The sequence below is a fragment of the Drosophila navojoa genome, chromosome 2 (assembly GCF_054131105.1).
Source record: "Drosophila navojoa isolate 15081-1374.11 chromosome 2, UAZ_NAV_1.0, whole genome shotgun sequence".
NCBI classification, from domain to species: Eukaryota; Metazoa; Arthropoda; class Insecta; order Diptera; family Drosophilidae; genus Drosophila; species Drosophila navojoa.
In genome coordinates this window covers 447,130-689,184 of record NC_142890.1, presented here as the reverse complement: position 1 = coordinate 689,184, position 242,055 = coordinate 447,130, and the positions used below count along the sequence as shown (strand labels likewise).

At 42.6% G+C, this 242,055-nt stretch overlaps 35 protein-coding genes and 1 long non-coding RNA gene across 46 annotated transcripts; 19 read left to right on the top strand and 17 right to left on the bottom strand.

Annotated features, from left to right (window-relative positions):
• The first annotated feature begins 24,914 nt into the window (after positions 1-24,914).
• On the top strand, positions 24,915-33,351 carry LOC108659296 (uncharacterized). Of its 2 annotated transcripts, none has more exons than XM_018112148.3 (7): positions 24,915-25,589; positions 28,377-28,512; positions 28,723-28,882; positions 28,976-29,339; positions 29,406-29,695; positions 29,771-29,917; positions 29,983-33,351. In XM_018112148.3, the coding sequence occupies exons 2-7, from the start codon at positions 28,382-28,384 to the stop codon at positions 33,100-33,102; spliced, it is 4,212 nt and encodes a 1,403-aa protein (XP_017967637.1). In that variant the 5' UTR covers positions 24,915-25,589; positions 28,377-28,381; the 3' UTR covers positions 33,103-33,351. The 2 variants fall into 2 exon arrangements, with proteins under 2 accessions (XP_017967637.1, XP_017967636.1); XM_018112147.3 differs by having other exon boundaries at positions 24,915-25,618.
• Positions 33,352-34,070: 719 nt separating this feature from the next.
• On the bottom strand, positions 34,071-36,955 carry Acph-1 (Acid phosphatase 1). 2 transcript variants are annotated; one of them, XR_016196173.1, is made up of 7 exons: positions 36,816-36,955; positions 36,553-36,744; positions 36,396-36,494; positions 36,097-36,336; positions 35,582-36,031; positions 34,743-35,458; positions 34,071-34,614 (listed from the first exon to the last, which is right to left on the bottom strand). XR_016196173.1 is itself a non-coding variant. In XM_018112164.3 (7 exons), the coding sequence occupies exons 2-7, from the start codon at positions 36,682-36,684 to the stop codon at positions 34,505-34,507; spliced, it is 1,290 nt and encodes a 429-aa protein (XP_017967653.1). In that variant the 5' UTR covers positions 36,685-36,744; positions 36,816-36,955; the 3' UTR covers positions 34,071-34,504. The 2 variants fall into 2 exon arrangements, 1 of the variants encoding a protein (XP_017967653.1); XM_018112164.3 differs by having other exon boundaries at positions 35,200-35,458.
• A 108-nt stretch (positions 36,956-37,063) lies between these two features.
• LOC108659307 (uncharacterized) lies at positions 37,064-38,890 on the bottom strand. The gene is made up of 5 exons (XM_018112165.3): positions 38,763-38,890; positions 38,374-38,689; positions 37,816-38,323; positions 37,526-37,756; positions 37,064-37,460 (listed from the first exon to the last, which is right to left on the bottom strand). Exons 1-5 carry the CDS (start codon positions 38,766-38,768, stop codon positions 37,421-37,423), a joined length of 1,101 nt encoding a protein of 366 aa, XP_017967654.2. The 5' UTR covers positions 38,769-38,890; the 3' UTR covers positions 37,064-37,420.
• A 65-nt stretch (positions 38,891-38,955) lies between these two features.
• Positions 38,956-40,681, top strand: Sas-6 (Spindle assembly abnormal 6). The gene is made up of 4 exons (XM_018112159.3): positions 38,956-39,132; positions 39,203-40,048; positions 40,102-40,435; positions 40,498-40,681. The coding sequence occupies exons 1-4, from the start codon at positions 38,956-38,958 to the stop codon at positions 40,566-40,568; spliced, it is 1,428 nt and encodes a 475-aa protein (XP_017967648.1). The 3' UTR covers positions 40,569-40,681.
• LOC108659308 (coiled-coil domain-containing protein 12) lies at positions 40,619-41,324 on the bottom strand. Its single transcript, XM_018112166.3, has 2 exons — positions 41,085-41,324; positions 40,619-41,026 (listed from the first exon to the last, which is right to left on the bottom strand). The coding sequence occupies exons 1-2, from the start codon at positions 41,219-41,221 to the stop codon at positions 40,675-40,677; spliced, it is 489 nt and encodes a 162-aa protein (XP_017967655.1). The 5' UTR covers positions 41,222-41,324; the 3' UTR covers positions 40,619-40,674.
• A 208-nt stretch (positions 41,325-41,532) lies between these two features.
• Positions 41,533-43,852, top strand: LOC108659304 (uncharacterized). Its single transcript, XM_018112162.3, has 2 exons — positions 41,533-41,817; positions 41,919-43,852. The coding sequence occupies exon 2, from the start codon at positions 42,163-42,165 to the stop codon at positions 43,516-43,518; it is 1,356 nt and encodes a 451-aa protein (XP_017967651.1). The 5' UTR covers positions 41,533-41,817; positions 41,919-42,162; the 3' UTR covers positions 43,519-43,852.
• An 81-nt stretch (positions 43,853-43,933) lies between these two features.
• On the top strand, positions 43,934-44,465 carry LOC149092033 (uncharacterized). The gene is made up of 2 exons (XM_089256203.1): positions 43,934-44,252; positions 44,310-44,465. Exons 1-2 carry the CDS (start codon positions 43,942-43,944, stop codon positions 44,443-44,445), a joined length of 447 nt encoding a protein of 148 aa, XP_089112329.1. The 5' UTR covers positions 43,934-43,941; the 3' UTR covers positions 44,446-44,465.
• A 59-nt stretch (positions 44,466-44,524) lies between these two features.
• Positions 44,525-49,301, top strand: Tace (ADAM 17-like protease Tace). The gene is made up of 10 exons (XM_018112149.3): positions 44,525-44,690; positions 44,756-44,995; positions 45,063-45,481; positions 45,556-45,750; positions 45,885-46,023; positions 46,555-46,790; positions 46,856-47,419; positions 47,552-47,657; positions 47,725-47,887; positions 47,954-49,301. Exons 1-10 carry the CDS (start codon positions 44,612-44,614, stop codon positions 47,994-47,996), a joined length of 2,184 nt encoding a protein of 727 aa, XP_017967638.1. The 5' UTR covers positions 44,525-44,611; the 3' UTR covers positions 47,997-49,301.
• Positions 48,269-49,349, bottom strand: Nph (Nucleophosmin). The gene is made up of 4 exons (XM_018112167.3): positions 49,185-49,349; positions 48,897-49,042; positions 48,610-48,777; positions 48,269-48,551 (listed from the first exon to the last, which is right to left on the bottom strand). Exons 1-4 carry the CDS (start codon positions 49,204-49,206, stop codon positions 48,417-48,419), a joined length of 471 nt encoding a protein of 156 aa, XP_017967656.1. The 5' UTR covers positions 49,207-49,349; the 3' UTR covers positions 48,269-48,416.
• A 202-nt stretch (positions 49,350-49,551) lies between these two features.
• On the top strand, positions 49,552-55,689 carry Nlp (Nucleoplasmin). The gene is made up of 3 exons (XM_018112169.3): positions 49,552-49,708; positions 49,979-50,118; positions 55,226-55,689. Exons 1-3 carry the CDS (start codon positions 49,687-49,689, stop codon positions 55,523-55,525), a joined length of 462 nt encoding a protein of 153 aa, XP_017967658.1. The 5' UTR covers positions 49,552-49,686; the 3' UTR covers positions 55,526-55,689.
• Positions 50,517-54,901, bottom strand: LOC108659299 (sodium-independent sulfate anion transporter). 2 transcript variants are annotated; one of them, XM_018112153.3, is made up of 8 exons: positions 54,223-54,901; positions 52,838-53,137; positions 52,354-52,694; positions 51,972-52,284; positions 51,610-51,912; positions 51,333-51,478; positions 51,073-51,255; positions 50,517-51,003 (listed from the first exon to the last, which is right to left on the bottom strand). In XM_018112153.3, the coding sequence occupies exons 1-8, from the start codon at positions 54,236-54,238 to the stop codon at positions 50,743-50,745; spliced, it is 1,863 nt and encodes a 620-aa protein (XP_017967642.1). In that variant the 5' UTR covers positions 54,239-54,901; the 3' UTR covers positions 50,517-50,742. The 2 variants fall into 2 exon arrangements, with proteins under 2 accessions (XP_017967642.1, XP_017967641.1); XM_018112152.3 differs by lacking the exon at positions 54,223-54,901 and having other exon boundaries at positions 52,838-53,558.
• Positions 55,690-56,292: 603 nt separating the features above from the next.
• On the bottom strand, positions 56,293-61,014 carry LOC108659303 (succinyl-CoA:acetate/propanoyl-CoA:succinate CoA transferase). The gene is made up of 5 exons (XM_018112160.3): positions 60,556-61,014; positions 57,712-58,104; positions 57,229-57,633; positions 56,902-57,168; positions 56,293-56,830 (listed from the first exon to the last, which is right to left on the bottom strand). Exons 1-5 carry the CDS (start codon positions 60,734-60,736, stop codon positions 56,643-56,645), a joined length of 1,434 nt encoding a protein of 477 aa, XP_017967649.1. The 5' UTR covers positions 60,737-61,014; the 3' UTR covers positions 56,293-56,642.
• Positions 61,015-61,376: 362 nt separating this feature from the next.
• Mgat2 (alpha-1,6-mannosyl-glycoprotein 2-beta-N-acetylglucosaminyltransferase) lies at positions 61,377-70,759 on the bottom strand. Of its 4 annotated transcripts, none has more exons than XM_018112154.3 (11): positions 70,195-70,759; positions 66,362-66,441; positions 66,149-66,277; positions 65,956-66,087; positions 65,442-65,641; positions 65,133-65,374; positions 64,928-65,073; positions 64,706-64,866; positions 63,529-63,912; positions 62,530-62,744; positions 61,377-62,471 (listed from the first exon to the last, which is right to left on the bottom strand). In XM_018112154.3, the coding sequence occupies exons 2-11, from the start codon at positions 66,375-66,377 to the stop codon at positions 62,249-62,251; spliced, it is 1,848 nt and encodes a 615-aa protein (XP_017967643.1). In that variant the 5' UTR covers positions 66,378-66,441; positions 70,195-70,759; the 3' UTR covers positions 61,377-62,248. The 4 variants fall into 4 exon arrangements, with proteins under 4 accessions (XP_017967643.1, XP_017967644.1, XP_089121593.1 ...); XM_018112155.3 differs by having other exon boundaries at positions 63,529-63,801; XM_089265467.1 differs by lacking the exon at positions 63,529-63,912 and adding an exon at positions 63,104-63,166.
• A 427-nt stretch (positions 70,760-71,186) lies between these two features.
• Past1 (putative achaete scute target 1) lies at positions 71,187-80,690 on the top strand. The gene is made up of 3 exons (XM_018113181.3): positions 71,187-72,811; positions 79,825-79,998; positions 80,065-80,690. Exons 1-3 carry the CDS (start codon positions 71,587-71,589, stop codon positions 80,268-80,270), a joined length of 1,605 nt encoding a protein of 534 aa, XP_017968670.1. The 5' UTR covers positions 71,187-71,586; the 3' UTR covers positions 80,271-80,690.
• A 368-nt stretch (positions 80,691-81,058) lies between these two features.
• LOC108659987 (rhodanese domain-containing protein CG4456) lies at positions 81,059-81,688 on the top strand. The gene is made up of 3 exons (XM_018113183.3): positions 81,059-81,274; positions 81,350-81,509; positions 81,569-81,688. Exons 1-3 carry the CDS (start codon positions 81,154-81,156, stop codon positions 81,621-81,623), a joined length of 336 nt encoding a protein of 111 aa, XP_017968672.1. The 5' UTR covers positions 81,059-81,153; the 3' UTR covers positions 81,624-81,688.
• On the bottom strand, positions 81,060-89,009 carry PolQ (DNA polymerase theta). The gene is made up of 8 exons (XM_018113179.3): positions 87,115-89,009; positions 86,682-87,055; positions 86,059-86,624; positions 83,593-86,005; positions 83,323-83,530; positions 82,462-83,263; positions 82,292-82,404; positions 81,060-82,234 (listed from the first exon to the last, which is right to left on the bottom strand). The coding sequence occupies exons 1-8, from the start codon at positions 88,883-88,885 to the stop codon at positions 81,924-81,926; spliced, it is 6,558 nt and encodes a 2,185-aa protein (XP_017968668.1). The 5' UTR covers positions 88,886-89,009; the 3' UTR covers positions 81,060-81,923.
• Positions 89,010-89,157: 148 nt separating this feature from the next.
• Positions 89,158-91,601, top strand: LOC108659985 (kanadaptin). Its single transcript, XM_018113180.3, has 3 exons — positions 89,158-90,380; positions 90,447-90,641; positions 90,699-91,601. Exons 1-3 carry the CDS (start codon positions 89,265-89,267, stop codon positions 91,470-91,472), a joined length of 2,085 nt encoding a protein of 694 aa, XP_017968669.1. The 5' UTR covers positions 89,158-89,264; the 3' UTR covers positions 91,473-91,601.
• Positions 91,602-92,204: 603 nt separating this feature from the next.
• On the top strand, positions 92,205-98,857 carry ChT (choline transporter). The gene is made up of 7 exons (XM_018097947.3): positions 92,205-92,709; positions 94,083-94,345; positions 94,413-94,520; positions 94,661-95,245; positions 95,303-95,624; positions 95,689-95,961; positions 96,017-98,857. The coding sequence occupies exons 2-7, from the start codon at positions 94,180-94,182 to the stop codon at positions 96,393-96,395; spliced, it is 1,833 nt and encodes a 610-aa protein (XP_017953436.1). The 5' UTR covers positions 92,205-92,709; positions 94,083-94,179; the 3' UTR covers positions 96,396-98,857.
• Positions 98,858-101,621: 2,764 nt separating this feature from the next.
• Positions 101,622-106,817, bottom strand: Muc91C (Mucin 91C). Its single transcript, XM_089265805.1, has 3 exons — positions 106,719-106,817; positions 104,316-104,367; positions 101,622-104,180 (listed from the first exon to the last, which is right to left on the bottom strand). Exons 2-3 carry the CDS (start codon positions 104,334-104,336, stop codon positions 101,880-101,882), a joined length of 2,322 nt encoding a protein of 773 aa, XP_089121931.1. The 5' UTR covers positions 104,337-104,367; positions 106,719-106,817; the 3' UTR covers positions 101,622-101,879.
• Positions 106,818-107,987: 1,170 nt separating this feature from the next.
• Positions 107,988-108,540, bottom strand: LOC108649098 (uncharacterized). The gene is made up of 2 exons (XM_018098101.3): positions 108,383-108,540; positions 107,988-108,308 (listed from the first exon to the last, which is right to left on the bottom strand). Exons 1-2 carry the CDS (start codon positions 108,390-108,392, stop codon positions 108,040-108,042), a joined length of 279 nt encoding a protein of 92 aa, XP_017953590.1. The 5' UTR covers positions 108,393-108,540; the 3' UTR covers positions 107,988-108,039.
• Positions 108,541-111,015: 2,475 nt separating this feature from the next.
• LOC108649097 (uncharacterized) lies at positions 111,016-111,545 on the top strand. Its single transcript, XM_018098100.3, has 2 exons — positions 111,016-111,164; positions 111,237-111,545. Exons 1-2 carry the CDS (start codon positions 111,113-111,115, stop codon positions 111,509-111,511), a joined length of 327 nt encoding a protein of 108 aa, XP_017953589.1. The 5' UTR covers positions 111,016-111,112; the 3' UTR covers positions 111,512-111,545.
• Positions 111,546-124,251: 12,706 nt separating this feature from the next.
• VAChT (Vesicular acetylcholine transporter) lies at positions 124,252-138,450 on the top strand. Its single transcript, XM_089256189.1, has 2 exons — positions 124,252-124,460; positions 132,125-138,450. Exon 2 carries the CDS (start codon positions 132,651-132,653, stop codon positions 134,367-134,369), a length of 1,719 nt encoding a protein of 572 aa, XP_089112315.1. The 5' UTR covers positions 124,252-124,460; positions 132,125-132,650; the 3' UTR covers positions 134,370-138,450.
• A 7,266-nt stretch (positions 138,451-145,716) lies between these two features.
• Positions 145,717-146,722, bottom strand: LOC115563404 (uncharacterized). Its single transcript, XM_030386289.2, has 2 exons — positions 146,568-146,722; positions 145,717-146,505 (listed from the first exon to the last, which is right to left on the bottom strand). Exons 1-2 carry the CDS (start codon positions 146,575-146,577, stop codon positions 145,871-145,873), a joined length of 645 nt encoding a protein of 214 aa, XP_030242149.1. The 5' UTR covers positions 146,578-146,722; the 3' UTR covers positions 145,717-145,870.
• Positions 146,723-148,198: 1,476 nt separating this feature from the next.
• Positions 148,199-149,169, bottom strand: LOC108659625 (uncharacterized). Its single transcript, XM_018112628.3, has 2 exons — positions 149,030-149,169; positions 148,199-148,947 (listed from the first exon to the last, which is right to left on the bottom strand). Exons 1-2 carry the CDS (start codon positions 149,133-149,135, stop codon positions 148,316-148,318), a joined length of 738 nt encoding a protein of 245 aa, XP_017968117.2. The 5' UTR covers positions 149,136-149,169; the 3' UTR covers positions 148,199-148,315.
• Positions 149,170-149,382: 213 nt separating this feature from the next.
• Positions 149,383-154,058, top strand: ChAT (Choline acetyltransferase; the record flags this gene model as incomplete). Its single annotated transcript, XM_018112622.3, is given in 8 exon segments — positions 149,383-149,832; positions 149,835-150,116; positions 150,181-150,530; positions 150,643-150,700; positions 150,772-150,921; positions 150,978-151,178; positions 151,437-153,823; positions 153,886-154,058. Coding segments are annotated over 7 exon segments (1,689 nt in total), but the record flags the coding sequence as incomplete, so codon positions are not given.
• Positions 154,059-154,188: 130 nt separating this feature from the next.
• Mekk1 (mitogen-activated protein kinase kinase kinase 4) lies at positions 154,189-165,446 on the bottom strand. 2 transcript variants are annotated; one of them, XM_018112620.3, is made up of 8 exons: positions 164,797-165,446; positions 159,559-159,759; positions 158,705-159,486; positions 158,369-158,642; positions 157,864-158,097; positions 155,093-157,805; positions 154,509-154,688; positions 154,189-154,436 (listed from the first exon to the last, which is right to left on the bottom strand). In XM_018112620.3, exons 1-8 carry the CDS (start codon positions 165,066-165,068, stop codon positions 154,353-154,355), a joined length of 4,740 nt encoding a protein of 1,579 aa, XP_017968109.1. In that variant the 5' UTR covers positions 165,069-165,446; the 3' UTR covers positions 154,189-154,352. The 2 variants fall into 2 exon arrangements, with proteins under 2 accessions (XP_017968109.1, XP_017968110.1); XM_018112621.3 differs by lacking the exon at positions 164,797-165,446 and adding an exon at positions 160,665-161,448.
• Positions 165,447-167,723: 2,277 nt separating this feature from the next.
• On the top strand, positions 167,724-181,469 carry red (LysM peptidoglycan-binding domain-containing protein red). 3 transcript variants are annotated; one of them, XM_018112625.3, is made up of 5 exons: positions 167,724-167,996; positions 169,295-169,392; positions 177,652-177,849; positions 179,422-179,963; positions 180,348-181,469. In XM_018112625.3, exons 2-5 carry the CDS (start codon positions 169,345-169,347, stop codon positions 180,619-180,621), a joined length of 1,062 nt encoding a protein of 353 aa, XP_017968114.1. In that variant the 5' UTR covers positions 167,724-167,996; positions 169,295-169,344; the 3' UTR covers positions 180,622-181,469. The 3 variants fall into 3 exon arrangements, with proteins under 3 accessions (XP_017968114.1, XP_017968116.1, XP_017968115.1); XM_018112627.3 differs by lacking the exons at positions 167,724-167,996; positions 169,295-169,392 and adding an exon at positions 177,139-177,411; XM_018112626.3 differs by lacking the exons at positions 167,724-167,996; positions 169,295-169,392 and adding an exon at positions 177,139-177,420.
• LOC149092032 (uncharacterized) lies at positions 167,738-168,624 on the bottom strand. The gene is made up of 2 exons (XR_016196262.1): positions 168,233-168,624; positions 167,738-168,130 (listed from the first exon to the last, which is right to left on the bottom strand). It is a non-coding gene; the product is annotated as an uncharacterized LOC149092032 (long non-coding RNA).
• A 302-nt stretch (positions 181,470-181,771) lies between the features above and the next one.
• IFT54 (intraflagellar transport 54) lies at positions 181,772-183,986 on the top strand. Its single transcript, XM_018113573.3, has 4 exons — positions 181,772-181,982; positions 182,027-182,100; positions 182,159-182,202; positions 182,264-183,986. Exons 1-4 carry the CDS (start codon positions 181,845-181,847, stop codon positions 183,847-183,849), a joined length of 1,842 nt encoding a protein of 613 aa, XP_017969062.1. The 5' UTR covers positions 181,772-181,844; the 3' UTR covers positions 183,850-183,986.
• Positions 183,987-184,032: 46 nt separating this feature from the next.
• su(Hw) (suppressor of Hairy wing) lies at positions 184,033-188,318 on the bottom strand. 2 transcript variants are annotated; one of them, XM_018113572.3, is made up of 7 exons: positions 188,176-188,318; positions 186,561-187,430; positions 186,071-186,498; positions 185,876-186,008; positions 185,618-185,808; positions 185,432-185,556; positions 184,033-185,363 (listed from the first exon to the last, which is right to left on the bottom strand). In XM_018113572.3, exons 2-7 carry the CDS (start codon positions 187,419-187,421, stop codon positions 184,348-184,350), a joined length of 2,754 nt encoding a protein of 917 aa, XP_017969061.1. In that variant the 5' UTR covers positions 187,422-187,430; positions 188,176-188,318; the 3' UTR covers positions 184,033-184,347. The 2 variants fall into 2 exon arrangements, with proteins under 2 accessions (XP_017969061.1, XP_089112859.1); XM_089256733.1 differs by lacking the exon at positions 188,176-188,318 and adding an exon at positions 187,739-188,028.
• A 46-nt stretch (positions 188,319-188,364) lies between these two features.
• Polr2I (RNA polymerase II subunit RpII15) lies at positions 188,365-189,129 on the top strand. The gene is made up of 2 exons (XM_018113574.3): positions 188,365-188,577; positions 188,635-189,129. Exons 1-2 carry the CDS (start codon positions 188,469-188,471, stop codon positions 189,027-189,029), a joined length of 504 nt encoding a protein of 167 aa, XP_017969063.2. The 5' UTR covers positions 188,365-188,468; the 3' UTR covers positions 189,030-189,129.
• Positions 189,130-189,354: 225 nt separating this feature from the next.
• Positions 189,355-192,668, top strand: LOC108660401 (putative peptidoglycan muropeptide transporter SLC46). Its single transcript, XM_018113783.3, has 7 exons — positions 189,355-189,868; positions 190,757-190,870; positions 190,930-191,175; positions 191,232-191,830; positions 191,887-192,004; positions 192,068-192,224; positions 192,286-192,668. The coding sequence occupies exons 1-7, from the start codon at positions 189,466-189,468 to the stop codon at positions 192,410-192,412; spliced, it is 1,764 nt and encodes a 587-aa protein (XP_017969272.1). The 5' UTR covers positions 189,355-189,465; the 3' UTR covers positions 192,413-192,668.
• A 545-nt stretch (positions 192,669-193,213) lies between these two features.
• Positions 193,214-194,225, top strand: Crz (Corazonin). The gene is made up of 3 exons (XM_089263083.1): positions 193,214-193,314; positions 193,565-193,775; positions 193,844-194,225. The coding sequence occupies exons 2-3, from the start codon at positions 193,579-193,581 to the stop codon at positions 194,085-194,087; spliced, it is 441 nt and encodes a 146-aa protein (XP_089119209.1). The 5' UTR covers positions 193,214-193,314; positions 193,565-193,578; the 3' UTR covers positions 194,088-194,225.
• Positions 194,226-195,522: 1,297 nt separating this feature from the next.
• Positions 195,523-197,721, top strand: LOC108649618 (putative peptidoglycan muropeptide transporter SLC46). Its single transcript, XM_030386287.2, has 7 exons — positions 195,523-195,919; positions 196,118-196,231; positions 196,292-196,537; positions 196,596-197,188; positions 197,246-197,363; positions 197,426-197,582; positions 197,652-197,721. Exons 1-7 carry the CDS (start codon positions 195,523-195,525, stop codon positions 197,707-197,709), a joined length of 1,683 nt encoding a protein of 560 aa, XP_030242147.2. The 3' UTR covers positions 197,710-197,721.
• A 9,975-nt stretch (positions 197,722-207,696) lies between these two features.
• Positions 207,697-221,087, bottom strand: C15 (homeobox protein C15). Its single transcript, XM_018098199.3, has 4 exons — positions 220,519-221,087; positions 217,871-218,307; positions 214,444-214,672; positions 207,697-208,423 (listed from the first exon to the last, which is right to left on the bottom strand). The coding sequence occupies exons 1-4, from the start codon at positions 220,689-220,691 to the stop codon at positions 208,222-208,224; spliced, it is 1,041 nt and encodes a 346-aa protein (XP_017953688.1). The 5' UTR covers positions 220,692-221,087; the 3' UTR covers positions 207,697-208,221.
• An 8,204-nt stretch (positions 221,088-229,291) lies between these two features.
• Positions 229,292-231,347, bottom strand: LOC108649153 (putative cytochrome P450 28a5). Its single transcript, XM_018098167.3, has 6 exons — positions 231,124-231,347; positions 230,812-231,058; positions 230,619-230,723; positions 229,971-230,520; positions 229,642-229,908; positions 229,292-229,580 (listed from the first exon to the last, which is right to left on the bottom strand). The coding sequence occupies exons 1-6, from the start codon at positions 231,306-231,308 to the stop codon at positions 229,414-229,416; spliced, it is 1,521 nt and encodes a 506-aa protein (XP_017953656.1). The 5' UTR covers positions 231,309-231,347; the 3' UTR covers positions 229,292-229,413.
• Between the last annotated feature and the right edge of the window lie 10,708 nt (positions 231,348-242,055).

Here is a 242,055-nt window from a genome sequence, read left to right as displayed (position 1 = left end):
TCTCCCTCTCTCACTCTTACTCTGCCATTTAATTTCTTTTTATTTCTGTCTATTCGTGCGATAAATCCAAAAGCCAATTGAAAATTTAGTGGTTTTCCCCCTATTCGCTTTCAGTCAGCTGGATGAAATCAGTTGAAAGAAATCTGATTTCGATTTTGGTTTTGGTTTTGGTTTTGGTTTCGGCTTCGGTTTTCCTTGCCATTGAACCTATTTGAGGTTGGAGCCAGATTTGTTTCGTAATAATTATGTTGCTAGACACACGATTCCCTTCATCTTAATATATGCATATGCGAATCGAATTACCATATCAAAGAGCATTCATTAAAATTATCTCTTGGGAACTGAGGTTTTCATGAAAAACGGTTTGCCTGTTTTTTTTTTAAGGTAAGCATTAAGGGTATTCCAGTTGTAGATGATTTTCAGAGACAGCAACACAAACTCCAACTCCCATCGCTCTTCATTAGCCAAACTCTATTTAATTGCCTTTGACAGGCTGTGCGCCACAGAAACTAGAACTACGAAAGCTAGTCGGAATAAATATTGTCGAAACACGCATACGACCTGTTGTACGCTGCACATAAACTGATGCGAATGGAAGGAAAACAAGCGCAAATATGTGCGTGTAAAGTATGTATGAATAAATAAAGGGGAAGACAAGGCCAACTAAAGGTTTTCTTGTTGAGCTCCACTCCATGCGTTATCTTATCGCACCTCGACTTTATCAAGAAACCAATAGATATTTATGGGTTAACCGGGTATAGAGACGATATCATTACATTATATTCAAGAAGCTGTGCCGCTGTCTCCGTCTCAGTCTCTTTGTCTCTCTGTCTCACAATAAATATTTCGCCAGTTTGCCTTAATACTCCCGCCCCTTCCGTTGCCCTTGAGCAAGCCCAGTGGAATCAATTTATTGCAATTATGTGTAAATTGAGGCACAAAGCCAATCCAGACGCGCAGATCTCAAGTAGCGAGAAGCGAGAGACGAGAGACGAGAGAAGCGGGCAGCGAGAAGCGAGAAGCGCTGGCGGCCACCCGCCAGGCACTTGTCACCACATCATGAGGCAGGGGCTGACTGCCCGCAGCAGCTGCGTGGGCGCTGGCGTGTAAGAAGTCGTTGGGATGGGGGCCAATGAACGGCTTCTGAACGGAGCTGAGTGGAGATGAGCGGAGCGGAGGGGTGCTGGGTTAGGCTGTCCGGACATTTCAAAACTTGAAAACTTAATAATAAAGAAAATAAGTGAGCTGCGGGGGCACACGCAACACGGACAGATACCAAGAGATGGAAGCTTGATCAAAGCGGGAGAAGGGAAGAATGACGGACGAGGAAGTCAATTCTTATCGATGCTTGAAAATATGTCAATGGATGAGAAGTTCTTTTCTAAGGTTCTTTATGCTGAGGAAACCACATCTTAAAGTCGATAAATTAACATTCAGTTAAAAGTAGTTTTCGATAGACGATAACATATGATAACCGAATTGAATCAACTCCCGCTGCTGATTCAGGCAATGAAAAGTACATCCGCCTGTTGCACACGCAACCAATATATCCTACTGCGGCGTCAACTATCGCTGGGTATAATGAAAAGAGCAGCTAACTGGATTCGTTGAAATATATGCACATGATTTAGAGAGTTGTTTAGGGTTTCATTGAAATGCATATGGAGAGCGGTCTCCACTCGTGTGGGTCGTCGAGGCTCGAGTTGCTACTCTTCCCCTTCCCCCGCTGCTGCTGCTGCTGCTGCTGCTCAGTTCAGTTTCAGCTTCAGCTTCAGCTTCAATTTAATTAAATGTTTTGATGCATGACAGCAGCAGAAAATACGAGCACACGATACGGCATTCATTCTAATTCGTTTAAGGACCTTTCCGCTGACTGACTATGTTCTGAAAGTATTTCGGCTAGTGGAAGAGAAAAGCGAGGCACGCAGCGGGACTGGGCAGAGGCCGAGTCCGATTCGAAGTCAGCGGCCGTGGCATAGGCATTAAATTGAAGCATTGGACCTACGACTAGGAGCCCGAAAAGCAATCCGTGTTGAAAGCATTTCAGATTCTGCTCGGCTGACCAGCGCGCTCTGCTCGTGGTTTTAATGCCAGCTAAAGGTAATTGCTGTAAAGCGGGTATATTGGTTTTGTTGTCAGTTATGACTGTCCTCATTTGGTATAATTTTAAAGTGAAAGAGGAAGAGAGAGAGAGGCAGAGAGAGAGAGAGAGAGAGACTGCATAATTATTTTTTTGCTGTTACGAATTTTCGCTAATAAAGTGGGCGTGGCCTGTTGTGCTTAATCCATTCAAGCGTTATTGAATCGATCAATGTTGTGGGCGTGGCATATTGAAAATTATTCAAGAGATTCAGCTAGAAGCACTGAAGAGGTAACGCCCATAAGCTATCACTTAGAGCTGTATATTTACGCCCGTCTACATAGGCGTGGCACATCGTAAACTATATCTTCAGAGTTATAGAGAATCCACAGCTATATAATACTTCATCTATTATCAATCATTTATCGCTATTATATCAATCTATCAATCTACCGATTCTACTAGGTATTTGGCAGTCGTTCAAGCCCCATTTGGTCATTAGGCGCGCCTGCTGGTTAGCTGGTTATTTTGGCTGGTTAGCTGTTTAGCTGGTTATTTGGCTGGCTGGCTGGCTGGCTGGCTGGCTGTTCGTTTGGCCTATTGGTCTGACCGCTGCCCGCTGCTTTGCCTAAATGAAGCCATAGTTCACAGTTGAGTGGTTTAGTGGCTTGGCTGTGTGGTTTAGTGGTGCGCAGTGGTTTTGCTTTTGGTTCACTTGTCTCCTTCAAAAAGGCAGGAATCAAAACAAACGGCCCTCATTGTGCACATTAAATATTTAGAGCGCGGGCAGAGCCACTGCAGCTGCAGCTCGTTGGCATTTTTTGCTGCTGATTGTTTAACGAGATTTGTTTTGGCACTAAAAGTCAACTGGAATACACACAGACACACACACAGGATTTATGAAGTAGAAGACACGCTTAGCCTAGAGCTAACATGAAATAAAGCCAACTTTGTTGATATTAAAGTTAAAGACTTGAACTTTAGAGAGCAAGTGACTATATATACGCCCTTTAGGAGGCGTGGTCAGTTGTAAAAGAAAAACTATAGATTAAATGAGTTGTAGAAACATGACTGCAATGAAGCTTGAACTATACGCTATATAGTGCGCTCAGTGAGGCGTGGCACGTGGACATAACTGTGAATTGAAAGGAATCTGAAGAGTTCTCTTTAGAAAAACATTCACTCTAAGTGCCAGCAGTTGCTTCTGGGAACTTATCAAAGTACAATTGAGCCAGAAGACACTTGGAGAGAGGAGAGCAGACGAATGAGGGCGGCGGAGGGGCGCTTCTCTGGAACGATGCAGCAGATGTCATAGAGCTTGACAGGCTCAGAGCAAGCGTGGGGCGCCTTTTGAACAGTAATTATGACGGAGCTCTTCCAGCTGACGAGCTGAGCAGGATTTGTGCAAGCAGCGCAAGGAATTTCCATTGCTCGGCCCTGGCGTTCCGCGAAGCCAACGATTCCAATTTATACAAATGATTTTTGTGTGTGTTCACAAAGATATTTATATTATGATGCACATGAACATTAAGGAAAAAAACTCAGACAAAAACACAGACACACACACACACACACACACAAAAGCACATTCAATTTGATTTAAAATTTTGATCAAAATTGAATGTGATTTAAATTCTTTGTAAACAGTTTCACATTCGTTTCAAATGAAGCTTTTTTTATAGACATTTGCACTTGATTGAATTAGTGAATGAGGGCATATAGGTTTTATAGGAATATCTGTAATGCCATTTGCTATTCATTCGTCTCTATAAAAGCTAAGGCCCTCAAAATTAGGTTTATCTAAACGGCTATAACAAATGCCTTACTTCATTATCATAGAACTTTGATTGGGAGTAATATTACGCTCCCATTTAAAGGCGTGGCACAAGTGAATATATCAATTGATATAGAGGGTTTGCTGTTACCATTGACGAGCATCTAGCAGTCAGCTATGCCGGTCTCACCTGTTTTTGTAACTAAATAAATCTCTATGATCATCAAGCAATTAGCAGTAATGAAAACAGGATTTACAAATTAATTTTCGCTAATGAAGAGCTGCAATATGCAATATGCAGTCATAGGGAGGCTTTGTGTGTGTGGGTGTATAATTAAAATGGATTCAATCAAATATTATTGAACGTTTCAAAGAAAATAAAGTAAAACCCAAATACTCTGTCCAACGATCGGGAACAGTAAAATGAATATGCTTTACTTTCCTCTGTCGAACAGTGAAAATCATAAATATACTCACTTCCAACTGGGTGGACGAGCATATCAGAATCGAATATACTCTTGATAGCTCTTTTCTTACACTTGAAATGCATTTACATCTATGTACAATTTTTATCATTTACTTCACAAATACATTCACATATAAGTTCTCATAATCGAGCTGAAGAGTAAAGTGCAAAATTTTACTCTGCGAACTTAAAAAATTCAATATGCCCGCTCTTTACATCAGCAGCGAGCATTACCCCAACTAATATACCCAGTCAACAGCTATCAATAGTAAAGCTTATCAAATGAAAACTTCAGACATTCTTTGTCGTTTTGCTCACTCGATTTCTCCGCTAATTGCACTCAATTAAAGGAGGCCACAGGAATCGCATCGAGTAATGCGATGGGGCGTATTTAATATCTGATGCCCGCTTCAAATGATTTCACACTCGATTGGCAGTCAAATCGAGTGGAAGAACAAGACAACAGCCGCATCAATTCTGACTAAAACAGAGCTTTACCTATTTTAGTATTTCTAGTGTAAAACTGAAAAACTGAAAACTGAAACTGCGAAAATTCCGCCTCAGCTGAATGGCTCTTCAATTGAGCGGTGCTTTTGCAGCTTTTCTTTAAATATTCACATTCGTATTTATTCAGTTATTTGAGTGGATTAATGGATTATTAGGCACTTCCTGTTGCATGGCAAACACGAGTCGAGGGCCTCAATATTATTTACATTTTCATTTCAATTTTCAGTTTTTTTTTCCCTTTTGTAATTTAAGCTGCTCAAATAACAAATTTTCGTAAAGTGTAAAACGAAGCTCGTGCGAGAATTCACTGTAGCTTTTTTTTTTATTATTTTTTGTCAAATGTTTACTAAAAATATTTGCGCAGCGGAAAACCAAAAACGGTTTAAGAAAAACTTTGCGTTTTTCATTTTGTTTATGATTTATTCTTTTTGTATTTCCACCTTTTACTTACCGTAAAATTTGCCTTAAAAACTAAACACATGTTTTTATTTATAGCTTCTCTTTTTTATCTGGGTAATTTTTATAGCCACAAATTAAATAAACAATTTTTCCCAAATGTTTAATATGTGTTTTTTCAATTTTATTTTCTATTTTTTGTAGTATTTTTAATTTTTGAAAAACTGAAACAAGTTTCGAAAATTGCAGCCGCCGGCATTTTCCATGCTCGAGAACATTTTCCTAGGAGTCGCGTCTACCGACTTTTCGAACTGTTCGCGCGCGAGTTTTCCATGAAACTGCGAACGCCAATGCTCGCACAGTGCCAGCGCTCAGTATGCTGCCAACGGCAAGCGCAGCAGCGCAGCGGGCAGAGGCAGCGCGCAGCACGCAGCAGGCGCTTGTTGCTAACTATTTGCTATCGCTTGTTGCTGCTGCCGCTGCTTCTACTGCTGGGAATTTTATGGCAAATAATTGCCCAACAAAAGACTTTGTTAAATTTCCCTTTTTTTTTATGCCCAACACAACATAAGAATACAATTCGTCTATAAATAGTACTAAATGAAACTGCATAAATGTGTTTGAAATGCAAATGAGTGCCGTTACACTTGAGCAGTGTTGCCGTGCTGCTCGGGCATTGCCTACACTTTTTGCTAGCGTCTGCGCTTTGCGCTGCTCGGCTCGCTTTTTGCGCTCTCTCTGTTTTCATACGCACATTCGTAAACAGAGCGCGAGCACGTGGAAAAAGCAACAAAAGGCAAACTCAAATGCGGCGCTTCTTGTGCGTGTGTGCGTGTGTGTGTGCGTGAGTGAGTGAGTGAATGTGTGAGTGCGTGAGTGTGTGTGTCTGTTTGTTGCTTTTGCTGGCGGCACCAAATGTATTGTGTCATTGGCAAAAGGCAGCCGCAGATGCGCGGCTATGGCCAAAAATGCCTTAAGTAAGCAACATTAAAACATATGAGAATACAAAAAATGATGGACTAGTGTTCTTGCTAGGCGTGCAGATACCCTAGACGAAGACTTATTATACGTATATTCTTAGTTCTATTTGCTCTTGTGTCACACAGAATATGAGATTTATCAATAGTCTAACGTTATATACCATACGCAATGTTCGATTCTCAAAACCATGTTTTATATGGTAACCTCTCTCTCCGCTTATCGTAGCCAAAGATCCGCCCAGACGCACCTATAAACCCCATCAGCTAGCAATTGCAGAGCATCAAGAACTCTAATCAGAAAACGCTGAGTAGTTCGCACCGGCTGTGTGTGGCCTTGCCCTGGCCACTCGCTCCTAATGTGCTGGCTGAGATGAAAAGCGCATTGCAGGCGCGTGGCTGACGCTGATTGGGCTTCTGCGGTGGCAAAGTCAGCGACGCATTGACAGTGTCCAATCCATCAAGCCGTCAATCATCAATCATCAATCATTGTGTCAGGTTAACAATAGACAACATGCACTTTTTGCCGTTTGCAGCTTAAGTGCAGAGCACACGTGGCGTATGCGCAATGTCTGCTTAGGAGGGAACTGCTCCTGCTGCCCCCAGCCCACAGCTACTGGCTGGCATAATGTCTTTAGAGCAGCGCTGATGACCCATATTTAATCAACGGTAATTGCGCTGACCTTTGCGTCACGCCATCCATCTGCACAGCCCGCTTGCCCCTACCCACTGACAGACCCACTCTCTCTCTCTCTCTCTCTCTCTCTCTCCATTTATCAGTGTCCTTAATGATAATCTGTTTGGAAAATTTTAAGCATTTTTATACCCTGAACACATTAAATATCATAATTTGGGGTATATCGGTTGTCACTCGAATGCCTTGAAAGCATAGTAAAAATTTCATTAGGATCGTACAGCTAGAACCCAAGATCCATCAAGCAAGTTCTCAAAGTGAAGATTCTATGGGAAGCAGAGGCCTGGCTGTTGCATACAGAGCGCTGTAGATGGCGCTGTTGCATGTCACACTGAACTTCAGAGTATCTCATAGTCATGCGCTTCCCATATTTTCCGCTGTAATGCCGTTTTGGTGCTAAATACCGACAGGATGTGACGTGACAAGGACAGCTCAACATGTTTTTGATTGATGGGCAGGCAGCGCGCTCGGCCCGACTCCTGTGCTTGATGGCCTTTCGCAGAGATTTACGTAAATAATAAAATAATAAAAATTTAATTTGCAACAGGATATCCTGTTGCGCTCCTCTCGGCTCTCATAAATAAACTACTTAGAGGGAATTCCGGCGAAACTCGGCCGTTCTACAAAATAGAATATGTTTGCAATTAAATTCAATGCCAACGCGTTTCATTACGCCAGATTTAATCAAATTAATAGCAACTTTCATAATAATTTGTTGTTTCCGTTCTATTTTAGATACCCTGGGCTAATGGATGGGTCGCAAAGGGCACCCACAAATGAAGGAAGGTTTTGTAAGTGGTATATAGAAAGCATAAATTTGTGTTGCATACATGCTTGAAGACTTCAGTAATCAATAAATCTGTCGATATATCTACCAATATGTCGACTTTGAGTTGATTTTTTGTACATAACTCGAAAACCACTTAAGATACATATGTGGAATTTTAAAGGCAGATTTCGAAGCCATTTACGCACGCTAGGAATTTTTCGATATTCGATATTAAGAGAAACCAAGTTGATTTAGGCTGATCTATTCGAGCATAAGGCATGGTATTGCATTATTTTCCATTTATAGTAATCTATCATTGACGTAAGATCGATATGAATGTAGGGGAGTCTTAGCGTTTCTACTTCCTCCCAAAGAGCATTCGAGATATGGGCATAATAGTTGTTATGCTGCTACCATTCAGTTTATAGACTAGCAAACACTTAACAGACTGCAGGGTAACGTCTAGACGAGCTTACCCCACTAGAGCCACGCCTAGCTGCTAAATATCTGGTGGCAGCCTACGAATCAGGCAAAAAGCTGCTTATGTTTGGCCTAGGCTGAGCTGCCTGGCAACCGGAGGCGGCTATTAAAGTCGCCATCTGTTAGTTTAACGAGGCAACGATGGGAGGAGGGGGTGGGGGGGGGGGGGGGCGTAGCAGGTGTTGTGGTGTACAGGTGCCATTTGAAAACTCCGAAACACTTTGATTTACGGCTAATAAACTGCATGAAGGAAGGCATAAACAGCACCAAGTGGAGGCAACTTTATTAAAATATGCAACGATGTCAATAAGAGCCACGCCTGCTTTTGTTTTTCTCTGCTTCGTTTCTTTTTCTCCTTTTGCTGCAGCTTCATTAGGAAAGGTTCAATTTCCATAAACCATAAAGTTTTCCTTTACTTCCAAGGACGCGGCATGGGCTGCAGGCGGCGTGCCTCGTAAAATGTAAAAGCTGCGCCAAAAGAAATAAGCTAGAGTGCTCCAGTGGGGTGTGCATGACTGCCAGATGCGCTGCATAGAGCAACAGGGGCGGACGGACGGATGGGCGGACGAACAGCCGGACGGACAGTTGATTAGAATGGTTACACGGAAAGAATGAGGGTGAAGATTGACCGAAAAGTAGGTCGAGCACTTAAACGGACTCTGGGACAAAGACTCGGATCTAGTTGCATCGAGTCAGCTTCTCGTCCTTTAGCCACGCCCCTAGCTGCCCATAACAGTCCCATGCAACCAATATACCCTGCTCAGTCTCTTGCAATAAGTTAAGTGTGTATGAAAAGAGGGAAACAGCAAATCAACTACCAAATGAAGGCACAACACGAAAACTTTTCGGGCAGCACACACACACACACATGAGTCCATATACGTGTGTGTGTGTGGGTGTGCAAGTGAAAAATAAAATAAAGGTGTCACCTTATGGCGCTGTTAATTTTTCAGCTCGCCTGCGCACATGTCGAAGTAAACTGTTTGGGGGGTGGGGCTGGGGGAGCACGAGGTAAGCCGTAATCTGGCTGGCAACCTCGCCTTTATCCTCGCTACCGTTGGCTGGCTGAAACATACTTTATGCCGGCTCCTGTTAATTATGCGTCGACGTGACTCCTGCGACTCGGGGACAGCGAGCGGCGTGCGATTGTTGCTTGCTGCGCTGCGTTTCGGTGCAGCGAAAGTCTTCAGCTTAACCTTGAACTGTTAAACCATATTTATGTCACAGACACGCACACGTGTGTGTGTGTGTACATAATATGCGCCATTTATCTTGTGCCACTCCCCCCCTAACAGCTAAGCATCCAATCAGGCTTAGACTCCATATGCCAGCCGGTGTGAATCAATGCGAATTACTAAATGCCACACAAACCAACAACTGTGACCCACTCACTGTCTGTCTACCTCTCCCAGTCACACTATCTACCTCCCTCTCTCTCTCCCTCTCTCTCTCTCTCTCTCTCTCTGTTTAGGTATAGCCACAGTTGTTACACAGTTGCTCTGCTCGTTATTTGCATGCAAAACTCCAAATTGAAGTGCAAAGTTTTCAAATTTAAAACAAAAATAAAACAAGATAAAAGACAACGAAAATTGACCAAAGAACGAATATGAAATACTCTTTATTGTCATATGAAAGACTCATGTATATCAAACTAAATTGAAAAATTAATAAATCGAAAAGTTGTGAAGTTCATAATAAAAGAAAAAGGAAATATATATCGGACAAATATTTATTTAAAATAGATTTACAGATTGCTGATCACATTTTGGGGAATAAATAGAAAAGTCCAAATATTTTTATAAATTTTGAAAAATGTTTATGAATATCCTACACAAAACAAAGGCAAAGCAGAAGCAGAAGAAGAAGAAACGTATCCTCAATTCTAAAAACAATTACACTAAAAAGAAGAAGAAGCTTTTTCGTGACCCATAATCCGACTACTACGAGGGTAGTTTAAAAAGTTTAGTTGCCTATAACAACTCAGGCCAAAAGATGATAAAAAATCGACGTACTTCAAGGCGTAGTTCACACAAAATCCAATATATACCGAAAAGGGCATACCTAGAGCAAACACATGTGGGTGAGTGTGTGTGTGAGAGAGAGAGACTGAGAGCGAAAGGGAACAACCTATGAAAAAACATGATTTATGAAGCAAAAACTTTGATTTGAATTGTGCATACGTAGATTGCGTTGTGAGTGGAACTAGTTTACAGAGAGTTGATTGTGTCTGGTTAGAATCGAGTCCCGAGACTCGTAACATGCAGCTTTGAGGTGTGCCAGAGCACAGAGAATAGAAAACACCTTTAAGCTAGTGTAGTTCACTTCTTTATGCTGTCCTTAGTTATTCGTCTTTAGTTTTCCAGTTTCCAGTTGCCAGCTTCCAGCTGGCATTAACATCTGTAATCGAGCTCAAAAGATGCCCTCCTTTATGACCCGCCGCAGCTGGGGGAGTGCGACCGGGCCGCACGTCGCCTGGCACCGGCGCAAAGGTGCCATTGGGCTCAGCCCCCAAATGGCTGTAAAATAACCCTTTTTTCTTATTCCGGTTCGCCATCTAATGCATTATGCACGCCGCCCGAAATTAGCTTAACGATGATCTACTTTACGACTGCGGAAACGGCCGACCGACCGTTGGGTATCCCGGCTCGGCTCAATGGAAACTAAGCGAGCTGGACCCATCTAGAAAATGCATCGAATCTCGATGTAAAACAATTTCCGTTGACAATTACACAATAAATAAACTGAAATGCGAAATCTCTGAACTCAACTGTTGGATACTCCTTGGGATAGGGCGAAAGAGCAGGGAACTTTTTTCAAAATTGAGAAACTTATTAAAGCAAATTAAGCTATATAAGGTTCCTGCTAAAATGGCTAACAGATAGATGAGTTCATTTAGCCTACTTAACCTAATTATCTGCATATCCCCCAATCTATCCGCCTAATCGTTCATCTATTTTTCAATATCTTCCTTGACCTAACGGATGAGTTGTTAAAGTCATGTCGTTCCTTTATCCATTCGTCTGTAAGTAGATCCTGTAGATTCTGCCCATTGCACTTCGAATCCGAAACAAACGAATTTCTGAGAAAGGGTAGTCAGGGGAAGACAAACGCCATCTGGCACTACACAAAGATAATTGAGTACAGCAATGAGCAGTGGAGACCTTGTCCACATTTGGCAAACTTCTCATCGAGTTTTGGCATTTAGGTCTTATTACATGGAAACAAAGAGCTATTCATATTAGTTTTGTATACACACACACACACATACACACACACACATGTATAACACACAAATGTATTTTATATAAATAGCAACGACAATCTCTTAACATCTCTTGGCCTAGCCGTAATACCCTCGGCTAGAGGGCAAAATTAAAGTCTTTAACTCGTTTACTGAATTCAATTAAAGGACAAAAATCCTTGAGGCCACGTCGAGGTACATGCGAAAGTTCGGACGCAAAACAAATCTGTGGCTTTCGCAACGGCGTTGACAATGGAGACAAAAGGAGATGACACCAATGGGGCGCAAGGAGCAAACGTCCTGCGACAAACAAACGTGGCCAAACTCCAATTGCCCGGCAATAAAAACTTTGTCCTTGCGCACGGCCTGAAAGGCCTTCGGGGGCCACAGTTGACAGCGCTGGACGCGCTGGATGAGCCACAAGGACTGCGACAGGACTTCCGCATCCCACGCACATTCCTGGCGAGACAAGCCAAGACAACAGCAGCTCAACTAATGAGGGTGCGCTAGTCGGGCATGCTCGACTATCGCTCTTCTATGCCGCCAACAGTGTACCTATGCACTGAGCAGCTTCATGTAACTTGAGTTCTAGCTGTACGATCGTAATAAAATTTTGGGTATATACTTGTGACATCCGAATGTACGTGCATACCAAGGGTCTACTCTCTAGCTATTGTAGTTCACGAGATTGACGAACGTACAGGTACTTAACACACTAATCAACCTTTAATCACGCCCACTCTTAACTTTCATCCACCTTCACACGCAACCAATACGCCCTGTTAACCCATTAACATTGGCTTCAGGGTATACAAAAATGTAATTTGGGTCAACACAGCCAAGTTGAGGACAGATTTATTACATTTTAATTTGCTGGACAATGCCAGCGAAAGGAAAAAATCTCACTCTCTCTCTAAATATTTATATACATTCTTTATATACATATATATATATGTAATTACAATGCCAAACTTCTTTCATATTTCCTGCCTTTTCGGTTTGTAACATATTTCTTTTGATGCTCTGGACAAGAAATGGGCAAAAACTCTTCAGCTCGGCTTGAGATGAACTTTTCGGCAAACTTCATCGAAGCGCGCACAAATTAAGAGTCTATTTACTCTTTCGCTTGCCCAACTTTGTTGCATGCTTCTATGGGGAACTAACTTACCTAAAAGGCGCGTCAATCCCTCGAAGCAGCTCTCCATTCCATTGCTTCACTCGTTCCTCTCCGCCTCTCTCTGTCTCACTCTGTCGCATTTTGTTTTCTAATAACAAAACAGCGAAGCAATTTGGCCGCCAGATTTACAGTAGACGGCGCAGCGCCTGGAATTTAAAAAGGATAATTTAAAAGAAATTACGCCTAGGAGTGAGCGAGAAAGCAAGCAACGACAGAAACCAACAACCGCAAACGGGCAGGGTGGTATCGACTTTGGGATGCCCTCAGCCAAATAACATAAAATCTAATCAATATAAAAATAATAAATATTTTTCCAACACATATCAGCTTGATATCATTATGAGGTTTGTTCAAGTGAGCTATATATTTCATAAAGATATCCCGCTTGCATAATAATAGAGAACAGAAAAGAAAGACAATGCAGAAAAACTTTCTGCTTCTTCCCGAAAGAAGGAAATCGAAAGCTTTTAAGATGGAAGACATAACAATAACAGTCGGATATATATAAACCATAGTTACTCAATATATTTCTCTGCTACATATCCGTAAACTATCCGAATATACCCACTTTAAGAAATCGAAGACAGCGAAAACTCGATTGAAACATTTTGTCAGCAAAGATTTTGCATGCGCTGCAATAAATGAGGCATCTGAAGAGATCTGCTTAGATCATAAATTTGATTGCCAACTGCGCGAAACAGCGCAAATTGGTTTATAAGAAGGGGCTTAGCCCGGGATCTGGCAAGGCAAGGCCGACTCGCCCCATCGAGACAATATGATAATTTATTCCAGAGCCAGCCTAATGCACTGTAATTGAGACGGCGAACGAGGCGCCTTTAGCGCCAAACCAAAGTTATAAAGAATGAAAAAACTGATGAACAAGAACCAATCAAGATCTACTGACTGCATAATACTCGCTTAAGTTTATGGAGAAATGAAGGGAAGAGAAGAAGCACGAGATTAGAAATGAAGAAATATGAAGCTGATGAAAGGGATAATCTAATCCATAAAGAGAGAAGAGGAGATAGTTGACTGACTGTATAATAGAGATAAAGAAGAGAAGAGAAGAACCGATAATATCTATATCTAAGAAATGAGCAGAGGAGCAGCAAGCCAATATACTCGCTCGTCGTGAGCGGGCATATGAAAAGAAACAGTTGATGACAAAAATTGTAGAAAATGAAAATAAACATAAAAGCGAGAATATAAATAATAACTAAAGTTGGGGCGTGGCGTGTGGCGTGAGGCGCGTGACACGAAGCGAGCACTTTGTGAAATTATGCGCGAACACTCGAAATCCATTTTCATCTGCTGTTGAGGGCATCCCTTGCCTGCTTGGCACGGCTGTCAAACCCTTCTCCGGGCACCTCGGAGGTTAAGGCCCAGAGGTACAGCCGAGAGAGAATAAGCGGCGGGGTGGGGAGGGTGCTGGGTATTCCCTGCATGTAAATGAGGCGACTTTGGGCAAATGCTCTACACTTGCTAAGATACTTTGCTTAGATACTTTCACTTACTCTCACTCCATCTCTCTCTCTCACACACGCATTCTCGTTCACTCTCTGTCTTACACTTGTTAATGCATCTCATCTGCGGCTGCTGCTGCTTCTTCTTCTTCGGCTTGTGAATTGGATTTTTGTTGTTTTTGGGGCGTTTGCCCAGACAGATTTTATGCTTATTAATGTCGGTCGCATTTTGTGTCGAGGCCCAGCGACGCCCAGACGTCGCCCGTTTTCCACTTTTTTCCACTTTTCCGGGCGGCCACACAGCAAACTCGTTCATCACCAAGCCCCGCACCACGCCCCGCCCTCGCCTTTATGAGCTTTATGAGCAATCATTGCAAGTGTGTTTTAACAAAATGTCAACAAATGAAGCTCTCACTCAAATTATTCACAATATACATATATGTATGTGTGTGTATATCCAGTGTATAAGGTATAGATATTATATTTATTTTATTTATATTCATATATTTAGTTTGAGAAACTCGATTTCTTCTCTTTCTAAATTCTAATCTGAGCCATCCATTGCCTTCACTCTGACTTGTTCTAGTAGATCTTCCATGGTTCTTCGATTGTACGTTTACTCTTACTTAAGTTGATTCAAGAATAATACTTGTTTTTCCTCAAGCAGACTGATTCGTGGAACAGAGAAATTCCAGGCCCAATTCCTTTCATGTTTTATGCCTCAACTTCAATCAAATTCACTATGTCATCTTCTCTTAACTGTCTCCCTCGCTCTCCCCCATTAACCCTCTCGCTTGCGTCATTAATTTACCAATCTCTTGCCTACTGCAAATAGACATGAATTGTCCGGGTATCTGCCGGCCGTGCTTAACCGACTAGAGCACTCTCATTCAGCTCACAATTTCATGCGAAACAATTCAATTTGGCAGGAGGCAACAGCAGCAGCAGGAGCAGGTGGAGCCTACTCCAAGTCCAACTCAAGCGTAACTCGCTCACCTCATTTACAGTCCAGTCAGGTGGATTTCATGGCAAATAGAATTTGTCCTTTAAATTTCGACGTGAATTGAGTTTAAAGACAAATTTAATAATGATGCTGATGTCAGGCTGTGTAACTGTGAAATATATGCTATTTTAAGCTTTCACTGGATGAGGCTAGAGAAGCAGTAGACCTAATAGACCCCCCAAGGTACGTAAAGATCATAATACTATATAAAAGAAGGGAATTAATGAATGCCTCTATACAAACAGAAAGGCACGGTAAATAACTCAACAATCCAATATGCTCACTTTTCGCTACATGAACGAGCAAAAAACGTGAAACTCTTAAAAGAGAAAGAGAAAGGGAGAGGGAGAGGGAGACAGAGAGGGGGACAAAGCCAGGCGCAGGTGCAGTTTAATACAATTTCTTTAGCTCTGCTGAGGAATGCAAAGAATGTTGTTTAACAGAGGCGAAAGGGAAAGAGGCAAAAAGTGTTGCCTACTTATTGGCGTCGCCTGCTTGATGTTCGCCCGTTCGCTGTTTCGTGACGCATTGTCACGAACAGGTTAATTTCGCTGCCACGTCCGCCTCATCTGCTCACACAGAAGAGAACTTCACATGTGAGGGTGTGTGTGTGTGTGTGTGTGGCTGCCATTTAAAGCAAATGACTCTTTGAATGGGCGCAAAAAGTTGCTGCATACTTTTAGGGCTGCCGAATTGAAATACAGCGCAAAGCCGTGCGGGATTTGCGTGTCACTTGCCTTTTGAGGCAACCTATCGAAAAACGTTGCCAAATTCACAGTGGATCAGCGTGAGAGGATATCGACTGGGCATGCCCAACTGCCCAATACGCTACTTATTGCAGAGAATGTTAAGTTTTGCTATGCTAGACATAGACATTCAAAGAAAGTAGTCCCTCCCCAACTCCCCCTGCTTTCCTTTAGATGCGGTAAATTAACCACACATATGTATATGAATTGGTTTAGGCGTTTAATACTTAATGCTTTAAAAGCCTATGAATTATTAAAGCAAATAGGTTAGTATAACAGCACTGAGCACAGTATAAATTGTTGCTATATTCGACATTAAAGTGCATTGCAGTTCATAGCTTAAACAGTTCTTGTCGTTAAATTCACTTAAGCGGAACGAAACAAGCAACAGCTAGGCAGACAGACAGACAGAGAGATTAACAAGGGAAAAGAGCAAATGATAAACATATGGCCAAACAGGCTGCTGACAGACACAGAGAAAGGGAGAGTGGAAGAGAGTGAGAGAGAGAAAGAGAGTAGGTCAGAAATACTTACAGAAAATCATAAAAATGTACAATGAAATATATACAGATCGACGAACAGAACAAAGCCAAGCAGGCATGCAGACGACAAAGGGACAGCGGAGAAGGGAAGCAGACAAAAATATAGGCATATGGCCAGACAGACAGAAGGACAGAGAGACAGACAGAGGGACAGACGGGTAGGCAGCCAGCAGACAGTGGGCCAAAGAGGCATAAAAACCCAGGGATAGGACATGATCAGATGGACAGACAGGGCAACAGCTGGACAGACAGGGAAGAGACGGACCAAAAGACACAGAGATATTTGAATAGAGAGAAATGGCCAGATGAACAGACTGACAACTAGACAGCTAGAAAGGCAGAAGGACAGTCGGACAGAGAAACAGAGAAAGAGAAGGACTGACGAACACACTGCTTGACAGACAAATCGTCAGACAGATTGAAGAACAGTGGGACAGAGAGAGATAAAGAGTGAGCTTTAAAAGCACAGACGAATGATAAAGGCAAGTCTGCCCGACAGACCGAAAGAGTAACAGACAAGCGCACTGCCAGATAGACAGACGGACGAACGGACAAGAGAAATAAACTGAAGCGGATAAGCTAATCTGCAGATATAGAGGTGACTTGAACTGATAATAATGTGAGCTGTAGAAATTTCATATAGTCTTTCATTCTGTGCCCTTTTCGCTCTGAATAGCCCAACAGAGTTATCAAGTCCTGTGAAACTTGGCCGTGACAGTGAGAGAACTGTACTGCTGGCATGAGGTGTGTGTGTGTGTGTGTGTGTGTGTGTGTGTGTGAGTGGGTCTCGATGTGTGTATGTATGTATGTGTATCTATTGCTATCTGCATAATCACATAATTATACCCAAGTAGAGCTGCTCACTCCTGTCCGTTCTCAGGCAGAGCGAGCTGCTTTGACTCACGACTAGAGTATGACAGCTTAAAGATATTGATTTATGTAGATATATGCTTAAGCAGATCATATACATATATATGCATGTATTCGGACTGAGCTGCGTCACCCGCTGCCTTCCCTTGGCTGTCAGAGCTTAATTTGCATGACATTACAGAAGTAAATCAACTCGACTGCGCAGCTGAGTTAACTTCCGCTTGTTAAACTTAATGTCAAATGTACTTCCGACATTGTGTAATTTATGGGCCAATACTAAGGGAATGAGCGCCTGTCTGATTTAGTTGGGAAAACTTTAGCTTTTAGATAAAGGCTTAGACTTAAAGTCATTATAGCTGTCCTCTAGTTAATCATCTAACTTAGTTTACAGCTGTCTCTTGGCTGCTTAGCATTAATCAATATACGAATTATGATTTCAATATCCGTTTATATACAATTGAATACAAATATCTTCAGCTTTTGTTGAAATATTACGCATACGCCGTGTTTGGCCATCTGTTGCCACCAACCAATATTGAAAAGAGATAGAGATAGCATAATTTATGTGTGCTGAGCGGGCGACGCTCGTTACATCACTCGACATTCAATTTCACAGCTCGCTGCAAGGACGAACGAATTGTCTCTAGTCTAACTTGACTCTTAGCACACACACGCACACAAACACACACTTACATAGGCACACATACACATGTACCTACAGACAGCATCATCATCAAATGTGTCACTAGCTGTCATTCTGTTTGCGTGTGTGTATGTGTGTGTGTGTGTTTTGGTGTGTCTATTATGTTTGCTGGAAAACCTTTTTCACAATGTTTATTTGTTTACTCTTTTCGGCAAGATTTTAATGCTCGTTCGGCAAGAGTGAGGCGAGTATATTGACTTTATGTCTATTTTCGTCTATTCTCTCCCTATGAGTGCTAGAAAGCATATATGTACGTAAATATATATAAAGTGTGGAACTGGTGTGGAATATGACCAATGGTCCCATTGCAATGGGACTGCTGCGTAAATGCCTGCTGTAAAGTCCTGCTTAGAACTTGAAATTCCCTAAATGACGGACAAGGAGGAGGAACAATCAGTTCAGCATATCGCTCTGAGTATTCCCTAGCAGAGGTAACTGACTCACAGGTGAAGAGCAGCTCAGCATCAACTGAAATGGGAAATAGTTACAGAACTTTTAGGCAAGGTTGACTTGAGGCTGAAATCACACAATTGAGCTGGTAGAGAGCAAGAGATATAAATATTATGAAGAAACACAGAGTTTCTACTAAACTTGACTATATTTGCAATCTGAGCGAGTATTGGCTCAGTCAATTAAACTCGCTGGTAACCTGCTTGACTTGGCTTCTATTTGAACTTTGAAAGAAATGTCAATATATAATATATATCAGATATTCTTTGATAAAAAAAGCGCACCTCAAGCAATATTGCTATTTTAACTTATTAAATTCAGACACACACACACACACATATACACTCACACACACACCTGCCTTTTGTTGAGCTCAAAGTCTTCTGTTCAATGCCTATTCAATGCAAATGCTTCGCGTCTAAAGCCTCTTTCTACCTTGACAGTTAGATTAATGTCTCAAATTCTTTGACAGCCCCTAACAGCGGGTAGCTACCCCCATCCCCTCCCCCCGTCGAGCAAATTTTGTGTTTCTTTGAAATTAAACAATTTAATTGCATTAAAGCCAAATTCAAATGCGCGTGCAAAAAGTTTTACGCACGAAATCAAGGCGCGCAGCTCAAGCATAACAAAGGAGTCGGAGGGGGTGACGGCTTAGGGGCGAGAGGATAGGCTGGGGGGTGTCTCGGGAATCTGCGGTTTAGTTGAGAGCTCGTGGCGATGCTTTTGCTCTAATTTAGTCTTTGTTTGCGGTTTCGCTTCGCTCTTTTTTCGCAACACTGCAAAAGTTTTAATTAACTGTTGCAGCCACACCCACCCGCACAAACGCCCACCCAACACACGTGGCAGTGTGGGCTGCTTATCCTTTAATCAGGTACTACGCAAATCAGTTCACGTATTGACAAATTCAAAAACGCTTTTCGGGCGAGCTTTACGGCTTACATTCTCAGACTCGTTCGACAGGAGACTGGAAAGACGTACATTGGCTTAAAGAGCTGTGCGAAAGAACTGGAACGTGTATTTGTGAACCTTAAATACTCGTGAATTGTACGCAAAGCGGGTATATTGTGGCGAGAAGAAATCTCTCAATATTTTCAGTATTATTAGCTATCATCCATGGTGTGTACAAGGGGTATACTAGTTGTAAGCAATCTTACCTGATTAGATTGCCTGCTAAGCATTTTTAATATGCCCATTGGTTGCGCACTAAATCGAGTATTACGTATTAGGTCTCCTCTTAGTTAGTTAAAAGTCTCTATTGCTCTTGAGCTACTCTATAAGAAGCAGTTTAGCTATCCCTCCTGGTCAGTTATGCCTACATCTTGGCAGTTTAATAATAATTTCCAAAACTATTTATTCCATTTAAGCTTCAAGACTTTCTATCAATTCATTGAAACATCGATTTTCGTTATATATCCAAGAAGAAGAAGAAGAAGAAGAGGAATTTGCCATTGCCTGTGCTGGCTTTGGCCGTTATCCTGTTAATACTCACATTTATCCATGGGCCAAACCGTTTGCAGCTGCTGCTGTTGTGCCTTTTGTCCCTACGAATTTCTGGGGATTAATGTATTTGGCCTAAATAACCATCCATCAATACGATTCAAGCTCTATTTGAATTTTATATATGTATAAATGTATAAATGTGAGAATGTTAGTTAAAATCTATATTAGCTCAGGTCTAATGATTTAGAATATGAAATAATACCTCTTTACTACAACTTATTTCAAGTAGTAAAGAATTGAAAGCTCAAATATGCTCAAACATTTTGATGGTACAAAATATTTATGACATTATTAAATATTATGACATTTCATAAATATGCACCGACAATTTCAAGAAGATCGTACAACTAGAACCGCAGTTCAATCAGACTAATTATGATGGTGGGATGTCTATAAACCGAGCTATAAACGATGCTGTAGCTACACAAAGTTCGCTGCCTGCATCCGTGTGCTTATATGTGTTTCAGGGTAGATGCACAGCAGACGCCCGCATTAATTGGCACTGCAGCTCTGTGGAGAGTAGAGCTATCCATTCAGGTAAGGGGACCGACACAAGGGCAAATACAGACGAGACACTACCGCTTTTTACACGCTGACTCCATTGAGAAATATGAAAGGTATAATGGAGTATCATGTTGTTTTTTTATACATCCTGAAAATGGGTTATACCCATTGCAAACGGGGAGTCAGGGTATATTCATTTTGTGAAAATGCATGTATATATTATATATGTATATATATTCTTGATGAGCTGTTCTACCCATACTCGTCTATCCTTCAGCGATGTGGTAAGCCATAAAGGATAGTGTTGAAAATTTACATATATTCTGAAGTATATCATATTCAATACTAGTGTATTCCTCTTTTCATTTTCTCAAGAAGAAGAAGAAGCTGTTAAGAATCATATAGCAGCTCCTCGCAGGGCTCAGAGTATCTTCTAGTCGAGCAGTTTCGTCTGGAGCACTTTTAGTGGTTAACATTTTCCCATGAATTCATGAATTGCTGACTGCCTGGCTGCATTTGCATGTGTGTGTGTGTGAGAGAGGGTCAGGATATGTGTAAACATGCGTTTGTGGTTGTGTGTGTGCTATGTGTGTGGTTGCAGCTCTGATGCATAGAGAAAGCAGCAAGTGCATTAATAACGCATTTATGGATCTGTTGCAGTATTGATGTTGCAGCTGTTGTTGTTGTTGTTGCAGCTGTTGTTGTTGTTGCTGCTGATGTTATTGACAGTTTTCTGACCAATTATGGTGCAATTAACACACTTGATTGGTTAATATCATTGACTCTCGTTAACAAGGGAGAGCATAACAAACACACACACACACACACCAACACACTCATACACTCACACACACACACAAGCACACCCACACCCAGCGAGCATCAGGCATTTGACTCTAACATTTCAAAGCTGGGATTTTACTGCCAAGAGCAACAGCAACAACAACAACATCAGTAGTAGTCCACCTGCCTGTTACCTATGTATGTGTAGCTGTGGGCGGAGCTGACAACAAAGGCAACGGCAACAACAAGAATTTGCAACATTTTCCAATGCCTCTGTTGGCCAACAAAGTTCAGTGAAAGCAATAAGCCAATAAAGCTCTAGGCCAAAGGCCATGCTGCTTAAGCCAAAAATAGAAGCACTCAGATATATGTATATACAAATGGATTTACAAGCATATATAAATGTAAACAGCATAAAATGTAAGCTATAAATATTTTGCACTTTGATCTAATTGAATTTCTAAGCCAAGAAAAAAAAAGCAAAGCCAAATAAAGTTTTTATATCAAAAACAATGGAAATTGATATCATTTTTATGATTTACATACTCTTCAATAAACTGCCTGACTGTCAGATACTCTGTAAAAGAAAAGCAACATAGAGTAAAAAAAAATTGCAAAAATGAATTACATCAAACTAGGATGGGCTCGTGATAATTCTATAAATCAGGGCCTGACTATATAGTTATATTTATAGGATATCTATTGAGTTGTATTTTACGCTATATTTACCTGACTTAAGGTTTGCTTTTTTCATTGCCAAGACAACTTTTGCATATTAGAAATAAAGACTTAAACGGAATTAATCTTCCCATTAATACATGAACATAGGAGATCTTAGATATATTTTCTCTTTAAGTCATAAACATGCAAGATATACTTACATATATGACTAAGCTTATGGAACATGTAAATCCCTAATTGTATGACAATAACACCAAGCGGGTCTGCTCGACTAGACGAGTTTCCTCAATGCCAGCGCAGGGCTTGCGTTTCAGCGTCTACAATACGTATATACATACATTTATGTAAATGCTTGATTGAACTTGGGTTCCAGATGGACGATCTTAAGGAAGTTTTATGAGCATTACAATGTCATGCAAATAGGTGTAAGTCTATATGAAAGTGGAGAAAGAGACACGCCTTTGCCTACCTTATTATAATATCTATAACATAGTTAATATATACTGCTGCTACCTGTTGCATGCATACCCATAAAACCAATATACCCAGCCTAGATAAATTCAATTTATCTAACGTCTTACATAGAACGCTTTAGCCTTAAAGCGCGTTAAGGACTCGACAGCTGTGCGTGTCCAATCAATAGAGCGAACTGTCTCTGGGGCTGCTTATGTTTACGGACACTTGCCGTCCAATTTGATGAAACGTCCTGTCGGGTTTTAAGGATATGACATGCACATAACGGCCCAGTCGAAGGACAATGCCTCGAATAAAACGAATGCCACAAATTGTACTTTAAATATATAATTTATCAAAACGGGAAAGCGGAAAGCGACAAAGACTAGGCGCTTGCTTATGCCATATCCTGGCAAGGCTACGACAACGGCAATAAAAAGACAGCGAAACAAATGCATAAAAAGAAAGAGAGATGGATATAGAGAGAGAGAGAGAGAGTGAGCGAGTGAGAGAGAGACGTCGCCTTATTATGTTGACATAGCATTCCGTTTGTATAATTGATTAGGTTTGGCTTTACTTATCGCTATACCAAGACCAACAAGAGCTCTTAATGTCTCTGTCTGTGTTGGCGAGTGTGTGTGTGTGAGTGTGTGTGTGTGTAGGTGTGTATAGCATCTAAATAATAATTTATGTGCTGTGTACAAAGACATTAATCTTTATTGAAGCTGAAAAGTATATCGCGCGCTATTTGCTAGCCCAGCTAAAAGTCTATCAAGTAAACCACTCAAAGACTTTCACCTATACCAATGTATATATTTAGATAAATTGATATACGTTATATATCATACATATACACATATGCATATATTACATCTATATCTTGTTTATAAGGCATCAAATAATCTAGTCTATACATAACTCTATATTCTTAAATTTGATAAATGCTTCTCAAAGTTTTCTTGTATGTATAATTTAATATGTTTACATCATATTCATCAATTCAAAGAATTTTGTACTTTAATATTTTATCCCCCATTCATTGTCCAATATATATGTAATAAAAAACTACATTAAATTGCATAAGGTATTTATATATAAATGAATTTCGGATTAAAACAACAGTTAAAACAACAACAGCTGTCTACCTCTTCTTATAAATGAAATGAAATGGCAAGTACCAAGTTTATCCGAATTCATGATCAAATAACTGGTTTGCCATATGCCCAGTATATACTGAAACTTGAATATAACAAGTACTTCAGATTTCTCTCTAGTTTTATAAGGTGAACAAATTCTAGATTGTGGCAGCATTGCGCCATTATGTATATTTATCCGATTATCCGCCTATACATGTTAATTCTCTATTTATCTTTACAGAGCATCTGCTGGTCATGAGGTTTTTAAATTTGTGAATATTTGTCATAGAGAGAAATTAGATAGCAATGTTCGAGTATTGCTTTCTCACTTGAAAACTTTGGCTAAGTATATTAAGTACATTTGGGATTGATTGATTGGCTTTCGGCTGGATGCATTTGGGCCATATGTTTGCCTAACTTGAATCAGTTTGTTCCCCTCGAGTCGTCGAGTGGTTAGCCCGTCTAATAGGGTTATACACCTTTGGACAAAAGTCTGGTCTTGACCAGCTCGCCAAATATATGCAAATTAAGGAGCATATCAAATGGCCGAGGCGTGTCTGAGGGGGAGGGCGGGCGTGGCAACAGTGCTGTTAGCAAATTTGCTGACGCAGCTTGTGGGAGCTGTTGAGCATAAAGCAAAAGCCAGTCAAGTGTTGCAACTTTAGATATAATTCATCAGTTGAACGATTTGATTTATATGGCTAAGCACGACATACTCCACGGTTATTATAATAATATTAATATGAAAGATGTGAGTGAGTGTGTTTGTGTGTGCGAGTCTGCTCGTGAAAATGGAAAGTAAAAGAAATCTTAGTGAGCTGTTAACATGCATGCCTTAACATGAAACAGCAAAAACAACTAAAACAACAAATAAACATTAAATTTTGCTGCCAAGGCAAAAGGCGTGCCTCAGCATATGTGCATGTACAGCTAGGTACACAGCAAGAGAGGGAGTGAGGGGGACAGCAGACAGACAGAGGCCTGCCTCCTGCAACTGTAAATGCGCCTGCCGTTAACAGCGTGCCATTGTTATTGGTATTGCTGTGGCTGTGGCTGTTGCTGTTGCTGTTGTTATCTAGCTGAGTGTAATTAGTTGGCAAACAATTTAGCTAGATGGAAAGTGAGCGCCGTCTCTTTTGTCACTTACCTGCGCTTTATTGAAGACTTAACCCCATTAGCGTAAATTGGCGCACTTGCCAATCGGCGGCGATCAGAGAGCAGCAGGTAGAGATGGGCAAGGGCAGCGACCAACACAAAAGAAACAAACTTTCTGCGGCATGCCAAAGAACGACGAGGCGAAAACTTTTACCCAGCCCAAAAATCATTCACGAAGCTGCACGCAGAGCAATATAGAGAGCGAGAAGAAGAAAGAGAGCGAGAGCGAACGCGAGAACCAGAGATCTTTGGTCATCATGGGCATTTTTAGTACACTGCTTTTTAGTACCAGTGGAGTGTAAGAAACCTGTTTTGGAGTAGCCAGCAGCCAGCAGCCAGCAGCCGTGCCAAGCCTGGGCCAGCCACCACCAGTTGCTCCGCGACGCTCAAGTAGAGCACAAGACGTTCAGTGCACAAAACGGAGAGACGCGACCGCCGCTTAAAACGAAAAGAAACGAAGACGAAGGCGAGAACGTCAAAGCCGAAGTCGAAACCGAAGCCGTAGCCGAGCTCGCGGCCGCTACGCATACGCAGTCTTTACTTGTAGTTGTTGTTATTGTAGTGTACTTGTTGTTGTGCAGCACCAGTGCGCAGCTTAATTATTACCCCAGCAGCAGCAGCAGCAGCGGCAGAGGCAGCGGTAGTAGCTCGCGCTCTGTTGTTCCCGTTTCCCCCACAGTTGGCAAAGTTTACTTGTTTGTCTGCATTTTTCCCGCACTTGCACACACACACACTCACACACGCACACAGAGAAAGAGAGATACATAATATTTTTGTAGCCACTGTGTGTGCGCTTTTCCCTGGGAAAAATATTCTTTGTCGTTTTGCGCTTTCTTTTTGTCTTTTTGTGTGTGTATAAATGAAACAAAAACAAATGTAAACAAGCCGCGCTAATACAACGACTACAAAACTAGCCCGCTTATTACGGTGCTTGGTGCAATCGGCGAAAAAAATAAACGGCAACGACAACAACCACGAAACAAAAGAATCAACTCGACAAATTTCCCAAGCAGCAACAACAACACACTACCAAAGTGAGGTGAGGTGCAATTTCCCAAACCGAAAAAAGTAAGCCAAAAATATAAATCAGAAAAGAAACAGGTTACAAAACACAACATACAAAAAATTATTGTTGGTTTTTTTCTTTTTGGGTAAACCGCAGTTTTTGTGATTAACATATTTCCCATCAAAAAGTTTCTGTTTTTAATCGCCATGTACCTGTATGTGTATGCAAGTGTGTGTGTGCGTGTGTGTGTAAAAACAAGAAGTGGACACAGTCGGAGCAGAGACCGGACCGTATAGCTAAACGAGACCTTGAAGCTGTCGCTCTGCCAGCTCGAGTCGCGTCTTGGAGCCGCTTTTGGTATCGAATCAATTCCCATTATGCATTTCAATGAGTAAAAGGGGCAAATAAAAACATACACACACACACACACACCCATGCGCACACATTGCGCTAAAGATGTTGGGAAATTTATTGAAATGCAACCTGCGCCGACGTTTTATCGCCAATAAAAAAAATTAACATATGCTCAAGTAGACACACACACAAACGTATATAAACAACATATTTACGAAAGATCTGTGGCCCACAATTTGGACAACTGACCAAATAACGTTTTGCATGACTATGGACCGTAGAGCAAATAGCGAAACACACACACACACACACACACACCTGCATAGATGTTCACGCTTAACGTTTGTTTGATTTTTTTTGGTGTCGATGCGCAATCCAACGGTAAAAGAAACGCCTCGAGAGAAATAATCAAGAATATGCTGCATACATACGTACATTCCTACAAATATAGAAGTGATATAGTCACATGTATGTATGTATGTAAGGCTGCATGTCTATATGAGCACCTTAGCTGGCTGGCTGTGTGTTCTAAAAAAAAGAGGAAATAACAGTAATCAGAGTCGAACAGAACAGCGCAGGCTAGCATACAGGGGGAAAAAAAAACAAGCAAAACAGATACAAATAATGGTTACTTCTGTTCAAACTTCAATGCTAAATCAAAATAGAGGTATTAGCTGTACTAAAAACAAACGCGGGCATTCAGATTGGTTTAGTTTTGGCCAAGTCATGGCAATTCAAGATGCAGAATTAGCATTCGCTAGGAATAATAAAATAGAAACATTTCTAGATAACATCTTTTAATTAATTTAAATGTATTTTTGACCAGGCCCTAATATTTGACAGAAAAGAAACTCGAAAAGTTATTTCACAATGAATCCAAAGATCGAAAATCAAATCAAATCAAGATCCAAATAGTAACGATCATAGACAATCAATACTTTAGTCTTATGCATATCTAACTAAATTCATTTTTTGTCAATCTTGATTCAATGGCACGCGCATTTGTATTTTGTATTTTGTATTAGTCAAATTGATTAGTAGATCTATTCCGTATATCCACTTACCGCCTGGCATCGTACTGCCACATTCTTGACAGTCAGTGTGTAGGTTGCCGAGGCATTTGCCGTGCTGTTAGCTTTATTGATTATAGGGGAGAACCTGGCGAGAGCGACAAGCAGCCAGAGAACAAGAAACTTGACTTTGCTAAGGCAAAGCACACAAATATGTGGTTTTCGACGACAGCAACAACAACCAAAAGTCTCCAACGATATTCAAATTAAGTGTTCTGTCCCAAGTCCGAAGATAAAAGACGAAATGACCAAATACAGCGTGGCAGCTGTTGTTGTTTCGATTGCTTTGACTGTGACTCTACGACTACGACAGTGAATAAGTATCGAATCAAAAGTCAAACATAATTAGCGCATTTTTCTACTCGCCCGAAATGTGCATGCATAGAAAGTATATTGGCTTTTGTTAACTTACGGATTATCTAATTCCATGAATGCAATATTCAGTTAGATATAGACAAAGTGGAGCTAAGAATTCATTATATACATTATATATATAATTTCTAGGGGCTAAGCGCAGATTAAACTCGTTTCATAAATGGGAGGAGAGAATATTGGTTATAACAAATACTCGATTATATAGAAATAGGTAGAAGAGCAATACAATACTACTATTACTATATACTAAAAAACATATACGTATATATACATATATAAGGTTTTATAGTTCCTAAACAATTGTAATGAGAGTATTCTAGCTTTTATCATAAGTCTGATCAATCTAAGTGAATGCAAGAGCAGTGAAAAAACAGAAATTAGACACTTATCCATGAATAGACATACGCATACTCTAAATATAAATATGTATATATAAATATATTAGTAGTATATAGTATATATATATTAGTAGGAGTATATTTGCTTTGTGAGCTTAAAGTCGACTTTTCACTATATAATCTAGATACTTATTCTGAAGACAGAGAAAGCAGAACGAAGCGATTATTATATTCTAGAGTCTTATAGAATTTTATACTTGCGGAATATATGTACCTAACTGAAGTATCTGAAAAGTGACAGCGCTCGTCTTTATACCCAATTGTGACGCTAAAGCAGGCCGAGCTAAGAATTGAAATGGAATTTATATGCTTGCTCAAAAAAGTATTGAGAGCTAATATACTCTCATCACTTCTTTGAGCTAGTATGACAAGCTGAACAGCCTTGAAAGTTTCACTAAAAAGGTTAGGAGCTTAAAGCCTTAATATTTATAGTAATAATACTATTTACAAGAATAACTTTTATACGAATTTCTTAATTTATAAAAAATAAACTAAAAATAGATTTAATTAATTGAAAAACAAAACAAAAAATCTAAAAATAAACAAGTATTGTGTAATTATAGACAGGTAGAAATGCATTTTCCATTTTGTTAGCTAAATAAATGAAAAATTTATAATTTCAGCGAAAATGAAAATGAAAATGGAAAGGGGGAAAATGCTGTTGACGTTTTTGTTCGGTTTGCTCTGCTGCTTGACCCAACGCAGCGAGGCCTGGCGGCCATGTCCGGAGCTCAGTCCCGCATTGCGCTTGCCATGCAGGTGAGTAACAAAAAAAAAAAAAAAACAAAAACAGACACAAACATGTGGACAGACAGACAGACAGCTAAAGAGACAGATAAATAGGTGGATGAATGGACAAAGCGGATATCCGCTTGTCGCGTATTATTTTAATGCCAGCAATTTGTGATGCTGACGCTGATTCGATTGTGCTCAATCACGGCGATTGATTGCGATTGACGACAATTACAGGTGTAATGTGGTGCCTTTTGCGGCAACTGGCCAACTTGGCGCCGTGGCCATGGACTGCGATCGAGTTGTGTTCCACAGCGACGCGCCGCAGCTGCCATATGGGGCGCCCATCGTGGCGTATACGCAACGTCACAGCGGACAGCAGACGATGCCCGCACAGGTGCGTAGATCTTGCTGTTTACTCACCTGAGCGAGTCCATTGAACCGGTCTTGGTATTTCTCTCCTCTCTCTCTCCCTCTCTGTCTGCTGCAGACATTTGGTCAGCTGAAGCTGCCCATTGAGGAACTGGACATGTCCAACAATCTGATACGCCGCATTCCAGAGAAGGCATTCGACGGGTTGAAGGACTCGCTGAACGAGCTGCGCCTGGCCAACAACCTGCTGGGGGACAATCTCAATCCCATTTTCTCGACGGCTGAGCTGCACGCCCTGAAGAATCTGCGCCTGCTCGACCTCTCGGGCAACAAGATCAAACTGATCGAGGAGGGCGTGCTCAAGGGCTGCATGGACCTCAAGGAGCTCTTCGTGGACCGCAACAGCTTGACCGCGGTGCCAGTCAACTCGCTCAACGGACCCAGCGCTCTCAAGCATCTGTCCTTGCGCCAGAATCACATAGGTAAGCGTCTTCCTCATATTGAGCAGCTTCAGTTGACTCAAGTCTGAAATGCTTTGCCTTTCCCAGCCAATCTCTACAGGGACTCCTTCACGGCTCAGGCTCAGTTGGAGATCATCGATCTGCGCTACAACATCTTGCGCAGCATCGACAGCCAGGCCTTCCACGGACTGCGCAAGGTCAGGGAAATCAAGCTGGCTGGCAATCGCCTAGCCCATCTGAACAGCGACGTCTTCGAGCAGCTGCACACTCTGCAGAAGCTCGATCTGTCGGAGAACTTCTTTGCTCAATATCCCACGGTGGCCCTGGCTGCCATTCCGGGGCTGAAGGCCTTGAATCTATCCTCCAACATGCTGCAGGTGAGTTGCGGATATGAAATTGTGTGACAGAGTATTGCCCAGTTGATGACACTCTTTATTTTCTCTCTGCCCTAGCAACTGGATTACACACACATGCAAGTAGTCAAGTCTCTGGAGAGCCTAGACCTGAGTCGCAATAGCATAACCAGCATTCCGCCTGGCACGTTCCGGGATCAGACCTCACTCAAGTATCTGGATCTCAGTCTCAATTCGCTGCGAACGGTGCGTATACATTATATAGTAAGAAAGAGAGGGAGAGGAGACCAATGTAATCTCCTTCGTTGCAGATTGAGGACGACGCCTTGGAGGGTCTGGAGAGTCTGCAAACGTTGATCATCCGGGACAATAACATTCTGTTGGTGCCAGGCAGCGCTTTGGGTCGTCTGCCCCAGCTGACCTCGCTGCAAATGGACTTCAACCGCGTGGCAGCGCTGTCGTCGGAGATTCTCGGCTCTGTCCAGGCGAGCGACATAACCACCTTGTCGCTATCCCGGAACGTTATCCGGGAGCTGCCGCCTGGCAGCTTCCAGATGTTTAGCAGTCTGCACACTCTGGATCTGTCGGGCAATTCGCTGGTCATGATCAATGCGGACACCTTTGCGGGCCTGGAGGGCACGCTGATGCAGCTGAAGCTGGGCCAGAATAAGCTCAGTGGCCTGGGCAACAATCCGCTGACGCTGCCCGAGCTGCGCAGCCTGGACCTGAGCAGCAATAGCCTAACGGAGCTGAGTCTGAACATCTTTGAGGACTTGGAGAACTTGCAATCGTTGAACCTGAGTGGAAATCATTTGATGCCCTTGATGCCGGCGCTCTTCCGGCCTCTGGCCCGGCTGCAGATCATCGATCTTAGCCGCTGCAGCATTCGGCAGTTCAGCGGAGATCTGCTGGGTGGGCTGCAGGACCTGAAGCATATTCACTTGGCTGGCAACCAGCTGCAGGAGCTGCAGGACGGCAGCTTCGTGAACCTATGGAACATCAGCTCCATTGACCTGTCCAACAACCAGATCAACTCGATCCGCGCTGGCGCCTTCGTCAATGTGATGCAGCTGAAGCGCTTGGACTTGCACGGCAACCAATTGTCGGCCTTCAAGGGCGAGTTCTTCAACACGGGAACGGGCATGGAGGAGTTGGACATCTCACATAATCAGCTCAGCTATCTGTTCCCCTCCTCGTTCCGCATACATCCTCGCCTGCGCGAGATCAAGGCGGCCCACAACAAGTTCTCCTTCTTCCCGGCCGAGCTGATTGGCTCGCTGCAGTACTTGGAGTACATTGATCTGTCGCACAATCATTTGAAGACGGTTGAGGAGCTCGACTTTGCGCGCTTGCCACGTCTGCGCGTGCTGCTCCTGGCGCACAACCAACTGGACATGGTCAGCGAGATGGCCTTCCACAACTCCACCCAGCTGCAAATCCTCGACCTGTCGCACAACAGCCTCGATCGCATTGGTGAGCGCACCTTTGAGGGTCTGGTGCGGCTGGAGCAGCTGAATCTGGAGCAGAACCTGCTGGCCGAGCTGTCGGACAATGTGTTTGAGCACACCAAGCTGCACATGCTGGAGAACATAAATCTGGCCAGGAATCGGTTTGAGTACGCTCCACTCAAGGCCTTGCAGCTGCGCCACTTCTTCGTCTCCTCGGTGGATCTGAGCCACAACCGCATAAGGGAGCTGCCCAGGGACGACAGCATCATGGTGAACATCAAGCGCATCGATCTCTCCTACAATCCGCTCACCATGCAGGCGGTGCACAATGTGCTCCACGAACCGAAAACCGTGCGGGAGCTGAATCTGGCCGGCACAGGCATCGAGGAGCTGCAGCTGCTGGAGACGCCCTTCCTGCAGTATCTGAATCTCTCGAACAACAAGTTGCGCAACATCAAGGCGGAGGTCTTCCAGAGGGTCACCCTGCTGGAGACTCTGGATCTGTCCAGCAATAGGCTCGAGTCCCTCAACGACATCTCGCTGGCGTGGCCACAGCTGCAGGTGCTGCAGGAGCTGGACGTGTCCAACAACAGCTTCGACCTCATCTCCCAGTCAAACTTTGCCCACCTGGAGATGCTGCGCACCCTGAAGCTCAACCACCTGCCGCTCTGCACTCGCATCGAGAAGAACGCCTTCAAGCCTTTGGGCAACTTGGCCAACTTGGAAGCCTACGAGCTGCCCGTGCTGGGCTACCTGGATGTGCAGGGCATCATGGAGCTGTTGCCTGGCCTGGAAATGCTCGACATTGAGGTCAAGGATGCGACCATAGGCAGCGAGCAAATACAGCCACTGAAGCACCCGAGACTCAGCTCCATTGGCATCCGCGGCGAGCGACTGAAGTCCATCTCATCTGGCACTCTGGCCGGGCTGAAGAGCAGCGACTTGACCATCAAGCTGCAGAACACCTCGCTGACTGCCCTGCCTCCAGCTCTGCTGTTCCCGGTGCCGCGCTCCTCGCACCTGACCCTCAACGTGGAGGGCTCGAAGATTGCCTCGCTGGTGCCGCAGTTCCTGAATGCCCTGGACGACCGTCGAGCCAGCCTGCAGCTGCAGGGTCTGGACAGCAATCCCATCAACTGCAATTGCGACGCACGTGCTCTGCGCCGCTGGCTGCCCAGCTCGAGCATGTCGGAGCTGCTGTGCCGCCAGCCGAGCTACCTGGCCGGCCGCAAGCTCACCGAAGTGGGCGACGACGAGCTCACCTGCGATCCGCGGCGCATGACCTCCACGTCGGCGCGCCCCTCAATGCCGCAGCTGCACAAGAGCTCCGCCTCCAGCCAGCTGGTGACGCGCACCAGCAGCAGCGCCCACACGGAGGAGCCACTCATCATCTGGAGCATGGAGCCCACGCAGCCCACCATCATGAAGATCAAGACCAAGGCGCCGCTAATGAAGGCCCAAGCGCCGATCATCAGCAACGATGACACCCTCATCATTGGCATTGTCGGCGGCGTCGTCGCCTTCATTGCCATCCTCATCATCATCATCTGCATCATCAGGCTGCGCATGAGCAACGCCGAGTACCAGCAGAGCGCCGCCATGATGGGCCTGCCGGCCATGCAGCAGCAGCAGCTGGGCGCCCACAATGCCGCCTATAGCTACAAGAACGGAGCGGGTGCAGCGCTCTATGCCGTGCCGCCTTACCAGGCCAACTATGCCACGCTGCCGCACAAGGCGGCCTCCATCCACCAGTCGTCGCAGAATCTCAGCCAGCGGCAGCAGCAGCAGCAGGCGCAGCAGCAGCTGGCAGTGCAGCAGGCAGCGGCTGCGGCCGCCTACTCCACCATGTCGCGCATGTCGTACTTCAGCGGTGCGGGTGCTGGCGGTGGTGCTGCCAGCGCCGATGGGGCCGAGAGCTTGACGCATCATCAGCATCAGCATCAGCCCTACATAATCTACTCGGACGACAAGGCCTACAGATAGACGTGGCCAGGTACACTCCAAGCCAGGCTCCCAGTCAGCCAGCTGCAGGGCGTGGCCAACACAGGTTCTACACAATCGTCTATTCTATTCGTCGTCAGCTTATGTATCTTGTATATAGACTATAGTTCATTCTCTAAACGTATCCGTATCTTTACCTAATTAAGTCCAAAAAATCGTTGCATAAGCGAAATAAACAAATTATAGATAATAAATAACTGAGAGTCCTCACTATAGATATCTATTAAATTAAATTACAAATATAATATTCACTATTTATATGCAAATCTGAGAAGTCTTCTACTTCTACTCTTTCCATGCAGCACATATGTACATACACACACACACACTTACATTAGTGGGATATTTAGAGTTGCCATATTTACTTGATATTTACTCACTGTCTTTACTCTCTTGTGCTCTCCGCGAGCAACGGCATCTGAGAGCCATGCGATGTGTGCGAAAGAGCGAGATGCCAGTTGTTCTTCTACTCCTACACATACACTTACGTCCTGTGGGACGTACTCACATTCTTTTCTCTCTCACGGTATCCCTCTGCAGCCACGAGTTGAGTGTGAAAGAGTGAAATGCCAGCTGTCCTTGAAAGCTATTCTATTTTGCTTTGCTTACGCTCACTACTCTCTCAGACGCACGTGTGTGTGTGTGTAACTGCGAATGCACTTCTGCCCCACTGAGAGGAGAGCGAGCAATAATTGGATCTCCTCGTCGTTGCCTTATTTGAGTGTAGAGTATCAAATCATAAGTTAGAAACGAATCACACACACAAACACACATACATACATGTCAATTTAGTACAGGATTTGCCAAGCTCACATTCCCATTTTCATTTTTGCACGTCTATTTGCTCAAAGCGTTTGATTTTGCCTATAGCTTTACATTTCACCTGCTATTATTCCAGTTTGCTTTATCATCTCTGCCCTTTGATTTATTCCATATCGAGCGGTAAACGATTTTGTTATTTAACATTTTACTTTATTTTTGAGCCCGTTTTATTAGTCCGCAATATATATTTGGTACAACAAGATTTCAAAAAATGACTATACTCGTAAATGCAAATACATTCATATATATATATATATATATATATATATATTAAGTTCACATGTAAATGTGTAAGAAACTTCAGGGTAACTATTCACAGTCTTTGTTTTCCATCGTTTAACAAAAAGAAACAAGATCATATGAGCTTATATACTAAATGATTTAACAAATTACAATTTCAATTACCGTAAATATCGTTTGCCTACAGTTAAAATATACGAGAGCTTTATATGTATATTCATTAGTGAGTTTAAATCTGAAGTGCTCAACTTGTTTTTATGCCTATCTCAGAGCCCTTCTTGATTTTAATTTCTTTATCGAAGCCTTTTTTCGTAGGTTTAATCTACGCCATTTGGGCGTAGGAATTGTGCATCTTGTAGTCTCTGCGGCGATAATATACCATCAGTCCATAGCTGGCGAGGAGCAGGATGGCTATAATTCCTATAAGAATGCCTGTATAAATGTACAAATATAATCATTATTACAGATTAAATGTTAAAAATGATTAAACCAATCACCGGAAACTCAAATAAATTTGGAATAATTAAGCATTTTTCCAAAAATAACGGGAAATACAGTACCTGTTACCGAGATATAGCATAAGCTGAAGTAACGATACTGGGGAAATAAGCAAATACTGGGAACTAAAATATATAATGGCAATGATTAAATGAAGAACAGAAATGAAATATATTAGGCAAGCGAGTAAAAATACAGGAAAATTAAATGAAAAATGGGAATTAAAACTTAAATAGAAGAATTTATACCAAATTACTAAATACGTAAAAGAGAATTATAAAAATGTGGCATAAGCATAGTAGGAAAACCAAATACCTGAAAATTAAAAAATATCATTCCAATTCCATAAAAAGAAAAAAAAATGTGAAATTAATGAAGTAAAGAACTAGGAGCGACACAACAAGTGATAACAAAAGAATAGTTTGGTTATTCTCTATTGTTATGTATTAGTATTAATATTACTTAAATATATGTTAAATGTGTTAGGAAATGCAGAATGTCTTTCTTCAGATAACTTGCCTGTTGCTGCACCCAGATTAGCCTCCTCGTACGTCATTGTCAGTGTCGATCGCTTGCATTCTTGCGCCCAATTATCGGGCAAGACATCATCGTATAACTGGAACATTTTCGACAACGGACAGGATACTCCGCATCCGGGTATATCCATAGGCAGCGGTTCTGCCGTTGTGTTCTTATAGAAAACCGATACGAATGGGGCATCGTTATCATCCACGCGCAACTCAAATAGTATGCACGCTGTGTAAGGTGGACTGTGTAGCTGTATTGAAACGGCGAGTATTAGTAAAAATAAGTGTGACAGAGAAATTGATAATAAGAGCACGCTAGTCATCACTGCTGGAAACTGTACATCATATATCAATACCGTTATATATTCGCTTACCTGGAAAAGTTTCAGAGTATTCAACAAGCTGGCAACTGTCGTGTCGTGTGCACTATAAATAAACACATTCCGATCCGGTCTCAACTGCTTCTTATGCTTGGTCTCCAAGCGATTAAGTACATCTTTAAGCAGAGGTCCGGCCTTCAGGCGCGCCAGCTGTCGCGTATACGTATTGATCGAGAATGCAAAGTTGGAGGCGTAAGTTAGCTCAGAACTGCCATAAACCTTTTTCGCCCACACTGGCAAAGTTTTGTTGTACAGTGTCTCGATGAACAACGTGTTGTTAAGATATTGTGCGCCTATAAATGAGTCGACAACTCGGCCACTATTACTTGACAAGTAGTTGAAGAGTTTCTTGTACCGCGCAAACAGAGATTGGAACTGATCGGAGTTCTTAAACGTTTCCAAATAGTAGTCAAAAGCGGGACAGGGCGCCTTGGCAGCTAAAATCTGTATGGGCATAATTGAATATATTAAGGACATTTGAAATTATAGTAATAGTGCCTTAACCATACCGCATCCTCCTTCTCGGGTATTGTATGCACCGGAATCGGTTGCCACTTGATTTGCGCATTCCACACATCGTCGCCAACGGGCTCGTATAGGCCAGCCAAATTGGACTCCGCACTCATTAGTGTTCGATCCACATCAGTGGACTGCACAAAAATCTGTTCATTGTCGAACTTCGTGTCCAACAATGAGCTGTACCTACTCCTCAGCCATTTGCCTAGCTGATAATGCTGGAACTTGCCGCGCTATCAGGACAAACAAAACAGCTTTCAGTATATGAATCACAGCGCGATTAACTACTCACATTAGTCAACTGTCCCCAGCCCGTGGGCCAGTATTTCCTATCATTCCAAGGATCTGTAGGATACGGGTCAACAGGCATTCGGTCGCCATGTCTGTAAATCTGCATTGGGTCACATTTTAGTTGAAACATATGGCACACGACACACGCCACGACTTACCACGTGTGCAAACTTCAGCTGTCCAGGTAAGCTGCTTTGTACATCTGCACTGTCGACCTCCAAACAACATATGGAAATTAACAAAAAGACAAAAGCCTTCAGACAATAACACGAATCGTTCGTGAACATCATCAACACTGTTTGTTTGTGTGTGTATGGGTCTGAGTAGGTGTATTTGGCTGTGCTGAAGCTCTGTGTAAGCAAATTATAAATAGTTAGATAAATAATACTTGTTTTTCTGTCTTATCAGTCGAACAACTTACTTCATACACAAACGTGATCTTTATCAGACATTCAACTAAATGCAAATGCGAACGCGAATGTTTTTAAGCAAATGCCATTGTTGCTCGATTCTCGATGATACGAACGATTAATTTAAAGTGCTATCGATTACTTATGACAGTATGACCAAAATATTACAAAGCGTATAATCTAGTATTTTTCCGGTAGCTTCGAATTTCAAATGAAAGCAAGCTCTCGTCCATATTCAAATTTTTAATGATAAACTATATTTATTGGTTTATTGAAAACTGTTTTTAATAGTTTGATACTTGCATTGATAATATCGTAAGTCATCGGCCATTTGGGAAGAACATGTCACACTATTTGCACAGTGTTAAAATAATCAAACATTGTTTTGCACACTTAATCATTACAATTAACAAATATACTGATTGATTGTTTGGTCTTATGGGTAACGCGTTGTTTTTAAATTAAAAAATAAAAACTGTTTTCACACTTTACGTCTTAACTTAAGATGTTGCACGAGCGCAATTATTGGAAAACAAAATTCGGCTATTATGTTAGCATTCACTTAGATTATATAAGGTCCATGTTTAAAAGTTATATGCAAGAGGATGACTTAACTTCAGAATCTTCGGTTGCCGCTCATATTTGGGCCGTTGAAACTGTGTAAGAAATTAACGTTTTATCGTGGCGTATTTATCGATATTCAGGACAAGTCTTTGCATACCGATTTCGATTTCCTGGCACACCCAAGGGCGGAAAATCTGAATGATATGCATTTGCAGCATTGCGATTGTGACTATTGTGATTGTTGTTAGCTGGTCCGTGTTTGTTAAAATTTTGAGACATGTTGCCACTGCTGGCACCACCGCGGCGGCCACTGAAGCCACTACCACGACCGCCAAAGCCGCCCCGACTGGCATTGAACCCACCACGACCACCGCCTTGATGGCTGCCACTGCAATAATGACAGAAATTAGTTTACTTACAGCACTCTTCAGGCACCATGACACCTACCTGCTCATGACAGAATTGTTACGATTGCGCTGATACATGCCGCCAGCATCTGCACTTCCACTGGGCACCATTGGACTGTTGCCAAAGCGACTTTGCTTCGCAGCAAAAGGGACTTGATGATGATGTGACTGCTGCTGCTGTTGATGATGATGATGATCGACAGCGGGCAGTGCAAAACCACGACGATCTTGGCCGATATTATGACTTGATCCCCCACTCCTCTGACTTCCACCAGCTCCAGCTCCAATCGAACTATTACCATAGTAATCATTGGGAGTCATGCCTTGGCTGAATTTGTTTTTGAATGGCTGCGTTGGGCCATCGAAGTTTTGGTTATGCTGTGGCAAGCCCTTACTGTAAGGCGTACTGCGCGGCTGCCTAAAGTTTCCTTCGTTTCGCACGGGTCCGAATTGGCTGCCATTTGTGCTAGATGACCGATTACCTCCGGCTGATCGAAAACTATTGCCACTCGAGTGGCTCCCACGACTGAAGGTATTGCCCCCGCGTCCTGGAAATAAATCGATTAATCAGAGTGCTTAAATATATGAGTCTCCTTACCTGGCATCGGTCTACGATTGCCGGTACCGCCACCTGCTCCACCACTACCACCCCCGACACCACCTACACCTCCACCTCCACCACCACCACGTCGGTCTTTGGGTCTGCCCGGCTCGACGACTATGGGCTGTCCCTTGAATTCAACGCCATTAAGAGCCGCGATGGCTGCCTCGGCCATTTCAATGGTCTCCAAGTGTACGAATCCGCATCGGTTCATAATATCACACTCGACTACCACGCCATAATTTGTGAACAAATGTCGCAGCTCCTCGGGCTTGCAGCCAGGCGGCAAGCTGCCCACAAAGACTTTCGCGGTCTGCACAGAGTTGACAGATAAATCCACATTATATTGGTCAACTTGTTACTGAGACTGTATCGATGGTACTTACAGACATATAGGATGCCACTTATCTTCGTGCTTTTTTTCGCGTGCACTCTACTTACACTTTTATTTTTTATATCGTGTGGCCGATTAAAGCGATTAATGGTGATGCGATGAAAACAAAGTCAGTCGATGTCGAAATATCGATAGCAGTTAATCGAGTACAGTTTTGTTTGTTTACTAATTTTTTGTTTTTAAGAATGTGGGCGCCCAGTAATGAAGAAACATATTTTGATAACATGGACAACAAAAAGAATGTGGTGCATATAATGCCCACCGTGGAAATGCTGGTTACTTTCACTGCCGACAGGGACTTAATGCGCGCCAAAAAAGCTTGTTTACTGTACGCCGAAAAAGTCGACTTCAAGGAGCTAATCGTAAGCCACTCTTGTAGCAAACGAGCTTTAATTGTAAATATGCACTATATTAATGGACGTGCACTTGCAGCAATTGCGGTTGGCCGAGAAATGCGACCAGCGGCGCATGTATATCACCACTGTGGACAGCGCATCCTTTCAGGAGTTGAAACAGGATCAGTCGCTAAATGTTACATTCGCAGGCTTTATGGAAAATGTTGTGCGTATGCTTAAAGACTGTCAGGCCGGCAAACTAGAGCTGTGCCTATCCTCCAGGGAAGCTATCGCCGATCAACAAACTCACGACTATCTTCTCCAGTTCGTGGAAATACGTTCCTTCAAGAATTTGGTTCATTTGTGTTTGCCCTGCCGTTCTGCTCCACTGAACACTGTGCTCTTTTATATTAATGCGGCGCTAGACGCAACGCACAAGAAGCTCTTTTTGGTGGAGCAGAGCACGCAGCAGCTTCAAATGGAATTAAATGCTCAGAATGCGCACATAGATCAGTTAAATTCCGATAATGCCAAATTGCGTGAGACACTGGCCGAGAATACACGCCAGCTTACTGAAAAGCATTCCGCGGAACTGAAAGAAATGCAACTCTCACTGGAAAAGCTGAACGAACAGCGGAGCAATGAGTTGGAACGCAACCGACGCTCAATTGCTGGACTGCAGGCTCAATTGGAACGAATCACGTTAGAGAAGGCAGAACTAAAGGCCATGCACGAGCAAGGCGAGAAGCGAAATCAGAGCTTAAACGAAGAGCTCTCCTGCTGCAAATCGCGGATTAGCACGTTGAAGGAACAGCAGGAAAAACTCCATACCGAATTAACAGCAGCGAAGAAACAAGAGCGAAAGTTGGAGTACAAAATTGAAGACTTAAAGCAGCATACACTCGAGCTACAGGAGAATATACAAAAGGGAAAAAAAGAGAAAGTGAGTAATATCTACACTAATTTATTTCTATACTTATTATGTTTCACATGCAGGCCAACATTGCTGCAGAGCTGGAGGCGGAGAAGAAGATTCTGCATACAAAACGTCAAGCACTGGAAATGGCTTCTGATGAAATAGCCAAAGCGAATCAAATCATCCTCAAGCAATCGCAAGAGCTGCTCACCCAGAAGAAGACAATCACATGGCGCACCGAGGTGGCGCTGCAGCAGGAGAAGGCAATAAAGGAGAAGGAAAAACTGTTGAGCATGCAGGAAGAGGAGTTGCAGCAGGCGCGCTTAACCATACAGCAGCTGCGCGAAGAAATTCCACAACAGCTGGAATCCATGCGACATTTTGCGAAGGGCCTTGAGGATAAGTACACGACCCGTAAGTTGATCTAAATACAAATATGTATATACTGTTATAAGCATATATCATATGTCTTGCAGAAATACTCACGCTTAAGGCACGTTTAGCCGGTGGTAAAGAAAACTCCAGTCGCAGAGCTAATCGGAAATAGGCACTAATATTTAGTTAGTTAAGTATTGTATAAATATGATGATTGTTAGATAATTATTTTAAACCGTGCTTTAATTAAACAATATTTATGTCGATCGTTTGTGGGCTCAATAATCTTCATCAGTATTTTTTTCCGCTTGCACTTGCGCCGTTGCCACATTTACGGCCTGGCTGATGTCCTCGAACTGGTTCATTTTCAGTCTTTCGCGTATAAGTTCGGCAATGGCTTTCTGTGTTCGCCGTTCTAGTCGTTCCAGCTTTTTGCTCACGTCCCGCTTTAGATCCCAATCCGGCTTGCGTGGAGCCAGGTTCGTGATGTCTATTTCGTCGATAACCATTGGCTGCTGCAGCAGATTAAGCTGTGACTGGATGGCAGTTTCTATGTCCCCGGTAGGTTCTTGTGGCAGTACTTCTCCCTCTGTGGTTTCATTATGTGGCTTATAGCTGCGAAACACTGGCCTGAAATACCAAAACATTTTACTCACATGTAAACAAACAGAACTCGTACCAATCTTACTTTGGCAATTTTTCACTACCGCCTTTAGTGTCCGCAGTCTTGGATAGAGCTTGTTCACGCAGTTTTTGTAATCGCTCCTTACGTTTCAAAGATTCCTCTGCCAGCTTGCCCAAATTGTTTTCATCATCGTTAGCCATCGCTCAAATAGAATTAAACCAATAAAAGGGGTCTCTCCTTCAATGTTTCTTGATTTGCTTCGATACAACGATTATTATTGACTATCGATAGTGAAATACATAGAGAACAGTAACTTTGTATTTCTTTGATATATCTATAAAATTTTTATTTGTAATATCGAAAATTAAAAACAAATAATATAATTTCCTTGCAGTCATAAAACAGTGAGCATATATATTCGATAGTCAGATTCTTTATTCACGAACAAAAATGTATTTAATTTCCAGCCGATATACATTAACGATATGCTTGCGAATACTCAATTAGATACAGAAACATTGCAAGTTGGCAGTTCCCGTTTTCCAGGCACAAGTGTGAGGGGCGAATAAAAACAACACAAACTTTTTACTTGAAAAATAAATAAAAACAATCGCAGTTTGTATTTGGTTTTACCAATCTGCAGATCTTTTACTATTGCCAATGAGCTAACTATTAATCAATCAAAATTTACAAACTGCGATATATAATAATGTAGCAGCTGCTGTGGCAGACCAATCATTGGAGTAATACAAAATTTGCTGCTGTTGCTGCTGCTAGCGAGCGCCCGTTGGTGCAGGTAAATAAAAACACTTCAGTGGCTATTAAAAACTATTTTTATGTACTTAACAAATGACACATCGAGGCGTGTGCTAATTTCAATTTCGTTTCCGATTAAAGGGAGCTGCAGCCACCGTCGCCGCGATCAACAACTAACTGCAGCGGCATCCACACATACACGCACACACACACAGAGAGAGAGAGATACATATACATATAGAGCGCCTCGTAGAACTCATTGTTCTGTGACTGTGACATCGTTTATACAGACGTCGCCTCACCGGCTGCTCGTTGCGCGCTGCCCGTTGCCCGCTGCCCATTGCCAGTGGCCCGGCTCTTCAGTCAGCTATAGCTGTATCTAAAAATGGAGTGGACCAGAGAGAAGACATTGCTGCTGATCAGCGAGTACCGACAGCGACGCGGACTGTGGGACATGACATGCGACGAGTATCGCAAGAAGGATGTCAAACAGCGTCTACTAAACGAAGTTAGCGAAGTTCTCGGTGGTAATATACCCATACCAGAGTTGGAGAAAAAGTTCCATACACTCCGCACACAATATCATCGCGAAATAAATCGCATGAAACGCAAGGAGCCGTACAATTCAAAGTGGTTTGGCTTTAAGAATCTCGTCTTTCTTAGCTCCCCGTTTGCGTGTCGCTCCACCAAAGGCCGTTCCAAAGACAAAGACGACGCAACAGTACAAAAATATATATTGGGCGACGTAAACGCCGGAACTGGCACTACGGAAGCCAACAATATGAACGACGAGTATATAGTCCCGCCGCGCAAATCGCACGCGAGCAGTCGAGCGCAAGAGCTGGAGAAGCTGATTGAGGAGACGACCAAAGATATAGAAGATACTGAGGACGAGGAGCCCGGTGTGGAGGAGGATGTGGATACCAAACCCAAGCTAAACAAAGAGCTCAGTGGCACGTATGTGCACATCAACGAAGATGAGAGCGAGGCAGTCGAGACACACACACACCAGCAGCAACAGCACACCCATGCCCACACCCATTCCCTACCCCATGCACATCCGCATCCACATCCACACCACCATCAACAGTCCATGATGGAGTTACATCACTCAGCAAATGCTGTGGAATCGGTCAGCTTTCAGGCCAACGAAAGTGGCGAGCTCCACTACCAGTCGACATCGTCGACGCCCAACGCTGGTGGCGGAGGTCCTAGCTCCTCGTTGCATGTGATGCCAACGCGTATCATCAAAATACAGCGCCGCGACACGTCCAACCAGGAGAATGGATATTTTGAGGAGCAGCAGACGCAACATCAACTGCATCCGCCGCCGCCTAAGCGGCTCTATTTCGATCCAAATGGCACGCACAGCACCACAATTCTATCTGCATCCACGCTGCAGACAGCCTCGCAGAATGCCAACGGCAATGGCAATGGCAATGGTAGCAATGTGTTGACCGCAACCTCCAGCTCCGGGCTAACGAGTGGCACACTGCGCCTGCCTCGCGTCAATGCCATAGTGAATGCCACTTCGCTGTCACCACCAAAGCCAGCCAGTTCTCCAATACCTCAGCCGCAGTTGGCTGGGGCTAGTTCGCTGCAACGGGACGAATTCGCCACGTACGGCGAATACGTGGCCAATGAGATGCGTGCCATTACCGACAGGCAGGTCTTAATCGCACTCAAGCACAAAATAAATACAGCCATATTCGAGGCGAATATGGCAGAGTTGCAAAAATAAAAGTATCACCCATATTTGATGAAAATATGACGCCAGTTGGAGCTGAACGATACATACGGCCATATTCGAGGCGAAGTTGCGGAAATACAATTGACAGCCATATTTAATACGAATATGGCGGCCATATTTGATGTGAATATGGCCGAGTTGCAGGAATTCAGTTAAATAGCATATGGAAATATTATCAACGTTTTAGCAACAATTTAAATTAAGTTTCCAACCCCAGTAAATACAATTGTAAATCTATGTTGTAACCTGTAAATTTGACTTGAATTCACAATACAAAAATTTGATCAAAAAAGCCAAATATAACAGTTAGTAGAATTCTAATATATACATACACTGATCAACTAAATTTACACTAAGTAGGCGAAGATTCACATTTGAGAAACGCATATTATTTTTCTATAAATTTTGGTCAAAATGATTACAAATCCAATCTGCGAACCGTTTACAAATTTCCCAGCCCGATTTGATATTGAGAAAATTGCAGAGGAATTTAAGCCAAAGGATAAGGAAAAAGATGTTGAGAAGTCTCTTAGTCCGCGTGATTTTCTCAATGTTCCTGATAACGACTGGGTTGTGTTGCCCATGTTCAAATGCCACCTGGATCATTTGAAGCCAGTTCTTTCTGTGCGCAAAAATAAGTATATGCGTTGCCGTTACAGACAATTTCTGGACAACGTTCCCGAGCACTTTGTCAATGTGACATTGTATAGTGCAAATATAAACAAGTAGTTATTTTTATTTCCTTAAATAAAGAGACTCATAATTAATTATATATTTATTAGTCAGCCCAAGCCAAGACGAAAATCTCTTAATGGTAAATTTTATGGCGTGGACTTCAAATTGGCGCCCATACCCGTTTTAGTCGATCCACGCGCGACCGGCGGCTCCAAATCAATCAAATCTAAACATTCCAAGTAGTCAAATTCAAAATATTGCAGGTAAGCGCCAATAAGCTATCGCGCCATTGCTGTCACTATAAATAGTAATCGAACAGATACAGACTGGAGTCATCGGCAGATGTGCAACCCTGACACATTAAAGCTATGAGTGTTTGGCAACACTGCTCGATCAATTGAGACGAAAAATGTTTACAAAATGCATTAATTGTTGTGCTTCAATCATATTTTGTGTAATATTCGCATGCCTTTTGGTCGAAAACAGTGGCAAGTATCGCATTGAGGATAACTGTATTCTTTTTCATTCAAATAACGAATTGTTCCGTCCACAGTTGCCCTGAAACGGACACTACGCCACTACGAAGTTTTCCACAAAGATGACATTGTTCATCGGATTATCAAGAGGGGGGCTAAACAGAGCAGCAATCCATATAATACTATCAAAGAGCTGGAGTTTAAAACACTTGGGAAAAACTTCCGCGTGATTTTACATCCACATCGCGAAGTGCTGCACAGCAACTTTCGTGCCTATGCCGTGGATGCCGATGGCAACGAGACCGTTGTACACTTGGGTAAGCTAGCAATTATGCAGCTTTTGAGTGTCACACAATTGTGCAAATAATGTGATTTCAATTTCAGATCATGACAGCTTTTATACGGGTCGCGTGTTTGGCGAGTTGGAGTCGTCGGTGCGCGCGCATATTGAGGATGGTACCCTGACCATGTCCATAGAACTGCCCCAAGAAACCTACCACATAGAGCCTTCCTGGCGCCACTTGCCCACAGCCAAAAAGCATACGATGGTCGCCTACAAATCTTCCGATGTTAAACTCAATCATGCTGAACCGGGTGACCAGGTGCCCAAAACCTGTGGCTATATCAAAGAGGGTCTCGAGCTTGAGGCCAAGGACAATGAGGTGCACGCTCGCGAGAAACGCCAATCCGATCAATACGAGTACACGCCCACCAAGACGAGGTGTCCATTGCTGCTGGTGGCAGACTATCGTTTCTTTCAAGAGATGGGCGGCGGCAATACAAAGACAACTATCAATTACCTAGTTAGTGGAATTCGCCTTTCCCCTGCTCCTATTCATTTCGAATATCAATTAATTATCTTGCTTGTTGCTTTCAGATAAGCCTTATCGATCGGGTACACAAAATCTACAATGATACTGTATGGCAGGATCGCTCCGACCAGGAGGGTTTCAAGGGAATGGGGTTTGTGATCAAGAAAATCGTCGTGCACTCCGAGCCAACGCGCCTTCGAGGCGGCGAAGCTCACTACAATATGATACGTGAGAAATGGGATGTACGCAACTTGCTGGAAGTAAGTGTGATCTGCAATCCGTCCATTCGATTAATCCTTAACTTGTTTGTATAGCTAAAACTTGTATATATTGTTCTACTGCTAACTCTCTCTCATCTCTTGCTTACCTAACATTTCGATGGTGCTTTATGTAGGTCTTCTCACGGGAATACAGCCATAAAGACTTTTGTTTAGCTCATCTATTTACTGATCTCAAATTCGAAGGCGGCATTTTAGGCTTGGCATACGTCGGTTCACCACGCCGCAATTCTGTGGGTGGTATCTGCACACCAGGTTGCAAACCCCATCCGATCTATATATATACGCAAAATAATGTTTTTATCATTATCATTTCGCTTAGACCGCTTTATTTTATTCTATTCTTGTTGAGTTTCTTATTCTCTTTCTTTTTAATTCAGAAAATCCTTGCAGAGCATATTTTAGATATCGATATCGATGGTTAAATAGAGCGGCTTGATATTAATCCTGTCCAGTTTGTTTGCTCTTAAATCTCATCTGACCAGACTCGATTTTTCGCATCCAACTTAGATGTATTGCAGTTATCTCCAGCCATCCCTATCAGTATAATTAGCTATGATCTATACAGAGCGTTATAAATATTATTTTCCGATAACTCACTGCATAATTTGACAAATAATAATATAATATCTTTGAAATGTGCTCTGCGCAGGGTCCCGGGTAGCTGATAGTCGGGGAGCCCGACTAGAGTGTTCTTCGTTTGATATAATTTGGCATGATTTACTTTAGCTTATCCGGTTATCTTTAATATATACTAATTAATGTAATTTTCTGAACTATTCCAAGAATACTTCAAGAATGGTTATACACTCTATCTGAACTCGGGTCTCAGTAGCTCTCGCAATCACTACGGCCAGCGCGTGATAACGCGTGAGGCTGATCTGGTAACTGCTCATGAGTTTGGACACAATTGGGGATCGGAGCATGATCCCGATATACCCGAGTGCTCGCCCAGTGCCTCCCAGGGTGGAAGTTTTTTAATGTACACCTACTCTGTGAGCGGCTACGACGTGAATAACAAGGCAAGTGCATAGAATTTATATATGAAGCATTAATATATATATATAATAATGGTATATGTTTGTAGAAATTTTCACCCTGTTCGCTGCGTTCCATACGCAAAGTTCTGCAGGCGAAGTCTGGGCGCTGTTTCTCTGAGCCGGAGGAATCATTCTGTGGCAATTTACGCGTCGAGGGCGATGAGCAGTGCGACGCCGGATTGCTGGGCACCGAGGATAACGACTCGTGCTGCGACAAGAACTGCAAGCTGCGTCGCAATCAGGGCGCCATGTGCAGCGACAAGAACTCGCCCTGCTGTCAGAATTGCCAATTTATGCCAGCGGCCATGAAATGCCGCGAAGCTCAATACGCCACCTGTGAGCAGGAGGCACGCTGCACCGGCTCCCACGCCGAATGCCCCAAATCTCCAGCCATGGCCGATGGCACCATTTGCCAAGAACGCGGCCAGTGCCGCAATGGCAAGTGTGTGCCCTATTGCGAGACGCAAGGCCTGCAGAGCTGTATGTGCGACATCATCGTCGACGCATGCAAGCGCTGCTGTCGCATGAGCATCAATGAAACCTGCTTCCCAGTTGAGCCACCCGACGTCCTGCCCGATGGCACGCCCTGCATAACTGGCTTTTGCAATAAGGTACAGATATAAATTAGGGCTATGATTGCTTCGACTCTTTTGCAATTGTCGAATGAATATAGCTTCTGAGTTACTGAAACTAGAGCCGAGTCTGCACTTTCCTCATCAATGAACCTATATATCTTTTTTCAGGGTGTTTGCGAAAAGACCATTCAAGATGTAGTTGAACGGTTTTGGGACATTATTGAGGAGATAAACGTAGCCAAAACGTTGCGTTTCCTCAAAGACAACATTGTCAGTAAGTAAATGTTACGATAGCCTTATAAATAGGTATATATATATGTATATTTACGACTTTCTTGCAGTGGCTGTTGTCATGGTTACGGCTGTCTTCTGGATACCCGTTAGCTGCGCCATTTCATATTTTGACCGTAAGAAGCTGCGTCACGAAATGAAACAAATCGAATGGAGCCACAAATTAGATCTCATTCATCCCAGCGACGAAAGGCGTCGTATCATACATATACGGTGAGCTGATCTATATATTCTATATGCCAACTATATATAATTAAACGATTCTCTGTGCATTTGCAGCGTACCGCGACAGAAAATCTCAGTAGCACGCGCTTGTAATTAACATAAAATATATGGTGGCGGACAATTGTTTTATCTTCCGTGAGCATTCTTCTCAAAACTGCCACAATTATTTATATAAATTAAGTATAACATTTAAAGAATATGAATAAAATTCCCAATAATATAGACCAATACAAAAATGTCATATGCAAATATTTCATGTCCTAAGGTTTCCCGATAACAAATCATTACAATCTTGAATTTAGCTATGCAAAAAATGCATATTATAATATATATAGACTGTACAATACAATTAATGAAACATGAATTCAGTTCGATGTGTTTTGGATTGTTTTTGTTTATTCATACTTTACCAAAAATATGTTTCTTTCAGTTTTGCTGCATTCTGTTATTAATTATGATTGTTTTTTCTTTCCTTTTATATAGTTTGTATATTAGCTTAATTTCTTGTTACTGTGTATTACTTCTTTTTATTGCTCTTGCCATTTGTCTGTGGAGAGCAATCGTCCTCAGCCTCCAGCTCGCTGTCATCTTCATCATCCGAATACTCCTCGTACATTTGACCATCGTCATATTCACCCAAGTTCATTTCCGCCTTAAGGAAGAGATATAATTTACTTTTTGGAAAATTACAATTACATTTACACGTTTACCTTGCCGCACACATAGACCGGCCCCGTGCCCTGGACAAGCTTAAATGTGACGGATCCATTGGGGAATTCAACATTTGGTCGCAAGCTGCGAGTTTCTCCAACCTTCAGAACGGCGATGGGAATTTTGACTGTCTTCTTTTCGCCGTCGTCGTTCACGTTCGTTTCCGCCTGTAAATGTGCGAGTAATTTTGTGTTATACGATATTAGAGCACTACCTCTCACAGCCGCTCAGCCCCCTTTTGACCAGACAAAGCTCTATCAAAGTGTTGGTCAGTGTTTTTCCATACCTGAACGACGTTGAATTCGCCGGACTTCGCCTCAGGTCCCAGGGATATCTGTTTGATGATCAGCTTGTGTGAGTGCACAATATACTCCTCTGGAATTTCTGGCACATCGAATTGTGCAATTGGCTCCTTTTCACTGAGGGTAACACCTAAAAGAATAATAGCCGTTAAATATACGTACATATACATATGCTTATATGTATTTAGTCTGCCGGTAGTGCTGTGTAAGCCAACTATTGCATTCAGCCCCTCACCGCTGGTAGACTTAAACAAATATTTTATATTCATTACCGTAAAAAGACTCGGACTCCATTTGTATACTCGTAGACACGTTCTTGTACAGTCCAATTAAAAAGTTTACGAAAACTCTACTTTTCACACGTGCCCCGTGCAATGGCGATAGCTAAAGAGTCAAACGCGGCTGGAATGATGCCTGGCATTCATCGATGATACCGATATAATCAGCCGCCGATAATCCTTGTTTATTCGAACTATTTACTGAATATTTTAAACATACAAATTTATTCAGTTTTATCATATAATAAGGTATAAGGTATAAGATATCCTTTCATTGAATAAAAAAGCAATAAAGAAATAACTACGACCACTGACCAGACAGTGCTACGACTGAATCTTGCCGTTAATACCAATAGGTCTGGTAACGCCAAGAATGGCGAGCACATCTCTATCGTGAGTTTCATCCCTAATTAGTAGCTACCATTTTGCAAAAGTTTTTGCTCAACACGTGCTCGGCGCTTGAATTTTAGATTTTAAACTATATCAAATAATTGCAATGGCAGAGGAATCATTCTATGGTAAATATAAATTACTGGCGAGCGACTTGCGTATTATGTGAGCGACTGCAATTGGACTATATGCACCGTGCAGGCCTGTGTTGCCGGCTGCCGGCATTTTTATTCAAGGTTGCGGATGTTCGTGAGTGTGTGTGTGTGTTCATTGATGCATATGTGTGTGTGCATATAGCATGCATAAACGAGAATAAATTGTCTCTGTGTGGTTAAACGTTTAAGTAGTTGTAATTTGATTTTTTCTAAATTCACAAGTAATATGTTCGATTTCATTAGGTGTTACCCTCAGCGCGGAAAACAACAGCGTCACTTGGGACGTTGTAGCCGACGAGGACTATGCACGAGGCCAGAAGCTGGTTATCAAGCAGATTCTGTTGGGCGCCGAGGCAAAGGACAATGAATTCAACGTGGTTGAGGTAAGTGCGCCAGTGCAAATCGAATATGTGTGTGTAAGAGCAAGTATATGTGTGTCCGTCTGAATATGAGTGTGTGTGTGCGTGTCTGTGAATCTCTTATTGAGTTTGGGCATGGACCAGACCGGTTTGAATTCTTTAAGCACGCGCAACATTTTGCCGTGGGCAAAGGGTAATTTTGTCTGTATCTGCAATACGCGCCCTTTGTCTGTTATCGTTGTTTGCATATATGTGACGTCATAAATGCCCGAAAGTCTGCTTTTGCCTACAATCTAGCTTCGAATACCCTCTAATCAAATGTAGCTGAATAGGGTTGGCTATGTTCACATCAAGAAATTCATAAATTAGTACTATATAAAATTAATAATACGCAAGTTATTTCCTAATTTATCAAGAGTATAGATCTTTTGTTGCAAATATATTTATGTACTTAAACTATTTATAAATAATGCCTTAAGACATTTCCAAGTAAACTTCGGGCTTATCTGATATAAAGTACTTGTAGCACACATAGCTCGTATCTGTCAGCTTTTAGCACTTCGCATAGGGTATTTTCAAAGCCAACTACTTGCCATTCGCATAATGTAACTGTACAAAACAAAGCACATTTCAATATTGACTTAAGCGTCATGAAATTTGATCAACTGGACTGCTTCCAGTGTGACTGTGGTTGCCGTTGCTATTGCTGTAGTTCTTGTTGTCACTCTCACTCTTGCTGTTTCCATTGGCCACCATTTCTAATAGCTCGGAAAAGTTTTTGGTGAATCTGAACATGTTGCGAGCCTTCCTCTGCAGTCGGCAAACGACACCCGCCGCTGCCATATTCCAATTCCAGCAGATAAGCTCGCACTGCAGCTGCTTCAGATCGTCCCGCAATGATACCAGATTCTAAATAGCAAAAGTCAAATTTTATATTAATGAATGGTAGTCATATATCATGTCTAAAAGTCTACTTACCAGCGCAACAGTTGAATCGATTGAGCCAATATTCGAGCCTTTGATGATCACCAATGAAACCGTTTTCTCCATCATTGTCTTCTGCTCCGTCACGAATGCCACGGTTTTTATATTCAAAGACTCCGCTGCCGTATAGTCCACGTTACCCTTTAACTCAGCCACGCATAGTTCGAGACCGTTATGCTATTTGGTTTAGAGGAATAGGTAAAAAATTGAAAGTGAAATGGCGAATCACTGCATTTTGCCATATTTAATTTTACCTTTTGGGATTCAAGCTGAAACTGTGGCGTCATGCTCTTGCTCAGTATGAAGAGCGCATTGATTAGGACGCCCACCAGCATGCCATACTCCAGGGACCAGAACAGACAGCAAAGCACGGTGAACACAAAAGGCACCATGTCGCGTTCTATGAATAGACAGGAATGGAAATTAAACATTTTGTTAGAAATATCGACTAAATTAATGGTAGACATTTATAAACTTGGTCAGAATCTGTATATTGCTGCATACATACTCTCCCAATCGGTGTCTACTTACTCTTCGCACGCCAGATCTCAGCTATTGTGTCGTACTCCACCATAAACAACATGGCTGAGATGATGATGGCTGCCAGCGTGGCTTTGGGCAAGTAGGCGAAGACCTGGGTCAAGAAGGCGAGAGACAAGAGTATCAGAATACCCGTGAAGGCACCGCCCAGTGGGGTTTTGACACCGCTCGCATTGTTGATTGCCGATCGAGCAAAGGATCCCGTTATGGGTATCGATGAGAAGAAACTGCTGAAGAGGTTGCAAAAGCCCAGCGCAATCATTTCCTGTGAAGCATCCACAATCTTGCCCTTAGCTGCAAATATAAAGCATATGATAATAATATATATTATATAACATGTTGGGCTTACGTACAGAATGCTTTGGCAATTGAAACAACTTCCAATATGCAGAGTAAGGGTATTGTGCCCACGGCGCTGCCCAAGTTCGATATCATCTCGCTAAAGCCAACAGTCTGACCCTCTTCGTCTACGGTTTCGAATGGCGGTGCACGAAAAGGTGGTAAGCCCGGCGTGATTTGCTCGCTGATGCGAAATGGCATCTCCTCGCGCTCACGACTCATCAGATAGCAGATCAGAATGCCGATGATGACGGCCAGGACGTTGCGACAGAGCGATAGATATTTAAGCACCGATTGACAGCCGCAGGACTTCAGATCCTTAAGTTTCTGTTGGCATTTAAATAGAATTGATTGGCATTATCATTAAACATGATCCATGAGCAATCCCAAACTTACCCTCATGAACAGCAGCAGAATCAGTGTGCAGCAGCCCAGTAGCGCATCATTCAGTCGCGTCTCTTGTATGTGACCAAAGAAGTTAATCCACGACTTGAGAAACTCATTCGATTTGCTTTGTATCCCAAAGAGATTGTTGATCTGACCGCTGCCCACAGTCAAGGCGGCTGCCAAAGTAAAGCCCGCTATCACAGGTGCCGAAATGAAGCGCACCAGCACGCCGAGATTCAGAAAGCCCAGGACCAAAACAATGCAGCCCGTTAGAAAACATATTAGGACGGCATAGTCCGGATTGCCGGCAACATGTGGATAGACCATCATAGATATTATGGCTGTGGGACCTGTTTATTCGTTGAAATTAATTAATATATTAAGATAATACAATTTCAAAACTATAATCATATTACCCACCCACATTGATTGGGACCTTTTTTGGACTCTTATATCGACTTGTTTAACTCTACTCTACTAATTGTTAACTCACCCACTGTAACGTCCTTGCAGGAGCCGAAGATGATGTAGAGAAAGCAGCCCATAAATGATGAGTATAGACCATAGACCGGGGGTAGTCCAGCGACGGCACCATAGGCTATGGCCTGAGTCACAGCCGTTAGGCCGACGGTCATACCCGCTACGAAATCGACGATGAGGGTTTTCAGGGTATATTCGGGCAGCCAAGTCAAAATTGGTAGCTTGCGCTTGACAGTATTTATGCTGCAACAGGTTTTCGACTTTTCGCGCACAGCTCCGCATATGTTTGGCAGGTGCTCGTGATAGAGCTCATCTGGATAATAGGACACGTGGGAAGAGAGAGAGAGAGATGGCATTGAGGGAGTAGTACTTGAATATTGATTAAAAGCCGCAAATGATTTTGCCACGCTCGCTCGCTTCGCCTTCTTATCTAGTTGACAATGTTTTAATAATATTTATTGAATTTCACTTTAATCGAACTGAAGTGGGCCACACCATGTTCAGTTTAGCTCTACCGTCTACCTTCTGACACAAATTAAAGATCCTCAGTGCTAGATTGAGATTTGCCGTATATCAGTATCAATTCCGATGAAATATTGGTAAAATTCCATTGACATATTATTTATGTTATTTAGGGTCCTAATCGATTTAGATAATGTTGTGGGCGCTATCAATACTTGAGGAAGCTAGTAATATATTTTCTTGAACGTTACAATCGGAACAAAGGATTAATGTTGTATATGATAGTAATGTAATCTACTGTTAAGTGCTTTCAATTAATATTATTCAAATAATTCTTTCGGGTAGAAACAACCATTTGAGTAGGAGTTTGACTGATATATAGCACATTAGCTTAATAATATTTCCCTGACTACTGCTTATAGAGCTTAAGACTTGAAACTTAGGCAAATATTTATTAACTCAACGAAATTTTTAAATCAATACTAAATAAATATCAGTTTTCAGTTTTTTCTGAAATGCTTTATTCACTTAAGTTGAAAATCGATAATGGGATCGAAAAATAGATTGAAAATCAATGTCAGATCCTTATGGTTTTTATATGGAGCCACCTTAGGCATAAACAGATATCAATTGTCTTCATTGTATTTTGTAAATAATTTTTAGATAAAGTGATATCTTAATCATTATTGAAGGATTTCGTAAGTGATATCACACATCTTGGTTATATTTAGGGAACTTTTTATATTCATATTGTGGAGATTGATTGTACGTCAATAATTGATATATGTATTTCTTTCCCGTAATATTTGCATTATCAATTAGCAATATATCCCGTTTTTTTAGAAAGCTGTTGGCTAATTTGGAGTTGATTTTAATTGAATTTCTATTTTGCACTCTTTAACAATTATAGCGCACTTATCAAATATTGGAACGTACCGTCATAGTCACACATATTTGTGATTTGCACCGTTATATTTTGTACTTTACGCGTTTCTCTCGTCGGGTACTTCACACTGAGTGGATTTTTATTAGAAACTGTTCGACAAGTTGTTAAGAAGAAAGCACGTGCTTTCCGATTTGTGGGTACTCAAGTGGAAGATTGTGGAGGAATTGCTTTGCGATGTTGTCTCTGCCAACGCAGAGCGTCGAATGCTCGACAAGGTATCATTGCTCCCGTATATAGGTCTATTGGGCTACGCCTACGATTTGTATCTCTGTGTTTTGTTTTTTAAGTTCTGGTTATCTCAGTTTTTCAATGTTGCTGCAAGCGATTGAAATCAGTTAACGCCGGCTATACATAATGTATATGACAGCAGGTGTTGACATTCTTACGCTGATGAGCAGTGGGAGGGGAGTTGGAGCGTGATTTTGATTGACAGGTCAGAAGTCTTATCGATCCTAGTAGCGAAGTTCAAATACCCTGGCAGGCAGACGATGCAGCCTTGCGATATACATGAACTACTCCATTATCAAAGCATACATAAATACATTAATTAGGCACGTAAGAGACGTGACGGATAGCTTAATGCACTTCCACTTCTAAGCCCTAGTTTATTTTTGATTGCCATGCACACATTCAATCTTAGGGATGATAGGTGTAGAGCTTTAAAGGAAGTAACAGTTAAGTGACACTCCCCTAACAGGCAGAGGCATCTCGCATTGTTGTGAACGATGATATGATTAGCTTACTTACTTACCCCTTACCCCTATTAACTATAGCTGCATTAGCTTGTGTTACTCCAAGCTAATATGCTCTGCTCTCTCTGTTTGGAAAGAGTATATTAAATGACTTGCCTAATGCAGCCAAAGCCTATCTATAAATCGCATATCTCAAAACTTGGCTAGAATTAATTCCAGTCAACTGGAATTCCCCAACTGTCTCGGCACTCGCTTATCTGTATATTACTAATTCTCTCCGTCTCCCTCTCTGTCTCAACAGGTGACCACGATGAAGGATTCTGTACAGATTCCCATAGCCGTGTTGAAGGCTGGCGAGACACGAGCCGTCAATCCCGACGTTGAGTTCTACGAATCAAAGGTGACGTTTAAGCTAATTAAGGGCAGTGGACCCGTCTATATCCACGGCCAGAACATCAAGGACGACGTTGAGGTTGTGGATATGGAGGAGGAGGACGATGAGGACGATGGCGAGGACGATGAGATTGAGCATCCAAAGAAGCGCGCCAAAATCGAGCCCAACGCCGACGGCAAAAACGCCAAGAACCCGAAAAAGAAGTAAATCGCAAGCAATGAAGACGAGGAAGAAAGAAGTCTCTAAGCTAAATCTGTAGATTTTAAACGTGTTTTAGGCCCTATAAACAATATACAATTACAATACATAACATAAAACCATACGATACGATATGTAAAACTTGCAACATATATATTACAACCTACTATTTAGTTCCTTTCTCTGAGATTCTTAAAATCAGCAACATTCAATTCACGCACTAAAGTACTATAACTACTGATGATGTATACAGACGACCGACTAACACCTATCCAATAAGCCAAGTTATGTAAACAGAAAACTGAACTCCAGCGACTAGTGGGCGCTCCTTGAAGAACATATATTTGTATATAAGTACTTTACAAAACGATTATTACTTCAGTCCCAGATGCGCCTTGAACGCTGGCCTCGATTTTTATACATCAACAAAGGAAATAAACAGAAACTAAAAAAACTAAACTGAACGAAGTTTTGATTAAATAGTTGGCGCCATTTATCGCTCACGCTGCAAGTATTTTGAGATTAAATTGAAAAACTTAAGTTGACTGTTAGATACCCTAACAGTGTCTACTATATGCAGCAGCATGCTGAAATGAAATTGAATTGCGCTTTATAAGAGCTATCCGACTAAGAGATACCCTACCTTTGGAGAATGGAACACTTTCTGCAGCAACTTGGAAACGTTATATAGATCTCAATTAGGAAACCAACAAAAGATATTCTTTGTGTACTGTAAATATCATTTGAAAATACTACGATACTACAAGAAAACCAGAGTTGTGCAATAATTTATATTTCTGAGCAAACTGCATTCACACATTCATACCCGCATCTGAATTCTGATTTAGAATACAAATATATATGATGTTTTAGGAGATCTCGACCAGGCTGAATGAAAAATATCCGCTTACAATTTACAAAGTTAACATTTCCTTTAATGATTTTCACTTAGTTGATTTTCTTAGCCATACAGATGAAAAGTTCCGGATGTAGAAAATTGAATGTCTTTAGCCATTCTAATTTCATATTCAAAATATCTTCAGCCAGGATTAGACGTTGCACTAGCAGTTGCAATTGCTGTTCCCGTCGCGGCTTCCATTAATTGCGGTGTTTGGGGCTGTGAGGCTTAGGCGGGACTGGGCATCACCTTAAGCCGCTCGAAGGCTGCCTTCTCCAGCGCCTCGCGGTGCTTAGGGTCGGCGACCTGAATCAGTTCGTACATGCGCTGGCGCACATTCTTGCCAAACAGGGAGGCAATGCCGTGCTCGGTGACCAAGTAGTGCACGTGAGCACGAGAGGTAACAACGCCAGCTCCTGAGGGATTAGAAATTGGAGAAAAGGGGGCATTAGCTTGATGATTGTGGCCTCTGCGGACTTGACTTTACCTGACTTAAGTACTGGCACAATCTTGCTCTCTCCTTTGTTGGTAGTCGATGGCATCGCTATGATTGGCACGCCCAAGCCATCGAGGGCTTCCGCTGCACCGCGAATGAAGTCCACTTGACCGCCGAATCCTGAATAGAAGCGTGTGCCAATCGAATCCGAGCACACCTGGCCAGTCAAGTCCACCTCGATGCAGCTGTTGATGGCCGTCATGCGGGGCTGCTGCTTGACGATGCTCGTGTTGTTCACATAGTCAATGGCCAACATCTCTGCAAAGGATTACAACGGATTAGGGTCTCTATATAGCCAATAGGAGTTCAGCACTCTACCGATGAAAGGATTATTGTTGACAAAGTCGTAAAGGGCCTGATTGCCGATCAGGAAGGAGCCAACGATGCGACCCTTGTGCATACTCTTTCTGCTGTTGGTCACGCAGCCTTTCCTGACCAGTTCGACAACGCCGTTGGCGAACATCTCGGAGTGGATGCCCAGATCCTTGTGATTGTGCAGTGAGTTCAGCACAGCGTCCGGAATGTTGCCAATGCCCATCTGGAGTGTGGCGCCATCCTTCACCAGGTTCTCGGCAATCAATTTACCAATCTTCTGCTCCACCTCCGACAGCTCGCCGGTGCCGTGCTGAGGAAGTTTGTCGTCCACCTGGATGGCGAAATCGAAGTGCGACTTGTGGATGATGGAGTCGCCAAAGGTGCGAGGCATATTGGGATTGATTTGAGCTGCAAGCAGAGGGCATAGCATACAGGTAAATATATGTATATACCTACATATGTATATGGTAGGTATGATTTCCTTACCAACAATCATCTTGGAATGCAGCAACGCAGTGCGAACACAGTCGACGCTGGTGCCCAGCGAGCAGAAACCGTGGTTGTCTGGCGGCGACACGTGGATGAAGGCCACATCGGGCTTCACCAGTTTCTTGGAGAAGAGCAAAGGAATCTCATGCAGAAAGATATGCATATTGTCGCCACGCCCCTCGGCAACGGCCTTGCGGACATTTCCGCCCATGAAGAAGGAGTTCGAGCGGAAGATGCCCTCGTACTCGGGCTTGCAGTACTCGGCGGGTCCCTCCGTATGCATATGGCACACCGTCACGTTCTCCAGTTTGTTGCACTTGCCGTGCTGTGACATTGCATTCAGCAATGCCACAGGCGTGGCAGCAGCACCCTGCGCGAAGACGGTGTCGCCTGTAAAGCAAATGGAATTCATTAGAATGCAAAAGTTTATGTGTGATTGAGATTGATTGAATGCATTCGAAGGTCTCGAAAGGCTTAAGTCATAATAGTAAACTATATCCCCTCTAATCCAATTTACTTGATTGATCGATAGCCTGATTAATGTTTATGATAACTAATAACCAAATTGACTGATAGATTGATTATCGCTCTTGACAATGGTACAAGGACTGGATGCTTCACAAAATAACTGTAACATCATACTATGTGTGCCGAATTTACTTAGCAAGACATTTTATTATTTACGACTGATTTTAGCTCTGATTGACTAGTTGATTACCGTCTTAGTAGCTATTTATCTTCAATGACTCTTTTGATGGCTCGCTTAGAATTTCCTTAATGACTTCGTTCATGCGTATACATATTTCAGAATTTGAATGAATAATGAACTTCAATTATATACATACATAGTCTGAGCTAGATTTTTAATGCGCTGATTGATGAATTTGTAATTTGAGAATTATCATAGTTTAATGGCTAAATAAATTTATGATTTCATAAACACATTCTATAAATGCGAAGTTATTGAAGAACTGATAAAGTGCACTTCTTCAATTAACCATTTGATCTAGGAAGCACCACTTTTACTTTTAGTCAAATTTAAAGAGTGCGCACTGTACTTGATACGACTAGTTGGCCTTGCTAATCATCCTAACGATCAACGAACTTACAGTATATGCAGAGATACACACAAACACATATACACGTGTATATGTATGTTTGTAAAGCTGAAGGCATGCCAATTTTCTATTTATATGGCGCCCTACGGATGCAAAATTCTGTCAAAACGTTTCGCTTCCTTATTTTTGATATCTTGGGCCAACAAAAAAAAGAAAGTGTAAGCGTGTGTGTGTACTCTGCATGTATACATCTATTCAAATATACATTTAGATAAACTACAAGTGCTTGATAAGAATAACAAACACCATTAATATTTAATAAGCCGTTAATGTTTGTTCTCTCTCTCACATTACCCAAGCTTATCGAATAAACCCCGCACGCATGTCATGCAATCGCCTACATAACAACTGCGTACCTGCCTCAAAATGTTATCGAACCAAACGACGCCGCGTAACGCCAAAAAATAAAAAGAATTCAAAATGACAACAAGAAAAACTTTTCCAAACGATATGACGTAGTTGATTTAGCTTTGCTCGTGGTGTGCCAATTGATCTAAATTTAGAACGCCAGTGCTAACCGATGTTAGATCGCAAATGGAAGAAGCAGAAAAACAGTTGAATAGCGAGTTAAACAATATTAGTTTAAAACGTAAATAAACTGTACATCTTTGCAGAGGGCGTGACAGCTTGAATAACTAGTTTAATTAGGATTGATAATATTTTTCTTCTTCTGTTAGCTCTTGCGCAACTTGTCGATTGAAATTAATTGAATCAATGCTAAATTAGTATGAACAATTTGGCAATTTATTTCGTATGGGGAGCTGTATGTTATCAGTGCTATGGCACCGCCCACATGGAAGCAGCCAATAAAATGCTAATGCGAATGCGAATGCCGCAAAGCAGCAACTTCTGATGTTGTTGCATAATGTTCGACATGCATATGTACATTATAGCGGTTTCGTATATTTATGTATTAATATTGTTCTTATCAGCACAGCTGTTAACTGCCAGCCAAGACGCGCGCGACTGTGTTATGTATGTATGTACATGCTTCAATAAATGTATGTACGTGTGTGCGTGTAAGTGTTTCTCTTTGCGTGTGTGTGCGTCTTAAAGTTGAGCTTCTCTCGAAGAGAGCTGAACAGCTGGATACGGTACAAAGTACACGCCACTATTCAATAGTATACAACACTGTTTTCATATAACAAAAGAAGAACAACAACTGCACCTCCTATCTGCTGATCTACAGTGGAATTATGCATACATTATGTATAGATTAGAATAGTGGATTTTGCATACGTGGGGGTTGGTCATAAATTACTGATATGGACATCGTCTAATCGTAGGACTAATCACGGTCAATTGATTTCTATATGGCCGCTGCTACTGAGCACCCTGTAATTGTCCACTTAATATGTTTATGTACTTAAGCACGCACATATTCACACAGACAAATATGTAAATAGTTTAGATTTACAAGCCCCACACAAACAAAACACACACACACACATGCGCGCACATACATATTTATAATAAAATTTGCATGTGATAGTGACAACCCCCACGGCCCTTTGGCTGTTCGCATTTTCATTCTGTTTTTCTAAGCAGTCGAACCAGAGCGCAGTAGTGTGTCGTGTCGGTGGGGGGAGGGAGACAGCAATCACGGTAGTTGCTGCCGCGTTACATAACACTGTCGATTTTATCACTTCGCTATGTTTTGGCACTGAGTATGGGCTGAAATTGGTCATTGTGGACGGCAGCAGATAGTCGCTAGTCGACTTACCAGACTTGATGCAGGCCACAGCTTCCTCGGGCGACACAATTGGCGGCTCGCGTGGCAGCGGATGCGACAGCTCATTCACATAGGTGAAGTAGTTGTTGTGCGAGCCTACGGCGGCGTTCGCAGCGGGCATGGACAGCAGTTTTTTCATTTGACGAACATTTCGGATCAGTTGTTTGCTCATGATTGCACGATTAATTAATTACAAACACACTGGCACAAAGAGAACGCAGGCCTTTCCTTAAGGTAGTGATTGGAAATCTGGTTTATACTGCTCGCCCAGAACAATTCTTATTGTGTCTTGCCGCTCCAGCGGTGCGATTACAACTAGCCAAAAGCGCGAGCTTTACCACACCGCAAAAGCTCTTCAACAGTGGACTATTTGAGTCGTCTCCTGCATCGGATGGAAATTTTGAATAGGGATTCCAAAAAAATATTTACATTTCTGGTTATGGTACACGACAACAAATAAAAATAAAATTAAAGCATTTTTAAAATTATTTTTATTTATTTTGTATTTTGGTTTTGCCAAGCGATATGAATTGTAAGTCAATTCATGACGTTGCTCAGCACTGAAATGTGAATGACATTTGATTGGGTGCGCGCTAAAATTCAAAACTTGTGGAGCCTTCTATTGAGCCAAATTTCTGTCGCGATTAATATAAGAAATTAAGTCAGTAACAAATCTTTATTAGGAAAAACATATGCTCGTTTCTTTTTAATAAATTACTTTTATTTTTGAGTTGAACATTTTTTATTTCACTTGTATTATGAATGTTTTATTTCTATTTTAACATAAATATTTTAAGCAAATGAAAAAAATGTATTGTAGAATAATGTGTTTGAATTTAATTAGCGTTTGGTTTATTATATTATAAATTCTAGAGATAAAAGCGCCCTTTTGACTAACAATAAAATTAACAAATTATACACATAAATTTAATACTTATCGATTATTATTTTATGTATTAAGAGAACTTATGTGAAAAGTAAAAACTATACAACAGAGTTGGAACTATTTACATGCTTTATATTAGTATCTAAAAAATCTGTATTTAAATTTGTATATATGTATATCATTTATAGATTTCTGCGTATTATTCAGAATACATTGTGTTCGTATATGACTAGCTAATGCATTATGGTTTCTTTAGTTTTGTTCTTCTCAAAATTTGACTTCGGCACATTTGGGGGGATACATGTATATGTATATATAAAGAGTTTACATATTTATTAGGATCTCATGCTTGTTATATATATATATAATATATAGGAAACGCGAAATGAGTGTTTTTAAGGGACTTGGCTTTTATTCAATTTTGGACGGACCCTAAATAAAAGTGAAGTAAAGAGTAATCTAGTCGGGCGAGCTGGACTAGCTAATACCTAAACTAGAAAATAACGGCACAATTTAAAATTTCAATAGTTTTTTGTTTAAACCTATATATCATTGTTGTGCTGCACTGAAATTTTGTTGTATGCGTATAAAAATTTCGAATAGATGCGAATTGCGTTGATTGCGATTTCGAGTAGTTGTTAAAGTTCTTTGATCTTTCAAATGGGGTTCTTGGTTTATATATAGTGTAAGAGTTAGCGCTACTTAAAATGATTTACTACGTAACTATAAGCTAATAACTAAGCTAATTTTCTATGATTAGAATCTTTGTTGGTTTTTTCTTTTTGGTGATTTGCAGCTTTATCTCGTTGGCAACGTCATGTTGAGGCAGAGATCGTGATCGCGTAAATCGCCCCAGCCGCCGTTGCCTTTGCGTAGCTTCGATTTCTTGATCAGACTCGGCACCGTCATTATCAGCGAGCGCGGGAAGAGCTGATGGGAGTTGCGTGCAATGCGCAGCACATGTTGCACCTTGGAAATCACCTGATTGGATTCGCAGTTCTTGTTCTTGTGATGAACGCCGCTGTCATAAATGATTTAAAGTTGTTAATAGTTCATACTTTCTCTCTCTTCATACATACCACTCGCCAATGTGAAAGACTCGCGGTCCCTTGACAATCATTGCGTGCAGCTTCCTCTGCATGCACTGCTGGGACACATGCTGCAGCGACCAATCCCAGTTGTAGTCATCGTAGCTGCAGAAGTGTCGAGCGCAGCGTCTAATGCTTGTCCAAGTGGTACGATTGAAGGCGAAGCCCATGTTATGCTTACTGCTGATCCACGGCATGGACTCGACCTGAGGAGAGGGAACATGTGAAAGTGAAACGGGCATTAGTGACAGTCCCAACAATTGAACTCAACTCACAGCGAACAGTGGAGCAAGTAAGATTTTGTGGGCATGCAAATTTCTATATACATACATCACAAATATATAAAGCCATCGTAAACAATATACAAATATACATTTTTATTTATGCTCCTTCTAATAGGCCCAATACACAGTGCATGGGGATCAGCATAGCCAGGCTTGCAATGCTTGCGATGAATGCAGGGTGCATGAGGCCATCTCTAATAACTGTTATTGTCATTATTGAGTAATTTTTAATTTGCATATATTTTGTAAAAACGATTAACGATATATTTAACGTTTACTACCTTGCGATAGTCTTGGACGATGCTGCGCATATCGAGCTTGGCGATGCGTACGCGGGCGCGCAACTGAGTACATGTGGGTGTATATGTTTGTATGTGTTTGTTTGTAGAATTTAACGGCATGCCACAATAGACGTAAACACACAGAGATACATTGAAAGAGAGAGAGAGAGACAAAGAGAGCCAAGCACACATACACAGAATAATAACATAAAGAGAAACCACAATAAAGTTAAGTATAAACAGAATGAAGTAGTAACAGTAACATGCATTAAGTAACATGCCAATAGAAAAGCCAAAACATAAACAAATTGTGCTCTCTACTAACTAGTATAAGCAATGATGGAATGTGCTGAATTCGCATTGAATTCTAATTTAAGTATATATATTTGTATATTAATCGGTTTTTTTATGGAAGATGGTGCTACCTTCTGATAGACGGAATACAATGACGGCAGTACATGATAATTCCAAGTTTGTGCACCATTCTTATTGCTATTATCATTGTTATTATTATTATTATTATTGGTGTTGGATGTGGCGGTGACAGTGTTCATGTGACTAGTTCTTTTATTGTTCATCATTTTATTATTCTTATTATTATTGTTATTGTTATCAACGTCTGAGGTGTCGCCCACATAGACCTTGGCGTTCTTTAATGAAGTGCTGGATGATAGCGCTGATGAGGACGCAGTTAATTGCTGTGAATTTCTATTATTATTATTGTTATTGTTGTTATTGTAATTGTTCCTATTTGATCCTAATAGACTGTTTGACGAGATCAGCGAGGAAGCATACGATTTTTTGTTAGTCTGCATCAAGTAGAGAAGAACGCAGAGAGATAAGATGATATTTAGATACGATTATGAATTGCAGGGTGTACATGTTTGTGAGTGTGTGTGCGTGTGTGTAGGAAAACTTTATAGATTAAAGTTAACATACATATGTACAACATACATATTTAGAGTAAAATGAGTTACATTGAGATGTACTTATGTATGTATGTATACAGCTATGTATGTATGCGTGTGAGTATGTATGCGAAAAATATAGTAGTAGTAGTTTAGTTATTCAAATTACTTTGCTGATTAATACATAGATCCATATATTGCTATTATATTTATCGCCACAGTATGTGTGTGTGTGAAGTACAGTGAAAGCTCTACAAACGAACAGTCTTAAGTGCCTAAGTTAGTCGAATAGCTAACTAACTACTAGGACATAAATATACAAAATGCTTGGAACATTTCTACTTCTGTGTTCGCTCCAACGAGCTTTCACTGTAACCAATTCAAATGTTTACCTATTGCTTGACATGATGTGTACATTAAATGTTTAAACAGTTTGTATTAGGTTAATAACAATTATATTGGCATAAGCGTGGGTATTTGCTTTTGGTTCTTGTTGGTTTTTCGTTCTTTTGTTAAGAAACAAAACGTAAATAAGAAATTGAAATGTTTCATATTGAAGCAGTTTTAGATTCTGTTGTTGTTGTTTTTGTAATGGTGGTTGCTGAGCGACTAAGCGACTAACGACAATTTCGTAGCCAAGACAAAGAAGCACAGAGAGATGTGAGGCATTATGATGCACTGAGTCGGCTCTCACCTTGCTGTGGTACGTATAGTAGTTGAATGTCTTTAGATAGGTGCCCAGCGAAAGGATATTGCACTGCGGGCACAAGTCTTTGGTGCGCTGCTGCATCATGGCCAGCAAGTAGAGAAAGTCCTCGGCCACATAGTGATCCTCCTCCAGGAACAAAACGAGACCTAAGCCCAAAATAGAATTCAATGAATAAGCCATTTAGTTGTCACTTGAGCCGTGGCTAACCGGTGTGAAAGCGCGTCACTTCCAGCTCGTTGAAGACTCGATTCGCCTTCCACCACCAGTGGTGCTTCGTCTGCGTGAACTTGGCCTCACGGTAATGGCCATAGAGATCGGGATATAGAGCATTGTTGCAGTTGCTGATCAGAGCTCTGGAAAGGCAACCGGCATTACGAATGGAATTCATTTGGAGTTTGCACTCGGCACTCACTGCTCCTTCTTGATGTTCCTGGGGCAGTCGTTGGGATCGACGCCGGGAAATTCGTGCGGATGCGTCTGTATGGAGTACGGATAGAAGATCTGCAGCACCTTGCAGAAATCGATTTGCTGCACCAGATCGTTGATGTCGTCGTCGTAGAAGTCGTGCGAGAAGATCAGCAAAGATTTCGAGATGTCGCGCGCCTGCGCCAGGCTCACAATCAGATGGCGCAGGTAATTGATGCGCGTGTGCACCTGGAAAGCAACATGTTGTACTGATTACTAATCACTATCGATCCTTCACCATCGATCAATCACGCACCTGCACGACAATTATCACAGAATCGTTTTGCAGCGGCCCGAATGTCTCCTCATTGAGCACCAGCTGCATTTCGTTGTATCTCACTATCTGACGCTTGATCTCAGTGTTGTTCGGCGGCCGATAGACCTCGAAGCTGATGGTTGTCGCCGCTCCATTGCCCGAGCCGCCCGACGAAGACCCACTGCTATTCAGCTGGAGACCTGTGCAAAGAATCAAGTGTAATTGAAAATGTATATGAATGATTGAGATGCGTGTTCTCCTATGCCTAATCAGTCTATCAGTCAGTTAACTATTCACACGTGGTTCATTATTAATCAAGTCGTCAATCAGTCCATCAGATAGTCAGTCATCAGTAAATAAAACACTGGCTAACTTTTATTACTTCCGCTAGCATGAATCAATCAATCAATCTATTGGCTGGTCACTCGATGCATCAATCATTCTTTTCACTTCACTTCACTTCATTTCTATTCAAGCAATTACTCAACTGTTTTACCCCTCTTCAATCACTCACCTGCAGCCGAGATGGTATGATTGCGCGTATGTGGAGTCAGATACTTGTGGAGCGTGGCAGGAACCATTGACATTATGGCATCCACGGAGTCATTGGTAACCGATTCGCTGAGCATCGCATCGCGGCTGTCCACTGTGCGGGGAGAGAATCAATTGCGATTGCGATTGCAAATGCAATTAGTAATGCTACTCACGGTAGTTAAAATTGTGATACTGCAGCAGGCCGAAGATGCACAGGGCCAAGATGAAGATGCTGCGCATGTAGAAATTGTTGCGTTTGCGCCCCATCGCCCCCGTATTGGGCAGGGGTATCAGTACACGACCTACAAACAGACCGAAACAGAGCGAGAGGGTAAATATACCGAAGCAACAACAAGAGTGATCATTCGTCTCATTTTGGGAATTACCTCTCATTTTGGACATATTCCTTAGTCAGCACCTGAATGGCTAGCAAATGCCTACTGGGCTGGCCCTTTTATAGCGCCATCTGGAAGAGAAAACATAGATTGAGAGGTAGACATTAACACGCATGTATGCGAGAGAAAACAGTGAAGCGTCGCTTGAGTGGAAAGCTAAGAAAAAGCACAATTATAATTCGAAATAGAATTGTAATATTTTTGATAATTTTCTTTCAGGGTATATGTAAATATATGTAAACTGTTGTATAATATAGTATATTAAAATATATTATATGTTATATAGTAATTAATTTAGTATAGTATATAGTATACAGTATATCCTCTACAGATCTACATAGATCATTGCAATATAGTTTAAACTTTGCTGAAATAATCCCAAAGTTTTGAATTTCTTCATTCAATTTTCACTTAAAATAAAACTGAATATAGATTTGATAGTGCACACTGTACAAGCAAGTACCAACTTATTAATTGGGCTGCTTGATAAGATATTTCCCAAAAAAAGGAAAAAACAGATACAAAATGTTTTTTTTCTTTTTCATTTTTCGGGAAATATCTTATCAAACAGCGCAAAAAAAATGACATCGAAGGAAAATTAATTTTGCTTAATATTTATCTTTCTTGTAGTTCTTTTCAATTAAACAACTTTTGACACCGTTACACGATTTTAGGAGTACGAGAGCTCTGATCGAGATTTCATTTTTATTCATGCAAATACCACACACATTTCATGGGAAGGCGAATTTATTCATTTTTGGGAATTATAGAGTTTACATCCTACACTATTGACGGCTTTATATGGATAAATCGTTCAAATCGTCGTAAATTAACGTCATAGAAACTAAACCAGGGGAACTTATAAAAGAAAGTCGTGAAGAAATCCAGTCAGTTCAGCTTGAAAGAAGTTGTCAATATATTGTTGGGCATCAGAGTGTTATAAATATGGAAATTTGACATAATTAATGCCATAATTCTATCCAACTAGAAACTGGATTTACATAAGTTTTAGTCAAACGTAAAGCTTCAATAGGATTTTGAAAAGAATGTGCCACGACTTTTTGTGATGGTATAACTAAGAATTATAGTAGACAATATATATATATATATATATATATATATATATATATATATACATAGATATACAGCTAAATACGTATAGATCGTTAGCCACTACACAGATCTCTACTACGCAAAGCTTTTATATACAAGTTTTGGAATGCATATTACGACCTTTAGCTGCATTCTGTGCATCGACTCAATAATTAAAAAACTGCAAACGTAAAATACGAATTTGCACACAAAGCCAAGTCAGGGGCTATTTAGGCAGTTATTAGAGGGAGATAAGTAGATAGAAAGAAAGAAGAGAGAGAGAGAGAGAGAGAGAGAGAGAGAGAGAGAGAGAAAGAAAGAGAGTGCTAGAAAGGGAGAGAGAAGATCGACGTCGCAGTGGCCTCCTAGCGATACGTAATCGCTGCCCAAGTAGTCATTAGGCACCTAGATTTAGCCGGCCGACCCACCCGTGCCACCCGAACCACCCGAGCCACTGGCTGGCTTGTAATGTGGGCGATCATGCGGCCTCGCGTCAATTGCCATAAAAATAGAAGCAAATTTTTGGCGACTGTCTCGTGTGACAAAAAGAAAAGTACATAAATATATATATATATAAATGACATATGTATAGAAGATGTCGTAGCGGCAGTCAAACAGATGCGAAAGGGAATGTTGATGCAGTCAATCTAGAAACCAGATGTATTCTAGAAATTTTATAAAGTGGGAAATGAAACTGATTTCGATTTATAGTGGTCATTGATAGATGCAATATAATTGATATATATTATAGTTATAGCATTATCTATATAAATCTGAGCAAGTAGCTAAATTGTTCAAGAAATTTTCCTATAACAGCTTGAAAGATATATTTTAGATCGAGCACTGAGAAATACCGAATAAGAGATTTACCCAGAATAAACTATGTGATAGCTTCTTGGTTTCTCTTGATGAAAATCAAAACTAAAATGATCCGAGCTCTAAGCCCATAGGTGCTTCAGTTTCTTTTCTAATCAATTTGAAATGGACCCAGAAACACTTGAAGGTTAATATCTGTAGCAAATGCAGTTCTTTATCAATTAGCCACGCTTGCTATGCTTTTTTATATTTTATTTAGAGTATTTCTGCGTCGAGGTATAGACCACTCATCTTACTATTGAGAATCGGAAAAGAATTGCACAAAAATTAATATCCTTTGTTGTCATTTAGTGGAGGAGTATTTCAATTTCCCGACTTCAGCTCCAATCGGAACAAAATGCTCTAAATTCATGCAGATAGAGACATGGATAATCATCTAAAGAAGTTCTCTGTTCTGAAGGATCTATACAGCTAATGATTTATCTATAACTGTACATTGTTTTCTCGGCTATATATCTAGATAGTTGCTATATCTGCCCAGTTCGTAATACCCTTATCCAAAGTTCTCGCTCCAAATGTCGCACCCCATTGGCCATATCATCTCTAGCTGTATGTAGAGCTCAATAAGTCTAGCTCATTAAATGTCATTTGCCAAACAATAAAAACCGTAATTGATTGTAGCTCGTTCTCTTGACGCCCCTTTTGGACACGCCCCCCCAAATGCCATGGCAACATTTCTACTTTTTGTTCTTCCCGCCACAGTGACGAACATTAAATTTATTTTTGGTTAATGAAATCAATCGAATTTCCATAAATAGTAAAAAAAAACACAAACAACAATGAGGGAAAAGAATTTCGTATGTTTTTCTCTACCGAGGGGCGTTGCTTGATGACGTTTGAACTGGAGCTCAGGCTAAAGTGGAAGAGAGTCTTACATTCGAACTTGGGTGTGAACTTTGGATATCGATTGAGATAGTAAGGGGAGTGCCAGAAGTATACCCTGTAATCCACATATAAACATATACGTAAGTTTATAAAAGCTAAGATTAGATATCTATTGAGGACTTGAACATTGGATGATATCAGTTAAATAGTTAATCAATTGAGGTAAACATACTTTATCTATACCAACTAAGGGTATCCTACTACTATATACCTTGCATATGTATATAGTTTTCATAAATAATGTTTATGTGTATATTTGCAGGTAATTTAATCTTTAGACATGGATTGAGGTCTGAAACGTACAGCAAAAACTTTACACCTGGTCATTACTCTGTACTTTAATAAGCAATTCACAATTGCCTTTAAGTTACACCTAATTTTAGAGTATGCAACTGTAAGATACCCCTTGAATTGGCGGTCTACTAACGACCAATAACAATAATAAATGTGTAGCCTACAATAAGGGGCAAAACAAGATGTTCTTATTGGTTTATATAATAATTCTACGATTAAACCTGCATGCATTGTATATATAATCGGGAAGTATATGAAAGTCTATATGCTTAAAAACTAACATTGTGTTGAACCAATCTCTAAATCATATTAATTCATTTAATTCATTTTAATTCTAACTGAAATATACCCGCTTTTGAGTACATTTAACCACATGGTATTTAAGTGCAATTGTACTTAACACAAACGGACACTGCGGTCAAAAGCAAGACAAGCAGACAAAGGGCGGGCGGTGGGGTAGTTGGCAGCTGGGGAAACTGTGGCAGCTTTTCATATACAGGTGAAACAGGTATGTTTGTGCTTATTTATTTACTGTTTGACTGTTACGAAATCTAAGCGACAGTCATAACATCGAAAATGCTTGTAGTTGTTGTTTTGACTTGAATAGACGAGTGCTAATAGATTGAGAATATTTGTTTGTTTGTTTATTTTTTTTTTTTGTTGGGATTTCATCTTACCTTTGACTGAATTGGCAAGTGCGCAATGTTTTCGTTTGTGGCTTCGCCTTGGCTGTTGGCGGCATCGTTGAACGTTGATCGATTTTTCAGTTGGCTTCCCAAGTCCAAGTCCAAGTCAATTCGCAGCGTAACGGCTGCTGCATTTGATTTGTTGCTGTCGTTTCGTTGTTGCTGTTGCAAATCAGAGCATTTTTGCAAGTCTCTCAATTGATTAATTACTTAAATAGGTTTTATTGCTCTTGATGATGCGCGCCTTACGGCTGAGATTCGTGCAATTTTTACGCACACACACACTCGCTCACATCTACAGATGTTGACACACACACTCACACATATGCTGACCCGCACCAGCACATCTTTGAGATCTACACGGATGAAGCTACATTTTATTAGCTGTTACGCATAGGATTAGAGCACATACGTTTTATGTAAATTATGTATTCACTTTTGCTTTCTTTTTTTTTGCATGCAGCAACAAAACTCACTCTTGCTTATCCGTCTACCGCACGCGAATGTATCTTTCGTTGCGCTCTCACGACGACTAAAAATCAAAGCGAAACAAACAGCTGTGTTGTGTTTGCGCTCCTCAACACTTAGCATTGCTAATAGGGTGACCATATCACCTGAATGTAAACGATGATTATGTGTAAGTGGTTATTAATAACATTAATAACAATGTTAAGTATATAAAGGACATTTTGAATATAAATATGTATTCATAATCATAGTATATGAGTACAGATGTGAATAAACAAATATTAATTTCCTTCGAACTGCTGCATAGCCCGCTCAATTTGTTGAGCTTTGTCGGCTTAAACTTAATTTAGATGCTTTGAAATTATTTTCAAATTGATTTAAGCTAAATTTACTTATAATATATCTTGATCAGATGACATTAAGAGTGCGAAAAGTTCTAAGCGCCGGCCGAATAAAATAATCGCACTCAAATAATATGCAGCCCTGTGGGCATATATCGCAATATCGAGCGATAAATCGATAGATACATTAGTTCACTTGGAGTTGGAATTGCAGCCTTGGTGTCGTCGTCGCTTTGCACCAAACCAACATTTTTGTTACACATATTCCAAAAATAATACGAACGCGCGTGAATCATACGCGACGTCTCGGCTGACAAAAAATCGAGTGTACATAGCATAAAATATACAAAAATATTCAGTTATTGAATATATATATATTTCTATTACCCAAATACGCATAAGCAAATAAAAAATAAAATAAATATATATACGTGTATATATATTTAATAAAGTTGTCGTCGTTGCAGTAATTCCCGTCTGTCTGCCCGCCCTGCCTACGCTGCCTTTCTGCCTCGTCTGTTTGATTGTGCTACTAAATTTGTATTTAATAGTTGTGTGAGTGTATTTAGCCAAAATGTTTAGTTTTCTGAAACGCGAGACCAAGAACCAGGAGGTGGTCGAAAATGTTATTGGCGAACTGAAAAAAATATATCGCAGCAAACTGTTGCCGCTGGAAGAGCACTATCAGTTCCACGATTTCCATTCGCCGAAACTGGAGGATCCTGATTTCGATGCTAAGCCAATGATATTACTGGTCGGCCAATATTCAACTGGCAAGACGACCTTCATCCGGTATTTATTAGAGCGCGATTTCCCCGGCATTCGTATCGGACCGGAGCCGACAACGGATCGGTTCATAGCCGTTATGTATGATGATAAGGAGGGCGTTATACCCGGCAATGCGCTCGTTGTCGATCCTAAGAAACAGTTCCGCCCGCTATCCAAGTATGGCAATGCATTTTTAAATCGCTTTCAGTGCTCCACCGTAGCATCGCCCGTCCTGAATGCCATCTCGATCGTGGACACGCCCGGCATTTTGTCTGGCGAGAAACAGCGCATCGATCGTGGCTACGATTTCACCGGCGTTCTGGAATGGTTCGCGGAGCGTGTCGATCGCATCATACTGCTCTTCGATGCACACAAATTGGATATATCCGACGAGTTCCGACGGTCGATAGAGGCGCTCAAGGGGCACGACGATAAGATTCGTATTATATTGAACAAAGCGGATATGATAGACCATCAGCAGCTGATGCGGGTCTATGGAGCACTGATGTGGTCGTTGGGCAAAGTTCTGCAGACGCCGGAGGTGGCGCGCGTCTATATAGGCAGTTTTTGGGATCAGCCGCTACGCTTCGATGCGAATCGTCGGCTGTTTGAGGATGAAGAGCAGGATCTGTTCCGCGATCTGCAATCGCTGCCCCGTAATGCGGCGCTACGCAAGCTCAACGATCTGATCAAGCGCGCGAGGTTAGCCAAGGTGCACGCGTTCATTATAGCAGAGCTGCGCAAGGACATGCCCTCGGTGTTTGGCAAAGATAGCAAAAAGAAGGATTTGATTAAGAATCTTGGTCAAGTGTACGACAGAATACAGCGTGAGCACTCCATATCGCCGGGCGATTTCCCAGACATCAAGAAGATGCAGGAGGTACTGCAACACCAGGATTTCACCAAGTTCCATTCGCTGAAACCCCATCTGCTGGACATTGTTGACAATATGTTGGCCAAGGATATAGCGCGTCTCATGGAAATGATACCCCAAGAGGAAATGACACTTGTGCAGGACCCAGTTGTCAAGGGTGAGTCCCATTCGAGTACTATAATTTATATGATATTCATATATTTAATTGCCTACAATTGTCTCTCGTTCCGGTTCGTCCAGCAATTGAAGGTATTTAATCAGCCTAACCTTTAGTCACACTTGCCGTCTGCATACAGAAGCGATACTTGAGTATCGAATCACGACCTGCATTGCACATTCACTTCCATTTTATGAATTCGCTTATAATTTTAGTTCGTGACTAATTTGTATGCGATAAGTCGCCTGATTCACTTGCTCCCAATAAGAGTAGGGATCGTTTATCGATATATGCAAAAAGGGCATGTCAAATTTGGTATTTTCAGTTTCACTGTGCAAATTCATTTAATCCTTTTTAATAATTATAGATTTTCAATTTAGTTTTTCTTTTTGTTTTGTACTTAGGCTTTCCATTCTCTCTCTGTTAATTGTTTTATTTTGCCTTAATAATGGAGTGCGCGCGCGCAAATGCTGCAAAATAAAAAAAAACGTAGCAAATCAAGTTGACCTAGTTAGCAAATAGTCATACCAAATTGTGGAAAACGAGTTTCGTTGGCTACCCCACACACACACACACGCACATAGGCATGTACATACATACATGAGTATATGTGTATCTAATGGCTATAGCAATTACAATTTAACTGTTTAGCAGCGCATGCAGGCTAAATGAAAGCTACAGGAACTGTACTTGGGCATATCCACTCGCTTTCATAGTCTAATGTCGAATATGTACATATCAATCTGTTATGTTGACGAATTGACTGATTGATGATCGATGCACAGCTTCAGTGAAAGAGCGGGAAAGTGATGCTTTCAAAAGCATGTTGAGAATTTGTTTCCTTAGAAAAGTATATTTAAACTAATTAAATGTATACATTATACGATTCCATATAGAAAATGGTCCATCTTGAAGCCGATCACATACATAAGCAGCTTCCCCTTTTCGCACTTATGTAATGTGCCAAGCATAGAGTCAGGTACATCTGAATATATACATTTATATATGTATTCATATAGTATTTGCTACGTAAACAGTGCGATAAGAGCGACTTTTGCTGATAAGCAACTGAAACTTTATGCCAGACGCACTTTTTTGGCGAAAATTCCGAAATATAGTTCAAGTAAATATTAGAAGTGAGAGCGAGAGACAGAGATAGTTAATGTTGTGCTACCATTTGCCGCGGCCTAAGTGGACTTGTTCAACTTTTCTTATATCCAGCACAACTATATGGTATTTGTGTTCTGATAAGCTTCTAGTTTGTACTTGGAAACGGGGCGTACAAGTGATGTTGCCTTTTCGGGGCGTGGTCGCGAACGCTAGCTCAAGTTGTGTATGTATATTATCAGACCTGCTCGCTTGTCGTCATGTCCGAGTGATAACAAAGTATCGAACCGCATTGTTTGCCATGATGTAAGCACTGGAAAGAAAAATGTGAAAAAATGAGAGAAATACGTCAACGCATGACTCACGGGATAATGAAAAAATAGGGGCATTGAGAGTCGAGTAGAGCGCGACTTCCAAGTGCTACAGTTCACACACACAGAAACTAGTGTATACATATATATTTATATTTTACAGTCCAGCGCATAGCTCAGAGTTGGACACAGACGCATCCAGATTCGGTGGTCAACCAACCATGACAATGGCCAACAGACTAAATGGATTCGAGTGAAAACTAAACTGTAATTGTGCTCTGACTGAATGATAGGCAATAAGATACCCAGGAATTTCTACTAGCTAAGGCCTAATGACTAGGGAGCAATCGTCCAGTGAATGCTTGCTGAAATGTGGGAGCATTGAGTAGTTGCGACTAGCTCGATTATGATATACTCCTTTTCTTGAGTTTTCCATAACCTACATTGATAAACTCTTTGCCTTTGCTACACTCTGAGAAACATCAAGTTTGAATATTTCTTCGAAAGCATGATATCAACTTACTTGTAAAACTCCTACATACATATATAAACATACCCAACATACTCTGTACCCCTTTCCAGTAAATATAGCTATTTAGTCATAATAATTACTCTTGTGATTACATCAATACTTCTTCAATCACCATTTTTCTCTAAGTGTACTTAAGCACAGCCTAGCAAATGCATTAGTTTCTATGTATAGCTTTACTATATACAGTACGCATACAAGCGATTATAATTGTCGCTTCCATGATATTCTATGTTCGACCTCTGAGTCCGAACATTGTTAGCTTTACGCCCATTTGTTTGCCCGGTTCGACTTTGCTTCGGTTCTGAGCTAAGTTCAAGGTCTTGTGCTTTGTTGGTTGTTGCTCCATTTTGCCACCTGTTCATTTTCCACCCTATGAATTGTTTATTGCGAGAAATATTAATCTTAAATGCAAGTGGCCGAAGTCAACTAACGGATATTTCTGTTTGCTATGGCTATCTCGATTTTTTGTCGCGCTGCCAAAGGCTGCTCTACTGTTAGAGCAGTAAGCAAATATTTAGATAGACAGATAAAAATCAATGCTAAATGCTATCACGATTTATAAATCTTTAGTCTTTAAGTTTCACACTTGACTACAAGAAAAGAAGAGGAAATTTAGTATAGCCGAATAGTAGAACACCTGCAGTTAAGTGTAATTGTTAAGATGTATGTATGTATTAGTGTAGTCATTAATATATATATGTATTAATGTGAGCCACATATTTCAGTCATTAACAATCAATGTGTAGAGTATTAGTTTGAACATGTATTGGTGAACTTATTATTGTGTATTATTATTATCACTATACATTACATATTGAATCATTAAATATTAATGCCTCACATGTGTAGGGTTCAAAGTTAGTGCGTGGCCCATGCTAGTGCCATTGCCCGCCCCTTGCTCAGTTAGCGCTGTTCTAATTTCCAACAACAAAGAACTCGCTTTGTTATCAAAACCAAATGAGCGCAGAATAAATAGAATATTAATAAAAATTAATTCCTTATATACATATGTTGTATGTATGTATGTATGTATGTATGCCACATGATCAGTTTTCTGCTGCGAAAAGTTGCGAGAGGAATGCTTTCAACGGCAAGTGTGACCAGCTATGCTTATACATATAATGCATACTTATGCGAAAGATCCCCGATGTACATACATATATAATATTAATGTGTGTGTGTGTGTTTGCTTCAAAAAATAATTTTAATAAACAAAATGTGACCAACTGTTTTTGTATAAAATAGCAAACTAGATGTTCACAAGTATATGAGTGTCCGTGAGTGTGTATGTGATTCAAAATAGTTATTAGCTAACAAATGAAGCATGCGGACTAATAAAACAAACACAACGATGACATAAATTGGCTGAAAGGAATACTTATAGGCGAAAAATGCACACACTTGCCTCACATTGTATAGTATAGTAGCTAAATTGCGTAACGTGAAATAACAGAATAATGATTAATGAATGAACGAGGGTAGCTTGAAAAGTGTTTGCTTTCAAATAAAGATAAAAGACAAAAATTATTCAATAATATTTAAGATTTTTCTTTTATAATATTGGGCGGTATTAAGACCAGACGAACGTCTTTTAAAATTAAATACTTTTCTAGCCATTTATTTTACCATATACATATAAATAAAATAATTGAGATTGTTCATTTGGACATTAGTTTTCATATCATTTGATATAAATAATGTATTCAAATTGTATGAATGCAATTCGTTTACCCGCTTCGTTGATCTGTCTCTGGGCCGCACAAAACGGGCACAAGCTAAGCTTAGTCTAGCCAAGCCCAATGCAATTCATTCCAATTCCGATTCCAATTCCTATCTCTCTCTATATCTAGCTGTCTCTCACCTCAAGGCAACCTGAGGCCGCGGATCAATTTATGGCGCCGACGTGTCGCGTGTGCCTTTAAGTGGCCCCATCCTATGCTCTAGAAATTTCAACTACAAATTCAAATTCAAATTGAGACAGAGAAAGAGACGCAGAGATGTAGAGAGAGCGAGGGAAAGAGAGAGACTTGCACTAAGTGCAGGATGAAAGCATTTATTTGATGATTTGCCTCGTCTGTATTTAGAGAACTATTCTATAAAGGCATTTTAAGCTCTGGCCGAGTGGCTAATCTGAAGGCCCACTTGACTGCCATTTCGCTATTTATTCACATATCATATACATACATATGTACATACATATACTATGTGTATGTGCATATAATCCAACTCAATTCGAAAGCTTTCAAATCTGATGTCATTCGATCGGCTTATAAATGCGTCATGCCTGACCAAATATTTCCCCCAATTAAATTACGTTGGGTTCGCAGTAGCCTTAAAAAAGAATCAAACCTTTACAATCGGCTCTAAATGACTGCATGATACTCGCTCGAGGCACAATGGGCAACATTAACAATATAATTTCTTGAGAAGCAGAGAGACCTTAAATTAAAACGAAATAAATTATATGGGTTCGCCCAAAGCGAAAAACTTCTGTTACGAATTGTGCCATAGAACTAAAGTGCCCTGACTCTGCAGGGTATACAAAAAATGCAGGGAACAAGTGAATGAACTTGTTTAAATTACCCCAGCAGTTGGCAGAGGGGCTGGACTGGCAACGTTTAAAGATACCCACCAAAATAATAAAAAAAAAATCAAAGAATGCGCTGATAAGTCGACATAAGAAACGAATCGGAGCTGAGCAGAGCGAAAAATCAAAGTCAAGAACACTCGAAACGTCAATTCCGATGCTAATTTCGTTTCTCTTGAATAATGTGCCGGTTCTCTCTCTCTCTCTCTCTCTCTCTCTCTCTCTCTCTGTCTTAGATATCGTTTATTTACATTTCTTGTTCGTTGATTTCCCGCTTTTCCGATATGTGTCTTTGTCATTTCGTCTCTCGCTGCATTTCCGTTGAAATTTGTTTGGTATTTTAAGCGGGCAAATGACCTTTGAATGAAATAGTTTTTCTTTCAGTGAGATTTGTGTATTGGGTGTATAGAGGCGTAATATCACGCATTGACATTATGAAGAATATGAATAGCTTTAATATACATACATACATACATATGTGTGTATGTATGCGTGTATAATAAAAAGTAGTTATAGAACATTGCAACCATCATCACAACAAAATTAAAGCAAACTTGATTTTATGCTATGCTTAGATAACTGGAAGCTATCTAGATAGTCTACAAACCTTAATAGTCTTTTTCTCCGCTAACACTTGTCACAGATCGTGCTTCAAGGCAAGCAAATTTCATTAAATTTCCACACGCTCTCGACAAGTTTATTTTAGTTTTCGTCTATTTTGTTCGCTCATCTTCTATCATAAGTACATATTTATATACATATGTATGTATATACTTATATATGTGTGTATGCGAGTGTGTATGTGTCTGTACTGTATGACAAACACATTTGCAAATATCACAATGTTTAGCAAGAAGTCGCTAAAAAGTTTCAACCCACTCTGCGAGCTGACTTGTTTCGAGCTCTTCTTCTTTTTAGTTGGCCAATTCTTTTCTTCTCTACTTTAACAATGGCACACTAATTTTGTTTTATTTAGTTGTAGATTTTTCCAACGTTCGTCAGAATGATTTGAACGCTTTGTGTCACCTTCTTGCACCAGCAACTCAGTGCCCCTCTCTCTCGCTCGCTCTAATTTCGTTTTGTAAATTTGTTTAGCAAAGGAGGAGCAGAAAGAGGAGACGTGAACTCCTTGGCACGCTGTCGCACCGGTAATTCTGACTCTCGCTCTGTCTCTGTCTTACTCTTGCTGCAATTTCGTTGCGTGCACTTGCATAGCTAGGTAGATAGAGGGAGGGCAGAAGGAGCTGATGTAAGAGAAGTCTTCTTGTGACGCTCTTGCATCAGCAACTCTGCCTAGCTCACACTCTGAATTATTTCTATGCATTTGTAATTCAGAAGAGGATGGCAAGGAGTTGATGCAATGGTAATCTCCTTGTCACTCTCTTGCACCAGCAATTCCCTCTATCCCAGTCTGTCTCACTCTCTCGTTCTAATTTCTTTTTATGCATTTGTGTCACAGAGGATGAGGAGGAATTGGAGGAGGAGAAGGAGCCCCAGGTTCTGACCCCTGGCACACAGAGTGCTCAATTTGCGGAGCGCTTCGATCGCTGGCTGCAAAATCTGCGCCAGCAGCAGCTTCGACTGTTCAGCAGCTGCACTAGTAGAGTAGGCCATATCGAGAACGACACAGAAACAGACACAGACACAGACAACGCAAAGGCAATTGAGACAATCGACCACCCCGATTCCAAACTCGATTCCCCACAGTCAGAGCCAGAGCCAGAGACCGCTATCGATGTAAGCAAGCCAATATTTGTACCTATTTCTCGTGTCGAGCTTTTTATAAGATATTTATGTATATCTATTGGTTTACAAATTTGCATATTAATTGATAACTAATTTACTTCGGTTCACCGAAAAGCAAATACTCTTGAGATGAGTAGAGAAAAAAGAAAGGAAAGATAAGATGAGTGAACATAAAGTCAATGTAACTCACTCTATTAGCAGTTGATGTTACAAATGGCATTCGGCAAGTAAATAATATTCTGGAAGGGAAGAGTGCAATTGCGGCATGCTGAGTCAAGCTCGTTTACTGTGCGCCAGGGCTGTTTATTGTTGCACTTGTTGAGGTAGGGGCGCAGACCAAGTGCGTACTTAAGTCTCTGGCATGATGGTCACGATGTGGCGGCATCTCAATTGTAGCCTAAACGAAACTGAAGGTTTTTAATTGCGCCCAATTGAACGTGTGTACGTACGTGAGTGTGTGTGAACCACTTAGATTACATGCTTAATGAATCTGCATTCGTATTGCCTGACCGGTTTCGGAGATGGAGATGAATAGATAGCAATGTTATCGATATGTAATTGATTAGATTACATGGTTAGTCAACAGAAGAAGGAGCTAAAGGCATACCACTGTTATCGATGTGAAATTTATTAGATTGCATACTCAATAATAATATAAACATCTATATTTTATAAATCTAAATAATTTTGATCGGAATATAATTTAATTGACATTCTCCTTTGGATGCAGGTGGTGCGTTCGAGGGCGTCATCGATGACAACGTCTCACCATTCGGCTACATGAAGGGCGAGGGCATCGACGCTGGATACGGAGAGCACGAGTGGATATGCAACAAGGATAAGCCACGTACAGATGCCATCTTCAACGGGCTGGGACCGGTCGATGGCAAAATCTCTGGCTCAAGTATGTATTCTAGATATCATTGACAACTGAAAGATTACTCTAACATCGGAACTTTCACTACTGCAGCTGCCAAGCAGGAGCTCATCAAATCAAAACTGCCCAACTCTGTGCTTAGCAAAATCTGGAAACTGTCGGATATTGATTGCGATGGCTTTTTGGATAGTGATGAATTTGCGCTAGCACTGCACTTAATCAATGTCAAGCTCGATGGCTGTGAGCTGCCCACTACATTGCCCGAGCATTTGGTCCCACCATCAAAGCGTTTCGCTTAATGGCGAAATCGTCCCCGAACCAAATGAGGAATATTCGCACACACGAAGTATGTTGCCTTCGTCTAACCGTTGGCAAAATATTTATGCTGCACTCGTGTTTGTTATACGTTTTTCGTTTCGCAGAAATTCTTTTTTATATGTACTTTATTTTGTCGTTATAAAAAAATGTAAGTTAAAAAAATATCAGAAAAAAGCAAACACAGCAACAACTATTTTTGGATAACAAATCAATTTTAAATTGTAAAGCGAGAAAGAATTACAAATATATATAATAACTAGCTAGTGGAATTGTAAAACAACAAATAATAATAATACAGTTCTGTATAATAAGTGCTGCCTATAACTAAATAACGTCAAATGTTGATTTAAGATTAAAGTGCATAATAATGATAATAAACACTTGTTCGATGATAATGAAAATGCATAAAGTTAGTGAAAGCACTACTACTTTTGATACACATATTTTATATATATTTATATTTATATACATATACATAGATATATACGAGAACATATTGAAATCGAACTAAAGTAATATATTTATTTGCAATATCATGTTTAATTTAACCCAGATGCAATGAAAATTGTGCAATTGAATGCCTTCGCCACATATATAGTGAATTCTTGTAAAATGAAAATTACATTTAAAAACATTTTGTAAATTACGAATAAAATTTATTATTTTGAAAATCAATCACACGAGAAGGCGTTATTTTCATGAGCTGTGTGGTCACACTGCGTTGCTTGTCAAGTTGGCAGTTTTCGATAGTCGATAGCTAGAATCGATGATTTAATCTAGCATACTAACCGACCGGCTTTTCCTTGGTAGTCAAAAGTAATTTTGCTCCTCTAGTTTTCTCTCGCATTTAATAATTTGATTATAATGGCCACATACGAAGAAGTGAAAGATATACCCAACCAACCGCATAAATATTTATTCGATGTACGCAATAAATCCGAACTAGAAGAAACTGGTGTACTGCCTGCTAGCATTAACATTCCTCGTAAGTGATTAAGCTGCCAAGAGATTAACTAGCCCAATTTGTTATGCTGACTCATGCTGTACGTGCATGTTCTAGTGCCCGAGTTAGAAAAGGCATTCAACTTGCCCGACGAAGAATTCAAGAAATGTTATGGCCGTGAAAAGCCGCCAATTGATGCTGAAATGATCTTCTCCTGCAAAGCCGGTGGCAGGGCAGCGCGCGCCGCTCTTTTAGTCAAAACGCTTGGATTTGCTAAGTAAGACCACATACACATGCAAAAGCAATGGTGCAGCACTCACTCGTGTTTATTTGCAGCGCCAAGGCCTATCCTGGCTCATGGACTGAATGGGAGCAAAAGCAGAGTAAATAAGCTTAACCCTTGAAAGCAGAAAGTAGATAAGAGCTCAAAAGTAATAAATTATTTGTGAAATTCCTCACTATTAAGCATATTGTTCTTTTATACCCTGCATTCGTTGAACATGTGCGAAAAAGGGCTTATTGCAGGAGAAATGGAAATTTCGCGCTTGGTCGATAACTTATGTATCTACATTGAATCGATTATTAATTTATCTAGCTTCAAGTTTTTGAGCATATCGCGCATATACGCCAAGCAGATTCAAAACATCATCCCCTTCCGAGTCACTAAATTTCCATGCTTTAGTCCCCAGTATTAAACCTTAACCTCCTGAAGTTCTCCCCAGCTACGTCCGATTTTCAGCTTCACTCGCAGTGGCACATTCAGCTTGACGCAGTTTTCCATTGTTAAACTTAGAACCTTTGCCACTTTCTTGGCCTTGTCCGTGGGCACCTCGAAGATGAGTTCATCGTGCAGATGTAAGACGAGATTTACGGCGTTTTTGGCCAAGCCCAGCTTCTCGCGATACCGACCAAGATTCTTCTCCATGCGCAGTATGGCGCTCTTGGCTATATCAGCTGCAGAGCCTTGAATAGTCGAGTTGATGGCCTGCCGCTCCGCTTGGGCTGTAAAAATTATGATAGAGCGAAAGAGATCTTGGAATGTATGCTGAATATACAGACTCTTCAGTTGCAGCTCGCCACTGTTAATGTGATCCAGGTAACGTCTCCTGCCTGTGATGGTCTCTACGTAGCCATTGTTACGTGCAAACTTAACGACTTTCATGGTATAAGCTCTGCCAAATAGAAACAGATATAAGCAAAGATGATAAGATATAAGGCGATGCACCCACTTGATGCCGGTGTAGGCCAGATGAAACTGCTCCGTTATCATTTGCGCCTCCTGCTCGGTACACTTCAATGCCTCGGAGAGGCTGCGCATGCCCATGCCATAGACGATGCCGTAGCAGATTTGTTTGGTGCCGTTTCTCAGCTGCTCGGACACGTTCGATTCGTCAATTTTGTTCCAGTGCGCCGCAATAGCTGTGAAGAGATCTTGGGTGGAGTTCATCACCTGGAGCAGGGCCTTGTCCTGCGAAAGATGCGCCAAGATACGCATCTCCAATTGACAAAAATCTGCAGAGATCAGGCAGCGCTTCTCATCCATGGGCGCAAAGGCGCTGCGACACGAGATCTTCAGCTGCTCCTTGCCCAATTCGATATTGAAGTCCTTGGCCACATTTTGCAAGTTCGGCTCCGACATAGAGATCCGTCCAGTGGCTGTGTAGGTGATGCTCTGGCCATGTATCCGGTTCGCCTGGCAGCACTTGAGCAGCGGCTGCATGCTCTTCGCCAGCAACATGCTCAGCTTGCGATAGTTCAATATTAACTGAGATATGGGCGAATCGATCTTCTCCAGAATTTGGCGTGAGGTGCTAACGCGCCCATTGGCCTTGCGATGCAGTCCCAGAACTTTGGCCACCGCCTGCGTGGAGCCCAAATTGAAGCGGGAACCGTGCAGCTCATAGATCTTGCTCTCCAGCCTCTTCATGGTCGCCACCATTTGTTGGAAGAGGCGCTGCAAGCTGTGTTCCTTGGCTGGGAATCCGATGCACTCCATGTGGCACAGCGACATCTGTATGGGCATCTCGAGCTCTGCGGGGAGGATTTATCAATGAAAAGGTTTACAATAAAGGATATACAACATCACCAACCTCTGAAGAATTTGAGCAGCTGTCCAGTGCCAATCCTCTCCAGATTCTCCAGCTGTCCGTTCAGAATGTGTACTGTGACACAAGCCTCAATGGAGGCACGCACCTTGGCCATGATCGCGCTGCTGGCGTCCAGACCAAAGCTGCTATAGCCACGCCCACTGCCACAAAGATTAGCCAGCGCCCCGCACTCCGGCGCGAATTGCTGGCACTGCAATAGATGAGTTAGATCTGGTTAGTTGGGAACTTTGGCGTACTCTGTTAGCTGCTTACCATGTTGTGAAAGCTAAGGGTTTTGTCTGGCTGCAGCAGCCAGTTGGCCACCTTTGGATCCTCGAGCATCACTTGGATATCTGTCAGCTGGGGCACAGCCTGGCGCAGCACCTTCAGCTGTTCCTTGGCATCGTGTGAGAGCAGTGTTAGATCCTGACGACTCAGCAGGGTGCACAGTTGCTGCACCTTCAGCTCGCTGCTAACCTGCTGCTCTTCCTCCTCCTCTGGCTGCATGTTCATGTAGTAGACCACATTGTCGTTCAGGCAAAAGGCAATCCCCGCCAGATAGGAGCTGTCGTCCACTTGGAACTGAATAGTCGTGCCTGCAGCCGCCTCACGCTCTGCCGCAGCTGCCATCTGATTGATGAGCAGATTGCCTCCAATGAGTGGCTTCCGTTTGCCCGTCTGCGGCTGGAGGCCAATGCTGAAGCCGCAGCGCTTCGACTGGAGCAGCTCTTGGAGAGCCATCTGGAAGAGCTGCCCGTTGCCGCAGATGTCCACGATGTCAATGCTGCTGAAGCTGGACGCATTCTCCTCCGTCTTGGAGCAGCTGAGTATGTGTGAGGCATTCAGCTGCAAAGGATTCTTTATCAGGGAGTTTTCCAGGGAGAGATTAGACACCTCTATGGAGGAGGAGGCGGCAGTCGATGTGGATTGGTGTTCGCTGGAAGAGGCAGAATTTGATTCCTGTACAATGTTAGCTTCTCTGATGGAATTCGCTTTCCTTTGCTCTTTCAACTGAGCTTCTCTGGAAGACGAAGAGGCGACACTCACTGTCGATTGCTCTCTTAGCTGAGCGTCTCGGGCTGTGTCCGGCTTGGGAGTTCTTCTGCGTTGCGAGCGCAGCAACTGACTAGAGATTAGGGTTCGGCAGCTGCCTGGAGTACCTGCCTTCGGCTGCGAGCTGGGTATCTCCTCGGCATCCGCTTGGGCTTTGCTTTCGGCAGCTGTCAGCGCAGCCGTCAGGCCCGTGTTGAGCATGAAGGAGTCGTCGCTAGCGAAGAGTTCCTGCTCCTGATTCTTTTCCAGCTCCACTACTGCAGGTTGCTTACTTGCCTGCGTGCCTTGGTGATTACGCGGACTACGTCGTGGCAGCTGTTTAGGCATCGTCTCTTTGTCACTATTGCACTTGGTTTCCATCAGTCTTGTCGGCGTCTTGAAGTCCTTATTGGGCAGATTTTCCTTTCCACTTTCCTTCTGTCTGGTTGCCGGCGGCGTTTGGCCAGCGGCTCGCCTTGGTGGCGCATCACCAGCCAAGCCATTGCTCATGTTTTCCATCTCAGCGCGTTTCTTGTTTATCTTCATCATGGCCACGCGGCGCCGCTCTTCAATCTCCTTTTGCAGCAGCTCCTTGCGACTGGCGGCGCTTGTGCTAGGCCTCTCATCCCCTTTGATATTGATTGAGCTACGATGATTGTGCTCTAGCAAAGGCATTGGTGGCGTGGCTACAGCTGCTGAGCTGGGCTTTACATCTGAAGCAACTGCTGAACTCTGCTTTTCTACTTTGGTTTCCACTTTTACATTGTTTGCCTTTCCAGCTACAGTTGGAGTCAACTCTTGGCCTACAGTTTCTACTTTCCTTCCATCCTTTGCTGCGCCCGCCACATTCTTTATATTGCTTGCCTTGCCACCCATAAGTGCTGGACCCGTTTCTCTAACTACAGACTCCACATTCCTTGCAGACTTCTGCTCGTCTTGCTTGGTTGTCTGCTTTATGGACTGAGGCACTTGCTCATCCAGCTTAGCTAACTTGCTCGGCCTTTCAGCGCTGTCTGGCGTCTTGCGCTTTCGTTGCGAACTCGGCTCAACGGGCATTGGTGGCGCCTCCTCTAGGGACATGTGCAGCTGCTCGACTGCATTGGCTGACTGCGTCCACTGGATGCTGCCCACTCCGATTTCGTGCTGCACAAATTGCCGCGCCTGCTCAATGAGCAGCTTGGCCGCCTCGGCCACAGTCATCCCAGCTTTGCCCGTGATGTAAAAGTTTCTGGCCGTATTGCGCTGCGCAGCCTGCAACTCGTCCTCGTTCTCGTGCCGTTTAGCTGAATCGAAGCTCAGCGAATCGAATAGCACCTGCTCCAGAGCAAGCACATTTGCAGAAGCTAGCTCCACCAAGCTAGTGATGCCCGCATCGTGCAGAGCGCGTGCGCGCTTGTGGCTCAGATCGGGCAGACGCATCAGGTCAATCAAGTCGCGATGTATGCCAAAGTAGAGCCGATCCTTGAACTGGGAGACGACCAGTGCCAGAGTCGACCACTGCAGAGAGTTGCAGAAGGCGCTCACAATGCCGGCAAAGGTCGAGGCCATCTGCTGCAGACTCTGCAGCATGCCGCGCTGGCACTTGAACTTGTGGGCCACCACGTTGATGGGCGTCTCATTGACCAGCTCCTGCAAGGCCAGAGCCGTATAGAAGCTGCAAGGGAACAATTGAGTGACTGATTCTCTTCGGGGCTATGCTTCGCCTACCGTTTATGGATCTGCATTAGCTTGTAGTCCAGCTTGGCCTGGCCGCGCATGGCGCGCACGAGGAATGCCTCCTTGACGCCGACCAGCTCACCCACTTTCTTCATGGCAGGGCTTAGCTTCTCCCACATGTCCAGGTAGAGCAACCAGTCCACATCCTGCAGCTGATAGCACACGGAATAGGGCGTCACCAGGTAGACCGCGTGCAGCTCTGATTCCAGGACAAAGCACCGTCGCGACTTCTGCAGCTCGGCAAAGAGCAGGAGCCCGTCCGTCGGTGGCATCGACGAAGCTAGACAGGCAGCGCCCAGTCGCGTGGCCACATAGTTCTGAATATCCGTCTCCTCATCCGTTTGCATCCGTATGAACTCGTATTCGAGCAGAAAATCTAAAGCGTCGCATATGAAATGCGTCTCATCTTCCTCCTGCTCCTGCTGCTCCTCTTGGACTGCTGCAGCAATCTTTCTCTGAGCACTGAGCAATGTGCAATTGAAGAAGCTGTCGATGTCCTGCTTGGTGCTGGCCACGCCAGACGAAATCACCTCCAAGAGCGCGCGCTTCAGATGCGTCTGCAAAATAAGAAATATTTCAGATTTCCGACTCACGTTGAGTGTTTCGCTACTCACACTGTCATCTAGATCCAAGCAGGAGCTAATGGGCTTCAGCTGTGCTGTGACCAGCTCCCGGCCGATGCGCGCGTTGCTGTCGGTGCATATGAGTATGGATTCGCCTAGGGTATCCTTGCCAGTGCGGCCAGCGCGTCCAATCATCTGTCTGTAGGTCAGCGAGCTCATCTGCTTGCCTCCGAACAGGGGGGAGCGGATGAGCACGCGCCGAGCAGGCAAGTTCACACCGGAGCTCAAGGTGCTCGTGGCCACAATAATCTTCAGAGCGCCCGCCTTGAAGCTGGCCTCCACGATGTCGCGCTCCTCCGTGGTGAGTCCGGCATGATGGAAGGCGCACGCATAGCTTATAGCCTTCGACATGACCGAGTCGAGGCCTGTGAATGATGATGTTGAGTTTACATAGTACTATACATGTATATATAGGGTGATCTACCAGTGGGTATGTCGCGCAGCTGCTGCTTGACTTCGTCTATGGCCTGCTGGTTGAGTTGGGCTCGGAGTCGTTTTCCCACATCGCTCTCGGATTTGATGAGCGTGTGCATGGCTGTGGCCAGCTGGACAGCCAGGTTCTCGCACCAATCCTTGGACGGGCAGAACACCACAACGGAGCAGCCTTCCAGCAGCGTTTCAATACACAGCTGTGCCACGTGATCCCCATCGTTAGGCAGTGCTGGCACATCTGCGTTGCGATTTAGGTCCCTCAGGAGCTGCAATTGATTGTCAAAGATCTTGCTGCCCACCTTGATCATCTCCTTCAGCGCCACTGGGCGAAAGTCTGTGATGTAGAGCTCGGCATTCAGCCACTGCTGCAGCAGCTGCACGTTGGCCAAGGTGGCGGACATGGTGATCACCTGGATGTGCAGCGCCTGCTTGCGGCACATGTACAAAATCTTGGCGAGCAGCAGCTCCAGGATGTAGCCACGGCCCGCATCCGAGATGAGATGCACCTCGTCCACAACCACGGTGCCTAGATCCTCGAGTTTGCGCTGCTCCAGCAGCTTGTTGACAATCGAGTTGGCCTTTTCGATGGTGCAGATGGCCACGTTAATGCTGTCAAAGCCACCGGGCGGACTGTAGCCGCCAAAGAAGCCCTCCACGCGATAGCCAGCCGGCGTTAGCAGATCCTGCAAGTAGAACATCTTCTCGCGCACTACCGAAATGAAGGGCAGGATCAGTAGCACCTTCTTGCCGCGCTCCAGCACCGTCTTCAGCAGTAGAATCTCGCTGACCAGCGTCTTGCCGGCGGACGTGGGTGCGGAATAGACTAGATTGCAGTGCTCGAAGAGCACCTTCGGCTTGCTAAGGCATTCCACCTGCCAGTCAAACATTTCAACGACGCCCTTCTTCTTGTACTCCGCTAGCACACTGTGCGGCAAGTTCCATGCGGAGATTTGCTTGAGCGCCTTGAGATCCACAAGTGGCTGAGGTCGGGGTGATTCACTCGCGGCGGGACAACTGGGTGAAAGGTGCAGTTGGTTGGGTGACATGCTGCTCAGGTTTTGGGTCAATCTTTGCGTGTAACCTAGATTCTGCTTGGCCAGCTCACAGCGGCTGCGTATGAGATCCTGTTGCAGTTGTTGTACCGCGTGCGGATCCTTGGCTGGTGCCAGAAAGCTACTCTCATCCAAATTTGCCAATTCAATGGGTGAGACGCCTCTGCTCTCCGCATGCTCCGCTTCCGGCTCCGGCTCCGGCTCCGTCTCCGCGCCAAAAACATCTTCCGTGCAAATTTGTGCCTCAAAGATAGAGGTGGTATTTAAATTTTCACAGCTGCCTTCAAGCGATAATTTCTCTGAGTCCAAGTCGGCCTGGATTTGGGAGACACGCATTAACGATTCATCGTTTAGTGCCTCCACTCTATTCGTCTTCTCATGGCTCTTATCATACGAAAAGTTGTCCATAAAAAACTGTGAATATCTTTCACAGCTGCCATTCGTTGCTGCTGTTGTTTTTCCCAGTTTGGAGTCGGATTTACTGCGTCGAAATTGCTGGCGCTGGGATACATTCGATCTATTCGCCTTTGATTGCGTGTAAATGCGCTGAGATTTCAATTTTAACTTTGGCGGTGATTCTTGTATGACTTCTAAAGCATTTGGTTCCTGCTTGATATTGTGTACGCTCTTTTCGCTGCTGGGTGCTTTTAATTCATTCTCCAGTTTCATGAATGTACTGTCGCCAAACTCGAATGATTGTGAAAATGCCATAATTATTAAAAATTCTATTATGATACAATTTAAATTAAAATAAAAAAACAAACAAAAATTAAAACAAACAAAAACAAAAAAATTGCCGCGAACTTCAAGCGCGGACTGCCAACTTTATTTTTGACTGGATATTTTTAGCACATTATACGCGGTATTTGTATCGATGCTGCGATATTTTCACTATTTATCGATTGGTAAAAACTAAATGAATAAAAATTAAAATCTAAAAATAGGTACATCTTCTGACATATTTGAGGATCGGTGCACATCGCTAACTTAAAATACCGATGGCTTTACACATCCCTAACATACACAAGAGTGTTTAAAAGCCAGAATATAGACAATATACAAATAGAGACAGTTGCGCTATCCATTCAATATGGATGATTTCAAGGTGCCGGTTTTACCGCCCGCCCCATCAACAAAAAGTGAAGCTGCCGTCGAAGAACCAAATCCAGAAGCTGCTAAAGTCAAGCCTGCCACAGGTTGCCCCTACAAAGTGCCCAAGTGGTCACAGCCGCCAAACGATGGACAGGATTACAGGTTTGAGGTGCTGAAATCCGGACAAATTATTGACGAAGTCAAGCAGTTACAGCAACAAGCCTACTGGACCTTTGGCCGACTTCCTGACAACGATGTAGCCATGGCGCATCCAACCATTTCGCGGTATCACGCAGTGCTTCAGTACAAACCAAAGGCAGGTGATGGTGAGGACGAAGAGGCAGCTCAGCCTGACGGCTGGTACATCTACGATCTCGGAAGCACACATGGCACATTCCTCAATAAGCAGCGCGTGCCGCCCCGCGTCTACATACGCATTCGCGTTGGCCACATGCTGAAGATGGGAAGCAGCACGCGCGTGTATATACTGCAGGGTCCCGGTGAGGATGAGGAACCCGAGTCTGAACAAACCGTAACGGAACTACGTGAACAGCGTGAGCAACAAGTGGCCGCAGCAATGGCTGAAAGGGAACGCAAAGCATTGGAGGCTGAGGAGAGGGAACGTAACGAAGGCGCCAGCTGGGGCATGGGCGAGGATGCCGACGAGGAAACAGATCTCACACACAATCCATATGCGAGCACCAACAATGAAGACCTCTTCTTCGATGACCCCAAGCGCACATTGCGCGGCTTCTTTGAACGTGAAGGCCTCAATCTGGAATACAAGTGCGACGAGCTTGCCCAGGGCTCGTTCGTCTGCCGGGTGGAGCTGCCCATTGACGACTCCAATGGCCGTGCCATAGTTGTGGAAGTCACGCACAAGGGCCGCAAGAAGGACTGTGTGGTGCAGTGCGCCCTAGAGGCATGTCGTACGCTCGATCGTCATGGCGTGCTGCGCCAGGCGAATCAGGAATCCCAGAAGCGCAAGCAGCTCAAGCCCAAAGGCGATTCGGATGACGAGGACGAGTTCTGGGATCGCACAGGCGATGTGGCCAGAAAGAAGCAACGGCTGGCTAATGCCAACGTCAGTGTTACACTCACCTACGACGATTTGGTAAAGGGACAAATTTATAGCAGTTTAAGAGTATTTAAATTAACTTTCGATCTTTAACCGTTGCAGCTGAAGCAGCAGAGCGAGCTGGATGCAGAGTTGGCCAAAGTGGAGCTAGAGATTGGTGCCTATCAGCAGAACGAGAAGCGTTTGAAGGCGCAGGCGGTGCAGCAGCAAAGCGCCAGCGATGACCTGGACAATTTCATGGACACACTCAACGAGAATGTCACGCCACTGGACAAAACCGAGATCAAAAAGCTGAGAGTGAGTTGGGACAGAGTTTAAAAGATACAAATATTAATGTAAATTATTCAATTCCAGCTGGAGCAGCAGCGAATCAAAAGCGAGCAACAAAAGTTACAGCGGCTCATTAAGATTGCCAAGCCAACGGCTTTGCCATTTGACACGACCTCTAACAATGCGCAGAAGGTGGAAGCCAATGTGTCCAAAAGGCAATTGCCCATGATTGGGAAAAGAAATCAGTTTAGTAAATTTAAGATAGTCAAAGCGCAGCCAAGTGCTAGCAGCAAAGCGAAAGTAAATGCATTTGCTGGTGACGAGGAGGTGGAGGAGGAGGAAGAGGAGGAAGAAGAGACGGAGAAGCAAGTAGAACAGCAAAACCATCAAGAGAATGTGAAGGAGACGCAGGAAGAAAGAACAGAGGAGGAGAAGGAGAAAGAAAAGCAGAATAGACAGAAGCAGCCACTGCAATTGGAAACGGAGGAGAAGCAAGAGTTGCAGCCGGAAGAGAAGGAGCTTGAGCAGCAGACCCAACACTTGAAGCAGATGCCAAATGCAAATAAACTAGAAGTTAACAACGAATGTGACGAAGCAACAGCCATAACAGAAGCTGCAGCTGAAGTAGCATCAGCACCTATAGACGCAGGCAGCGAAGCTGCGGAGGGAGAGAGGAAACGACGCCAGCGTCAACGGCAGCGAACCAACCACAGCAACAACAAGCTGCGATCGGACGTGGACATGGATCTAAATGAGCTGGCGGAGCACGAAGACAGCGAAAAGTATGCCAAGTGGATTCCACCACCGAATCAAAGCGGCGACGGTTTCACTCATCTCAATGACAAATTTGGCTATTAAGCATATAATAACTAAATAAAAAACAAAAACAAAAAAATGTTAAAAATATTTTGCTTGATATTTCGTTACGCTAGAAATTGTACATTAACTATTTTATATTATTTAAATAATTAAAGAGGTTTTACATAATTTAATGTGTTCAAGCAAATGATATTTGGGTGGAACCTTAGATTGTTTTATAATTATTTTTATTATAGTTTTTATTTATAAGTTGTTTTTTTTTTTTATTTATTTTTATTTTTTTTTTGACATACATCTGATATTATCCTTAATATAGTTATCGAGATTAATCCTTTTCCTGTGCCGATTGGAATTTCCCCTGCTGCGCCTGCTGAGCTTTTCAACACATGCCTAGCATTCCAATTGCCATTTCCCCTATTGATAAGCCGCAGTGGAAGCTCGGTATCAGTGTGCTTTCCAGCAATGGATGCTCCTGTCGCCCTTCCAGTGGAATGCTCGAACGGCGGGGAAATGAGCGAATGAACGCATTTACAAATTCCTGCGCACATATAGAGAATGAACGCGAATATTTGAGCTTGATTGCCGCTGTTAAGGCTCCAGCACTTGAACTTCCAATTCAGTTATAATTTTGCTACTCTTTTCGTCGGAACACGGTACGGCGGAACGTTTCAGCGTACGACAAGACGTTTTTGTTGTGTTTCATAGAACAAAAAAAAAGCGTTAATTTGTTCTTAATTTAAATGTATAAATAAAATCCACTAGTTTACCGTTAACTGTAAACAATTAAATACTTGTGTTTGTTGTGCAATAGAAATAGAAAACTTGTTTTAATGCCTGCGCCACGTGCTTTCCACAGAGCCGGAGCACATGTCTGGGTTACATTTTAAGACGCGTAACAGTCCGTCTCAGAAGACGTCCCTGCGTTGGGGCGACTGCTGCCCAGGTGCAAGCTGTCAAGACTCTTTCGTGTTTCCTATTTATTGATCAACTATTTTTTACCGTTACGCGCTGTCGTTCGTTCCGCCTGTGATCTGTACAAAAAGTAGCGAAAAAGCCTAATAGGACTTTTGTTTAGGAAATGTTGCATAAGTCAAGGCGCATTTGATTGGCGCGCGCATTTGCCGTCGTTAAAATCAGCCAAAGACGCGCGGGGCACTCAATCGCCATACACATAACTTAACGCCTCTGCTTTGAACTTGGCACACACATTCACTCACACACACACTCACTCACACACACACACGAACGTACACTGAAAGGTTTTACCATAGCTAAGGTGAGTTCAATTGCCCGCAAATATAAATGCACTGGAACATGCGCAGTGATTGCGACCTGCTCTCATTTGCTGTCTCTCTCACTCTCTCACTCTATTACACTCAGCGCGTGCCTTCCATTTGGAAGTGCCAGCCATGTTGTTGTTGTTGTTATTGCTTAATTACCGTTGGTTTTGTGAATGAAGCTTTGCTTAACTGTTTATCAAAATCGAACAAAGTGGGGTAGATTGTTTATATAAAAGCACATGTGAGAGACAATAGGAAAGCATCCCAAGTATATAACTATATGTATGTATTTGTATATTGATCAATGGTTGATTATAGGTCGCAGCTGACATAATATTATTTCATTTACACTTTTATATTGCTCACCTGCCCCATAATTTTATTGCCATTATTGAAATCGGTAAATATGTAGAGCATTAGCTACTCTACGTACTCAAGTGCCTGACTCTCTTAGATCTAAACTCACTTACAGATATAAATGTTTACCCAATTGACCAATTGCAACTAATTGGCACCTGCCATTTAGCACCATTAATGCATGACTAGCTAAATGTCGTTGCCTTGCAGCGAGGTCCTTTAATGTTGGGCGTACTGCGCCATTGCGTTAGTTAATTGGACGCCATTAACAAGGACAGCGGGCGCTGAATCAAAGGCCATAACAGAGTGCCTGGATAGTGCGAAGGTGCCGAGGTTTATCCTTGCGCAAAGGTCAGGCGCGGGAGGATGTCCCTGACCTTGTCAAGGGGTGCCCTGTGCAGCGGTTTCATATATAATGCTGCGTGTTGCACAGCAAATTAATTTACAACAAAAAATTAATATTGAATTCTTATCTGCGCTTAGCAAAGACGTAAAACGACTAGAAGGTCGCTTTATACATGTATACCTGCGCCAATGCCATTTGATATACGTAGTACATGCATATTAATATACTTGCGTACATATACATTCACACATATGTACATGCTCAGTGATTCCTTTTATGCTCAGCTTTCTTCATTGTCAGCTGTCGACAATACTCAAGAGCGAGCCAGAAGAGTTTGATCACCGCACATTATGTTTGTCTCGCTCACACACACAGATATGCATTGGCATGCACACAGCTTCAATCATATTTGGTCAGCCATTGCTTTTTGGCATGGCTGCCTACATTCTTCAGAGCCGCCTTTACTCTTTATGCAAGAGGAGCTTATTCGCTGTTCACAGTCTTTGTCCTGTTCACTCACACAGATGCTACTCGCCCTGTTCTCACTCACATAAAGAGTGGTATTTACATACATATTTATCATACTTTGCAATTTCAGTAGCATTATTTATTAATCCAATATAATATATTATTAAGCGCCATTCTCAATTCTCGCCCCTTCATTAGCTGTAAGGTCAAACCCAACGCAAAGTATTAAGTGACAAAGAGGAGGAGAGGCTACTCTACTTCTAAGCTCAAGGACAAAACACCTTAACGCAACAGTATGATTAACATAGCCGGCGTGGTGAGCATTGTGCTCTTCTATCTGCTCATTCTGGTCGTGGGCATTTGGGCCGGTCGCAAGAAACAGTCGGGAAATGATTCCGAGGAGGAGGTGATGCTCGCTGGCCGTTCCATTGGTCTCTTCGTGGGCATTTTCACTATGACAGGTGATCTTTAATCTCTAACTATGCCATCTATATGTCTCTATATCCTGATATTTCTCTCTCTCCATAGCCACTTGGGTGGGTGGCGGCTACATCAATGGCACTGCGGAAGCGATCTATACCTCTGGCTTGGTTTGGTGCCAAGCGCCTTTTGGCTATGCACTCAGCCTGGTGTTTGGTAAGTTTCCTATAATATGGACATGATTATAGTAAAGAAACTTTAATCTTTAGACTCAAGACTTTTAAGTGTTAGATACATCTATTTTGTAATATTGTTTCTTTGAAAGTACACATTTCTCTTTATATTCTTTCCTTTAGGTGGCATCTTCTTCGCTAATCCCATGCGAAAGCAGGGTTATATAACCATGTTGGATCCGTTGCAGGATTCGTTTGGTGAGCGAATGGGCGGCCTGTTGTTTTTGCCCGCTCTGTGTGGTGAGGTATTCTGGGCAGCTGGCATTCTGGCTGCACTGGGCGCCACACTGTCCGTCATCATAGACATGGATCATCGGACGTCGGTGATCTTATCGTCGGGCATCGCCATATTCTACACGCTCTTTGGCGGGCTCTACTCGGTGGCCTACACAGACGTCATACAGCTGTTCTGCATCTTCATTGGCCTCTGGATGTGCATTCCATTCGCGTGGACCAACGACCACGTGCGCAGTCTGAGTGACATGGACGTGGACTGGATTGGGCATGTGGAGCCGAAGCAACGCTGGTTCTACATAGACTATGGACTGCTGCTCATCTTTGGCGGCATTCCCTGGCAGGTGTACTTCCAACGTGTGCTCTCCAGCAAGACGGCGGGTCGAGCCCAGCTGCTCTCCTATGTGGCAGCTGCCGGCTGCATCCTGATGGCCATTCCGCCCGTGCTAATTGGCGCCATTGCCAAGGCAACTCGTGAGTCCGACTAGAGCTTAGTGCCCTTCCAGTCTAATCCAATTTTTGCTTGTGTAGCCTGGAACGAGACGGACTACAAGGGTCCCTATCCACTGACTGTAGACCAGACCAGCATGATATTGCCCATGGTCCTGCAATACTTGACGCCCGACTTTGTTTCGTTCTTTGGCTTGGGCGCTGTCTCGGCGGCTGTGATGTCCTCAGCCGATTCGTCCGTCCTGTCGGCTGCCTCGATGTTCGCACGCAACGTCTACAAATTGATTTTCCGTCAGAAGGCATCCGAAATGGAAATCATTTGGGTAATGCGCGTCTCCATCATAATCGTGGGCATTCTGGCCACCATCATGGCCCTCACCATACCCTCCATCTACGGCCTCTGGTAAGTTCGTTGACTTTGATTAATGGCTCATTTAGTTAAGTGCTGTCTCCTCTCTGGCCTACAGGTCCATGTGCTCGGACCTGGTCTACGTTATCCTCTTCCCGCAGCTGCTGATGGTGGTGCACTTCAAGAAGCACTGCAACACCTATGGCAGCCTGGCGGCCTACATAATTGCGCTCTTCATCCGGCTGTCCGGCGGAGAGGCCATCTTGGGGCTGCCCGCTCTCATACACTATCCGGGCTACGATGAGGAGACCAACACGCAGCTGTTTCCCTTCCGCACCATGGCCATGCTGATCAGCCTGATTACGCTCGTCTTTGTCTCCTGGTGGACCAAGTAAGTCCCCGCTCAGCTCCAATCACAATTCTCTAAAATTTTCCTCTCCTGCTAGAATGATGTTTGAGTCGGGCAAGCTGCCACCGAGCTATGATTACTTCCGGTGCGTGGTCAACATTCCGGAGGATGTGCAGCGCGTGGGCGATCCGTCCGAGGCTGGGGAGCAACTCTCTGTCATGGCGGGTCCATTGGCGCGATCCTATGGCGCGGCCACCATGGCCGGCAAAGACGAGCGCAATGGACGCATCAATCCCGCTCTAGAGTCTGACGATGATTTGCCTGTGGCCGAGGCGAAGCGTCTGAATCAACAGACGGCGCAGACGCAGGTGAAAAAGATGCTCGACTCAGCCACTGGGAAGCCAGGCGGCGGGGGCGGCGGTCAAAGGGAGGGCATGGCGATGCCCAATGCCGAACAGGATAACACAGCCTTCTGAGCGGGCGGCTGCAACCCACAACTGTTCCGTAACTCTTAGTACTAAAGCATCCACTAAACTAGTTGCTGCAATTATGTGTTTAGTTTAAGCTTCTTAGTACATGCATATAGAGTATACATCAATTTATATATGTATATGAGGTATCTTCAGACACACAAGTGCTCAGGTATAAAGTGCAGACATATTTTATATTCATTTTGCCATAGTCTTTGTATAGTTTCTACCCAACGGCAAAATCTTAATTTGATGTTTTCGTTTTGCTTTTGTGTTTTAGTCAGGCTTTGAGATTAGAGTAAATGGAGTTCATAGAGCAATTAAAGCATAAACTATGTATAAATGTCTTAGAATATCGATAAAAGTCGATAGATCGATAGAAACTAAACAATACCAAAACATATCAACTTGATTCTAAACTATTTTCGATTCAGTTCGTGTCTTAAGCTGAATTGAACAATCGATAAATATCGATGAACACTAAGAAACCTATCAATGCGTGAACTATTTTTATTAAGTTTTTTTGGACTGTGTTTTAGGCAGAGTTAGTTGAGTTTATATATATGATCGATCGATAAAGTAACTAGAAACATATCGATCCTTCAACTATTTTATATAGTTTCTGTTATGTTTGTGTCTTAAGCTGATTTTGAGTAGAGTAAATGGAATTTATAAAAAAATGCTATAAGCGATCGATAAATATTGATCGATAAAAAAAAAACAAATACATATCAATGTCAAACAAGAAAAACTGAAAGTAACTGTAAACATATCAAATGCATTTCACCTATGCAAACGAAATGCATTCAATACGTATTATGCAATAGAGTTAAAAGATGCGAGGAACTGCAAACGAAGTACATATAGAGTAAATACACCTATATATATACCCACAAATATACATATATGTATACATATATATTCCTAGTCATGTTCATTTGTTTATGTAAATTAATTGGCAATTAATTCAACGATCCTACGAAATATGAAATATCGTTTAGGTGCATATTATGAGAATCATGAATCATGTGTCCTTCCACAAGCAAAGAGCAACTAACTAGCAGAATGACTAAACGTAAAGCATATCAACTGAAGAATACTTGACTATATATAAGAATATAGGCAATGAAAAAACAAAATAAATAAAGATGAATTTTAAGCTGCTCTCAAAGAGCGAACACAAAAATGCTATTAGAGATGTACTTATAGAAACCATACATATATATGAACACAGTTATAAACATATACATGCATAAACCCAATATAAATATACATTATACATATATATGTATATATTTGAAGAAAATGAAACAAAGTGAAGAACAACTTTTGTAATTTTTTCTTAAATTTCATTAAAATTTCAACATTAAATTGGAATGTCCTCGAGTCATGAAAAAATTATAAATATATTCTGATGCCACAGTAATGCTCTCAGAATTTAATCAAAAAGCAACCAAGAAACCGAGTTCAATTAGCATGTTTCGAAAGATGTTGGGGTTATATATATCCAAAACTGACTTGTTTTTTTCCTGTTTCATTGTTGAAATTTCTATCCCATTGATTATGACAAATTTTAAATATATATATATGTATATATGTATATGTAACCCGATAAATACTAAATACCTTAAATGTTGACTGCTTTTTGATTGAAACTTTTACATAAGCCTAAAAAAGTCCATAACTGACCTATAAATAACTAAAATGAACTACATATGATAAATGATATATGGTGTATGATATATATATATATTTGTTCTTGCTGTTGTTAAAGAAATTGTTGATTGTTATTTGACTATTTTGATCATTATCTCTGAGTGTTTCCTTTTGCTAAATAACAGTTAATGTTCACAGTTGATATTACGTAAGTTGTGTTGGAATAAACCTTTAGCAAATCGTTAATGGAAACTGCGAAAATGCGAAAATGCGATACTGCGAAACCTGAGAAGAGATGTTTGAGTTTCAAGTTTTCACTCTCTCACTCACTCACTGTAACTGTCTGTATATAAGAAAACAAAAAAAAATATTTAAAAAAAAAACCACCAACTATTTTATGATGAAAGATGAAAGTTGGAAGACGAACTAAGGGTACTTCATAGGCAGTTGATTAGTTTTGGGGCTTTACTTACGTTCACCTATTGTTGTCTAATCAATTGATGTATAATTACGTACATACATATAAATATATATATATACTTATTAGTGGCATATTACAAACTATGTTAATTAATTATACATACATATATATATATTGAGATGAGTTTATGATATACAAACATATATATTATATATAAAAGAGTAATTAAATCGAAAATCGAAAATACATATCAATGTTTAAAGCATAGCAAAGCGAGAAATGATAAATAAAAAATTATTATTTAATAAAAAACCAAATATATACGAGTATTTATATATATTCATAGTTTATATACATATATATATTAAAATGGTTTCCCTGTTGTTGCAAATCTCGTGTAATTATTTATTCTATTTCGAAAAAAAAAGCCAAAGAAAAGAGCAGACACTAACTGTATTTATTTATTTATTTAGCCCATATAAAGTACAGCTTGTGTAATAACAACAAACAGACAAAGAGCTGCCTAATGACAATTTAAAACAATGGAATCGTATTATCGTAAGCGGAAATTTCCCATCATCAAAAATGCAGTCTTCGTGTAAGTGCGGAGCTGGTGGATGGAGCCGGGAAATGGAGAGGGGTATGGGGTATGGGAATGCGGGAACGGGGAAGCGAGGGGCGAAGGGCAGCTGCTTCAAGTTAAAGAGCAAATGGCAATTGCCGCTGCCGCTGCCTCTGCTGCTGCTGCTGCTGCTGCTGCTGGCCGCTAACAATGATCCACAGCCAACGAAATTACACAGCATTTGGAGCTTGCAGCAGAAGATCACAGATCTCATCAGGCAGATCAGCTGCTGCGACAATAGCCTGGTAATGGAGACCAGTTGCCGGAGCCCATGTGTCTATGTGAATTATGTTTGGCTCTTTAGAAGTAGATTTGTTCACTAATTTGCACAGAAGAAGAATTACACAGCAAACAATTGTGCATATAGTTTGTTAAATAGTTATTCAAGAAGAGAATTTGATGAAATATTTTAGTTAACAGTTGATCTAAAATTCTTTTAAATGCTTGCTAATTCAGGTGCTGCTGCTTAAGTATGCATTTGGCAAAGGAGTTGCTGAAGTTGGCGTGCCGCAGAGGGAAGATGTCTGCGGTGTAAGCGAAAGGGAGGCAGGGAGGAAGGAAGACTCGGGTTCGATTTCAGCACGCGTTCGCGTTTTACATTACTTTACTCTTAATATTTACATTGTAGTGTGCCTATTTTTAGACAGATCAGCTATGGTGACAAAAAAGCTTGGCCACATGCGAGTGGAGAAGCAGGGAAGGAAAGAAATTATGCACAAAAGACAAAAAAGGAAAGTAAATTAGTTATAGATGAGAGATGATTGTATGCGTGTGTGTGTAAGTAAGTAAAATAAAGTAGCAGCGAGCTTCGATGCCTTGGCCGACCTTTCTATATATAGCAATCACAAAAAAAAGGGAAGGTGAGTTCGCCAAAATATAAATTCAAATGGGCGGCGAGAGGGAGAGTGAGGGGATAGAGATAAATTTTTTTATTTTATTTGGTATTTGTATATTTTCGAAAATAAACTCAATGCGCAAAAGCAATGTACACTGTTATAAATATTATTTAAATTTATTTAAATTAATTACAAAATATGCATAATCGAAATAAAAGTTGAGTTTCATTCAATATCAATTCTCAGCAAATCTGATTATAAAGTTGAGCTGATAGCTATAGTAAAGCCTAACGGAAGACCGACTGCAGCGCAAAACTAGGAACAGATTATTTTGCAATAATTGCAATGGAATAAGCTATTAGCTATAAATTGTAGCCTAGAATGCATACGCAAAGACTTTAGAGCTAGTTTGACATGGATAATGGCGGAACTGACGTAGCGCAGGCCAAAGATGCGATGCACGATAAACTCAGCGGGGGAGTGCGGTGAAGTACGCGGGTTCGGATACCAGCACAGTCGCAGTATAATATTAATAAAGTGCTGCATGTCAATATTTTGTAGCAAATGGTTTTTCCATTTAGCAGTTAGAAGCAAATTTGTTAATTCGCCCTAAGGCAGGCGGTCGCAAGGTCAAGGTTAACAAATACAAATATTTTGCTGGCGCTTGCTTGGCCTTTATAGTTAATTACTTTTGGAGCCGAGGCTTGACTTCAGCATAATTAATATCCGGCTTGTCAGAGAAGTTTCTAAAGTGTGAAAATACTCAAGCTAATCTATACAAGTTAATCAGCGACCCTGGCTCGATCTCACAACATGCCAATATTGCAGTATTTGAAGTTCCAGCGTGACTACAGGAGATGCTCCGGAGCAATTCATGTACCATCATTATATTTGCTTATTTCTTAAATCAAAATACAAGTCATGTTTCAACTGAATCCTAATCATGTTATACAAAATATGACTTTTGATTGTATACAGTTATTTTTAAATTGTGCCTCGTCCAACTAATTTGTATTTCATTAGTGCGAAACATTGGCTTCAGTTGTGTTCATTATGCTGTTGCACTTGTGCAATTAACTTGTAAACTTAATTAGATACAAAACCACAACAAAGCTGTTTCTATTGCTGTTGTTATTGCTGCCGTTGTGGCTGAGACTGAGAGTGGGGCTGAGGCTGGGGCTGAGGCTGTGGCTGTGGGTCGCTCGCTCATCACAAGTTCATAGCTGGCTTCGCACAAGAATTGCCCTCTAATTGATGTTGCTGCTGTTGTGGATGTTGCTGTCGTGTATGTTGTTGCCGCTGCTGTCGCTGCGGCTGCAGTTGCTGGCAGCTAAATATCCGGTATTTCTCTTGAAATTTGCATAGCAATCGCCAAAGCTGTTTGGCTTTTAGAGCCTTCACTTGTCATTGCAGTTAGCTGGCCAATTAGCAGAGCGGAAGAATTTCACGAATGTCATGTCCACAAGCGAGCGGAAGTATTTGTGATATCTCCCTCAAGAGTACGCATTTTCCATATGGTATCAATAGTGAGAGTTGAAATGGGAAATGGAAAGCCCATCAGCTGCAATCTCATTAGTTCAATGGAAGATTTTCGATGGATATACCTGACTGACAGCTAGTCTTTTATGTTTACTTCCGGACATCGATATTAAAATCAATTTGTGCTGCATTCAGTTCATTAAAACGTCTTTTAGAAATACATTTCTCTTCTTCTTTATTCAGACATTCATTAAGTATTATGTCTATAGCATATTATAACTAATATTGGGTTCGTACAACATGGTCGAATTTTTTTTTTTTTTCTTTTTAAGATGCGAATAATTTACAATTGGGTTCTAATTTTCTAGAGCAACAAATGATTTTTGATGATGCCAAATTGTGAATGATGGGAGGGATAGGGGCACGAGTATTCTAAGGCACTGGATCGATGCAGGCGTTACCCAATACTCTAGCTACTACTTGCGATAGGTATAGCCACCGTTGGAGCTGTAGCTCTGCTGAATGGTATCCGGCACTTGGCTGGGCGCGGAGTAGGAGTAGCCCGAGTCGTGGGAGGGTCCACTGGGAATGCTGTCGCCATTGGGGGCTCCATAGCTGCTCGAGGGTGCTGCGGGTGCGCCATAGGAGGACGAGGGGCCTGTCGAGTAGCTGCCGCTTCCACTGCTGCTGGAAGATGAAGATGACGAGGAGAACGAGGAACCGCCATGCGAGCTGAAGCTGCCTCCGCCAGCGCTAGGAGCCGAGTAAGAGCTGGATGGAGCTGAAGCTGGAGCTCCATATGAGCTGGACGGAGCTGAGGGATATGGTCCTCCACTGTTAGCACTGGGGCTGGGTGCAGAGTAAGAGCTTGATGGTCCAGCGCTGGGTGCACCATATGAGCTGGATGGTGCCGATGGATAAGGTCCTCCACTGTTAGCACCGGGGCTGGGTGCAGAGTAAGAGCTTGATGGTCCAGCGCTGGGTGCACCATATGAGCTGGACGGTGCCGATGGATACGGTCCTCCACTGTTAGCGCTTGGGCTGGGAGCCGAGTAGGAGTTGGACGGGCCAGAGCTGGGAGCGCCATATGAGCTGGATGGAGCTGATGGATAAGGTCCACCGCTGTTCGATCCCGGGCTGGGTGCTAGGTACAAGCTGGAAGGAGCCTGTTTCGGTGCACCATATGAAGGGGAAGGAGCTGAAGGATAGGGTCCTCCACTGTTGGCACTTGGACTGGGAGCAGAGTAGGAGCTTGAAGGAGCTGAAGCCGGTGCGCCATATGATCTGGAGGGAGCCGCTGGGTAGGAGCCTCCGCTATTGGCTCCAGGGCTGGGTGCAGAGTAGGAACTCGACGATCCGGAGTTGGGAGCTCCATAAGAGCTGGAAGGAGCTGATGGATAAGGTCCTCCACTGTTGGCTCCGGGGCTGGGAGCTGAGTAGGAGCTTGAGGGAGCCGCTGGGTAGGGGCCTCCGCTGTTAGCTGAGGGACTTGGTGCCGAGTAGGAGCTAGATGGAGCAGCAGGGGCTCCATATGAGCTGGACGGAGCTGCCGGATAAGGTCCACCAGTGTTCGAGCCGGGACTGGGAGCAGAGTATGAGCTTGATGGAGCGGCAGGGTATGAACCACCACGGTTGGCACTGGGGCTGGGCGCTGAGTAAGAGCTAGACGGACCCGAGCTGGGGGCTCCATACGAGCTGGAAGGAGCTGCCGGATAAGATCCACCAACGTTTGCGCTCGGGCTGGGTGCCGAGTAGGAGCTGGATGGACCAGAGCTGGGTGCACCATATGATTTGGATGGAGCTGCTGGGTAGGATCCACCACTATTGGCACTGGGGCTGGGCGCAGAGTACGATGAGGAAGGCGCGCTGAATGATGAGGACGAAGAGTGGGAGCTGCTGCTGCTGCTGCTCGGGGCACCATAGCTGGAAGAGGGTGGCGATATGGGACGGAACGAGCTAGAGCTTGAAGGAGCGCCATACGAAGATGAGGGTGGTGCAGGTGCAGAGGGTCCAGATGTGTAGCCGTTGCTACCGAGAACCTGAGTCTTGGAGGGGGCGCCATAGTTGGTCGACGGAGCTGAAGGCAAGGGCACGAAGCTGCTCACGCTGGGAGCTCCATAGCTGGAGGAGGGAGGTGCTGGTGCGCCGTAGCTGCTGGAAGGCGACTTGGGTGGGCCATACTTGGAGGCGGGGGGTGCTGGTGGTGCTGGTAGTGCGGGAGCACCATAGCTCTGGGATGGGGCTGATGACTTGGGTGGACCGTAGCTCGACGAGGGACGACGTGACTGATGCTGCGATTGATGCTTTCTTGCTGGAGGTGCTCCGTATGTGCGGGATGGTGGTGCTCCATAGCTAGAGGACGGTGCTGGCGCTGGTCGAGATGGCGCCCCATAGCTGGAGGATGGTGGTGCTGGTCGAGATGGTGCTCCATAGCTGGAGGATGGTGGCGCTGGTCGAGATGGTGCTCCATAGCTGGAGGATGGTGGCGCTGGTCGAGATGGCGCTCCATACGAACTGGACGGACGGCGCGCGGACGCCGGATACGGTCCGCCAGAGGAGCCGCCTGCTGGAGCTGAGTAGCTGCTGGACGGCGCTGGCCGCGAATTGAACGAAGGCGCCGGACCCGAGGCGGGCGGCAAGTAAGAGCTGGCCGGTGGTGCGCCATACTTGGAGGAGGGTCTGCCACCAGACGAGGAGGACGGCGGCAGATACGCATTGTTCAGCGGTGGCTCAGCAGCCACCAGTGCCGCGAAGGCGACGGCAACGACGCCAAAAAGCTGCGCAAATCGCAAAATAAAACGTGAAATAAACGAGGAAATTAGTTTTCTATGGCATTGTGTTGGAGGAGGCTGTTGGATGGAGGAGGGAGCGTGGTGGGGAGCTATAGTTTAAGTTGCAGCTGCATGGCTTACCAGTGCGTATGAGGAGCTCATCTTGGGGCGTCTCAATAGCGAATTGACCAGGCTAAAAAAAACAGAAATGAGACCAAATGAAAGTAAAGTGTTTGAGCGGAAAGTCGATTACGCTAATGTTGCATAAGTTTTTCATCTTCTTTTTCGCTTGAGCTCTGCGTTTATGATGCGCGAAATGAGCTCGGAACGAAGTGAAAAACGAGCGATAGGGGTCAATCAAGAGGCTTCATTAATCTTGGCTGCCAACCTGCTGTCAATGCCAAGAACAGCGCAACAAGTGAAGCTGCTCAAGATGTTGGCCAACCGTGAGTAGCTAAGGGAGTTGGTAATAAAGAAGAAGTTGGCCGAGAAACTGGCTAAGTGGAAGCTAAGCAAAAGCCAGCAGCTGGAGTGGCTTCCAAGCCGTCTCTGACCAGACTAGAAGGTGCATCAGCTACTCCTCGATCAGGAATGAGAACTAGCCTAAGAGGAAGTTTTCCAAGCTGCCTGTTCGAGAAGTTCGCCAAGAACATTGTGACTACGAAACTGGGCTAAGCTGCGAACGTATTTGATGCTAAGGAAGGCCTAGAAGTTGATCTTGAAGTTGACCTAGAAGCTGGCTATAAAGTCAATTAAGTTGCTGACCAAGAAACTGGCCAACAAGCTAGCCAAGCTATTGGCCAAGAACTCGCTGACCAACTAGCTGGCCTGCTTCCGGGCAATGGGCCAAGCAGCTGACGAAGAAGTCAAGCAGCTGGCCCAGCAACTGAAGCGCATCGTCACAAATCCCTCTCGAGCTGTTTGGCCTTATCATACGTAATTGGCTTTTTGTTGAAGTGCCAAAATAACACACACACACACATACATACATGTACACACAATATAAAGTGAAACTTTTGTTTTATGAATCAAATGCAGAGGGCTAAGGGTTTTTATATCTTTTAGCCAGGCTTTGGCACATGAAGTGAAGTGAAACTTTGCTTTTATGCTGGCAATTGTATGAAAAGCCAGGCTAAGGGTTTTGGCCAGGCCTTGCAGCTGCAGCTGAAGGCGATGACAACGTGGGCTGCTTTATGACTTGGCATTTACTCTGGCTCCCATTGCAACTCCCACCCGAAATTACTCTTCTGCTCTTTTCTTTTATTTGCTTTGCTTTGCTTTTCATTTCTTTTCTTTTCATTGCTTTTCGGCTATTGTCAATTATTTGAGTTTTCTGTTGCTTGTTAGCCACAATTTCTTCACTTTCAATTTGTTGCTGTTGTTGCTGTTGTTGTTGTCGCGTCATTTTTATTGCAGAAACAAAAATAAAGAGCTCCAGAGCCGAATTGTAATTATTTGTTGTTCGCTTTGCAGCCGAGGCTCGAGTGTTGACTGCTTTGACCCGCTCACTGGCGCAATTACCCAGTATTTCAGTGCATTTTTGTCATGTGCCAACATTTCTAATTGAGCGCTGTCGCATTATATAACCATGCTCATGGCAAAGCGTTTAACATGCGCCGTCAGTGCTGAGGCCAAAGTGGCCTAAGTGGCCGCACCACTAAACTCGACGGATTCTACATTAAAGCTTTATGGGCCTATCAAAGACAACTTTGAAGTTAACAAGTTCACAAGTGCGAGCTGCTCCACTGGGGAGTGCCCGACTAGCAGATACCGTGCAAGTTCTATGGTACATACAGATACATTCATCTATATGATAGACCCAATCGAGATGATATGAGAGTGAAGTTCACCTCTGACGAATATTGACAGAGAACGGTATTAAGTTCCAATTGTGTAAGTGTAAGCGAAAATGTCTACTAAGAGTTATCTAAAAACAGAAATCTTCCTAATCCCTAGGTTCTCTATGTTACAGAAGCAAGGATAATCGGACCCTGCCTACCTATTGATCATGAGATCATAAATGTTTTCAATGCTTTAGGTGGAAGAACGGACGGAGTTATATGACTGGATTGACTCAGTTGAGAAGGCATCGCCTTGCATGAAACCAATATACCCCATTTACACATTTGCAATGATGTCTAAGGTATATCAATTATACAAATATAATAAGCCTATTCAAGTTAATACTTTGAGCTTATAGTTTAAGTATTAGCTAAGGTCATAAAGAATAGACAGATGAACAAACGGACGGTCGAGCGAACTCACGAACGAACGGACGGACGGACAGACTGACAGCGAGATCAGCTCTGATCTCCCTCTCTCTCTCTCTCTCTCTCTCTCTCTCTCTCTCTCTCTCTCTCACACACACACTATTGGCTGTCACAAACACTTGCACAGAACCAATATATCCCATTTTAATCCACTTCCGGTGGGTCCGACTGCTGTTGGGCTTCATTTTCAGTTAGACTCGGCTTGGCACTCGGTTTCACTTTTTCGATAAACAACACACTTGGCCATCCTGAGCTGTCCTTTGGCCCCACTAACCGTTTCAGATGGCAACAAGTATGATTTGGCTGTTGCTGCTGCTGTTGTTGAAGATGGTATGCTGCTCGCCCGATTGTCGATTGCAAACTACTCTGCGGTCTGCTGCGTCGCATGCACTTTTATACGTTAGCCGGCAAAGCTGAACGAATATCATAAAGCAATGGGCCAAAGACAAAAGACAGCGTCGCATCACAACGCGTCGCTTGGCGTCGCTTCCACGCTGCCTCTGCCTCTGCCGCAGCTAACGCCAAAGCCGAAGCCAACGCCAAAGCCAAAAAGCAATGCTTCAATCCAAACACAATGAGCGGGCAACATGTTTTCAATTTCGTATTTTATGTAACTCCACAAATGCACTCTTCAAAATGCGAATCACTCCACGCTGCCAGCATCTACATTCGAGCATACCGCAACAACAACAACAACAACAGCGGGCAACAAGCTAGTTGGCTTTGAATATTAGAGATAAGTGGCTGACAGACTTGCTGATACCCTGTAAACAACTATAAGCATAACTCAATTTGTATTTAAAACTTTGCCTACATTGAGATTTCATTTCATTAATTTGTAGAGGAATGAAAGTTGGACTGACGACAATGCCAGACTAGGATATACTCTGTGAGTTACTTTGGGCTATCTTACTATTGACTACAAACACTCAAGCTCATGCTTTGCTAAATAGTGCCATGAGGTGCCACACTAGGCGATACAGTATGCACCAATTTTGGTATATCTATTTTTCGAAAGATTGCAAAATGTAAAATTGAGTCTGAAAATATATATCCTCACTAAATCCGTCAATTATCGCTAACGATGACGAATCCAATCTCCAAAGGAGTGGGAAACTTGCACAGCTCTCCTTCTGCCACAAATGCAAGATATACAGGGTATCATCGGAGTAACAGAAATCAAGAATATATTCTCATTGAAGTCTGCATCTTCTGGGACGTCACACAAGCTGGCGCCTGACCAATATACTCTACGATCTCTCATTTTGTGCACAGGGTATTTGTAATAGCAATAAGTAAAGGGGATTTTTTGCTTTGAAGATTTTTGCATGGATAGAGATGCCTGCGGGGCAAACTTGACACAGTCGCCCACCCGCTGGATGCGTGCGTGTGTCTGTGTGTGTGTGTGAGCGTGTGGGGCAAGTTCAGTGGCGACATCAAGCCACGAATCGCCAAATCGCCAAATTGCCAAAAAGTGCGCCCACTGTGCGTATGCTGAATGGGAATTGCGCATACGCCCGGTGGCACGAGTCAAATCGGATCGTTTGGTTAATGCATTTTACAATTGTTTATTTTGGGGTTGTTGGGATCGTGAATTAGGCAACAGTTGGTGGGAACTCGGGCTTCTTCCAGATGTAGCTGGCCCAGGGAATGCACTCCTTCAGCAGGTGCATGTAGGCTAGTCCCTTGGGGCAGTCCACCTCGGTGGCAGCAGTGCCGAGCGTCTCGCAGAGCCAGTACTTGGCCGGGTCGAAGTGATGGGGGTATGTCTGGCCGATTTCCGACTCATCCTTGCAGGCCGAACGGCCGGCATCACCATTCACAGCAACAACAAAAGCGGCCAAAACGGCGCACAGGACAAAGACTAAAATACGAAGAACCGAGACGTCACTGTATCAATATATCAATATATATAATCAGAAGAGACTTTATACCCACCGGCTTTCATGGTTGGTTGAGAAGGTTTCTAGGAGTTATGTGACTGAAGCATGCGGTACTTCGACCTTTATATGGAGTCCCAACCCGAATCTACTCATAAAAGACAAAATAAATGCGAACAGAATTGAGAACAAGCGAATTCGTTGATTATTATCTCGACATGATAACGTAATCAGCAGAAATAACGATAGAGAGAGAGAGAGAGAGAGAGAGAGAGAGAGAGATAGAGAGAGAGATAGATAGTGAGAGTGAGAGGCGTGTCCCTATATATAATGTTAGTTACTCAACTAATTGATTTGATTTCTGCCTGCAAAGAAAAACAACAAAAGCAAAAACAAAGCGGACAGAAAAATAATAGAAAGTGCAGGAAAAGCAAGAAATTTGATTATATTTTGAAATTATTTTGATTGAGGTTTCAAGGTTTTCTGTTCAACAGCCGAAAGAAAGTACAAACTTAATTAATTGAAATATTACTGATAGCCATTTTACCAGATGAAACAAACTTCACATGCAATCAATTTATTATTTTACTTGAACTTTGAATGGGTTCAATTACATCTATGTATATGTATATATGTAATATTATTTTGAGTATTTAAAAATTTAGAATATATATTTATTCTCAAAATCATCTTATTCTATTGATATATTCCATTGTATATCAAAAATTATCTTTATAGACTTTGTTTTATTCAATTGGAGAAAAATATAAGCTGTTTTACATATATTACATTTAGATTTTAGTTTAATGAGCTATAAAAAACTAACTAAATGAAAACTAACAATTTAGTGAGATGAACTACAATAACATATGATAATTAATATTTATTAAAGATGTCTAATATATATGTAACTATGTATATAAATATGTATATAAAGTGTAATTGAGTTATAGTTTACGAGCAGTAGAAAACTGAGGAGGACTGAAAGCGAAGCAATGGCAGCAGGAGAAGTAATTGGAGTTGGAGTAGCAGCAAGGGTCACAATCACATCTCATCCTTCTGCTGCAGCTCATGCTTCTTCTTCTTCAATTTGTAATTTATACTTTAACAAGAAACTCTGGTCTGTTTCTCCTTCCCATTTCCTACTGTTACTCATAGTTAATCAATAAACTTTACATTGCTCTGCTTAAATACATTTCCCGAGATTTTCCCTTAAATAATATAAAATCTATTTAGAAGTTAGCTCTACTATTTACATTATACTTTTTAATAGGAAATGAATACCTCAGCCCCAGCGCCCCTATCAAAAGACTATTTGGCTTAAATAGCAAAAAATAAAATCGTCTTTTGACTGTTTGTTGCTGTTGTATTTCATATTTTGTTGGGCTCCATGCATATTGATTGACGAGCTGCTTTGTTTAATGGCCATTGAGCCCGGCAGCGATGCCATTAGCATAGTCTCTGGTTGCACAAAGGCCCGGGCCAGCATAACCCAATCAAACTGTTGAACAATATAATTATGCTCTTGCTGTAATGTGGATTCATTTAAATTGCAAAACTGGCCAAGAAACGTTTCCGCTGCTCCGCTCGTATTTATTTATTTTTCGCAAATTACATATTTAACATACATTTATTTATACATACGCATATTTATTTCGGCTGATATGTTACATCTTTTGTTAACTGTTTAGCGCTTTGTGTGTGGCTTTTGTGTGCCGTGGATGACCCCCTAAAGCGCTTCGTGCCGCACACTTGACCAACATAGATGCCCGAGTGTGGCTGGCAAAAAGCAACAGCAAAACTATCACGAAATAATCTGAGCCAAAAACAGTTAACACATTGATGAATAAACGAAAAAAAAAGGCCAACAAGTCACTGAAAAAAGGCCAAAAATCTATTACAAAATGCTTAAAAAGCAATTACAGTTTCCGCATTGAACTAAGCGGCTAGCAGGTGCCAATGGAGTGTGTGAGACAGAGAGAGAAAGAGAGAGATGGAGAGAGGATGACTTGAGTCCCACTGCGTTTGGGTTCATTTAATGGGAGTTGCGTAGCTAGGAAAGGGCTAACAGAAGGGCAGGGCAGGGCAGGGCAGGCAGTGATCAGCTAAGAGAGAGATAGAAAGAGAGAGAGAGAGGGAGAATGATTGCAGCTTCTCCCCCTGCGATAGGGGAGAAGGCAGAAGTCAAATGCCCAGCTTCAGCAGACAGAAAGAAAGAGAGTGAAAGACAGAGAGAAAGAGAGAGAGAGAGAGAGAGCTAGACAATGACTCGACCGCCCCGCCGGGCTTCACTTAATGAGCGTTGTGTATAGTCAATTAAGACTGTAGTTTGCTTGAATTTTGAGCATTTCGTTAAAGACGATGACGAAGATGATTGCACAGGTTGCAAGTGCTACGGGTGCGACAGGTGCGCGGGGGGGGGCGGCTGCACGGCAGGCGCTAGGGCAGTGGCAGTGGCAGTTGCTCATTATCGATTAAGTGGCTACGCTTAGCGTAAATTCCATTACATGCTGGCGACTTGAGCAGGGGAAGGCGGCCGGGAATGGGGAGCGTGCTGGCATCAGAGATTGCACAAGCGACATCTGATGTGTCCATATCAGATGATAAGCTCTAAAAATAGCTAGTGAAACAGCTAGAAAATCTAAGGTAATTTGCAGAAAGTGCTTTTGCTTGCTTCGCATGGAGACAACTGTCCCAGATAAGGAGCCCAACCCAGGCAACCGAGGCACCCGAAATCGAACACTGCCATCGAGCGCACGCACGGGAACAGTATAAATATGCTTGCAGAATGCCAGCCAATGCAACATTTCCATTCGAGAGACGCAACAAAATGCATTCAGGTTAGAAGTCGATGCCCTTTGGTGTTTGTCAAGAGTGAAGAGTGAAGAGTCCATTTCGTCTCTTTGTTTCAGCCACCGTTCTGAGCTTCCTGCTGCTGGGCATCTTTGTCACGCTGGCCACGGCCTACAACGGCCAAGACATCTATGCGGAGCCCAACTGCGACGTCGTTCAGGATCACTCGCGCAAGTTCCGTGACATCTCCGATCCCACGCACTACTGGGTCTGCCCGGAGGGCCAGGAGAAGGCCGACTACATTCAGTGCCCCGACAACTACGCCTTCATGGAGCCGGAGCAGGCCTGCGTCGTCTGGGAGGAGTGGAAGTGGATCGAGCCATACACCAAATAAATGAAAGCATTTGCGATCTAACCTTGTCGTAAATCGAAAATAGCGCAAAAACAAAAAACCTAATCTAAATTTCGTTTCTATCTAATATTCGATGCGCATTTCGCATTGATATACTCGCTCATGGAGTAAAAGTAGAGTCTATTGGTTCCCCAGTATAGCCTAAACTAATAGACCTTTCGCTTTGCTATTCTCGCTTATAACGAGGGTATATTAGTTTGGCGTTAGAAGATCATTTAAAGTTTATTGAAGGCAGTCAAAAGGAAGTTTATTATGCTTCTTCTATTGATCTTTAGGTCTATTCAAGCATTAGACCTTACAAATTTCCCTCTTATTTATATTTCCATTAATTTCCTTTGTTTGTCAATTAATTTCTTGGCCAAGTCCTGATTGGATTTGATGCCATCGATTCAGTGTCAAAGTAAATTAATTAATTACATGAGCAAACTTTTTGGCATGTATTGCTGTGTCCTGCCCTACGCCGCCTCCTGCACCGCCCTAGGCTCCGTCGCGACGTGACACCTGTCCAGGAGCTATACGACGACGACTGCCAAAGTTGGCGAAAAACTTTGCTGTGGCTGCGTATCGAAAAAGTTTGCCCATGTCTCTCAGCTGTCTCCGCATAAATATACTCAAGTAATCAAATCTTTATTCATGTTGGAGTGTTTCTGCCGAAATTTCAAATTATAGCAGCTTTCTGAGAACCTGTAAATTATTGAATGATATAAATTGCTCCGAGATCGTTTCCCAGTAACGCAACAATTTCATTTGACTTGTCTTTGCTGCAAGTCTTTAATTTGCATACCCTGTAAATCGTAGAGCTCATAATGTGTATGTGCCAAACGAACTCTTGACTAGCTTGAGAACCAACTTCTCCCATTATCCTATATCAATTGAAGCCTTTTAATTAGAGTAGACTCTTCAGCTATCAAATGCCCTCAAAGAACTTCTCGATCTTTAAAGAACTTGTTCAAGATTTATTCATGGTAATCTGAGTTTGCTTTTAACTAGTGATTTGGTTTGAGTTTGAAATCAATATGATTCTCGTTATTATAAATGATTTCTATCAGATTTTAAAGACTTTTATTGAATCTCTTCTTGGACTAACATCAAATTCGCATACAAATTGGGATGTTGCATAATTTTTTGAATCATCGAGCCCCTTCACATTCATCACTGCTGCCATAGCCCAAAATTTTGCTTTGGTTTATATCAAATTTCTTGTTTCATATTCATAAACAGAAAAAACATTGAATTCAGTGAAAGTACAAGTCGTGCACACCCAACTAGAGCAGACTGGAATATTAGTTCGGACTTCATCCCTACAGGGTTACAGGGTATTTCTAGGTCGTACTCAACTAAATTTCTTCACACATTTCTGCTCTCAAAGAAGATATGAAGACACTTTTGACATTGTCTAACATTGAAAGCTTCAACTGCTCATCATGGGAGAGATAGTATCTTCGAGTCGTGCACACCCAGCTGGGGCAGCGCGCAGCATCTCTCCTTGAGGATTTGGCCATATCAAACATCTGCAAAGCTTAATTGTATTTACAGTGCCTCCCAGTCATGCGCACCCAAATCGGAGCTTAGTTGCCTCTGTCCACGAAATGTCGTCAGAAGATGCCCAATCACAAAACAAAAACAAATTTCATTGCGCACACAAGGCAACTGCTATGACCGCCTCGATTCCCATGCGAACTGGCTTGGCTTGAGCTTGAAAAACATACGACGAATGTAGGAAATAAACTGAATGCAATGAAGTATATTTAACATATTTGCGGCAGTTAAATAAATTATGCGTGCTGAGCCGTTGACAGGGCGCAGTTATGTCAATGGCAATGCGAACATTTTTATTTTCAGTGTGGAAGTAGTAGAGGTGAATATATATATATATATATATACACTATATGATATGTTGTATCTGATAAACGATAATTAGGCAGTGCGTGTCTGCTGTTGCGCTTGTAATGTTATCTAACACCTTCGATTGGCAATCAAAGCCGGTGCAGTCGAAGCAGGTAGAGGCAACAGCAGCAGCCGCAGCTACTACAATCAATCAAGTGTGATGGCACAGACATATTCATTGAACGAGCGCTACGAGTTGACGCTGCTCCAATTTCGTTGGGGCTTAAGAAAAGAAAAAAAAAGCGAACGTAATAATAAAAATAAAAATATGCTTCATTATTTATTTGTTCAAGTAAAAGTCATAGAGCAATGCGAAGGCCCAACACGCCGAAAACACAAGACAGCATTAAAAGTGAAAAGTACTTCCATGAATCTTTGTTAGAAATCAAATGCAAACAACTTGCCGCTGCTGCCGGCTCAGTTCGGCTGGCCCGGCTAAGGTGGTTCGCTCGAGTGGCTCACAGTGGCCCAGAGCTCTCGAGTGCTTTTCGGGAAGTGTTGCTCATCGCCGTCATCATCAATGGCAATAGCAATATATAATGAATATGACTTCAAGTTTTGCTTAACTGCTTTATGCAAGCACAGCGAAAATGATGGTTGTGTTTGTTGTTATTGTTGTTGTATTGGCTGCTGTTGTTGTTGTTGTTGTTAATGTGTGCCCCAATTATGATTTTTGGCTTAAAGAAAGTTTGAATGGCCTTGACAAGGCCCATCGAAAACAAATCAAGGCAAGAGCGCCAACAGCTGTAGAGAGTAGCTGTAGAGAAAGAGAGAGAGAAAATATGATAGAGAGGTGTAGCGAATGATGGAGAGAGAGAGAGAGAGAGAGAGAGAGAATGAGATGAATAAGCAGAGATAGGTAAAGAGAGATGGAGATAGAAAAACAGTAAGAAAGAGAGAGAGAGAGTGAGTGAGAGGGACAGCGAGAGAGAGAGAGAGAGAGAGAGAGAGTGAGTGAGAGGGACAGCGAGAGAGAGAGAGAGAGAAAGAGAGAGAGAGAGATAAAGAAAAAGGAGTAGAGAGCATGCGAGGTTGACATTTAGGAAGAGATTGACAAAGAGAGAGAGAGAGAGATAGAGATAGACTAGGTTTAGAGAAGGAGAAATTGTAAAGGGTCGTATATGGAGACAAAGAAGCAAAATCAAAGATGTAAAGAGGATGGCTTAGAAAGAGAGAGAGCGAGAAAGAAAGCGAGATATGAAATACAAATATATAGACAATATCGATATGAGAGAGAAAGAGAGTGAGAGAGAGACAAAAAGAGAAAGAGTAAGATAGAGATGTAGATACGTCCATGCATAAACACAATAGAAATATAAACATATACATTTATAAATATTTATACGTATCTGTTTATATTGACTCATATCATGGGCTTGAGTCATACGCAATTGAAGCAGCTGCCACGACTCATAATTGTTATCATTATAAATAGTTTTGGCCCTTTGCCGTTGAGCTATCGGAGCCGAAATTGGCAGTCGTACGACTCGCTGGCAGTTCCCAGAGCAGCTGCAACACTTAAAGACGCTAAATGAGCGTATTTATTCGTATGACTGTCGCTTCGTGATGTGCTCCTCAAATAACCCGCAACAAGTTTGCACAACAGCAAAATAACTCTATTCATAATACCCCAGACCCAGAGCCAGGCCCAAACAATTGTTGGCTAATTCAGATTTTATCAAGGCTATCAACAGTTGGCTCAAAAAAGAAACTCTTCTTCACTTTGATTTGCCGACAATTACAAAAGTTTCTAAAGTGCTCTAAACTCAGCTGATAGATTATGCCAATATTGCCAACTTGGCCCAAACCAAAGCTGTTTTCATCTGGCAAATTTCATATTGAAAATCCATACTCAAGCCAAAACTAAAATGATTTATGTAATGAACCCCTCTCTTTGAGCTCTGTCCTCTAAACTGATTCTTTATTAAAATTTTATTCAAATTAGTACCGATAAAGCGCCAAGGCTTTTATTTGAACGAGGCTTTCAACTTTGAACTTTGAGCAGGGCTAACGAATTTTCAAATTACATATGAATTAATGATTCAAATCAATCAAAGCAATTTCTCAAATCAATCAGCAATATGCAATGGGCGCGTAGAGCCATTGACTGATAGCCTCGTTGATTATAAGCCTGATGGGATCCTGTATACAGATCTATGTGAACAGATAACTCCACGCATGTGTGTGTGTGTGTGTGTGTGTGTTTGGGTTGTCAGTCAGCCAAAATGACAAATTGACATGTCGCAAAAAATGATAAATCTAAATGAAGACAGGTGGTACAGCAGATAAAAGACAAAAGCAAAAGCAAAAACGGCAATGGCAACAGCAACGGCAACGGCAACGGCAACAGAAAGCAGCCAAATAAATGACCTTTCATCCGAGAGTGACAAATAAATGCAAAAAAGCTCTCAAATTGGGGTCCGCCGGCGATCTACCAACAACGGCAATTGATATGAAGTTGGCCAAAGGTCAAAGTTCACAGCGTAACAGACGCACACATACACCCACACATACAAATGGGCAATTACAGTGGCAAAACTTCCCAACTTTAATTCAGTTCAAGTCCGTTGCTGACGTCATTGACATCAGCGTGGAGAGCAGCTCATCTGAGGCTTTTAATAAATCATTTCGTTCTTTAAATGCCATCAATAATTCACAACGTCGGCCAGACGCTGCGTATGCGCAATTTATTTTTTTCTTCAATTCTAGCCTGAATAGCCGTCAATCCTTATTAGGTCTATGACACAGGCTTTGTGCCCAAAAAGGAATTCTGTAAATACCGAAATTAAAAATTAACAAAACAAATCAAAGGTATCTAAGCTAATACAAATTACCTATAATTGGAAATTGGAATTACACTAACAGCGACACTAATGGCAACAATGGCATTGTGAATCCCCTTAGCAGCGATTGAGGGAGAGTGAGAGAGGTAGAGTGGCTGACTGGCTGAGTGCGAGCTTTCACCACATTGCCCCTCAAGCAAACAGCTGATGAACCAGCTGGAAAGCGCAGATGATTTGCCAGCCGCACTGGAAGGCAGCTGGCATATCCTACGACTGGAAAGCGATTCATTTTGACAGGCCAACAATTAGTGAAGGCAGCTCCGCCTACACGACAGTTGTGTGCGTGTGTGCATCTGTGAGTCTGTGTGCGAGCGCTCGTTTGTATTGGTGACAAGGCCACACCCACGCGGCCATGTTTGAATGAAATGACAGGCTGCGCGCTCGTCAGCAGCAGCTGAAACGAGAAAGTTGCTCAGCAGCGCCAGAGAAGGGAAACCGAAGTGGAACGAAATGGCAATGGAACACAGCTTAATGGTTTGCAAACACAAACAAGAGGAAGAAGGAAAAAAAAAAGTGTATTCTTCACAGCAACATGAACATGAACCCAGTATTGAGAATTTAGGTTACACATTTTTAGCAGGGACAGCGAATTGCTGTTATTGTTGCTGCTGCTGTTGTTGTTGCTGTTGCTGTTAACTTAAGTAAGGTCATCGAAATGTCAAAAGTTGCATTTTTCGATTTGACACACGCACACACATGCAGAGTATAAACAAAAGGCGTCACGCACTCGCCGAGTTTCATGTAGCAAAGTGTTTGTCGCGTTGTCATAATTAACGTCGACACACACACACACATACACTGACTACAAGCATTCCACTTGCACACACACACACAACTATCTACCCGCACACATCGCAATTAATTTGCAAGCTTTGCCTGCGTCACTGTTTGTCGCCATGACGAAAATACTCGTTTGAATACTTATTGATCGCACTTTTTCTTTTCGTATATTACCCTTTCGCCCAACCGCTGCCCTGCCTCCCGCTTTCTCGCTTGCTCCAGCAACGATTTGTGGCCAATTTTCGTTGTTGCCTCCTCGCCTCTTCGCCTCCTGCTCGCTCGCTCGCTCTGGCTCGCTTACACAGCTCAACACTTTCGGCGGCCATTTTGACTTCGATGCTCCCGTGGGCGCCTTAAAAATTCCACCACTCATGTGACAAACAGACACACACACACACACTCACGCATTTATAGAGAAGTTTCTCAATAGATATTTGTTGTTCCGTTTTACCGCTTGCCCATTGCTCGTTTGCCTTTGTTGTTTTGTCTTATTTGATTTTAGTTTATGCTGCATCTCCCTCACCCGCATTAGTGGCTGCGCTCTCTCGTTCGCCTTCCACTCCAACTCACTCACTCGCTCGCTCGCTCACTCTCGCTCACACAGGCTCGCCTCTTGGTTGGCTGCGCAAACGTCAAGCTTAATTTATTTATTTTAATTTTATTGATATTATTCTGTTATTCTGTTTGCGATGATTCCATTATATTACATACATACATATATATTTATTTATACACTTTATGCATTACGAGCTGCTTATTGACATTTGAGTGCTCTAAAATTGCAAACGACATTTCCCACTCTCCTGTACAGTACTTTCACTCCAACTCGATTAATTTAAATGCTTATTGACCTTTGGCTTTGGTGGCCTTAATCAATTTATTAGCAACGCTTAAAGTGCGGCTCCATACACAGCCCACGCAGCTCAGCTGCTGTAATTCAAGCCAAATCCGTTGCAAATTACAGTCCAACCTTCATCCTTCGCCCTGCCGCACTCCCCGCACCTCTTCAGCAAAAGAGCCGCAGCTCGTGTTACTCTTGCGTAATCTTTGCTGCTGCTTTGAACACGAAGAACCTCAGCTTACGCCCAGCGAGTGGCCAAAGATAGCTCTGCCCAAGGTTACCTTTGGCTGAGCATAGAAACTTGAGAGGCGTATAAATATCTCTCGTAGATGAAACACGCGGCCTGCACGCCTGAGGGGAATTCATTATACTGTAACATTCTGTGAAACGAATGTATTTATTATCAAATAGTCTATTTTGAGTATCCATTTCACGTATTTAAAGCAACACGAGAGGCTGTAATCTAAGCAATATAAATATTGATTACACATAACTCTTCAGAAATTCATGAATTTATGCTGAAATATTCTATATATGGAATATTTATAAATATTCACTTCTTAAAGCATAAACACTAAAAGAAGAAGGCAATAAAATGTATTCCAGATGTCATTAGATTCACAGCACTCTACTCTTTCTTCCATATTCGGATACATATCCATTTCAAGTGCAGTCACACTTAACTCTTAATCAATTCTATTTTAAGCAAGCCCTACACCTACACTTTTGCTACCTTAATCAGTGGAAAATTCAGCTAAACGTCTGTCAGTCTGTGCCTGAGTGCCACTCTCCGAGGCATCTGTCACTTTTGAGCTTCAAGCGAAGTCAGTTGAATGTCAAAGCATTAAAAATCACTTGCAGCTGCACTCCAGGGGGGCGCGCAGAAAGGGCTGTCATATGCCGTGAACAGAGAAGCTTAGAGAGTCTGTTTGCCTGGCAACCGCTGTCTATCCGGCTGTCAATATCACAGCAGACAGGATCAACAGACAGGATGAAGCCATCAGGCTTTTAAGCCAACAACAGAGTGCGCTCCTATTATACATAGACAACTATATTTTATAGGAATATTATAATTTAAATCAACCTTCAGACACTGAACCACATTTCAGTTTCAGTTTCAGTTTCAGCTTCAATCCAATTAAGCAAGCACACTCGAAGAGCTATCACAAATTTATAAAAAAATCAATAGATTGTAGGCATATAACAAGAATTGGAGGAGGAGGCGGGGAAGGTTGAGGCACTTTTCTACCTTGGCCACAACGACACAAACAAGCCAAAGCACAGCGTGAAATTTTACAAGTGTTGCTTTTGTTGTTGTTGTTGCTGATGTTGTTGTAACTGGTGGTTGGTGGTTGTGTGGCTGTGCATATACATATATTTAATGTGCGGGGGGCGGTTGGCTGTTATGGGTGGTGTTTGTCTGTTTTACGGTTCGCCAACGTTCGAACAGATGCCCCGCAGAACGCCGTCATCTAATTACAAGGAGACACATTGCTTGCCAAGCGTAATATGCCTAGCACAACTCCCATACAGAGCTCGGCCTTAGCTTTAAGCAGACGCGATTAGAAATGTTTCCTTTTCCATTGTCTCACACTGAAGGCATCTGCAAAAGGGGCTCCAATTTAAGGTAACTCAAATTTCTGTTTGTCATGCTGAAAATAAAATATTAATTACAGCAGGTCGCTAGCTCACAGCTGACATCAAATGTCAACCCAAAAACCCATTTGCACTTACCTAATTGCTCGACAAAATCCTTTTTGGGCCGCACAATTAGCTGCGAATTAGAAATGTATTAGCTTTTTGAGTGCGAAGCAGAATGATTCTACACTCTCCTCATCTACAAAGGTTCTATTTTGAGTGTAGAAAATGTTGCGTATTAATATTATGTTAATGTGCTGTAGAGAAAGTGTGCCAAAAGGCTTAATGAGTAGTTAGGCTTTTACTTCTATCACATGCAGAAGGAGGCGTGGCAAGTGTTTACGTTTTCGATCAGATCAATCAAGTTATTCGATTTAACTATATGTCTGTGTCTGTAAATGTCTCTCTGTCTGTGTCTGTCTGCTCTGTCTATCGCTCTAACTGTTCCTGTTTATCTGTCTGACCATCTGTCTAACAGTTACGCCAATCCATCGGTGTGTGCTCAAATATCTCTCAGATTATCTCCGTCTGTGCTCTATCTCTCTATCTATATGTTTTTCACAGGCCAGCTTGTATATGTTTCTAAATGACATTGTATCTTTCGTAGCTGTAGAATGGGCAGAGGAAGAACTCTAGTTGCTCAGCCACAAAGCTCAGTAGAGCAGCTCTGATCGAGCCCAGAGAAAGACTCAAGAGTTCGGGCTGCTTCTTGATGTCGGAGTTTGAGTTGAAATTGGAAGTGGAATGGTTGCCAGCTATATAAAGCAGCCCTGCTTCAGTTGCATTCCTGACCTGTTGGTGACCGACTGGCTGCCCTTCTTCTTCTTCTGCATGCGTGTGGGAATATATATTATATATGTATATTATATTTTAAGAATCATTTGTTAGCAATAATTTTAATGATTGCTACACTATTTATCATTAAGTTATTAATAATTAGAGTGGCTCATGGTTGAATAGTAAATTTTATAACTATCATTAAGTTGATTATTAATATGCCATGTCTAAATTCTCATCTCATTTGGGCCGCCTCTCATCTGGGAATCAGAGTGGATGACCTGGCAGATATTATAAGATAGGGGAAGCCTTCTCAAGTTGCTTTACAGTTCGACTTTTACGATAGCTTCTTCTCAGTTTTCGCTTCTCTCATTTCGATTTCAGAAACTTCGTTTGGCACGCATTTTTGTTGAGTGTAGCTGTCTTTCGAAGCATTTAGCTGGCAGCTTAAATGGACGCAATTCGGTTCGCCTTTAGTCCTTTGTGTGCAGTTAAAGGAGCTGCTTTCTGCTTCCTTCTGCTTTCTATAAATATGCCTCTGCTCTAGCTTTAGTTGCGTGTTTTGTGTTCATTTCTCTGCAGCTGCTTTTGGCAATGCTGCAGGCGACCCACATCCACCCACGCCCACAGCCACGCTCGCGCCCATGCCCACGCCCACGCCCACGCCCACGGCACATGTCTTCGCCTTTGGCAAAAATAACCTTGTTTTCAACCACTTTCCGACAAGCCAAAGTACGTTAGCCCGACTCTGGCGACGTCGACGTCGACGCCGACGTCTGTGCTATATAATTTTTACCTCAATACATACATGCATATATATTTATACAGTTATGTATTTAGTTGTGCTATATGCTGATGCTTAAGTCGTGGCTCACACGCACACCTGCTGTGGCACACCTTGATTTACCTTACGGTTGCACCTGCTTCTGCTTCTTCTTCTTCAACTGCTGCTGCTGCTGCTGCTGCTGGCCTTATCGATCTGTGTTTTGTGGCCTTAAGCTTCAGTTTTTTCCACCATTTTCTACACATTTTCACTGCGTTTCAGCAATACGTAATTGCTTTTACGTGGCCAAATTTATAAGATTGCATCTAACACACTCCCCCTCTCTCTCTCTCTCTCTCTTTCTTTCCATCTCTCTCCAAATATATATATGTAATTGCAGTTTTAGGTACACTTTCGTAAAACTCTCAGCCAAATAAAGCTCTTTAAGTAGTTCTGAGCTCTACATTTTCCAAAGTTTTGCGTACGTGTGTGCATGGAGTGTGCGAATGTGTGTGTGTGTCTGAGTATGCTAAGTAAACATTATGAAATATAAGGCAGGCATTCCACAGAAATTCCTAATATCGCGCTTTACCCTTGGTTTGACTTCTACTCGAACTGAATCCAATCCACAGTTAAATGAATCGCGTGGTTTATAAACAAACAGCGAGAGCTTAATGAATTATTTGCCCATGATATGTATGCGAGATATGCACGTATATCTATATGGTATATACGTGGGTTTGGCATAGACTTAATGTGTCGTTACACAATGAATAGTGGCATAGGTAAACAAAAAGTTATATTAAAATCATAAATAAGTTAGTGTGGATGGCAGGGTCCAAAGAAGAGGCGAAGTAAGAATCGTATATTATCCATCTATATTATCTGGCAGCAAACGGATTCCGTGGGACGAGACACAGCAAAAGAAAGCTTGACATTTTTTTGTGAATTGCTGTTCATTCAAGCCACGAGCCATTGTGCAGAGCGGGAATCTTCTGTGGCTTCCCTCACTGAGTGCGCCAACCCATTGAGACGTCATCAAGAGTTGCCTTGACAGGTTGTGGAACATCGCGACGTGACAGCGTTGATGTGTACTGCACTGACTTTTGGGAATATCTCAGTCTTAATGTCAGCCATGACGGTGTCTAAATATATATATTATATAATCGATAAAAGTATAAATGTATATTATTATGGCTTTGAGCACAACTAGAAAGAATATAATGTATATACATACATATTATATCTGCATAGATAAAATTAGATATATTTATCTTAAGCTTTAATTTCCTTAAAATAAATTAACATTGGCAGCTGAATCCATCTATATCTAATATATTTAGCACTTATAATCTTCTAGAATTCCATATAGCATAATATATCAATATACACCACAGGTCTTAAATTTGGGTTTAAAAATTTGAAAAAGTTAAAAACGTCTCGATGAACTAGAAATGTCAAATAGCACTGAAAATGTCAAAATATGCTAAGCCAAATGTCCTTCCCTTTATGAATTTGTGAGTCGGTCTGCATAAAAGGCAGCAGTAATACCCTAGAGGCCAGTTGAGCCACGCAAATTTGCATAGCAGTAAGTTTTCTTGATGCGAAAGGCAAGTTGTGTTTTGATTGACTGAATCAAGCAGCCAAGCTAACTATGAAACCTTTTACAATATTTGACACAATTTCGTTGATTCACATTCCAAATTGAGCAATCTCAAGTATTCATTTGAGAATGTATTCCTCAGTATAAGAAATTTGTTCAGTGTTACCTATTTATTCGCCTAGCCTGGACTTGACTCAGTTAACTTTTACTCAGCGACCAAGTCCTTTAATTCTCTTTATTTTGATGAAAAAGTTCAGAGTAGTTAACACAGTTTAAATGCATAATGCGGCAGCCCACTTGGGCTAACAAATCCTCATTATAGTTTTCAAGGACAAGCCCTTGTCAGAGGCTTTGCTCTCAGTGGCAAATCAAAGGACAATGGCTTCAGCTTTGAGCGGGCATAAGTTAAATCTTGATAAATTGTAACAAAAAACGACTGACAAATGATGAATGACAAAAGAAATTGCCAGCAAAAGAGAGAGAGAGAGGGAAACAACTGCAGACAATTGGTTGACGATGCTAATCAGCAGTGCAAGTGCAGCTGCAATGCAGTCGGCACATGCAACTGATAGGAACTAAGGCTAGGTGCTGAAAAAGAGTTTACTTACAAGTAAAGTGATTATGTAAACGGATAGGGAAAGGGAGAGTGAGCGGGCGAGGGGACAGTTGGTGCGTGCCTTACATAAGCCCCAAAAAGTATGCTACATGAAGTGCAAACAGAAATAAACAAAAATGAACAACAGCAAGAGGAAAGGCAGGTGAGAAAATAGTAAGAAAAAAGTCGCGCTGCCTAGACAGGTAGAAATTGATTTTCTTTTGCGTGGGGGAGCCAAAGCCAAAGCCAAAGGTAAAGAGCGAAGAACGAACGCGCCGCGAATAGAATTTTATTCAAATGTGCCCAGCGAGCCGCAAGTAATATGCATGGGAAAACTGTGAAGGCGCTCCGCTGAGCTGTAGTGGCAGGGGAGCAGGTGGGGAGGGGTGTTGGTGAGCGAGGCAGGAGAGGTTCAGCCAGCGAGCCAATTGGTAGGCAGCCGTGGGCAGGCGCATGCGTCATGTCCTGCGCCGTGGAAAGCTCCGAAAGAGACCTGAGCTGGAATTCCAGCCTGAATACCGACAAAAGCACACACACACAGCCACAGCCATAGCAGCGACAGCAGCAGCAGCGACAGCAGCAGCAGCAGAAGAAATGAAAATAACGGTATAGCAGCAGCTACGTGCGAGCAGCGCCAGACAGAAGTTACCTTTGCTCCTGCCCGGACGACACAACGCACGCTGCCAACTGCTGCTGTCGTTGCTCACTTTGCAAAATCCATAAAATAAAAAAAAATACATAAAATAAAAGGAAAATATAAATATTATAAATAAATCAACGGCGAAATAAACGAAAATTAATTAAATTGCGAATTGTGGGCGTGGGCAGCGTGAGTGAAACGAAAGGGTATCAGCGCGTTCGGGTCGACTCCGCGTTAAGTTTGTTCAGTGCAACGGTTTTTACATAACTCGACCACACACAGAGAGAGAGAAAGAGAGAGAGCGAGTGAGCGAGCGAGAGGGAGTTAGTTGCTTTCCTGCCAACTCCGTTTCTGTGGACGCAACGAACGTGGCGTCCAACGAGGCCAACAGCAGCAGCAGCGCCGCTGGTGGAGCCAGCGGGAGCAGCGCTGAATCGGCCGCCCTGTTCTCCAAACTGCGTAGCTTCTCCATTGGCAGCGGCCCCAACTCGCCGCAGCGTGTCGTCTCCAACTTGCGCGGCTTTCTCAGCCATCGCCTGAGCAATATCACACCGAGCGATACAGGTTAGTCGGATACACCTTCCTATCTATATATCTATACATCTGTATGTATATATCAGCTCTTAGTCCAGCTCTGGCAGTGTTTGTCCTCCATGCGAGTGGATTACATAACTTGCCTAGGATATTCGCATCTAATTAAAATTAAACAAACTTCTCGCATGCAAACACTGCTAAAAAAGCTCCAAGTGTTTCGGCCTCTACACACACACACACACATACACATACATACACCGTCTCACACATACACGCGCACATACACAGGCATAGCTTCTGCCCAGCCAGGTGTGTGTGTGTGTGTGTGAATTTCGTGACCCATTCCGTTGCTGCTTTTGTCACTGGCACGAAATGGAATTGAAACATTTACAGTTAGATTTTCAACGTGTCTGCGAGCAGAGGTTAAATCGCTTCTAGTTCTTATGTAATGCGCGACAAGACTAAACTGAAGAAAGAAGCTTGATTTTGAAATTTTACAAAAATCTAAAAAAAAACTATGCAGTATAAAAATTTCGTTTGTCAAAATAAATAATTTTAGCTTTAGGCAATTAATTTATTTTATTTTTTCTTACCTTTATTTTATTATTTATTTAGTTCTTAAGACTGAGGAGTTGCCAATATACTTAATTAAAATTCAATATTCTTTGTCATTTTTTAATAATCTAAAAAATTTTAATAAATAAGTATTTTAATATATTAAACTAATTTTCAATTTCATATTTTTTATTCATATTTCATTTGAGCTAAATTTTATATTAATTTATTAATATATTAAAATGTGGGAAAAATATTTTTTTTTAGGTATTTTATTTGATTGTATTTAATACAACAAAATTCAAATACATAAAAGAATTTAAAATATTTTGTATGTACATTTTGTCATTCATTTACCATATATATGCATATAGTTTTGCTTAAAACATATCTATTGAATTATGTAGAAATTTAGTTTTTAGGGAATGATACAGCTTTTATCAATATATAGAATAAGCATAGCTTTCCAACTATTATTCAAGTCAATACTACACATTAATAGTACTTAAGTTTTAAAGCAACTTTAGGGAATAACTAAAACACTTCCTCGATTCTTCATCTTCTCTTTTACGACTCACCTTAATTAAGCCCTTGTCCCATGCAAAATGCTTAATGGACTAACAAAACTCCTACTTATATCAATATTCATATGTGATTGTCAGTTCCTCAGTTCAGCTCGGATAACTGCTAGTGGAGTACTCTCTTTCTTCTATATTGTGTTACATTAAATATGCAATTATCAATTATATGTTTAATTGAATACTGTGAAAATATCTCTAATGCCTAACATTCAAGGCAAATTTTTGGCAAAAGCTAATGAAGTTTGTGTTTAGTTCCATCATTAAATCATTAAAAGCAAGAAATTTGCCGAGGGTTGGCAAAAATCATTCTTGGAGACAGACACCTGGTAGTCTTTGCTGCTGCGGCTGCTGCTGCTGCTGTAGCATAATGAAGCCAATAAATATAAATTTGCCACAGAAACACACAAAGACAAACAGAACAGAACGAACGCTGGCTGCCGCCTTGTCATTAGATTGTTTGCCTTGTTTGCCCTTGTCGAGGCGTTTGTAACGCTGATGTGTTCATAGCGGTCTTCATGTCAAAACAAAAGCCATTCCAATGGGGTGGCTGACGCCGAGGCTGGGCTGACTCCCCGACTGCCTCACTGCCTGACTGCCTGGCAGGAAGGAAGGTAGCTCGTAATAAGCCCAAACGAGAAACAAGTAACGCATTTGTCTTGATGCTGTCTGATAAAAGGAGCGAGCGAACGTCACACACACGCACACACATATATACACACACATAAAGAGGGCTCGCCAGCCCCTTTCCCAATCGAGAGACCGCAAACCAGCAACAGCAACTCGAGGGTTGAACCTGGTTCTATTGAGCCATAAGCAGCAGCAAATGCAACTACTGGCAGCCGACTGCGTGATACTCGCTCAGCTTCAATTGCGAAAATTATTTAATACACATTGAAGTGATAAGAAAACTTAACGACAAATTAAATTCCAGATATATTTAAATATATTTATGGCAATGAAACTAATGGCTTATAATCATTTAGTTGTTGCCAACTCTTTGAGTCTGTATCCATTGCTAAATTATGGTTAATAGAAAAAGAATCAGACTAATATATAGCAGTTGAGGTATACACAGCTAATAGATTGACTACTTTGACCTGAGTAAAGATCAACAGATAAATAAGCCTCTGGTACCATCTTAAGCATTTGGGAATGTTCTCTCCATAAATCTAATTGCGTACATAGATCTCATTTACTGTGATTTCCAAAACTCTGAGCCACAGCTTGCTATTTTAATCATGAAATTTCTCCACATAAACATCTTTAATCCCTATAGTTATAGATTATCTATATCTCAGCTGGCTTCACTCTATAAGATTACTCCATTTTAGATTATTTATGTTCTCAAATCTTATCATCTCTCTTCTCTGGCAAGAAATTCAATGCTAGTTTAACTATAATTTGGTCCTCATCGAAACTATCGACAAGCCCTATAAAAATGTCATCGAAAAATTGCATATAAGAAACATATTTTAACACCTTTGCTCTATACTAGCTTAGGGAACTTTTTCAGTTCAATAATGACTTAGTTGAGCGCCTTTCGATATGCCCGCTTTGCACTCGCTGAGCGCTCAACTTGATGGGCCACCCGAGGACGAAAGGTTACTCTGGGTCTGGCAGCAGCCTTCAGTCACAGCCCCAGCCCCAGCCCCAGCTTCAGTCCCAGCCAGGATGCTGCTGCAGCAACATCAAAAGTCGTAAACTTGTAAACCGGTCGCTGATGGTGTTGTTGATTGGGAGGCATTTGTAGCGCCGCAAATGTTCACATTTTGCGCCTTGTCGCACGAGCTGCGAAAGGACAGAACTAGCGATTAATCAGGCTTGGACAGCCAACAAAATTAACAGAGTATATATGCATGTCAATCTGTATACATACATACATACCTATAGAGCAATAGACTCGCGCATGAAATGTAATTTATTTGACGGGCAATTTGTAAGCGAAGCTGGCCGAGACTTACTCTGTAGGGAAGGCGCTGCCGTAAAGGCATGGCATGGCGAATGAGGTGCCATTTAGGAGCTGCAGAAGCACGCACACTCACTGCCTGGCCACGCCCAGTTAATGTTTTGATTTATAGGCCAAGGCACGTATACGCCCCATTGTGCCATCAGAAGCCAGGCAAAATGAAGAGCTAGATGAGGCTCGGATACACTTAGCAGACATTGGAATGGAAGTATATAGGATATGCAGCAGCTGAAGCGCGTGTAATATAGCAAAAGTATCTATAAATTCATTAAGTGACAGGCGGGCCAAGAGCTGCGCGTGATACTTCGAGCTTTGTTCTCTGGCGTCACAAAATGTAAATACCTTTGAGGCAAAGAGTATTCGCTGGCCATTTGGTGTAATAGACACGCTCCTCGCATATTTACGAGCGCTGTAAATGGAGCTCGTGCGACCCTAATCTGCGGAGCTGCAGCCTGATCCCGGCTAAGTGGCTGCGCAGCCTCCAGGGAATTGAGTGAAAGCCATTCAAAGCTGGAGCAAAGACAACAATGATAACAGCTCAAGTGGGCGGCCCATGCTTCGCTTGCTTTCCATTTTCATTTTTCTGTTTTTGGATCATTTTTGATTCTATTGAAAAGTTTTGCAATTAAAATATTTGGCTTACGGCGCTCGCCAAACCAATTAACTGAGCTAACCCAATTGCAGTGAAATCGATAGGGCCAAAGCCAAAGACAAGACAATTAAACTTGACAGCAGAACACAAAGCAAATAAACGGATAAAGACGTTGCGAGAGGGCAAGTCCGAGAAATGAGAGAAAAGAGGGTTAAGGTAAAGCCAAATCGATCAAGTAGCGGTTAACACACACCTGACCACAGTTCAATTAATGGCAAGACAGGGAACAAATTAGCAAACACACACACAGACACACACACACATATCAACACACGTCTGGTTCACATGTCATTAATCAATGAAAGCGACGGCCGAAATTAGGCAACGAATTTGATTGGAAACAGTGAGTGCCATAAATATGCGCACGGCTGAGCGCACAGGAAACTCTGCCCCGTCCGATCCACTTGAGTAAAGCAGCTTACAACACTTCACAAATGCTCGATGAAGGGTGTCTCTAAATACATGTGTATGTGTGTGTCTCTATCTATTTCTTTCCATCTCTCTCTCTCTCTCTCTCTGTGTGCACAATGGAACACTTGTAAGGATTAGCGCTGCCTTTTGTAGGCTGACAAATGAAACGCGGCTTATCATAAATATTATGATTGGTTTTTCCTTTCACGCCTTACACCCACTCCCAGCCAGTGTTGGCAAACGTACTTATATATACATATGTGTATGTATGTGTGATTTTAATTTGAAAGAAAAATGAAATTGTATTTCTATGCTCTGTTTACCTACCTTTCGAGCAGTCAGAGGGCAGAGGAGAACGTCTAGAGCTGAACAAAAATGTAATTTTCTATTTGATACCCTGTAGCCAGTGAGGCGGGGGGTGTATGGAAACCTGATGGAACTGTATTTTCAAGTGGGTGGAAAATGAAAATTGTTTTGTAGCTGACAGGAGAAGGCATCATATAATGATATGCGAAGGTAGTTGGATCAATTGTTGATATATTTTAATGTATAAATTAGCTTGAAATATTATGCAGCTTATATCCTTATTTCTTCTTCTTCTGCTGGGGATGTGGTGAATCGCTCTATATATGTATATTTCTGGGTATCTCACAGTCGTGCACTCCCCATCGAGCTGAGCTCCCCTTCGCAGACTTTTCGAGCAACTGAGGCAAACGGAAAGCTCATAACTCAACTGCTTACTTATGTGCACTGCGCAAAAAAACTATGTGAAAAGTAATCTATTTTGCAGCTGCCTCTGATGCCAGGCAGCTCGAGTTGCAGGCGAAAATTGCAATTTATAGTGCACTTTGCCGGTTTTATCGAGTTGTCTGCGGATAGATTGAATTTCCACACACAGCAAAACAATGCGTCTGCTTAGAGAAGAGGATAACAGTAAGACTTTTCTCTCAGCCAGGCTGGGCAGAGGTCGCTTCAGGTTGCCTGTGAATGCCTTAGAATCGCAACAGATGCGCAATTCATACATAAAATATGAACTCGAGGCTTTGCTAATTGAGGCAAGTATGAAAGGAAACCCAGAAGGTATAATGAGAGTCGCAGCAGTTGACGTTATGAAAGACAAACTGAAACCGAAATACAAATGAAAACAGAGAACGAAAACGAAAATGTAACAAAAATTGGTTTATTTGCTGGGAAATTCATCAGCTGCAAGCACAATGTATTTTTATTTTTTGCCAGTCAGCGCGGAAAAATCAATAAAATTATAAAGGCGTAAACATAAATTGCCGCTGTTTGATGTTCAAAGTTTCTCTCTCTTTCTCCCTCTCTCTCGGTCTGTCTGTGTGAACTTTAATAATCCTGATGTTGTGCCAGGCCCCTGGGCTTGGCCTGGTCTCGTTCATTATTATAACCAACATGTTGGCGCTGGCACACGTTTCTGCACTTGACTCGAGCAGCGAGCAGCTGCGAGTGCCAACCCCTGGCTTTGATAAAAAGCAGCGCGTGCAGCCAACCCCAGGGTCAAGTAACCCACCGACCCACCTGAGCCACGTCTCAGTCGCTTGCTGTTGCTGTTGCTGTTCCTGTTGCAGCACACCAAAACAAACCCAAAATTAAAGTCTTCCGTTGTATGAATGTCATGTGAGCTGGCTGCTATCGACTGCCTAATACTCGTTCAGGCAGCATTGTGACGGATACCATCGACTGGCTGATACTTTAACACCTTTGTCCAGCTTTAGAATATGCAGAGTTGGCTTTACTCAAATGCCAATACTCGTTCAATCATTTCAATCGACTTCCATTGCACTTCCATTCTGATAGCATCCTTCCCATCTATAATGCTGTTCAGCTTTAGATTAGATAAATGCAGCCTCTTTTATACCCGCTCACAATGAGTTTTCAGTGAAACTAGCGCAGCTCTCGCTTTCAGTTTGACTGACTGGCAATGAAGGCAAAAGGATTCTCAGAAACTCTTAGCTTAGTTTGTGAATCTATTGTAGCCTCTGCCAAAGGCTATTCAATATACTTCTACGAAAAATCAAAATATGTATATACATGCCAGTTGCATATTTTACTGCTATATCCTTATTCCTTTATGCCTAAGTAAAGACTCAGCTCGATTCAAAGGGCCCACTTTAACTTTCTCTTCTTAAGGCACTATAATACCAATACACTCTCTTTTACTCTGTGAGCGAGTAATAGTAAAGCTCACACACACACACACACACACACATCATTTAAACACACACACACATCCACGATAATTGACTCATGTGCAAGAAGCCCAAGGGCTGGCTATACTCAGCACCACCGGCCCCCGCCTTCGATCCGCCACACCCACCAAAATAGAAACGCAAGACAAGGCAGGTGGGGGGGTTAGCCAAGCAACAACAAAAAATAAAACAGCACACGAAACGTGGTCATGAAAATTTAATGATAAAACGAAATGTTATTCTAACGTCTCGCATATACCAAAAGACCCCATCAGACAGGGGCTGGATGGCTCGACGGCTCGACGGCTGGATGGCTGGATGGCTGGGGTTTGGGTATATTTTAATACCCTGCACACGTAACGTTTTTATGTTGTGTTTGTCTTTTCGGGGGTGGCAACAAGGTAGATAAATGTTGAAATTAGATCAGCATTGATAGCTGGCATGGGAGAGCAGACAGTTGTCCATTGGATCTATAAATGGCAAGAAGATAAAATGTAGAAACTAAAAGCTGCTGAGACTAGAAATTTCAACTATAAAATTGTTATATAATGATAAAAGTATATATTAACATACATATGTATGTATGAAATGTCTTGATAGTCGCAAACTGTCTACAGATTGGACTCTGGCTTTAATAATCATAAAGCAGCTCGAGTCGTTTCTGCTCTACTCCTCTCCCTTGCTTCTCTTATCAACTCTTCGCTCCTCTTGCCGGCTCCTCTTGTACTAGAAGCACTCCTCTGATTGATTGCTTCGGTGGGATGGGACTCGAGCCACTACTGCTTGTGGCTTGCGTGTCGTTCAAGCACTTTGTCAAAGCTTGTGGTTGTTATTTCTTCTTTGTGTGGAACAAAGCGAATATTACATGTAATTAGATGAATTTGAAGTGTGGCCACGCGGCTGGGAGCATGCTTGTGGAACTACCCTCGCGGCCCAATTGAAATAATTGCATATGTATTTATTGTGAATGCCACTGGAATGGCATATGGAATACTCTATAGAATATGGTACGGTATTTGTTTTATGATTGAAATGTGTGCAAGCAGCAAGTGCTCTACTTAATTTATGTAAATATGTGTAAACTAATCTTAACAAATACACATTTTTGTTGTTCACCAGCAGGCAACCTTTTGCAACACAGAAACAGCATTTCAATCATAAAAACAAATGATCAAATTCTATGATATTTCAATAAAATCCCAAATCAAATCAATTATGTTTAAAAAAAAAGAAAAATAAAGAAAGAGACAAAAGACAATTAACTACTCTCTGAGCCATAACGAAAGAACTAACGAAATCTTGTTTCTGTGTCGTTAAAGGTTGTTCACTGGCATGCCAACAACTCACACACTAACAACAACAACAACAACAACAACAACAAACACAGCAGCAGTAAATCATGTAAGAAACAGCTGTGAGTGCAACTGCAACCGCAACTGCAATAAAGCAAACGGGAGTTAACCACAAACGAGCGAACCACCAAGAGGCAACCACAAACGGATGCAGCAGCCCAATTTCCGGCAGCGGACATGAAATCGAAAAGCATCAGAGCAGCAAGCAAAAGAGCAGATCAACTATAAGGGCCACACACAGTACAAAGGAGGAGCGAGCGAGAAAGGCATAGAGAGCACTGCCACTGAACTGCAGCCAGCTGAAAGCAAGAGCAAGAGCGAGAGCGAGAGAGCGATAGAGCTCAAGCAATTCTAGAAATAAATCGAAAGAGCAGCTTGCAAAATGGACGCCTGCCACTGAAGCTGTGCTCTAGCAGAGTGAAAGAGAAAGAGAGATTGGGGAAGAGCTCAAGCCTTCAGTCTTAGTACTTAATCAAAGGAGAGGCAAAGCAAAATGGCCTCGTTCCAAATACCGCTGATCAACCTGGAGGTGCGCGAGGTGAAGGAGATTGTGTGGGAGAAGATACAGGAGCCGGTGAATCAGCGTCGCCTCATCCTGGTCATTGTCTCCATTGCCTTGCTGTTGGACAACATGCTGTACATGGTCATCGTGCCGATCATACCCGACTATCTGCGCGAGATCGGCAGCTTCGATGAGGGCCCAACGCCGCCGCCGCTTCGGGATAATGTCACTGGGCGCGTCATTCCGACGCATCACGATCATCACGGTCAAGACTCGGCCACGGGCATACTCTTCGCCTCCAAGGCCATCGTCCAGCTGATGGTGAATCCGTTCTCGGGCGGCTTAATCGACAAAATCGGCTACGACATACCCATGATGATCGGCCTGACCATCATGTTCTTCTCGACGGCCGTCTTCGCCTGCGGCAGCAGCTACAGCGTCCTCTTCTTCGCCCGCTCGCTCCAGGGCGCTGGCTCGGCGTTCGCCGACACCTCGGGTCTGGCCATGATTGCGGATCGCTTCACGGAGGAGAACGAGCGATCGCAGGCGCTGGGCATTGCGCTGGCATTTATTAGCTTCGGCTGCCTGGTGGCGCCACCTTTTGGCGGCGCTCTGTACCAATTCGCGGGCAAAGAGGTGCCGTTCCTCATATTGGCGCTGGTCTGCCTGCTGGATGGCCTGATGCTGTTGCTGGTCATGAAGCCCGTCAAGGAGCAGATCAAGCAGAGCAAAGAGGTCCAGAACCAGGTAATACCCATCTGGCGCCTACTCATGGATCCCTATATCGCCGTCTGCGCTGGAGCGTTGACCATGTCGAATGTGGCACTCGCCTTCTTGGAGCCCACCATCTCGCTGTGGATGGAGGACAACATGACCACGGACAACTGGAAGATCGGCATGGTCTGGCTGCCCGCCTTCTTTCCACACGTGCTGGGCGTGGTCATAACCGTGAAGATGGCACGCAAGTATCCGCAGCACCAGTGGCTGATGGCAGCCGGCGGGTTGGCCCTGGAGGGCTTCTCCTGCTTCATCATACCCTTCTGCGGCGGCTACAAGATGCTCATGCTGCCCATCTGCGTGATCTGCTTCGGCATCGCGTTGATCGACACGGCGCTGCTGCCCACGCTGGGCTACCTGGTGGACGTGCGCTATGTGTCCGTCTATGGCAGCATCTACGCCATCGCGGACATCTCCTACTCGATCGCCTATGCCGTGGGGCCGATCATTGCGGGCGGCGTTGTGGAGGCCATTGGATTCACAGCGCTCAACTTTCTCATCGCCTTCTCGAACCTGGCCTACGTGCCCGTGCTGCGCAAGCTGCGCAACATCTACGACTTCAAGCCGTTCGAGAACGAGGCCAACATATTGATGCAGGATCCGCCCAACAAGGAGTACCAGACCTACGTCATGCACGACCAGAAGCCCGTCGAGGGCGAGCTCAAGAATCACCTCGAGTACGGCCAGCAGTACGGCCAGCAGTCGGAGCAGGAGACCAACCTGGACGAGCAGCAGCAGCACCAGCAGTACGACTATCAGCAGGCGGCTGGCTACCAGCAGGATCAGAGCTACCAGCCGGGCTACCAGGAGCAGGGCGGCAGCTATGCCCAGCCACGCGTGGCGAATCCTTTCCAGCAGGCACAGCAGCAGCAGCAGCAGCAGCCAAGCAGAGGTCCTGCTGGACCAGCGAATCCCTTTAGACAAGGATTTTAAACTGTTGTCTTCAAGAAGAGATATTATCATTTCTATATACATATATCGATTATTTTGTTGAACTCACCTTGAATTCGGTTTAGGATATTACCTACATATATACATACATACTTATATATATATATATATATATAATTAGTAAGTGGTACGTACACTATAAAACTGCATATGGCATGCAAATAGTTCAAGTTCAGCTGCTAAAGCCCCCCCTGCACCAGTCTTGTATTATACACTGATTGCACGCAGCTACACATAGGATATACATACATATATATATATATACAGATATATATATATTGGCACTCTATACGCTGAAGCTAGAGCAACCAAAGCATAGTCATAATTGGATCAAACTCGAGGAGCAGCAGCGCCTGTTCCTAGTTCCGATCTGCAACAGATATCGCATATATATATAGATGCCTAGTCATATACATATTTATACAAGCCCTAGCACGTAAGCGGCGCAGCTGAGCAGGCTGGCCAGGTGCCCCAGGCGCCGTCGTGCCCAAGAGCAGGCAATGGCATTCATATCGCAGACATATCACAATTTGCACAAACCGAATACTATATACACCCTTCGTGTGCCATTGCGACGCGTCTGTTGGGCATCGTGTTGCCGCCCGATCGGCTGTGCCATATCATTTGGAGTTTTTGAAACGAGTTTTGATTTCAAGTATTTACAGATATTTCTAACATAAGACACAACCAAGGTAACGATACATATCAGAGTCTCGATGGCTCGCCTGTTTAAATTACCAAAAGTGATATTAACTATTGCTATTAGTACGATATGTGTACATATATAGTGCATGTATGAGTACGAGTATACATCAAATATCGTCTATATATACATACATACATATACATATACGTTTAGTTCGTAACGAGAATTTGAAAATATTAGATGTTTCATATATACCTACCAATCAATTATTATTTGCTTTGTCGACTCTATGCGACCGTTGGCTAAGCCCCCTCTATATCTATGCGTATACAGGGTATAGCCTAGGCCTAGCAGCTCGATAATAGCATAGCATAAATGTGTGTACCTTGTGTGTGTATCGACAGATACATTATCTCAACTTAGCTAACTGTATTTTAAATATATATATACATATATATCATTTTGAGTGCACTCGTATTTTGCAGACAGCTTTTTATAGCTGCTCTCTAGATATACATATATTATACACCTATTCTGTCTAGGATCTAAGTCAACTGAACATTTGTGTATTACAATTGCTGTACACAGTTAATTATCTCAATCTGTTATAGTCTGTTATATAGGTCAATTGGATTGCGTAATCAGGCAGACGAACTAAACTGAGTCAGATACTTATACTACAGATAAATGTAGAAAACTATTTGAGATTTAGTTTTACTTTACAAACGCTTAGATATATTGTCTATATTCAGAACTATCAATGCTATAATCTTTTCAAACTAATTTGATTCAATTCAAACTGATTGCCTAGCTATATCTCAAAGAAATCTTAGTAAAGCCATTCTGTTTCTAGATCAACATTGGGAATATCAAAAATGAACTCATTTAATAGTTTAGTGTGTTGGATTGATTACAAAATGTCATCAAATTTGCTTGGCCTGTGTTAGCACACACATATAAACATAAATATATATACATACATATATATATATATTTATGCCATAGATATATATAGATTTCTAATGTGTATTACATAATAATTACGCCAGTCGAAACTCTTGAACATTCTATATCCGTAAACATATCAGTGACACGGCCATTTTTTCAAATTAATAGCAAAGTTATCTAATCTGCGAGTATATATACATATATACCATATACAGTTAGAGCTTATTTTGAAGAATTTTAAGAAGCAGAATACCAGCCTAGTTTATATAACCCATATATTGCAAAAAAATACCATATATACATACATATCTATCCAACTATATGTCTAGCAAATGCACTGATTTTCAAAGCAATTAGTTAAGCAAACGTTTTGAATAGATCATAAATATATATATACATATATTCAATACCCGATATGTATTGTTTTCTCTTTTGTGTGGCACTCCGTTGTGTAACCTGTACATTATCATTTAGCATACATAACTATATATTTATATACATATATATGAATATATTTATAATACATTTTAAGCAAGCTTTTATTAGTAAATATGAATGAATGAAAACTCATGAAAAAATCTCCCATCAAATGTATCAATTAAAACAAAGTACACACCGTACGAGCAAAATCTTAAAAAAGCTAACTATATATACTATATAGAATGGAATAAAGAAAATATATATATAGTTTATATATGATTACGATCCATGTTAACATAGCATAGACGCATCAGAGGTTCATTTCAACCACGTAAACATCACAAGCAGAGTCTTAAAGATAATGCCACGATCCGTTACGAATGAATCGCTACATACTCAACACTAACATACATATATATTCATATGTCAGTATACAAATTTAAATAACATTTCGGAAAGCAATATACCAAATAGTTAAAAGACAATTATATAAACTATGAAACAGAAAGAGAAACTAGATACATATATGAAGCTGTACAAACATTCTGTTCATGGTAAATGGTCTTCTGTTCCGAAAACAAATCCAAATTCAAAATCAAATTCTAATTCAAATTGGGAAAAAAAGGAAAATTTACAGAATTTAATCTATGTTTTTTTTTACATAAAGCAGAGACCATTTGACAAAATGTTTGAAGTATCTTCCAAAAAAAAAAAACAAAATAAAAGTAAATAAAATATTACCAAAACAAATATGTAATTATATAAAAGAAAAAAAAAAAGATATATACATAAAAAAAAAATAAATAAAAATATATATATATTATATAAATTTACATTTAAAGGAAGTTCAAATACGGCAATCGGATGCTATCGACTGCATAATACTCGCTCACGACACAAAAAAGGATTTTCAATTATTATCTATATCGACATCGGATTTAGGGTGTCTAAACTCGAGCAAAAGCCAATATACTCCCTTTGTGCGCATCGTGAACGAGTATTGAAACGGAAGTTTAGTAATTGGATTGGAGTAGCCAATACGAACGCTGCACAGCACTAACGAATGCTCTATAATACTTATAGGGCATTCCCATGGTAGGAGTACGTCATTGAGCATGCTATAGGGCCGGCTAAGTGTAATATCTAACGAAATTTTATAAGAAATTGAACAATTTTTAACAAATTATGACTATATCTGTACGTATTGTAAAAAATTAAAGAATTAAACAATGTTGCTAATATACACACACACACGTATATATAAATATATAAATATGTATTAAACAAATATAAATATATTGAATGTACCATGTGCTACAGAAAAAGAAAAGTTATAAACAAAAGAAAATATAAACAAACAAAAAATAATATTAATTTCGAAATTGAACCTAATGTCATAAACTATGTATTTAAAGTGTTGAATGTTCAATAATATATTATAATTATAATTACAAATATATGAATAATATAATTTTGACATATTATAACATATTTAAAAATTTAACAAAAGCAAAAACCAAAAAATAATTTTAAAATGTTTACATTTCCTTTTCGAAAAAGATAAACAAATATGAAAAAAAAACTGATTTAATGAGCTATAGGCAAATTTATTTGTACTATCGGAAAAGCCCTCAAGAAATTCCGCCACAATTCAGTTTTTGTATAGCAAGAAGAAGAGAGAAATTAGTTGCGTATGGTAAGTTTTGATCAAAGTGTTTCAAATACATATATTAAGATTAGATTAAATTATCAAAACTCCACAATTTGTTTCTGCTAATGTTATAGACGTTTGTGTTAAACTAGTATTTGTATTATTATATAAATATAAATATATATATATATTTGTAATAGAGCCTCAAACGATTATGGAAAATGCTAAAGAGAACTTTTAACTCAAACTCAAACTCTATTCTATACTCAAAACAGTTCTGCAAACGTTTTGCTGTTCAAAATTTCAAAGTCTATCCAAAGAAGTCTTTAGTTTCCAACTCTTAACTATGCTCCCTGGAAGCGAAATACTCTATGCTTGAAGTAATATTATATGAAATATACATACAATTGACGGGTAACACTTCATGCCTATATCTATCATCTATTTACCTACCAACCCAACCCGCTTTCCCTGCTCTATCAAGAAATCATGGCATTGAACAGCTAACGGCATACTAAGAATACGAATGGAATATACATACATATATATCATAAATAAATTATTGTAATTGAAATGCGTATGGATCAAGTGAAATATTGAAGGGATAACGATAATGATAACGATAATGCATATTACAGAGCAGCAGAAATACACACAAATACAAATACAAATACAAATACAACAAAAATACAACAAACCAAATGAAATACTATTGAAATATAATTGTTAACCATGAAAAAGAAGTCTTTCAATTGGGACCTTAGCTATAATTATATTAATTACCTAATTGAAAAAGAGCGAGAGAGAGAGAGACAAGGTGTGTGTGTGAGAGAGAGAGAGAGAGAGAGAGAGAGAGAGAAGTTGAACGTAGCCAAAGTTCTGTTGAAACTTTGCTTCTGTGGCTTGGTGGTTGCTCTGCATTCGGTGGTGGTTCCACAACAACGAACTAAAGCAAGAGCAGGAGCAGCAGCAGGAGCAGGAGCAACCGCTGCTGGTCGCAAGGAAATTGTGTGCGTGCCCTGAGGCTGTGAAATTTTGGACGTTGTTGCCGTGTGGAAAATGGATTTTCTCTTTTGCAATTTCCATTAGCAACTTTTTGGCCACGAGCCGCTGGCACGCACCAGCGCTGAGCCCCAAAAATATGAAACTAACTTTAGCTTGTTGTGGCTGTCGAAAAGTGGGCAAGCCCCACCTAAGCCAGCCACCCCAGGCCACACGGAAAGCTGGCCATGTAGACTAAGTATCTGTCAGATGCATTCAATAGATGTTGTTGACGATGTGAAGTGAGTGTGAGCGAGTGTATTAGTTGGAGACTTTAGTTTTATGAAAAGCTCTCGAAACTAAATACATACAATTTCCATTAGCAACTATGTATATGCTGAAGCAATCTAACATTCTAATAACTAACTTCCAACATGACATATTGCACCAGTCACTCTTCTCTCTCTTAAATATAATACAGAGACTTTTATGTAGTTATCTTGTATTATGTATTTATCATAAAAAAAACACTTTGTCTTTTAACTTCAAAGGATCAAGTTAAACCGATTCTAAATTATTCTGACTTGGAGAATATAAGACCTAACTACTTATTTTCAGTATAGTTTTGCTTATTACTTATGTACCATTATGGACTTTCCATTTGTGCTATCAGTATCCTCTCCATAGTAACTTCATTATAGCTCCATGATTATGGGCTCTATATAATTGCAGCTTTATATAAATCTTCTTTTATATGAATTATTAAAATTGATTTTCTATTGATATACGTTTTTATATACCGGGAATTCGAGAGCTATACGAGCTTTGTGCAGTTTCTATAGGAGCATTTATAAGCTTTGATTAATTCACTTTTGTGTTTTTAGTATGATATATTTCATGTACCTAGGGCATCTTCTAGTCGTCGCTATGCTATAATGCAGCCCAAGGGGCAACAAAAGCAATACGTAAGCAATTTACGCTTTCCGCTTGTTTCAATTCAAACAATTAAATGAGAAGAGGAAAAAAACACACACAAATAATTTGAGGCTGTTCATTTTTGTTTGCGGCACAAAAGTCTATAATAAGAAAGGATGCCCGGTTAGGCGCACAAAACCATCCCAAGAACAGGCCGCAGAAACACAAAAGCGCAGCCAAAGACTCGACGAGAATATATATTGAAAGCGGCGTAAAACAGCAAGCGCTAAGGCCGTAAAGGATTTACGGCTCAATTGTTGCGTGCGTGCCAGAAGCGGAAGCAGTGGGAGCAGGAGTGGCAGCAGGAGTGGGAGCTGTAGATGTAGCGGTAGCTGGTGTGGCAAGGGCGAAACACCCTCAAATATAGAAATGAAGCCCTTTGCACCCAGCAAGCGAACAAAAGAAGCGAAAGCTCATTCATTCATTCATTCACACACTCACTCAGGCATTCACTCATTCATTCATTCAGTCAGTCGAGAATGCTGTGGGCATGCAGCTATCCCCAGCTGCCCCCTGCAGCACCCAGCTGGGCTCACAGCTTGTTCGACTGGTGTTTCATGTAGACGACGGGGTGAGGGTCGCCTCACGGATTCACGGATTTGTTTTGCCTTTTTAAATTGCTTCGCTTCATTTGCTTCGGTTTCTGCTAAATGCAGAGGGATACGCAGGTCCAAAGATCAACAGTTTCAAATGCAGCATCGGTTCCCCTGCTCTACCCCGGCCTGCCCTGTACCGCCGTCTCCCGCTCCATCTTCATCTCCATCTCCATCTCCTCCGAACTGTGCTGGCCGTAATGAGCCGCGGTCGTGGGGGTTGACTGTTTTTGCTAAATTGGAATCGTGGCTGCGAAGCAACATTATTTTTCATTGGGATTACATTTTTATCGCCGCGTCTGACAGGCGGCAGCAGTTGGCTGTCGTCTAACCTCCGCCCGGCCTCACCATCAGCTTCAGCCTCGTCAAAGCGGGGGAGCGAGCAACGAGAGTAATTCAAGGCATTCGAGCGTGATTTTTGCTGCTTAATAATGAGCTTGTTTGGTTTATTGAAGCGTTTTATTGCTGCCCGTTGCAATGGGAGGCGTGTGGCCAATAAGCTCCATCAGCTTAGCTGACGGGGTGTGAATCGTCCCCACATCAGCATAATGAATATCATAATGAGCTAATGTGCCAAAAATGCAAAACGAGCTGGGATCACAAAAGCAACATCGGAGAGCATGAATCGACAAAATAACTGACAGCCAGACACAAATTGAACCTGACGGCTTTATCAATAAGCGAACCGGTAGACAGCTGCTCCAAGGGGAAACGGAAACAAAAACGAATACGAATACGAATACGAAAACCCGAACGGAATGAGATGCGGAAGTACGCCCTGTCTGCCCTGCAATGGCGCATGAATATCTGATTAGCCGCCCTCTGTCTGCCTAAAAAATCCGAGCATCAGTCGATCAATCAATCAATCGGAAATGTGTCCATGTCAGAGCGCATAATTGAATGCGATGCAAATGCAATGTATCCAATTTGTGCTACAGTGAAGACTAGTCAATAGCGAACGAATATACTGAAACTGGGGTAGGGCATTTCCAAGGAAATTCAACTCTTATGGGCCCCTCTTAAAGTCAGGACTTCCGACTATTGAAGTCAACTATGCAAAGGCAATGTTCTGGGTGACACAAAGAATCAGTGAACTATTTAGTTTAGTTGGTTGTAAAAATGAAAAAAAGTTCTTAACGATATAATTGAATTAATAAAAGCTATGAGAGTGAGTGAATAATTGAACGAACTCTTCACATTCTTCAATGAATGATGAATTGTGTTCTACTGAATATGAGCTAGTTCATTGAATCGGACTAAAACCACTCGTTTCACTAAACTAATCCAACTAATGGGAGTGATGAATAAAACGAATGATATTCATGAACATGACCATTTGAACTAGTTCATCGGATTGAATAGAACCGTCAGCTTTTTACAAAGCCCCAGCTCCAGTTTAATTACTTAATTTGAGTTTCCCTAAAGCAATTTATTATAATTTACAGCCAGCTCTGAGGCTGTGCCTCTCCATTCCATTTCGCTCCGTTCAGTTCAGTTCAGTTCAGCTGAGTTGCCCTATTCAATCTGTCGTTTGTGGGAGCTAAGCTGGAGTTAGACAGGTTGTGGTTAATGTTATTCCTCGCAAAGACAACCGTGACACAGCAAACAATAACAACAACAACAACAACAACATTTCGAGGAAGAACAACAATTGAGCGGATGCTCAAATTGGTGCCACGTGCCCCCATTGTTCAGAGAGAGAGAGAGTCGGAGAGAAAGAGGAAGAGGGAGAGAGCTGTAGCTAGTTATAGTCCAAGTCTTGGCCAGATAATGAAAAAAGGATAATAAATTGCATTAGACGCCGGGTGCAGGGACACAGGACGCGAGACGCGGCACCACGCCACGCGTGCTGTGGTTTAGGTTGGGGTTGATGGGTGTTTAGACCGTTTTGCTTTTATCATGATTGTCGTAAAACCAGTTTTATTAATAACATTATGATTGCCATAAGTAGACGGGAACAATTCAACAAACGGATGACTCTATCCCCCTCGATCAGGTCTACAATCATTTTGAATTAGTTGCTGCTCTTTTTTATACCGTGAAGACAGGGTAGAGGCGTACTAGGCGGGGTAGTGGCGTACTGTTGGTAGAGTGGTAAACGCTCGGGTATCTGCCAGTCGGTCACTGCCAATTCGAGCCTACTTATTTGTTTCCTCTGGCATTTGTCATCGGATACATGAGTTGTGTCTGGGCTGCTCTATCTCACTTGACTAATAACGGAAATTGCCGTCTCGCTGGGCAACCGGAAGTGCTTACACACTCGACTTACAGTCCAACGAGTTTCACTTTAAAGGACATTCCGAAAATGAAGCCAGTGGAGGCTGAGTGTTGGGCTAAGTTGTGCTTGGGCCAGTTCTATTGCGTTGCCGATAGCAGATAGCGGAAGCCAATAAAAGCTTGATGGGCGTTCGCAAGCCGGATTTAGATAGCATGGGACCTTGATAGCTAGATAGATATGTAGATAGCCGGCAGCCTACGGGCTATTGCTCGGTATGTCATGCTGTCCGATTAGCTCCCAGCGCGAACGACAGCCTGCCAAGGCGTGCGATAAACCCTATTCTGCTGCCCTACTGTCAGTCCAGATAACCGATAGAGACTTACATTTTCTCTGGAATCTAGCTGAACACTTGAGTATGACAGTGATTAACTAGTTGTTCCATTTAGTCGATATCGAAGTCAACATCTTAGATTAGCGCAAAGAACAACACATTAGTCAGTAATTGTTATTTACTTACTTATAGCGCTTGATTCACCCTCGTGCCTGCGCAATTTCAAATATCACAATTTATTTTGGGCAGTGTATTTATAGCCCATCTAATCTAGACACCAAACATTTGGTTTCAGTTATGTTAATTTTTGTGTTTTAAAGGTATTCCTGAATCGTTATCTAATGACGTTTCCTTTCAAATTTCTTTGCAGGATGGAAAGACTCGATACTATCCATACCCAAGAAATGGCTCTCCACCGCGGAGTCTGTAGACGAATTTGGTTTCCCTGACGTGAGTTAACACAATTTTCGAATTTCTTTGCAGTTGACTTCAAATATTTGCTCAAGGCTCTACAAACTTGCTACTAGACTAATTCAAATACAAATACAAATACAGAGAAAGAGACAGAGACAGAGACGGAGTCGGAGACGGAGAGAGTGATAGAGACACACGCATAGAGACAGACTAATCCTGTTTGTTATAATTACAAATGCAAATAACGAGCGCTTTTGTATGGCAACCGTCGTCCTCTGGGGCAACCGGAACCGGGCACCAGACCCAGCCAGACAACCAGTCCACCGTACTTGTAAACAAACATCCCAAGGCCCCCAGCCGCAGCCCTCATCCCAAGCCCCGTCCCACACTCACCTGTAAAAGCACAGCAGCAACCCCCGAAAATACAGACACATACAGAGCTAGACAGAGAGAGAGGGAGAGAGAGAGAAAGGGAACAGGGAGAGAGGGCGAGTTGGACAAAAAAGAGAGATGTGTAGCAGCAACTCGACTTCTGTCTGAGTCAAATGACAAATGGAAAAGTTTCTGCATATTATAACTATTTCCTCAACTAACAGAGATATGCAAGTTTAAATACCCTACAAAAAATACAGAAGTAATAAACTTTAAGTTAGTTTTAAGTCTGAAACTGTACTAGAAGCATGCCTTTGGACCATTTGATACTCTTAGGGTATTTCAACTCAAAACATTCGAAGGAAACCATATCTAACCATATCCTTAGTAGCCGATCTATCTAGATGAATAGGTGCCCCGATTCACTTGCCTTGTGGATCAGCGATATTGCTAAAATGCGTATAAATACGACACACGGAAAATCAAATTTGATTTTAAACAAACTTAAGTTAAGTAATAATAAAGCCCACTCTAACAATGAGCAAAATAAATGCAGATCAACAGCTTACTAATTTGCAAGCAATGGAATGTTTCTAGGTTTTTATTTTAAGTTTTATCAAATTGGAAATTATTTAAATCGATTTTTGACTTGACGCGATTCACGAATCGATTGTGAGCTCCGCACGTTGTTTGCCCTTAAGAGAAATTGTGTGTGTTTGGCCACTAGGGATTCGGATGCTCAATGCTCGAGAGCTCAGCTGAGCAGAGCTCTTGATTCGAGTTGTCCGTGACTTGGCAAAATGCCGTGGGGGAAACCCAATGTCAGATTCATGCCCGTTCCCCACATTTCTTGCCCTATTTCCAGCATTTTTTTTACTTCTCGTTTTCTTTTTTGTGATTTGAAATTCGGGTCCCTGGGGTCTACGCTTTTTGTGTCCTTGCTTTTGTATTCTAACTGCCATAATGTCCCGCATATAAATGAGCTACGACACAAAAACTTTGAGCGCAAATACAATTTGACCGAAGCGCCAAAATATAAAAAGAAGGAAACGAAACGAAACGAAACCAAGAGAGAAAGTATGTGAACCCTTTTCTGTCTTTTCTACTTCTTCTTCAGACTCTACCAAAGATACCTGTCCCACCGCTGGAGCAGACCATGGCCGACTATGTGCTCGCCCTGGAGCCCATCACGACACCCGCTCAGTTGGAGAGAACCAAGGCCATCATCAAGCAGTTCGTGTCGCCGCAGGGCCTGGGACCTCGACTGCATCAGTACCTGGTGGATAAGCGCGAGGCGGAGGATAATTGGGTGAGTTCTGGTGCCAGATTGACTGACAAGTTTGACAACTGTTTGAGTGATTGACTTATAACCCGGCTGGTCACGAATACACAGACTCGTATTGAGCTCTAACTGATCGATCACGATTGATAACTGGCTGAGGCGGTGATTGACAGTGACTGAGTCAGTGTTAGATTGACTCAATAGATAACCGATAAGCAGACTGATCGACTAGCTAACGGCGACTGTGATGGGCGAGTGATTGATTGATGGAGAGGCAAGGCATAAATGATTGTATGTTATTCTCATATTCTCAAGAGAAACGTGACACATTTCTGATGATGAACACTAACGAATTCAACACGATTGATCACGATTACCAACTGATTGAGCGCCTGAGAAACTGTCTGTCTGATTGATCAACTGACTGTGCGCGCGCGAGTCCGCGAGAGTCATTGTCTCTCGTAATTTTGACAGTGGGTAATACTTGCACACCTGTGGGTTTCTATGCCATTGCACTGTGAATGTTTATTCAAATCCTACATCAATTCGCGCACTCAATTGTACATATACATTAATAGTGGTTAACGGTATACATATATAGGCATATATATGCATAGGTATACGGTATACATATATAGATCGGTTATTCAGATTATTCAACATATGGCGGTTCAGGGACGAGGGTGCCGACTGTTGGTTCTGGAGTAGGTGGAGCGGGTACATTGGGATCGTTGGGAGATGGGGGCTGTGGCACAAAGATGGTAGTGCCGGTTGGCAAATCGCCACCTGGGAGGGTGGTCTGGCCGGGAGCCGCTGTCGTATCACCCGGTAGGGTAGGCGCTGTCGGTCCGGGATTCGCTGTGGTTGGCTTCGTCGTGCCTGGTTTGGTTGTCTTGACAGTCGTACCACCTGTAGTCTTAGATGTTGGCGCTGCTGTCGAGCCCGACGGTGCCGTGGTGCCACCAGAATTGATTTTCTCGCACTTGAGGCCCAATTTATTCTGTGAGCACTCAACGGCGGGTATGTAGTTGGCGCATGTGGAGCACTCCTGCAGCACATAGCTGAAGTAGCTCCTGGGCGGTTCGCATTTCAGCAGCACAGGCGTGGGCTTGGCGGTTGAGCTGCCTGTGCTGCAGGAATAATAGGTGGTTGGGTCTGCGTAGTTGGGCAACTTGATGCGCGTATTCGCCTGGCACACGGGCACAATATTCTCGGTGTAGACGGGTGTGGGGCAGTTATCCTGTGCCTGGATGCCAATGGCCAGCAGTCCAACGACTGCGATTAGAACTGAAAAGCAGATGGATCCAGCATTAGGCCTGAGGAGCGTCTCCTGCTTCTGCCATGCTTACCTTGTTTCATTGTTGCTGTTGCTGTTGCTGCTGCTGCTGCTGCTTGAGGCGTCTCGCTGCTTTCCTATCGCTGCAATCACTGCTCTAGCCCTGCCTGGGGCAAAGCCTTTTATGGCCCGATCGGCGAGCTGTCAAAGACACCCGTAATCAGCTCGAGCAACACGTCTAGATTAATATTCTTGTTGCGCTTGTCATTCTGCCAAAATTAAAAGTGAATTGAAGCCGCATTGCGATCGCACGCCCATGTAACCTGGGTAATCTATGCCATATCTGCCCTGGTCCGATAAGAGCCAAACAAATTTTCACTAATTATTGAATAATCGTTCAAAGCACAGTGTGCACACCCTTAACCATGGCACTTAGCATAGCCGAGCCCGAGCAGGCCAGCGGGGCAACAGCCTCTCTGTGCAGGGTAGCTCATATCTACAGTATTTCCCCGCGTGTTCGTATCACTTGACTTTATTTCTGTATTTCTTCGGAAATACACAGAAGAACGGAAGCTCTATAGCGAAATTCCATTTGAGGTGATCTTCCACTTAATTGAACCCAAGGATCGAATGTTCGTTCGCTAATGTTCCGATAACGATAGCGAGCCATTGCTCAACAGCGCGTAATTATGTAAGCACAGCCTCGGATTGCGAGCAACTAGTGAAACGGGAATTGATTACATTTTCTATATAATCGATGAACCTCTCGCGAAGCACATGAAAGACTTTACGCCATATAAGATAAGGCCTTTGAATGGAGAACTAAGTTATCTTCGATTTAGTTATTATTATTATATATCAAATAGCACTTATTTACTCGAACTACTCTCAGTATATGCTATAGCTGTTAAATATGATTTGTATTTGACATTTGGAAGTGTCCGACATTTTGATTTATTGGGGTATGAAAATCGTTTTATAGTACAGTAATTATAGAGTTGCCGACAAGCCGGAACAGGGTAGCTGCTGATCAGTCAACATTACTATATAAGGATATAGTACTAGTTGGCAAAATTACGTGATATCTGCGAGTGAGCATGCATCCCAAAAATGGAAGAGGTATCTACTAGTCTAAAATGGCCTACTATTAAAGTCTTAACCAGTAGAATTTGTCTCTTTTACGTTCAAATATAATAAAACAACAGTGCATACCAAAAGTGTTCAGTCTTCCTGATTGAGGGAAAACCAACACCAGCAATATTCATATACAGAAAGGTGTCTATGCTAGTCGAGCATGCCTCACAAGTAATATTCGCACATTGCGAAGTATCTGCTAGTCGAGCATGCCTCGCTAGTAAGGGCATTTCTTCGCATCTGAAGGAATGCCATCAGTCGTCATATTATTAACTACAGCTAATTAGTTAGATGGCATCCTCATAAGTGCGAGGTATCTGCTAGTCGAGCGTGCATAAAGTAGTGAACATTCCTAGGCTGAATTCTTGGCATGTTCCATTTACAATTATTAATCAATTAAAAGTGTTAACTGGCATCGATATGTTCCGACAAGGTCAATTAGCTAATTGATTCATTCAGAGACTCACCAGAGACTCAAGTATGTGTGTGTCCGTATGTGTGCGTATGTGAGTGGATGGGCCCCATGTTATTTTGGAGTCACATACTCCCCAAAGCCATAGACAAGAGGAGTTATTTGTGCAGTTAGATATTTATTTAGTTGTTATTTTAGAGTTCTGAATGAAATTCCGCTTGCTGAACATTAATTTAGTTGTCGACTGGCTCCGGGAAAGGGGGTGGAGCGAGGCGTTAGGCTGAGGGCTTGGTGGATGGCTTCTTCTGGGCCTTGTTGGGCGGCGTTGGTTTCTTACCAGCCTTGGGCGGAGATGGAGCGGCGGGCTTCTTGGCCGCGGCGGCCTTGGCGGGTGTTGGGGCTGAGCTGGTCTTCTTGTGGGGCTGTGGGGCGGCGGGCTTCTTGCCAGGCTTGGGGGCATCGAGCACAACGGTGGGTGGAGTTGGTGGCTCGGTGGGTGGTGTGGGGGGTGTGGGATCGAGTGGCGAAGCGTGAACGACCTGCATATGCTCCGGCTCCAGCTCGTGCTCGTGGCCGAGCATGTGAACGGGTCCATTGGGAGCCATCATTGGTGGCACCTCGTTGACGACGTGCGTGGTAATGGGCGCATCGGTGGGCAGCACATCCATGGGTGGCGCTGGCACATACAGAGCCGGCGCGGCGCACTGCTGCAGCACGAAGGTGAAGACCTCACCGGGCGGACAGTGCACGGTCAGCTGGTTGCCATAGATGCTCTGGCAGACGTAGTACTCGGAGTTGCTGAAGTAGCTCGGCCAGCGTATGCCCACCTCCTCGCGGGTGCACTGCAGCTTGTAGTCGAGGCGCGCTTGCGCCAAAGCCGCCAGGCTGAGCAAAGTAAGAGCGAACACTGCAATCGAGATTGAGAGCAAGATTGATGATTGATTGAGTGATTGTGTGATTGTGTGATTGATGACCAAGCTGTTGCTCACCTTTCATCTTGTTGGGGCTGCGGGTTGTCACTGGGTATCCGTCTGGTTTAGATGAAACTGCTGTACTGATGTTGTCTAGTTGCCCTAGGCGTTTTATATAGTGCATCTTATCGCAGATCTGCGATCTCCCAAATGTGATCTCTGTTCTGCCTTATCAGTGTACCCTTCGCACTGGGCTCGATAAGAGGCGCACCCAAGCACCCAAGCAGCCAAGTGCCCAGCCCCGATGTTGTTTTTTCCAGCTAATTAAGTTTGTATCTCGTGTGTTAATAATGCGCTTTCCATGTACTCCACTCCACGCCACGCCACGCTCCGACAGGCCTACTACTACTGGCTCAACGACATGTACATGAACGTGCGCTTGCCCTTGCCGATCAACTCGAATCCTGGCACCGTCTTTCCGCAGCGCCACTTCAGGACCGTCCACGACGTGGCCCACTTTGCGGCGCGGCTGCTGGACGGCCTGGTCGAGCACAAGGAGATGCTGGAGAGTGGACAGCTGCCGCAGGAGAGGGCTGCCTCCAGGGAGAAGAACCAGCCGCTCTGCATGGCCCAATACTACCGCCTGCTGGGCTCCTGCCGTCGTCCGGGCGTCGAGCGCGACTCCCAGTACTTGCCCAGCCGACAGAAGCCCATCGACAGCGACGAGGACCGCCACGTGGTGGTCATCTGCCGCAATCAGATGTACTGCGTGGTGCTGCAGGCCAGCGATCGCGGCAAGCTCACCGAGAGCGAGATCGCCTCCCAGATACTCTACGTGCTCAGCGACGCGCCCTGCCTGCCGGGCAAGCCGTTGCCCGTCGGCCTGTTGACAGCCGAGCCGCGTTCCCAGTGGGCCGTGGACCGTGAGGCGCTGCAGTTGGATGAGCGCAACCAGCGGAACCTGGAGCTGATCGAAACGGCGCTGGTGGTGCTCTGCTTGGACGAGCCGTTGAACACCAATTTCAATGCACGCGGCTTCAGCGGTGCCACGCCCAGCGTCCACACCGCCGGCGATCGGGATGAGACGAACATGGCTCACGAAATGCTCCATGGCGGAGGCAGCGAATTCAACTCGGCCAATCGCTGGTTCGACAAGACCATGCAGGTGACTTTACCCCCTCCATCCGCTCGCCTCACCTTCAGCTAACCTATTTATCATTACGAACCAGCTCATCATCTGCACCGACGGCAGCTGGGGCCTCTGCTACGAGCACTCGACCTCCGAGGGCATCGCTGTCGTCCAGCTGCTGGAGAAGGTGTACAAGAAGATTGAAGAGCATCCGCAGGAAGACAACGGCGTGCCCCAGCATCATTTGCCGCCCCCGGAGCGCCTCGAGTGGCATGTGAACGACAAGTTGCAGCAGCGCTTCGTCCAGGCTGCCAAGTCGGTGGACCGGGCCATTGACAATCTGGATTTCTATGTCTATCGCTACAAGGGCTACGGCAAGAACTTTGTCAAGTCCTGCCAGGTTAGCCCGGACGTGTACATACAGCTGGCCCTCCAGCTCGCCTACTACAAGTGAGTACCGCAAGCTAAGGCAAAGCAAGCCGAGCTGCCGTGGATCCTTCGAGATCCCTTTCGCCAATATAAGGAATAAAGAGTAATTCGTAACGCTGTTATTGCCTTTCAGACTTTATGGCCATTTGGTGGCCACCTATGAGAGTGCTTCCACCAGGCGCTTCCTGCTCGTAAGTGTTCAGCTGTCGATTGATCTATCGATCTATGCTCTATCCATTTGTAACTCCCCTTGATTTGGCAGGGTCGTGTGGATTGCATACGTGCTGCCAGCACCGAGGCGCTGGAGTGGGCCAAGGCGATGTGTCAGGGCGAGGGGGCCAACGTTCCACTGGAGAGCGACCGCGAGGAGGACGAAGAGGACGCTCGCAAAGTCAAATTTAGCATTTATAGCGTGAGTATTCCCAGTCCAGTCCTAGTTCCATATGGGTAACCGCTCTCCTTTCACAGAAGGATCATCTGCGTGAGCTGTTCCGCTGCGCCGTCGCCCGGCAGACGGAGGTGATGGTCAAGAACATTCTGGGCAACGGCATCGACATACCACTGCTGGGGCTGCGCGAGGCCTCTGTGGAGGTCACTGGGGAGCTGCACGAGCTCTTCACGGATGAGTCCTACAAGATATCGCAATGCTTTCTGCTCTCCACCAGCCAGGTATCCAATCCGTCGCACTCTCTGTCTCATTGTCTGCCACCACGCACCGAGCACCTTTCATTCATTCTATTGTCTCTGCACCACATTTGTCTTAATGCTTAGCTTTTGCACCACCAAGAACAGCACCAGCACCAGCACCAGCACCAGCACCAGTACCTAAAGCACGTAAGCCACTTAGCTTTAAGCTGCTCCGCCATCCGACTGCCCTCTGATATGATCTTGAGTGATCTTCGTGCTGTTTGGCTCTTCCGTACGCAGGTCGCCTTCACTACGGACAGCTTCATGGGCTATGGCCCGGTCACGCCTCGGGGCTACGGCTGCTCCTATAATCCGCACCCCGATCAAATTGTCTTCTGCGTGTCCGCGTTCTACGACTGCGAGGATACGAGCGCCTCTCGTTATGCCAAATCCCTGCAAGACTCGCTCGACATCATGCGCGACCTTCTGCAAAATTAAATGCAATATGAATAGTGGAAAATGGAAATTGGAGCGTGGATGAGATTTAAAAAATGGGACGTGATACGTAGACGTGGAACGTGAAACAGGAATGGAATGCAGCGAAAAGACAAGGAAACTTAGAAAACGAAGCGGAACCAAAGCATACATATCACATCGGCTTCAAAACTAAATGATAAATAATGAAAGGTGGAACGGACGAAAATGAAACACAACAAAACAAACATATCAATAACTGTACCTTAGCAAACAATTTGTCCAAAACAAATATATCCGCAAGGAAATCCCAAACTATACAAATACGATAAAAAGACGAAGAATAACTATTTCGGTTATACCGACTATTAAATACCCTTGGAGAGAGGAATGGCGATAGAAGAGAATCATATGAACTTGATCTATGTAGTTAGGTCATATTGGAACTATAAGGTATAGAGATCCGATTCAGGTATTCATACACAACCATTCATATTCAACCACACCCCATCCCATGAAACACTCTCCTTGTGACTAAAGCCAACATCGACTACCTCTGCAAGGGTATCAAAAGTAACCTATATATATGTAAACAGTAGTTAACTAGCGTCCACATGACGTCATCTGTTTATGAGCGAAAGAGAATATATATATAATATATACTGCTAGTGTTGTAAAACTCATTTCAATCAACACCATTCCGGTTGAGCGAAGCCACTCAATCTAAAGTCAATCATCTGTTAATCCCTCTGCTTTCACCCAAGCTAAAAAATATACTTAGTAGATGACAAAGAGAAACTCTGGTCAATTAAATGTTTTAGAGCAATTTTATGCGCAATCGTTAGTGCTGTTAAATGATTCAAATAAATATATATACATATGTGTTGGTTAATTATGCAATTGATTGTTGTGTTAGCTTAGCTGTGTTAGAGCTTTCCCAAACGAATTTGAGTGAGCAGTACACTTTAAAGTGGCGGCCAGTGTAGTGCAAGTAGAGGCGTCCGAATGAAGTGGCCTATTGGTGTGGACGCCACTGTAGCGAGACACTTAAATAGGCCAAATGCCAGGAACAGACCCAGCTCACAGAGGCGCCACTTTCTATTAATACGAACCTGGTCTATTGATACGGACGCCACTGTAGCGTTCCGCTCAAAAGTATGCAATACTTTCTATGTTATGTTTGCTATGTAGAGAAATGTTATGAAAATTATTGAAATTAGAAATTATTAAATGATATCCGATATAAACATATATATATATATATAACTGTTAACTATCTTTCTGTTGCTGTTTCATACAAAATACATATACTTGAATATAGGCACTATCTTAAACTATATGCTTTACCTAATTATTGTTGCTGTTAATGTTTGTTTTACGTAAAAACTAAAAGAAGCGAGACAAAAACAAGAATAGAAAATCATTGTACGTATATAGACTTGAATTGTAACAATACATATCAATAAATTTATATAAAGTATTTACCAAATGCAAAACATATCAAATAAACGAAACGAATATTAGATATATCTATATATACACATATATGTATGTTTACCCATAACTGTTCTATGGCTAAAAGATAAAAAGAAAAATAGGAAATACTATATACCATACTATATACCATGTTATACACAACTGAAAATTCTTATATATGAAAATGTTAAAGCGAGCAAATGCATATATTGATAAATACTCTAACTAGTTGCTGTGTTCATTGTTGCTATTATTATTACTATTATTATTATTAGTACTATTATTATACGTGTATCTGTGTTAAAAGCGGTTAAAGAACAATCCCAATCTACAGCTGTACTACAGACCTAAGTTCCATTTGAGTTGATTGTTAATGCATGCAAAAAGAGATCACTAAAGAAAAATAAATGAGAATTGACTCGAATCCTTATCTGACCTATATATAGAAACATATATATATACATATAGATATATGTATATATGTGGATAGGTGGGGTATTTGTCATAGTTGCCTGGGTTTTCGCTGGTTTCTAAGAAAAGTCGCATATCCAATATTGCGTTCGTGATAAGCCACAATCCAGGAGATAAGCTTTTGATTAATTTTTTTGGGTTTATTTTGAGGAATTAATTAAAAAGCAGAGCAAAAAAAATAGTTTCGTTGAAGCCCATAAAAGACGCAATCGAACTTCTGCTGGAAAACATTCCGCACTCAATTGTCCATCGAAACACAATGAAGCGTAAGTCTCGTCCGTCATTGGGCTAAGAGAAAAGGATTTTAAAGGATTTCTTCAATTTGCAGTTCTCCACTTGCTGCTGAGCCTTTGCCTGGCCTTCCTGCTGTGCGCTGCGCCGCTGATCCAGGCACAGACGGTGCCACCCATTCCAACAGCGGCGCCAACACCACCTAACGGTATCGGTAACGGCAACGGCGATGGTAAGGTTCCAGCGCCCCCTACTGTGCCAACCACCGTGGAGGCACCCCCAAGCAGCACTGCGTACCCGAATTACGCTGGATAAACGTAGTGTAGAGCATTCGCCAGTCGGCTACTGTAACAGTTTATAAATAAATATTCGCAATGCATTCGCAAAGGCCCATTACATATTTCGATATTTCATTGGATATATTTATTGTCCGATAATAAAACTAGGCGTAACTGGACCTTTGGTCGTCTTCACATTAATTATACAGTTACACGTACATATACACATACACATACATATCGTACACAAGACACAACACATGCAAAGGTGCACAGGAGAACTGAATTAGCTCTGCGCCATGTTGCGTCGAAACGATCCGCGCATCTGCGCCTGCAGCTGCTCGCTGTTGCCCTCCTCGTCCCGGCCAGACTGCAATCGACAGGGAGACATCGAGACTAGTTAGCTTCACCCGTCAGATGAAATATATGTATATAGTCTTACCTTGCAAAAGTTCAGCTCGAGCAGCATTATGGCCGAGAGACGCTTCTTGGGATCGTGCTGCAGGCAGCAGTCGATGAACTCGTGGCCCTCCTGCGACAGCGTATCCGGCGCCTGCGGCTTCTCGCCCATGCCCACTTTGAACATGATTTGGAAATTTGAATCGAACTGTGCCCAGGGTCGCTGCAAGATGCAAGAGATAAACAACATATCAAATAATACTCAACACGGGTGATACCATCCATGATACTTTGGCACTGAGAGTAGTTTTCAATCAATCGATTAGTCAGTCTATTTTGCTGTTTGGTAATCAGTCAATCACTGAGTAACGCAGTCTATTACTCAGTCTCAGTCTATTAATCAATCTGCTATAAAGCAATTGCATCTATCAATCATTTTGTCACTCTATCAATCAGTCAATGAGAAACTGAGTCATCGTCGTTCCATTGCCCAACTCACTAAGCGGTCGCACTATTTGATCAATTGTTGTGCGATTGCTCATTCCGAATCTGAATAGTTTTGGTGGTCAACCAGTGCCGCTTATCTGCTTATCAGTAGCCCCCGAGCCCCGATACCCGCGCACTCACCTTGCCGGAGGCCATCTCGACCACAACACAGCCCACCGACCAGATATCGGCGGCGCGACCATGGCCATCGCTGTTCGTCTTGGTAAACACCTCTGGCGCCATGTAGGCCTGGGTGCCTACGTAGCCCTGCAGCTCGCCGGGCACCGTGGTGTGTGCCTGGATCTTGACCGCGGAGCCAAAGTCTCCCAGCTTGAGGCTGTTGCTGCCATCCACGAGGAAGATGTTCGCCGTCTTGATGTCCCGATGAACGATGCCGTGCTTGTGCAGCTCAGCGACGCCCGAGAGCAGCTGGGCCGTGAAGCGGCGCGAGAGCGCCTCGGGCAGGCTGCCCGTCACCTCCACCAGGGATTCGAGTGTGCCCTCTGAGCAGAGCTCCATGAAGATGAGCAGCTCCTCGCGGTGCACCTCGATGCCATAGTAGCGCACAAGGTTCTTGTGCTTAATGCCCTCGAGAATCTTCAGCTCCTCGGCGACATTCTTGAGGGCGCGTGTCTCACCCGGTTGAATGGCAATCTCCTTCATGGCCATCAGCTCCCCGGTGTTGTTATTGACCGCCGTGTAGACCTTGCCGAACCGTCCCTGGCCAATCTTGATGCCGCGATGCCAGCGGAAGTGCACGCTGCGTGCTCGGATTTGGACCTTGTCGCACGAGTTGAGCGCCTTCACCTGGCCAATGAGTCGACGTTCGCGCAGATGCTCCTCCAGATCTAGATCCAGCCGATTGACAGCATCGCGCACTCGCTCCTGCCGCGACGCCAGCGGTGTCGATGCCGAGCTGGGGCTGCTACCCTTGGAAATGGGCGGCGTCTGCGGCACTAGGAGACGCAGCTCCCCGTTGGCTGCGCCATGTGGCGCCTCCACAAAGTCGCCGCTGTCGACGGAACTGTAAGCAGCCGAGTTCTGCTGCAGCAGCTCCTCCTTCAGACTGAACTGGGGATGCAGCAGCTTGTTGTACTGCGGCGACTGCAGCGGCGGCGTATTGGGATTCACTATGACGCCCGCCGACATCGGGGTGCGAGTGGGTGTCCTCGATCGGCTGGTCGCTGGCGAGGATGTCTTGCGGGTGCGCGGCGATGCCTTCTTGCGCGCCACCTTCTCCGGCTCCGAGGTGATGCCTATCACGTGCGATATGCAGCGGTCCATTTGCTGCTTCAGCTCCTCGAACTGCCGATCGTCCAGATGCTGGGTGATCTGCAGATCACAGGCCAGCATTAGGAACTCCAAGCCTTGGGAGGCCCAGCGTGGGCGCATGCCACGGCCACGCTCACAGCGCTCCATGACGAACTGCATCCACATCTTGGCGAACGCAATGATGCCCAGGGCCAGATCGACCGTGTGCCCACTGTCCTTTTGGTCCATGATGCGCTGCTCGAACAGCCGTATCACGTCCTTGTGGTACTCGAAGCCGAACTTGTAGCCCTGGTGGAGAATCTCGCGCGTACGCGACAGCACCGCCAGCCGGTCCTGCTCGTCCAGCTCGAGCAGGTTGTTGATGCAGCAGCGCTGCTGCACGCCCTTGATGATGCCCGTCAGCTTGTTGCGCACCTCGAGCACATCCTGCTGCAGCAGCTTGAATGCGGCCTTCACATCCGAGCAGATGAAGTCGTGCTGCTGATTGGCCACGTCGTGCTCGTAGTGCTCCCGGTGGAAGTCCGTCGTCTCCACGTCCCGGCAGAAGGTCTTCGCAAAGAAGAGCACCTTGATGGAGCGCTCCCGCTCGACGGTCAGCAGCGCCTGCGTCTCGCGGCAAATGGTGAGCAGCTGCCACTTGAGCTCCTCGCTGTCGTTGCTGTGCGCCGTGCTGGCTATCTGTTCGTCCAGCTCCTCGGAGCGCTGCACCAGGCGCTTCGAAATGCTGCACAGCAACTTGCTGATGATGTTGCAGAATTTCTGGGAGGCAACCGTGTGCATGCCCTTGATCATGGGGCTGATCAGCTTGGTGAACATCCACTCCTTCTCAAGCACCGACTTCTGATTGGTCTCCGGCACGGCGACCAGCACCAGCTGGTCGATGTAGTCCATGTACAGCTCGAAGGTCTTGCGCACCGTCGCATCGTACTGATTGAGAATGTTGATGTAGCTGTCCAGCTCCGTCTCGTTCTCGGCCAGGGCTGTGGTAATGTGGCGCTGGTAGCGCTCGCGATGCGTCAAGGCCAGGGTTAAGCCTTCGCGCAGCTCCTTCATTAGCTGCTCCAGGCTGAGCGGATTGGGCCGCACCGGGCGCGTCTCGAGGCGCATGCGCAAGAACTCGTGCATGAACTGCAACGGGATGCCGCTGAGGAACACAAATGTGGGAATGTACGAGGGCAGATTGATCGACTGCGCCTCCTCGCTCCAGTAGCCGTAGGTGCGCAGCTCGATGATCTGCTCGCGGCTAATCTGCGGATCCATGCGCGGCACGTCCTGCTCAATGATCTCCGTATCCAGCTCAAAGTCCTCCAGATCCTCGGCGCCTGGCCGCTCCAGGGCAATGTGCGCCTTGTACAGCGCCACAGTGTGCAGCTGATGGAGGAAGGCCAACGACTTGGCCAATCCGCGGCACTTCAACACATTCTCGATGAACTTGCGATACAGCCCGGAGACCTGCTCGCCATCGTTGCTCGAGGTGCCCAGTGGCTCCACGCTGAAGATGTTGATGTCATGCATGGAGCCCTTGCGCAGCTGCCCGCCTGGCAGCTCGTTAGACAGCTGGCTGACCTCCGTCGAGGTGGATCTGCAAAGCATTAAAAAGATTAGCTCGGACGGCTCATCTTATGCTGTTGTGCACCTACTCATTGCTGCTAGAGCTTTCGCCTGGCACGTGGGTCGAATCGTTCAGCATGAACTGCACCCGGGCACAGGACATGTTGCCGCAGCCCCGGCGGGCCGCTACGCTGGGTGGCTTCGACGAGTCCAATGAATTGACCGCCGAGTCATCGTTGTCCACGCCTGAGGACGACGAGTTGCCACTGTCCGAGCCCATGTACGATGTCTGCACCGGCCAGGAGAACTTCTCGTCTTGCAGCCTATACAGGAATGAAGCCATTAGGTGTGTGTCTTACATTGGGAGCAACTGCCTGACTAGGACATACCCCATACTATTCATATTCTCTTACTTATGCACGTATTAATCGATATCACTGTGTTATCGATATTATAAGGACTAGGCGAGTGCCTGGCTATAACTCACAGATCAGAGATTGAGCCAGGATATGGTATACACGAGTTTAGGGACTCCCTAGAGACGGACATACAAACACAGACAAAACTAACTTCTCCTCTCCTCCCTTTCCTCACCGTGCCAGAATCCGGCCGAGAATGCTCAGCTTGAGCTTGTTCTGCTTGGTAATATTGTACCACAGGCACATGGCCTTGATGCGACCCACAAAGCTCTGCGACTTGTATATGGGATGCAGTGCACCCATGGCCTGGGACGACGGGTAAAGAGCCTCGGCTGCCTCCAGACGCGTCAGCAAGTCCTCGACCTCACGCAGCGCCAGCTCCTGCCGCTCCATGCAATCCTTACAGTACAGCGACATGCAGCCTTGGCACAGTTTGCTGGGCAAGGGAGCTGTCAAGTGGAGAAGACAATCAGAGATGTGACGGATTTATGGTTAGCTAATCTTCACTCACAGCTGGCGTTGGAATTGGCGTCCGAGTGTATGCCACTGTCCAAGCTGAGCAGGCTGGGCTCGCGCCTGTACGGCGGCTGGAACTTGTAGCTGATGATCTGATGCAGCAGATCGGAGACGCCCTGACGAGCATCGTATAGATATTTGTCCTGCTGCTCGACGGTGCGATCGGCCTGCCAGGCCTGCAGCTCCAGCCAGATGAGATCCTTCAGCTCCGTTTGCCACGTGTGCTCCTCCTGCGACAGCTTGCCATCCTGCCTATCCACGCTGCCAAGCTTGATCAGATTGGCGAACGTCTCGTGGAATTCCTTGCGCTTGCTGAGACCTGGCGTCGGCTTGCCGTCCATCCGCAGCGCCGGCAGCTGGGGCGTAAAAGCCAGCGGCGGCGCCGACGATCGACATCCGATGGGCCGCGAGGACACACAGCGATAGCGATTGCAGCTCTCCACCACCTTGGAGGCGATGCGTAAGGGCACGCCAGCTGGCTCATCTGAGCTGAGTGGCATTATCTTGTCCAGCGACTCCAGCGGATGGGCGCCCTCGTGAAAGCTGTTGCCCCGCGGCGGCACAATCATTGTGGACGCCAGCGAGTTCTTCATCTCGCGCTCCGAATCGCGCAGGATCGACTGCATGCGCTTGTCCGTGCGTTTGCCCTCCTCGTTGACGAACATCTCGTTGAGCAGGGCGCAGTCCATGGTGTTGCGGCGCAGCACTCGGGAGCGCGCCATCCTTGTCATGCCCTTCTTGGGCGTGCCCCCACCGCTGGCCGTCGCATCTGTTGAGCTGTGTGGCGAGAATGAGACATAGATAAATGAGGGACTGAGCGTCGACCCTGAACTCCTGGACTCCACTCACCTATCGACAATAGTACACTTTTGCTTGCGTTCCCAGTCCCGGGTCTTGATCTTCAGGCGGGTTCGCGGAGGCGTGGTGCCGAATGCTTCGTAGTGGGCCGCCAGCTCATCGTCCGGATGCAGATCCTCCTCCAGCGTGCCAATGCGTGCAGTTGACATGGGCATGGGCCGTGAAGACGTTTGCTTCACGCGAAATTCCACTCTGCAAACAGCGAGCGAGAGAGAGAGAGAGAGAGAGAGAGAGAGGGAAAGAGGGATGTGGGATTAGTTATCTAAAGTTTCGTTCTAATTTAATTGCAGCACTAATTTTGCTTGGTTTATAATCGACGATAGCAAATATCACGTTAATATATGTATATCCCATATATCTGCACCATATTTAAGCTTCGTTTGAGCAGGTAGGCGGAAGTGAAATGCTATCTTATCGCTCCAGTTTTATCTATCCAGCACTGCGCTCTGCAGCAGACAGCCAGCATGTCACGCCTATAATTATGCTTTAATTTCATTGCCGTTCTGATTTATATGCATATGTATGTCCGTCCATATGTAATGCTCGACATTTGATTGACGATTGCCGACTCAAAAATCTCTATGCGAATTTCATCATGCAAAGCGCAAGCAGAGCAAAAATGAACTTCACTCTTCGCCAGGTGTCATAAAGACATGAGAGACGAAAAGAATACCCTATAAAGTGGAAGTCAGACAGAATCATGATATATACATATATGTACATATATTGAACATTTTGTTATAGCTGACATTCTTCTGCATCAGAAGTCATTACAAACTTTTGATTTTGAATGTTCGATTTTCTAGAAGTCATATTTTTTTTACTTTTGACCAAAAAAAAAACAGTTTTTGATCTAAAATTCGTCGTTTAACGTGAACTGCACTTGCTATAGAATATACTGCATGATTGCTCCAGTTTCTATAGGCTTCTAGATCAAATCGTGTAAAGGGACAGATGGATATACATACATACATATATATACCAATGCTTCTTCATTGTATTTCAAGAGTTGCCTTTACCTGCCAGTTACATACATCTCAAATACATATTTCGCATTTTAAATAGTAAAATATTTTACTACACTATATTTTACTTACTTTTTGCGCGGCATTTTGTTATTAATTATTTTGATTACAGTTTTAGTAGCAGCGCACAGTTTAGCAGTTACTCGAACTGATAAAAACGCGAGCTCTCTGCGTCCCGACTCAGTTTTATTGTCTTTCACACAGTTTGGGGCAATTATTTTTAATATGTACGGGGATTAACATTTGCAGTTAATGCATATAGGGGGAGTGCGATGATAATTTTCCTGGATAAGAATGCGAATAGAAGCACTCACACAGGGAAAGACAGAGAGAGGGAAACTAAGTAGCACTTGTCACAACAACCGTGGAGAACTTTGAGCTTTGACGAGTGTGCGTCAGCTGAATGAGCGTCTGTCCGCCCGTCGCGCAGATCGTAGCAATCGATATGCTGTAGTTTGTCCAATGCGGAATTACGGTTAATGTGTATTTAGTTAATAACCGTGCAGGCGTTGAGTTTGCTGAATTTCACAAGGTAAACACAGAGTTGGAAAAGCGCAGTGCTTGATTTTAGTTGCTTTGGTTTTTGTGCTGGAAGTTGAGGCGACGACCACTTGATGCGGCGGCCATTGTCGTGCGAATTGAAATGCGGCGGCAGACTGTCAATTTATTAGCACTTTAACAACAAATTTACCCCATGTAGTCGCAGAGACAATACTGTGTATTTAGTACATATACACACTCACACTAACGCGCACACACAAACGCGCGCGAGCACGAGCATACCATATACCGCATTTTATGAATATAAACAGCGAGCAGCGACCGCAGCGCACAGCCAAGCGCGACAAACTAATCGCCGAGGGAACCCACAAAAACAGAAGAAGAAAAAAAGAGTCATCCAATTCCAATTGTCAGCGAGAACAACAACAGTATAGAGAGCGGACCAAGCGAGCGAGCGACAGAGAGGGGAAGAGTAGTTGGCCACACGAACAGCTAGTGCGAGAGAGGCTAGTGGGTGGCAGCACAAGTGCCTCTCTTGCACAGAGAGAGAGAGAGCGGAAGAGAGCCAAGCTGAGAGAGTGCAAGTGGAACGCAAGTGCAAAATGTTAGCGTCGGCAAATAGCGGATCGAGCAAACGGTAGATTGAACCGATTCACACATTTGCAAATGCCGCTATCTGGTATACCCTTTAAATATTGGAAACTTGAATCGGCAATGAGCAAAATAGGATTCAGAAAATTTTATGAGGCATAAAGTTAATATTGATTTAAGAATGTATTTGAATATTTGAACTTAATTATTATGTGTGGTATTGCATGCAAAGAACAAGAGCGTTATTCATAGGTATTGCCTAGTCGAGCAAGCAGAAATATAGCCAGTCTCTGTGTGTTTATTATTCTTTATTGAGTTATGAAATTTTAGTAATGTAGCGAGTTTACTCAATAACAAGCACTCGATGTTTATATATTCAAAAATCTATTCATGGTTGGGGCTAGCGCAGCGTATACTTAATTTGCGTATGATGCACATATCCCCAGTGCGTGTTTTTCTATGTAAATAAATCATGTGCGGTGGCCAACAATGTACGGTGTAAACCACTGTGCGTTAGCCATTGATAAGCATCTATGTCCACAAATAATCGATAGCCTAACACGACGTATGAGTAATCTGTCTGGGAATCTGTTTAACCTGCGACAAGGCACAAAACATTGTGCGCACACACTTTTACATACACACAGTTATATGTGTGAATACATATGTATGTATCTGTGTAAAGTGCTCGCGGCAACAGCTGTGGGGTATATCAAGCCTCCGATACACTGTACTAATTGCAAATCACCTTATCATGTATTTATGTATATATATCACGTTTTATATTAAATAAGGTAACCCTATGTTTTATGAAGTATTTATGGATATTACATCAACCATTTTTTTCGCCCTAATGCCCCCCTCAATAAACGTTATCAATCAGCCATCATCATATTTCGTTAAACAAGTTAATTAAATATGCTCGACAGACAGACCCATCGACTTAGCAAGCTTTGATTCATGTTCAAATTCTTAGTCTCATACTAACTATAATATAATTATTATAGATCTTGCCAATTTATTGCACAACACTTTTTATACTCAAATCAACTTCTTACTTAATTTATGCCGTTTTTTCAGTGGCAAAATACCTGAGCTATTTTAAAACTTATACATATATGAATTTATTAACTATATTTATCTTTTAACATACTTAGTTCACCACTACAAACATATATACAAATCAATCGACGGCGCCTCTCTTTTCCCTATTCGGTATTTGTTTAGTAAAATTTATGATGAACAATTTGTAAACATGAAATCAATTTTGAAATTAAAATTTTGTCAGTTATTATGTGTGTGATTATGTGAGTGTATCTAGCAATAAGTGTGCGCGAGTGCGTGCGTGTAGAAATGGAAACCAAAAACTATTTTAAGTAGCGGAAAGGATTTTATGCTCCACAGAGCAAGACTTAGAGAGGACGTGTGCGAGAGAGAGAGGTAGTCAGTAAACTCATAAGTCAGTGCACTTCTGCCATCTTATTCCATTGCTCACATTCCAGACAAGCAGCTTCTTCTCTGTCGCTGCTCGCTCTTTCCATATGCTGCTTGTTAAGAGAGCTTTTACAACATATAGTTGAAGTTCAAGTGCAAGAGATGCGTGGCGGCGGCCCTTTTGATCGTGAGAGACAGCTGGCCGAGGCAATGAACGGCAATGGCTACGTGAGCTGTTACGTGCTCGCTGTCAAATGAACAGTTAACAGGCACAGAAATTCCATTGAGAATTCCAATGGAAAGAGAAGACAATACGGTAACTTGAGAAGAAAGCGAATTCGATTTCAAAACAGAATTGGCTTTTGCGTCGAGTTGAGCTAAACGCATAACGAAAGAGGTTAACAAAACGGAATGTGCAATCGCACGTATGTGTGTATATGAATATACAAACACGAACACACATACACGCACGCACACACACATGTTTATAGGTATTAAACGCGTTTTAATATCGATACCCTACGGCACTCCCCGTGCTTTGCCTTAATCGGTGCAGCAAACTGGTATACGAAGGCGAAGAAGAACAACCGGGAGTGGAGGCACAAATTAATTTCACTAAATTTCGATAGGCGAATCCCCACTCAGCACACACATACATACTCACGAACACTCACGATTTACAAAAAATTTATGTTTGACATTTATTTTGTGCTAACAGCAAAGAAGACATGCGAAAATTTTCATAGGAAACATGGCTCACAGGCGCAAATAACAAAAAAATGGTATATGAGTATGTGTGTATGCATGTATGGAAGTATCAACAGTGAAAGCCGCCTAAGGCGGATGTGATGGCAGTTAGTTGTCCTGCCCAAAGATTAAATAATATACATACATAAATAGAGGTTAGAGGTGAATGTATATATGTTTATATGTATGTATGCATGTACAACTATGTAAATGCTCATGTGTGTAGGCATAAATACATTCGTATATCAACACATGCTTCTAGCATGAATAACCGTAGCGGAAAAGGTAGAAATAAATGTGTCTGATATGCATATGCGTATGTATGTATATTTACGTTGTCTTATCAGACAAATGGCTTTTCTTATCAGCAATATCTTGGAGAAACCAATTTTAAGAGAGCCGACACACATACTTAAATGAATGCTTACATATGTATATACACATATACATACATTTACATGTGTACATTGATGCATCCCAGTATTGGTATTTGCATGATAATTGCCACATTTTTCGGCAAAAATAATATTTTAAAAAAAATGAAAAACAAAAAATAAACCGAATCGCGTTTTGAGTTTCAAGTCAAATTCATATATTTATTGCCGCCTTGCACTTTTTTTGCAGTAACAAAATTGGTTCGTGGTGTAATAAAATGTTAAAAACGCAAATACAACAAAAACGTAGCTGGGAACACGTTGTTTACGTTTTGACAGCCAAAATGGGGGAAATATTCGAGCAAAGAGAGGGTGAGAGAGAGAGAGAGAGCGCGCACGCGAGCACTCACACACTGTTACATGAACACTCCACTCTCCAAGCATGTAAGCAGCACGCGTTTGTGTGTTATAAGAGAAGACAAGAAATGTTTTGGGTTTTTTTCACGACGCCGGCAGCGACAGAGCGTAAAATCAGAGTTGTGCCCGTTTCTGCTTACCTTGCAACATCCTCATCGACATTCTGCTCGCGTCGTAATCTAATGGGTGGCACTGGAGTTGCTGGTGGATCCGCAGTCGTTGTTGCTGACTCTGCAGCTAGAGTTGGAGATGGGTCAGTAGCTAAAGCGGGAGCAGGAACTGGAACTGGGTCTACGGGCACCTCCACCGCTGGAGCCGTTGGCGATATTCCCGACAGAGTACCCAAAACCGCCTTATTTGACATTTGCGTGAGGTACTCAATAGTGCGCACTCTTCGTCTATTGTGTGACATTTCAGTTGTTATTGTTGCTGTTGTTATTATTGGTTGCGGTCTTCTTGGAATTTCTCAACAGCCGACCAACACACGCACAGCCAGTACTACCTAAACCGCACGCACACACACACATACACACACTAAGTCACATATATACACATACACTCATGTATATGCTAGCACACGTTCTCTTCACTTTTGTTGTCGCTCACGCTGGTGCTAATCGAATTTATTTAAATTTTGTACTTTCACAGCGCAGCAACGCACACGCGCGCACATAACGGAAGCTTTGATTCGAAAATTTAAGGTTTTTTCTTCGGCTAACCGTGGCAATCAGGTGACAACGACGACGCGTCTCACCTGGGCAAAATTGCGGTCTTAACTGACGGTGTGGCCGTTTCTTGTTAGCCATAAAATGCTCATAAGAAATGCAACCGGTGACTACATCAGCTGACCGCAAACTTTAAGAAAACAACATTAAAAGAACGCTAAATATTGACTGCTCAAAGAAAATGTAGATTAATTTCGGTTGGAGAACTGCTAACACGATCATATACTTAATATGGGCTGACATGTCATTCACAAAATGCAACAGTTAGTTTGTTATTGTTTTGTGTGAATATGAACGAGTTGAAAGCGCTGCCAGATGAGTGAAAACAAATGGTGTATTAGCTCATAAAAGACTGCTTGCTATAAAACTTGCGTGCACTTATTTCGATATAAGTGTGTAGACACTGGTGTTCAAATTAAAGGTGCTAATCAAATGATTTTAATTAAATTAAAAGATGTCATCCATTCAATACATAGCGTAGACTTCAATGGAAATATTATGAATCGGAGGTGTACTACTCATAAATGTCTGAATGCACACACACTACACTTTCGAGATACCTTTCTGCTGCATTGCTTTTGCGCGTAAGTTTGAACCGCTCGGGATATACACACTGCCAATCATATATCAAAGTTGTTAATTACATCTTCCGCTCCTAATGAAATTAGAATATGAAATCGAATTCAAAGCAAATACCATGAGATAGACGTTCGAGAGGTGTAATAATATTTGAGTTAGCCTTGACTGCTTCGACTGATAACCAGTTTGTTTTTCACAGGTGTCACACATCTTACATTAGTGTCCAATAATCATATTAAATACACACTAAAAAAAGGTATCAGATGCACAAATACACTGAGCGACGTCAGCTGGCCATTCTGTTTGCCTTACAAATTAGTTGCAGCTCAATAATTGAGCCGTAATGTGACTTGGCAGCTGCCAGCCCACTTCTCGGGGCCGATGCCTTTGTCCAATTTATTCAAATATAAAATACTCAAACAAGAAAAGATAAATACAAAAATATATAGAAATGTGCAGATGCGCAAAAATCCTACAAATGCGCGTGTTTTTCCAATTAACACACTTTTTCCCCCATTGATTCATAAAACAAATACGTATTTATCTTTGATATACATATGTATGTGGAGATCGTTTTTGTGTTTGAGTTTCACTTTTATTTACAAAGAAATTGAATCATATTTCTCACTTAATTTTAACGGTATTCCACAGCCTGGCAACAACTAAATTTAATATATATGTATGTAGCTATGTGTGTGAATGTCACATATTTTGCCAACATTTATTGATAAGTCTCTAACGTTAGTAGGTTAGTTAAGTCAGATAACCGTTATCGACATATTGATTTTCTACTATATATACATATTTTGTTATTGCAAAAACAGAAAAACAAGGAACAACAACTTGTTCTGATAGTCATGATCAAAGAGTTCGCATTGTCATCAGAATAATATGATGAGTACTTCTATTCATTGAATAAATAGGTAAACCAGAAATTCCCAATCGCCTTCATAAATACGTATTCAAAAAAATCCCAACATTCTCTCTCTCTTTCTCTCATTGGCGCTCTCTTCTGCTTTTGTCAGACTCTCTGTTTATGTTTAGCGGTGTGACGTTTTGCTGGCCAATTCATTTGTGAATTGAGCAAAAAAAGATTCACTATATATTTATTAATTGCAGAAATGAAAACTTGTTAAAGACAAAAAAACTGTTTAATATATTCAAGTGCAGCTATGGTTAATGAACTATCTATTTGTCAGAGTAATTAACAGTTACTATCAAAACGGCGTTGCCAGATGATTAAAGAGGGCAATCTGCACTGTGTGCGTGTATAAACGACCTGTTGCTTTGTGGTTAATGCTACAACTTGGTTAGCCCCTTCCAAATGGTGACGAGTGGATTTCTCTTTAATTACATGATAGCAACAAACAAAACAAATGATTATCACTTATGCACATACATTATATACAACATGTGTATGAGACAATATTTTACATGCGTGGGCGTCGAAAAACACAAATAAATACTCAAAGTACGCACACATAAGAACATGCATGTACATATGCGCGTTTGCATAGAATGGTCCAATTCTTCAATTGCATGCACAACTACACGCTCACTGGTTCATTCGCTTGCTCGTTCTCTCTCCTGCTCCAGGCATCAGTCCAGCTAACGCAACTGAGTAAAAGAGCGCCTGAGCGTGAGACCAATAACGTAAGCGAGAGCATTACGTTAATTTGCGCTCACGAGCTACATACATATAACGTCCGATCGGTGCTGTCTCTGTCGCTGACGTCGCTGCTGTCGCTTGGAGCTCGCTGGGCTGGAGTTCGGTCAGTCAGTTGTTATCGAGCGTTACTTGAAGCTGGTTGGCTGGCTGTCCACTGCCAGGCTGTGTGTTTGTTGTTAGTGTTAGTGTTTAGTATTAGTCGATTTAGTCGTGTGTACGCGCTGCGAAAATCTGAGCAAACGGCACCCACCCTCTCCTGCACCGCTCGCGTTGTCGCCGCCGTCATCATCATCATCGTCGCCGTCGCCGTCACCCTCGCGTCGCCGCCGCCGTCTTCGCCGACATCTTTGCTGCCAGTTTTATTTGTGTGAGTGAACCAGTGACTACCAAAAAAAAACCAAATAATAAATAGGTTGCGTTTTAAGTACAATTACACACAGACGAAAATCGTGCATAAACAGTTACAGCTGAAGCTTCAGTTGTTGCTAAGCGTCGCAGCATCTGCAACAACAAAATCAACAATTATTAATTATACATATGTACACATATTTATGCCCACGCACACACACACACACACACACACACACACACACACACACTCACAGTTACATGTGTATGTTGTATACATTTTCATTGTGCTGCATAAGCGAGAAACAAACGGCTCATTGTCTCGCAAAAAAATCTCAACTGAAAAAAGTTTTAAATAATAAATAAATAATTTTTGTAGATAAAAAACACAACGTCAACTGCAAAAGATCACGAATTGCGGTACACGCGTTGTCGCCTGTTGTCGCTTGACGTTGTCGCAGACGGAAAACAAATTCAGTTTCACACACACACACACATTTACACATGCACACCTACCCACATACACTCACACGTTCACTGACATACACCAGCATGCGTCGCTTGGAAAGCCACACTGGAGATTTGCACAAGTGCAAAGACAAAACGATTTCGTTGGGGTTTTCATAATTTGCCTCGTCTAAAACCGTTATATATACATATATTATTAAGACTTCAAATTAGTCAAATCTAAACTCATACGAAACAAAGCGCGTGCAGAGCCGAGCCTACGCAACCTAAGCCGAAAGAAACGAAGAGCAAAAACTATGCATTATTACATGTGCTGTACAAGTTGCTCTGCAAGAGAGGTCCTACGGCTCGAAATATACATGTAAATATGGATATGTGTATGTACATATGTATATATGAACATGTTAGTACATGCATGTTGAGAATGTCCTAAAAGGAGAGGGGATATTTTTTGGGCACATTAGTATTATAATTATATGTACATATGTACATACATACGCATATACATACATACATATTTATTGTATTTATTCACACTTGATATTAAAAATAAATATATTATGATTCATATACAAATTGACGTTTATTTAACAAAGTATTGCTATGAAAATCTCAACGAAATTTTGAGGAACTTTTGTATATATATCATCGAATTGTGAAAGCTCGTAAAAATAAATAAAACAATTGAGTTATGGTCGAAATATAAATCAACAATATTTCCCGTTCCCAATAAAAACATATAAACGATCGGCGTTAAGTGAGAGTGAAGTGAAATATTTATTATAAGAAAACTAAGAAAATACATTGTATATATTATATACTTAGATAAGTTTACGTCTTCATACGCAGATTAATCATAAAGACATAAAATAACAACAACAACAACAAAAGACGCGGAAATGGATTATATTGTGAAAGCTTACAAGGACTGGAAATTGCATTCGCAAGTAAGTAGAAATGAATATACATACATATTTATATACCTATATAAAGAGTATCGAGTGATTAAGCTATCAAGAGTGCTTGAAATATCTTCAGATAGGAAAAGTTCCCAGCTGCAACCCGAACCAGCTGACTGCAGTAAATTCTTATACAAAATATGTATATACATACATACATACATGTTTCCCTTTACTAGCCCGACACCAAAGCACATTATACCCACTTTCTCAGTAGCTACAGGGTATACAAATTATAATATATATTTAGAGATCTTTGGGGTTGAGCTAGGTTAGGTTACAAATTACACGTATTTAAATGATATTACATTCAATTCGTTTTCACGTAATTTAGTGAAGAGAAAAGTTGTTGGTTGACTAGAAAATACCCTCTGAAACAGATTGAACTGCAAGATTGTAGTAAAATAGATCAAACTAGCTGACAGAAACTAAGAAAACTTATATTTGAGGTTGATGAGAAATATATGGGGATTGTTTGTATGTATATAAAATATATCTATGTTGAAAAGTATTCTTAAAGATACCCATTCAAATATTCATTTCTGATGGTCTTGCAGGGTATTTTATGATTCGGTAAATCAGAGTTTATCTTCCAGATTAGCTTAGGTCTAAAATGTCATCTGAGTGCACCAAGATTAAGCAAACACACAAAAATCGCAAATTGCCATAAAAACGAAAACGAATTGAGAGCACATTTCTGCCAAATGATTATATGCATGTATGTATGTATATATATATTTAATGTATATACATATATAAAACTGTACACATATACATACATGTATGTATATTCGTTTATAAGAGCCACGCTGTGAAGTCATGGCAGTTCCTCGTGGCCGTTAACTTCTGTGAGCTTAAAGAGTAAAAAAAAAGTTTATATATAGACTTGTATATGTAAGTGTGTATATGTGTGTGTGAATGTGGGCAACAATCATGTCAGACAAAGTCAGACTCAGATCTATTCAATACACACACACACACAGAGAGACTGCAGAAACTGTTGCTGAGGCCCCTGACGAGGTGCTTAACCGCATTTAAAAATATATTTTTTTTACCAACGTCAGTTGTGGGCAAAGCCGCAGTAAGAGACGCAGCAACCGCCGCAGCAGCAAAGCACAAAATAATAAATAATTCTCTTGAAATACGATCGTGTCGAAATGCTCTCGCATTACCCAAGAAAAACCACTTTGAATGCAACGTTACCTTTTGGTATTTTCAGTGCCTAAGTACCCTGTAATTGTTGAGCAAAACCACCAATGCAGTCTCAGTAGACAGACAGAACATAAAATATCCGTCGATATCGATTATAAATAATCGCTAATTAGTTTATAATATTGAATAAGAGTTTATATATGCAGGCCAGCTACACTGACATAGATTTACTATGTCAATAACTCTTTTTGCACCCAAAGCCAATATTCCATCATAGCTTGCCGTTCCTGCATGTCGATAAATATCGATAAATATAACTTGCACTGCCATACTGTATGCCATATTATTGAGGGTATCTGTTAGCTTAGGCATTATCAACACGTCCAAAAGTTTTGCAAATGCCACCAAAGTGTGCAGCACGGTTTTGGCTACGGCCTCAACTCTGGCTGCGACTGCGACTATGGCTGTGAGCCGGCTGCTAGTGCGGATCGTGGCCAGCGAACCAGGCGATGAGTAAGCCAAGAGGCACCAGCGAAACGACAACAGCCATCAGACAAGGGGCAAGAGGCAACAGTTAGCAATCGCACATCTGGCCTAAAGCAAAAAGGCAGCAGGCCAACCAGTCAGCCACTCAGAGAGTCGGCCAGTCAGCAATGCGGCCAACTTGCGAGACTCTGTCTGAATTGCAAATGAGTGCAACGAGCGAATAAAGCCAAATGCATTTAGGCACGTTATGTGTGTGCGTTGCCACTTCTTGATATACCCTGTACGCACTGTGAGCATGGGAGATACCTAAAGTATATGCAGATATACCATAGATGCCTTACCGGTGACAAGTTGTTGGGCTTACCCCATCAATTTTGAGTCAACTTAGATTATGCGAAAAATTATCGAAGTAGTTTTAGCTACAGCTAGCTATGTCAGCTCATCGAACGAGTATTGCGCAATTGAGTGGACCCGATTGCAGTGGATTTTGTGGCTGTTGCCAGTTTTATTGCTAATTAGGCCAAATCACATGATAAACACATAAATAAAAACGAAAACTCGCAATTGCAATTTGTACGTTTCATTGTTGGTTCGGCTGACTGGAATGCGCCCGATATGCGTTCTATAAATATCCTTAGCCTTGGGCTGGGCCCGCACCTTCGCTGGGTTCAATGGCCAAACCTTCAAGCCAACTTGCCGCGCTAAGAACCTGGCCGTGGGCCGGTTTTACAAAGCTTTGCCCAAGTGGACGCCATTTTGAAGAGTCTTTTCTTTTGACGCTTCGCTAGAGGCCCAAAGCGTTCGCATGCCTGCAGTGAATACCCACTTTTCTTTTCAGCAGTGAATATCAGTAACTCAGAAATAGATTAAAAATCAATTTAAAGTTCGCTCTAGCCAGTATTTTCAGTTTCCCTTAGCGAGTACTCACTGTGTGGGCACCTGGCTCTGCCCTTTCGGGCACTACTTAGCCAGAGACCTTTCGGCATTCCAATTAGAGCCATGGGGTATTCAGGGTTATTCGGTGCTATCAAATTATTCAGTGCGTAAAGTCGTTCAAAACTATTTCCATGGTAATTTCTTAGGTTCCCTCTGATACAGCTGAATTCAAGTGGGCGTCGGCTGACTCAGTTTGAAGTGGAGAAGGTCTTGTCAATAGGGTTTTTATTTATCTGTAGTATTTCCAAAGTTAGACCGGGGCTCTGTGTTTCCTATTGCAATTCCTGTTCTAACCAGTTCGCTTGGCATTATCTTTGACGTATTTGTTTAATAACCAATTTAGCCATATTTATTTTTTTCCCTCCAACCGGTTTGGCATGCTTGCAAAAGACAAAACGACAACAAAATCATTCGACAACTTACATTTGAAAATACAGTGAGGCGCGCTTTAAATGTAAAGTTAATCTGAAATATATACAAGATTAAATATCAATGTTATATTAGCGGATATTGGTGTTAAGCTTAGGTAGAGTCCGCTGTAATGGTGTAGAAAATAAAGAACTGGAGGGTTTAAAGCAACAAATGTGATAAATATCATAATTCGTCTTTTATATTTATGAGTTCTAAATAAATAGGTATTCATCTTAGTGAGACTTTGCTGTAGTATTCAGTAGTAGGCTTCAATGTTGTTATCGAGAAGACCAATCATCAAAGTCATTCGAACTAATTTGGCAGTTATCATATTTTGAACTGCCTTGAGAAGAACCGATGGAATGTAAATATAAATGTGACTGTAAACCTGAGTGTGAGTGTGAATGTGAATGTGCATGTAGTATCAATGCCGTAAACGTGTCTTTTTTACTGAAATTCCAAGCGATACCTTTTCTTTCTATATGTATATCTCTGTCTATTTATCTACATGTCTCCTTCTCTCAGTAATGTTACCGTTTCTTTGAAGCGTTTTGAAAAATTCGCTTTGTTTAATTATTGCCCCAATATGGAATCGAGATTGGCTATAAATAGGTCTCCAGGCAATCTAATCTCTGGTCTACTTTACCCAATAAAAACTGCGAAGTTAAATTATAGTCACTTTATATATATGTATATATAATATATATATATATACATATATATAAAGTAATAAATTATATATCAACACTTCAAGAAATCTTTGAACTCGACCAATCTAAAGGCAAATAAAATTAAAATCTTGCCAATAATCAATCAAAAACTCAAATGAAGATTGATTATATACATATATTCTGAATAAATATTTCTATGTCTAGAAATGAAAAAGCTAACGGCAATCGCTTATAATTGAATTTGTTATTAATCGCAGTTTGTTTATGGAAATACTATAGAAATACACATATGTACATATATACGTAAATCAAGTTGTAAAGCAATTTAACTACAAATTCACAAGTACAGTAAACACTTCAATTAAGACTGATTCAATGTCTTCTCGCTAAATCGCTAAGAAATGAATTAAAAACAGAAGAACTGAGATTTACTAACGAGAATCGATGTCTTCGTCAATAGATCTAGATACATACGTACATACGTATATTTGCGCTTCTTATACACCTAATGTTTGTGTTTCTATCTCTCAAAGACAATAAAAAACTGATAAACATTATTTATAATATTATTGATAGATATATTATTCCTGCCCAAGTTCCCATCAGTTTGATATATATTGGTTGGTTATATATGGCCCGGTGCAAAAAGGCGTTCCGTCAAAAGGGAATTCATAGTTTGAAATATTATAGAAGTCACGTTGAATATTTTTTGTTGCAGCACGTAACAGATGTCTCCAGTAACGGGGTAGTACGTAGTTGCGCTCTATACGTATATACTATAAGTGTGAGCTTAACTAGTGAATGACGTTGCCCTTCAATTGAGCAAACAGAAAGCTAAACACCTTAATCAACAGAAGCATATAGAGACATATTATATATGCTCACTCGTATCTTGAGAGTACTAAGAAGCCATCCATTAAATTTATTAGAAAATATATGTACACGAAGCTATATAAATAAACTTAATACCCCTTAAGATTGTGGCACTTAGGCTGTTTGGCATGGGGCTTTACACTTTCAAGTGCAACGCGCGGGCTATACAATTGATATGGCGGAACGATTTGAGCCTGATGTATAGAGTGTCGGCAAAGTGATCTGATATAAGACCCGACAATTGATAACAAACATGATGAAGCATATAAGGCTATGTTCGTCTGTTTCCTGGCATTACCAGGCAGGTGTGCCAATGCCTCAAGTACAGGTACAAGTTATTGCTCGCTGAGTAATGATTTGACAATCTCTGTAGTAGCTCTCTGCAGTAGATACAAGTCATTATCAGTTAATTAAACATGTTAGCCAGAAAAATATTAGAGATGAGAGCATTACCGACATATCGATAGATGAAGTTAATATTCCAAAGAAACACGATTTATAGCACGATCTCTGACTCGTGTCACGCTTGCAGCTCACTCTAGTTAGCTGTTCTTTTAGAAATTAGAAACTGGAGAAGTGTATATCGAATTTCGATCTAACACATCTTCCGAGGCGCATAGTTTATTTTAGAGCTAGATATCAGCTTTGTCATATCCAAGAATTAAAGACGTCCTCGTGACAAAAACTCCAATTGTCACATACTCAGTTTACATTGTTGTTGTTGGGCGACAATTGAATCCACTGGTAGATAATGCACAGTTCAGATTGACACGAAAACTGATTGAAATCAGAAATCAACAACATCGTATCACGCTCACAGCTCTATATCATAGATCTTGCCTTACACCACAATTGGACTTTGTGTGTGTGTGTGTGTTAATAAAAACGTTCCATTTCGCAGTTGTCATGCATAATAATAATAATAACAATATCTAAATTGATATGTGTAAAGCTTCTTATATTTGAGTCACGTACGATTTGGTTCAGTATTTTCGTTTTCGTTTTCCTTTCGGTTGTTTTTTGTATTTTTATCAATTCGCAATTTCCTATTTTGTTAATTTTAATTAATACTAAAGATAGTGCGACAGCTAAACAGAAACAGTGACTGCCATAAAGCTTACCTCAAGTGTTACTTCAATTTGACCTTCGTCTAATAATTTGTGTGCGCTTGCACGAATCCATAAATTTCTGACATACTTACATAAACAACAACCAAACAAACAACGACAGCAGCAACAAATTCGAAGTAGATATCATTAAATTTATGGCATTTGCCATACGAATATATATGTTAGTCACTGTTGAAAGCCGATTTGATTAGCCAACACTATCGATTTCGACTCCGGCTCTGTTATCGATCTGCTGCAATTAGCTGTCTGACCTTCGGGCTCGATAGGAGTATCCCGAATGAGTTCTTGAACTTCTTTGGTCGACGCCACGTCGCGTCGTCCATTCGTACTACTGAGTCACATGCATCGCATGCCATCTTGTCTGACACTTCCATTTAGCAACTCTTTCGGCTGTCTAAATTTGGGCGAAATCACACGCTGGTCTTTTGATAGACATAAACAATTAGACAATAAGCAATTATCACTTTCGGCGCACAGCTTGTCGTCTGGTCTGCGGTCACTGAAAAATCCCCTTTTTCATATACCCATTAAAAGTGAGCAGAAATGGGGAAGACCTTTTTTTTATAAGACAAGCTTTGTCATAAGGCATTTAAAAAATATGTACAGAAAAGAAGTCCTTTTGCATTTATGTATGTATATTTTCAGTCAAATTTTTGAGATACGTCTCGCATTAGTATACGTATACGACCATATAAAAGCAATTTAGATCTATTTGGACTCAATAAGTTTCAACAATCGATAGCAGCGATTTGCCGCTAAACATTTATAAAAATATAACTTGTATATATTATGATAATGTAGGATATCTACTAGTCGACTTTTTTCCATTGTTTAGTTTGTGTTTATCATTTCAATTATGATTGTAATTAAAAACAAATTCATGTTTATGGGGAGTATATTCTGGGCGATCGCCGTTGAACGAAGTCCACTCATTCGATTCTTTTGTGGGTGGCGATTGTTCATCAAGAGATCAGTTCCCCACTGCATGGACAAATATAACATACAAACATCAAACATGCACATATACATATATGCACAGATACCTATAGATCTGTATGTATGCGTGTGTATATCGAAATCCCATTGAGGGAAACCCGGCGCGTGACTAGCTTCTGCGATTGTGTATGTCAATGACCGTTTTTTTCTGTCTATTCCAAATCTATGCGAAATTTAGGTGAAACTGTTTTGAATTGTCATCTATGATAGTCGCTGAATGGGAAGTGCTTATCTGTTAAACAGTTATTATTTACCCTGCATACAGTAAAGTGCTGTCTCTGTCTCTCTCATCCGCACTCATACTTTCGCTTTTTTCTTATGGCCATCGTATATTGCTATTGCAGAAAAGTTTGACAATAGTTGCGACGACTTTGTTGTTGACCTTACGGGCACAATACATGTAAATATGCCAGCATTTATGTAGATGTACATATAAATGGACATACATATGTATGTTCTGTCTTGGAGGAAGTAAATGCAGTTCTGTTCTATAAGTTGTCTTGCAATAATGCATTAATATTGCAAATCAAATATGGAGGTATCATTAATAAATAAAGTCACATGTTAATTAAAAGTCTTGCCGGCGATTCGTTTCAAATAATTTCCATATGCAACCCAACAGGCCAGCTGCTTTGTCTTTGTTGACTGCTAGCTGCTTGGTCAAACAGGTTTAAGCCTAACAACAACATATACAATGCACACATTGAAAGGCGCTTACGTTGCTTCAGCTATCACGTGAACAAAAAAAGATTATTACCTCTCGTAAGCAATAAAAACAAAAACAGTCGCAAATTAACATTTGAGCAAAACAAAAATCAACACAAACAAAAACACGCGCTCAACGCTTACCATTACAACTCTGTGTGCAGCTTGAGTGCAGCAATCGATAACAGTTTGAGCGTGGATCTGCAGTAGCGATGAATCTGGCGTGACACGGTGTGCTAGCCTCTTCAATGGCCATTGTTAGGGGCCGAGAACAAAAACAGTCTATCGTGCTTTTTTATTGAATATTAACAAATTTGTCATCTCTAGTGTGCTTTGGTATTTTTGAGGTTTGCTCAATTGAGTGCTACGGGCACACTGACAGTACAACTCACAATGACAACAACAACTTGTAAACACATAGTAAACGCAGCTGTAATTCAACGGCGCTGAAAAAAAACTAAGCAAAGTAGAAAACAGAATTACAATAAATTATTGCCACAATAAAAGCAAGTGAATTCAATTAGGGCGAACGTCTGCATTGCTTGAGTAAAATGTGTCTATAAATTGAATGAATAGCTGAAACTGCATTAGTTTTGCTACAGTTTTCGGTTTCGCTTGGTTGCGTTCACCGTTTCGAGGGAGTTCAGGTGAGTCAGGTGAATGGGGCTCCTCCAATGAACAAATCACAGAAATCGCCTGTGCGCTATTTATAATTATAGAAACACACACATGTGTGTATTCGCAAGAGTAACGGTAAATCAATGACATCATAGCGACAGTTGCCAAAAACGAAAAGCAAACGAAAACAAAAACAAAAAGAAAAGCAAATAAAGAAACAAGTGCAATTGTACACAGTTAATTAATACTTTCCCCCTTTCACTTTGCAGTTTCAAGAGATCGTGCCTGATATGGATGACAGCGAATTCATGTTCAACGAAAAACAATCGATACGCGACTCCTCACGCACCCTCAAGAAATATGGCAGCACCTGCTGCAACAATCTGAGAAACAATGAAATTCTTATACGACACACTGTGGAAAAGACGGACACACTGCAAGGAATTTCGCTCAAATACGGCGCCACGGTATGTAAACATTGATTATAAAGTATCCCAATGCAATCTGTGGGAGTTATATGAAATAAAAGTTATGGCGTGCCATAAAACATTGATTTAAAATGCATAACGTCGTCTATGCGAGGGTAGTATAAAAGGTTGCTGTTGTAGCTCAAAGTGAGTTGAAAGATTAGATACAAAGTGAAAACAATAAAATGTTATATAATCAGCAAGAATTTTGAAAAATATTTAAGTGTGAATACATGGGTGAGGTAATGGGACAAATCACTGTTAAAGCTCAATATTAAAATAAATGAGGACATGTTATATTATAATATCACAAGAATATATATGCATTAAAGCCTTACGAATTTAGAATTAATCAGCCTACCCTCGCATACATCGTATATACTAAACAAGCAACACTTCCCATCCAACACTTGATTTGTAGGTGGCAAGCTCTGTAACTTGCAATGGCTTCTTTTTATAGTCGTTCACAAAGTGAATGGAGAGTATATTAGCATCGTGTAATATACACATATTCGATGAAAGTCGAAAGGCAATTTCATCCATACACTCGTCCCATCAAATTATTGTAAGTGAGGTTATTTATTTATTTAAAAGGGAAATTAAATTAAGAGTACTATCGATTTTAAAATTTGTAAATCTCTTTTTGCATTATGAGCGAGTATTGGTCAGTCACTTTCCAGCTTGTTGGATTTCTTTGTGTCGTGTTGCATGCAAACTGTAGACAATTTCAAATGTCAGCTAACTTTCAACTTTATCGATTTAATAAGTAGATGGAAAGACCCAGTCAGTCGCTTGACATGGTTTACACAAATAAGATAGCATTAGGTGGAGGCAGGGGGATGTTGGGAGGGGGCCCAGCAAGAGGTGAGGTTGGTTGCTGCACTGCAGCAGCGGGCGACCTACGACCGCTCGTCTAATATTTTATCATTGTTTGAGTTTTGAGTCTTATCAAGGAATTTTAAGCTGAAGGAAATGCTGCAGCCAAATGTGCCGACAGTTTGCTGCATATCATTTGCTAGTATACATAAACATATGCATACATACATATCTATATAAATATATATAGTTAAGAATCTGTGTCAACATTTGATCAGCTAATGAAATGATAATGCTAAGGGAAAGAAACAACTGAATTGTATATATATGTTTAGCCAGCTTACCTAGCTAATTAATCATCATCGTGATTCGCATTTGACAAAAGCGAGTCGTGTCCACTCAGTCATAAATCAATCACTCGAGCAATAAGTCAATTAGATATCAATTTATAAGTTGCTAATCTCTTAAGTGTAGAGACTCATTTATTGTTAGCTTAAATATTAGCTAGATATCGTTGCTTATTGATAGGTATATATGTATATTAATATATATATTATATATATGTATTATGTAAAAGAAATAATAAACACATATAAAGCTTAAGAGGAACAATTTTCTGAAATTCTTTGTGAGCTGAGCTGGCGTTCATAATCTGAGCTTTCACTGTAATAGACAGATACTCAGCTATAGATGCCGCTTATTATAATTATACACAGATCGAATAACAATGTGTATATATATTTCTTATATCCACAGACGGAACAAATACGCCGTGTCAATCGCCTCTACGCCTCGGATAGCCTCTTTTTGCGTCAGTTCTTGCTCGTGCCCGTGGAGAAGACGTCACCCTACAATTTGCAGGCAAATGGGGCTGACCTGCTGGCCGATGCACTGGCCTCGCCGCCCACCACGCCCGATGTGAATGTGCAGCGCGAAGCGTTGAACAATGCAAACAATTTGAGCCAAACAAATTGTTACAGCAGCAGCAGCAGCGGCAGCAGCAACAGCTGCAACACCAACATCTCGTCCAGCTCGTCTAGCACCCGCTCCGGCCAGCTGCACGGCACACCGCGTCCATATTCAATTGCCGGCGAGCTGCTGGTGCAGCCCGGCGATGAGGATCCAGCTCTAATGCTGCACAATCACAATGCCACGTGTAGCACCAAGCAGAGCAAGTCCCTGGACTCGGTGGCCGCGATGACGCCCGAGGAGGAGAATCGCAAATGCATGAATGATTTCCTCAACAAGATAGACAACACGATATCCGAGTCGCGCAAATATGTTGAACGCTCCAAGGAGTAAGTGTTAAAGACCCCCAAAAAGTGCTGCTCAGCTATAGACAGAAATAAATATGTTGTAGAAAGATATTGATGTGGGCGATGTGGGATAGCTAAAAAGCTATAATTGCTGCAGATCTTAGAGTTTATATTCTGTAGGAAACATATTTCGAATTTCAGTTCCTTAAGCAACTCCATTTTTTTATTAAAATCAAAGATATCTCAGAACAGCATTTGGTATATCAGAGAAAGGCTTCAGCTGTAGTTCACATTTGAGATTTTTTCCCACTGTGGTGATCAGCAGGAGCTTTCTCCTGGTTTGTCCTTAGCTGGTAGCACTGACTTAAAATCAAAGAAATCTTTCTCATCATTTATTTAACCCTCCTGTGTCTCTCCCCCATCCAGCTTGATAAATAGTCAAAGTGATGTGGACCTTTGCATCAGTGCCACAACGGACGTGTTTCCACAGCGCCGCAATCATCAGTTGAACAACTCCTACAAGAACAACAACCACAATGGCAGCAACAACAACAACCGTCCGCCGCACCACCAGAGGCACAGCTCGACAGGCAGCGGGAATTCGGACACGGCGCAGCTTCTCAATACGACGCAGACGCGTCGAGTGCAAAACTCCTTGAAGCGCCTGGAGAAGCAGCAGGATGATTTCTTCGAGTTGTAGCAGCTGAGCGAGGCGCTGCGTAGCATTAACCATGCGCTACGACATTACAATTAATTAGAATTACTGTGCGGATGAGAGATATCAAACAAGAGAGCGATACGAGAGAAAGTTAATTTTACAAACTGTTTTTAAATCTGCGGCGCAGCTCGAAACGCTGCACTAAATGTAAATTATATAAATACAAGAAGAGCAAGGAAGATAAAACAATACATACGTACACCTATATACTATATACCACATATATATAGATATGTTAAGCGCTACGCTATTTAAACCTGTACTATATACATATTCACACGCAACATACTATCGTATAAATAATATCTATGTTATATTTTGATCTTATTGTTAGTCCAACTGTTCAGCCCTTGTAATTGCCGCCAATTTGCTTGCAAAGTCTGTTTCCTTCCCCACTTCCTCCCCAAAGTCCTTTTTTGTATGTGTTAGCTTTAAATGAAATGCGTACTTTTAGCTATGAGAATTATTAATCTTAATTCACTCACACACACACACACACCAACACCCTCCACACACACACACATGCGCTTAGTATTTAGTTACAACTACAATACGGTTTAACATAACTTGACTGCTCTTTGGCATAAACTGTTTGCAAAACTTTAATTGGCCGATTATAACTGTTACATAAATGTTAAATATATATATAAATATAAATATTAGTTTACTCGTTAACTTTAATTATATTGCTTCTTATCTTTTCTATTACTTGTATTATCCCACACAGAGTTCTGTCCTCATCTATCCTAAGGCCAACTAAAATATGCAAATCATGTTGTATGAGAAGATTTTATAAATAACAAAATAAAGTAAGAATGTGTTAAAAAAAATCAATGACGTTATTTTATAATATTGTAGGAAAAGAATATAGATTATGTAGGTCTCTTTAAAGATATTAGAATTTTTATGTTTTGCCCGATCTCTGGTTGTTTATTGTTTTACTTCCATTTTATTATAATAGGACCTAATATAATATAATAATTGCTAAATCATATACGGCCTATAGGAACTATCAGATCCCTTAAATGTGCTAGGCATCGCACTTCCTTTAGGTAGGTCAAGCCATGGAATTCCAAACTAACGCATGCGCAGCTGTTCACCTGTGTCACCAGGGCAACGCTTAGGGCCAAACAAACAAAAAAAAAAAAAAAAAGTTGTTCTGGAAAAACAACTTTGAATTAATATTAACTAAAGTACTTGTGACCATGTCGGAGCCGGAGCTGGATGCAGCTGTTATTAAAGCCACACAGCAAAGCCTGGGCAAGTGGATCAAGAAGCCGCCGCTAACAGAGAAGCTGCTGAGGAAGCCTCCATTCCGCTACCTCATGGACATCTTTACAGCGGTAAGACTTTGGCCATGGAACTGGTTCAATTAAGCTCTGCTTAGTTTATTAAGGAAACGGGCTGTCTTGAGGGTCTCTATACGCCGGAGGAGCAACTCTTTGAAAACATCAATGATCGGTAAGGCACCCTTAACAGAACGAGGCTAAACTTAGACTAACTAAATCAATTCGAACAGCAATGACAAAATGCGGTTCCTGCAAAAGATGATCGATGTCACAAGTGAGTTCGGCTGCCCGTATTGACGCAAGCGTACCCTAACTAATCCAGAGATTCATTGCAGAGCTTACGACGAAGCAGGATCTCAAGGTGCGCACCTCCAAAATTGTGGCCGGCCATGAGCCGAAGCTGACGAATGAGCTGCTACAGGCTATGGCCAGCATAATGGAGCAGCGTCTGGAATGGCGTGATGCAGTGCAGCAAGTTTTGGCCAAGGAGACCGAAAAGCCTAAGCCAGTGAAGGCAAAGGAAGGCAAGCTGAGCAGCAAGCAAATCTCTCCAACTGCCAAGGAACAGCCGATGGCACGCAAGGAGAAGCGCATCTCGCCCCAGGAGCAGAAGCTGCGGAAAGCAACGGATCAGGTGACCCAGGACAAGGAGAAGAAGCCTCAGCGCCGGCATAAGCCCTCTCCGGAAGCGGAAGCCAAGCCCAAGCCGAGCCGGCAGAGCTCCAAGCACAAGACTCCATCCCCTGTAAAGCCCCCAGGAAAAGTTAAACAAGCTTCAACAGACAGCGAAGCAAAGTCCATGTCGCCGGCTCCTGCTGCACCGGCTCCGCCCGCTCCGCCCGCTGCACCCGTTACACCTGCAGCAGATGCCCCCGCACCTGTCAAACTACCCTCGCCTGTCGCCTCACCCAAGCCAACTAGCGCCCCGCAGAGTCCTCCGCCCAATGCTCAACAGCTGACGGCGGAGCCTGCCGAGCCGGAGAGCCGCAAGTCCTCTGGCAAAAGTCGGCGCTCCAGTGCCACTCAGCGCGCAGCGCCGACCGAACCGGATGTTGCATTGGTCAACAACGAGGCTAGCGAGCAGAGCCAGGCCTCCACTGTTCCCATCTCCGACTCCACACATCACAATAACAGCAACAACAACAACAGCGAAGTCAAGCGCGAAGGCACCTTTACGCGCGATAACTCGAAGGAATCGAACGGCTCCTTGAGTCGCCCTCGCACCTCGCTGCGGCCGCCCAGCGCACGTCCCGCCTCGGCACGGCCTGGAGCACCACGGCGTCGCAACGTGGAAATTGTGCTGCAGCCGAACGACCAGCTGAAGATGTCGGGCATCAATGTTAAGCTGGAGACCTTTGGGGACTTTGATGACGATGGCGAGAATTTGGTGGTCATCGAGGATGCTAATGCGCATGACATAGACACGGGTACAGCGCAGGCCACGTCGGATATGGATGCACAGCAGCAGGGCCAGGGCCGTCTGGTTCAGCAAATATTGGACACTCAGAAGGAGCTGGTTGCTTCGCAGGTAAGCGAACCAGACAAGGAGGACGCTCAACAGACGCAGAAGACGCCATCGGCAGGCACGCGCCATAGCTCGGCAAGGCAAGTGAACGATCTGCGGGATATCATACAGACCCTCACCAAGTCCGTGAATCCGCTGGGTAAGCTTCTGGACTTCTTACCCGAGGACATCGATGCCATGCAGCTGGAGCTGACCATGTGGCGGGAAGCCTACACCCAGGCAGCGGCTGAGCTAAAGCGGGAGAGAAGCCTCACGGCCTCCGCAACGGAGCCCATAAAGCAGCAGCTGCTCTCCATAGAGGCCAGCATTGACGAGTACAAGGACCTGGTCGACGAGAGTCGTCAGAAGATTCTGCAGAACAACGAGCGACTGCTCAAAATGCTGATGGAGCAATGATATAAGAAATTACATATGCGAAGGCAGCTTGTGGCTCTTCAGGCTACCCTTGCATAATAGAGTGCATTAATCTATAATAGTCCCTAGAAATGTTATAGTTGCAGTACGTCGCGTAAATAAATCTATACTCAAATTTCTCCCCGCACCTTTTGGCTATAGCTTTTTCAGGTCAAAATGGGCTACGATAGACTCAAATGAGAATGTTAATGCATATTTATCGGTGTAAATAGTATATTTAATAAATTGCTTTTAAAAAAATAGCATATAGAAATATCGCATGTAAATTGTAAATAACAGTTCAGTGGGTGGTACATTATAATCGTTCATTATTTAAGGTCACTTAGTGTGGAAACCGAAACCAACATGCTTAAACAAATTAAATAATAGGTACTTCACACCGGGGGCTATTTTCCATTTCATGCATAAGGAATTGCATGTCATACTGCCCGACTGGTGAATACCCTCTACAGGTATTTACAAATAGGATGCAGAGTTATCCTAGGCCTCAGCTTCGTCAGCTTCATCCTGTCTAGTGGCCGAGTCCGATTTGTCTCCATCATGCTCCTTCTCTTTGCCCTTGTCTGTCTCCTGATCCTCATCCTGCTCCTGGTCTTGATCCTCGTCGCCTAGCACATACTCAATAACATCGTCGATGGGAAAGTTGTTGAGCAGTGCCTTTATGGAATCATTGTGAATGACAACAGTGAACAGGAGCTTGCAATATTCACGCATGCGACTGCCGTAGTCCAACTCGGCATAGGCTTCGCTGCCCTTGGCCAGATCGTGTCCACAATTCTCAATGACCTTGCACAGCACCGACTCCTCGGAGCTGTTGGGCCAGTCGTACTTCTTGAGTGTCTGCGGATCGACCAGCATGTCGATTAGTTTCGCAATGTTCTCCTTCAGCTTAATATCCTCCTCAGTGAGCACCTCGCCGTTGAACTCATCCTCGCTTGACGGCTCATCTAGATTATCCGCAATTGCAGCGGCTAAGCTGGCGGCCAACGATTTACGCTGCTCCTTCTTGACAGTCGGCGACACAGCCGACTGTGGCTTCTCCTTGGACTCGGCCTTAACATCGCCGCCTTCAGCCGTCGGTTCGGCTGTGCTGGCCGCACCCTCCAAGGGCAATATGGTGTACACCTCGTTTTCGAGCACAATGGTCTGCGCATTACCATCGCCCTCATCCACCAAGAACTCACGTACCACGACTCCGTTGTCGTCCGTTTTGCTGGAGATGAGTGATCCAGCTGATGTATTGGCAGCCGTCGTTTCCTTTTCCTGGTCTTTCTCTTCGTTCGCCTCATCTTCGTCATCGACCAGCACGACGGCCTTTTTGGTAGCTTTGCGCTTGGCAGGGGGCTCTGTACCGAAAATATCATCCGGATCGCACTCGTGCACATTGCGTATATGATTACGGAGAGTGTCAGTGCTGTCGAAGTTCTTGTCACAAATGGCACAGTCCGTGCGCTCGATCACCTTGGCCGAACGTTTAGCCCGAGTCGGCTTAGCAGCTGTATTTCACAAGTATTCGAAATCAATAAGCGAAAGATATTGCATGCGATATTATAAGGAAACTTACGCGAATGATCGCCAGCGTCCATGTGCTCCTTGAGCAGTGCGCTGGTGCGGAAACTTCGTGTGCATTCCGTGCAGGCAAACGAGGGGCGTTTCTGACGCGAGTGTTCCTTGACATGGCGCTCGAGCCTGGGTTAAAAGTATCAGGTTAACTACTGATAAGAGATTGACTAGATTGCCTCCCACTTACTGTTTCTCTGTTTTAAACTTTTGAATGCACAATGAGCAGGAGTAGGGACGCAGGTGCGTCTTGGAATGCGTGCGCAGCTGTGTGGCTTGTATGAAACTTTTGCCGCACTCGTTGCACTTGTGCGGACGCTCGCCCGTGTGCCGTTTCATGTGGCGATTGAGCACCTCCTTCACCGCAAAAGATTGACTGCACTGCGAATGCAGAGGGCAATAAGAATTAATCAGGACTCCAAATACTCCACTTACAACAGCTGCTTACCACTGTGCAGGTATAGGGCTTCTCGCCCGTGTGATAGCGACGGTGTTTCTTGAGCGCTACCAAAGCCGAAAACTTCTTGTCGCACAAATCGCAATCGAACGGCTTCTCGCCCGTATGTGTGCGTATGTGAATGCTGCAAGAGAATTAGGAGAAATAGATATTGACGCGAATAGCAGTCCAATCAGGACAACTCACTTGAGCGTGGACAGACTGTAGAAGCAGTTCTTGCACACGTGACACATGTACTCCGGTTTCTTCACCACCTGGGTTCCCAGATGCTGCTTGAGATGGGCGCGCAAATTGTCTAAGCGATAGAAGACACGGTCGCACACCTTGCAGCTCATGGTGTCGTTCTCGTTGGCCGAGCACGATGAATACTTCTGATGGCGCTTCAGATGATACGAGCGCGTAAAGTCCTTGCCGCAGATCTTGCAGGCGAAGGGCTTGCCCCTGGACTGGTGCTGCTGCTCGTGCAACTTCAGCAGCGCAGAGCTGCGCAGCTTGGCATTGCAAATGGAGCATGGAAAATCGTTGAACTCCGAGTGCGTGATGAAAATGTGACGCTCATAGCTCGTTTGCGTTTTGAACGACTTGGGGCAGTCGGGACAGTTGATGTGGCCCAGCTGGAAACGGATATCAAATGGCGATTAGATATAATTTAGATTGGGAATAGAATTGCAGTTACATGAAAAGTGTCGTAGCTCTCGCTGCAACAGAAACAGATGTCCTTCTTCTCCATAACTACAGCGTCGCGCTCAATCTTGTCCAGGTTCTTGAGCATCTCCGCCTTGCGCAGGTGGTAGCCACTGTCGTAGCGGCAGAACTCCAAATGTTTTTTCAGACTCTTGACGCGACGGAATGTCTTGTAGCATTTGCCGCACACGTGCTCGACCATTTCTTTGAGCTCATTGTTGTTGTTGCTGTTGCCGCTTTTGCGCTTTGTTCCGCTAGCACCTCCGCTTGGCCCATCCTCGTCGTCATCGTCATCGTCGTCGTCATCATCATCCTCAACACCAGACACCACAAACTCTTCGCCATTCTCTTTGGCGGTATCGCCGAGCTCAACATCATCGTCGGCCAGTATGAAGTCAATGGTGTCATCATCCTCGACCACCACGACACTTGTCGTGTTATCCGCTTTGCTGTTCTCGCTCTTGATAGCCTGCAGGACGTAATGATCCATCTTCTTCTTCTTGCTGGGCGATGTCTTTATCTTGGCCGTTTCCATTGCTGCGGCAGAGGGGCCAATTCGCTTCTCATTTAGTATTTTCACACCTGGACTGGCAACTTTGGGCGTGGCACGCTTCTCACCGGCTTTCGAGCTGCCCTGGGCTTCATCGTTGTTGAGTATCTTGATGCTGGTGCGCTTCTCCTGCTTGGGTCGAGTGGCCTTTGCAGTCACCTCGTTGAGTAGCTTCAATCGTGTGCCAGTTCGCTTCGTCTTCAGCGAAACCATTTTCTCCACGTCCATTACTCTGATGACGGGTGTACTCGCCTCTTTGCTGGCGGTAGGGGCTGCGCCGGCGGCATCTTTGCTGGCGCTCATTGTCGATACCTGTGAAAAGATGCAGGACACCAAGGATCAGTGACGTTGCGTAGGTTAGCCTACTTTCAGGCTCGTGATTTATTTTGAATCGATCTCTTTGCCAGAGCGTCACGTCAGCAACGCCTAGAAGCAGCGCACAATAAAAATGGCGGCCAGTCACCGATCGACAGCGAGAGCGAGCGAGAGCACGCTACGTGCTTCGTTACGACAAAAAGAAAAAGAAACGCAACAAGTTCTCTCGCTCTGTGAATGTTTGTGAAAAATAAATTTAGGGTTGAAAATAATTCGAATATAAGAATTTGAAAATTGTTGCATACTTTTCAAAATTGAATATTTTTGTTGCCGGCTTTAAAGGAATCTCGTTTCTATAATAATTGGAACACCACTCAATGCCAATTTGCAGATTTAAATTAGACTTTATTTTACATTTGCGTTACAAAAATACGCATGCACACACACATACACAGCAGTGTAGTTTCTCTAATTAAATGTGAAACTTGCGCCAATGGAAGTCATACGTCGTCTGAAGTCGTCGATCTGATCGACAGTAACGAGATGCAACAGATGTATGGGCAAAACAGTTGGCGAGAGCGAGAGAGATAGCGTAGGTTTGTCATACACTCTTTTATGTTATTCACAATAACTGAAGACGAAGTGTAAATGTTTTTGTTTTTTTTTTTTTTTGTTAAATTCTCAATTGAAAAAAAATCTTTTGAATGCTTTTGCATCCACTTATTTAATACAATTCACTCACAGTTTACAGCTCGTGCGACGGCACGTAAGCGTACACAATGGCGTTAGCGTCTGGCTATTCACAATGTTCGTAGACAGGCAAACAGCTGTGCCGACTTAAGAGTGACCAAATTTAATATCATTATATGGGCATTTTTCATTTATTCGCTAGAGCTGTAAAGAAACGAGAGAGAAATTCAAGTGTAAATATTGTTATAATTTGTAATGTTTGTTTAAGTGGTAAACATATTTAAGTTCAGTGATTAAAGAAACGCCCCCAAAATAAGGAATTAACAATGTAGCCGTGACTGACTTATGAATTTAAAATATTTTCAAGCGTATGTATTCGATAACAATGATATTCGACTTATCGAGAGCTATCGTTATTTTGCCTCTAGTATTGCTGCTAGCTGCACAAAGCGAGGTAAGTTTGTGTAAATATTCAAGGAAGAATATTGTTAAATATTTATAATTATTGTAGATATAATGGCTGGCTTATTTGACTCCGCACATACCGAGGGCCCCGGCTTTGTAGGCATACGTTTCTGTCAAGAATGTAACAACATGTTATATCCTAAGGAAGACAAGGACAACAAAACATTAATGTATGCATGCCGCAATTGCGATTACAAACAAGAAGCCGACTCTAATTGCATATATGTGAATAAAATTATGCACGAAATCGACGAACTGACTCACATTGTGCCCGATGTGATATCCGATCCGACACTGCCGCGCACTGAAGACCACGCATGCCCTAAATGCTCGCATCGTGAAGCCGTTTTCTTCCAGGCGCAAACCCGACGAGCGGAAGAGGAGATGCGACTGTACTATGTGTGCACCAATCAGAATTGTACTCATCGCTGGACAGAATAACAGCGGCAACAGAAATGCCAACTCCGTGTACGACTGCTGGCCTTGGCTTTGTCCGCACGCTTAGCTCTAAGTACATAATAAAGTTTATAATTTAAGTATATTTGAGCGCTGTTATTCTTAATGCAACCGCAAGTATTTCTCATTCACATATCGTGATCGAGAGAGGGAGCTACAAAATGAGAGCGGAGTACGTTCTCTCGCATGCAAATCGCTAGGCGCATCTCTCATCACAGTGGCAATAATTCCATATCTATGTATCAATCAGATATGAAACGAATACAAAGAACCAGGTAATTTAATTAAACAAGTTTGTTGTACGCATTCGCGCCGTTTCTCGAGCCGATCAAACGACAGTTGAACGTTAGAACTTGGCGCGGCGTGTTGGCGAGCTTAACATGCGAATCGAAATAGAAGCGTAAAAAAATAAATTTCAAACATGGCAAAAACAAATGATACAACGGCGGAGCCGGAACCGGAGCCCAAGTTGAATTATATGCAAAAACTATGGCGCTATCGTCGTTACATGGTGATCGAGCCCTTCTTCTTCTTTTACTTTATGGCATCCGTATTCAACCAGGTGGCCATGGCCAACTTCCCGCTGGAGAAGGCATGCCGTGTCAACCTCGGCTATAACAAAGCCACCTGCATGGCCATGTTGGATAAAGCGGAACTGGACATCGATTGCGATAGCTATGAGTTCGAAAACACTACCGATGGAGCCTCCATGGAGCAAACTTTGCTGGACGTCTATTCGACAGGCTTCAATTATACGGTCTGCAAGGCCGAAGTGGAGGCCCAGAAGCTTTCCGCGGATGTTTCGGGCAAACGTGCGCCCATAGGTAAATCTCACACATCTATTTTTATCTTAATGATTTAGTCAATTAGGTAGTCAAGGCAAGTGCAACCAGTTTTTCCAGCGATTCGCATAGCTTTGATCATATCTTCAGGTTCTGAGCTTTATTATTATTTTCTTTATTATTATCACTTTTATATAAAATCAACATTCGGTACGCATATACATATATACTACTAAGTGTATTTGTGTGTACATATGTATGCATGTATATACATATGTATAGAATTCTATAAAGCTAGGGAGAATTTAATTCGAATTTGATTTCTCACAAATGCTTGGCATTCTTTTCGCTTACATATTTTATATTCGTACACCAAAATTTTAAACTCTGCGCCTAACTATTCTCTTTAAGAACCGGTTCGTTACACAGTTTAGTTTTTATTTATTTTTTTCTTTCTACGTTTTTGGCAATTTTTTTTATTTTTAGCCTTAACGTGTTTTGTCATTGTCATTGCCAATGCCACAGAAATTGTTATTAGAAATTGACAGTTATTTTTATTTATAAAGTCATTGATTAAGTGACAATAAAACAATTATTGACAACCATTGCATCAGCTATGCAGCAGAGCAAAATGAATGTGCCTTGGGCATTGTGCAGCTATTAAATTCCAATTTGATTCGCATTTCTGTCTCGGAGTAGACATTTGTATGAGAAGAAGAAGACGTCTGTACTAGAGTGGTCCATTGTGTCTTACATTTGATTGGTGATGAAATATGTAAAGTCTAAACGTGTCGTCATCTACGATAGTATGAGCTTCATGGTGCTGTTCATTTGAGTCGGTAACGGCTTTTTAGTTAGCATAGAAATGCATATGAATGTACAATTATATCTATATAAACATATTCTATATATCTTCTATCTATCCTTCAGCTGCCATATTTCCATTGATTGTGCTGCTCTTCGCCGGAGGTTGGGCGGATAGATACAACAAGCGCAAACCATGCATGATTATACCCATCGTGGGCGAAGCTTTAATGTTCACCTGTAAGTGGGCCATTTGACTCGATTATGAGCAGATTAGATTTATATGAAGTACCTTGTAGGTCTCCTAATTTCGGCCATTTTCTTCGATAGTCTGCCCATGGAGTTCGGAATGTATTTGGAGGCGGTTGTGCCCGCGGTCTGTGGCGGTCTGACCTTCTGTTTGATGGCGATCTATAGCTATATGACAATTTCCACACCCGAAGAGGATCGCATCTTTCGGTTTGGCATCTTTGCTATGTTTTTAACCGGAGCTCCTCTTCTTGGCGCCTTCAGTGGATATCTCTTCAACACATTTGGCTACATAAGTGGGTTGGATAAGTTGTCTTCCATAGTCTTCATTTCAACAGTTTCTTTGTTTTAGTTTCGTTTGCCTCCGCCGTTGTCTTTCAAATTATTGCCATACTCTATATTGTATTCTTCATCAAGGAGATCAAGCCAAAGCCCAAGACATCTGAGGAAACGCCAGCTAACCAGATGGAGGATCATGCTGCTGATAATATTGCGTATGAGCAAACCACCTTGGATGAGCTGCCTGTTAGCAAGAATGTTAACTTTCAATTGACGCCACATCTGGAGCCACCCAAAGTGGAGCCACCGCCTGTGCCTGTGAAACGTTCTTTGCTGAAGGAACTCTTTGATCCCACTCTTGTGGTGGACTGCCTGCGATTTCCGTTGATCAAGCGAAAGAACAACGGACGCCTTCTACTACTTCTGCTGATTCTGGCGTATTTTCTTACCATCGGTCCCAACGCGGCTGAGAATGACTATTGGTATCGGTTCACCCTGAGGAAGTTGAATTGGAATGGAAATGACTTCTCCATTTTTTTGACCCTATCCGGACTGGCGGCTCTATTGGGTACTTTCATAGGCACAGCCATTCTTAGCAAGTTGCTCAAGTTCTCGGATCCCTCTATTGGAATACTCTCCGCCCTGGCCATAGTCTGTTCGCGTGTGATGTTTGTATGTACGCCTAGAATTGGTTTAAATGGAATCATATCAAAATTGAATTTCTTCAGTCTCTTGCCACTGACACCACGTCGTTCTATGTGGCCTGCGTCGTGGACATGTTTGTCAGCCTGCGAGTCATTGCCATCAAGACCATTGGCAGTAGCATTGTGGAGGGAGATGAGCTAAGTGGGTTCTCAATCAATGGACTCTGTGGTTAAATTACCGTAATTTAATTATTCTGTTTTTCAGGCAAAATGTATTCCATATTTGGCATCAGCGAACCAATTGGCCAATTCATATTTCCCCCCATTTACAGTATGATATACCAAAATACAGTGGAATCATTTCCAGGCGCCTTCTTTCTGTTTGGCGAAATCTTCTATGTGCCTAATGTTCTAGTCTTTGTGTAAGTTTTTAAGGGATCTTACAAATGTTAAAAATGTCTGTAATTTGTTATTCTTTCGCAGCCTTTGCTATTTTGTGTTGCGTCGTCGGAAGTCCAAAGAGCAAAAGGATTCCGTGGAACTGGCTCAAAATAACGAAGGCAATGGCCAAGTGGATGCCGCCAATGGCACAGAGATTACTAGTCTATGAGCCAATTAGAATTACTCTATACGAATCTTAACATGCTACCTTTTCCACATAGACAAACATTGCAAAAGTTCTATATATAACTGTATATATGTATATACGCCACTTGCTAGATTTGTGGTTTTATTTTGGTTAAGTGAGTTAGGCTTAACTAAGCCCACGTCTTTGCTGCCGGGCAAAGGAATTACTAGCCATGTACTTGCGATAATAATAACTTAGAGAGAGCCTTTAGTTGTTGATGGCCTATAAGTTACCCTGTCTACAGATATGCGTGTGTACATACATTGATATAAATGCTTTAAGGAAATCAATTAAATTCTCATGTTTCAACTTAGTATGGTTTGTATATATGAGATTTTTGCACATAATTTGTAAGCTCCATCTGTGAAGGATCCATTCTACTGACTGTTGAGCCAAACTACCCCTACTCTACCCATTATCAACTGCTTACAGGGTACTAGAAAACAGATGCTGTAACCCTTCTTTCACTTTGACTTTTACTTCAACTAGTGGCTGCTGGCTCGACAGCATGTGGCGAGGATTCCAATCAGCAAATGCATTCAATTTGATCAGCCAGCCGAAGTGCTGGGTGGTGGTGGGCGTGGCCCAACTGGGTGCTAAATGCCGCCTTGCCACGCATGGAAAACAATTGGCAACTAATAATCACGGTTAATCTTCTTCTGGCTCGATACAAGTCGGCCAAATAACCCAAACCCCCGACCTCCTCGCCCACCCCATGCTGTCGATTTTGGTAGTCACTTTTATTGCCATGAGTGGGATTTTCAGGAAACTGCTCTTTGCTCCTTGGCTATAAAAGCTGTTGTGTGAGCCACGAGAGCTCAGACGTTGCCTCAGCCTCATTGCGCGTGGTTTGGTCAGATTCATCTTCGGAGTTCCAGGCAAGTGTGAAAGTTCCATTTAGCAAAGTGCTGAGAGGGCTTACAAGTGTCGACAAGAGTCTCTTATAGAATACAAAAATACGAGTTCAGTTATTTCTTAAAAGTTTCTCGAATTCTTAACTGAATTTAAGCACTTGATATAGCATTATCTGAGCTAAAAATGATCAGTCTGTGAAGTAGTCAGAAAACGAATATTTGGATGAATATTTCTAGTAAAATATGTGCTGATTCAGTTTGTTCATTTCGTCATATTTAGACCCAGCTTCAATCATGCTGCGCTTGCTGCTGTTGCCGCTGTTTCTCTTCACCCTCTCGATGGTGTGCATGGGTCAGACCTTCCAATATTCCCGCGGTTGGACCAATGGAAAGCGGGCCACTCCCTCGGCTCTGCTGAACAGTGGCCATAATCTGGGACTGTTGGATGCATTTGAAATGCAAGAGAAGCCCAGCGATATCAAACTGGAACGGTAACTGTTCGAGCTATTGGCCTTGATGAATATATATATTTGTTGTTCTTCTCCTTCTTCTTGACTAGTTGCTTGATGCAGCTGCAACACTTGACGGGTAACGCCCTGCTGCATCACTCCTTTGCCAATGGATTGGCCTACAATGGGAATAGACCCGATCCGACAGATCTCAACATTCATGCCAGACCCAGATCCAGCGCCAATAGCAACGACAACAATCTATTGTATCCCAGAGTCAATCAGCATCAATCAAATGAGCTGTACGAAACGGTGGCTGATCCAGTGGAGCCAGCCGACTTTGGAAAGCATTGAGCGATGAAATAAGTTGCAAAACACACTCTACTGATGAATTATTATGACTAGCATTATTATTATTATTATTATTATTGCTGTTAGCAAAAAGTGCTACAAAAATATATTAACTGTATCATATGGTACAAAATACTGTTATTGCGTTCAGATTTTCCTTTTGATGTAAATACAAGAAGTTGAATCCGTCCGTTTGTCTGTGTCTGTTCGTCTATGTGGACACGTCGATCTCAGAAGCCACTAGAACTACACACTTGAATTTTGTTTTGTAAATTCCTATACATCACGCGCAGATCGATTATGTTTCTAAAATCAGTTGTAAAACTACATCTCCTACATCTTTAGATGCAGACTTCCTTAAATTCTGTTGGATAAAGTAACTAGTATACCAAAACAGCTGACAAAAAGTTCAAATAGCCCCGTATTTGCACCAAGTATTTCCTCTGAGTGCTTCCACTGTTTCTTTTATTTCCTCTTTGTATTGCTTCCAAGTATTTCTGTACGTATTCCTTTGAGTATTTCCTCCAAGTACTTTCCCTTATATATAGGGCTGCTTTTACTGAAAGTCTAAGTCGCGCTCAAATTTTAAGCCCATTGCCATGTAGGGCTCGTGCCAGCCGACCAATGGGAACGCTCTCTGCTACTTTAAGCATTGCAGCTGCTCAAAAATATTTTCACATATACACCCACACATTTGAGATTAATAACAGATGGTGAATATTTCCGTAAAATGAAGCATTCTATCAACTCTTATATGCTTTAAGGTGTGTCTTGGCTAGTAGGTTGATGTCTCTGCTTTTATATCGCAGTGACGTCAAACTGTTAACTTGGTCATCGCTTTGCATAGCTGATCGCGATGTTCGGCTCTGTTGTGGTGTCGTTTTGATGTTCGGCTGCTTCGAGTCGGCTCTGCCGCTTCGGACTGGCTCTTCTCTACTGATCGATCGGCTCTGCTGCTGCGCATTGGCTGTATTGTGGTAGGCTCTGGCTCAGATGTGATTCTGAGCATTGGTATCTGCTAGAAAAGCAAAAAGTAGGGAATTTCATATACATATGCATGTGAAGAAGATAAAAATCAAGACCGATGTAGGCAACAATCAGAATCGCGCTCATCGCTGGACGAACTACAGCGGAAACGGAAATGCCAGCCGACCTTGACTTTATTCACAGTAATTAATATTGGAATTTAAGTGTGGTAGAACACTCAACAGCACACAAATCTCGATCGAGAGTTAATGGGCGAGCGGCAATGAAAGCGGAACACATTCTCTTCCATGCAGCCTGCCTCTCATCATAGTGATTCCAAAATCTATCAAACAGAAATAAAACGAGATCAAAGAATTAAAAAAATTTAATCAAACAAGTTTCTCGTACGTATTTATGAGCCGTTGTGCTGCCTGATCAGACGACAGTTCAATTTAAGTGCTTGGTGTGACGTATGGAAGTATCACATAAAGCTACCGACGAGCCGGACCCCAAGCTGAATTATATGCAAAGGCTTTGGCACTATCGTCGATATTTGGTGATCGAGTCATTCTTCTTCTTCTACTTAATGGCATCCGTACTCGACCATGTAGCCCTAAAAAGCTTCCCCCTGGAAAAGGCATGTCGTGTCAACCTGGGCTACAACCGAGCCACCTGCATGGCCACCTTGGATAAAGTGGAGCTGGGCATCGATTGCGACACATACAAGTTTGACAATACGACGAATGGTGCCTCCATGGGCGAAGCTCTACTGGGCGTGAACTCGACGGGATTCAAGTATACGGTCTGCAAAGCTCAGGAGGAGTCCCAGAGGCTGTCAGCGGATGTTTCGGGAAAACGCGCGCCCTTAGGTAATCTCTGAGTCTATATTTATCTTAATAATTTTGTCATTCATATACATAGATAGTCTAAGTAAGGGAAACCAGTTTTGAGTAGTGCAAATTGAAACGATTTACACAACAACAATAGATAACTATTGCTATTTTCAATTCAAGCTTCAGTTTCAGATTGGTATTCAGTTTGAATTCATAATCTTATCTATCCGTTAGCCGCCATATTTTCATTCATTATAATGCTCTTCGCCGGAGGCTGGGCAGACAAATACAACAAGCGCAAGCTATGCATGATTATACCCATCGTGGGCGAAGCTCTAATGTTCACCTGTAAGTGGTTCGTAAGACTGGATTATTGGGCAGATTAGATTAACATGAAGTACTTTGCAGGTCTCCTAATTTCGGCCATTTTCTTCGATAGTCTTCCGATGGAGTTCGGAATGTACCTGGAGGCGATTGTGCCTGCGATTTGCGGCGGTCAGACCCTCTGCTATATGGCGATCTATAGCTATATGACGATAGCCACTCCCAAGGAGGACCGCATCTTTCGGTTTGGCATCTTTGCTATGTTTTATAGCGGAGCTCAATTTATGATCGTCTTCAGTGGATATCTCTTCAACGCATTTGGCTACATAGGTGGGTTGGATACGCTCTTTTATATACTCTTTCTTTTCATTATATTTATTCGTTTTAGTTTCGTTTGCTACCGCCATTGTTTTTCAAATTATCGCCATACTTTGTATAATCTTCTTCGTCACGGAGATCAAGCCACGGCCCAAGACATATGAAACGCCTAGCCCGCTGGCGAGTCATGCCGCGGATAATATGGCCTATGAGCAAACCACCTTGGATGAGCTGCCTGTGGGCAAGAATGTTAACTTCCAATTGACGCCACATCTGGAGCCACCCAAAGTGGAGCCACCGCCTGTGCCTGTGAAACGTTCTTTGCTGAAGGAACTCTTTGATCCCACATTGGCGATGGAGTGCTTACGATTTCCTTTGATCAAGCGCAAGAATAACGGACGGCTTCTATTACTTCTGCTCATCTTGGCCTTTTTTCTGATAGCGGGCCCGGCGGTGGGTGAGACTGACTATTGGTATCCCTTCGCCTTGAGAAAGTTGAATTGGAATGGTACAGTGTTTTCCATTTTTCAAACAATGTCCGGCCTTCTGGGACTTTTGGGTACTTTCATAGGCACGGTTATCCTTAGCAAACTGCTCAAGTTGTCGGATCCCTCCATTGGCATAATCTCCGCTCTGGCCGTTGTCTGTTCGCGTGTGATGTTTGTATGTATATCTAGAATTGATTTGGATAAGCTTTAATTAAAATTTAATTTGTTTCAGGCCCTTGCCACTGATACCACGTCCTTCTACGTCGCGAGCGTCGTGAACATGTTTGTCAGTCTGCGCGGCATTACCATCAAGAGCATTGGCAGCAGCATTGTGGAGGGAGATGACCAAAGTGAGTTCTCATGTAAATTATTTTCCGTGTTTTTATTATCGTTGTTATATTCTCCTTTTGAGGCAAAATGTACTCCATCTTTGGCATCATCGAGCCAATGGTCCTAATCATATTTCCTCCCATCTACAGTCTGATCTATAAAAATACAGTGGACACATTTCCAGGCGCCTTCTTTCTGTTTGGCGAAATCTTCTTCGTGCCCAACGTTCTTGTCTTCGTGTAAGTTTTCAAGTAAATTGTTTTCGATTTATATGTAGATATTGTCTATAATCTGTTGTCCTTTTGCAGCTGTTGCTATTTCGTGTTGCGTAATCGAAAGACCAAAGAGCAAAGGGATTCCGTGTAGCTAGCCCAAAATCGAACGGCGGCGATGGGCAGGCGAATGCCCCGAATGACATAGAAATCATGAGCTGAGATGAGCTAATTAGAAGTACTCTATACGAATCTAGACATACAAAGTTCTATATACAACCTCAGCCTCAATGGATGTTAGACTTGTCTAATGGCGAAACAATTTTATTCCGTACTACTTGCTCCAGGTTCGAAAAATGTTAACCCTCGTAATTCCGCCTTTGCCAAGTATGGAAAACAATTGTCAACCAACAATCACATATAAAAATTAAAAAAAAAAAAAAAAATGAATCAAGTAAATATACCAAACCGAAATCAAGTCTTAGAGACTTTTTTTTACTGTGTACCATAAATCATCTGCAATAACTTAATAGCTTTATTTTTCTAAAATCATGATCATTCTAAATGTGTTGAAGAATGCCTTGGCCAGCTAGAATACAGAATAGCACACACATATACACACACAATTAAAATTAGGCTTTGTGTTCATTCATCAATATTTCCATAAATTTGTTGTTGAAACACTTAATAATACATGCAAAGCGGTCCATAACTAGATTTTTAATCAATTCAAATCCCATTTAAAATTCTGAAAACTCTGGGTTTCTGTCTACGCTAGGTTGATATCTGTGCTAACATAGGCGTAGCGCCACCTGTGGTTCGTGTTTGAAGCCAACAAATTAAGACTCGTTTTGAGGTCATTTCCAACGCCTATATGAGCAAGTTAATTAACCGTTGATATTGGCATAACTTTTGTGTTGCGCCATTTTGTTCAGTGAATGAATAGTTCAAATGAACTACTTACTACCTTAGTGAATTGAGAACAATGAGCTGATACACGGACAAAAAATGCGGTAAAAGTACAGTTTAATGCAGAAATTAGCAGTCTTTTTTAACACTTTTCTAATCATTAAATATCTATTCATAATCTATGATTATTCATAGTATAATAATATACGGAATGAGTCAACTAAGTCATATGCTGAGACAGTTCATTATAGAACCATAAGTGGCTTTCAATAAATAATACCGCTAGAAGGATAATCTGCAAGTCCTTAGCAATATCATCAATCAAATAACCCAAGATGGGGCCACAGATGGGGGCTCACCCGTTTGAGCGTTTGGAGTCAGCCGATTATGATGCACATTAAATCGAAACGGGTTGAAAAATCGATGCGAAACTAAATTGCGGTTGCTGTAAAAGTCTTGGGATTTGCTATAAATATACATTTGTTAAATAAATATGGTAAAAAAAGAAAACATATATTCTTGAATATCCTCAGGGTATATAATGGTTATAGGTATAAAGAATTTTTCTCAAGTTATGTTCAGGAGGAATTCATTCAGCTCATAATCTTTCCAGTTTGAAATCGACGTGGGCTTATGTATATGCAAAATTTCATTCAATATTCATAAAACGAAAGCAGAAATCAAATCATTTTTATTCATTTGGCGTAGAAGATATATGCACGCGGATATAATTGCGCCTTAACGACAAATGCTGTGCGCACTTCGATGCGAAATGCATGTCGAGGCACGTGATAATGTCCTGAGCGCTACGTCCTGAGGCCAGAGTCCTGACGAGAAACAGCCGCCATCGGACTTGAAGCGGGGTTGACGCTAAGCCAGAGCAGCCGAAGGCAAAAAGAAAAGAAACAAGTGAGCAGCAGCTTCTTGCTGTTAATTACTTTAAGTGGTTTGGACATGGCAGCGAGGTCGCACTGTGCCTGTACTGCACCTGTAGCAGCGCCTGAGATGGCAAAATCAAACTGGCTGCCATAAAGCTGAGCTGGCTCATCATTCACGCAATCCCTTCCCGAAGAGAGAGAGAGAGAGAGATATATATGACAGAGCGAGCCATGGAAAACGATGTTTTCAAATTGAATTCCTAACAAGCTAATCGATCCTCGGGGAGGGCAGGAGACGCATGAGCCAGGACGCACAACAGTGCCAAAGAGAGGGGGAGAGAGAGAGAGGACACGCTTCGCACGCATCACCCCCGGCTGCTCGGGGAATATGAATTTATATCTTTTAATCTGCGACAGGCTGCAGCTGAATCGAGTCCCAGCAAACCAAAAAAATATACAAAAGTGAAATTAAGGACGCAGGACATATTTCAACAATGCAGCAGCAGAAGCAGCAGCGGCGATGCTGCGCTGTTTATTGTCAATGTCAAGTGGACCTTTGGGGTGGTGTCAAGTGGCACCACGGCACGCCCTCCCAGGGGCTTCACTTGTATGTAATTGCATTAAAATGCAATCGGAATTGCCTTTCGCCCGTTCGCCCGTTCGCCGCTGTCGTTCTTTGGTCCTGTCGTCATCGACTGTCGCCTGTCCCTGGCATCTAGGGGCCTGGCTCGCAGCTAGGCGCCAGTCGGAGCTGCGTAAACTGTATTGAAAGCTGCTTTTAACGCCCTATCATTGGCAGCTCAAGTGAGCAGCCGGGCGGCATCAGATGTCCTGGGCGAGCTGCCGACAAGGACATCAAATTGATTGTAGCACCTGCAAATTGAGTGGTCAGAAACTGTCTCTTAAGCACAACTGAAGTGAAGCTTGAAAAGCATTTCCGTTCAGTTTTCCTTTTAAATGAGATTCAATTCGTCATTTGATGGAAGGCAGTAAAACTCGAATTCTATAATCAATTTTTACAGTACTATTCATTGCATTACAATTATCAGTCATCAATCAGTCAATCAATTATTTAGTGACTTGCAGTCAATATTAACAATTGTCTAAGAAGGTTTGTAAAATTATAATATCAATCAATCGAACAAACTATTAATTAATCACATTCTATTTGATAATAACAAAATCAGAAGACTCACTGATTGAATGATTGACTAACTAACTTACCAATTAATGAGACACAGACCCACATAGCTTTAAATTTTATACTAAAGTTTATGCACCTGATCGACTGACTGATTGATGGCTTAGCATTGATCGGACCTTTTCATAAATCTTACTTAAAAAGCAATTAGAACGGACATTGCAAAATCCTTTCCGATTATTCGAGCTCAAGTTTTCGGAACTTTCCCAGGATTATTTAGTGTTGCTATCTATTTGTAGCATCTGCTCTAACTGTAGTGCCTGGGGTCAACATTTGTATCGAAATCTCAACACTTGCCGCTGCAGGAGGAAAACAAACAGAGAAACAGTCAACACCCCCTGGCAGGGACAAGCGGATAACAATTATATTAAAGAGCAGGCAAAACGACATTCACACTGGATTTGTAACAGGATACGCGTGTAACCACGAAATGGCAAGTCCTTCAACAACAGGGATAATGCGCAAAACACCCTTTCAATTAAATATTTGAAAACAACATTCGGCAATTACACAATTGACACCGATTGCTGCCTGAGGGGGCTGCTAAGCCCACCCCCTCCCTGCGCACTCTCTCAAGCAGCCCTTAGCATTATTTGGGCTTTCAACTTCATCAATTTGAAATGCTGCCTCGTCTCGCGAGTCACGAGTCACGAGAAGCGAGGCACGCGCGTCAATGCTCGCCGCGATACGCAGCCGGGCACCGCAGGGATTTGAATAGTCGGAGAGGAATGGGGATGTGGATGGGGAGGAGGAGCGGGTGGGGTTGGCAGAGATAGAGGCAGAGGGTGGTTGATGCGCAGTCGAAGTCGCTGGCAGGTTCATAAACAACATCAACAAGGACAAGTTGTGCTCGTTAAACATTAGTCAACATGAACATGACATGGCCAATATCCCACACTCTCGCAGGGCCCTCTCTCTCTCTCTCTCTCTCTCTCTCTCTCCCTCCGTCCGTTTTTACGTTCGCTTGTCGTGTGTCGCAAGTCGTGAACTTGCTTTTTATTGTTTGGCCCATTCGTTTGTCGTTTACTTTTACGGCCAGGCATTTATTTGGCCAGCAACAAAAAATCTGTGGGACTTGCGTATTTTAATATGCATTTGGGAAAAGTTTCTGGCCGGGCAAACGGAATGCCAAACTACCCGGATATCCAAATGAGTTTCGTTTCATTTCAATTTTCATCTCACTGTCCCGCTTCTGTTCTGCACTGCATGCTCTCTTTACTGTAAAGAGGGTATATCTGTTTCCCTTAACAGCTTCTGTTCCTCTATCTGTCTCTTTGCTGGCCTGGACTAAAGCTGAGGACTTCTATATTGGGTATACTCCTATATTCATGTATCTTCGATAGTCTCTGAGTTGAGATTAGAGCGCTTCACTGTATGGATAGATCTGCAATGCGAGTATCAGCAGCTTGGTTATACCCGACTTTGCCGTACTTCTTTTTGTTGTAATGTGCGTGAACACTTCTGGCCTCGATGTGATTCGTGGCAACTGCTGGATTTGGATTTGCTCGCTGCATTATTTATGGCGCCGCCTCCAATTTTTGACTCGGCTCTGGACTCTGGAAAAATTACGCAAAAATCAAAATTTACCCTGAAGGCCACTTAGAGAGGCGGACGAAGACAAGGATAAAGATAAGGATACGGCCAAGGACAGGCGAGCCGTAGCACGGCAGAAGAAAAGAAAAAGGTCAGATTCTTGCTTTAGCAAATAAAAAATGCAAATGCTGCGAGTCCATGAAACGGACAATTGGGACTGAGGCACAATCTAATGCAAAACATGAAAGCGAAATGAGAGTGACTTGGCAGAGACAGAGGGAAATTGGGATTGACTGCCTAGAAGATACCCTGCTGTGGAATTAGACAATTGTCAATTCTGCTAAAGAAGGGACAGAGTTAAATGAAAAGGATAAGATCAAGCTCCAATATGAAATATCCTGTAGATACAAAGATTTCTTTTGGAAAGAGAAAGAGAATAACTCTTGCTAAGACATAATGTATAAAGAAATAATTTTAATCAATATGAACTTTTCAAGCATTTAAATGTAAATTTAAATATATTTATAAATATAATATAAATATACAAATATATAAATCTATTTAAGTAGTAATCAAAGGCAAGTCACATATACTCCGTCTTATCAATTGTGGAACAGGGCATTCAAAGGCTGTCAAATATACAAATGAAATTAAAATCGAGCTACGGCAAGTGGGAATCTCAAACAATTTGACTTGAATATTTGAACAGTTTTGCTGCTTAAATAGACTTTAGAGATTTGTGCCAAACAAAAAATTGACCCGAAGTAGCTTGATTACTTAGCTCTAGTCCACCTTTTGCAGCCCGCCTTCTCTCCCTCTCCTCCTCCTCATTCTCGTTCTCTTTCTCGTTCTCGTTCTCCTCCTCTTAATTGTGGCATTGATTTGCTTTAAACAATTTTCACGCCATAACTCTAATGGAATTCGGCATAAATTTTCCGGCCTTTTCAATATTTGATGAGTCGCTCTTCTGGCCATTTTCCTTTTTTAGACCAGGCCATAAAATTGAAATGTTATTTTCGTAGCTGTTCCTCGTCAAAGTTGCTTTTATTGGCTGGTTATAAATTTGTGTGTTTTGGCAATAAATACGTGAAATCGTAGAACGTGCCGCATTCGACAGTCCGCAGTTCACAATCCTCATCCAGATCCAGTTGCTGTTGACACTTCGTAGTCGGGGTTACACGAATGCCAAACCAACCCCTCTTAGCTTGGCTGACCACTCAATTCCCTTTGTCTGTATGTCTGTCTGTCTGTCGGTCTACTGGTTCGCTGTTTGGGAGTGCTGCCTGTACCTCCCACCTTAGACTCCTCACTTTTCACTCTCTGTTTTATGCCTGGCTGATGTGATTTTGCACTCAATTGAAAACAACTTGATTAAATTTTCATGTGAAAGTGTGAAACACGAAGTTTTCTACACTCCGAACGCCTGATGTATCTCCTAAGTGCAGCAAAACGTTTTTACTCTTATTGCCTTGGAAGGGTCAATCAATCAGAATAGATATAGCCACATATGCATTTGCATAGATATGTTCCGAAATAGTTGTCAAGCTCTCTTATCAGTCCGCATGCTGATTAGACAGGTTAGGCACTTGCCGCCCCTTTGACAATTTTGTATTTTTATCGACTTTGACTTTTATTAATTGACATACTTGAGAACAACAATTAAGTCGAGTGTTAGCAGATAAGACTGCCTGCCAACTATATTTGTAAAATTCTAACTGACCTTAGAGGCATAGAGGTAATAGTGGCATACCAATCAAATGGCGGGCACTCGAAGGAATTCATGGGTTTGAGGTATAGTAAGTATATATTAATTATAGTAATCAATATCTTATGAGTTGCATAAATACTGGCATATAGATACTGATAATGATACTATGCTCATATAAAATACTAACCATATTATCATACTATTAGAATTTTTATTGGCATTGTCTCAGCACGGCTTGCAGACTGAGCAGCCTGAGCGCCGATAAGTAGTAAAACTAATGCGCTAAGCAAAATAAATAACTACATTTAAAATTGTCATAAATTTAAAATTGATTTAATTACATTTTGAGGCGATGTCTCCCATGTCATGTGTTTTGACCCAGCTGGCTCTGTACAAGGGTATTTATAATGACTGATATTCTCCATGGATCTATCGCGATTTCGGGGAGAGTTTGTCGGTATCATTTAGCTAGCCAATTTATTGGCCATAGCCAGCGACAAAGCAGCGACAAATCAACGACAAAGCAACGTGTCATTCATGAGCTATTAGCATATGCTTTGTCCACAACAAACAGAGAGAAGTAACAAAAAAATACTAAATATACATGCAAACTAAAGTGTTTTGCACAGGAGTACCCGACTAGAAGATACCCTAAAGTCCTAGAGAAACATATGTACATAATATATGAATTTGTGTCTAGCAAGCTGAAAGACTAGTATTTTTTGAGGAATCAGAGGAAATTTATCTAAAAGGAAATATTGCTTGTCTGCATGTTCATTTCGATAACCTAAATTTGAGGTAAGTCTCTATCGGTAATAATATTCGACTTTTATCAATAAGTAGTTTAGATACTAAATGAATGTAAATATATAAAGAAATCAAGTCAACTCCTCATACTGCTCAAAAAGTTGATGTGTCTGCCACGCCTAATACCGCCTGCTACATACACATCCACAAAACTAAAATACCCTGTTTCGCCCGCTGTCAATGAGTTCAGGCTATAAAAATAAAAAATACGCAATGAAACTAATGAGGGGCCAAATGATTAATTTGGAGAACGGCGCTGTGTGGTCATTAGAAGTGCTGTTAGTCGTTGTTGTTAGTTGTCGCCGTAGCACCGGATCCCAAATTCTAGTGGTAGATCCGGTAAATAGCAACAACAACAATAAAATAAAACACAAAAACTGGGTTTAATGGCTGCCCTTGCTTAAAGGGGGATGTAGAGCGTGCTTCTCACTCCACTTACTCCATTTTTTAACTCATTTACAGTAATAGACCTGCACACACACCCACCCAGACACACGACGACAGAGAGAACTAATGACAGCTCGCTGTTTGCCAAAGATAGTTAGCTCTAGATATATCTTTGTTATAGGGTAGTTCTACTCATAGAGATAGTTCAGATGAATTGAAAATAAATCATATTAACTGGGACACCTGAAAGTACCTCTATACATCAATCATAATGATCCAAAATGATACAATAAAAGTAAAGTAATGTAAAATATCATGATATATACAGAATATCATGAGATGCAAATACCTGATGCATATAGCTGAAGTCTATTAATGATGATATAAATATTGCTAAGTAAGTTGATTCTCTCCTTCAAGCAAAGGGTAACTTATAGTCGATCAGTTGCAGATGAATTCCTTGCGCTGTGTTTGCTTTTAGGTACGCTGTTAAAAATGGCTTCCTTTATGACATTTTTTGGTTTTATGACTGCCATGTGGCAGGTTGACAGGCCAGCCAGCCAAGCAGGCAACCAACCAGCGACGGCCATAATTAGAGGCTAGACGTGCTCAACGTTAGCCAAGCAACAAAAGCAAAAGCAACAGCAACAGCGGCACACAACAATAGCAAACTCATATTTAATTTAAATGTCTCCATGATGTCCGCTAATTATTCGCTGTCACTGTGCGCCGTCTACTGTGACTGCAACAGTGACTGCGATTGTAACTTCTGTGAATGCCTGTCAAAGTTCTGGCCGAGCATTGTCAGCGCAATTCCCCCGAAGGCTAGCCTCTGCTCGATTGTTCAGAATTTTAATATGAAATTGCAGCTATGTGGGAAAAGGCTGAAAAACTAATTTGAAAAGAGCTTCGACTTGGCCTTAAATCCCGTTCAATCCATTGCCATAATCCAAATTGACATGCCAGCTGGCTGGCCAAGAGGTTGCGACTCGCAAAATCCTGCTCTGTGCTGTCCTCCCACTCAGCCACTCATCGCTCGGTTCCACTCAGCCCAGTCCAGCCCCACGCCTCTGCTCTTTGCTGTCTTGTTGACCAACCGCATGGCTGTTCATTTGTATTTGTATACCCTGCACACATTGAGTGCAGGACACGCAGGGTATATTGTTTCTGTGCCTGACATTTACTAGTATATTTTACTCCAGATTAAAGCAGCAAACAAGTCCATTCGTCCGTTTGTAGCAGATCCTTGATATACTGACATTTCTGAGGGCCATTCCCCGAAAGATTAATTTCGATCACACATCTCAAACCGTAGTGCTCTGGGTATCTGTTAGTCGTGCGCACTCAACCAAAGTGAATACTCTTGTCTGCTTTCGTATGCCGACTCGACGAGCAGTTGGATGCCACCCTCTGTTGGTCACTTTCAATTTGGTTTTCTTTTTGCTGATTTTCGGCAATCACCCACATCTCCCACGTCTCTCTCCTCCCCGCTCTCATTCTCTCTGTCTCTGGCGCCTGTCATTTCACTAAGTGGACACAAATAGATTGTGGCTGCAGCTTCTGGCCGTTGGCCGTTGGCCGTTGGCCGTTGACTGCTGTCCGCAGCTTGGCTCAATAATCAATCAAAAACCTGGGCTGACTTCCAGTTTCCACAAACTGCGCCAATTAGAGTCAAGAACCCCCTCTGACGAGAAAACAGGCTGGCGTGGCTGGCGGAGCTGTCGAGGCTGGCTCGGCTGGCGCATGCAATGGCGCACAGCCCGAAGGATCTCTCCGGCGAGCCTCATTACAAGCTAACAAAGAAATAAAAACCCACAAAATTGTCCAATTAAACGCAATTTATGCGATATATTTCCGAGTAGCAAAGCGGCAAAAGGCAGCCAAATTGAAAAGGTGTCTCTCTGGAAGTTTCAATAAAAATACCATTTGATCGCCCGACAGAGCGGCTCGTCTGCCGTTCCGTCTGCAACATTGTGTGGCGCCTTCCCTTTCAACTTGTTGGCAAATGGTTTACTTCCGCAACCAGCGGCCGACCACCTTGCCAAACTCGTAGGAGTCGCAGTCGAGGCTAATGTGACAGCAACCAACACTTTAAGATCCCTTTCTGAGTGAGAGAGGGAGCGAGAGAGTGTGAGAGAGAGGGAGGGAGTGAGAACTACCTGCTGACTGTCGACCTGGCGGCATTCTCTGTGTTTGTTTTGCCTTTGAAGCGCAGCAAAAACACGTAATATATTTATAATGAAAGGCCGCCAGGATTATCATTATAGAGAACTCCACTCCAGTCAACTAATTGTTGTTGGTTTTTTCTACCTCTTTGTTGCTCGCATCTTTTTGTCGGGCTATATAGCATATGGCATTAGAATATTATATCCTGTCTCAAAGCGTCATACATCAAAATTAATGTGAATTAAATTAAATTTCGCTCATTAAGGCACTCAAGACTACAAATGCTTGGCAACAGGATTAAGTAACGAGGACTCTATTGATGGGATCAACACACAGGTCCAGTAGTTCCGTTGGATAATTTTCATGCAACTGAAGAGGACTCACTTATATTGGGGAAAGGATTGCATCTTCTAGTCACTGTCATGTCACAGAGCATTGAATGTATTCGAATGCTAGAAACGGAAAAAAACCGAGGGATCTTAATGTTCTTGTTTCGAAATATCAATGAGAGAATCCAAAAAGAATCCAAAAGATAAGTATTAAAACAGTGTGTTTTCTTTGATTTCGTAATGTATTTATTTCAGTTATTTATATCTTGCAATAGTTATTTATAATTATAATACTAGGTAATGCCATTCGACTTACGAACTAACATACAATACAAGCCGTATATTTAAAATTCTTTTATACTTTATAAACTATTACATATGTATATGTGTATGCTCTATAGAGTTGACATTTTGTGAGACTTTGAGAGGTGTTGAACAACTGAAGTTGAAAATTAAATCATGCAAACACTGCGCTACAAACTAAAGGAAACTACTTAAACTTACATCGAGTTCTTAAGCATATGATTATATGGTGTAACTACTGTATTTTATAGGGAAAGTAAAGCTACATATTTACAAATTGATTGATTCGTCTGGTTCGGGGCTTCGCTGTGCCCATTCCGTTTTTCAACTCTATTTACAAAGCAAACTTTATCACAAATAAACCTTATACACATATGCACACACACAGACACATGTGTAGATAGTGCTACGTGTATGTGCATATATACGATCTACCATTTGACAATTAGCAGCCCGCTGCATGGGACGCCTCCGCCCAGGGCTGCAAGCCGTGCAGCGCCGCCAGCGGAGCTCCATTTACGCCGGACTGTGTGCTGAGCGGCGCAGCGGGTGGCGCAAAGCCCTTGCTAATGGCCTCCGCCTGCAGTGATAACATCAGCCGATTGGCTGCCTGTCGCTCCGCCTCGCGCTCCTCCGCCGTCTGACGCCTGCAAGCAAAGAGAGAGAAAGGGAGAAATAGTGAGTGAGTTTTGATGAGCTTTATCTATACATTGACATCGACTAATGTGAATATTCATTATGGCTAAAGTACATATGGTTAGCTAGACCTACATATAACGGACAGGTGGGGCAGCAGGTATGCAGAGCCATTTCAAAGTAATCGAATCAAATATGCTGATTGCCCACAATTCACAACGCTCACTTATAGCCTGGCCCTGACTGTTTCGCTTTTGTTTTATTGAAAATTAATTTCGAGTCGCTTTGCCGTTAAATTACATTTTAAATGCTGCGCTTAAATGGGATTTAAGAGCGGCAACAACTCCTGTGGCCATCAATTATTCAACTGTAATTGCAACTGCGCTTTGCTGCAGCAGCAACAGTTCCATTCCCAGCCATTCCATTCCCATTCCCATTCTCATTGCCCTTTCCCAGTTCCACTTCCATTGGCAGTTGTTGCAACTGTAAATGCAATTTCGCATTGCTGCAGCATTTGCTTCATTCCCTTTTACGCTTCTTCTTTCTACTTCCCATTCTCCTTCCAGTTCCACTTTAGTCTTGCGCTTTCCCTTTGCCTTTGCATCTTGCGTTTGCGCAGCATTTGTGCTCTAATTGTGGCCACACACACAAGCACCGACACACACAGGCACACACACACACACACACTCACCCACAGAGAGATAGACGTTGGGGTGGTTGTTTTTGCCTTTGCGCCATATTGAATATTTCATGATCTAATGAAGTTCTTATGGTTGCCAGCTAAAGTTTTTGTCCCGTGTAATTACTATCCTAAATACTTGGCTCGTTAGTTCCAGTGTATGTGTGCGTGTTTGTGTGTGTGTGTGTATGACCCACACATATCATTCGTAGTATTACATGTAGTTAAATATGCTATCATTAAGGCTTTCATCAGCAATGTCATCATTCAAACTAAAAGTTCATAACTCGAATGCGAGCTTATTAAAAATTCATCAATATCATTGCCGAATTGGATGATTGTTAGCTGAATGGCAAAAGAGATAAAGCAGGTAATTTCGTGCACAGAGTTTACTTTGATATTTTCTCTGACCCCTACTAGAAGTGAAGTAAATATGTGCATACATATACAATAGATTTATTTTGGTCCACTCTAATTCAATTATTGCTCAACACGGCAAAGAGATGTAACAACAGCAACAGCAACAACAACTGCAATTTCTATGTCTGGCATTCAGTTTGAGTGAGTTATATATTATGCGACTATGGGTAGTATTTCACTTTTACTTTCTGGCATTTTTGGATGCTTTATCTGCGAGGCATTTTTACAGCTACCGCATGAAAAATTCAACAAAAATTGATTAAAAACTCCAAAGGCAAAGCAAACTATGTGTGTGTGTGTGTGTGTAAAGAGCTTAATTTGAGCGGAACAGAGAGAGAAAGGGAGAGAGAGAGCGCTACAGGCAGCAGCCAAAACTGTGTGTGTGTGTGTGTGTATGATTGAGTATGTGTGCGGGCTTAATTTAAGCGCAACCGAGAGATAGAGAGAGAGAGAGAGAAAGAAAGAGCGAGTGAGGTAGAGACAGAGACACACGACAGCCTCTGGGCTTAATTGAAGCGCAACAGAGACAGAAATAGAGGCAGCACGACTGTAATTTATCTTGTGCAGCACGAGAGTTTTTTGTTTTTGATTTTTTGGGTTTTTTGTTTTATCGAGGTGGAAATGGAAAACGCTTTACAAATGTTAACTGTTTGTCTTTTGGCGCCAGGGCGATGAAAATGTTGCTGTTGTTGTTGTTGTTGCTGTGTTCACGATAAATAATGGTCAGGCATTAGGCTAAAATGTTTATTAAAGCACGACACACTCACACAGAAATAGAGAGCGAAAAATTGTAGGAGAGAGAGAGAGAGAGAGAGAGAGAGAGAGAGAGAGAGAGAGAGAGAGAGAGAGAGAGAGAGAGAGAGAGAGAGAGAGAGAGAGAGAGAGAGAGAGAGAGAGAGAGAGCGGGAGAGGAAGAAAAATCGGGGCAGCGGGTGATAAATGTGGTAACAAATTTAATGGCAAGTCAATTGTCGCGCTGTTAGCAGCTGCTCAAATGCCAGCCGAAAGCAGCTAATTAAAATCATTTCACAGACGCACACACACACCGACACATAGAGAGAAAATAATGTTTTTGGGACCCTCGGGTAATTATCTTTCAAGACATAACAATTTAGCCAGTCCATTAATTGGCTGGCCCCAGCTAGTCCCGCAGGACTTGGCCAAGATTTCGGCCTGGCCAGGACACGTGCCTTAACGTCGCAGCTTCAAAGTTAATTTACAAATGGCCAAACGCAGCTGCAATTAATTTCATTTGATTTTCTTTCTCGCTTTGTTTTTGCTTTGGGCCCAGCAAACTTTGCTCTTTGCCAAATTGATTTTTCGTCTTGCGGTTCAAGTTTTTGCCAACAACTTCTTCAGGCCAAACGCACACACACACGCATAGTTCATTTGTCATTGTGTGCGTGTGTAAATTTTTAATTAGACAGCTTTCAGCAGCTACGGCAAAAACTTTGCCATATGCCACACAATTAATTTCGTGTGAGTTTTGCTCCTCGAATTTAAGATTCGCCCCAACATCCTGCCTTCCCCTCACCCATCCTTAGCCCAGCCCAAGTCTTTGTGTTTGATGCATGGCCGTGTAATTAAAAAGGGTTTAACGGCAAGTTGATTTATGCGCAGGTTGCTAATTAAATTATGCATACTCTTCCAGTATCAAGCAGCTTAAGTGCGCCAAAATGGAAATGGAAATGGAAATACCCTGTAGTAAATATTGAGATATTCTCATGGACTTGTAGTTCTTTTGTCACTTAAATATTTGAATCGCATATCATATTTTAATCTCATTGCAACCGCCTAAAGTATACATACATATGTATGTATATGCGTGTATATGCCTCACACAGTCGTCGCCTGTTCGCTGGGTATTCAATTCCTGCAAATCTTTGCCCAAGCAGACAACCGTTAGACGCCGTCATTTGTTTGGCCCCAGCGCAAATAAAACAAAGTACGCAATGACATGCCATTTTTTTCCTCCACTGACAGACATGCTATCCCTCTCACACCCGCGCCAGCACGCGCTAGACATCTAGCGCTTTCTAACTGCTGTCTGTCTGCCATTAGCTACAATTTGACTTGACGACTTCTTGATGCCCTTTCAAAGCATGTTGCGAATAGCATATATGTATTAGATAATTAATATTAGATAATTCTATAGATATTATTACGTCTCTTTAATTAAAATCAAATGAAAATCTTCATGGTGCTGCATATGAAAGCCTTTTACATATACTTCTAGGTACATATGTATGTATAAAAAAGGTATTTGAGCTCGTCACAGCGCATCCAAATGTGTTTTGCTTGTTATTTCTTTTTCGCTGCTCCTTTTAATTTCTTGTTCGCTAAACACATTGTCAAATTGACGGGCAACAAGCTTCATTCAATTGCTCAGTCTTCTTCTTCTTCGTCTTCTTGTTAATTATTAACTGTTGTTGTTGCTGTTTCTTTTTTATTGCCGCTGTTGTTGTTACTAACAAGCGAAGGCCCCTGATTCATGCCTTGTCTTTGTTATTGTGCGCCCGCAAAACGAGTTACAGAAAGCAAAAGAAAAAACAACAACATATTTGGAAATCTTTGAAGTGTACATAACTCATACGCCATGTTGAACGGTGCTAATTATTCAAATTACTTGGCGCGCAGTTGCATTAAGGCAATTATGTGAAATATACATTAATGTATGTATATATGTATGTATGTGCATAACTATATGTAAATGTAGTTGTATTTACGAGACATACATAATCATGGGGCTTGTTTAATGCCGTTGCCATTTCACTTAGCCACAAACGAGCCGTGGCCATTGCCGTTAACAAAATTGCGTTTTACATCATTAATTTTTACGAGCTAAACTAGGTCCAAAATGGCTGATAAGCTCTAAGAGCCAAACAGCCAAACAGCCAACAGCAAAGAGGACTTGGCTAGAAGGCAGTGCCGGCAAGGGAGGGAGAGAGTGTGGGAGAGAGACGGGTCTGCCTTCTGGCTTCTGGGATTGTCGTGCTGTGGGAGCTGAGCCTGCTAAGCGGCAATTAACGCGTCTCAAATGTGCCCACTGTAAAAAGTTTTGCTGCTGTTGCTTGAGGGCAGAAGGCAAAACAAATATTATTCGATGTGCTCGACTTGCAGATACCCATGGTATGGGTATTGGGTTGAATGGAAACAGGTGTGTGGTAGAACACATAACCAAGGTATTTATGTACTCAAGTAAGGCTTATTAAATCTGGATGATATAGCTATAATTACAGTTTCTCTTGATATATATTATATATTGCATACATTTGAAGTAGATACTAAGATGGACAGATAGTTCACATTCATTTCCTGAGGTACATACATCCTAAGTATACTATCTAAGTTGGGCCACATCTCTCAGTCGCTTTCATTGTATTTAGGGTAGCGTTGCTCAGTTTTTATAAAGTTTTTCGTTTGTCATTATCATAATGGTAATTGCATATGGTCATATCATGTATCATAAATGTAGGTACGGGGCGGCGGTGTGTAGTGGCGAGGGATTCATTTTGTTATAATTCTAATATTAATAATAAAATAGAAAACAATTTGAGACACGCAACGGCGTTCAACGCATCAATGCCTCATTAAATTAGAGACAAACAAGCGCGTGACATGTTTATGGCTGGCATAATATGCATACACTGAGCGAAATGGTGGAAAGCTAACATGACAGAATTGTCTTTGAATTATTAAGAGGAAGAAATGGAAATTAAAATATGGAGACATTCAAAATCTTGCCTCGTTTAATAAAATACTGCAATATTGTATAAAGTAGATTTTCTTCAAGTATAAATAATTCTAATTCTTCATGTGCTTGATAGGGCAGCGATTCCGCACTTGGAATTGCTCATTAAATGAAATTTGCTCTGTGTTGAGGGATATGCAAGGGCCATAAATCAAGGTAATGAATAAACAGCTGGACAGCTTATAAAATACTTTATATGTAGACATTATGTGTATGTACATGAATTAAACATATATATAAATATTTAATATCACTAGATACGATTTATCCAACTATGAAGCTTACATAAATTCAGAGCAAATCAAGGCTCTAGTATTCTCGATTACATCAATTTCTGTTTGTAGATAGTTTTAGTCTGGAAAACTTATTCAATGCTATTTTTTCATCATTTCTGAACAATATTAAATACTTTTATGAATAAAAAAATATTTTTTATATTTTTAATTTGAAATTTATTTAAGTTTTTTAAATGTATTGCTCAACTGGAACGATTTGATTTATTTGCATTTAGTTTCGGAATATAAAATTGATGATTTCCTATGAATTATCATCAAATGATACTTTGTAATTTGGTTTTAAATTATATAAAAAAGGTTATTTTAATGCAGAAGCATAATTATTTCCTGACTCAGACTATTTTTCAGGTTTTGATTTATAAAAAATATTTTCATAGTTGTAGTAAATATCTTCAAGACTCATATACTCCATAAGCAAAGTTATATTAAGTTCTATTTCATACCTGCTTAGTATAACTTAAGTTGAATTGTGATTATGTTTTTCATAGCCTCCATTTTGTGTGCTGATGATAAGCGTTTGCCTAATAGGAAACCCTTGGCTCATTATGGAGCAAGCGCTGCAGATGACTTAACAAACTAGATACGAGAACGAATCCACCCCCGCAGAGGGCCAACCCCTAAACGGAACAAGTATGGGTAGGCTAGAGCCAGAGCCGGAGATAGGCGGGGGAGGTTTGCGCTTTTTCATTTAATGTGCTCATGCATAATGGAAAAACCTTTTACCCCCAGTTATAAAAGTGAGCTATATATACTTATATATACGTATATATTTATATTTTTCTCTCTTTTTTCTAGTTTAAAGAGGCGCGGCAGGGGCGTTAGCTGTCAGCACTTGAGGGCATTGCATATTGATTTTTTGTTGTTGCTCAAAACTGTAGAACTTACCTCCATTTGGTGCGACGATTCTGAAACCACGTTTTCACCTGTGCATCGGTCATCTTGAGGCCGCGAGCGAGTGCCGCCCGCTCGGCAGATGCCAAATACTTTTGCTTGTGGAAACGTTTCTCCAGCTCGGCCACCTGGATGCGTGTGAACGAGGTGCGCGGCTTTTTTCGCTTGGGCGGCGTGCGATTCTGATACGGATGTCCGATGCGTCGGGCAATGGGAAAGGCAGCTGAAAGCAGGAGAGTCCTCAGTTAGCTGTAGCTCAGGCAATTAGTTAGGTATACATCAAACATATATAAGTATATCTAAATAGATAATAGGACATTTCCGATATTTGCTTCCGGCAGCCCTGCGACTGTGACCTGTGTCTACCTGCTGTGAAATCAATTTGGTGAAGAGCCGGAGTCACTGACTCGAGTGCCTAATTGCCGCTGTCTGAGTGCGATCTTTAACCTTTATCATCAGAGGCAGAAGAAGACGACGACGACGCACGCGACATCAATTTCATTCAAAAGGTTGAGTCATAAACTCTCCTCGTACTTCCTAGGATGCCTATGTGACCTAAGTCTAAGGCCGCCTTCGACTCTCTTAATGGGTGCGCACTGTGCCGCTGGCTAACTGGCTGACTGGCCGGCTGTCCGTTTGTCTGCCTGGCGCTGAACCTTTTAAAATTCCAGCCAGTCGACTTACTTTTGCGTGTTGTTGTTTATTGTGTGCGATAAGACGAACCAACCAAGCTACAGCAACAGCAACAACAACAGCCACAAAATATTAAAACGTTGTCGTCGTCGTCGTTGTCCTCGACGACAATCGGCTGAAACCGGCTTGACCAACGTCTCATAGGGGTCATTTGTTAGTTAGATCTGGCTAAATATTTAAGCACATAAAAATTACTCAAAGATGCGAGCCCAAATGCAAAATAGCCTATGTAATATCGTAGATATAAAATAATTTTCTAATTAATTACAAACACTAAAGTTAAATGCATTCAGTATTTTCCAAGAAAATTGAGTAAATTGAATGAAGAAAAAACTTTAAATTTCAGTAGATTGCAATTATATTTCCTACATAAATTGCAGATTGTGCGTGTGCTCGTTTCTTCTTCTTTATAAAATGTACCTATTTCATAAACCATATTCGCAATTTTCCTCATTTTCCAATCGCCAAAGAGCTTCAAATGCTATAATATTTACAGCTCAGCCAAATTCCTTAACTTGCTTTTTATACCCAAAGAAACTTTGCTTCGCTTAAGGCAACTCTGAATTGGCCGCAATAAAAAGCCCAACAGAATGGCGAAAATTTCCATCAATCGGAAAAGTCCCGAAGCCGAATACCGTTATGTATGGCTGGGTGTTAAGCTGACAAATCATGTTTTTTATTGTGACTTCGCACAGGAACCCTTCAATTTCCATTTGCCCTCAGCAAAAATGGATGTGGGACGTGTGCTCGGAAGGGTTTGAATGCCATTTGAATATTTCAGGTAATATCAATTTCAATAAAAAGCCATTTATCGCACCACATAAGCAGGCGCTCATATCCTTAAAGGATGCGAAGTCAAGCACTCATTCGCGTAAGCATAATTTTATGGCTTACCAGCAAATCCCGCCCCGCCCCTCAGTCGGATTCCTCTTATTTATGATGTTTTGGCTCAGTTCTTGGCGTATCTTAAAGATACTCTCACAACCTGTCTGTGGGCTGTGGCGGCTGCTGCTGCTGCTGCCGTTTGCCTTACCGAAAATACGTAAAATAATGCTAAAAGCTTTTAGCATGCATTATTGATGGCGCCTGTGGCCGAGACAGAGGCTGAGACTAGCGGCGCTTGCTCACCTGGCGTATGCGCAATATGTAGCTGCTAATACATACACTCGAGCATTTAAACTTTGAACTTGCATGCGATTTGGCCACTTTTTGGCTAGAAAGGGCTAAAAATTTAATTGGCGCCTGCTGCGTGCGCCTGTCAGCAGAAAGTCCAAGCAACGGCATTCCAATTAACATGCAACGCTTATTAATCATAAGAGTGAGTGTGAGAGGGAGAGGGAGAGGGACAGGGAGAGAGCGGGAGCGGCCAATGGGCAAAGGGTCACACTGTGACGCTGGCTCGTTTGTCTTGTTAATGAAAAAAGCCAAGGCGCCAGCTTATCAGCAAAGCCGCAGCGACACACCGCACTCACACAGGCACACTCATTCACACAGACACAGACAGATGTCGCTGACGAAGTTGTTGACAAAACGAAACTGGTCAAAGGAAGCTACACTCGCTCTCCATCTCCCTTTCCCTCACCCTCTCTCTCTCCTTGTATGACAAAATGAAAGAGTGTGGCCAAGTTCTGTTTAGCTTGCATATATCGGCTCTTCCTCTCGCGCTCTCTCTCCCTTTCGATCTCTTCTTTCTGTTTGTAGGCTGCGCAGCTCGCAGTGCTCGTCTCCCTCTCACACTCGCACACTCACACATTCGCACACTAGCTGAGACTAATTAAATGCTGCCCATGTCAGTTGAGGCCGCGTCGCATTGAAGTGTGGTATGCTGGCGATAAATAAGCCAGGCCGAGCCAAGTCCGCAGCTCACTTGAAGACCGCCCAAAGTGTAATTAATTCCTTTTTCGGGGGCACAGCGCGAAATTAAAAAGTCATGTAAACCAGCTCATTAAAATAACTAAAAAATAAAACAAAAACGAAAACGAAAAGGTATATAAAATAAGAAGCGCAGCGGATGTTGGCCATAAAAGCAAATCGCACCGCGATCGTCCAGCTAAGCAGCTTTGCGGCTCACAAATATGAGTTAATGCAGCCAACTTCCTACTAACTGGGCCCAGGCGAGCCCAGTCGAGCCCAGTCGACTGACAGCACAGCTGATAAAAAGGGTATGCAGATTCGTAATAAAATCAACGCGTTCTCATTATTTAAGCGGCTCGCGCTGTTCGAACAACCGAAGCTCATAATGTAAACAAATTAAGGAAGCGAACAGCGAGCATCCATCCAGCTCGGATCGAACATACCTATACCTGAATATACACATATATGTATGTGTATATATAAACAGATATACCTATATGCAAATGAGTAGAGCAAAAGTTCTGCTTCTGGGCGGTTTTTTGTTCTTTGGCTTTGACTTAAGCTGCGATTGTGCATTTGAAGGCAAACATGTTTTTATACTTTAGGGCGTGTGTGCCAGTCAGTGCATGTGTGTGCATGAGTGTGTGTGAGTGTGTGTTTGTGTGTGGCACTGCTTGGGCAAATGACATGCCGACAGGCATGTTGGCTTAAAAGACTTCTCTGATCGCGCTTATTAGGCAAGGAACACACACTCACAGTCTACAGGCTGCTACACACACACACACACACACACGTGCACCGCATGTACATCGTAACAGTAGCTGTTGCTTGTTTTTTGGGGGCTACCTCACTTTATACTCTGTGCTTCACTCACCTGCCAGCCGATCCTTGACCGCCTGATGGGCGAGCGCCGCATGATGCAACGGCGGCAGCGCCCAGGTGAGCGCCGTGCGCTGCGGCGGCACACGTAGCACATGACCAGCAGCCGCTGCCGCTGCCGACGGATAAAGATGCGGATACGAGTAAAGCGCTGCGGCGCTGCCATAAGTCGAATTGGCAATGCTGCTGGCCAATTTATAGGCGGCCAAATCGTGTTCATCTGCCTGCAGCTCTTTCTCTTCAATATTTCTATCCAAGTTGCTGTTGTTGTTATTGTTGTTGTTGTTGTTGTTGCTGCTGCTGTTATTGTGTTGGTTGCTGCTGTTGTTGTTGTTGTTGTTGGTTTCAAAGGGTTTCGAGAGCAGGCGCGATATACTGAAGGGCAGATTCTCGCTGGATGAGGAGCGCGTCTGCTCCGATTGCAGTGATTCGCTAAAGGAAAGAGAGAGAGAGAGAGAGAGAGAGAGGGAGAGGGAGAGGAAGAAAAGGAAATACATGTTATAATTATTGTTATTGCTGTCATTAATATAAATGGTGTCACTAGATAAGAGCGAGACAGACAGAGTCAGACGGAGACAGATAGAACTAATTATGGCTAAAATGTTGCAAACCAAAATCTGAAAACATTTGCCCACGCATATGGCATACACTTAAAGAAAAACTAATGGATTTATTACGCAAATTGAAGACAAACAAATGGCAGAAAACATGTTTTAAATTTGAAAATATTTTATGAATGTAATTAACAGAGCATAAATAAACTTGAACATAATTTGATGATTAAAATGAACTTAAGTATGTTAGACAATTTCAAATGGCTGTCAGTTCTTAAATGACTGTTAATCGCTAAATTATACGGATCAATGTGAGAAGAACAAGTCATCTTTCTTATATGTGTAGGTATTCAGGTAATATTCTGTAACTAGATTCTTATGCAGCTTTACATTTAGCTTTAAAATAATTTTGACGAGATGCGAAATTAAAAAAAAAAATTATAAGAAAATGCAGAATTAATACTACCTTCACATATAAATATATAAAAAGCATTTTTTATATCAAAGTATATTTTGATTATTATATCTAATATATTTCCAATATAGATTTGCATATAAATTAGATCAGATCAAATTTATTATTATTCCATCACAATCGAATTGAGTACAACAATTTTTCTCAAAGTGTATTTCAGTAGTTATTGCTGCTGCTGCTCGATGTTGGCTGCTGGCTCTTGGCTCTTGGCTCTCGGCTGTGTTGCAGATAAGGCCTAAAGTATTGGCTGGAAACACGCAGAAATCATGTTTTCGCCTCGCGCTCAGCCTTCGCCTTCGTCAGCGCATATGCTGCGTATGCGTAATATTTCGCATGAATCTTGGCAAATTAAGTAATTATGCAAATGGCATTTGATTCGAATTCTATAAATCGCCAGTCCGATCTACACTTGACAAACAGCATCAGCCACAACGTCCATAAGTCAGTGGAACAACTATTTTATGAGCTTTCTTCTTTTGTCTCGCGTCTCGCGGATCACAGTCGCTTCGCTTTATGTGTTTTCAGCTTCGTTTTATGGAGCATTCTCTATTAAAATGTTAATCCCATGTGATGCGCAGGGCCCCCCGACTGGGACCTGGTCATTGTGTTGCTCGAACTCGTTTGGCGCCCATTTGGGGAGCTGTTATCGCTGCGCGTTTTTTGGCGCCTTGCTAATGTGCCTTTTTATCGTCGGCGGAGTCGGCCATGCCCAGCTCCATCATACCCTATGATTCCATCTCTCTCTCAAGCACTTTCTCTCTCTCTCTCTCTTTCTAGGTGTCTGTGTAAATTCAGGAAGTTTTCTTGGCGTCTGCTGCGGCTATTTATTAGCGTTTAAGAGCTTTTTTCACGCCAAACCCAAATTAGAGCGAGTCGAGAGCTCGTTTCAATGCGATTCGATTCGATTCGATTGTGAATGAAAGCGTTTATTGGATCAGCTTGTTAGCTATTCAAATGCGCCAAGAATGGGACTTTGTGTAGTCAGACAATGCGAGCGTTATTTGAATATATTCATTTTATGGTCTCTTCAAATGATTAAGAGAAGTTTCAAATGTCATTCCTGACTGGCTGATACTCTGTTTAAGGTGCGGGATGAGATTTAAAATGAGAGAGAGAGAGAGAGAGAGTGATCTTGAGACAGATAGGATGATCAAGATAATGAGAGCGAGGAAGAGTCAGACGGAGTGAAACAGAAAGAGAGAGAGAAAGTGACTTTGGGGCAGACAGGATGATCAAGATATAGAGTGTACGAGAGAGAGAGTGAGAAATAGAGACATAGACACATAGATAGTGAAATAAATAGAGAGGCACGAACGGAGACTCGAATTGTGGAATCGAAATCATAAAACATACATATTTTAAATGCTGAGGCTGGAGGGTGAGGGAATAATTTCACTCTGTAGTAATTTCACTATGTAACAAATATGCCCTGCCACCCAGGGTAAACAGAGCATGATTATGAGAAGCTCCCTTACAATAAGTAATATATGCTAAGCCCCATTCAATTTGCTCTCAAGTTGCTAAATAAACATGAAAATGCATGAACAGATCTGTTTGACACCAAAGATTTGTATATATCTACTCAATTGTGTAGACACCTGATTAATAGTTTACCTGAGCGGAGTCTCCGATTCGTCATAGCAGCTGCCATTGTCCATGTCGACGTCTGAGCCGCTGCCGCAGGACATTCGTGAATCGGAGTCGACATCGACGTGAATTTCCTGCTCCTCAACATCTTCGCCGTGCTCGTGCTCCTGCTCGTGCTCATCCTCCTCGTGACTGGACATGTTGAGAGCTGTCAGGCTTATGTGAGGCGCCAATTTGAACAACACTTTTGTTTTTTTCTATTCTTGATTATTCAGATATATACTCATATATATATCGGGATCTGCTTATGAATCGAGTATTTATTTGCCTCACTCACTGCACAGTTGACGGCGCTTCGATAGGCCCCACACTTTGGCTTTGGCTTTAATGAAACGAGGCCGCGACGCGATTTCGTTAACCGTTAACTGGCTCGACAAATGGAACTGGGCTCAGATTTGAGATCGACGAGTGAGCGAAAAAACTCCGTGCTGCTAGCGGGCGCGTGCTGGCGGGCGTGAACGCTTTTCATAAATGCAACCAAAAATATGCCGACGGACTGTGTCGCTGCCGCAGTCGCTGTCTCGGCCGCTGCCTCAGTCGCTGTCGCTGCCCGCTGCCACCGCTCGTTAAGTGGCTTAGCGAGCACGTAAAACCAGTTCCGCTGACGCCGGCAGCGCTGTCGCCGTCGTCGTCGCAGTCGCCGTGGCTGCTGCCCTCCTGTTTGGTTAGCTTTAACGAGCCTGTTTGCCACCTTGTTTGAACCTAACCTACCATAATAAACGCGCGCCAACCCTCCCGCCCGCACTTGCCTACGCCTGTGGTGGTTGCTCTGCCTTGGCTCCGCCTCGCGAGTGTTTGCCTCTCGCTCGCACGGCTCGCTCTCTCACTCGCTGCGCCGGCGCGCTCGTCTGTGCTGAGGTGGACAAACCGGTCTGGGTCTGCGCGTCGCTTGGCAGCACTGGCCGGCAGCTGTGCAGCAATTGGCGCAGTGGGCGTGACGCTGCTGGCCTCTGATTGGTCGCTGCGTCGCAGTTAGTCGAACAGTTACAGTTAGCGCTGGCTTGCCAGTGGGAGCGTGAGTGAGAGGTGGAGAGGGACGGGGACGGGGACGGAGAGCAGCTTTTGCATTTGCGACGACATTTTAAATGGAAAACGTTTTGCTTTTGGGGTTTTTATTACGCACGGAGACGAAAGCACGAAGAGAATGTATTTTCATTTTGATTGCTTCTATTTTCGGCTTAGCGATGCGAAGCGAGGCGAAGCGTTCCGCCATCTCGTTCCTGTGCGAGCAGGCCAAAGCACGGAGAAGTGCAAATGTGGCAGATTAATAGCACAATTGGAAATAGCAGCGTTTTGTCAGCTTCAAACTCCACAAAGCAGGGCAGGCGTGCCGGGCAGAGGGGGTGGGGCGGGCCACAGCTCTTAGAGTGTGGTCCACTTTTTCGCAGCGGCTTTTCCTAATGCCTGCCCCAGGCTTAAGCCATTGACAGCCGCTGCGCGAGATCTCTATTAGCAGCGAGCGCAAAATGTTCCGCTGCTATCGCTCACCTGGCATTCTGGCAGCCAGCGATAAGATATGCCCCACTCACCCACCGCCTCCCGCCCGACGCCCACTTGGGGTCTATGCAAATGGAAATTATTTTGTTTTCAGCATCTTTTACTGCGTTCCAAGTTCACTTAAAGGTTAATTGACAGTTTTATTGGAGAGTTTCTTGGCCTTGAGCATGGCTCCAGCTCAGGTGGCAAACTGGAAGGCTAGCTACCTGCCTAGCTGACTACCTGGCTAGCTGGATGTCAGGAATGCCGCCGCGTCTTGATTCTGCAATTGCAAATGGATAGCTATGTAGCTATTTCTGATATGTTGGCATGTGCCATGTACGCACATGCCAGAAAGAGAGAGAGAGAGAGATTAGTTATTTTCTTCTGTCTCTAAGACCAATTGTAAGTTTTTCCTCGTGCTCGTTTAACAAAAAAAAAAAAGAAAATTAATCAAAAAAATTCAATTTTGCACTTAAGAGCAACGTTTTTGGTAACAGCCCGCAGCCACAGTCAAATCTTGGCCAACAATGAAGCGAACAATTACTGCATATTTAATTCAAATCACAGCAACTCGCATTCTACACTGAGCGAACAATGAGCTGCGAAGAGCAATTTAAATTAATTTCCGGTAATATTTATATATTCCAATTGAGTAGTAAATTTAAAAACATTTCAATATAAATTAAAGTTGAATTATTGATATTAAATAACGAATAATCTAGTGGGGAGACACCTCAACTCTCAACAGATCATTTACCTACACAAAACCAGACGCACACAACTTGTGCACACACGTATTCGTGCAGCTCCACTATATATGCATAAGCTCTACTATATATGATAAATCCTAGTATTCGTATTCGAATGAACTGAAATTCCCAAACTCGTTCAGCAGAGGGTGTAAATATATTATAGATCCCATTTCCAGTTCGTGGGGCAAGTGCTTATTATATAAATGATAACAGAGTGAAATTCCATAAAATCAATTTATAAATATTATAATTGTAATTTGATATATATATGTATGGAATTGCGAGTTAACTTTGCAAATGCTTCAATTTTAATTCTTAAACTCTGTTGCTTTATATGTATTCGTTTCCTTACATTGTTTTCTTGCTGTGTATTGTCTTATAGGCAAATTCATAGTCGCACTTATACACAGTCACACGCACACTCACACACACACACTCACACACAATGGGACGCAAAAGGACGCTTTGCTGAAAGTCACGACGCATCGCCATCGACGTGGCTCGTAGGCCGTGTAAGCCAACTAATTGGATTTCATTTGAACAGCAGCAGCAACAACAACAATGAGCAACAATTGCCATAATAAAACAGCAACAGCCACAACAACAACAGCAGCAGCAGCAACAACAATAGCAACAACAATGGGCCAAATGGTCTCGACTTGGGCAATTGCAATGCAATTTTAATGCAAAATGAGAGGCGGGCCACATTTTTATTGCATTTTTACTTGTATTTCAGTTAATAGCAGGCAGCAGCAGCAGCAACAACTACAACAACAGCAACAGCATGAAATTGGTGCTTGGTATGAATACAAAATGAGGCTAAGAGATGCCACCACAATGCAGGAACAGAACTTCACCTTCGGGAGAGGGGGGATAGAGGGTAGTTGCTGCCATTGCTGGCAAAATTAGTATGCAGCAGCTTACTGCAGTCAACAACAGCAGCAGCAGCAGCAGCAGCAGCAGAAGCAACTACTTCGCATTGCCTTTGCTGCTCCTCTTCCATGTGCAGGACTTTGCCACTTGACTTTATTGGCAACTTCATGGAATATTCAGCAGTCAAGTTCTGCGCAAGTGCCTTCAAATGGACCACCCCTACTCCCACTCCCACTCATCAAACCTCCTACCCCTTCCCCTTCCTCGAGCTGCTAAGCATCCAATGCCTTTGCTGCAGCTTCATTTCATATGCATTTTTATTTGCCTCATATACAAATGGCAACCAGGCAATCACTGTGTGTGTGTGTGTGTGCGAGTGGGAGTGTTGTGGACAAGGGGCGTGGCACGGCACAAATGTCACTTCAATTGCCAATACTGATTATGGCGCTGTCTCAGTGTGTCGCAGCGCGAACTTTATGTGCGGCCAGCGCAGCGCTATTATTGGTGACATTTTTTTTGGCTTTTTAAGGTTTATGCGAATGTCTTTCGAATGCCCACAAATTGTTTGCAGCGAGAGAGAAGAGAGAGATGGCAATAGTAACGGGAGGAAGTTGGAGAGAAAGACTTATACCAAGTATACATACATATATCTACACTGTCGTCATACCCATTGAATAAAATTGAAGAAGTAGAAAGTAAGAGACCGCAGAGAACACATAAAGTATAGAATGTATGGAATACTTACATGTATGTATATGTGAGCAACATAAAGTATAGAAAGCATATAAAATATGAGAATATAACATATACATATGTGTAAACTTTATGTATGCTGTGTATATATGTGTAAAGTTTATATGTATATTAGACAAAGCACATAATATATATATAAAGGCTATAAGATATATACGTTGCCAGTATCTCAACTGCAAAGCAAAGTTAACTCCCTAACTTTGGTTGACAAACCAATAACCCGATTTTTCGAAACTTCTTTATATATTAAATTCTGATGTTAGAGATAGCAAGAGAGGTATAATCAATCAGGTATATCCTATACTATCCCAATATTCGAATGTATTTATATAGATATATAAATATTCTACCTTCTTAGGTAGAGTATTTGGAGCTCGTTCACAGCTTTCATTCTATCTCGCCTGGGCTACTCTTGCCATTTGTGTGATTTCCCTCAACACGTAAGACGCCTTCTAGTGTGTCCTGGCGACTTGCCTCGCTCCCCTGGCTTTTGCTTTTCGAAGTGCTTTTGGCCTGTCCGCACTTAGACGTGGACTTCGAGTTCGACTTGGAGTTGGTCTTCGATTTCGGTTCGGGTGGGACCAAGTGCTTGTTTGGGTCTATGCGTGATTTTGTTAGTGAATTGACCACACAATTTGCTAAGCGATAAATTAGCACATTAATTATTTAATCATGTGTCTGAGCCTCTCTCGCTCTCTCATTATCTATCTATCTCTATTGGTTTCTATGTGCGTGTGGGAGTCTTGTTGTTTCTTGTTGTGGCGCGCGGTTGACTTGTTGAGCATCGATTGCACTGATTTGAGCTAAGGGAGAAAGGATGTTGTGCTCAGCAGCTGAGATTAGCATGGGAAGGGAATCTCATACTAAGGTATAGTTGCCAGGGAATACGTAATTTTCTAGTAACGAACTATCAGAGTTGACAGTTTGCTCATGAAATCTTAAGACTAAATATATCTGAGATAATATATGGTTTTATGTGTTATTTATACCAATGCGCTCAATCACCATGGAATTTTCATGTATTAAGTGCTATTCTAGACACCTAACAGAGTAGTAGTTGCTCTGACTATAAATACTGAAGTACCTCTTCAATTATGTACTCTCATATCTACATATATGTCTATGTAACCTTTTGTAATGTTAGTGCCAATCAGAATATACTTTTAAAGGGTCTGGGATATGGAGAGCCAGAGTATTACCCGCCACAGTCATATCTTCCGTAATGGCCATTCCATTTCCTGAGTATAATAATCGTGGCATACGAGAGTGTTCCTAATTAATTTCGCACCCACTCTCCATTCTCTCTCCCCACTCTCCCTCCCTCTCTTACTCACTGATTTTTATGTAGCCACACAATTTTGGGGAGCACATGCGAGCCCCTGCGCATGCATATTGCATGGTATATGGGCATTTTTAATAAGTATCCAATTTTTTGCCACGCATTTTCGCATTTTGTGGCGCCCTCCTAAGCTGCTCTTCCTCTTCCCCTGTTCGACGCCTTCAGCATATGCCCGTCGACAATTTTTATGCTTCGCCATTTTTGGTCGTTTTATAAATTAAATATGCCACTCGCGCAATTTCAGCCAGCGATTGTTTCGCAATACCCTGTAATGCACATATGCAGAAGGTGGCTTGCATCGCAAAACAAAAATTTGCTTTGTTGTGTCAATGAATTGGGATCACCGAATGCAAGTAAAGAGTAGTAAAAATCGAATTATTTCGATTGATTGAATGACTGACTGATTGACTTAGCGGCTGATTTTATTTCTATAAAATACTGTTCTATTCATGACCAAATTCAATTAAGCCTAGGGTATTTCATGGCCTATAAGTGCAAGTGTGTGATAGGTGCTGTGGCACAGTTTTTGGGCCGGGTTAAATGGAATACAATGGGGTTGTTATGGCCTGACGGCGTCTGGCGCTGAGGCTGGGGTTGGGCTCGCGTTCGGGGTGCTCTCCGAATGTGCGACACGCCGTTAAGCAGTTCATTTGTAGGCAATTTTCGTATGATTGCAAACCATTTGCGCTGTGCCCTCGCTCCGGGTGCGTGCGATTAGCTGCAATATTTATGGAGCCTACTTAGAGCGCTTTGTGCAGTGGCAGCCATGATTTTTATTGCACCCAGAGAGAGGTAGAAAGAGAGGAAGAGGGAGAGACAGAGAGAGAAACTGAATAAGCAATTTAGTCGTGTTTGATATGTGCTTTGAGTTTCATAAATTAGACATCTAAAACTCTGCCTTTTTGGGCATCTGGTCTCGTTCATAAATACAAATTAAAATCGCTCTTTCGTTTGGCACATTTAACTAATTTGTATAACAGCTTTGTTGGGGCCCAGTTTGGAGGGGCTTTCCAGTCGCTGGAGACATAAAACTAATTAAATCAGAGTTTGCTCGTAAAAATACCAGATCTGTAGCATTCATTCATTTGAGTGTTCTCTGCTGGAAGACTTACGCCCCCATAAACCGGGCCCAAGACAAAGGCGCAAATATTTACGTTAAATATTTGGAAAGTAAATTATAACATTAAAAGCGAATAAAAAATAACGAATGCAGAGAAACGTTCATAAAAAATGATGCTCTGTGACAGGTATTTGTTGAAGTATGTTTTCAAAACGAGCTCACGACACGTTTTGCATACCCTGTAAACACTGAGAGTGTGTAAAAGTGGGGTATCATGACTAGAAGATGTAGTTGATGAGATTGAGCAGTGGAAAGATTTACATTTCACATTCACTATTTGAATTTGCTAATGAATTCGAAGATTAGCTTAAGTAGAATCTTTGAGTTTGGTATAGAATTGCCTATAAGAAATGGAATTCCTAAGATTGTCTTGCCCAGATATCCGCTTTCTATAGAGTATCTTCTAGACTCTATCATCACTTCCAGTGGCATGGCCAATGTTAGCTCAAACTAAATGCATTATAATCGTTATATATGTATATTCATAACTATGCATGTTTTTATATACATATTCGAAATGTATTGAATATCATTTATATAGAGAACTTACACCTCTTTGAGTCTTCGGCTCGTGCCGTTATCTCAACTAGCCGAGTTAATTGCTTAATCTGCAAGGCTGCATTAGATGCTGCTCCGGCTCGGGTCATTGCTGGACGAGCTCACCTTTCTACCTGGGCCAGAGCCGTGAGTCATGCGCTGGCTTATCGAGACGAGAAATGCGTGTCTCCGTCTTCAATAATTTTATAGCCCACGTTGCGGCAGCGCAGCGCAGCTCAGCGCAGCGCAGCAGAAAAACAAAACCTCGCTGCAATCAATTAGCATTGTGACCTGTTTTTTACCTGCCGCCCTTGCCCTTGCCCCCTCTGGCCGGCCCTCAGCCGCTCCTGTGCGCTCGCCCCGGGCCTGTCTCTTATCAGTTTGACGCGCTTGTTAATGAACGAGCGAGGCCTCAAGCATTGCAGCGGGGCACGTGGTGGGGGCATGAGGCAGGAGCAGGGGTGTTCCACTCATATTTTGATGCATCGATTGGCTTTTGTTTTTGTTTGTTTTGTTATTGTTAAAAGCTTTTTGCTTAATACGCATTTTAAATGCTAATTAAAATGTTTTTTTTTTTTTTTTTTTAGGGATTTGTTCGACTTGTTCTCTGCTTGCTTCTCTGTTCGCATTTGCATTTAGGCACTATAAAAAATTTGTCAGAATTGATGATGATGGGAAATATTATAAATGACTTTTACACTCTTACACTTTTGCACGTTTTTTCATCATTTCTACATTACACTGTGCAACGCAGTCATTTTTCAACAGAGCCAAAGAATTTCCGCATTACAAATGAGTATTTTCCAGTTTTCTGGCCTCCCATTTCCCAAAACAATTAAAAAATCCTCAGACTAGGGATCTGCTGCTCTAGCCGACTTGTCTCGTTCATCATGCCCAAATGCATTTTAGCTGAAATTAAAAAATATTTATATACATATATATGTGTGTGTATGTATGTATATATACTGCGCCGCTGTTCATTAATTCCAAGTGGCCTCTGGCAGCTTAGCTGAAGCTGTTGCAACTGCTACAAAATTCAGAGCAAAAGCATTCACAACCCGCTTTGGGGACAGACTCAGAGCTCAGCTAGCAACTGCCTTCAGCTGATGGACATGTGTAGCTGGCGCTGCTGCAGCAACTGAATCCCTAATTCTTTGCCAAAACAAATCTCTCACTCACTCTCACTCTCACTCTCTCACTCTTCCCTTGCAATATCAACTTTTAGTACTACTTCAAGGGCAAATGCTTGAATAGTGTCATCCATTTAAAGCTTTACTCTTTTGACTAGTTATCTTATATTATATGTTTATTTGTTGAGAAATCGACATCCGCTTAGATGCCACGCCTTGACGCCCCAAGTGATTTATGAGTCTATCTGAAAACGAGGCTAACAATGGACCAAGGGAAGATTAAATCAGTCAAATCGAATCGCTCAGAAAATTCAACAAAGGCTGAATTAAAAGCGAATATTTTGGAAAACTACATAAGGCGAAACTATCAGGAGGACTAGAGACTAGAAGACACAGAGGCCTTCCACGTTTCCAGGCCGCATCGAGAGCAGACATTGCATAAACGAAAAAGCTAGTATACTCTTCTTTCGTGCCGTTGAATTGAAGAACATACACTTCAGATTACGCACTATCTATCTATCACTATCAAGGCCTACTAAGTATAGACTACAGAGTATAAGCAAGGTCAGGCACGAACAGCACATCAAAAATTGAATGACAATCATGAAATTAATTGAAATTCTCTTTTGATTGCAGATTAAATTTATGGCTAATCGTTTAGCAAACGCTGTCTGGCATCACTTGATCTGCTTGGCTTGCTGTATACCCTGTACAAAGCTGAAAGTGTCAAGCAAAGTCGCTCACACAGAACTTGAACTTTGGCAGAGTATTGGGCAGTCAGTACTCACTTAAAGAAACATTTATATTTGAGTCTACAACTGAGTTATACAGAAACGATAAATTGAATAAGCCTGCATATGTTTGGCTACCTTTTAGGGTTTAGGATCGCGCAGCAAAGTCCAGCCAAATGCCTCCGTTGAGAGTCGTCACTAGCCCCGCTGGCTGGAACATATTGTCCTTGCGAGTCTTTGGATTGACGCTGACATCAAAGTTGACGATGAGCTCGACGAGTGCCGCCTTGATCTGAGCGAGGGCAAAGCGCATGCCTAGAGGACCCAAAGGACATTTAGTTTGGGAATAGCTCTCAATGGGACTCGCTCTACTCACCTACGCAGATGCGTGGACCATCGCCGAAGCCCATGAATGCGCCTTGATCGCGGTATGCCTTGATGGCACTGGGGTCCACGAAGCGCTCCGGCTGGAACTCTTTGGCATTGGGAAAGATGTCCTCATCGAGCATGTAGCAGGAGTGCGGCACCACGACTATGGTGCCCTTTTCCACTGTTATGTTTGGCCCGTTCTTATTGGGCAGCTCAATGGACTCGGTGCACACCTTGTTGGCAAAAGCAAGGGGTGGGAAGAGTCGAATGCATTCTGCAAGCCGGATCGAAAGTTATTGTAAGACCTCAAATATTTCCACTCTCATATATATTCACCATGCACGCAGGCATTCAGGTAGGGCAGCTCGAGCAGCTTATCGAAATCGATGAAGCCCTCATCGTTGAGATGTTCCTTCAGCTCATCTCTTAGGCGCTGCTGCACCTTGGCATCGCGGCCCAGCAGCAGCAACGTGTGGGCCAAGATCGTGGCCGTCGTCTCAAAGCCATCCAGCAGGAAGGTCATCGAGCAGGCGGTCACCTGGCGAGTGCTGAGGTTCTTCTTCTTGGCCAACTGCTGAATGTAGTCCAGGAAGTCCACTCGACTCGAGAGCTGGCCCGCTGCCACTTGGCCATTGCGCGTCTCGATCGCCGCCCCCATGAAGTCCACGAAGAAGCGCTCCACATCTTTGGGTATGAAGCGCCACTTCTTGACACGTCGCAGCGAGGGTATCAGGGCCATAACGGCAAAGCTGAGCGAAATGTACAACGGCTGATCGAACAGGGCCTTGATCTTGGCCATCACAGGCGTGGGACGATCGGTGAAACTCTGAGCGCTCAGGCCCAGGACGCAATCCGTGACCATTTCCGAGGTAAAGCAGAGGCTGAGCTGGTGGTTGGGATAGAGAGATGACTCTTTGATATGTGCTCTACATATATGTATGCATATATGTCAAGATGTATATATATACTGCATAATTTACTCACTTCCTTGCCATCTACACCATCTTTGGGCGCCATACGAATTTGCTTGCGTATGAATTCGTTCATTTTTTTGCACACTTGCAATGTCACTGGATAAGCCGTCTTGATCTGCAGATGATTATCAATATGTAACACATATAAGGAGACAGGCAAAGAGAGAGAGGTGAGAGAGAGAGAGGTGCCTCTTATGGCTTACCCGACTTATGGTTAGGCCGGGAGTTATTTCGGCGCGACGCTCCTTCCACGCCTCGCCCGTCATCGTGAACATGTTGTTGGCGAATAAGAAGTCGGACTTCTCGTCTACCATGGTGGCCATCTCGTTGTCGTGGAAGTTCTTGAAGCTCGACACGAAGACGCGATGCGCTAGCTCCGGATTGACAATCAGAAGTTGAGGCATCCGAGACATATAAATGCCAACTGCATCGTATTGCTGCTTGTATTTGCTGCCGAAAGGGGAAGAAAATCATTTAGATTGAAGTCGAGCGCACAAAAGAGAATCTGGCGTTACTTGTAGATCTCATTCAGATCGCATACGGCATGCTGCTTCGTTGTGAACAGATTGGGATAGTTGCCAGTGAGCAGGGCTGGCTTCGGGCCGGGCACCTTGCGCTTGCGCCAGTAACCGTAGTTCCAGGTGAGAAACGCGTAGCCCAGCAAGGCTACCAGAGCAAGTAGAGCCAACGTAGTGAGCATTGCGACAACCGTTGCTCGAATGCTGGCCGCCTGCTTATGCCCAATTATAAATACTGTTCGCTGGTCATGATACCTTATCAGAGTGTAGCCTAATCAGCTGGCTGCAGCGAGCAGACCCCCCGCCCAATTGCCTTCCATCGCTCGCCTTTTGAAAATAGAGTATATTCGCGCAAAATGTTACTCTCTCTCTCAGTCTCTCTCTCTCTCTTTGTTCCACTCTCGCTTCTTTCCAAAATCTGTCGAATATGGCTTTTACAGAGTAAACCCGTTCACGGCAAATAGATATCCGCCAATGGCATAACTGAATCTGACTATTCTTAGCCTTGCACGAGTATCGTGCAGTCAGTTTCATTCGACTTTTCAACATTATTTCATGCGTTTGTCCGATGATTTCATTTTGTGCTTGCGAGCATGACGTTGATTTTCATTTACCCGTAGGAATCACCCTCAAAACTCTGAATGAAGCATGACTCGACGAATTCTCCTACTGAATATTGTTTACATTTGTATAATCTTCTTAGATAGAGACTGAGGCTACATAATGAGTATTTGGCAATAACACAGTGTTCCTCGCAGCTTGAGCTGTTGTCTAGTGCTCTGGAGGAGCATGGGTATGCTGCAGGTTGATCGAGTTTTAAGGGCAGTATAGATCTTATATGATATAAAGATGACGAGTCAACCATACTACACTCTAGTGTAGTAAGAGTATATGTAATACGCAATTTCAATACTCTTTCTCTCTCTCTTTCTCTCTACATAATTTAATATCAATTTCACTCCCTTTCTTTCGCCCTCTCTCTCTCTCTCTTTCTGTCATCCTCGCTTGCTCCGTCTCTCTCTCTCTTTCATTATCTCTATTTCTCTCATTCTCCCTCTCGCTCTCGCACTATTTATCTCTCTTTCACTCATACTTTATTTCGAGTTTCACTTACTTTATAAAAGACTTTTATCAACTCACGCGCCTACACATTTCTATTATATATCAACATTTATATATGTTTATATTTACATATCTGAAAACTTGGCTGTTCATTCATGTCAGCATTCGGCTTGAGCATTTGAAATGGATTTATGTGCGTCGCTCGGAAGCACATAAAGAACCATTAAGCGACCAAATAAGTGACAATCTCAAGGCAGTGTCTATGCCCCCAACCGAGTGGTGGGGGAGTCGGGGGAGGTGGCGCAACTATCAGTGGTGCATTGCCATTACACCCACTCGCAGTTTGTATATATTGTTGTCCAATTGCTCAGCTAATGGATTGCGAGCACAGTTAATAACTCGAGCACACACAAAACTGTGCCAGCTGCGTGTTTGTTGGTGTGTGTGCGAGTGTGTGTGCTGGGGCCAGGAAGTGGTGCAAGTGTGGCCTGAAATGGCTGGCCAGCTGCCGTCCAATTAAACACTCAGCCACAAGCGATGACGGGGCCTCGACTCCGGCCGAGGATGGGATGCTGAGCTGAGCTGAGCTGGGCTGACCTGGCCACGTGTGACAAATTGACGCTTTTTAATTTCGCTTGCACCGCCGCAACGCCGCACCACCATCAACAAAACCACTTTAAAAATAAACGCAAAGCGCCACACGACGAATCGCCAATAACAAAATGACAAAATAACGAATTAACGAATTACGAATCACGCATACGCCCCATGTGCCCCACGCCTGTCGCCTCTCGCCCATCGCTGGCTGCTGTTGTCAACTCTGGCCTGATTGACGATGTTGTTCAAGTGGTTGTTGCTGTTGCTCTGCTTGTTCCTCTTGCTGCTACTATAAAGGTGTTTTCATTTTGCATGCGAAACAAAGCAGAACCAAAAAAAAAAAAAAAAAACGTCGCCTTGATTAATTGCCTCGCACAAGCAGCGACTGCTAAGCAGAGTCAAATGGATATAGAGATACACATACTTATGCATGTGTATGTGTGTAGTGGCTGAGGAAAAGAGAGTGTTTCAATTCCGCTTTGACTCTACTTTATTTAACAAATGATGTGCATGCCTTCTGCGACGATAATGCGAAGCGCCAGCTCTGTCTCTCTGTCTCCCTGTCTCCCTGTCTCTCTATCTCGCTCGTCCTGTTGCCTGTTTCATTCGCCTTCGCTCGCATCGTCTGGCAAACCAATCAAAATGTTAATGACACTCGCCAATACAGTTATCATCGCAGCGGCGTCAGCTACGCTGATATCTGTTCGGAAGGGGTCGAAGGGGGTGGTGCAGGAGGCAATATGACTTCAGTGAGCCTTTTAACAGTGCTCTGCCATAGCTTTTGTTCTCACACACTATATATAGAGCTGGTATACTCAATATGTTGTGAAGTGTGACATCTCATCTTCTTTCTCTTTCTCTCTCTTTTTCTCTCTGTCTCTTATTTGTCTTTGTTATGAAAACTGATTGTTGCTTAGACTTCCTCTCTCAATACTTCCTCTCTATCTCTAAAATCAATAAACAACAAATATATTTTTTTGTCGAATTATTCTTATCACCCCGTACTATTTTCATATTTGATAATGAAGTGCAGTTAGTATTTAATCAAGTCAAATTAGTTAGTCAAACATAGTTGGGTTTACCATATAAATAGTCTCCAATACCTTATAAGTATTATTCTACTTCCGATTTCTGCAAGTGTATTTGGACTTCGTCAAGCTCTGCTGCTCATTTTGTTCCCTGCATCTGCTGGTTGTCATTTGGCGTCTCCATTTCTCTGCCCGTCGTCTCTTCGTTCAGTTCCCTCCCTGCATCGTCTTCTCCTGCGCCGTCGCCTTCTCCCGCTCCACTGCTGTTAAGTTGTCATTTCCATTATGAGCATGTCGCTTTAGCATTTAACAAATAGTTGAGACATTTACAAGCATCGATAAGCGCCAGCGCTGCGCCGTGGCACCTGGAGAGGACCTCCACAGAGCGGCCGATCGATCGACGGGGGGATCAATGGCCCAGCTCCACATGCGGCTGCGATTTGTGTTAATGTATTTAGATTTGGGTCTCAGCCGATGCGTCGGCTAATTGATGTCGCTCTTAAATGGCCAGCTAAAGTCTTTCATATTCATACTCTGTCACACATTAATCAACGCGCGCAGCACCCATAAAGCTCATAAATAACCAAATTCGAATTCAAATTCAAATCGAAGTCAAAGTCGAAATCCAACTCCAAGTCCAAGGCCCATCTCTTAGCTGAAGCGGCCCACACACAATAGCCAAGCACTTCACCAGCGAGATTTATAATAATAATTGCCTGGCGCTTCCCATGCGAGCCAAGCGTCGCCACAATATGACAGACAACTCAAGAACTTATCAGAGTCAGTGACAACCAGATGAAGAAGAAGATGATGAAGAAGAAGATGTGAACTGGCGACACCGGATGTGCTGCATAGGCATAAAAGCTAAAGCGGAGAGCGTGACACGAGAGCAGGAGGCATTGGTATTAAAGCTGGGCAGGAGGTATAAGGTAAACGATAGCAAACGATAGTATAATATAATTTGGGAGTGCTTACATAGCAGACTCTGAGCGAGCATTCATGAATGAATGGACACCTCGAAAGCGGGTAGTCAAACAACAAAGGCTAAAAGGACTCAACTCAACTGTCTGATTAGGAATCTATATGCATTATGCTGGCGAACACTTGCGCTATGTCAATTTATCGTCCTTTACCCATAATTAAAAATGACAAATTATTTTCTAATACGAGTACACGTCTGCTCATGCGTGTCCGACAACTGTTCGCCTGGTTCTGCTCATCTCTAGGAGAAGTATTTCGGCCATTGCATAGATCAAAATTGTGTTGACAAAGGGGAAAAATTATCGATTGATAATGCGGCCAATTGTGGGCTGTGCACATAAACAAAGCATTAAAAACATATCGAAAACATTTTTAAGGTAATTTATCAAAAGATATGAAAAACAGAGAAAGAGAGAGGGAGCGGAGCCGGGTGGGAGGGTGAGTGAGACGAAGGTGATTGGTGGGCGTCATTGTTTATAGTGCTAATTACAAGCTGAGCGACAGACTGCAACAATTTGGAATCGATTTGTCAGCGAGAGCGTCATAAAGAGAGAGAAAGATAGAGAGGAGGGCAGAAAGAGATACAGTATGAGGGAGGGCGGGTTATAGTTCAAGCCATATGGCAACGGAGGAGTATTACTTGTGCTCATTAGAACGAGCATAAATCATTTGCGATGATTGCTTCCACAGAATCGATGGACAAAGAAAGAGAGTGAGAGAGGCAGACAAAGAAGGAGAGAGACAGAGAAAAACGATCTTTAGGCAAGCTAAGCAACTGGCAATCAGCAAAAGCACTTCCGATGTGTGAACGTGTAACGTGTGCTCTAGGCGGTAGAGAATGATCGGCATATACCCTGTAGTAGAGATATACTCAACATGTGTGAGAGCAGGTAAAAATAGGATTCAAATATGTTAAGTTCATTTCATTTATCGTTTCTCAATTTCATAGAAATGGGAAAATATTTATTTTATCTTTTAACCTTCTTGTCTAATGGAGAGTTAGATATACATAAACGATATATGAACTTTGAACTTACGGGATCCCACTGCTATATCTCGCATACCCCTACTCCACTGTGTACAGGGCATAACGAGCTCCACCAACAGCCATCTTGGAGTAGACGGCTCAACGTGTTGGGAGTAAAAAGTTTGCGTAATTTGTTGAAAACGTTTTGTTTGAAATTGAAATTGGTTTCTGCTTCAGCCCGACAATTTAACCACAAATCGGACAAAGCGGCTAAAACGTTCAAAGCGATAGACCCAGCCCCAAACTGCGGCGCGGATGAGAATTCTCGCAGCGTTAAGTTGCGCTGAGAACACGCAAAGGAAATAAAAATAAAAATAAGAAAAGATTAATTCGAGCAAATGTTAAGTTTGCTGTGCGCGATTTAGCATACCCTACAATGAACTATATAATTGGACACGGCGCATCAGGCAGGCACGTTTCATATTAACAAAGCCAGTCAGAGACAGAGGAAGAGCGAGACAGAGAGACTGAGAGAGGGAGAGAGAGGAGGTCAAATGCTTGCAATTGGCTATGAAAATGATGGCCATTGCATTTGCATTCAACGCGAATCAATTCCAAATGGCCATCCATCTGAGCTTCATCAGCAGCAATCAACATCGGCAACGTCATCATCGCCATCATTCACATTAAATAACATCATTATGACGAAAAAGTCTTTTCTGCTGTTGTTGATGAAAACGATTTTAAATTATTTTATTTCAATTGCAAAATTATGGCTCCACTTGGAACGGGCTTTGGCTGCAGCTTGCCTAGAGATGGGGATTTATTCAACTCCCCTGCCCCGACCCCTGTTAGTGGTGTGGAAGGAGAGGGGCGTGCAGGGGACAGCTGTAGCCTGCCGCATGGCTGCGACTATATCAATTTTTTGCGCTTTTTCTGTTTTTATTGCTACTCCATTAAAATTGAATTGACTTTTTTGTTGTTGTTATTGTTGCAGATGTTGTTGCTGTTGTTGTTGGCATATTGCCTGTTAATGCCTGAAAATATAATAATAGTCATTAGGCTGAAACAGAAACGATTGTGCGATTGATGTTAAATTAAAAATTATTGATTATGCAGCAGCAGCAGCAATACCCAAGCTGAAAAATGTTCGCATCGTTGAATTTACATATAGATATGGACAATGGAGTTGAGATATATAATTTATATGTATATATAAGAATAACCTTACGTCTGTATGAGATGGAAGAATAGAATTCAAGAACATATATTACAGTTTTTTATTTTTTTATGTACAATTTATTAACAAAGAGGATGTGAAATCTCTCAAATCAAATCTCTTCAAATGATATAACTATACATGATTATTTCTTTGCTTGAACCTTTTTGAAATTGGAAAATTTCGAACGTAATTTCAAATTTGGGCGCGTTTCGGAATAAGCAGTTAAAAAGCAAGTAGTATTCAGTATAGCAGTATACCAAGCAGTTCTCACAATAATCTGATTTTCGTGCTATCCGACAGATGGCGTAAATGCTGTGGTTCGTGCATTGGCTATATCGTTGAATTTGACTCAACAAATCAATATTTAACGAAAACTTTGAGCAAAGAGCACAACGAACGTATGAAAAAATTTACAAGTCGTTTAGTTTTCGATGAAAATTTCTGTTTTGTAAAACTAACAATAGAGTGCGCACTGTCTGAGTGCGAGAAAGAAAGAGGAAGAAGAAGGAAAGGAAAGAAAGAGATGGAAGAGGGATAATAGTATAACATATTGTAGCAACTATAGTTTTGCTAAATATATGTTGCTTACCTCAACGATCTGCAGATATATAAAAGTAAAATCACTACAGTCAAGCCTCATTAATTGCCGCCAGTTGTGCAGGGACCGCCCGGACTATGCGCCTGCCTCCAGCTGCTGCTTGTGCCAAAAAGGGAGCAGCGCCTCTACCTCTGTCTCTGTCTGCACCTCTACTTCTATCTCAGCCTTCACTTTTGTCTTTGTCTTTGGCTTTTCTTCATCTGATTGCCTTAAATTAGGCGATGTCAATGAAGACTGCGCCCATGTGCCCCTCAAGCCCCACTACATCAGCCCCTCGCTCTGCCCCTGGCAACTTGTGCGCTAATTGAAGTGGAACGGTAAATGTGGTTGACGTCGACGCAGCAGCGGCAGCGACGCCAGCAGCAGAACACTCATACGCACCGTTGCTGTTGATGAAGGGAAATGATAATTGCACACACTCACACACGCCCGGACACACACACACGCACACAATGGCAAATTTTTGTGGAAAAACGTACGTAAATAGCCAGAATCTCATTAAAAAAATCTACGGGCAAGGGCTGCCTAATGAGCGCTTACAGCAGCAGCGTAAGCCCCCACTCTCTGTCAACCTCTCCCCCACCACCTCCTTTCGACTATCTTTTGCCCTGGTAGCAGCCCAACATAATGTAATTATATCGCATTATTTGTCATTTCGAGCAAATGAATTGAAACAAATTTAGTGTGACAAATGAATTGTTTATATGCGCGTATAATACACACACACACACAGAGAGAAACGGAGAGAGAGAGAGAGAGACATATATATGTATATGTATGTGTGTGTGGTTACAGTCAATTTGTTTCTCTTTTGCTTTCTAGCCAATTTCATTTGATTTGAATGCGTGCGAGTTGTTCTGGGCGCAGGCATTAGAACTTGGCCAGCTCATATCTGTTGGCCATCTTTTGGCTGTTCGGCTATTTGGCCGTTTGGCTTTTCGGCTGTTTGCCTTTTAGCTAATTCGAGTTTATGAGCCATGTCTAATTACCAAATGAATTGTGCAATTATTTATTTTTGTTTATTAATTGGCTGCCCCACTAATGAGACACAGCTACAAAATTGAGCCATGAGACGAGCAGAGATACGACCCAGCGATGGGCTGATGGACTGATTGACTAGCTGACTGATCGATTGACCGTCTGACGGAATGACTGACTGACTGACTGCTGCAACATAAACGTATTGAGTTATGACCCTGTCTGGCTGACACTTCTTGCGGTTTCATCAGCCAACAATTCTTACGACCTGACGAAGTCCACGTCAGTGGCTGCGGCTTTTGGCTTTCGGCTTTTGGCTCTCGGCTTTGGTAACGAGCATTTTGGCCTACAATGTTGCCAACGCCAGCGGAAGCAGCCACCACAAAGAGCCATTTATGCAAAGTGCTCAAGCATTTAATGCGGGCTACCCCTCTCTCCCTTGCTCTTCCTTGTCTGCCTTTGCTCATTGTGCAACTCATTAGCACTTATTAAAACTAAGTGCAGTCAAAGCCAGAACTCGAAGTGCACTGAGAGAAACGCAGTTAAACTTAGATTTTTAAACTCATTATTTACACACTCAAAGTATAGTTTTAGTTTAGTCTGTTTCTCTTTCTGCTTTGCAATGGAGTATAATAGTCAATAATCTTAAATATTACTATAAATATAACGTAAATATATAAGAGAGTTGCTTGAAACATTTAAATAAAACATATATTGATTGAAATTTCATTTGAGATGTCTTTCTTGTGGCTGCCGTATACGAAGAGCTCTTTGTCAACCCAGTTGCCTGGCAGGTATTGTCTCGTTGAGTCTCTTTTGCTCAGAACTCTCAAAGTCACTGCGATTGCCATGTTGATCAGCAGATGCAGCCGTGTCCATTTAACATGGCTAAAGGCATCGATGTCACATAGTTCACCCATGGCATTCGCCAGACAAATTCATTGATATGATTTATATTAGCTAAACATTTCTTGAGTTTGGAGCTCTTTCTCTAATTTACCTTATTCTTTTTCATTGACTTGGCCTAAGGAGTAAATTTAGATACATACAAATGGTATTTCTTTTATCTATGTAAGTAGCTCTGTTTTTTCTTCCAGTGCAGCGTGAGTATCAGGCGGAAATGATGGGCTTAGATTTCAGTTGCGGGCTACGTTCGACTCGTTCGCTTGGTGCAACATCGACAGCTGCTGTTGCTGCTGTTGTTGCTGTTGTTGCTGTTGCTGCGGCAGTTGTAATCAACATTTCAGCAATTGTCAGTTACAGTTGCAGTTGTTGTGGTTGCTGCTGCTGCAGTTGCCATTGCTGCTGCTGCTGTTGTTGCTATTATTGTTGTTGTTACTGCTGCAAGTGTGCAGTGGCGCGTGTCGCCAGCAAACAGAGAAACAGAAACAGAAACAGAAACAGAAATGCGACTACAAAAAATGGCGTCCAATTAACGCGGCTGCCATATTTGTTTAGCTGTTGTTGTGGTTGTTGTTGTAATTGTTGTTGTTGTCTGTTGTCTGGGCAATAAAACATTTCATTTATTAGCCTTGGCTGTGGCAGTCGGCCCCTGCGGCAAAGTCAATTTAAAGTCGCATTTGCCATTTCGACTGCAGTTTCATTGATTTTTCCTTTGCTTCTCCTTCTCCTTTTCGTTTGCCTTTTCGTTACTTTTCGTTACTTTTCGTTTGCTTGTTTTGAGTCGTGTCAGTAGGCAGTTAGCTTCAGTTTGGCTTCGCCCGCCAGCTGTTGCCCTGGCCACGCCCCTCTGAGCAGTTCACACTTTCACAGGTGGAACAGCGGCAGCGAAAGGATGCGCAGGCAAGCAAATTAAAACAAATTGGTCAACACAATTTGATTATAAAAGCAATAGCCAACGCACACACACACATACACATACACACTCACATCAGTTTGATCATCTTGAACACATTAGGGTGCAGCTGCAGGCGCCGGGAATCGATTATCCTTTTCTTTCGGCGCAGCGCAATCCTTTTGCATACGTGCCGCACCTGTTGTCATGGTTAAACGCGGATCCCAATTCGCTGCGTCTCTAAATGCTGCCAGCCATGCGAGCCATGCGAACCTCGATGCTATCAGTCTAATGGCGTCCTGGCCAGCCATTAATGGGCTGAGCTGCCCGAAGGCTTTCATTTGAATTGGACACGGCCTGACCGAGCGCTGCGAGAGGTGTGAAGAGCTGCGCTGCCTCTAAGTGCTGCGCCTTGCATAATTATATGCAATTTATATTGCGGCAGCAGGATCCTTCTAGGAACTCATGCTGCTGCAGCTCCAGCTAACAGCTACTGTGTTACCTGAATGCCACAGGGGTCGAGGGTCAATTGAAATTGATGCCATTGAAATGCTACTAAATACTTGCTCTTTGATCTGTTTGAATGCGAGTGCAGGGGCGAGTGGCAGTGGGTGTGGCTGCAGCTGCCTGCCAGAGCAATGCAGGGCAGAGCAGTGCGCGTCTTAAAACGCCAAGAAAACGCTCGATTCACTGGTCACATCGATTAATATCAATAGCATTTGTATGCTTCCTTTGTGATCTAATTATCTCACAAGCCAATTGGGTGTGGCTGCAGCTGCTTGTTTGAATGACACGAGCGCGTTAGAAAACGCGCAGAAAACGAGAGCTGGGTTGGCATGCTCATTTGAAGTGAATGATATGAATGATATAAAGCGTTTTGCTCCGATCAGTTGGATGAGCACTCGAGTACCTGCAGCAGCAGCTGCCTGTCTGAATTCTGGCACATTCCCAGACTCCCGCGCGTTTTAAAACGCGTAGAAAACGCGCCGACACACGATCTGTACCAATCAGAATGCTTTCTTTTATAGAATTCTCGTTTAGATGTTGCTGGTCTAACGACTAACAGTGAGTAAATTTGCTACCCACTACGGCATTGCATGTCTTGCGCGCGTTTTAAAACGCGCCGAAAACGCGCGCGTGCTTTGCGCCCACTAAGCTGGGCATAACTTGCTTAATTAGCAGCCAATATCACGCACTTCATACTGTCCAATTAATTTAGCATATTACTATAGCTAACTACAAGCTGCCGCAGTGCAGCAATTGTTGCCTCAATCGTTGTTGTTGTTGCTGTTGCTGTTGCCTCTTGGCAATTACCTTTGCTGGCTGCAGGCTGACGTTGACGGCTTCGTTTGTTGCAGCAACGTCAACCAGGCCGTGGCTCGGTTGTGGCACATGCAAAACAGAAATCAGCATATCGCATGTTGTCGCAGCCATGCCCATAGAGAGCGTGCCCCTACGTCCCTACCCTGCCTGGCCGGCTAATGATAGAGCCTGAATGTGCTGTGCTGGCGCAGCAAAACGTCAAAACGTCAAGCATCTATTAGCCCGATTCTGTATTTTATTTTTAGTTCGTTTGGATTCAACGCCTTGTCCTGCTCCTCCTGGTTGCCAGCCATAGCCCCAGCCCGGAGGGCCAATGCTTTGGAATACCCTGCATAGTCTGAGGATGCTTAGCAGTTCGGGTAAATAATAGTAAAAGAG

What these genes read in the sequence shown, in the direction of transcription:
- LOC108659296 (XM_018112148.3), top strand. Translation starts at nt 28,382, where the DNA reads ATGAAAATGAAAATGGAAAGGGGGAAAATGCTGTTGACGTTTTTGTTC. An exon ending in CTTGCGCCAGAATCACATAG is followed by an intron (nt 29,340 to 29,405) that starts GTAAGCGTCTTC and finishes TGCCTTTCCCAG; the next exon opens with CCAATCTCTACAGGGACTCC. An exon ending in TATCCTCCAACATGCTGCAG is followed by an intron (nt 29,696 to 29,770) that starts GTGAGTTGCGGA and finishes TCTCTGCCCTAG; the next exon opens with CAACTGGATTACACACACAT.
- Acph-1 (XM_018112164.3), bottom strand. Translation starts at nt 36,684, where the DNA reads ATGATGTTCACGAACGATTCGTGTTATTGTCTGAAGGCTTTTGTCTTT. An exon ending in ATACTCTGAAACTTTTCCAG is followed by an intron (nt 35,459 to 35,581) that starts GTAAGCGAATAT and finishes GTTTCAATACAG; the next exon opens with CTACACAGTCCACCTTACAC. An exon ending in TAATCTGGGTGCAGCAACAG is followed by an intron (nt 34,615 to 35,199) that starts GCAAGTTATCTG and finishes ACATTTATACAG; the next exon opens with GCATTCTTATAGGAATTATA.
- LOC108659307 (XM_018112165.3), bottom strand. An exon ending in AACAATTCTGTCATGAGCAG is followed by an intron (nt 37,757 to 37,815) that starts GTAGGTGTCATG and finishes TCATTATTGCAG; the next exon opens with TGGCAGCCATCAAGGCGGTG. An exon ending in GTGCCAGGAAATCGAAATCG is followed by an intron (nt 37,461 to 37,525) that starts GTATGCAAAGAC and finishes TTTCTTACACAG; the next exon opens with TTTCAACGGCCCAAATATGA.
- Sas-6 (XM_018112159.3), top strand. Translation starts at nt 38,956, where the DNA reads ATGTGGGCGCCCAGTAATGAAGAAACATATTTTGATAACATGGACAAC. An exon ending in TCGACTTCAAGGAGCTAATC is followed by an intron (nt 39,133 to 39,202) that starts GTAAGCCACTCT and finishes GTGCACTTGCAG; the next exon opens with CAATTGCGGTTGGCCGAGAA. An exon ending in AAAAGGGAAAAAAAGAGAAA is followed by an intron (nt 40,049 to 40,101) that starts GTGAGTAATATC and finishes TTTCACATGCAG; the next exon opens with GCCAACATTGCTGCAGAGCT.
- LOC108659308 (XM_018112166.3), bottom strand. Translation starts at nt 41,221, where the DNA reads ATGGCTAACGATGATGAAAACAATTTGGGCAAGCTGGCAGAGGAATCT. An exon ending in GGTAGTGAAAAATTGCCAAA is followed by an intron (nt 41,027 to 41,084) that starts GTAAGATTGGTA and finishes TTGGTATTTCAG; the next exon opens with GCCAGTGTTTCGCAGCTATA.
- LOC108659304 (XM_018112162.3), top strand. Translation starts at nt 42,163, where the DNA reads ATGGAGTGGACCAGAGAGAAGACATTGCTGCTGATCAGCGAGTACCGA.
- LOC149092033 (XM_089256203.1), top strand. Translation starts at nt 43,942, where the DNA reads ATGATTACAAATCCAATCTGCGAACCGTTTACAAATTTCCCAGCCCGA. An exon ending in TATAGTGCAAATATAAACAA is followed by an intron (nt 44,253 to 44,309) that starts GTAGTTATTTTT and finishes TATATTTATTAG; the next exon opens with TCAGCCCAAGCCAAGACGAA.
- Tace (XM_018112149.3), top strand. Translation starts at nt 44,612, where the DNA reads ATGTTTACAAAATGCATTAATTGTTGTGCTTCAATCATATTTTGTGTA. An exon ending in CCTCAAAGACAACATTGTCA is followed by an intron (nt 47,658 to 47,724) that starts GTAAGTAAATGT and finishes ACTTTCTTGCAG; the next exon opens with TGGCTGTTGTCATGGTTACG. An exon ending in CGTCGTATCATACATATACG is followed by an intron (nt 47,888 to 47,953) that starts GTGAGCTGATCT and finishes GTGCATTTGCAG; the next exon opens with CGTACCGCGACAGAAAATCT.
- Nph (XM_018112167.3), bottom strand. Translation starts at nt 49,206, where the DNA reads ATGGAGTCCGAGTCTTTTTACG. An exon ending in GGAGTCCGAGTCTTTTTACG is followed by an intron (nt 49,043 to 49,184) that starts GTAATGAATATA and finishes TTATTCTTTTAG; the next exon opens with GTGTTACCCTCAGTGAAAAG. An exon ending in GCGAATTCAACGTCGTTCAG is followed by an intron (nt 48,778 to 48,896) that starts GTATGGAAAAAC and finishes GCACATTTACAG; the next exon opens with GCGGAAACGAACGTGAACGA.
- Nlp (XM_018112169.3), top strand. Translation starts at nt 49,687, where the DNA reads ATGGCAGAGGAATCATTCTATG. An exon ending in GGCAGAGGAATCATTCTATG is followed by an intron (nt 49,709 to 49,978) that starts GTAAATATAAAT and finishes CGATTTCATTAG; the next exon opens with GTGTTACCCTCAGCGCGGAA. An exon ending in ATGAATTCAACGTGGTTGAG is followed by an intron (nt 50,119 to 55,225) that starts GTAAGTGCGCCA and finishes CTGTCTCAACAG; the next exon opens with GTGACCACGATGAAGGATTC.
- LOC108659299 (XM_018112152.3), bottom strand. Translation starts at nt 53,180, where the DNA reads ATGCCATCTCTCTCTCTCTCTTCCCACGTGTCCTATTATCCAGATGAG. An exon ending in TTCAATTGCCAAAGCATTCT is followed by an intron (nt 51,913 to 51,971) that starts GTACGTAAGCCC and finishes TTATATTTGCAG; the next exon opens with CTAAGGGCAAGATTGTGGAT. An exon ending in TCGATTCAACTGTTGCGCTG is followed by an intron (nt 51,004 to 51,072) that starts GTAAGTAGACTT and finishes TTTGCTATTTAG; the next exon opens with AATCTGGTATCATTGCGGGA.
- LOC108659303 (XM_018112160.3), bottom strand. Translation starts at nt 60,736, where the DNA reads ATGAGCAAACAACTGATCCGAAATGTTCGTCAAATGAAAAAACTGCTG. An exon ending in TGTGGCCTGCATCAAGTCTG is followed by an intron (nt 58,105 to 60,555) that starts GTAAGTCGACTA and finishes TTTGCTTTACAG; the next exon opens with GCGACACCGTCTTCGCGCAG. An exon ending in GCATTCCAAGATGATTGTTG is followed by an intron (nt 57,634 to 57,711) that starts GTAAGGAAATCA and finishes CTCTGCTTGCAG; the next exon opens with CTCAAATCAATCCCAATATG.
- Mgat2 (XM_018112154.3), bottom strand. An exon ending in GTATCACAATTTTAACTACC is followed by an intron (nt 66,088 to 66,148) that starts GTGAGTAGCATT and finishes CTCCCCGCACAG; the next exon opens with TGGACAGCCGCGATGCGATG. An exon ending in TCATACCATCTCGGCTGCAG is followed by an intron (nt 65,642 to 65,955) that starts GTGAGTGATTGA and finishes TTCTTTGCACAG; the next exon opens with GTCTCCAGCTGAATAGCAGT.
- Past1 (XM_018113181.3), top strand. Translation starts at nt 71,587, where the DNA reads ATGTTTAGTTTTCTGAAACGCGAGACCAAGAACCAGGAGGTGGTCGAA. An exon ending in GCAGGACCCAGTTGTCAAGG is followed by an intron (nt 72,812 to 79,824) that starts GTGAGTCCCATT and finishes CTTTGGATGCAG; the next exon opens with GTGGTGCGTTCGAGGGCGTC. An exon ending in TGGCAAAATCTCTGGCTCAA is followed by an intron (nt 79,999 to 80,064) that starts GTATGTATTCTA and finishes TCACTACTGCAG; the next exon opens with CTGCCAAGCAGGAGCTCATC.
- LOC108659987 (XM_018113183.3), top strand. Translation starts at nt 81,154, where the DNA reads ATGGCCACATACGAAGAAGTGAAAGATATACCCAACCAACCGCATAAA. An exon ending in TGCTAGCATTAACATTCCTC is followed by an intron (nt 81,275 to 81,349) that starts GTAAGTGATTAA and finishes TGCATGTTCTAG; the next exon opens with TGCCCGAGTTAGAAAAGGCA. An exon ending in AAAACGCTTGGATTTGCTAA is followed by an intron (nt 81,510 to 81,568) that starts GTAAGACCACAT and finishes GTTTATTTGCAG; the next exon opens with CGCCAAGGCCTATCCTGGCT.
- PolQ (XM_018113179.3), bottom strand. Translation starts at nt 88,885, where the DNA reads ATGGCATTTTCACAATCATTCGAGTTTGGCGACAGTACATTCATGAAA. An exon ending in CTAATGCAGATCCATAAACG is followed by an intron (nt 86,006 to 86,058) that starts GTAGGCGAAGCA and finishes GTTCCCTTGCAG; the next exon opens with CTTCTATACGGCTCTGGCCT. An exon ending in TGGCGAGCTGCAACTGAAGA is followed by an intron (nt 82,235 to 82,291) that starts GTCTGTATATTC and finishes TAATTTTTACAG; the next exon opens with CCCAAGCGGAGCGGCAGGCC.
- LOC108659985 (XM_018113180.3), top strand. Translation starts at nt 89,265, where the DNA reads ATGGATGATTTCAAGGTGCCGGTTTTACCGCCCGCCCCATCAACAAAA. An exon ending in CACTCACCTACGACGATTTG is followed by an intron (nt 90,381 to 90,446) that starts GTAAAGGGACAA and finishes TAACCGTTGCAG; the next exon opens with CTGAAGCAGCAGAGCGAGCT. An exon ending in CCGAGATCAAAAAGCTGAGA is followed by an intron (nt 90,642 to 90,698) that starts GTGAGTTGGGAC and finishes ATTCAATTCCAG; the next exon opens with CTGGAGCAGCAGCGAATCAA.
- ChT (XM_018097947.3), top strand. Translation starts at nt 94,180, where the DNA reads ATGATTAACATAGCCGGCGTGGTGAGCATTGTGCTCTTCTATCTGCTC. An exon ending in CGCCATTGCCAAGGCAACTC is followed by an intron (nt 95,246 to 95,302) that starts GTGAGTCCGACT and finishes TTGCTTGTGTAG; the next exon opens with CCTGGAACGAGACGGACTAC. An exon ending in CCCTCCATCTACGGCCTCTG is followed by an intron (nt 95,625 to 95,688) that starts GTAAGTTCGTTG and finishes TCTGGCCTACAG; the next exon opens with GTCCATGTGCTCGGACCTGG.
- Muc91C (XM_089265805.1), bottom strand. Translation starts at nt 104,336, where the DNA reads ATGAGCTCCTCATACGCACTG. An exon ending in TGAGCTCCTCATACGCACTG is followed by an intron (nt 104,181 to 104,315) that starts GTAAGCCATGCA and finishes CGATTTGCGCAG; the next exon opens with CTTTTTGGCGTCGTTGCCGT.
- LOC108649097 (XM_018098100.3), top strand. Translation starts at nt 111,113, where the DNA reads ATGCCAGCCAATGCAACATTTCCATTCGAGAGACGCAACAAAATGCAT. An exon ending in ACGCAACAAAATGCATTCAG is followed by an intron (nt 111,165 to 111,236) that starts GTTAGAAGTCGA and finishes TCTTTGTTTCAG; the next exon opens with CCACCGTTCTGAGCTTCCTG.
- VAChT (XM_089256189.1), top strand. Translation starts at nt 132,651, where the DNA reads ATGGCCTCGTTCCAAATACCGCTGATCAACCTGGAGGTGCGCGAGGTG.
- LOC108659625 (XM_018112628.3), bottom strand. Translation starts at nt 149,135, where the DNA reads ATGCACTATATAAAACGCCTAGGGCAACTAGACAACATCAGTACAGCA. An exon ending in CAGCCCCAACAAGATGAAAG is followed by an intron (nt 148,948 to 149,029) that starts GTGAGCAACAGC and finishes TCTCGATTGCAG; the next exon opens with TGTTCGCTCTTACTTTGCTC.
- Mekk1 (XM_018112620.3), bottom strand. Translation starts at nt 165,068, where the DNA reads ATGTCACACAATAGACGAAGAGTGCGCACTATTGAGTACCTCACGCAA. An exon ending in GTCGATGAGGATGTTGCAAG is followed by an intron (nt 159,760 to 164,796) that starts GTAAGCAGAAAC and finishes CGCTGTTTGCAG; the next exon opens with AGTGGAATTTCGCGTGAAGC. An exon ending in TCGAGCTGAACTTTTGCAAG is followed by an intron (nt 154,437 to 154,508) that starts GTAAGACTATAT and finishes TGTCGATTGCAG; the next exon opens with TCTGGCCGGGACGAGGAGGG.
- red (XM_018112625.3), top strand. Translation starts at nt 169,345, where the DNA reads ATGGATTATATTGTGAAAGCTTACAAGGACTGGAAATTGCATTCGCAA. An exon ending in CGCTCAAATACGGCGCCACG is followed by an intron (nt 177,850 to 179,421) that starts GTATGTAAACAT and finishes TTATATCCACAG; the next exon opens with ACGGAACAAATACGCCGTGT. An exon ending in TATGTTGAACGCTCCAAGGA is followed by an intron (nt 179,964 to 180,347) that starts GTAAGTGTTAAA and finishes TCCCCCATCCAG; the next exon opens with CTTGATAAATAGTCAAAGTG.
- IFT54 (XM_018113573.3), top strand. Translation starts at nt 181,845, where the DNA reads ATGTCGGAGCCGGAGCTGGATGCAGCTGTTATTAAAGCCACACAGCAA. An exon ending in TCATGGACATCTTTACAGCG is followed by an intron (nt 181,983 to 182,026) that starts GTAAGACTTTGG and finishes AGCTCTGCTTAG; the next exon opens with TTTATTAAGGAAACGGGCTG. An exon ending in TTTGAAAACATCAATGATCG is followed by an intron (nt 182,101 to 182,158) that starts GTAAGGCACCCT and finishes CAATTCGAACAG; the next exon opens with CAATGACAAAATGCGGTTCC.
- Polr2I (XM_018113574.3), top strand. Translation starts at nt 188,469, where the DNA reads ATGAATTTAAAATATTTTCAAGCGTATGTATTCGATAACAATGATATT. An exon ending in TGCTAGCTGCACAAAGCGAG is followed by an intron (nt 188,578 to 188,634) that starts GTAAGTTTGTGT and finishes TAATTATTGTAG; the next exon opens with ATATAATGGCTGGCTTATTT.
- LOC108660401 (XM_018113783.3), top strand. Translation starts at nt 189,466, where the DNA reads ATGGCAAAAACAAATGATACAACGGCGGAGCCGGAACCGGAGCCCAAG. An exon ending in GGGCAAACGTGCGCCCATAG is followed by an intron (nt 189,869 to 190,756) that starts GTAAATCTCACA and finishes TCTATCCTTCAG; the next exon opens with CTGCCATATTTCCATTGATT. An exon ending in TGTGGAGGGAGATGAGCTAA is followed by an intron (nt 192,005 to 192,067) that starts GTGGGTTCTCAA and finishes TCTGTTTTTCAG; the next exon opens with GCAAAATGTATTCCATATTT.
- Crz (XM_089263083.1), top strand. Translation starts at nt 193,579, where the DNA reads ATGCTGCGCTTGCTGCTGTTGCCGCTGTTTCTCTTCACCCTCTCGATG. An exon ending in AGCGATATCAAACTGGAACG is followed by an intron (nt 193,776 to 193,843) that starts GTAACTGTTCGA and finishes CTTCTTGACTAG; the next exon opens with TTGCTTGATGCAGCTGCAAC.
- LOC108649618 (XM_030386287.2), top strand. Translation starts at nt 195,523, where the DNA reads ATGGAAGTATCACATAAAGCTACCGACGAGCCGGACCCCAAGCTGAAT. An exon ending in CAACGCATTTGGCTACATAG is followed by an intron (nt 196,538 to 196,595) that starts GTGGGTTGGATA and finishes TATTCGTTTTAG; the next exon opens with TTTCGTTTGCTACCGCCATT. An exon ending in CCCAACGTTCTTGTCTTCGT is followed by an intron (nt 197,583 to 197,651) that starts GTAAGTTTTCAA and finishes GTCCTTTTGCAG; the next exon opens with CTGTTGCTATTTCGTGTTGC.
- C15 (XM_018098199.3), bottom strand. Translation starts at nt 220,691, where the DNA reads ATGTCCAGTCACGAGGAGGATGAGCACGAGCAGGAGCACGAGCACGGC. An exon ending in GGTCAAGGATCGGCTGGCAG is followed by an intron (nt 214,673 to 217,870) that starts GTGAGTGAAGCA and finishes TCCTGCTTTCAG; the next exon opens with CTGCCTTTCCCATTGCCCGA. An exon ending in AATCGTCGCACCAAATGGAG is followed by an intron (nt 208,424 to 214,443) that starts GTAAGTTCTACA and finishes CTTTGCTTGCAG; the next exon opens with GCGTCAGACGGCGGAGGAGC.
- LOC108649153 (XM_018098167.3), bottom strand. Translation starts at nt 231,308, where the DNA reads ATGCTCACTACGTTGGCTCTACTTGCTCTGGTAGCCTTGCTGGGCTAC. An exon ending in GATCTGAATGAGATCTACAA is followed by an intron (nt 231,059 to 231,123) that starts GTAACGCCAGAT and finishes CCCTTTCGGCAG; the next exon opens with CAAATACAAGCAGCAATACG. An exon ending in ATGGTGTAGATGGCAAGGAA is followed by an intron (nt 230,521 to 230,618) that starts GTGAGTAAATTA and finishes CCCAACCACCAG; the next exon opens with CTCAGCCTCTGCTTTACCTC.